Source organism: Melopsittacus undulatus, chromosome 2 (assembly GCF_012275295.1).
Source record: "Melopsittacus undulatus isolate bMelUnd1 chromosome 2, bMelUnd1.mat.Z, whole genome shotgun sequence".
NCBI classification, from domain to species: domain Eukaryota; kingdom Metazoa; phylum Chordata; class Aves; order Psittaciformes; family Psittaculidae; genus Melopsittacus; species Melopsittacus undulatus.
In genome coordinates this window covers 112,423,919-112,709,956 of record NC_047528.1, presented here as the reverse complement: position 1 = coordinate 112,709,956, position 286,038 = coordinate 112,423,919, and the positions used below count along the sequence as shown (strand labels likewise).

The 286,038-nt window shown below is 46.7% G+C and overlaps 8 protein-coding genes across 12 annotated transcripts; 4 read left to right on the top strand and 4 right to left on the bottom strand.

Annotated features, from left to right (window-relative positions):
* The first annotated feature begins 30,632 nt into the window (after positions 1-30,632).
* NHLH2 (nescient helix-loop-helix 2) lies at positions 30,633-31,070 on the top strand. The gene has a single exon (XM_034060113.1). It carries the CDS (start codon positions 30,633-30,635, stop codon positions 31,068-31,070), a length of 438 nt encoding a protein of 145 aa, XP_033916004.1.
* Positions 31,071-62,990: 31,920 nt separating this feature from the next.
* Positions 62,991-92,415, top strand: CASQ2 (calsequestrin 2). The gene is made up of 11 exons (XM_005146658.4): positions 62,991-63,362; positions 75,998-76,082; positions 77,190-77,290; positions 79,291-79,402; positions 80,495-80,568; positions 81,015-81,145; positions 84,999-85,044; positions 87,352-87,406; positions 88,064-88,164; positions 88,484-88,558; positions 91,602-92,415. Exons 1-11 carry the CDS (start codon positions 63,090-63,092, stop codon positions 91,809-91,811), a joined length of 1,263 nt encoding a protein of 420 aa, XP_005146715.3. The 5' UTR covers positions 62,991-63,089; the 3' UTR covers positions 91,812-92,415.
* Positions 92,416-102,268: 9,853 nt separating this feature from the next.
* On the bottom strand, positions 102,269-146,125 carry VANGL1 (VANGL planar cell polarity protein 1). The gene is made up of 8 exons (XM_034074390.1): positions 146,074-146,125; positions 137,827-138,115; positions 136,343-136,469; positions 133,061-133,668; positions 113,314-113,447; positions 109,863-109,995; positions 107,703-107,937; positions 102,269-106,854 (listed from the first exon to the last, which is right to left on the bottom strand). The coding sequence occupies exons 2-8, from the start codon at positions 137,907-137,909 to the stop codon at positions 106,594-106,596; spliced, it is 1,581 nt and encodes a 526-aa protein (XP_033930281.1). The 5' UTR covers positions 137,910-138,115; positions 146,074-146,125; the 3' UTR covers positions 102,269-106,593.
* Positions 146,126-160,713: 14,588 nt separating this feature from the next.
* LOC101869158 (fatty acid amide hydrolase-like) lies at positions 160,714-177,965 on the top strand. The gene is made up of 20 exons (XM_034072599.1): positions 160,714-160,888; positions 160,971-161,027; positions 162,959-162,996; positions 164,965-165,105; positions 166,644-166,706; positions 167,439-167,559; positions 167,966-168,058; positions 169,038-169,198; positions 170,241-170,326; positions 170,541-170,624; positions 171,652-171,714; positions 171,822-171,899; positions 171,997-172,085; positions 172,580-172,616; positions 173,829-173,977; positions 174,146-174,208; positions 174,485-174,560; positions 175,174-175,258; positions 175,429-175,516; positions 176,022-177,965. The coding sequence occupies exons 1-20, from the start codon at positions 160,733-160,735 to the stop codon at positions 176,139-176,141; spliced, it is 1,848 nt and encodes a 615-aa protein (XP_033928490.1). The 5' UTR covers positions 160,714-160,732; the 3' UTR covers positions 176,142-177,965.
* A 497-nt stretch (positions 177,966-178,462) lies between these two features.
* Positions 178,463-206,218, bottom strand: TMEM39A (transmembrane protein 39A). 3 transcript variants are annotated; one of them, XM_031046852.2, is made up of 9 exons: positions 206,104-206,218; positions 187,082-187,262; positions 184,944-185,166; positions 183,513-183,596; positions 182,054-182,196; positions 181,318-181,666; positions 180,338-180,525; positions 179,779-179,899; positions 178,463-178,953 (listed from the first exon to the last, which is right to left on the bottom strand). In XM_031046852.2, exons 2-9 carry the CDS (start codon positions 187,192-187,194, stop codon positions 178,720-178,722), a joined length of 1,455 nt encoding a protein of 484 aa, XP_030902712.1. In that variant the 5' UTR covers positions 187,195-187,262; positions 206,104-206,218; the 3' UTR covers positions 178,463-178,719. The 3 variants fall into 3 exon arrangements, with proteins under 3 accessions (XP_030902712.1, XP_005146717.1, XP_030902711.1); XM_005146660.4 differs by lacking the exon at positions 206,104-206,218 and adding an exon at positions 198,712-198,889; XM_031046851.2 differs by lacking the exon at positions 206,104-206,218 and adding an exon at positions 198,751-198,889.
* An 89-nt stretch (positions 206,219-206,307) lies between these two features.
* Positions 206,308-230,880, top strand: B4GALT4 (beta-1,4-galactosyltransferase 4). 2 transcript variants are annotated; one of them, XM_034060195.1, is made up of 7 exons: positions 206,308-206,411; positions 217,918-218,372; positions 219,597-219,829; positions 223,393-223,580; positions 226,370-226,492; positions 229,948-230,052; positions 230,308-230,880. In XM_034060195.1, exons 2-7 carry the CDS (start codon positions 218,105-218,107, stop codon positions 230,447-230,449), a joined length of 1,059 nt encoding a protein of 352 aa, XP_033916086.1. In that variant the 5' UTR covers positions 206,308-206,411; positions 217,918-218,104; the 3' UTR covers positions 230,450-230,880. The 2 variants fall into 2 exon arrangements, with proteins under 2 accessions (XP_033916086.1, XP_033916087.1); XM_034060196.1 differs by having other exon boundaries at positions 206,316-206,386.
* Positions 230,881-231,785: 905 nt separating this feature from the next.
* On the bottom strand, positions 231,786-245,754 carry LOC101877779 (beta-1,4-galactosyltransferase 3). Of its 2 annotated transcripts, none has more exons than XM_005146662.3 (7): positions 245,695-245,754; positions 245,051-245,483; positions 238,045-238,280; positions 237,216-237,406; positions 236,525-236,647; positions 233,384-233,488; positions 231,786-232,435 (listed from the first exon to the last, which is right to left on the bottom strand). In XM_005146662.3, the coding sequence occupies exons 2-7, from the start codon at positions 245,286-245,288 to the stop codon at positions 232,294-232,296; spliced, it is 1,035 nt and encodes a 344-aa protein (XP_005146719.1). In that variant the 5' UTR covers positions 245,289-245,483; positions 245,695-245,754; the 3' UTR covers positions 231,786-232,293. The 2 variants fall into 2 exon arrangements, with proteins under 2 accessions (XP_005146719.1, XP_033916121.1); XM_034060230.1 differs by having other exon boundaries at positions 245,700-245,741.
* A 6,924-nt stretch (positions 245,755-252,678) lies between these two features.
* Positions 252,679-278,071, bottom strand: LOC101877945 (galactosylgalactosylxylosylprotein 3-beta-glucuronosyltransferase 1-like). The gene is made up of 6 exons (XM_005146663.3): positions 278,012-278,071; positions 259,470-259,618; positions 258,557-259,095; positions 256,400-256,696; positions 255,833-255,940; positions 252,679-252,818 (listed from the first exon to the last, which is right to left on the bottom strand). Exons 2-5 carry the CDS (start codon positions 259,579-259,581, stop codon positions 255,854-255,856), a joined length of 1,035 nt encoding a protein of 344 aa, XP_005146720.2. The 5' UTR covers positions 259,582-259,618; positions 278,012-278,071; the 3' UTR covers positions 252,679-252,818; positions 255,833-255,853.
* Between the last annotated feature and the right edge of the window lie 7,967 nt (positions 278,072-286,038).

Sequence of the window (286,038 nt, the reverse complement as noted above, 5' to 3'; positions counted from 1 at the left end):
ATAGGATCATGGTGGAATGGCAGAACATCCTCACCACGTGTAAGAATGAAGAGGTTATTGTAAATCTTTTTCAGCACTGAGCAAAATATGTCAAGAAGGTGAATGCCCTGCGAGGCTAAGATAAAATCAGATATTGACCCTTTTATGCCACCTGTGAGACTACTGAAGTACAGAGTTCTGCTGGCCTTGACTCTCAAGCCAGCAAACAACAGACAGATCCACACCTATAGCCATCTATAGACCTTTTAGGACACCACAAAGAGGAAAAGCCACTAAGCCAAGCCTTGGTTGTATAATGAAAATGATGTATGCTATCTGCCACAGGCATACCTAGAGTTCATGATCATACACAGTATTCAGATGATAACTTTTGCAAAGGACTGGACCCTTAGAAACTGAGATACATTAAAATTGTGATGGGAATCCAGGAACTTGTGAGAAGAGACAATTAGATTAGTGTGTACACCACTGAGAAGCATACAAGCCCTCGAATCAGGCCGTACATCGCGGGTATGTCTACTGTATTTCAAGTGCAAATCTACATATGCATGTAAAATCAAACTTATCTCTGTCATCAGCACACAAGCAGCATCTGCATTCAGTGTGGGCAATAGGAGATACACTGTTTCCAGGCTGATGCTGCCACCATGATTTATATGTACCATCACAGTGATACCACATGGACAGTGTTGGGCAGGTAAGACCTCTGTTTGGTCCATAGGGTGCCACACACCACAAGAGTCTCTGGGAATTGCGGGTGACCCAAGGTTGGAACATGCTTATAGAATGATGAGATGAATTACAGGCTCATGATGGATATGAATAAAGCATCCTGAGGGGAATGCACTACATTTGCCAAAGTGTGTAGACATAACCAGTGAAGAAGTGAGAGAACAGCCAGGGAGTTACAAAAAGTCTTTTGAAAGGAAATTACATGGAAGGAGTCAAACTTGGAATGGTAGGATCTCTGGGACTTTTATTTGAGGGATCCTTGGTGACAGTGGGAAAGGTTCCTCTCTGCTTATCTTGGGTTTTACATTCTTTCCTAGCCAGCTGCCTGTCTGCTGGAGGCAAGACACTGGGCTTGAGGCACATGGCCAGGATAGCCATGCTTGTGAGATACCTGAACTGAGTGAAGACTGTAGCATCTAATAACAGGAAGAGGCTTCAAAACCCCAGCCCATCTCACAAGAAAGGGCCAGATGTGTCAGGATCACAAGTTACTCAAGCACAGGCTGTATTCAGGAGCCGACAGTGAGTTTTGCAGGGGCTGGCATACACAACCCACCTACTCACACAATGGATCAGAGGGCACTGCAAGACATGACTAATTAGCACTAATTGGGAACCCCTGCTCCAGATGCTGGTCCCTTTTGAACACGGCAATCTTGGGGAAGATAGTGAAGGCCGCCAAGGAACAGATGGCAAAAGCAAAGGGAGTAGAAAGGGATATGTGCCAAGCGTCACAGGACAGCCTCCCTGCATAACAGAATCACCCAGTGTAAAGACTTGGCCAGAAAACCAACACTTCTTTACCTGAGAATTAGTCTCCTGCAACCCATGGCAAGAATGACATGTGAGAATCACTGTCAAAAGGGCTATCAGAATAGGCAGGCCACCATTACAGCAAAAGAGCCTGAGGCTGTGCTCAGGAGTAGGTCTGCTTCTGAGATCAAGTGGTCCCATAAAGGATGTGTGTGTCAGGCAACAGTAAGATATAAGAGCTGAGGTAGCTGCAGCCTTGGGAGAGAGGGGTAAACACCACCAAAGGCAATGGAAGTAAGGCAGCAGACAGCACACCCCAAGAAACAAGAGCCGCAGGTTCAATACATTGCCAATGGCCACAGGGAGATTGAAGGCTCTCTTCCTGCCTCAAACTCCATCAGGCCCAGGACAGGGCAGGTTTCTAGAAGAACCTGAGGTCCAAACCATACCAGGACCTGTGATTTTCCCATTGAATTGGCTTTTGTGCTGCTGAGGGTGGGCAGAGCTGTGCAATAAGACACCCTGGAACGCCTGACCCGAAGCCCCTGTCTCCAATTCTTTCAAAACAAATAGCAAGTGGAAAAAAAGAGCAGGTTTTAAGCAGCCTTGGTTTGCAGCCAACATAGGCACATGGTTAGCTTTAGCAGGACTGGACAGCATATGGCACAGCGACCTGGCTTGTTGTGAATAATGGAGTATAATAAAACCTGTCAACGCGCTATTGGCAGCTAGGGTGAGGAAAAAACTCTGTGCACAGACAGTTTGAGAACACCGACTTGTCACTGCCATGCAAAATATTTTCTGGCAGTAAATATACATTCACAAAGTGCCTCTCAGCATAGGGGGTTTATCCTCAGTTCCTGAATTTCCACAGGAATCCTTCATTCCTGTGGGGATAGCAAAGTGGGGAACGCTAACAGCTGGCAGGAGCAAAACTCAGGTGCATGGGGAGGGGAAGGAGAAGGAAAGGAGCCAAGAAGCAGGTCTAGAAGCAAGAAGAGATAGAAGGGGTGGTAGGACAGCAGTTATGGCCACCAGCAGGTGTGTTGGCTGAGAAGCAAATGAGGGAGCTGCATGGTGGCAGGAACGCAAGAGGGGCAGTGGTGTGTCCTCAGCCAGGCAAAGGCAGGAGGAGGCAGGATCCTGTTGGAGGGGGCAGCTCAGGCTGGCTCTGTGATGGAGGAGGACTTTGTGGCTGATGGGGGAGCAGTGTTCTGAGCACTAAAGCTTGAAGGCAAAGGATCAACAGAGGGGCTGGTTTGCAATCCATCAACCCAGCCAGTGCCAGCAGGGGAATGTGGGATGAGGGAAGTGCAGCTCTTTGGCTGTGATAGTTCAACCAGTGCCTGGTTTCTGCGTCATCTCTGCAGAGCACATGAGGCCATGAGATGGGCTTGCAAGTACAGCCCTAGCTGCTGTGCAGAGGATTCCAAGCCCCAGTTCCACTCCTGCACTGGGAAGGCTGTGTAGAGCTCTGCCACAGCAGCACGGGGCAGAATGACCCTTGAATTGTCATGTCTTGAGTCATCAGCTTGAGCTTTGATTTTAAGCTGAATCTCTGGACAAAAGCAAGTACTGCAAAGGTTAAGGGCAGCTCAGCCTGGGTTTGTTTGTGCCCTGCAATGCTCTTCTCCCTCTGGCCTTGGATTTGGCTGTTTTCTGCTGCTGTCTTGAGAGCATAGCAGGGAAGCAGGAGCACTGCTCAGTCATTACATCCTGCCATTTCAAGCCATTTCAAGTGGGTTTTCATGAAGAAAACACTGAAAGTGGCCCCCTTAGAGCCTCAAATGCCTTAAAATGTTGCTACCGCTGCACGGGGTGGCTGGTTTGTACTAGCAGTGGCCTGCCTTAGCTGTGCTAAATGCACTTACATGGGAGCAATAGCAACAATCTGGAATTCAGAAAGTCTACAAACAGGCAGCCCCGTTTTAATTAGTTGAGTACAGAGACTAATTAATATGCAAATGAGGAGCTTACCAATATTAATCATCTGTTTTACTAGGCTGCTTCACTAAAGAGTTTCCAAGGAATTTGCAGATGATGTTTCCATGACATTAAAAATCAGCTCAACACTTCTCTGAGAAATACTCTCCACTTAATGCAAGGGAAAGAGAGAAAAGGAGAGTGGGGCTTTGTGGGGTTTTGAAGGCAAACAGCAGTGAGTAAAACTAATTTCATCTTTGGCAAGTGTCGCACAGGCTGACTGACTCAACCTCTTCCAAACCCCAGCTGAAAGCATTTCATCAAGCTACACACCAAAAAGCACTTGGACCAGTAGCCGTGCACGCACATCTGTGTATGGATGTGGACATACCTGCTTGTGGAGCAGGACAACTGGCTAAATAATTACAGAATTGACTGAAAGCATCATTGCCTAAAAAGTGGCTATCTACCTTTGACATCTCTCAGTAGCTGTCAACACTGTGTAATATAACCCACGAGTAAAATCACGCCAGGGTGTATCTTTTGTGATGTTCCTATCTCTATTCCTATCCTATCTCTATCTCTATTACTAATGCCTTAGAACACAAGAACTGAAATGCTGCCCCTGAGCTAAGCCACTCTTTACTCTGCTAGGTTTACATTTTGCACTTGTCTGGGCTTCTAGGTGAGTTTGGTGGAGCTTCTTGTCAAATCCGCTCTCTGATCCTCATACATTACTTCAATGCAATTGCATACAGGTTCCCCTCCCTGCCCCAGGGAATGCAGAAATCAGATAAAAAACGTTTTCATTTCTAACAAATCTGCCAATGCATTTCTGTGCCTCCTGGTTTTCTTTTCATTTCCCTTTACCCCATGTCCCCCTCTGTTCAAAGCAGAGCCTAAATTCTTGGCGTGATTTGTCCCTTTAAATGACTTGAAAAAGTGAGAATGAGGTTTGCAAATCTCTTCTTGAGTCACAGGTGGGACCAGAAATCTGCCAGCAAGACAGCCTTAAAAATGAATCCAAAAACACTGGCTGATCCTCAGTGCCAGTGAATGGAGCTTGGCGGGTGGCTGGGATTAAAGAGGTTCCTGAGGTTGCAGAGCTGGAAAATGGAAATAGCTCAGCAGCACCTGCCATCACTCCTGAGATAGGCTTCTCCCTTCCGGCTGACCGCCTGGAAGATACACATTTCATTTAGTTAGAAGCAAGACCTGGGCTGATGCTGCCCTTGCTCTTCATTCACCTGTACATAAGTCACAGCCAGGACATGTTTCCTTCCTGAGCTGGGGATACTGAGATGAGAAGAATAGTTGGTCTCTGTCCCTACTCCCAACACACCCTGAAAAATCCTACTTGTAACCAGTTTTCCCATAGCTGCCTATAACATGGAAGATGGTTTTAATTTTAGGTTTTGCATTTAATGCAGGAACATCGCTCATTCATAGAATCATAGAATAGTTAGGATTGGAAAGGACCTGGGGATGGACCAAGCTAGAAGAGAGAGAAAGCTGGCAAGCTCCCCATGTCTGTTAAGGGTCTTCTCCCTGACAAATGCCTTCCTGCTACCTCTTAGCCTCCTACCCCTAGCCACCAATGTGATAGAAGTATCTCCTTCTACAGAACTACTGAATGGGTAAGGCTCATCTTTTCCTGATAAACCCACCTTTGAGTGGTCACGAGGAACTTGCAGGTTGCAGTCCTCAGAATGAACATTTTAGAAAGTTAAGAGTGACTGAAAATTGGCAAATGAGACCAAAAATATTTAGCTGGCTTTAATGTAGCTGTCGCTAGCACAACATTCACATCAGCAGGCAGAAAGGCAGCAAACGCAAGAGGAGGGAAGGTGCAATAAATACAGCCAAGTTGTCTAAAACGCAAAAAGCTACCATTTTGCTTGTATAAGCAAGCTGAAGTAGCCTCAGAGATTGGGATCTGTGAAACAAGCCCTTTCTAAGCTTAAGACTAACAGTAATATTCTCGTGAAGGGAAAAAGACCCAATTGATTGGAGAGATTTTTACCAGGGAGATGTTTTCTCTCCATGTTTGCAATGCAAATAGCAACACAATGCTACAGTTTGGTCATGGAAAGAAGAAATCATGCAGAAACTGGCTGAGGAAAGAACAGGCAGCATGACTTTCCTTTTTCCATGGAAAGGTAAGCAGAACTGAATGAGATTAAAAAACTGGCAGGATGTTTCAGGCTGTTTTATAGGGAATTTTCATTGTGTCAGCAGCCAAAGTTCTGTGGTCGTTTTGCTTTCGTTTGGGTTTGGTTGGGTCTTTGGTTGGTTTTGGTTTGGGTTTTTTAGGATTTATTTATTATTTTTAATATGGTTTCATTATTTTTATTGCATGTTAAAAGTTTCAGGGGAAAATGAGGAGTGGGCTTGTTCTTTGAAGGAAGCACAGGGATAGGAGTAAAGCAGAAGCAGTCAAGTGTCTCATTTCTGATTCAGAATCCGATAAAAAAGACCACTGAAATGGTCTTTCCAAGCCCTGATGTCCTGTCACTTTATAATCCCTTCAAAACAGTGTAAACCTCAGTGATTATTAATATATTTGGGGTTGTTTATATGATTCTTGAGGGGGAAAAGAAGCTTCTGCTGTTTTAATTCCTTTGTTAATGTCTTTATGAATGCAATTAGCACTTCATTCACGCTTCTTTGTTTCTGGATCCCATTACGATATGGCTTATGCCAAGTTTCCTCTCCCAGGAGAGGTGAGGCATCCTGCAGCACTCCACTCATCTGTGCGGCTGAGCACTGACAAACTCAATTTACTGGAGGAGAGCATGAGATGACACCGTGCAGGCGCTCTTGCTGTGATATGGACAAATGGTCTCTTTCTCTCATTCCAAACAAGATATCACCTATTCTGGGGAAATGTGTCTTTACACAGGTAAGTGAAAGAAAAACAAGGTTGAATTACCTGACAAGAGAGTAACCTACCCCAGCTGCTCTTAGAAGTGAAATATCTGATTATTCAGTCCTTTTTTGACTGTTGTACCTCACTTGCTTCAAAGACACACATTCACTTGCTTTTCATTTCCAAACATGCCACTAAAGTCATCCCTCATATAGCCCCATCACTCTCTACCATCCTAACCCAGGGGTGGGTTTGGCCCCTCAAATTGTCCCCGTCTGCTCCAAATGGCTTTGACATGAGCTGAGCACCATGAGCTCTGACTCCAACGCTGAGGCTGCAAAGTTGGAAGCTGGACCTTTACATTATCAGGGGCTTGGGCTCACTGGAGTCTGATCCTGTCCTTTAGGGGTTGATTCTTCAAAATGATTACAATTATTCCATCCAGGATGGGCTTCCCCAAGGCAGCAGGACAGAGGCAGTTTACAGTGTTGTAGAGCCTTTCTCCATCCTTTTATGCTGATCCCACTCTTTGCCTTTCCCTGTGCATGCTGGCACACAAAGTACATCAGCAGACACTTAAGTCCAGACATTCCCTATGGGCTGCAGACCCCTCTTGCACTGCCCCCACATCCCCAAGGAACCCACTTCCAGGTAAAGGGGGTCGTTGTTTCCATCACCAAACAGAAGGGAGGGAAAACCTGTGGGCTGAGAGTACGAGGAAAAGAGACAGGAGTACTTTATCGCTTATTAAATGTGCAATTCAAAACCTGGTGAATAGGGAGATGAAAAGCTCCTGCTGAGAAATGGAGAGAGAAATTGCATTTTGGCCTTGGGGAAACCTGTGCCTATCATATTAAAGATGTGCAAATAAATAAATAAAGGCAATAGCTGGATTTACGTGTCTAATATCCTCGCATGCAGTGATCAATGTCCGTATTTTACTTTTTTATGAGGTTCTCCAAAAATCTATGGCCCTTCCCTTTATTAATTGTAGATCCTCATTGCAAAGGTCTTTCACATGTCTCCAGCAACTAGGCCTTAGCTGTCAACTCCATTAAATTCTATTATAATGTGGCATGATTGAATGCTCCAGTGGGATTGGCCAGCCACTGGCTATTAATATATTATGGAGCATGCAGAGGCAGGCACGAGCACCTTGCTGCATTCACAAAGATGCTGTGGCGTTTACATCCTCTTTCCTCTCTCCATGCACACATCTGCTGGTTCAGTGGAAACTGGCTTTTCTGTAAATTATCCTTGCAAAAAGAGCAATGTAAACCAAGAGGGAGCTGTCCCAGGGATGTGGAAGCCAGTGGCCTTCTCTCAAGTGAACAGATTCTCAATCTCTGCTTAGGATGTATTTGTATGTCTTTAATTAGTTTGTGTTTGTACAGTAGGAAAATCTAGGAGGCTCATGGCATTCAACGTTAGGGAATACTGAAGAGCAGAGGATTTCCAATAGTGATGGTTAGAAACAGGGATGTGATGCTGCTGGGAGGGACCAGAATCAGAACTCGAATAGATGGGATCACAGATGTTTTTTATAAAGCAGGATACACTGAAAGATCACCCCTGGTCATCTATAAGTGAGGAACTATTTCTAACCAGGACGGCTTTTACTGGGGAGGAAGGAGGTTGTGTGACATCCTTTTCAGCCTTTTGTAGCACGAACACCACCTTCTTCCACACCAAAAGCTCTGTTTGCTGTCCCTGTGGGAGGAAGAAGTCCCTGATATGGCTACAAAGCCTGCCTTCACACTCCCTTACTTCTCTCAGGGCCTAATCAGCCAACGAATGCAGAGCTTGAGCTGGTGTGAGCTGAAACAGCCTTCTGCAAGTTGCTCCCCTTTCCAAAGGGAAGAAGGGTCCCTCACATGCCACCCTCCTGCCCATCACATTTCCTACTCATCATCTCACACCGAGGCTCACCCCTCCTTGAAGGTGTGTAGGTGTCCAAGTCTTTGCACCTCTTGGATATTTGCACCAATTCAGGATGATGTTTTGCTCCAAGAGTCAGATGGGGCTCAGCTGTACGCATGTCTAGTGGTCTGTTAAATCCCTGTAGCGTACAGAGGAGTTTGGCATATAATACATAGGCACAGTTGAAGACCTGTGCCTCTTCAGGACATTGCATGTAGACTGGATAGGATGCCACCTACAATGACACTGTTTAGACAATTTAACCCCACCTTCAGTGTATATTTGCAGCTTGACCTGAGCAACCCAACTAGGGCACTTTCTCCTTTTACTAGGAAGACAAAGGAGCAAAGCAAGACCACAGGCTCCAATTGAAAAATCCATGCAATTCAGAACTGAGGAGAAAACATGTAAAGGTGTATCCAGCTCGCAAACCACATCTAGCTCCATGAGTTTTCTACTTATCCAGGGATGCTCTGATCTGATGCATTTCATAGTTAGTGGTAGTAAGTCAGCACTTCTAGGTCTCTGGAGAGCTCTGCTAGGTTACCAGCCCCTCAGCCCCTCATGGCAACATGCACTGGGGCTATTAGCTCCCTTTGTCTGTGTTTACACTTGAGATTTCCAAAGCCCTCTATGGCACCCTGAGCAGAAAAGCAGCCAGGGCAGCACCAGCCACAGCATTACAATGGATGAGCTTTGATGAGCCTTAGCTCTGTGAATGCAGCCAGAAGACAAAAGACACAGCCTTTTGGAGGCCATGCTGAGGTCAAATTAAAGGCTAGTTCATGTCTGCCCGGCCAGAATGTGGCTATCAGGGAATCAGGCAGGGCTCTGCATACCTGAGTGGTGCACTGTAGATGGGTTATTGAGGGGTAGCTGCCACAGTGATGTTGCCTAAAGTACATCCTCCTCCTCCCCCAGTTCATGCAGGAGCATGCACAGCTTTAGTTTCTGTGCTCCTGACACACTGATTGCCATGGTCAGAGATGTTGTCGTGCCCAACTCAATCTGCTTTTAAAGATGGAAAACTCACCTAATTCCATAATTCATCCTTAGCATCACACTCCACTTGCTTCCAAACAGGAATCATAGACAGATTGATTGATCTGTCACAACAAGGGCTAAAGATGGTCTAGTAGTAGGGACTGAGGCCAGGGAGAGAAAGATGCTGCTCGTACTAATAGATTGCAGTTCTTTTCCCGGAGGATACCATTGCCTCTAGCCAATTTAAGAGACTAACCATCCAATTTAGAAGAATAAAAATAATCATTATGGTTACAACAGTGACCACAGGCTGGTGAAGTAAGAAATCAAACCTTGAGAGAAGGGAAAAGGGGAAACGAAAAGGGAAAGGGGAAAGAGAAAGGGGAAGGAGAAATGGAAAGTGGGAAAGGAGAAAGGGAAAGGGGCAGAATGGAAAAGGGAAAATGGGAAAGGGGAAAGAGGAAATTGGAAAAAGAAAAGGGTGAAAAGGACGAGGGGGCTTCTGCTTTCCCAAATATGTTCTTCACCTTTGTGCCTGTGCCCTGCAGGGAGGAAAATGAATTTGCTTTGTTCCTCCTGGAGCCAAGTCAAAGGGTAACTGTAAAACAGAATCGCAGGCTACGTTTTCCTGATCTGAGGAAGATGTTAATGCATAAAATGTGCTGGAAGTGGTTTGGGTTTTGTGTTTGTTTCTTTCTTTCTTTTTTCATTATTTCTCTCAGGAATGGTCTGACAGCCCCAGGCTGGAGTGTGTGTCTCTCCCAAGTACTCTGTCACCCGGGTAACCATGGAGACCATGACGATCGATTAGATGCCATCTGATCTCAACCTCATAAAAAGAGCCCCACGTGCGCCCGCGCGCGCACATACACACTGCACGCCCTGACACAGAAAACAACAGAGAAACCCCAACAGGCAGCAGATGGCAACCAGGCCACTGGACCTGTCTCCAGAGAGAGGGAGAGGGACTGAGAGGGAGGCGGAGGGGGAGTGTGAGGGGAAGGGGGGGGGAAAAGACAAAGGCAGGAAAGGTGGGGAGGGGGGAGACAAAGAAGAGAAGGGATCAGGAGAGAGAAAGGAAAGAGGGAGAGGTGGGAGTGGGTACGTATCTGGTGTGATGTCTCACGGACTTCTTGGGTGAAGCAGCAATCATTCCTGCTGCCTGCAACTCTTGTCTTGCTCTGAGGATGGAGATTGAGACTGAGAGAGGTGGGGGAAGAGAAGCATAAAAATACTAGGTCAGATCCGAGGGAAAGCCTGTGGAAGTGTGGTGTCTCTCTGTGCATTTCTGCCCCTGCAATAGTTAATGTTCCCTGCAACTGGCCAGCCAAAAAAGGTTATCTAAGGATATGAGAAGGGGTCCAAACAGAAATCAGAGCTTCTCACCCCTCCGAGGCCAAAGCCAGTATAGTCTGAGAGCTCCTTCACTAGCTCTGTGCCACCGAGAGGACTGATGCTATGCTCTGGTCATCCTACTGGGGGTCTGCACACTGTAAGGCATGGAGCAAGAATATTATAAAGGGATCTTGGAGCTGTAGGACGAGTGATTGGGCTGAGATCCCAATAGTGTCCCAGACTGGGGCTCAGACCATCGCTCTGTTTGGAGATACCAAAATGAGACAGATCAGAGCCCCTCTGATATCTGAGGTTGCTTCTCAGATTGACTCTTACTCTACTTGACAGAGCAATGCAAACTTCAGTGTAAAGCACTAACCATGAAATTCAGAGAATGCAGATCCTTAGGATGGCTGATAGCCCAAATCCTTATTTTTGGAATTGTCAATTTTCCCGATTTCTTCTCTGAAACAAATCTATTAAAATAAAGCTTCCTTTACCTATCCTCAAGTAAGCATACAAGGAAAACAAATCAGAAAACCAAGAAGAGTTTAGTGATGGTGAACTGCACCCCTGAAAGCATATTTCTCCTTCAAGGAAGATGATGGCACAAAGTAATCTTCTATTCTGAGCTACTCCTCTGGAAAGTCACATGGGATATTTCTGCAGCCAAAAAGTTACTTTTGATTTGCAATGAAGAATCTGAAAAGGCAGCATGACAAGTCATCTCACCTAGGCTGATCAAGTCTAATGTAATCCACCACACCACAATGGTTATTCCACCCAGCCTTAGTCCTTCATCAGGAGTGTCCTGCACTTTTCTAAGCCAGTGACTCTGGATAAGTGTTGTTAACCAAGGGATGAAATTGCTCTAAAAAGGCTACGAGTTTGGTGGTCTATCATGTGTGTGATTCGTTACATGAATGGGAAATGGATCAAGGCATCCAGAAAGAGCAGAGTTCCAGGACCATTAAAGCAGTGTCATGTCTGAGGACCAATACTGTTTCAGATAAAATTTGTTTTACTAAGTACTAGATTAAAAGCAGAAAGAGCCAAGGAATGTTCTAGGACCTGTGTTACACAGCACAAAAAATACCCAAACCATCAGTATCCCAGTCCACTTTTCAGTATGGGGGTGAAATTCTTCTCTCTTCTGTGGTTCACATTTTCCTCTCTGGATTTTCCTAGCAGATGGGTAATGGAGAAATAAGAGATATGGTCCATGTTATCCAGACATGCATGGCACTGAACAAGCCTGTCTTGAAACACGTCTTCCTTTTCTTTTGCAGAGGGAGGAAGCTGGTTAGTGTTTGGTGTTTAGGCAACTTCATCACTCATGACCAGCTCCCATGAATTTTTTTCTGGGATGAGATGACAGGCCCAAACCCTCCCATATAATTTCTAGCTTCACAAAGAGATGATAGAATTGATGGTTCTGGTTCTGTTAGGAACCCACCAAGGATTCACACTTCTTTCCTTTCTTTCCTTTCTTTCCTTCTTTCCTTCTTTCCTTCTTTCCTTCCTTCCTTTCTTCCCTTTATTTCCTTTCTTTCTTTCCTTTCTTTCCTTTCTTTCCTTTCTTTCCTTTCTTTCTTTCCTTTCTTTCTTTCCTTTCCCTGCTCTCCACAGCCTTTCCCAACTTGCACCAATTGATGGAACCTAAAAGAGGGACCAACACTTATTACACAGTAAGAGATGCTTCAGGACACCTCTGCAGCAGGGATAGATACATGCCTAAGAAAGATATGTTTTATAAGGTGGCATCAAGATGGGTATGGGTTGCCAGGATGGAAACATGTAATGCATGTTGAAAATACTTCTAAATCCCACCTGATTAGTAAACAAACACAAATATGGGCTCAATTCCACCTCAAAGGCACTGCAAGAGGAACAGGAACTGGACAATGGGCTGAATTTGGCAGGGTTTTGCTTGATAAGCAAGCTATGTCTCTTTCTCCAGCCTGTCAAAAGGCAACTGAGAAGCCCAGTTTGGAGCAAATCATCCAAGTGTTACCAAGGGAATATTCTGAAATACACAGTAATGGAAATCAATATCCCATAATGATGTAATACAGGAGTACAGGAAAACTGGCATGTTTGATGTCTGTGACAAATTCTGAGTATTTTGGCCTAGTTTCTGTGGATTATGTGACCATATTCCTAGGAACAGAGTGCAGAACACTTTGATTTGGGTGATCATAGGTAAGATCCCAAAAAACCAAGAGACACTGAAACAAGCATGGCCTCATCTTCAGAGCCCCTGGACACCCACAAACCCTCTCACCTTAGCTGCTGTGGAAAATGAATGATACTTTTATTTAGATGGTAGGATCTGAGCTATTAATTTTTCACTCAGGTATGAGAATGTAAGCCACTGTGCTCACACAGTGCTTGTGGGGATTCCTCTTCAGGTGACACCTATGATGGACCCCTGTCAAACAGAGGTTCAACAGAGGGCTGTGACCATTCCAGTCTCCTCTATGCCAAGAGCCACAGTTCCAAATGATTTCTCAAAGCTTTTCCAAGTCTTATGTAACCAACAAGACAAGAAAAATATTCTTTCTTTCAACACCAGGCTCTGAAAATCAAAGGCATCAGGTCACAATGTGGGACAAGGACAGACTCAATTTGAAGACCTCCAAAGCAGTCTTTTTGCCTAGTGAGCTCATTGCAAATACCTGATTTCCACAGAGACAAGAACAAACTGTAGGGAGAAACTGAAAAGCAATAACAATAACCCTAGAATGGGGCAAGAGGGTTTTGTTTTGAGGCAAGAGTATGCACTAGAAAAGTATCCAGCTTGGCTAGGCAGCAGCCAAGGGAAAGCACAGCCTGCAATTATTCACAAGACAAGGGAAGTCTTGTAGGGGTGCAGTAAGGAACAAACCAAGAGAGCATACACGACATAGCAGTAAGAAAATCTGAACTGGACTCTTAAAATAGAGGTTGCCAATGAGTGGGTTGCCAGGCACACAGTCCTGAATCAATGTATGTGAAAGAGTGATGGGCAGAGCCTGATGCCAGTGGAGGACCCTGATGGCGCACATAACATGGTGCTACACACTAATGAGAAGTGTAAGAATTCATCAGTTTCCTGGGAAAACCACTCCTGCTAGCACTCCCTGAAGCAAAATAGTCACCTGAACTGAATGGAATGGTACTGAAATGTCTGAGTGATGCCATGGCATTCCATTGGGCTGATCTGTAAGGTCCTTTCCAACCCAAACCATTCTATGATTCTATGACATAGCTCCAGCAGAAACAAATCAAGCTTTCAAGCATGTATGCCATCTTCAGGTCTGACACTGGTGGGGTGCTGGAGAAGGTCTCATGAGGCACCTGTCTGCAATTCTGGAGTTTGAGGAACCAGATGATGGAAAAGCCTCCCATGGGACATGGAAGTCCTGCTGGCTAGAGTATTAAAACTAGGCAAAACACTAGTGAAGGTACTTTAGTAGATAAGCATATGCCAGGAGTAAAAGGGAACAGATGGGACCTCATAAATCTCTTCCATCTCTAGTTTTCATGAGTTCCTTTTCCATTTTGTATTGCCCCATGCCTGCATGCTACATATGTAATGGACTCAGCAGAAGGGTAATCCTACCAATATTTGTAAACTGTCACTTATACCTATGTCTGGTTAAAGAAATAATGATGCTAGTAATAGTGTGAACTGGGGCCTCTGAGGAGATCCAGGCTCTAGGAAGAAGAAGCAGGGCTCGGGAAATCCATTACAAGCAAGAGTTTTCAGTGTGTGTCATCCTTCTTAAAGGGGGATGACAACAAACACTGAAGCCTGTTTTGCTTCTGGGTCTGGGTGTTTCTGTATCTTTGTTAAAGAAGCTAGTTGGACTTTTACCAGTCTCTGTACTTGCTCAGACAGCATGGTCTTATGACAAAGGCCCTCAGGTTAAAGAGCAAGAGAGCTGCTTACTCCCATCTGCTTAGGATGAGCCAAATGCACTAATTTCAAGCTCTTCTAGGTTTGTTTGCCTGCTGGCTGGCCACAGACATTGAGATCAGCCATTAAACTCCTCTTTAGGTCCTTTCTTTTCAATACCACAAGTCCCAAGTTGGGTTTCCATCAAACCAAAAATCACACAGAACTCTTCAGTGTGAATGATTACCGTTAGCGGACAGTGTGACAACCAGTTAGATTACCACACTAAGGTAAGTTCCCGTCAAGGATGCTTGAAGCTCAATGTGACCAGATCTTAACTGCTAAGAACTCTATTTTTGCTTTCTTTTTTTAACTTTCTCCTTCCTCTTTTCCTATTCCTTTATTCTTTCTTTCCTTTTCTTACCTTTTCCTTCCTTTCCTCCTTGCAGTACACTGTCACCTCTCCTTGCCCTTACTTTGTGCAAAGCCCTTTTTTATCTCATCAGAGCAGGATTCAGACAAGATGACCCAGAGTGGGCATTCACAGCTTCCAGACCTCTTTTAGGCAGCACTTAGCCCAACAACTCTCTTCCTCATGCAGCTTTTTGCCAAGGCTTGCTCTGGATTTGATTACTCCCCAGTCTTCAGGACTGCATCCTGCCAGTTTGATATAGTGCAATGCCAATTATTTCAGCTGTGACATGTGAGGATAAAGTTGTGGGGGAGGAAGCTGAATAGGTCCCTGAGAAATCACACTAGCCAGATCTCCAGAAGCACTGAAGAAACTAATTCCCTTCAAAATCAATACTGCAATGCCATTGAGAAATCAAAGCAATGTACTTGAGCGAGGGCAGAGCTGAATATACCTGTGAAGAGGTGTCCTGATCGCATACACCATGGTGCCTGATCCCCTTTCCCCTGCCATATTACAAGTCATGAGGAAGCTAATTGCAGTCCACAGGGTAGTGCAGTCATAAAGCATAGGTAAATGAGTAGAGAACCAGGGCCAATAAAAATACATGCACAGTGGTGGAAACACTCTTCTGCCAGCCCATTTTTTTTCCTCTACTGTCTTTTGTCTTCTCTTCATGCTTAACTTCACTTCTCAGGCTTCCTAACACTGCGATCATTATTATTATTGCTATTATTATTATTATCACTGTTGCTTTGTGGGCCTCTGAGATTTGCAGCTCTCAAGAATAAAGCAGATGTCAGCAGCTCCGAAGGATCCTATTCCATTACACAGCAGAACAAATGAGTATGTCAAGGAAGCGCTCACCAATCTAGCAAGAAAACAGCACAAACAGACACCAAATAAATAAATAAATAAACCCTGCAGGGACAGGCAGGCTAGTTCTGATTAGATATTATGCTAACATGATGCCTACTTTCTGCACTAACAGTGTTTTAATACATTTAAATGATACTGGGGAAATAAGTCATGAAATAGGAGAAGCAGCCTTCATGTCAGAAATGATTAAGATTATCCAAGGGGCCCAGCCTGCCTCTCTCATGGAAACATGGCTCATGATGGGGGATTATGAATGAAGCCCAAATGGTATTTACACAGTGCGTCCAACGTTGTCTCATTCCCTTTACCGGTGGTTGCTTTTCCCAGCTGCTGGAAAAGCAATCCAACTGACAAGGAGAAGGTGAGCACCGATGTCTGTACCACAGCAAAGCCTCAGCCTCTGCTGAGGGTCCAGCAGGGTCCTGGGCCTTGTAGAGAGATGCCATGAAGGGCTAGAGCCAGCTTCTGTGTTGGTGCCCTCACTTGATGGAGTGGTGCATGAGGGTGTATGCCCACCTCCTGCTTTCACGCAGAAGGGCTATGAGCAAAGCTGAGCTCTAATGCACATTTCCAGAGCAAAGCCATGTTCCTTAGGATGTTCTCCTAACAGAGTTCCCTGTTATGGCAAGGGGTTGGAACTAGATGGTCTTAAAGTTCTTTCCAACCCTAACTATTCTACAATTCAATGATTCTCCCTCCAAACTTTCCAAGAAGGGATGAAACTAAGTCTTGCTTGACTCAACCCATAGCCTCAATTCACTTGTCACGCTCTATGCAACGATGTTAATTCTGCTTGTGAAACTGTGGCCTTGGGACACCTTCCATCTCCAGAGTATCCTGCTAAAACAGCAATTTGTTTGTCGCTACAGCCCATAATTTGCTTTCTCCTGTGACCCATACTGTCATTTTCCTTGAGATGCCAAACTCTGACTGAAAAGCATACTAGTTTTCTAGCAATAGCATATAAAATATGGATCTGGACATAAAATCTTGAATCAAGCAAGCTGAGACTTCTCATCTCCTTTTATACCTAGGGCTGTAAGGATCCAGGCTGGGCTGGAGCCTCCATAGCCTGCAAGCTGGAGTCTGCTCAGGCACAGAGTGATGATACTGATCCCAATTATCAGTAACATGATTCACTCAAGTGCTCTGACAGATGAGCTTTGATGGGACCCATAGCACTAGTTGAAGAACTTCCTGGTGACCCTCCTCCCATTACTCCCTTTTCAGACTAGGCAGATGGGAATGTGTGTCCTCCTGTGGCTCTGCCATGGCAGAGTCTGGTGCATTAGCTTAAAAGCACTGAGACACCAGATGACGAACTGGAGCTACTGAGACTTTCTGTCACAGGGGCAATAACTTGTGGCTGATGGACGAGGCAGACAGCTGGATATGAAAGTAGCCTAAACTGCCACAAAAAGGCTTGCCAGCTCATCTGTCAACCCTAAGTGAGCAGTGAATCAAACTGCATTATTTTCTGCTCAATACTGGAGAGCAGCAGTTGTCAGGAAGATCATGCCCAGTATATACAATGGGGCAACCCACAACTTGGTCCTCATTTTAAGGAACTGTGGAGAAAGTGAGCAGAGGAGAGACAGCACATGAGAAAACAAGAAGAGGACTTCAAGATGGCCTAACATAGAACTTCATTTATTTAAGCCTGGACCCTGAATACAAACAATGGACAATACCAAGCTAGAGTGATTGAAGTCTAAAACTAGCTCAGAGGTTGAATTTGTGGAGCTGAAGACTTGTGGATGCTGTGCTTCAGAAATGCCCCTATGGAGACTATGGCTAACCATAGTCTATGGATGAATTCACCTGCGAATGTTCCCCAATCACTGGGGCCAGTGAATGACAGCATCAGCAGACCTGGGAGTATGATCTTGTTTAGTTTAGCAGAGCATCAAAGTATTGCTAGTTACTGCTCTACCCTAAGACACTTCGTACAGGTAGGCAGGGGCTTATTCTCCTCCTGGATACAAGCTCCTGAAATCTGAGTCTTGGTGGAGAGAGGATTGGCTCATGTTCATATCTGTCCTCTACCAGATTTTTTCTGTGCCTATAACTGATCTATACACCATCTTCCCTTGCCCAGAAAGCAACACCAGAGAAGTTATTCACCTTTTGAAAACACTTTGAGATCAGCAGGTAGAAATCTCTGTTAAATCTGAAGTCATTCAACAAGAGTTTCTTGGGGCAATGGGCACAGCCCTGACAGGGATAAGAAAGGCAGCTGAAATAGAGCTACATGGAGATGAACATTAAACTACAATCTGCAGAAATTAAAACACTTTCTTTCCCAAAACCTTCAACATCAGGGATTCTTCACTACGTGGAAATACATCCACTTGCTAAGCCATATGGGCTTTTATGTGCTTTACAGGGTCATAGAATCATAGAATCATTAGGGCTGGAAACAACCTTAAGATCATCTAGTTCTTACTACGACCTCTAATCTTGTGAGTAAGTGTGCAGGATGAAATTAGACCCCATCAAAATGATGTGAGATGGTTCATATCCCAAAGAGTTTTGACCTCAGGACACCACATACACATCCAGACTTCTCTGCATCTAACGCTCTCCAGGCATATTTTCAAATTCATCTAAAATCCAGGAGGCCTAGAAGCTGTAATTTTACATAATCATGACTCCAGAAGAAATCCATACTTCCTAACCAGATATAAAGCTTATCCTAACCCTGCAGAGATGAACATATAGGCCACAGAAGGAGTAAATGAGAACGTGAATTATAACATGCACTTCCATAGACATGCCATTTTTCTGCCTTTTTCGTATCCTTCTTTAGATGTAGCCCTAAAGCAGAGTTTTCTTGAGAAGACAAGCAGAAAATCTGGAGCCTGAAAGGAATCTAAAGAAGCAGCCTCACAAATGTGCCTATCTGAATATATATATATGCTTATATATATATATATATATAGAGAGAGAGAGAGAGAGAAAGAATTACTGCCTTAGGATGCTTCAGTAGAGTTTCTGTACACATCAGGCATTTTCTTAGATACAAATAGGAGTGGTCTGAGTTCATGAGGAAATCCTGAATATATAAGAGAGGTTATTCTACCCTTTGAGGGGGGGGTTGTATATCCTTCTGTTCTCAGCTTGGACTGAGCCCTGGCCAACCAGTCTGCTTGGTAAACCTTCCCTTCAAACAAAGAACCACACAGTTGAGCACTTTGAGAATCATTTGTGATGAACAGAAATAATGGCATGGGGAAACAAAGCAGAAAATAGGGGGTGCAGGCAGGGGAGAGAAATGTGGGCAACTGACAGACTTCATATTGAGAAAGGTATCAGGAAACATGTTCAAGAAGAGGTTGCAAAACCAACTTTAGAGCCTACAGCAGGAGGCAGAGGTAAAAGTGATGGGAATAGGAGAGGCACATCCAGCAGTTTGTGACACAGCAGGTTCAAAGCAGTTCAAAGATCAAAGAGGATCTCCAAAATCAGGAGGGCAGTGCTACATAGCCTCAGTGGGGTGGGGAAAGGTGGTCAATGGAGGTGACAGAGAATGCAGAAGACCCAAACCACCTTCCATATGCTCAGAACCTGATAGCCAGAGGCCTGGAGTGACTTCTTGGAGTAAATCCATTTGCCTCCCATGCCAGGAATGAATATACAACTTGGAGGACCCAGTATAAAGCATGGAAAGAAAGGGGATATGTGCCATAACCAAAAGTCCTCTTACATCACCATATGAATCTTGAAGAATACGTTCTGGTCCTATACCCACCAAATGACATTGCAGAACTTGTAGCAGAAAAGGAAAGGCAGCAAAGAAGGACAAAGGTATGCAGCTGCTCCCATGCAAGTTACTATATGGATAAATAGGCAAGTAACTATGCAGACTTGGGAATTTTGTGGCTGGAAAAGAGACCACTGGGAATAAGATATGATAGAGGTGTACAAAAGCAGGAAAAGTGGAAAAGCTAATGCATGGGAAGAGCAGAGAATGGTAGTTCATTGTTCCTAGAAATCAAGAAGTAGAAGGCAAAGTGCAGCATGTTCAGAACAAACAAAGGGAAGGGGGGAGGGTGTCTGATTAAATAAATAAGTAAATAAATATAAAACTAATGGAAAACATGTCCTTCAGGGATTGTTAAACCCCCCCAAACCAGAAATAACCAGTCACCATTTGCTAGAAGACAGGAGACTATACCTGATGATGTTACTCACCTTGTTCTCACCCTCCTCCTCTAAGCCTCTGTTACAAACCTGTGTCAATATGGGGCAAGAAAGCCCTTTGACATGGCACAACAGAACCACCCAGGTGCCTTTAGGCTAGTGAGTAGCTGCTCTCCCACCTGGCTGTCTGATTAAAGAGCATTCCTGAAGACCACTCAGCTGATTGCCATAGGCCACTTGCAGTATGAGGTAAGCCTTAAAATGACATTTATGAGTGCTTCGTTGCAAGGTCCCTACTGTGTCACTCCAACAGCCGTGCTCTTAACCTTTGAACTCTGTTTCATATGGGCACATCCTATTTTGGGGTTGCAACACTAGACATTTGCATGAGCATCTTCCAGAGGGCTTGGTGCACCCATTTCTGAGATGCCTATTACTGGCCATGGCCGGGGAAAGGACACTGAACTGGGATGAGCACCTGAATCTGATAATGAGGCAATCCTTACACTGCATGTGTAAGGGTTTGTCTTTCCTGGTCAGCCAGCTTAAACTGTCCAGTTTCAGTCACTGGGTTTTGTTTCACAACTTCCACTTTTCCCAAGTGAAGAAAGGAGACCTGGGTGCATTGCGTCAATAGAGGGAGAAATATCTGCTTAGGGAATGCAGGTGCCTTCAAAATCTTTTTTTTTTTCTCTTTTTTTTCCCCCAAGAAAGAGCATTCCTCATGGCTGCACACACAGACATCAGGTTTAAAAATAGCCAACTTCCACCTCAACTGCAGGGGAGTGAAAGACAGAAGACAGATGCATCGGCTGCCAGCTAGGCTTGACATCCACTTTTTCTTTCCTCGCCCTGGCAGCCAGCAGTTGCACACATGTGCACAGGTAACGTATTCAGTGGCAAAGCACACAGCATCTGCCTCCACCTCAATTCACTGCCTGCTGCACCCAAACCATGTGTGTCTGGGAGCTAAGTAAGCCCACAAACTCTGTTTGGTACCCCATGCATGTATAGAATCACTAAGTTCCTTCTATTTGTCCTGCTTAATTCACGAACTACTCATTAGTCATGTGTGTGTGTGACCTGTTAGCACATTGCAAAGGTTACCATTCACATCTCTGTTCCTGGCTTGTTTTAATAACTGCTTTAGTGCCTGCTCTACACAGCCACTTGCCATGGCTCCATGCTATATAAAATGTGTGTGCATATTCATGGTCATCTTTGCAGACCCTGGCCCAGGTCAATATAAGGTGATCAGCTGCTTTCAAGGAGCCAAGCCTTGATCTTAATATATTTCCCCTACTCAGGCAGCAGGAGATTCCTCCTTTTTTCCCTTACTGGCTATAATCCACCCGCTATTTATGCTTTCAACCAACTGTATTCATTGAAAACACAAGGCACTACTGCCCACTCAACACTACTCTTTGTGTACTCATCAGCAGTAGAAGCCAGAGTAACACAGCAAGCTTGGCTAATTTATTTGCAAACATGTTTACAAGCATATCTTTATGTATTTATCTAAATTGCATGGCTCACAGAAAATTCCTTGCCATGAGAAATTACAGAAGCTGGAAGTTTACATGAATGCAAAAAACAACTTGACAAATCCATTGAAGTTCATCCAGTGCATTAAACTGCAATTAACTGTATGTCAGGAGAATATTTGGATGTGTATTGCTGTAGATTTATGTTATTCTTATAGGTTTCCCAGACACACTCTTTTGGTACTGCTGAAAACAAGATACCTTTGGTCTAACCCACTGTATATGTTCTTGTCTGTGTTCTCTGTGAATGGTTTCTAATACACCTGTTCCAGGTGCATCAAGGCTGCATTAGGATCTTACAGACACATTGAAAAGCATGATATGTATTTCTTGTTCTATATTCAGAGCTTGGCATGATGAACATTTTAGTTGTGGGCTAGGATCCTGGACAGGAAGAACTGGAAATATCCCAGACCAGAACCACCTTAAAAGTAAAGCAGGCTTGGTGTCTTCTTCATGACAACAAGGCATCCAAATCCATTCTGTTTAACAGAAAGAAGGCTGCAGAACTGATATGGCCACTACTAATGAATCCTGACCTAGGAAGGACTGACAGATGTCTGGGTTTGCTCAGCCGTGTCTTCTCTCTCTGCCTCAAATGTTTGCCCAGGTGGAACTTTCCCATTTGTCCAAAATTTCCAGACATCTGACCAGAGCAGCAGCAATAGCTGTAGCTATGCTCTGCATGACCAGAAAGTCCAAGCTAATAACTGGAGCATGAAGGCATATCAGCTCTACACACGCATACACCTTGTTTACAAAACCCCTACCTAAACCTCATAAGATGACAATAGAGAGCTATTAATCCAGAGGGGTAAGACACAACAAAATCCCATGGCTGGATGCTGAAGGTATGTATGCTCATTTTCTGTATCAGTGGGGATAAATGCCTGATGGGGGAACTTTCCAAGGACCATAATGAATCCTCCACCACCACCAATGTTCAGATCAAGCATTAATATTACTTCTGAAAACACACATTCATACAAGCAGAGAAGTCCTGTGGCCTTCACCTTGCAGAGAGATGCTCACCATGGTCCTCTCTGCCTTTAAAATCCCCTCATCATCCTCCATTTCCCGAGACATCCTACCCTCAAGAGAGCTGTGAATATTGGCTGAAATGGCAAGGGTGATCTTTAGAGATGTCAAGACAATATGGCAGTGAAAGGTCATGAACACCCTCATGATGGCACCTGGCCCTACAGTAGCAGCTAGAGCTTGATCTTAATGTCATGGCTCCTCTAGTCCAACAGACAAAGGAAAAGACTGGAACCAAAACACCAAAAGGACAGGAGCCAAAGGCTGCAACTATGTGAAAAGAATCAGAATTTTGTCCAAAAGACATAGATTTCAACCATTAGCTAGTCTGGAGTCCACTGATTCAAACATAGCGGCTGGTCCCAGAGACAGACACACTCATACTTGCAAGGGAGCAGCTGAGGAGACCTGCCTGTTCTATAAATGCTGGCATACCTCAGCCAGGGTGGCCTCACATCCAGCTCTGGTGGCCCTGGTACCTCTCTGTTCATGGCCCAGAAGGGAAACTCTTTTTCCACCTTCCCCAGTTGCAGGCTTTTCCTGCCATCAGACCCGTTATTAAGCCAGCCTCAATGCCACTACCTAGAGAAAGAAAATACGACTGGTGGAAAACAGAAGCTATCATCCAAATGTGCAAGGAAACCAGGAGCAGAGGCACTGAGCTATAGCCAGCACAGATTTTTCAAAAGGACAAGGATTTTCATGGCTCAGCATTCTAATTTGTTTGACCGTTTATTTCCAAGGAACACATCCAAGAGTGACAAGCTCCATTTATTTCAATGGGCAGCATATGCCAGCAACGTGAATGGCGTATGCTATAAAAGAGAATGGATGTTCTCAAGCTTCCTGGAAGAGCTGTCCTTTCGACAGATAGAGGACGTGTCAGTAATGGAAGCGCAGCTCGGCTCTGACAAGCAGCACCATAAAAGTGGCGTTGTGGATTCCTGTGTTTGATGTCTCCCCATGGCAGCCCAGTGAGATCTGCTTAGGCTCTAAGTGAAAAATGGTTTTCCTAATACTTGGCCCAGTGCTAAAGAGCCCAGCTGGGTTCTTTCATCCTTCTCGAGGCCACAAGGACATCTCCTCAGAACAAATAGCTGCTCTGGGGTTAGTGCTGCACTCTTGCAGGCTTTGAGTGGGTATGCACCAACCCACAAATGATGGTGTGACATGAATCTGAGATGTTCACACAATGAAGTGCCCCCTTTCCCTAAAATACCATGGCATAGCAGCAGTGGTTTCAGTCTTGTTTCTTCTGACTACACCCTGAAGACAACCCTCTTCTGACTCTTGCCCATCCAAAGCCCGATCCCACTGGCCCCTGAAAGACCCTGGGTCATGAGTCCCTGTCACAGATTTAGCACTACCCATCACTTAATATTGTTTGTTGGCCTATAATATTTTGCTGTGTCATAGCAGTGGGCAGCTTTTATTTGCAACCATTAATGAATTAACTAATATTAGTTCCATGATAGCTCTTATCTAGTGAGCAGCCTCGGTCATAAGGTTTTATAGGCTTGTCAGGGAGTCCTGGAAGTCAAAACAGAGTGAATTTCTCCTTGCTTTTCAGGGAGATGGCCCCTACAAGGGCGGGATGTGGGGTTTTGATACTGAATCATTCTCTGGCCACCTTTCATTATCATTAAAATTATGAGGTTGCTGGGAAGGAGATGGGTGTTGCATGAGCTGGAATGCCATCCACAGGAAACCACTTCCACTTCTCCCTATACCTCCAGCTCTGAAAGCAACGTCTCAAGCCAGGTAAAGAAGAAGAGATGTTCAAGGCTCCCTTACAGCTCTCCAGCATTGAAAAATGTAATCCCAGTTTCTCCTCCAGGAGATGTGTGTCCACTTGTGCTTCAAAGTTTGCTATAATGGATTTAGTCTCCAGTAAGGCCACAGCCATACAACACCCCTGGCCATCCGTTGTACAAACTGGAGGCCTTTGCTATGCTTCCATTTTCCCTGTTCACTTTCTCTTCATCAGGTGCAGCTTGAGGGCTGTGGTTTCACCTTTTACAGAGAAGCCAAACCAATGCTATTCATGCCATTAAGATCACCATCTGGGATTTTCACAGGATCACAGAATGGTTTGGGTTAGAAAGGACCTGAAGATCATCCAGTTCCACCCCCCTGCCATGTTCAGGGATGCTTCACACTAGACCAGGTTGCTCCAAGCCTCATCCAGCCTGGCCATGAGCACTGCCGGGGATGGGGCATCCAGAGGTTCTCTGGGCAACCTGTGCCAATGTCTCACCACCCTCATAGGGAAGAATTTCTTCCTAATGTCCAACCTAAATCTCCCCTCTCTCAGTTTAAAGCCATTACATTTTATCTTGTCCCTACATACCCTTGTAAAAAAACCTTTCTTCAGATTTCAACTTGTCTTGACACCAGTGAGGTGCTGGTTTAGTGAAGAGATCAACCATAGGCTTGCACTGGCCATGGCTATATTAGGGGATATAAGTCAACAGGTGGCCTTGCATCTATGCAGCTTCCTTTGGGACTATATTTTGGTACCCAGTGTGTGGATCTCCACTTGCATCAGTTTATATTCTAAGACAAAAGACAAAGAGAGTTTGTGGGAGAGCTTTTGTCTCCTTTGCCAAAACACAACTGGTTTAGTTTCCATCAGCTGCACTTCCCAATCACTTCTGGTGACCTCCACATCTGGACCAGTCAGCTCTGGAAAGCAGCCTCTTCCTCCAGGTGTGAGTGGCTGGAAGCAGGAGAGCTCTCCACTGAGAGAATTTGGCCTTGCTGCTGGGCTTTGGGATTGTCTGTTCAGATAAGACCCAGGCTGTCAGCTGCAGCATTTCTGACTGGCTCCTTGGTGTTAAAGTTCTGGTAGATGCCACAGGCCTGGGGTGCCCAGGGCAGGGTGGGAACCTCTGGATTTAACACATCTGGGAAGAGAGCAGGGGGTAATCGGATCAGAGCGGCAGTAAACAGAGCTTTATGAGGTGTCAGAAGTGTCCATTCATAACCGAAGGGCATCGAGAAGCAACTGCTCATGCTCTTCCTGGAGATTAAAAATAAAGAGCAAGCCATGTGATGACAGCATCTACAGCAGAGAGCAGAATGGCTTGCATGAATAGCAGCTTCCTGGCTCTTGTCTATGCAGCCTTGGCCAGCTACTTGTTCCATCACCTGCAGCTTCTGTGGTCTGAGACCTCAGGCTTACACCTTGAGGAGTGCTGCAAGCCAAAGCCCTTAGCACTGAGCCACAGCCAAGTAAGAGGTGGCAAAGAGCTCCTTCACAGCTTGCTCCTTGAAGTGTGGGATCGTGGTCATTTGATGGAATGCGACCTCAGGTCCTGCAAGTGGAACGCAGTGACCTCCAGCTGCTCAGATCCTGATCTCCAAAGAGCATCTGTGAAGGTTATTGGAGAGCTGAGCTGAATGGGGATGTGCCACAGCCATGGTGATTCACATCTGAATCTTCCTGGCAGAGTAGCTGAGATTTTAGTTACTTCTTTTCACAGTAGCAAGGGGGGTTACTGAGCACCAATGTAACCTCCCTCCCTCCCTTTCCATGCAGACCAGGTACCTCACAGCAATGCCTCCTGCTCCCCTCAAGCTCAGCAAAAGTCTTTCTGCAGCTCTAGAAAGCCCCCTTTGGGGACTGGCACTGAGGTGGGCTGAGGGCACACATGGTTCAGACCTTCCCAGACAGAGGCTGCATTTCTGCACTCTACCTTTCATAGAGGGTCTTTGACAGGCATGTCCCATGACACCCAAGGATCACCTAGACAAGCACCTTCAGAAACACTGTTGGGATCCTGCTGGATATCTGCGAAGCCAGTGTAGATATGTGGAGTCAGAGCACCTACGGAAGCGACAGCTTCCTGCTGCCTTGGAGACATTGTGGGCAGGAAAAGGGAGAGAAATCCCTAGATTTCCCTGAAACAAATGTCCATGAAGTTGTTGCAGGTGTTTCTTTTGCTAGTGGACCAAGTGACATGCAGGGACATTGTATTCTTTGCTGGAGTATCTATCATTTTCAAAAGAAAATGGACAAACCCCAGAATTACCCAGGCATTCCTGTTGAGGTCCTGCAAATCATACCAAGAGCAAAATCTCTCCCCATTCAGAGATCTCCCCCCGCCAACCCCCCCAGTCCTGCGCATGGGACCCAGAGATAGAAGGAGCTCTGGTGAGGCTAAGCACCCACTGATCTGCTGGTGAGCAGCAGAACCAGCTCTGCTCTGCGCAGGAGACCATCACACATCCCTCCTGCTGTCTCTTTTTGGGGGATCCAGACGGAGTCTGCCAGCACAGGCTCCTGACACAGAGAAGTCCCCAAGGAGGAAGGTGATTACACAAAGAAAAGTGGCTTACAGCCCCCATTTGGTGGGATCTGAGTGGAGGGAGACAGGGAGCAGGGGATCAGAGTGGAGAATAGGCTGCCAGCTGGATGGGGTTGGGGCAAGGTGGCAGCAAGAAGAGTCACCCCAGTCAAAGTCGTCCCCTGGCTCCAGTGCAAAGGGGCCTGGCTCCATCTGGCCTCTTGTGAGCAGGAAAGCCTCTTCCCCACAGCCGGCTCCTTCGCCTCATTGTCTGTGTGCTGGAGCAGGGATAGACACGGGGGGGGGGAGTGGGGGGGTGGTGGAAGCAGAGGGACTAGGAGGGCCTCCCTGCCCCCCCTGGCCCTGGTGGACAGTGCCTGCCATACACTGGGATTGGGGTGAGTGGGAGACAGGGCATGGGGACTGCCAAAATACACGCACTAAACCCCCAGTCTGACGATTCTCCACATGCTCAGTGTACATGATGCAAATTGATGCTTAAAGCTTATTTATTAGCTTGCATGCAAAATGCCAGCGGTGTTTTTCTAGATCAGTGGGTATCCGATATTGGGGGGGGAGGACAACGGTGGTGGAAGTGAGCATGGCTAGAGACTGTATATCCAGAGGCTAGGGTTTGTATCACGGGCTGCTCTCGACTGTTATAATTTGTGGCACAGATTCAGCGAGAATCTGATCTGCTGAAAATATTTGGGCTGTGAAAACTCCCACACTGTGACAGATGTCAAGTCCAATTAAGTGACTCGTGTCCAGGTTTCTGTCCAATAGGCTTTCCCATTAAATATCAATTTAAGAGGGAAAAAATGCCGCCCCCTTTTCTCTGAGCCTTTATCTCTTCCGACCATCTCGACGCGAAACCCTTTGGTACCAGGAGCGGATCCGCATGCATCTCCGCTCTGTCCGTCTGTTTGTCTCGCCCCTGCCACCTTCCGCACCCTTCCTTGGCTTCTTTGCCACTCCGCGAGGGGTGGGAGGAGGAACTGCACTTTCTTTTTGTGCGAGTGAGCATACCTTTTCCTGCACCGACGTTCCCCCTCGCAGCCGCTCCGACCCCGCTCCGAGATTTGCGTTTATTTCGTTTTGATTTTTCTTTTCAACCTTCGCATTTCTTTTTTCCCGTTCTCCCTCGAGAGATGCAGGAGGAGTTAGGAAGCTCAGGGACGGATGGGGGTTTCGTTTATCCTTTTTTCCCACCCCCTCGGCAGCTCTTGAAGAACCAGAAGAAAAACTAAACCAAACATTTTATTTCCCGACGGCCTCTCCCCTTTCTCCTGCCCCTCTCTCCGTGGATTAACAAACCGCACCTTGCACCCCGAAAAATACTAGAGAAGAAAAGGAGGGAGCAGCGCATTGTTACCGGGGCCGCGGCCGAACAAAGCCGGCAACGCCGCGCCGGGCTCCGCGCAGCGCGGAGCGGAGCGGCCGCCGGCTTTCCGTGGCCGGGGACTCCGCGCCGGGCCCGGCCCGGGAGCTGCGGCGGGTGGGGGGGGGGGAGGGAGGGGGGCAGAAGGGAAGGAGAGCCCGAGGGGGCGGGAGAGAGGGAATAACCCCTGCTGGTGCTGTCGCCGCATCCCTTTTGTTACTTATCGCGATTGGGGAACAGGAGGAAAGAAGAGAGCGGGAACCTGCACTTCCCGGCGCAGTTCCCCCCCAAAATATAACCCCGACCGGCAGCAGCTGCCGGTGCTGCTCCGAATTAGCGATCGGAGGCAGACTTCGATGGGAGAAACGCTTTTTCTCCCCTGATGCATCGTAAGTAACTTAAGTTGTTATTTATACTCTGCCACCAACCACGGCGATAACATCTCCCCATCTCCGGAGCGCTGGAGGCCGCGGCGAGGGATGAGATCTGCCTTTTCCCCATCCGAGCAGGACACTTTCCCCGCTCCTAATTTATTTGATTTTATTTTGATGTTTTAATTTTTCCATGCTCCGTTGCCGGAGGGTCATTTAAACTGTAAAGGAATCGCCGAGGGGGCGAGGGGACCCGGAGAGAGAGGCTGTCCGAACCGCTCCGCCGAGGTAAGCAGCATTCACAATATATGTCCCTTTGCCAGGTACCACGGGCTTGCTGAAACGGGGGGTGAAAATAGAAAGAAGGGGGGAAAAAGCATCTTTCCAGCTCAGCTCGCCAAAACCCTGACTATAGGTAAACCCCAAAACCAAATGGAAAAATCCAACTTGAACCTTTAAGCAACTTTCTCCAGGAACCAGCTCTGTAATTACCCGTTTTCCTACAGCTGCCCTCTTCTCCTGTGCTATCGCACAAACCCCTTAGCTTGGATCTCAGCCGAAAGGTGGTTTTAAACGTTTCCTATACATCTATTTTGTTTTTCTTCCAAGAAATGGCTGACACCTGACCCGCGGGGCTTATTTCCTGCTCCTGCCTCCTGGGCCTGATCCCTGCTCCTTATTAAAACTCGAAGAGGAAGGGTTCCCCGTGGCCCTGGCAGGCGGTGGCCCTTTCCTAGGGAAGCAAGCACTTCCCTCCTCCAGCTCCAGGCCTTTTTCCTCCGGGAACCCCGGTGGAGCCCAGCCACGCGTGTCAGTGTCTCCCCCCGGAAAGAAGCATTCCTCCTGCCTTCGCTTAATGTCTCATTGTTATTATTATTATCGTTATTATTATTATTATCACTTTTAATTCATTTTTCCCAACCGGGTCTGAAACCCGAGGGAGGACTTTGCCTGGAAACTTCGCGTGGAAATACTGGGCAAACCTGAATTCGGGAGAAGAGGAAGGATGCGATGTTTCCTCCTCCCCCAGGCTTGCTCCTCACCTCCCCCGACACCCTGGCTGTGCACACACACACACTGAGCACACGCACATTTGTGTCCAAGGTTATTCACTAGTTGCCTGATGTATTGTTTTATCACATGCCGGCATGTCCACGGACGCGCTCGGGTTTGTATTGCTGTCTACATGACAGATGGTGCTCTGTGAGGCCGCAAGAAGATACGATTCAATTTTCTTTTGAAAGGCACGTCCGCATTTATTTATTTATTTAGGGACCCCCCTCCTCCTTCCCCTCCTTTTCGCGCAGGGAGGGGAGAGGAGGGAAAATTTAAAGGAATGGAAAAGTTCGGCCGCTGCTTTCAAGCTTGGGTTTCTTTTTAAAGCCCACGCTTAAAAATAGTCTCTCTCCAAAGCATCCCCCGTTCGGGTGCTGGCAAATCGCTGTCCGCACAGTTAGCAGCAGGAAAGGTAAACAAAACCAAAAAGGAAGGGAAATGGGGAGAAAAGAGCAGGGGGAGAGCCCCGCAGATACATCACACCCCGTACTTTGGATTGGGGAAATAAATTTCCCCACTGGCCTTGTTATGTTTAGGGAGCCTTGGGCTGTATATTTAAGAGCATCATGCCTGTAGCCTGGCTCCCATAGAGCGTCACCGAAAAAGAAATGGTTAAGCAGAGGCTGGAGGGGCAGGAAATACGATGCTAAAATTTGAAAGAAAAAACAAAAAGAAAAGAAATCGACCTAATATTGAGCTACTGGATATTAACTTGCTTGGTAAAAAAGATGGATTTTTTTTATTGCTTTCGGGGCCTCTTCCTACACCCAAGAAAACAGGGGGAATAATGGGGAGAGGGTAGCTTCCGTTGAAGCTGCCGTCAGAAGCCAGTCTTTGACGGGCATGGTGAATGCCCGGGATGGTGATGGTGAATGACAGGGCATCATTTATCTCCGACATTGCTCTCGTTGATGCTCCCTGAAGGAGCAGCAGCTCTCCAGCCACCACGGCCGGTTCCAGCGGGGCCGCGGCAGCCACCGGCGATGGGGGCATGTGCCGAGGGAATGACATGTCCCCTTTACCCGTGCTCGCCTATCCGCCGGTACCGGTGCCGTTGGTGGGACTCTGACCCGCTCTCTCCTCTCCTCTGTCCCGGGAAGGCTCCTCCTCCGCCCCCTCCAAGATGATGCTTAGCCCTGACCAAGCTGCCGACTCCGATCACCCCTCCTCGGCTCCCTCCGACCCGGAGTCCCTGGGCGGCGCGGACCCCCAGCCGCTCAGCTGCTGCGTCTCCGACCCGGAGCCCGCCGAGGGCGGTGGCGGCGGCAGCGAGGGCCGGGGCGGCGGCGGCGTCGGGGAGGGCCGGGTCGGGGGCCGGCCAGGGCTGCACCCGCCGCCGCTGAGCCGGGAGGAGAAGCGACGGCGGCGCCGCGCCACGGCCAAGTACCGGTCGGCGCACGCCACCCGTGAGCGGATCCGAGTGGAGGCCTTCAACCTGGCCTTCGCCGAGCTCCGCAAGCTGCTGCCCACCCTGCCCCCCGACAAGAAGCTCTCCAAGATCGAGATCCTGCGCCTCGCCATCTGCTACATCTCCTATCTCAACCACGTCCTCGACGTGTAGCGCCCGCCTGCCCCGACGGACCCCCGGAGCCCCGGGTCCCCCACCTCTCTCCCCGGGGCTTCTCCTTCCCGGTGCGGTGCGGCCGACGGAGACACCCCCCTTCTCCCCCCCCCCCCCCACCCCCCCCGGCCGTTTATCGACGAGAAGTGTAAAACCGGATTGTTTCTTCAGGCTGTCAAGTGCCCCTTTATATATATATATCCAAAAAAACACATCTACTTGTGACCTTAAACGTGTGACCCATGGGTGCAGTTAAAAATAACTATTTTTTATTTATGGTAGAAGGAGTCGACAATTTATTTTTTCCAAGATTTATTTATTTTTCAGAGTGGTGGCAATTTTACTTTGGATACTTTGTGCCAATTCGTTTCTATAGTCGGGTGTTTACACTTTCTCCGTGTGGAACGTTATGTTTAACTTTATGAGTGTTTGTTGGGATGGATACAGTGTTCCTTTTCCTTTATTTATTTATTCTTTTTAATTCATTTCCCCCCCTCCAATTATATTGCACTTGTGTACGACAAACCTCCCCTGTTTATAAGTATATTTTATATATATCAAGGCATTTGTTCTTGACTTTCCCCCCCTTTCTTTTCTCGTGTGGTATGGACAACCACTAGCACTTAACTAGGAGAGGTTTTTTAAACACTTGTTGTTCTTCTGATCTATAGTTACGTCTGGAAAGTACTTTGCAAATCGTTTATAAGGAAAGTAGTATCTTTGTGAGGTGTATATGTGCGTGTGTGCGTGTATGCATGTGTGGGGGAGCGAGCGCCGGTGTGTATGTGGGACGGTATATTTTTAGGAAAGGACCTTTTTCCTAAAGAAAAAAAAATAGAAAAAAAATAGAAAGAAAACGTAAATCCAGGACTGCTTTCCTTTGTGACAACCAAAAAAAAGATATTCTATAACCTGAAGATGTTTCATGTTCTTTGCTGTGAATCTTTTAAAACAGGAAGCGCATTTGAGGGGACGAAAGAAAAAAGAGAGAAAAATAAAAAACAAACCACATCTGCTATCCAAAGATTTTAGTCTTTTTCAGGGTTTTTTTGTGTGTCTCTGTTGCTTTATATAATGCAATATTTTGTAGTGAAAATAGAAAAATCTGGTTTCTATCTGATGCGTTTTTCATATCTCTCATGAATGGTGAGCTGTTTTGCATATAAATAAAAGTATCAAATAAAAGCTGTTTTTTCCTAATTCTTTTCCCCTGTTGGTCTTTCTATGAGGCGGAGGTACAATGCCCTTACAAATTACAGGGATTGCAAAGGCTTCTCAGACTGTGGATGGAAAAGCTTCAACAGGTTACCTGCTTCTTCCTAAGGACACTCAGACTGCAGCCTCTCACCACAGGTTCCCTGCTCCAGCTAGTATTACCTGGCTGCACTGCCCAGATCCGCATTGGGCATAAGACTGCTATCCCCAGCTTCTCCCAGTCACATCACGACTGGCATCTGGTCACAAATGCAAAAGTTTAGGCTGTAAAATCTAATCTGATGCATGCAAGCACCTGTTTCACCACATTGCTCTTTGATACGTCTGACTTTGAAACCAAAATATGGGTGTTTTGTCCTGCACTGCATTTTCTGTCTTGTGTTTAAATTCAGTTCCTCTGCCAGGTCCAATTCTACTGCAATCAAATAAAATCTCTTGGACCCTTTCCCTATCTTTGAAAACCTCAATCATACTCCCTTATATAAGGCTTCAATCCCAAAGCTTGTTTGAAACATGGCAGAGACAGACTCAATAACAGCCAGGTTATTACCTGAGTAATGGGAGACCTTTGTGCCATCTCGTTTGTTAAATCCTTTCGTTGTTTACTGCAAGGGGTTAACTTTACCTATAATTTGAATATTGCCACTCACTCAGAAGGCTGAGTCTCCCATTGTTACTTGCTGGAGAGAAAAAACCCTCCCCTCCTCCTCCCATTTTTATGGCCGACGCTTTGCACAGTGGTTTAATTAAGTGCAGGGCTTGACCAGCTGAAAAGCTGCATGCAGAAATACCTGTCAAAGAGGCTGTTAATTCCACTTTCTAGCAATGTACTTCCCACATCCCAAGGGAGCCCAGGCAGGTTTGGTAGTTTAAGGCAGTTTCCAAATCCTGCATCTTTTGGGGCAACTCCAATGACTTTTGAACTGGTTTTCTTTGGGACAGGCTTGTTTCTTAGGTTGTGTCAACACCTGGGTCGAGAATGATGCTAATTGCCTGAATGATATTATAAATCCTGCCACTCAGCAAGCCTTCATGCTACTAACATGCAGGAGGGCTTAGATAATAAAAAGGTTAATATATGATTTCCTCCTTGAGCATAGGAACACACTTTTTGGTCAAACAAGTGCTCTGATTTACCTTACTGCAAATACTGTATTACCTTACTGGCTGCAGTCACTGGTGGGACATGGGCTGTGGGACAAGGAGGTGTGAACCCAGCACTCCCCATGGCCACACTCTCATCTCTGGGGGTCTTGCAAACACATCAGGTCCCAGCCTGAGAGATGCTCAAGCCAGGGCCATTCAGTGAAGATGCTGTGGACCAAACAGTGGTTATTAGCCCAGGATCTTGAGTTTCCAGCCATGGGACTCTGTGCCCAAGTGATGAGCCAGTGAGACTCTATGTTGTGAGCATAGGAGAGGGCAGTGTGGAGATGTGTGAGAACAGGTTAGTTTTGGAAACAAGAACATCCTCTGGATCATCCTGTTCTCACCATCCCCATAGACACCAGAGAGCCTCCTTGTGCTCAAGAGAGAGGGCAGGAAGGGCTTTGATTTTGGTGGTATCCACAGGATCAAGTCATGAGTTTAACCTGGAAAGGGGTCAGGGCATTTAGGATGATATATCCCTTTCTTCCAAAGGTTTATCTGATGGAAGAAACTGCTTTTCCCTACAAGCCCTGTCTCACTTCCATCTCTCACCACCTTGTTTATATCCTCTCACTACCATAACATCATCCAACCACTTCAGGTTTTCCTGCTGGCACTGAGAAGGAGCTTCATTCTCATCTAGTAGTTGATGTTTGTTGAGAACAAGCTGTAGTTTTTCCACCCTCATCTCATGCCTTCTTTTACTCTTGAGAAAGATCTGAGCAGTATGTACAAGCTGCAAGGCCAATGCAATAAAAAGCCTGCATGGCTAAGTGCTCATAAGCCCAGATTTATGAAGAATGGGTAAACAACCTTAACTCCACCTCATTGCAAGTCTGTGTTAGACAGCAATAAATCTACTTACACAATCAAAGTTACTTTGCCTATATATATGTTGCCTCAGCGATACAAGAATGAATGATCTTGAGTGACAATATTATAGGAGGAAGGGGGTGGATCTGTTCGATGGAAGTTTATACCATGCATGGCCAATGCAACAGTTGACAGGGAAGAAACAGAGTTAATATTTCCTGCTTTTTTAGGGACTAAAGCTAAGATTAAAGCTACATTCAGATATCTTTTTTCACATTTAAAGAGAACCTCATCCTATGAACCGTGAAAGAAAGCATACTCAAATACAGAGAAGCAGAGCACTACTTCAAGACCTTTAGCTGATCCCAAAAGAGGTGCTTTAATCCTGACTCAGTCAGGATATAAAACATTGCATGGAAGCCTCTGGCAGTCACAGGGAGGAAGTACTTCCAATGGATAGACCTAAAATATCCTCGTAAGAGGGATATCCAGTGCTCCCTTAACATAAGGTGGTAACACCTATTGCGACACATTTGCAAGCCTATATGGATGCACATGGGCATGGGGTACAGTGTGCATTCACATCAGTGTAGTTAGGAAACAGGGCACCTAATGCATTCATCTGAACCACGGAAACAGATCCCAAGCTTCATACAGCAAATGAAGACAGGCAGCAAACCAAAAGTAACTCCTGCAAATAAACATACCAGTTTCCACAGGACTGTACAGCTAAGGGGGAACTGTTTCTATGAGTACCATCTACTTTCCTAGAGCACAGAATATTCCAAAATATAGACTTACATTTATGCTGCTATTAGATATACATATACAAAAGCAAGTGTTTCTAGACATGGACCATCACTCGCTAGCTAAGTGCACGGTATGTGTACATTCAGGATCACACTACTCGTCAGGCACAAAGTAGTGTCTAACTGCTTGCATTAAAAAGTGGGTGAGCCAGGTAGGATATTACCACTGATATTTACAGCAGAGAAATTCTGAGGGTTTTGGATGTGATTTGATATCTTTGCTGTATTTCTAGCAAAGAGTGTGTGCGTATGAGAAAGAGATGAAACCTTCATTGGGGGGGAAGGGAACTGAAGAGGATGCTATGTATGAAATTTAACAAAGAAATGGATCCTTTCCATTATATAGCCATAAAGAAACCCCTGCGACATTCTATCTATCTATTCACATATCTATCCATCTAGCCACCCTGTAACTCAATTAACCCAGTCCTTTTAGGGTGAATAAATGTGTTCTAATATCAGCCATTATTTTTCAGTACTCTCAGTTTATTCTCCAGGGTGGGACAGATCAATAACCACAATAGCAACCGACCCAAAAGGAAAAGGCAATCTCTTGGCACTTCTTCTTTATTTCTTCAGAGGCGATTTTATTTCTCCTGCCTCTTTCCCTGGTGACGGATTTTGCCTTTCCTGCCCAGCATGGCCGTGTTGTTTTATCCTGGGCTCTATTTGCATGTGGGCTTCAGATTCGTCTTTGGCTCCTTGCTCGGTTTGGGATGAGACCCTCCTGTCCCCAGAGAGGGGGGCAGGTGTTGCTCCAGTCGAGCGAATGGAACCAAATTACAGGACCGTCTGTCGCCTCCTCTGGGAGCGGGCGGAGGGAGGGGAAAGAGGGGAGGGGAGCGGGATGCCGTGTGACAGCAAAGAAAAGCAGAACATCATCCTGATACCGATAAGAGCTGGAAAACACGAATCGCCCCAGCCCACAGCCCCACCCCAAACCAGGCAGCAGCCACCTGAAAGAGAAATGTCAGGAGCAGGGACAGAAATAAACTGAGTCACTGGGCTGGAATAACTCCGGTTTTAAGTGAAAGAGAGCTCAGACCCCGTTCACTCTCAGACACACAAGCGCAGGCACAAAGTTGGGACAGATAACGCTGCCTCTTTCTCAGCTCCCTGCTGTGCTCTTTGATGCCTCCTCTTCTATCCTTCTAGAGCAGCCTTCTCTTCCCACCACTGCTCTCCATCAGCTCCCTGCAGCCAAGCTCCTCAAGCAGCTCCTTGCTCCCCCTCCTTCCTCCCACCCCTCCCTCCTGCTCTTTGAGGTCCCTGAGAGATGCACAAGTCCACCACCACTGCCAGCCTATGCCCTGCAGTGCCCCAGGATCTTGCTTCCATGGGGAGATGCTTGGTGCTGCAGCTCAGGGGCAGAGTGACAGGGCTGGTCTCTCGCTTCCACTCCAATCTATGCAGTTTTACCCAGTCAGCTTAAGAAAGACAGCTCTTAGAGTGGCAGGCACAGAGTCACTTGTAAAGCAACAAGTGACAGTTGTTCTGCTGTTCCTCACTGAAACGTGAAGATCATCAGAGAAGAGAAAGTTGCTCCGGGAAGAATTCAGAGGAAACTTGGGAGTAGGAGTGAAAAAGGTGGCATTAAAAGTGCTTAAATCAAAGCAAAAGCAGCACAGGGTGAAAGAGGGAAAGGCAGAAGAAGCCAGGTCACATAGATGGAGGGATCACATCGATCAGAGGATGAAGGATTTTGCATGAGGGTGGTGGGCTGTACATGTGAACCTGGGGCATATGCAGGTGGAGCAATGAGAAAAAACACACATGAAAAGGCAGGCAGCAAACACGGGGAAAGATGGCAACAAAAAGTGTGAGAAGGAGAAGGATTTGAGCGTCTGGGAAGAGCTGCTAATACGGGTGGATGGGGAGAAGATGGTCTGGCAAGCCAGAAGCAGTAGCTAGCTCAGGGCTCTAGGAGTGAGTTCAGTCAAGGAACAGACACCAGGCAGGAAGAGAATTGGAAGGAGTCATTATTTAGACATTCAGGACTACTGAGGACTGATCACCACAACTTTAATCACGGCCAGAGGGATGGACTGGCACAGGGACTGAAAGGCAAGGATTTTGTCATATAACATCTATCCTCCAGAGAAGTCCTCTGCCTTTCTCCCTGCTCAAAACTATTCTGCGCATTGAAGTGGCAGAAAGATTTGCAACCCCCAAGGCTAGAGCTTAGCACAGGCTCACAGACAAGATCAGCACCAAGAAAGAAACAAAAGAAATGCAGAACAGAGCAGGAGAGAGCAGAATTCAACCGCATGCAGACACAACATTCAAAGACAACTCAGGTGCAATATTCCCAACATCAAAGGTTTTCTGCCCATTTAAGCAATTTCAGGATCTAAGACAGGCTTCAAGACTTTCCCAGAAATGCCCCCTATAGGATAAAGACACAAATCTGCATTGGGCTTTGGTTGTTCCAGATAGTAAAGACAAGGACTGACAATGGACCATGAAAAATTGCAGAAAGACTGTGCAAGACGGATAAAACAGCACAAGAAATTTAACCTAAATGAAGTGATAAGGTGATGAACGTAGGGAGGAACATTTCTAACTTCACATATAACTGATAGGTCCTGAGACAAGCACAGAAGCAAGAACTTGTAGTTATGATAGACTGTTTCATGATAACATCAGCTTGGTTCTTGGTGGCATGGAAGAAGAAAATTGAATGTTAGATATTGTTATTGCAGAAAGAATAAAACAGGTAGAGAACAAGACAGAGAGCATCATTATGCTTTTGCCTAAAACCAAAGTAAGTCTGTATCCTGAATACCATGTGCAGCTTTGGTCCTCCAGTCTTTCATTATGAATACAGTAAAAGTCCAAAAGCATCTGAGAATAGCAGCAAGGATAACCCAAAGTATGGAACAGCTTCTGTACAAAGAATGACTAAGTGAAAAGGGCTGAGGTAGTCACCAATTTACAGAAGGATGTTGTATCCAAGTTAGGAAGGGTATGGTAGAAAGGGATTGGTTGTTCCCTGTCTCTTCCAATACAGTTTGATAGCAAGAGGCATCAAATGAAGCTGTCAGGTGCCAGGTTTGCAACAAACAGAAGGAGGTGTCTCTTCACACCATGTGTAGTAAAGCTATGAAGTTCCTTCCTTTGGATGTTTTGAAAACAAACTGTTATAGGAGTTCAAGGACAGAAGCTTACAGAGAGAAATCTGCTGAGGGTTTTTAAAGGAATAGAAATTGCTTCCAACTCAGGCTCTCCACAAGCCATAAATGGCTGAAGGCCAGCAGACTTCTTGCAGGAAGTATCATATTCACCTCTGCTATTGTGATATTCCCCAGGCGTCTGTTTTGGGCCTCATTTGAACTGGGATGCTGGGTTTGATGGATGTTCAGTCTGGCTCAGCGCAACTGCTCTTGTGTACATCTTCGTGATCTTTGATAGATGCCAAGTTCTTTCAAGCCTCAGTCTCTTTGGACCTGAACACAAAGGCTGTCTGTATGGTAAGTCCCCAGTGGGTCAATGTGACAAGATAAATATGATCTTTTAGACTCAAAGTCTACATCCTCTAGTTCAGCTGATATGAGAAAAAGCACAGCTTTCAAATAAAGTATCTTAAAACCCCTCCCATTCCAGGGCTACCCCCACAAAGGTCATCAGAGCCAAAGGATTTCTTCAGAACTACCAGATTTCTTGACCAATGAAGTGACTTCAACATACAAAGTAAATCACTGCAAGACTTCCCTACCCTATGCATCCTGTAACAGTATCCAAGATTTGAATCTTACTCTGTAAAGGTGAATTTACCTTGCTTGACCTTTTCTTGAATCATTCCTAAACCAGCTCTCAGTGGTGGGTTTACAGTGCATGCTTGACCTAAAGACACTCATTAATATCTCCTCTGTATCATTTCGAGATACCCAGGTCTCTTGCTACTAAACAACTTGCCTCTCAGTAGCATCTAAAAGGTGAAAGTCCTACATGAAACACAATTCAGAGTACAGATTTACAAGCTCCCAGGGTGCACAGCATTATGAGGGGCCAAGGTCAAGTCCCATCGGTTGCACAGGGATGCTAGCAATAGACTGCATTGTAGCCAAAGGGTAGAACCCCTTGTAACCTTTTTACCCATGAAGATGGTGTCAGTAGTCTCTTAAATATTTCAATCAGAAATAGAGGTTCAGGTGAGAGCCAGCACACTATGAGCTATTGAGGCAGATCTGAGTGGGATGAATATTTCACAGTCTCAGAATCTGAAACCTAAAGGGCATTCATCAACAACCTTAGAAGACTGACTTTCTAGGGTAGGGTTAAGCCACACTGGTGGGATGGCACAGAGAAACCTGCATTGCTTGCTAGCATAAACAAGCTGTAATAGCATTCATTGCCTTTCTGCTCAGACAAACTGCATTTAATTACCGTGCGTCCAAGTTGTAGTAATCTGGATGCAGATAGACACGAAGTAAATTGAAAGGAAATGGATTTTACGTGACAATGTAGAAAGGAAAAGCACATTAAGGTAAAGATGATTAGGTGGATTGGAAGAACCCTGTAAAAGATAATTGCATTCGAAACAATAGCATCTTCAGCAGCAGAGTTTCTGTCATGTTAAAGTTACACCACTGTCACACTCAGAGAAGTGTCCATACCAGATTGTCTCCTTCTTATACTGCATGGTGGCAACTTGAGTTTGCAGCTTTTGGGTTTGACTGACACCAGCAAAGCCATTTCTCTGAATTTCTGAATCTCACAACCAGTCTGGTATCTCTCTGTGTCTCACATCCTCCTGGGAGACAACATATGCTTCCCTTTTCCACCCTTTACGTGTGTAGACTACAAATGCTCTGTCAGCTGTATAAGGATCTGACCCACCCAGCAGGAGAATTCACAACCTGCCCAGTCCCACCCTGTCTCTCCAGATGACCTGTCCCACCTATCTCCATCCCACTGTGAGAGGTATATAAACCCTTGGCTAGCACATGTGCTTGCTCAGTCCCATGAGATGACTGAGCTATTCTGGTGTGTGCCTCCAGAGAAACAAGAACTGGCTCTTACTGTTTGAGAGTAGACACATGGGCATCTAATCGCTGTTTCTAGCAGTGACATATGAAGCAGAGAAAGTGAGCTGAGCAGGACTCTGCCCATCTGTAGTCAGCCAGTTAAGGCATTATTAGATCCATTCACAAAACTAGGAGCCAGCTTTTAAGCAGTTCAACATCTCAGGCTATTTTGATGTAGAGCTATGGGTTAGCCTCTGCTTTACTGCTGGCCGCTGTGTTACAAGCGCAGAAACTCTAATTACTGAATGTGAGTAAAAGGTTGTACCTTTCAACAAGTGTTCAGAGGCAAGGAGGTCACCATCATCCACTCCTAGAGTGCATGGTACAGTATGATGTGGGTCTCAATATGTGCTGCACCCCAGCTTGTCCCAAAAGCCAGTTATTGATACCATTCACCATATAACAGGATCCCTGCTTGACATCTCTGCACCACAGAACTTTGACTAAACACCTACAAGAAGCAGAAATATCCAGTTAGCCTCTGGATTAGCTTGTCCAACCATGTCTATTGTGTCCTAATGACTCCTTTGAGAGAGCAACCGCATGGCTGGTAAGCAGCAGTTAGTCTGCTCATTGTGGTCATGTTACATCAACTGTCTCATGATTCTGCTGGTTTTGATGCCCTTCCAAAGAGGATGGATGCTTCACCACAGCTTCATTTTCACTGGCGGTGTGAGAAGATGTTCCTTATTCTTCACTGTATGCATCTATCTGACAAGTCTACTTGGCAACAGTCTTCTGTGGCAGTAGGGCTAATCCCACGATTTGCATCTTGGCCTCCTATCAGAAAGATGCATAATAGCAACTCATAATAGCAATATGAATCACCTACTATTTGCTTTGTCTTGGCATTTCGTATGTATGCTGTAACCATCCTTCTGTTTATCAGAGCCCATATCTGCTGAGGAGGTGTCTATGCTAGGCCCTTGTTGAAGTCCAGGCCTGACATTTTCATTAGTGCCTAGCATTTTCATCAGTGTCTACAAGTTTGATTGCTGTTAATGATATTCATGATGCTCAATACAGACCAGCTTTTCAACCCTTGCTCTATTTTTTCACCATGTGGTTTTACACAGACTCACATTTCTCTTCATATTTCATTTGCATTAAGTTTACTGTTTCACTCATGGTAACCCTCGTATTTCTGTTACTTCTCTCTAGAAATCTGACAAGCTCCATCAGCTCCCTTGATGCCATTGGCCTCCTGATGCCAGCATGAAACACCTTTGTTTCTTCTCTTTGATTTTTTTCAGTTCCTGAATACCTTTCATGTATCCCTTTGAACATATTTTTCTTGCCTACCTGGCTGTGCTAACTTCTCTTTCAGGCACATCATTTCCATCATAAGAAATACACTGTTTTGGTTGTTCAGCTGGAAACTCCAGCTTTTTCCAAAGTTGCTCCAAGCCACCAGTGATGCTATTCATTAATTCTTCCCAATATCCAAATATCACCTCTGCAGACCTAAGTATCTCTATATCACCACCTTTGCTGCTGTTTTCCTGGAAGGGGAGTAAGATGTGAAACACAGCCTGAATGACAGTCGAAGGAAGGGATGTTTCCTGGAAAGGGTGGTGAACACATGCCAATGAGCACTCTGGTTTTCTAAATCCTCATGCTAGAAGCCTGATGGGTACATCACATTCAGGTAACGTATTTAGGGATCACAACAAATGTCTCTGGTGGCCAGCAGTGAAAGATATTCCCTTTAGTTTATTTGTTTCACATCAGAAACTAAAGGAAGATTTTTATCTGTTTCAGCTACGACACCAAATATCTATTTAACTGACTTTTCACCTTGCTCAGAGACTTTTGATGCTGTGAGTCTCTCTGCCTACACTTTTGGTCACTGGTGAAATGCAAAAGAAACCTTCCTGTGGGTGTCCCTCAGCTGTATTCCCACAGTCTATGCTTCATGCTCTTTTTTGTGGACCCAGTGCCAAAAGAGCCCCACATGATTAAGCCCATTGCAAGGAAAATGCAGCCTGGGGCTGCACACTCCTTTGCTCCATAGGGATGGGTCATGCACAGTGGTCATACATGCTAAGGATGGACAGACAGTTTGGCTGTTAAACTCTAACAAAACTCTGTTGGGCAAGTGCAATATGAGATTTACCCTGGTTTTCTTCGGAAGCTCATAATGTAGCCAAAGTGGGATGGTGTTTCAGGCTATGACAGAAGTCATATCCGTCATGGTGGAGGCCCTTTCAAGCCAGATTTCTAGTATCTGTTCTGCAGAAGCTTTAGATCTTCTCAAAGAAAGGCACTGTGAGTCAATTTTAACCTACAGATACATCTGTTTCCTCTTCTCCAGCATCCTTCTGAGAAACTGCTTTTGAACTGCTTCAGATTAAACTCAGCTCCCCCAACCCAAACCACCAGAGACATCCACCACAGTGGATCTCAGCCTCAAGGATTACACCTGGCTGGGTTGTAACACACTGTGGACACATTCTTATAATGCAACCAGCCTTGTAGAAAGTGTTGTCAAAAACTGTGTTTTCATGTTTTCTATGAATAGCTGTTGCAGAAAACAAGTAGAGGAGCTGAAAGGAACCATCTATTGATCTGTGCCTATCTGCAATACTAGGGGCCTCATTTCTGCCACAATAATCTAAGTGTGAGGTGTCCCTGCCCATGGCAGGGATCTTGGAACTAGTTGATATTAAGGTCCTTTCCAAACCAAACTATGATTCTATGATTCTGTCTTTTCAGTCAACCAGGTACTACCATAATCCCTTCTCCTTTTAACCACTGCTTACACCTACCAGTGCATTAATCCCTAGAAATCACCTCTTGTGGTTGTGCGATGGATGAAGTCAGCAGAAGCATCTTCTGCTAGTAGCATGCAGTTAGGCCAGGATCAAGGGGTCTGCTTTTGTATGGTAGACAAGATCATTCTACATGTGAGGTGGATCCCCTGTGAGAAGAGGTGTAGACAGGAGAGGGGATGTGCTGCTCATGCAGATTTTTCTACGTTAAATTAGCCCCAAACATCAACCTGCAAAAGCAGGTTGCTCCTGATTGCTAGGATTCAAAAGGCAAGGGTCACAAAGGAGCAGTGCTGGTCTGTTGTACAATCCCCACACCTTGTTTAATTCTGTCCTGAAGAATAATAACTGCAGTCGAACAGCTCCTGTCTGAAAGGAGCATGTACCTGCCTCGCTTGGAGTGGGAATGCCAACCAAGGGAGGATTTCATCCCTAAGGAAACAGCTCCACCTGTGCGACTGAAATGAGATGTGAGACGCTTAGAAATGTTTCTAAAGCTTACGCGAGCATAACCGCTGCCTGTTCTCATTGCTTTTTAGCTGTGTCTATTTGCATCTCCATTGACATGGAGAGGTCAGCTTCAGCTTCTTCACTGGTTTTGATTTGTTTCATTTTTTATGGGTCCCTCTCTTTAAGCCAGAGGGAGTCAGGCACCCCCACATGCACGTGAATAAACTTGCTGTATTGGTAGGGGGTGATGTACGTATTTGGGTGGCATGGTCTAGTAGAAGATGTCCCTTTCCAACCCTAACCATTCTATGATCTCTTTCTGAAGTGATCACATATTCTGTTTCTGAAAATCTTGGCCAGGACCAGACCTTGTGCTTTGTAAAACCCTCTCTTCTCCTCCTCAAGACTGATTCTATTACTTTGTTGTGTTTATTGCAACCTGGGTGCATATCCCAGGTGAATATCCCTTGAACAGTCCAACACTGCTTACACATGCACTACCTGCTCAATGGAAAAAAAACAGTGAATCTCATTTCTTCACTCACCAAAGATTCCCCTGCCTCCCTTTCCATCATTACATTTCTGGAAGCTCTTTTCCTCCTTTTTATTTGAGTCTTGGGGGTCCCCTGAGCTCTGTGATTGCATTTAAAACAGACACAACGACATTATGAAGCATTAAACTAATGGCATTTGAGACCATTTTTCTCCCGTAAACCATTATGACGTCCCTGGAATGGCTGGCAGAGGGCTGAGCACCAGCACCGCCATCCAGGACTGCATCCCTCTATGCCATCAGTACCCGCTCTGGGATTCAAGGTGCCATCTCTTGTGCTGCTCTCGCTGTAACAGCCCCCAAGAAAGCTGTTTTGATCTTCAGATGAGTTGTTTGGCACGACCATAATGACAAATAACTGGATAGGGGGTTAACCATGAATTGCAAAGTACCCATCAAATCCCCAAGGTGGAGAGGAATATATCTTCCTTCACACCCTTTTGATGTATAGTTAATTACACGGATCTGGAACTGTTACCATGTGCAAACACAGTGAAAATTGACTTTCTAAGCCAGCCCTGGCCCCTCTGCATATGTCGCTTGCTCTAGCCCAAAACCTGTCTGTACATACACAAATACATCATCAGTGCTGTTTTAGACCATTTGATAATTCAGCTTTATACAATGTTAGAGGGATAGAATGGAATGTAGCATCCTTCAGGCCTGATGCAGCTTTTTTAAAAGGAAGGGGGAAAAAAAACCAACTTATTTTATATTGGTTGTTCTTTCTCTTGCCTGAATAAAAGCTTTAGCACAGCTTGAAAGGGTTGCATGTGCTGAAATGTAGCCCAAGGATATGTGTTATTATCCATCCCCTCTTGACCAGCAGGGTCTCGGCTCTCTCTCCCTTTCAGCCTTTTGTTTGAACAGATGGGATTGGGGAACGAAGGGAAAGAAAGGCAGTCTGTTCTCATTAACGCTCCCAGTACACAAACACAAACCTGAGCACAGGGGACCTACAGAACAGGACTGATTCTACTCCATACACATCCACTGAGACCATATGTACCCGCACACAAAGGCAGACAGAAGACCCACATTGAGCCAGCTACTAGGCGTTTACCAAGGATGTCTCCTCACCAACTAATTAAAAATATATATATACCTTTTTCAAAAGCCCTCCTCATAGGTAATTTCCTTTTTATTCAGCTGCACAATGTAAAAATGTAACCTTCAACTCATGTGGTGTTGAGGCTGTTCTAAAAGAAAGATTGTCGTCAAATCAGCCTAAAACCTGAGCAGGGAGCGTTTGTTGTGTCTTGGGCTGACGTGAGCTATGTGAAGAGGCTTCAGGCTGAGCCTGCCAGACCAGGGTGAGGTGCATCCAGCCTGGCTTTCTGGAAAGGGCCAAGGCTGCTTCTTCTGGAAAAGGTGTTCAAAAACTGGCTTTCAGCCATGATAGCCTCCCTGTCCATTGAGAGCATCTCACAAGCTCTGTGGCTAGGGTAGGCTGCAATATGTCAAAGCCAAGTTTTTGTTTGCATTATGGCTCTTGCATGTTTTCCCATATAGAATCACAGACTGGTTTGGGTTGGAAAGGACCTTAAGATCATCCAGTTCCAATGTCCCTGCCATGGGCAAGGACACCTCACATTAGACCATGTTGCTTCTACTGACAGAAATCTCAGGAGCACCCTTTAAACAAATATTTGATGCTTCTTTTGAACCATGAGTAGTAACTGGTCTCAGTATCTCCTGTGGCAGTAAATGCCTGAATGGGCAGCATGTGGGAACCATGTCCTTCCAGCACAGCTTGACTTCTCGCTTTGGAGAGGACAAGCAGCTCTAAGCTCTGCAGCCTGGTGGTTCTGAGGTGGCTGCCCACAGCCTCCTTGACAAACCCAAGCCACCTGAACTAGCTTGGCTTGCAAAGGTGGGGAGTTGAGGTGAGTTCCTCAGCATCCCTGCATGCCATACATCCATCACAGGGGCAGGGCACACACTCATGGCTACTGCAGTGTGAGTGGCACATGGCAGTTCATCAAGATGCTGTACTGCAGCCACACACCAGCTAGACTATGGTTGAAGGCATGGCAGAGCAGGTCTCTGCCTGAGCATGGTAAGCTGCTCCAGACAAAGAGCTTCTCCTCCTCCCCTTCCCCACTGGTGACACTCACTGCAGCAATGAAAGGGGTTTTGGGGAGCTCAGGTCTTGCTGCCTTCTCCTTTCTCCTCAGGTAAGTACTGCCTCAATTTGTGCTCACTGCGCTCCCACCTCTAACTATGTCAGGCCTGAAGGAAAGATGTGCCAGACATCTGCAATTGCTCAAGAAGGATCCCCAAGATCAGAAGCACTAATGGGCAGCTGGTGGCTCTGACACAAGCATCGGCAAAAACAAGTCAGGAACCCATTATAGAATCATAGAATCACAGAATGGTTTGGGTTGGAAAGGACCTCAAGATCATCCAGTCCCAACCCCGCTGCCATGAGCAGGGACAACTCACACTAGACCATGAATAGTGTCCTTCATTAAAGCTCCTGACTGACCTTAGTATTTGATCCTATTTTGTCAGAAGCCTTGCTATGCCCTATCAAACATCATGTCTTTCTTTACCTGCTGGGTAACAAGGTGAGCAAATCTTGAGAGTAGCTCTCCTCCTGCTGCAGTGGGCTGCTATGAGCTGGAGATATGGCAAGCTCTTTCCTCAAGTGTATAAAGAACACCCACATATTATGTTCAGCAGCAGGCAGATCTATGTTTCATTACAGCCTTGGGCATTTGACATGTAGTCTCAGGAAAAGAGCTGTCATTTTTAACCCAGGTACTGTGAGCGTAGGGAACGCAGAGCAGAAAATGAAGTGATTCTCCCTGTGGGGCTGTTTGCAAGAAGATCACAGTGGGGCCAAGGCAGAGAAGAATTAGTACTTCTGCTCACAAGCTCTCGCGTGCTCCCCAGGCACTCAGAGGCAGGTTTCCATAGCTGCACACCTCCTGAACATCATTGCACTAACACATGTGCTTCAGGTTATTGCCAGCAGACAAGTGGCTGGCAAGATCCCTCTGCCAACTGTTTTCCATGCAGAGTTGCCCAGTTTCCACAGATATGAGCAGCAGGGGAAGAGCCCAAAGGCAGCCCCCTGCTACATTGCCATGGACTGGCACAGAGCAAGCTGAAGGCTTATAGGTGGCTCTGTGTGTGGTGGGTCCAGGTTGCACATGAGTTATACCATGAAGGTGGAGGGTTCCACGCTACCTCCATGGCAAGCCATGTCAGGCCCACTGCTCTTAATGTCTCTGCAGCACACCTCCCAGTGCTCCCAGCACAGGGCTGGGGCTGCAGGGCACCAATACCTGCAGTCAGCAGCATTCCCCTAAGGTCTGACCATACCCCACAATGAACATCAGCTTTAATTGCACAGCACTTAATGCAGGTAAGGGTTAGCAGGAGAGACCAAACCACCAGCCACAATTCTCAGTAGCCTGTAAGAACAATACTGTTATTTCTAGGCTGACACTTTGCCCATTAGCAGATCTGCAGGCACTGGGAATAGAAAATAGATGCTGCTCTTAAAAACCCAGTCAACCAAGGAACACAGGCCCTCAAGCTTTTAGAAGAAAAACACTTGAAGTTTGGGCTTAGCAAACATGATATAGCTCAGCAGCTTTCCCTCTTCCCAACAAGGAATGGCAATGCTTTCACAGCCAGACCATTGCAAAGAAAAGAGTTTCAGACCAATGAAAAGATTTTCCTTCATCTACAAAAACCAAAACAGCTTAAGGAGAAGCTGCTTGAAAATGAAATATTGAAACAGCATTTCAATAACTTGGAGATGTTCCACCTCTAATTACCTATGGGGGAAAAAGTGCCTGTTGATACAAGGAGTCACAAAAGCACAAAATGTAATCAGTTCTAAGTAATGATAAGTTTGATGGCTTTGTAATGGAAAATAAACGTGGTGCCTGAAGGTAGCTGACATAGTTTCAGGTCCTCAGAACCTTAGTACAAAAGGTGTGAGAAAAGCAGAATGGAAGAACAGGACCTGGGGGTGAGGAGTATCTGGGACTAGCTGGTGGCCAGGATGGGAGCACTTAGACTAGCTGGTAAGTAGAAGGACAGGATGATTGTTATGTCTGTAATGTTGATTAAGGTGGGAAAAGTAAACGACCCTTAAAGACCATCACATTTTTGTATGAATGCGGGAAACTTTCTGGAAATGATGTAATATGCCCGGTGACCATATAAGGATGGCCTGTAGAGCAATACGGGGACACATGTTAGGAGGAGCTATCCCCGTGTCTCCGGCGCCGCAATAAAGAATACCTGCTTGTCAGCTTGAAACTCTGTTGGCGAGTTTGTTCATGGAGTTTTCTCCGAATCACTGTACAATCAAAAGGAGCTTACAATGCATCAGCAAAAGCACCAAACGGCTTGGGCTGCCACACAACCTTCTTCAGTTACGCTGTGTCATAGGAAGATTACTTGAACTTCTCTCTCTGTGTCTGTTTCTAAAATGTTCCAAAGTTATAAAGGTAAGTCTGATAGGTATAAAGTGATCCATCTCCTGGCAGCTATACCTTTTCACTACACAGCTGCTACTAGCCAAGCCTGGAAACAGCATGTTGAAAGACAGCTCTTTGGTGCAGAATAGTTGTCACAGAAGTTCATGCAATGTTTTGCTCTGTCATGTACAAGGGAACCTCTTAGAGGCCATCTGTGCCTCAAAGCTCAGGACAGCATTGTGCTACCTGGGCCTGCAGTGCCATGAGAGAGATGAGCTGTGCCAGGCTGTGTCCTGGTGCTACCAGACAACCACTGCTTTAGTTCCATCCTTCCACACTTGTTTGGGTCAGCAGCTGGATGCACCCTGCCGTACTCCAGCTCTCACATCATTTCAGATACCACCACCAATGGGACTCAGGGGGCAAAACCCAAATGCCAGCCAATAGTGGGGGGCCACCAGTGTCACCAGGAGCACTCCATGGCCCTATATGTCAGTCAGTGTAGATATACCAGCTGAAGAAGACTGAGGAACTACAAGTGGAGGCTAAGCCCTCATTGCAAATAATGCCATCCACATTCTGGACTACATTAGGAAGAAGGTAGCTAGCAGATAAAGAGAAATTGTTATCCAAATCTGCTTAGCACTGGTGAGGATGCACACGGATATTGTGTCCTGTTTAGATCCCCCTCAGTTCCAGAGGGATGTCAAAAAACTTGGAAGCACCGACAGAGGTAGTGAGGGATCTGGACCTATGAGAAAAGGTTATAGGAGCTGGGCTTGTACCTTGGTGAAGAGATACTACTTGGCAATATTAGAGCAGCCTATACTTATTTCAAAAGCAGCTCCAAAGCTGATGGAGCCAAACTCTCATAGAGTCTTAGTCACAGGCTGTGGAGATGATGCAGAGGATGGAGGGAGAGTTCAGTGTGAAGGCTCCTAAAAGCAGGAATAGCCATTCAGGAGGCAGAGCTGCTGCAGGCAGTGTGACTGCCCTCTCTCTGCAATTTTGCTGGGGATCAATAGCCAGAGGTCTCAGTTCAAGTCAAGGGTCAAATGTTTTCATTGAGCTTCAGAAGTTGTGATAACTTCTCTATGCAACAAGAGGCTGCTCCAGTAATATCTCAGCTCTGCAGAGATGCTTTTAAACTAGTCCTGGCTCTGGTTTTCTGTTATTTCCCCTCCATCTCCCTGCATAATTCCCTTCCAAATTAATGTGGGACCATGACCATCCTAATCCATCTACAGTGTTTAAACTTGGATCACAGCTAATACAGAAGGGCTGGAGACAGCAAGTAAACCACCATATGTTAGTTAGCTTTGAAAACTGCTCAAGTCCAAAGCCAAAGCTTCCATTCATCTGAACTCTGCAGAACTGCTGATACGGATGGAGATCTGAATCTTGTGTCTGGTTGATCCAAGTGCTCCTCAGTGGCAATCCCCATTGATGGGGGAGGATGGGCTGAGTGCTGGACTGCAACTGCTAGCTGCTGCCAGTTCCTGGTACTTCAACTCTGTCTGGCCTGCCACTCAGTGTTGTCACTGGAATAGCTGAAACTGGGATGTTCAGCCTGAATGGGTCTTCAGCTTTGCTGCTTGAACCAGTTTCTACCTGACAACTCACTCTTTCTCCCAGTTACACAGAAACCCAAGGCACCCAGTGTAGCTATGGCACAGAATGACACAGACTGTGGCTTAGGTGCCAAGGAAAGGGAAACTGAGGTGGGTAAGGAGGTCCTCCTAAAGTTGGGCTCCACTTCACTCCAGAGCCCAGCTCCATGTCATCAGTAGTCACAAGAGCTCAGCTTCCCAGCACCATTTGCATTCAAGCCTCGTGTGTCAATGTGATTTAGTGTCTCCAAGACAAACTTGGTCCTTTGGTCTCAGCTGGTGACTGCACAGGGAGGACAGAGGAGGGAACAAGCAGCCCATCTTGCAATTCAAAATGAAACAGGATGGCTCTGCAGTGGCAGCACTGGCAGGAGGAGCAGCAGTCCCTCCGTGCTGTCTGGACTATTTCCCAGAAGGGACAGCAAGGGCAGTGTAATCAGGCTCAGCTGGTAATCAGGCAAAGTCCAAAGCAGCATAAAGACTAAATTACCCCTTAGTTCTTCCAGCTCAGGGGAAAGGATATTGATAGGGGAGGCGAGGATGGCTGCTGGACTGCAGCTGCCGGCAGCAGCCCATGCAGACGGAGAAGCATCTTTCCACCTAACCTGCCCCTAGCTCCATTGTAATTCAAATCGCCAACTCCTGTCGTGCAAAGGGCGCCTGCAAATCCCAAACGCCCCGCTCAGCCATACACCAGCATAGCTTCGGGCACCCTGCGGCCCTGGGGGGGTAAAACACCATCTGTGCCTGCGAGGAGTCCTGTGCTTCACCCCAGCTTCCTCCTCTTCCAGGTCTACAAAGGCGGCGAGTGATGCCAGGCTGTCTTAGCATGAAACGTGGTCCCAGCAGACGAGGCTAAACCTGAGTCCAACTGGATGAGTAACCCTCTTTCTATCAAGGCTGGAAAAGTGTGACAAATAAGTGGGAAATGCTCCATCCCTGGCAGCATTCAAGGCCAAGTTGGACAGAGCCTTGGGTGACATGGTCTAGTGTGAGGCATCCCTGCCCATGGCAGGGGTTGGAACTGAATGACCTTAAGGTCTTTTCCAACCCAAACAGTTCTGTGACTCTATGATTCTACGATTCCACACTGACAAAGGTAGGAGTCTGCTTTAGTGCTGGATTCAGCCCTGGGAAAGGGGTTTATCACACCTTCAAAACCCAGTAGACCCATCCCCACGTCTTTGAAACTCATAGCCGTCAAAGTTACGTGACCATCTTTAAATCACAAGATTTAATATAAACAAGCAGGCTTTTGTGAGTGGTTTTGGTTGGTAGGGGTCTAACATTTTATTCTCTAGCTTCTAAGCCTTTAAAACCCTGCCATGGATCATGACTTCAAGCTGCTCTCTGCTACGGCTGGGGGGGGAACCCTTGGTTTTCAAAATGGAAAGCCAAGACTTTAAGTTCACAGTAGCAGTCAACTCCAAGGTCCTCTGTCTCACAGCCACTCTTTCCAGTACCTAAAGGGGACCTACAAGAAACCTAGAGGATGTTTTACAAGGGTAGGTAAGGATAGGACAAGGGGGAATGGCTTTAAGCTGAAAAAGGGTACGTAATGTCCCTTCTAATCCAAATCATTCTATGATTTGATGATTTAGATTAGACATTAGGAAGAAATTATTTACTATGAGGGTGCTGAGGCTCTGGCACAGGGTGCCCAGGGAACCTGTGGCTGCCCCATCCCTGGCAGTGCTCAAGGCCAGGTTGGATGGCGCTTGGAGCAACCTGCTCTAGCAGAAGGTGTTCCTGCCCGTGACAGGGGCTTGGAACTGGATGAGCTTTAAGGTCCCTTTCAATCCAAACCATTCTACAGTTCAATGATCCTCACGTTGCAGCCACTCTGCTGGCGGTGCAAACACCATTTGTGGGCACCATACTGAAGCCCAGACCTCTGGAAAGCCCCTGACTAAAACACCATCCAGCAAAACAAAGAGAAGGTCCTCCTCGAACTGGCCCTGCTCTCTGAACTGGACCGTGCTGTAGCCCCATAAACGGCTGTCAGACAAAGAGCGTTACAGGTCAGGAATGTCTGAGCTGGCAAGGGCAGGTGAGGAAGGAAACAACTTCCCACATAACACATCCCCACCGCCGCCGCGTCCAGGCACGGGTTTACCTGTTGTCCCTCGGCGACTCCGCTGCTGTCGAGCACATGGACCAGCGGCAGCGCAGTAAGCTGCAGGCGCGGAGCTGCGGCGCCACCTGGCGGTCAACAGCGGTAACAGCGCTTCTGGTACCCGGGCGGGATTCCCAAAGATGCCGGCTGGGGAGCTCGGAGCCAGAATGGGGAAGGACCCTGCAGGACCCTGACACCGCAGGAACGGAGGGACACAGAAACCCGTGGTGTTTCTTTGGTTAGCGGTGACTTCGGAAGAGAACGTGTATTCGTATTGCTCCTTGTGGGAGTGTCCCCTTAGCTTCTGAACCAGACAGACAGTTACCTGAAGGTGAGGGAAAAAGTGAGAGTCTCAAAAATGTGGAATAAAGCCTACAGGCTTAGTGAGGAAAGGTGGGCAGGTGGCGGTAGAAGCTAGATATTGCTTGTGTTACCGAGCTAAGCCGTTATTTGAGGTGATGTAGTCTGCTCAGTAATGAGAAACTGGGCATCTTCATGAAGGTTTGACTACATTAGCCCATGGGAAATCCATGTGTACGCTGACCAGCAACACCACATCTGCATCTTCCCCTGTGCGTCCCTCATCATTTACTGTGGCAACTGGTTAAGCTGCTGCCTTAATCCCTGCCCTGCTTTTGTGCAGCACAAAGCACCATTTGTGTCTGCTCTCACAGCCAGGCTCCTCTGCACACTCTGCAATATAAGTGTGAGAGACTTGCTTCTGTTCTCCTGTTTAAGGAAGCAGACCTTGCAGGACTTTAGGACAGGACAAGGGCAAGAGGAGTCAAGAACAGCAGGCTGTGGGGAGCAACAGGGCAACCTCATATGGAGGATGTGGCCATCCCATCACCTACTTTGCCTATGTCAGAGGAGATGAAGAGATGAGTCCCTGTCTCCTGCAGCAACAGGCATACCATCATGCAAGTGATACAGGGCAGTATATCCCACCACCTAGGAGGATCGAGAGCCACCAGCTCACCCTGATGAGCTACTTACCCTGCAGCTGCTGCTCTCAGTCATCTGACAAAACCAAGCTAAAGCCACCTTCATCCTAATTTATACCTCTGCAAGCAGGCACTGGGTCTTGTGAGAAGGAACAGCCCTGATCAGCTGCAAAAAGGAACATGAGAGACTTCGTTAATTAGAAGTTACTGATGTCTGTACAGCTGTTTGTGAGAAACTCTTGATGGTTGGATGGATACTTCTGACCAGCCCAGCCTACCTATCATAAACCAGCCACTAACAGGAAAGAGAGCAGAATCCCATTACAATAATTGCACTGCACCATTTAAGAATCTCCATCTAGCTAAATGTTGAAGGACCTTGAAAAGCTGTGATCTGATCCAGGAAAGCAGTGACCCACACGCTTAACTTCCAGAGCAAAGGGAGACCTAATGGGATACAAAATTAAGCTGGGTTTTCTCTGGGTTCAGGGCTGTTGAAGCTAATGCTTCAGAGGTCAATATCCCATAGTAGGTCAGCATCAGCAGGGAGATGGATAGAGTACTGCTTCCTAATTTTGTTTACACTAATAAATTCCCCACCTGTGTCCATAAATTTACAGGAAAAAAAGCCAACACACTGTCACTGGGTAGCTATAGATAGCAACTGGTTGTAGTGTTCGGTTCACTAGACTTCAATAAGCAAAGTGTCTCAGGGCCTGAGGACTGTGAGCAAGCTTGGTTGCTCCTGAACCCTCTCCTTGGGTACCAGGCTCACCAGGTTTCCTACACAATGCTTCCAGTGAATGGTAGAGTTTAGGGCCTGACACTCAAGCAGTGGTTTCCCATCTGAGACACAGGTTAAATACAGGAAGTGAATTTCAACTAAAGATGAATATATTGCAGTGAAAAAAGTCAAAAGAAATACTCTCACTGGTTTATCAGAACAGTTCTGTCATGAAAACACAACTGAAATGCCCTTTATGCCACAGGATCTCTGGTTTCTGCCACTGGAGAGTTTCAGCTGGGTAGTTTTCCATTAGCACTTCAATTAATGTCACTGAGGGCCCACCTGAGCTGGTTCTTAGGTGGCCTTGCCTCATTTCATGTGTGCAGTTATTCAGGTTCACGCTGTCAGCACAAATGATGCTTGTCTTCCACATCATTCTGTGTACGTTCACAACACATGGAAGTCAAAAGGACTTAGTTTAAGTGTTAAGTACTAGGGTTCTTCAGCAGATCTGAAAAATATGAAATGCATCACTGAATCAGTCCCTGTCCTGGTTCATTTAGCTGCCTAAATCTCTGCTTTGTGGGTTTAATCTGGAAAAACAGTAATCAGAATGAACTGTAGGAGCAGCACATCCTCGCAAGACAAGCCTTACACATCTAATTGCCAGTTTAAAGCCCCAAAATCTGATACCTGCATATGAAACAGTGATCAAGAAATGACTGCAGCCTAAAACTGGTGTTTGAAAGGGCATTGGATTCATAAATCTGCAGGCTTCAACTCAGACAGAATAGTAATGTAAGTAGTCCACTTTATGGCAAGGCAGGCATTTGTATCTTTGTCAAAATGTGCGAGATAGCATAAAGAAAGCTCTGTAAAACTGGGAAGGGAAAAGAAAGGAAAAAGGAAAAGAAAATGGAAAAAGGAAAAGGAAAAAGAAAAGAGAAAAAGAATTAAAATAAAGCTACCTTTGTTTCCAGCTACTGGCTGGTAAGAACTGAGCACAAACTGCTGTGCTAGATCATTTTAGACCCTCTCTTCACATATGACATTTGCCTAACTGCACTAACAGTTACTCCAGCTCAAATTACTCCATCCCTGCCCTGTACATCCACACCTGCTAATCTGGGGAGCTTTGTAGGAGCTTATTTGCAGCCATCAGCCTGCGGATGCTACACACGGCAGTGACGTGCAGCTCCAGAGAGGCACAAGAGCCACATTTGCAGTGCTGGTTTCTGACACCATGCACATGCTCTGAGATAGTAGAGCATGAGGAACACCCTCAGCATACAACCTCCCTCCTTACCTACAGCCCGTCACATCCTCCAGGCTACCTGTACCTGTTGCCCACCAAATCCCCATCGTTCAGTGGTCTCCAGGCTTTACCAGGGCCACGGCACCCACTAAGGGATCTGTTGAGAGCAATGTCAGAGTTTGTTATCCCTGTCCATGAGGAATATCTGTATGTTGGCCACAGGCTGGCATCTAGTGGTCTGATCTTTACTGTTATACAGCTGGCAGCCGCACAAGTCATCTTTGATGAACTCAGCACAGAAGGGTCCAAGCCATATCCATGCAGGAGTAATGGTCTAGTTTTTGAGATCCTCCTTACCTTCAGTGCCAACTAAAATACACCTGAAGAAGAAAACTATTCATCTACATGGAGACAGCAGTCTCCATTGGGGATGTAGTAGCTCCCACTTTCCCTGCCCCACTAGAGAAACCACATACCCCCCAGAGTTTACACAAGAAACCAGGCACCACATCCCCTGTGCACCCTCTTTACCCCATCCCCCCTCCCCTCCCTGGACCATTCTGCTGTGGCCCCCATGCAGGCAGCCTCAGCTCCCATTTGCCAGCGGGTGGGAGGCCCCTTGGCACACGTGATGGAAACAGGAGCATACCCTGTGGAATGACTCCCATCTCCCAGGGAAGAGCTGACCTCTGCAAGCTGGCACGTTGCAGCAGAGCAAGTGTTATAAATACGAGTGAACCCAGCAGACCCTTATGGAAGCCCAGGCTGCAGCTCAGGGATGCTTAACTACAAACATCAGGGTAGAAGGAAAAGCTCTGGCACAACATCCTGCTGGCCCCTAGCTTGGAGGGACAGCTACTGCCTGTTCCACAGGAAAGTGCTGGCTGCATGGTTCTGGATCTGTTGGGTTTTGGGTTTCTTCCTTCTAGCAGGGCTCCTCTGAGCTTTCATCCTCACCAGATGAAGCCTCAGATTCTGCTCCCCACAGCAGCCACAGCTAAAAGGCCTCATGAGGCTCAGAAGTGTCCCAGGATGAGCAGTCTCTTCAGCAGCACAAGCCACTGCCTCTTATGAGTGGCAATTTCTAAGGAGAGGTGCAAAAGGAGTGAAAAGGAGCTGTGAAATGTTTTCTCTGGCCCAAAAGCTGTTACCCACCCTGAATTGTGGGTACCAGCTCATTGTCAGTAAGGCAGAGACATGTTTCTTCCCACTATCAGCTCCAACAGCAGTTTTCAACCATCCCTAAGGAGCAAGGTGGTCACCACCTTTTTGCCAGCTTCCACCTTATCATCACATAGTCTCTGATTTTCAGGTTCTTCTGTGGCTCATGCATTTCAGCTTCAATTTTCAACCAGAGAAGCTTTAATAGCCTCTTTTGTGGTTGCAGGTGAAAACTTGAGCTCAAGGACCCAAAAGCTGCCATGCCAAGGGAAAAATATCACAAGAAAGACGCTTCTCAGATCTCCTTGTTTCTAGGCTTCATGATCTGAGGGAAGGGGATACCTGAGTCATTACTCATTACTTCTGAATGCTTGGGAACGCTGTGTAACTGTACCCTAGCTACATACCAATGTCCAGAGCAGGTTTGCTGCCAATAGGGCTTATTCACATAGAAGAATTTGCATTTAAAAATTGCCTGGCATTAAAGAAAACAAAAAAAAAGCATGCCCAGAGCATGCATAAAGAACTGCCTATGAGACACCAGTACTGCCAGGAGAGTTATTCACCCTAGAAATACAAGTGCAAATGCAAGGGGGTCAGCAGACTCTGTAAAGCGATTCACAGCCTTCCTAGACTGTACAAAGTCCCATTAGAGAAGAGGGATGTCAAAGTGAGGCAGAAACCTAAGAGCCCTAAATCCTTTATGTCTTAACTTACAGAGTTAAGGAGCGTGCTAAGCTTGTTTAGCTCATCATGCAAAAGGAATGAGGCTCCTGGTGTCAGAGTGAGCTCACCCCAGTGCTTCCCAGCCCTTCCAGCTGCACCCCAGCAGGCATCATGGGCAGGGGATGGGGAAGGATTTGAGGGACAGTGCAGGATGACAGGAGGGAAGGAGAGCTGAGCTACTGCTCCAGTATAGCAGGTGTAAAGCTGCTGGGTCCAGCCCTGTCAGCAGTGGCCGGTGCCACATTGCTAAATTAAACACCCCTCCAATCATCATGATGTTATTAAATGTGCTGATGCTCTCCTGGCTAAGAAAAACCTGAGGTGCAAGTGACACCCCAGACCTGGTGCACGAGCCCTGTGTTAGACCCTGGCCCCAAAGGGCTGCGTGGAAGCAGTGCTGGAGATTAATGCATGCAGGGTACGTGCAGGCAGGGACACAGACATAAGCTTGGACATACCGATCATGGCCAAAGCTAGGCAGGGGGCCAGTGATCCCTCCTCCTCCAAGAAAAAGGCAAGGAGCAATGGAAATAACCAGGCTGTATATGCCCTAAAATTTTCCAGAAGGGAACATACTGTGCCAAGCCATGTGCTTTATTTGTTTTACTTTACTATTAGTAATTATATTATTATTATATCATTAATAATTACTGAGGTCCCTGGGACAGAGCTCAGCATGCATCCATTCACAACTCAGCTCTCGGGGGACCAGCTTTGGCCATACTTTCACATGGGCTCAGGACTTGGCTGTGGATCACCAGGTTTCACAGAGACTGCCCAGAGCTCAGCTCTCAGCATCTCTCATAGGGCTATGCCTGGCCTGGTCTCTGAACCAACTCCACTGAGAACGTGGCCAGCTGCATTTGCATCACCTTCTCCAGCTCTGTAGCATGCCAAAACCTCCCATTAGAGGCTCAGTGAATAAATCTGGGTCTGGCTTCTCTAGGTAGGTGTCAATTACTCCATCCTAGGAGAGGGGAGTTTTTGCAGTCAAAAAGCACAGGGAGCAATAGGACACCCCAGTGTCACACGTACCAAATATGATTAGGGCCTGCAGCTTATGAAATGGTCTCTCTTTGAATGTTTTCAGCTCAGTTTTGGGGGTATTTTTACCATCTTTCTACCCACTCATTAGTAGGATTGAGGCTGCTTCTAGTATACCTTGCACAATCCAGTTATGGCCAAGCATAAAGCTGTCTCCACAGCTACAGTTCATACACCATTATTAAGCTCTTCTTGGTATACTAGAAGTAGCATGTATTTTGTGTACAAGCAACAGGAATAACACAGAAAATCCCACCATTCCAGTGGTACCTGCAGGAACCCCTCAGGGAGCACCTACACCCTTTCCAGGGTGGGTTGCTTGTGGAGAAGTCTCCAAAAGCAGAGCTTCCAGCCCATCCAGAAACAGTAAGCAGGTTGTTGCCTGTGTCCTGCTGCAGGCTATCTGCAGTCTTTTCCAGTCCACTGCTGAACGTTGCATTATGATGTCCCTTGTCAGACCTCTGCATGAAGAAGTAGCTGTGTCTACTTCCAGCATTTCTCCTTATTCTTTTAATTTTCACTTAATTGCTCTCCTTCTGACCCATTTCCATCCATGCCAATGAGCCCATTTCCATCTGGCCACAAGTGATGTCTTAGTTAAATCCTTTCTTCCTGTGTAGGGTTTCTAATCTCATTAAAATGTAACTATCCAAATCCTTCCAGGACAGTTCCAGTTTTGAACTTCTAAAGTACTTTCTGACCTGTGTAAGACACAAATGCCAAAGACAGCGATGCAATGATCCCTGTAAGGTGGCACAGACCAACTTTGCTCTGGGGGATACAGCGTCTAAGAAAGCAAAGCCTATTTTTGAGAGCAGTCAGGACCCCAAGGCATCTTACTGACCTTCTCTTTAAAACTTCCATATGATTTCATATAAATGCTTTTGTCTGTGCTATGTTTGATTTCCTCATAAACACCTGTATCTATCAGAAAACAGAAGGGGTTCATAGCACTTTGTTATCACACAACAGATCACAGCACCTCAGTCAAAATATACAAAGCAACACCAGGTGCTGCAAAGATCTTTAGAAGTTTAAAACAGGGGAAAAAGGGAGGGAGTGCAATGATATAACTTCTCTGGCTTGTCCATCAGTGACATGACTGCATTGGAGTACAGGCAATGTAAAGCACCATGAAGTACTTACCACCTTTCAGGCCTGAAGAGAAGGGAGAAAGAACTAGGTTTTCTCACACTGCACAGCTTTCCTTGGTGTGATAGTGATCCCCTTGGTCTCCATAGAAAGGTTCAATGCATTTCCAAGACTCCCACCCTGATGACTGCAGTATGTCACAAGTTATTACGAGCTGCGACCTTGCTTGGATAGCTGGTGGCAAGAGGCATATTTTCTGAATACTCCTATCTTACAAAGCATACAGGGTCTTAGAAGCTTGGAAAAGATTAGCTAAAGCAGAACCTTAAATCCCGAAGCCCTGAAAAAAGGCTCACTGAGGCATTTGGATCAGAGGTGGCTGGGGACCTCTTGTACTATGTAAATCGAAAGGACAACGAAGGTGAGAACGGCAGAGTGGAGTGTAACAGCAGCAGCCAGGAGGGAGAAACAGCAAGTGTATATACCTAATTTATAATGCAAATAGAGGAAAAATCAACAAGAAGAGTTTTATTTATCCTACATCCCCACCAAGCATTTCTGCAAGCCCAAAGTGAAGGGCTGTGATTGTACTGCTTTGAGCACCTCTGTTGTATTGCTGTCATTGGCTACCTACCCTCACAACTTCAAAGCAGCCAAGTAAAATCCTACTTCAATGGACATCAGGGGTGGTTTTGCAACCTAATCCCCTGGATCCAGGATTTTGCTCAATGAATGTCCCTCAAAGGGCCTAGAGAACAGAGGATAAATCAACAACAAGCTTTTCCCTTAATTCTCTCTTTCTTTGCCTGAAATTTTGGGGCCAATTCTGAAGGTCATTTGATGAAAGTAGGCACCTGCCCAGGTGGACAGGCACTGAGCCCTTTCAGGTCACTTCTCAGAGAGCTTTCAGGTGGATGGCTCGTGGATGGTTAGTTAAGGAAAAGCATTGTACTGGTTTCTCAAGGCAGGGCTAAGAGATGCAGCAGCAGAAGGGCTGATGGGTTCAATGTTTAGTTAGTCAGAGCTGGGAGGTTGAGCCTTGTAATCAACTTATATCAGAGACTAACAGATGCCAGCTTTGCCAAGGAACTATCTGAGCTAAGAAGAAAGTATATCAGTATACAGTGATGACCATTTCCTTGCATGACACCGTCCACAGAAACAGATGTGTTGCAACCATGAGCAGCTAAATGGGATCAGGACTCTGCAGAAAGATAGCACAAAGTATTTGTAGTAAATTTGTGAGTGCAAAATACAAGATTTCACAGAGATCTTTGTCTCCCTCATCCTTTCTTCCTATGGGGAACTGCTGTTGCTTCTGCCCTATGGGGGAGCACCCAACGCACAGAGAAACCTCAGTGTTGTGTAGAAATGGGCCTTCAACAAACCCAGGTTCCCCAAATCCATAAGATCTACAGACGGTCCTACACCCAGTCTGAAACATCATCTGAGTGTACAGATAGCTTTGACTTCCCAAGAAAAACTGCTTTTGGGTCCAAGATGGGCACATTTTAGTGTGCTACTGTCAGGACCTGCAAAGATGATGAAGAAAAAAGCACAATACTTAGGGTCTTTGTTAAGGTGTGAGTGCATTCGCATCAGCCCCAGCTCTGTTACTGGCATCTTACAGCCCCCCCAGGGAAAAAAGCAACTTTTTTGTTAATAAAAAGTATTTTTGTTCATTTTTCTTGATAGCAAGAAAAGGAGAAAATGAAAATTGGATTGTGTCTATTTTTAGGCAGATTAAAAAGTTATTCAGCCTGGAGAGAAAGCATCTCATAAATAGCTTGAGCGTTATGGAAGTGGAGCAACTGCTGAAGATCTACATGAATAAAAGGAGGGCAGGAGCCTGGGAAGCCAGTTTTGAGGTAACTGTGAATGTTAGTCTTTACAGCCCTGTCTATGTGTACCTGCTTTAAAACACTATGATGCCAGTGGAATCCTGCTCCTGCACCCCAAATCCACAGGGTCCTTCAAAGGCAACCAAAGAGCCTGATGTAGACCTGGTCACCCCACAAACTCAGTTCTGTGTTTCACAGCCTAAACATTCAGCCTACCCAGCCATTGCCACCGACTGTGACACAAGTCTTGTGTCTCCCACTAGAAGCAATCAGATTTACCAGGTTTGTCACATCTCTCTTTAAAATGATTGCTTCTGAAGGGTGTTTCAGTAGCGAGTGTATTTCAGAGGCTGCCTTGCCTTGGCTTCTACCCAGATTCTCTTTGGCTTCATCATGAAGACTTCAAGTTGAAGTTCAAGACACTGAATTTCTCAAAAAGCAGAAACTGTGAACCTTTGGAAATACAATAGGCTTGGAAACCATTGCCCACAGTTTCAGTCGCTTTCTTGGGGGCTGTTTAGGTTAGAACTGAAAGCCGAGGGGGACATGTTCTTCTAAGACACCAGGAGATGAGTATAATCTGTTAAGAGGCTGAACCACCATCCCTGGAGGTATTTAAAAGACATGTAGATGTGGCACTTAACAGCATGGTTTAATGGTGGACTTGGTTAGGTTTACAGTTGGATTTGATGATCTTAAAGGTTTTTTCCAACCTAAATGATTCAGCAATCCTATAATTGCTAAGCAATGCTCGCCTTTCACCCCAGATACTTAAACAATCCGACACATACAGATAAATGGGAATAGGTTGCTGGGGTGTGAGTTGCATGCACCAAGAAGGGACATCACCTCTTCCCTGAGATGGATGGAGCAAGGCTGTGATGGAGCAACAGCAAGGAGGCTGATAAGGCCACGTATCTGCACATCACTTCGGCGGGGGGCAGACCCATGCTCCTTGTCAAGCTCTTCTCTTCCAGCCCCTCAGCATGCCTTCTCCAGTGGATCCATGCCAGCTCCAGTACTGGTCTGTGGCCAGCTGGCCTGCCTTGACCTGCCTGTCGCTGCCAGTCATGGGGCAGTGGTGACAGCCTGGTCATAGGAGGGGAAGAGGTGAAAGACTGTGCCACCAAACCGTTCTCCAGCAACATGGTGTAGCTGTGCAGGCAATGCAGCAGAGCAGCAGGCAGCACTGAGCTCCTGGGGAAGGGGGAACCAGTCACCATTCCTGGGAAATGAAGAGCAAGGGATACGCAGGTCTGCTTGATGGGAAATGCAACGGGATTGTGTGAAAAAACACTTGTAGGCCAAAAGGCAGGTCCCAGAAAGAGAAGCCAGCACTGATGGCTACCTCTCCATCATCCCGAGGACAGCCCTGTTCTGGGCACATCTCCTATTCTTCGCCCCCCCTTAGTACAATAAGGTTCTAACCACTTGCCAGCAATGTATGAGGATTGGTAACTACTATGGGCACAGGAGGTTGCAGTGTAAGCTTCCTTCTGCTTCAGGATTACCGATCCAAGGGACAGCAATTCTCCTGGTACTCCATAAGCAGAGAAGGTGCTGCAGAAAAGATGGTGAATGTCAGCCCGCAGCCCCGGCCAGTGCTCCAGGCAGGAGGAGGAGGGAATCCCACGAGTGCTCACCTCCTTTGCTGCTGAGAAACAGGGACTTTTCCTCCAGCAGTGCAGATGAGGCTCTGAAACTGCTTCACCTGAGATCTGTTATCCAAAGCCTAATCACTGTTATGCCCAAAGGGATGTATAAAGAGAGATACCCTTAAATTGCAGTAAATACCTTCTATTTTTGTTAAGCCCTAATAGAATAGGCACTGCCTTGGTTCCCTGTGCAAGAGAAGTCTGTCCCTTCACAAACCCTGCCTATGTACTCCCAGCACTGCTGTCTTCCACTCCCTCCCTCTTGTTCACTCCCTCTCTCTCAGATGATGCAGAGTGCCAGCAAGTCCCTCAATGGTGTCATATCTGTCCTTTTTATTCATTGCAGGGTTTATTTTTAGCCTGAAACAACTGCTTCCTAAAAATGGAGTTCCTAATGACACGGGAGCTGGACACAGCTATGTAAGGTATCCAGGGCTTGGCCTGACAGCTTCTCCTGTCTGTCTCTTTGTTGTGAGCCCAGGACAGCAAAGTTTGCTGCTCCCCACCAGCCTTGCAGCATTTGGGCTGATCATTAATAGGGCAATAGAAAAAGAAACTCAGTTTGAACTTCACCTGGAGCATTTGGTCTCCCCTTCTCCCCACATTAAGAAGGAGGGGGATGTTTACCTGCCCTCTGCTGCACTCCAAGGTCTCCCCTATGAAGGCAACTTGCTGGATCCTGGCAGGTCTTTACCTGCTTTCCTGCTGCAAGGCAGAAGAGGGACTGAACTTCCCCACTTATGATGGGAAAGACCGAGTGATCGACCTGAACGAGAAGAACTACAAGCAGGCCCTGAAGAAGTATGACATGCTCTGTCTGCTCTTCCATGAGCCGGTGAGCTCTGACAAGGTCTCCCAGAAGCAGTTCCAGATGACAGAGATGGTCCTGGAGGTAAGCACTGCTGCACGTCTCAGCCGGGGTCAATAGCACAGCATTGTTTGGAGCCAAGGAGAGGACAGTCAAAGGTTCTTGTGCAGGGGGGAGTTGAGCACCCGAAGGTTTGGGCTTGCTTACTTGGATCCGAGTTAGCACCTGAGTTCTTAAGCCCAGGAAAAGCCTTTTTCTGTGCTCTTCTGAATTGTTTGCTGGGAAATGGTCTTTCTGGATGGTGTGTCAGAAACCCAGGCAATAGCGAGTAACGGGTAACCTTGCAAACCTCAGCAACGTGAGCTCAGCTCAGCTGAGCTTTCCCAAATGCCAGCACAGACCTGAGCTTGTAGCTTAAAGATTTTAGATCCCTTTTCATTGTGTATCCTCCTTGCATTCTGGATTCAGTCTCATTTTCTATCCCTCTAGGAGCAATCAGCCAAGAGGCCTTACAGAACTGCTGCAAATGGGTGTTGTAGCTCCCCATCTCAAACACTCCCTGTTGGTGCAGCATTAAATCCTTTTTTGTTTTTCCAACACTTGGTTGCGTGCTTGAAATCAGTCTGGAGCTGTTTGTTAATGCAGCCATTCACTTCTGTGCTGGAAAAAGAGCAGTGTTCATTCTTTGGTGAAAGAATGATTAATTAAATCCTCAGTAAAACAAATGACAGTAAAAATTGCAGTGTAGATTCATAGCATTCCTTCTTGGAGTGTAGCTGTAATCTAGGGAATCATACAGCAGCAAGCCTGGATTGTTTGGTGCTTGTTTCCTATCAGGGTCTTACAGATATTCCCTCTTAACTAAAAGGCAGATTTGGGAAGAAAGTGAACATTGCAGAAGAAACACATAGCTTTCTTTATCTGATCCAGAGTGAAAATGCATTGCACCCTTAGGCGTATAGCAAACGTGAACTACAAAGAGTGTTTGCTGAGGGCTAGGACCTGAAAACATCCAGTGCCAAGTTCTAAGTCTACTGACCTCCTTAGCAAGCCTGAAGACAAGAAAGATTCAAAACCTTCACCAGATTTTACTCAGCTCTCAGGGAGCAGTTACTTGCTCCAGTGAGCAATCAAATAACATTTGGCAAAGAAAAGGAAACTCCACTTGAAATGTTTATGGTTGGTAGTATAATTGCATTGTTGTTTAATAGCATAGCTATTTCATGCCCGATAGATGGCAAGCAGTTACTAGATACATATTTATAGAAACCTGACAGAAGCAGGTATCTGTCGTGTACTATCAGTTTTAGTCCCCATGGCACCTATACTCAAGTTATCGACCATATCAAGGGTGTGATGGCTACAATACAACCTGGTTTAAAGCTTTCATTTTGAAGGGTTTGATTCAGCAGCAAGTACATTAGCTTAGGACTCGGGTGATTTGGTTTCCAATTGCCTCTCTATCACAGACTTCTTGTGTGACCTTGGCCAAGAGATTGAGGATTAGATCTGCAGCAGACTTTACATAATTGGAGGTGCTCTAGTTCACTAATGCTCAGTTACCAGCTAACTGTGCCACACACACATCAACTGGCACTTGTGGCTTCGACCTCAACATTTTCCAAGCACTTGCAATGCTGATTCAGTGCATGTCTCAGTTTCACAGTCTCCCCCCATCCCCTGGACTGCAAACTGCAGTGGCAGCAACCTTACAGCCCAAGCACAAGAGCAATCTGCAGGCTGAGCACTCATTTGTCTCTGACACCCGATGGAATCAGAGGTGAGAGGGGCTCAGGAGGTAGCAGAGAAGATGTGTCCTATCCTGCATAGGACATAGGCCAGCAAGGTGCTAGTGCTCCGTTTCTGTACTAACTCAACCATGGGAGCACTCATGAAAGGAGTGGGCAAGGCAGATTACAATCTGGTCCCTCTTGAGACAACACCCACCGCCCTCACCTCAAACCACACTGTGTTGTGCCAGGGGGTCACTCAATCTCCCCTGCCAGAGCCCATGAAACTGTGGGATTTCATGTTCTCCCAGGACAGGGAGAGGAAAAGAAATGGGTGCAGTGGCTGCAATGACTGAGGTGCAGAGCCATACACCTGAGAGATGCACAGGAAGGCTTTGTGTATCTCTTTGGAGTAGAGGGTTCAGGACTCTGCATGCTGAAGATCCTTTATGCCTGAAATGAGGTATCTAAAAGGCAAACACTCCAGCCCTTGCTACACCCTGCCAGTCAGCTTGGGAAGTTCCTAGAGTAGGGTGGTGCCTGTGGTAAGATGCTCATTTCTAGAGCAGCTTTTCTGTTTCCATCTGACTGTACAGACAATGTACTTACTGATTCACAATGAAATGTGCTGCTTCCACAACCTGAAGAATATTATGTTCTTACCCCCTTCCCCCCCCCCCCCCCCCCAATGGTGCTGGTCTCCATCATTAGGAAAAATAGGGAGCCTTAATCCAAAAACATAGGCAGGTGTGGAACTAAGCAAATATCTGAGCTGGGTGGTTAGGGATTGATATGTCAAATTGCCTGATGAACATGGGAGAGGATGGGATTAACAACCCCCAAAAGTTTCATCCTTTCTATTTCTCCCACGTGTATCTTATAAGAAATGTATAATTCCAAAGACCAAAAACCTAAAGAAATATCTTCAGACACCAAGAAAAGAACAGAAGAGACTCATCATGATTTCCTTGAAGTATGTAGCTCATGGTCAGTAACAAGCTCTGACAGGGGCTGCTCCCATGAGTGAGGAGCATGTGAGGCTCTCTCTTAAGCATGTCCTTTAGCGACTAAGAGGGGTTGTGCTCATGTGGCAACATTTCCTTCTTTCAGGGAGCTTCAGTCTCCTCTCATGAAGGAAACTGAAGTCTCCTGCTTGAGATCCTTGACTCCAAAAGATTTGGCTGAAAAAGGCCAATAGCTAGAAAACATTAGGAGGGGCAGCTTAGAGACAGACCTGGTGGGAGAGAGAAGAGAGTCACAAGGGTCTCATACCCTATGGAAACCAAGTTGAAAACCTGACAGCACATCCATGAAGTTAAATGCATGTTCAAGGACTTTCCCAAACCACATTTATGAGCAGGAGGCTGAGAAGAAAATGATATCATAGGAAAAATTACCTTCCCAGGACAGAAGCCCTGCATGTAGGACTGACTGACACTGTCAAAAGCTCAGCTATCACCAGAAAAGGGATGCCATCATTAAGCTAATATTACAGTGGGACAGCACATGGAGTCTTTGACTCCCCCCACCTTGACATAATGGGAACTGTCACCATGTTCCCACACAGCCCAGGGTCCCTTTCCATTTTAGAAAGGGAATGAAGGTGAAGACGATCATGAAGCAGTCCTGACAGCTCCTGTCACCTACACTGTTGCATGCTACCTGGTAAGGACAGGGTCCAGGGACAGTCAACCCCCTCTGTCAGCAAAAGCAGCCTCTCTGAAGCATCCTTTGTACAGGACAACAGCTCCAAGGACAGCAGTGTCAGCACATCAGGTTGGGGCAGGAAAGCTGGGGCTGCTGTGTTAACCTGTTGGGAAAACAGTCAAAGCAGTGCCTGGAAATGCAGCTGCCTACTGCTTTCTGGCCAGGATAGAAAAGTGTTGGAGAAGGATTGCTATGTATCCATAGATACAACCCAGGGCAAGACAACCCAGGGCAGAGAAAGCATGAGCACAGGCTATTTCACAGCTCAGGTTAAAGGGCTCTCCTCCTTTGGCTGCCTTTCTCCTATAATCCCACTCTGCACTGCTGACTACTGAAAAGCACCTGCAGCCTGAGCAGGGAAAAGCCTCTGTACAGGGAATGCAGGGGTTGAACCAGGCAGTCACAGAGCTAACAGTAGCTGTTCCTGCTCTGTGGTGATGTTTACAGGAGGCCTGTGTGCCCATGAGGTGAAGAAGCAGAGGAAATAGCTAGGAACAAGGGTTCACATCAATTATTTAACAGACAAGTAAGAAAAGGAGCTACTTGTCCCGAAAGGTCTCAGCTTTAATGAAGAAGGGGCAATAGAGGAAAAAACCACAGCAGTGAAGTCAATAAATACGTGTTCTGCATTTCTTCTCCTCTGTACTTCCCCTATTTCATTTCATCCTGTATCATACTACTTCTTAGACCTTACCCCATCTCTCTTTGAACTCTGAATGTCCTAAAATATGGCATAGTTTTGCCTTCCAGAGGGCCAGCTCCTATATCTAGGAACCATATAGCAAGAACAATGAACAGTGGAGTTGGAGGCTTTCCTTTTGCACTTGAGAAGCTCTCTCTGGCAGCTGAGGTTTTCTCACTACCATAACGCCTCCTGCTGAAACACTCAGTCCTACCATTCTTTCCTTGTCATCTGTATGCTTGTATAATAGCCTTAAAAACAGAGAGCCTGGATATTTTAGCCTATTTAATGCTGAAAACTCACATAGAACTGCCCTAGCACAAGCCAGTCTGATTAGAGTTAAGTTTGGACGTGGTAGTCCTCTTTCCAAATGGAGTCTAGGATCAGATTCTGGAACACAAGGGAAATTTTCTCCTATGAACCTGGAAATATAAATCCATGAGGTCCCCCCAGTGTTCAGCCACAACCAGGAGCTACCTCTGGTGTGATAGGGAAAGACAGATTTGGAATCCAGTAAAAGATGAGGGTTAAACTGGGTGTAAGGGCTACCTCCCAGTTCACTTGAGAGACAGGATTCATTATCAAGTGTTGAAACTACTGCAGCTTCCAGCTCAGGATGGAAAACCTGGTGCAAGACCAGGTGGCTTTGGGGTAACTTCAGCCACATGGTCTTGAAATCTCTTGAGAATAGATGAAACCCAGGACAATGTTTCAAATATAGGTCTTTGTGGTTTATCACAGAAACTCCTGAGAACCAGCAGATGAGTCTGGTTTAGCCCATCTCTAGGCAGAGAGTAACCATAAACACAACCATAAATCCAAGCCCTTTCTTTAAGCACCCTTCTCTGTTCCACAGACTCAGATTCCAGTGTTTTTCTTTGAAAATGGGCATGTTCACAAGTCACCACCATTCCCAGGGCTGGGTAGACATGTTGTACAAGACATGCTCACTGAGTACCACTGAAACTGTCATGTCTCTGGGTCCCTACAGAACAAACCCTCAATATGAGAGACACACCTGGCTGGACAGGTATATGCAGAAGCCTGCAGTGCAAGTGACTTGTATCTGTAATGAAAGAATAGTTTAGTGGCTTCCACTACAGATAAGTTAATGCAAAAATAAGGAACGGAAAGGAAAAAAGGTGCACTGGTTACTTTGCCCTCTGAGACCATGTAAGTAGGTCTCAGTTCATCAACAGCCAGCACAGCACTGATTTTCAGGCAGTAGAACGCAGGTGGATTTCACTCACTGACATGACAGTCACACAAACAAGTTACAGAGAGCTCCCCAGTTTGCAGATGGGCACACTGACATCAAGAGACAAGTATGTGATTTGGTCTTTCTGTATAACAGTGTCAGAAAACAATTCCAAGGCTGCTTTACCTGGTGCTGCCCAGTTTCTTTCTTTGAAGTCCCTTTGTCAGTTCCCAGCAGTGAGTTTGGACTGGCTGCATGAGCAGCATCTAGCATAAGACCCCACTTCAATGTCATAATGCTCTTTGAAAGGCACCTTTCTCAGATGCTAAGGTATGATCAGAGATATATGTACTGGCAGCAGTTCTTAGAACAGAAACTAGCTGTAATCCCAGGACCTAAAGAAAATCAAGGTGGTTTCATCCAGAGACCCAAATGTCACCTGGAGACATAGCAGACCCCTGTGAGCTTGGTTTCACTTGCTGACAGAGTGCAAGGCCAAGTCTGCTTAGGCTTTGTAGTCTTGCTTGGCCCTGATAAGAGGCGCTCTTCCCACTGCCCAGCTGCTGCAGACAACCTCTGTAGGTGCCATGCAAGACCTTAATCTGCATGAAGACTCCTGCATCACTCCTCCCTTCAGAAATGCATCGAGGAAGGCCATCCTCTTAGTTGAGACCCAGCTATCCTGACACTAGTCAGCTTCCCAAACAAGTGCCAGAGGGGGTTCCTGCTGTTCCCAGGATGCAGGGTCTCACTCTTGTATAACTAAGTGGGGAACCTCAAAAGGCCAAGCTGGAGCTCACATTCATCTGTTCAGTGGACGCGTGTGGTGTTTGTAGTTAGCATTTCATCTTCTCCACCCCGGACCTTGACATTTCCCAGGAGCCTGGGGCAGCTGCTGCTCTAGGAAGCAGATGGATACAGTGGCCCATGCTGAACTCACCAACCATGGCCTTACTCCAGAGCTCAGTCTGCCAGTGCCCTTTATCTAAAACCACACTAAACAAAGCCTGTGGCTGCCCTTACTTCATGACCGAGCTTCATTTGTGGGGGAGAATGGAAAGGGGAGAGGATAATTCTCTTTAAACACCCAAGAGGGTGAAGAGCTATTTAAGCACAAAGCCTAAGGACAAACTGGCTATGAATAAAACAAGTCTGGAAACTAGCAAGTCCCTTATCACCAGAGGTGGAAGACATCAAGGGGAGAACAGTCCAATGAATTTAAAATGGACATTGACCAGTTTGTGACAGAGATTGAATGACATGGTCCTGGGTTTGATGACCAGATGTTCTTTTTCAGCTTCTGTTCCTAAATAACAGGCAAGGAATCCACAGCTTAGGAAAGAAGGTCCATGTTTGTGGGTTTTTTTATCCTTTGCACATTGGGATTTACCTACATACATGAGAAAAAGCCTTGCCTGAGGAAATAGAGCAAGCAGCAACAGGGAATAACTCAATTCCCAGGGTGGCCACAGAGCAGGATGTGCCCCAGCACGGCCCGTGCTCCCTTCTAAGCAGTGCTGATGGTGCTCATTCCTGCGTGTTCTCTGACACAGCTCTGGTGAAGGCCAGCTGCCGTACATGATGTGTCCTCTTTCTGGGAACCCTGTCCGGCCCTGGCAGGAGACACACCTCTGATATCTTGGACCCTGTGCAAAAGCTGCTGTGTCTTTTTAAAGCTTCCCTCCATTCTTATTTCTCTCTTCTCACTCCTTGGACAAAGGTCCTTTCTTGTCTCAAGGACCAGCTCCATTACCTCAGGGAATCTCCTCACTGATCCTTTGGGGATGCAGGATGGGGGGTCCTGGCTCTCAGCATCCTGGACTCCTCAGGGTTTCAAAGGCACGGGCTCACACCCACTAGGTCAGAAACTGAAGAAATCCTGCTTGTTCCTGGGAGCTGGAGGTGTAGGAATTACAAAGATGTGCGGAGGTGAATAGGCTGAATAGCAAGCATGCTTCCCTCCTCCACCATGGACTGAAAGGAACCAGCATGTGCCCTGCATCCATGGCAGCATCCAGCCTCCAGTTTCAAACCAGCCTCTCTGAGACCAGAGAAATAATAAGACAGAGATGGCCTCAACTTTGTCAAGGACAGACCTGTGGGCTCCCTTCTGGGGCAAGCTTAGCAAGGGGTGGCCCCCTGTCACTATCCCAAACCCCACAGTGTATGCACACACGTATACTGCAGGCTGTCTTCAGTGCACAAGCTGCCCAGCTGAGCTGGCAAAGCAGCTGTGATGCAGTTCCAGCAAGGACTGGCCAGGAGCAGTGGCAGGTGGCCCCAGCACCCATGGGTGCTCAGTGGTGCAGGTTAGCATGGAAGGGGAGGCTGTGTGTTAGCTTACGGCTTGCTAAAATTAGGGATGCCCGGTGCAGATAAAAATACAGCCCTAACTATGCAAACCCTTCAGAGAGGCAGCCAAAAAGCACAGGGTGCATCTGACAGGGCTGAGCGGCTGCGCAGCAATTAAAGCTCCCGGGCGGCGTTCTTGGAGCATTACCTGTGAAAGCCACCTTTAGTGACCACCTTTAGAGTGACCTTTATGTGTTCCATGTTTGGGGACTTGCCTTTTAGTGCTGGGAGGGCAGGTTGAGCAGTAAACAGCCTCTAGGCGCAGCTCAGGTGGTGGAAAAAGGCAGGAAGGTGGAAGCAATGAGCTCTGCTCTGGTCCCTGCTGCCAGCAGGGTGGCTTCTCTAGTGGCTCAGCAGGCTTCTGCATGCTTTGATCACCATAATGCTTCATGACCCATAATTCACCAGCAAGAACCTGAAATGTTATTAGTGAAGTATGCAAGGGGATGCTAGAGGAGACAGCACAGCATCAGGAAGGAGAGATAACCCCCTCTGCTCTCCAACAAACTGCCCATCAGCTTGAACAGCATAGCACGAAGGCATGAATCCTGCATATGGATACAAAGCTTTGGGGAAAATACCCTAGGTTTTTGCCATTGCCTCCTGAAAATAAACCCGTAACATTTTGGGATATAAAATCATCATTATTGCATCAACCAGGTTCTGACCTGACAAAGTGCAGCTTTAAAGAAAGCAAGAGAGAAACAACAGAGAAGTGTAGGTTGCCTGAGGGACATTCCCTCATCATCCCCTTTTGCTCTCCTCTGCATTTGCTTGATTTCTGTTCTTCCACTGCTGCCAGTTAGGGAAACAGAGCGCTCCAATGCTTAAGAGTATTTTACTCATGGTGGCTCTCACACATACCTTAATGTCCCCATTTCCCTGCCACCCAGTGATGAGCTTTCCTGTCAGTGGGAGCTGCAAGCAGGTGCTTCTAGTGGGAAGTGGGAAGAAAATCCAGGCCAGAAGTCCATAGAGTCACTCCATGATGAAAATTGACACTACTGAGACCCACACCCCTTCTGCCCCTATTTGCAACCGTCTCTGCTGGATTTTGTCTGCCATTTAGCAGCAGAACTGACACCAAATGTAAGGTTTGGTGCAATCCGTGTAGCCTGAAGCTGGAATAGGAGCGTGGTCAGGCAGCCCTGCTGCTCTGTAACCAAGCATTTCAGAATGATCCTGTAGGACTTAAGTCTCCTGAAAGCTTCCCAGCACCACATCTAGGTTTAGACTGGTACAGGAGGTGTGAAGCTGAGATGTTCTGGCAGGAAGTTGTTTCTTTCCATCCCCGTTATTCAGATTGCCTCTGACCTTTGGCACCATCCAAGATGAGGCGGTACATGCTTTCTTGGTGCTACCCAAGCTTCACTTTGTGCTGGCACCTCTCAACACATCCCAGGGACCAATTTAAGTATGGATGTTATCTGAGGGAAGAGGGAGAATGGAGGAGTGCTGCTGGAATCTTTGCTCACACTCTCAGCCCACTCTGCTTGCCCAAAGCCCCTGCTATATCCCAGGGACTGCAGGATCAGTTAGGTTCTGTTGCAGTTTCTCCCCAGGCAGCTGTTGAAACTAAATTACTTGCTATAGAGGCTTACACAAAAGCAAGAGCTCTGGCTGGCCAAGACTTCAAGTGGTATGAATTTAAAGGGAGAGGGAGAAGGGGGAGGAGGATGGGATGTGTTCTTACATTACAGCTGCCTCTGTCCCAAGGTCCTGAGCCAAGAGGATTGTCAAGATTAGAAACATTATCTGCATTTAAATCCCACTAGCATTATGGAATCAGAATATACTGTAAGGGGATATAGAAATGCTTGATACTGTAATGAGCAAGGGACAACCAGCCAAGCTGACATGCCTTTGGCATCCTTTCTATTTCACTGCCTTATGGGGTTCAAGTTTACGTGTGGGAATACATCCTCACCTACACACTGGTGAGACTCACCTGCTGCAGTAGAAAGCAAAGGCGCAAGATCCAACCCCTGCATAACTTGCACTTGAAAATGCCCCCATGGGCACTGACACACTTGCAAAGGTCTCTGCTGCCACAGTGGAAAGAGCTCCTCAGAGTTTGATGTTACTTGAAAATTTCCCTGGTGCAAGACCCCAGTGCTCTGTGGATGGGCACAGGCTGTACTGCTCCCCTCACTAATACACATAGCATCAAAGTCCCAGGGAAGGAGGCAGGCTGTGTGCTTAGCTCCATCCCTACAGTGTACACACTGTGTATACAGAAGAGTGCTGTACATGCTCTCTCCTACATATACACACTGCAGCACACCTTCTCTCAGGGTAAGCCTCTCCAGAGGAACATCTCCAGGTGCTCATACCCACAGTACACACACCTCCAAAAGACACCAACAGGCACACCTCCAGCATCACTGTGACCTTTCCTGAGCCCCAGTGAAGTTCACACACCCAGAGTCCCACACAAAGAGAGTCTCACACAAGAGTCTCACCCCATCAGACAAGCTCTCTTGACATGTTTACTCTCTCCTAACAGGCTCCCATGCTCACAGCTCCCAGCTGTACCCACTCCCGTCCCAAGAGCTCATGCTGATACACATCACTGCTGATCAATGCCTCCTCTCCTGCAAACATCCATGCCCATGCTCTTGTCTGTAGCAGGTGCTTCAGCTTTTCTCACATTTCTGAGCTGCTTCAAACAGCCCCTAGAAACCCCAATCACCTCCTGTGTGACAGAGTCAAGAACTGTCGGGCTTAAATTGCCCTGATGCTGTCTGGCAAAGGCTAACACAGCTGTAAGGAAGTAAGGAAGTAGCTAGATCAAGTGTGGGCTGGGCTGGATATGAATTAACAGTCTTCTTCCCTTGGGCTTTCTTGTGTGTTACCTCTGGTCACAGTGCAGACAGAGGCTCAAGTGTTGACTCCGAGGAACCTCTTGCTGGTTTACGCAACTGACAACATGCAGAGACATGCTGACAGTGCCCCCAAAAGATGATGATCCTACAGGCTTCATCCTCTTGTCCAGTAAAGGCAAACCCCCATAATGGGGAACAGAAAACAGCTTTTCCTGCTTGCAGGTGTCTAGGGTGCTCACAAGAAGTGTTCATCTCTCCTTGTGTTATAGGGTTCCAGGTGATCATCAGATTGATGGCTGTGGTTTGAGCTAAGAGATGAGATGCTAGATCAGTCAGGGCAGTGCTTAGATGCCTTATCAACAGATGCACAAACATGGAGCAGTTCACATTGTATCCATTGTAAAGACAAGGCCTGAGTGTGCAGCCTCTCCTTTATTTCAAAACACTGGCTGAGAGCAAGGAAAAAGCAGCAAGACCACCTATTGCCTGCATAACATGAGCGTGGTGCTACACACAGTGGTATGTTTCCCTCAGGACTGGCCAGGCAGCCACACAGGGATCAAGGTTGCAGTGATGCTGTGATGCTTGACAGAGAGTATGTCCTCCTGCAGGGCTTCAGAACAGACCTGGGGATGCTTATTTGGTGGAAGAAAGAAGACAACCAAGTTCATCATCACTCTTCTTCACCCAAGCAAAGTCCCTGAGCCCTGATCCTCGGGATTTCAGGGATGCCGAAGAGATGCAGACATCATGCTGGCTCCACAAAACCCCAGTGTGCAGGCAATGGGGCTGCCCCATCACTTTTGCTCCCTGATGCCTTTAATCACTGCTCACTCTCACAGCTCCCAAGCACAGGGGGAAGCTATTTATAGCAGGGGAGCCAAGGGGCCATGGGGGCAGCAGTGCTGGGTGACATTCAGACTGGCTTTGAGGCTGGGGGAGGATGCCAAAACAGGTCCTGGGGGAGGGTGTTCCTCATAAGTCAGCCTGCCATCTCCCTGGCCATGGCTTCTCTTATGTCCCCACTTCAGACTCCCACCACTGAGCACAGGCAGCTGTGCCCTAATAGGAACATTCCTGTCCTGGAAGCCCCCAACCCCTCATCCCTATTGATCTCATCACATCCAGCAGGGTTGGGAGGGAGGACAGCAAGAAGACCATCAGCATCAGAGGTATTCATGGAGGAGAGAGGAAAGGGGAGAAGGAGGAGGATCTTACAGCTGCTTGGTGATCTCAGAGCATCATTACAGCCTCGTTGGGTCTCTGGCATGCTTGCAGTGGGGCTAAGTCAATCATCTGGTGAGTAAGGGTCTCATTTCCCAAGGTCATTTCCTCTTTATGGAGTCCATCTGGAATTTACAAGGTCTCAGCCATGGCCACTCCCACCATGGGGCATTTGCAGAGCAGCTCTCCTTTCCTCACATATCTATTTTCACAAAACAGGCAGGAACTTGATACGTTCTAGAGGTCCCTTCAGCAAAAATGGTGGGAACAGGGGGCAGCCATTTCCCAGAGCTGCAAGAAGGCAAATACAAGCATGGATGGGATTACTGATTTCTTTAGGGAAAAGAGTGGACCAGGAACTGGGGGTTGCTGAAGCCTGGACAGGAGACACAACTTAATGCATTTCATAAGGGAAAACAATTACTTTTGTAAAGCTATGAGCCCCTCTGCTTTATTTTGTTGGGTGCCTGCTTTGGCCACCCCATCATATGTATTGAAGCAAAAGTGATACTGCTGTGCCCTGAGTCCCATCCAGTTGAAGCCACTACTGCCTGGCACCAAACACTTCCAGAGTTAAAATGTCAACGGTGCCCACGTCACATTCCACTTCATGAGGCCACAAATACACAATGGAGGAGATTGCTTTTGCTTTGTGTCAGTGGCACAAGTCTTTTTCCTAGCCATATCCACTGCTTTGGTGCCCCTGTTTTGGTTGGGAGCCCTCTCCTGATGCCAGAGTGTCCAACAGCAGTTACCAGCATGTGCTATGGCCAGCAAACTCAGTACTACAACACAGTGGGAAGAAACCCAACCCTTTTGACCTCTGGTCAGTGTTATCTCAGCAGGGAGGCAGCATGTGATGCATCCCACCCATTAACACTGTCTGAAAGCAAAATATGGGTCACTTGTGCCTGTTGTACCATGCTAGCAGTGCACAATGCCCTTTAGCTACCCTGTGGTATTAATGCTGCTAAGGTGGGGATCTCTGGTTCCTCCCACAGCTGGCGGCCCAGGTCCTGGAGCCCAAGAGCATTGGCTTCGGGATGGTTGACTCCAAGAAGGATGCCAAACTTGCCAAGAAGTTAGGTGAGTCCCATGTCTGGTATCTCTCAAATAGCTTGGAGAGAAGTGTGCGAGTGATGCCCAGCAGCCAGCCCAATAAAAGGCAGCCAAATCCCTGTCACCAGGATGGGGAAGGTGAGGGTGGCAATTACACACTGACCAGCTGAGAGTGCCAAAACCAAAACAAAACCAAAATAGAAGTGAAAAGGAAAGCCAGTTCATGCCATACTGGCAACAAGGAGGAAGCTCACCACTTGCTGAGCCAATGTTTTAAATAGGTGCCATGGAGTAACTCCATGCTCTTCCTACAGAGGGACAGGTCTGACACAGCAGTGTAGAACCAAAACCCATGGGGAAATCAGATAGGCCCCCAAATATCACCACCTGATGGCAAAGTAATTTTCTTTCTTAAATTAAAGGCTCTGTGTGCTGGTGGAAGCTCAACTAAAGGGGAGAGCTTCTCCCTCTCTAAGAAGGGACAAGCTATTAACTACCTTGGCCCATGGTACCCTGCCATCATGCACTGCAGGGGCTCAATGTTGTTGATTTTGGAGCCTCCATCGAGATGCTGTGGCATCCAGCCCTCAGTCCAGTTATATACTAGTCATACCTGCCAGCCTGCCCTCTATGGCATCACTGTCATAGGTTTCTAATCCTTTTACCAAGGCTAGCTAATCCTCTGAGAGTTTGGAACTCGCTTTGGCTTTCAGGTCACTGTTCATATTCACATAGTCTCCAGGCAGAGAGCACAATCCGCATCACAATCCATTTTCCATCGAGTAAGAAGTTAAGATTTGGGATGTCAGAGCCCAGTATTATTTACTGCAAGATAGATAGCCAAGCAAAACCAAGGTCCTGGTACAGAACTTTTCCAACTGAGGCCAAACTGTGACCAGAACAACATTCCACATTTGGGAGGAAGCCATGGCAAGTTCTGGCTGAGGTCTGTCCCTTGTGCCATTAAACATCAGTCAGGAGACTGCTCAAATCGGTTCTAACTGGACCGACACTGCAAACTGGCAATTGCATGTTCCCAGGAGATGCTGCTGGAATAGCAAGCAAGATGCTCTATAATAGAAATGCTTTTAGGGATGAGTTAACCACATTATGTTTCCTGTCTCTTTCTTTCAGGCTTGGTTGAAGAGGGAAGTCTCTATGTCTTTAAGGAAGAGCGGTTGATTGAATTTGATGGGGAACTGGCCACAGATGTCTTGGTGGAATTCCTCTTGGATGTAAGCACAGATAAGAGAGATAAAGCCTCTCTCAGAAGCCCTTGCAAATACTTACCTTGCTAAAAACCATGGCTTTATCTTCATTTGAAATTCCATCCCTGTTTGTTTGGTAGAGATGACACTTGCCAGCTTCCCAAATACTTATCTGACCATGAGTTCCAAGGAAAGCTGGGAACTCTATGTGCTACCAACCACTTATATCTTAAAGATGCTCTGCTTTCTTTTCTATTTATGGTGTATTTGACTAAAATCAAGCAGCAATCCCACGTAAGTGACTGGTCGTCACCCACCTCAACAAGCTGGCCTGAAAACACTTTGCTATTTGCAAAATCTCACACTTGTTTCTTTTAGTTGATAAAAAACATACCCAGGAAGTTGCATTCTAAGAACATCTAAAAAGAGCTCAATTCATTGAAACTGTATATGCTGCAAACTATTCGCCCCTTTCTAGACAAATTACCGCATGCAGAGCAGTATACTAGTGCCTCTTCAGTGAGCTTCCCAAATTGCACTGCCATGAGTCAGAGAAGATCAAGGCCCTAGCACTTAATTATAGAACAGTTAGGGTTGGAAAGGACCTTAAGATCATCTAGTTCCAATCCCCCTGCCATGGGCAGGGACACCACACATTAAACCATGTAACCCAAGACTCCATTCAACCTGGCCTTGAGCACTGCCAGGGATGGAGTGCTCTTGGGTCGTTTTGTGCATGGACACAATCATTTATTCACCTTTATGCCTAAGTGCAAAAGAGATGCTGACTCCCTCACCAGCATGATGCAATTCTATTAAAATTTTATTCCTAGCAAAGGCAACAGCCCCAAAACATGGTCTTTGATTTGCAGTGGAAACATTTTTCAGTGGCTTGGCTTTCCTTTGAGTTGAAGTTCCCTTTATGAGCAACCTGGTCTAGTGGAAGTGTCCATGGCAGACGGTTGGAACTGGATAAACTTTAAGGTCCCTTCCACCCCAAACCATTCTATGATTCTGTGATTCTATGGTCATCACAAGGAGTTTGGCATAAGGCATTTGGTGAGGTTTTGTTTGCTGTGCTTTGCGGTGTGCTGCTGAAAAGCCACATTCTGTGAACAAAGGAAGAGAGCAAGGATTTCTGTTTGTGTGTTTTCCACTCAATAGGGAAAATACCCAGCAAAGCAGGGAAGTAAAAACAAACATGTCTGTGGTGCTGGGACAGCCTGGTCTCAGAGGAAAACAAACCCAGAGATTCCCTGCTCTGCTGCAGGCTGTATAGTGAGTGGCCTGCCTGCACTTTGGTTTTGCTGGTGGAACCACAGCTGATTTACACCAGTATTGCTGGGCAAAATAACCAGACTGAATCATTTCACCAGCAGTGGCTCATGAAGAAAATAGAAACAAAGTCTGGATCAACCACATGCTGAAACGACAGATAGGTCTTCCAGCTTCCTCATCAACTGTGATGTGCCTAGAGCCAAAGCATGCATTTAAGCCATTCTGCATAGGAAGATCAGCCAGGAAAAATCATGTCCAGACTTTCCACTGCTCCAAAACACTGCTCGGCCACCCTTTGGTGTGCTGGGTTTAATGTTTTCCAAAAGCAAGCCCTTTGCAATGACCTCTTCCAGCAAATGACACTTGAAAACAAATATACGCAAGCTCACAGCTCCCATACCAGCCTCTTCCACCTGCTCTCCCTTCTTCTCAGCCTCACTAAAGCCAGCTGCAATTGCTATCCTTTGTCTTTCATCACAGCAGGTCCCTCACCATCAATTTGGGTTACTCAGACATCTCCCAGATTCCCTCTTGATGCTTCAACCTATGCAGTGAACCAATTAATGGCTGCTCTGAAGGTGACCTGCACCTCTCTTCTCACATTAAGGCAGAGAGCACTAACTAATGTTTCCAGCAGTTGAGAAACTGGGTGACCTCCTTCTCCCTGCTTAGGTTGCTAGTTTCATACCCTGTCAGGCATAGGCTGGTGTTGCAGATCATAATGCTATCAAATGCATTTGTCATGGCAGGTGCTAGAAGACCCTGTGGAGGTCATAAACAGCAAGCTGGAGCTTCAGGCCTTTGACCGAATCGATGAGGAAATCAAACTCATTGGCTACTTCAAAGGAGAAGACTCTGAACGTAAGAGGAATATGCTCCTTGTGGGGCTTGGAGCCTGACTGGGGGCTCTGGGGCCTGGACATCAGTTCTTCTGCATGAACACTAAGGGTGTTGGGGGTATATGGCAGGATGAGGTAGAGCTGCAGGCAAATCTCTGCTCTTGCAGTGTATAAGCCTATTCTTACAGCAGCAGTGATGACCCTCCTGCAAAGTATTTGTTGGCAAAAGAAGGAGGTGATAATCCAGGGGCTCCTGAAGTAGAGCAAGCCTACCGTACTCGGCGTGAGATGAGGTTACAGTTACACTGGGTGAAGGCCTAAAAGAAGCAAAGCTCCCCCTCTTAGGAGCAGTGAGCCCAAAAGGTCAACGAAAGAAGGAAGGAAGAAAAGGAAAAGAGAGGGACACACAGTAAATACTCATTTGGCAAACATACAGCAGCAGTAAGCAGGACATCTTAGGTTAGCCCAGCTGAGGCACTGACCCATTTCTCCTCACTGAACCCCAAGGCTGAGAAGAGGCTGCTCCCATGTCCTGAGAGACATGCAACTCAAACCACCATCTTTCACCAGTCTAGAGAAACCCTCACCAGAGACTCCCACTGACAAGTCCCAGTGGTCTCCGCTGCCAGCCCCGAGTGCTCCCCTTGCTCTCCAGGCAGTACCAACAAGTCCTGCCTTTAGCAAGAAGACAGGTATTTCTACCTGAACAAGCAACATATCATGAGGTCTGCTGCCCCACAGCAGCCCTTCTGTCTCTCCCTTCAGCTTTCTTCTGCACTCAAGATGGGCTGCAGGGCAGTAATAAGTATTTTGGATAAAGGTGGAAAATACCTGTTGTAAAGAGCTCCTGCTGGGCTGAGAGCATCCTTCCTGACCCCAGCTGAGGGCCTGATACCAGTAACAATAAAAACATGCCTCTTTCCTGCTCCCTCTTCCTGCAGCAGCCAAAGCATACCTTGGTGACAGTCACCATGTAAACCCTGGAAGGGTGGGAGAAGCTCAGTGCCATCATCTGATGTATTTTGCAATAGTTTATATTTGTCCTTCCCTGATGCCTTCTGTGCTGATCAGCTGCCAATGAAATCTTTCCTTCATTCCCCTTTTCTCCTTCCAGATTACAAAGCATTTGAAGAAGCTGCTGAACACTTCCAGCCCTACGTCAAGTTCTTTGCCACCTTTGACAAAGGGGTAAGCATCCATGGACCTCCATGGGAGCTCACAGGCTCCACCACCTGATCCCCAGTAGCTCAGGTTGTTCCCAGGTTTAATATCAGGTTTCAGCTTCTCATTTTCAGTGTTGCTGTGATTTATGGTGTCCACATTTGGATTTGTCCCTGTGGCAAGATAAAAGGCCATTTCTGCAGCATGAAGGCAGGTCCTGACCTGGGTTTGGAAACCAGTCCCTTTAAGTTTGTGAGAGCTTGACTCTGGCCTTGCTCTGCCTCAGTGCTTGAGGCCAGGAGTGTAGAGAGCTTCCATAGTTTTATAACCAAGGAAAGATTCATTCATATTCTGCTGACCATCACTGAGAGTGGATGGTCTGAGACAGAGCAAGCACCTTGACCAGGAGAGACTGTGGGTAAGCAAAGAGGCACATCAGGCTCACTCACTTCTGACCATCTGCACTGCAACAGGTTGCCAAGAAGCTAGGTCTGAAGATGAACGAGGTGGACTTCTATGAACCATTTATGGATGAGCCTGTTCACATCCCTGATAAGCCTTACTCAGAAGAGGAGCTGGTTGAATTTGTGAAGGAGCACAAAAGGTATGTAGCATGCAGGACACTCCTGGCCATGGAAACCGTCACAGGCTTGCCCCTGTAGAGCATCGCTCTCATGGAAATTTAGGATGACAATCACCTTTTCATGATTTGCTGACCCAGATTTGAGATTTTTGGCTGATCTTTTCCCACTCTCTGAGGTGCAAGTATCTGTGCTGCAGAGTCCACTGCCATGGGGCTGTGACAAGAGAGCTTCCCTCCTCCTCCCTCAAAGAGCAGGGAGGCTTGCAGGCACCACAGAGTGGAAACCTTGCCCTACTTGCCCATGCTTTTAATTTAGGTCTGTTCCATCACTAATAGGTGTATCATATATCCCTCTCCTCATGCCAGATATGTCTGTAGGCAGGCTCCAAGCTCAGGTCAAGCTTGGAGGAACCAGGATTGACTAAGAGGCTCCTGCTGACCTCAGGCGTGGAGAGGAAGCCACTGCTGTTAAGTCAGTGTTGGGCCTCATGCGGCAACAGTGCTGAGCACCTACAGTGTTTGATCAGCTCAGCAGGAGCTATGGATGCTCTATGCTTTTTGCAACCAGGTTTATTGCACAGTTGCTTAGGGACTCAGTCTACAAGTGACTGGAAAGGCTGATCCTTTGTAAAAGCACAGGGTTGAATATAAGGGCACAATTATCCATGAGGTATTTTTAGACCCTTAGAAATGCAGCACAAGGTAGTCACAGAGCGATTTGCTGCTCCTACAACTGCATTTCAGACCTTCAAGAGACCAGATAAGGAAAGCAGGACCATCAATACAGTTGGGGGACCCTAAAATCAGGCTGAGCTGAAGGTTTGTGTTCACACACTGAGGGTTTAGAGACAAAAAGATCATCTCTGGAATTCCCAAGTCACCAGACTTGGAAACAGATCTCTGCTCTTTCTGATATATGAAGGGGTCCTCTATCTCCCTTGTACTTGCAGGTCACTTTATTGATCTCCTGGACTTCCTGACTTCAGTCCTTACCATCTTTTTCTCTCAAGCTCTGTCAAGCAGCAGCATCAGGAAATGTCAAACACAGATAAATGCCCAACAAGGCAAACTCTCCACCAGCACAAAACTGCAGCGGAAACCCCCCCAAGGTCTTACATATTTCAACATGCTATGGGGTGGTTGGTAGGAGAGGATGGGCCATGTATTTTGCAAGTGCCAAGGCTCAGAAGGGAATTAAAAGGTAACTCATGAAATAAGACACCTGAAATCCCAAACTTTCAACCAAGGTGCTGCCATGCCAGGGGGAACCCCTGAGCTGACAGTGATATGTTCACAGCAGTTAATGCTAAGTCTCACAGAGAATACAATAGGATGCAATATAATACAATAGAATACACTAGACTAGAATGGGATAGGACAGAACAGAATGGATAAGATAGGCTGCAGTAATACCAACTACATGGTAGTTCCTCTGCCTGCAGCAAGAGGTCTCTGGGTTAATGCTTATTTCACATGCAGTAATGCTGGGGTTAGGCGCCCACCCCACCCTCGACCATGTTTGCTGTAACTGTGATATAGCAACATGGGGGCTGAATTCTGCCCCCTCTTGACTGACTTAAACGCCACTTCCTACAGCACAGGGAAGTAACCAGAGTAAATCTGGAGTATCTCTATAGCAACCGGTACACTTGGGTGTGATCAAATCCTCCTGACCGAGTTTCCTTTCTCCAAGAGCCACCCCCAGAGGACGGGTGGGGAAAGTGTCTTGAAAGCCAGGTACATGCAGAGGTACATAATATACATTCACCTGATAGAATCTCTAGTTTCAGACCATCAGCAATGAGAAGATTTGCTGGGTCAAAAACTGTATCCCTGATCTCCTACTTAGTAACTATTCTTCCGTTTCTAGAGGCGTTTTTACCTCCTTTCTATTTTGGTGCTGAAAGCAGCCAGTTTGGCAATTGAATTATGCATTCTATCAAAAGAGCACTTCTATTTATTCAGTTTATACTTGCTACTTAAAAACTTCACTGAGCACTTCCAAGCTCTTGTGTTGTGAGGACCAATGACCATTCTCTGGTTTGCATTTGCAGTTTTTACCACCCCAATTTTTTTAGCCCACTCTCCCCCCACCAAACCCACCCTCAATCACCTCTTTCATAAGATAAAGGATCCTTATCGACTTAACCTCCCACACACAGAGGTCATTCCATACCTGCATTCACCACTGCCAGGTTTCCATGTCCCTTTTTCAGTTGTTCATTTCTCTGATGGGATGACCAGAACCACATATGCACTCACTGTGGAGACACACAGTAGAGCTGCTTAATGGCATGACGTGGTTTACTCCTCAATCACTTCCCAACTGCCTGTAACCCTCTTTTTACCTTTGGAGCAGATGATTTCTCAATTTGTGACACTTGGGCCCTTCTCCTGAAGACAATAATTAATTAGAACTCATTTAGAACCCATTGTTGCACCTGTATAATCAGGGTTGGTCTTTCTACAAGTGCATTGCTTGCTATATATCTATCTGTTATGCAGCCTCTCAACTCTGTATCTCCTCCTAGTTAGACCTGTGTTGATTGTCAAAGAATTGGATCCAATAAGCAACCACTGCTATATTCCTATTCACATATTTTTCAGGTTATGTGAGAAGATGTTATGCATATGATCATGCCAAATCATATGCTGTGCTATGAATCTTAATTCTCTTTGTCTTGAAAATTGACCGTTCATCTCAACCTTCATCTTCCAATGTCATTAATCCACAGGAGGATCCCTCCTCTGATCTAACTGCAGCTCAGTTTCCGAGAGCCTTTAGTAAGGGACCTTGGCCAATGGTCCTCTTAAGGCAGCTCAGTGCATTGATCTTCACCCACTCATTGACTTGCTCTGGCAACTCTGGCAGACCCATGGCCATGACTTGAAGGCCACATGCATCTCTAGTGCTACTGTGTCATATTCCTTCAAATGTCTGTTAACTCTACTTTTGCTGGTGGCATTGTGCCCATCAGGGCATTGCTCTTCCAGACCTGTGGCCCCTTAGATCCTTCAGGAACCTCTAAAACAATGCTCCTTGCTTCCATTGCCCTAGTAGTGAAGCAAACTGAAGCTAGAGGTTACACATCTCACTGATGCCAACGTGCTGCTACCCCCTTTTCCAATCTGTTCCACAACCACATTCATCAATACTCCTCTTTGCAACAGCTCTGGGGCTGGTCAACCAGACAGGCCTGCTCTGGTGGGGAACCTGCCTGAATACCTCATGGTACAGTGAGCAGAGGTGTGGGGGACTGTTTGTTCTTGTCTGCTATAGCCTTGTGTTCCTTGGGTGCCTCTTTAACACCCCAGTCATCCCTCAGCCTGCAGGCTCTCTGACAGGCTTCCTGCTATGTATGTGTATGAAAAGATTTACTATTCAATTAGGATCTAACTACTCTTCCCAGAGGTTATTTTGTCTTCTTTGCTTCAGAAGGGTTTGGAAAGATTTTTGTGGTGGAATTATGCTGGGGTAAAACCAGAAGAAAAGGGAAACTCATTAGGAATATCCTGGGGACTGCAAGACAAAAGTGAATGGTTCCACTCGTGCTCTCAGCATGGACAGAACAATCTGCCATGTGTGGGACTAATTCACCAGCACATACCAGCACAGAGAAGGGTCTCATCTTCCTAAGCACAAACAGCGGCTGCAGTGACTCTAGCGGGGCCAAGGGCAGGGTTTTACCATCATAAATAAAAGCATAAGTTGACCTACCATGCCCCCTTTGCTTTCATTCAAGATGCAGTGGCTGACAACACTGACTCCAGCCATCAACCAAACATGCCTCAGTGACCTTCTCCGTGACACCATCAGCATCATGTGTGATGGTGCTGGATGTGTCCTCACAGAGTGTTTCTGTCTTCCTTCCAGGGCCACCTTGCGGAAGCTGCGCCCAGAGGACATGTTTGAGACATGGGTAAGCATGTGTGGTGGGAAGCCTTGTGTCCTCTGATAGCTTCCAACAAGAAACTGCTGCCCAAGAGCTCCAGCCTCTGGTTGGGCACAACATTATCTTTCTTTCCTTGTGAGCAAAGCCGCTTTGCCTGCTCTGGGAAGAGGGGAAAGCATTGGCTGTGAAGGCCAGGTCTCACATCTGAGCTGGGTGCTGTTTGCTCCACAGGTAGGACAGGGAAAGCTAACCAAGTGTGCCAAGTTTTTCTGCTTTAATGGCTGTGACATAGCTATGGAGAACGTCCTTCCCAAGGATGATCCATCTCATCTAATGGGAGTCATTGCTGGTGGTGGAATGGTTTCAGTGGCCTGCTTACTGTTATCAGCCATTGGAACAGGCTGCCCAGGGCAGGGCTGCAGTCACCATCCCTGGAAGTGTTCACACAGCGTGTAGACGAGGCCCTCAGTGCCATGGGTTGGTGGTAGCCTTGGCAGTGCTGAGGAACGGTTGGACTTGATGGTCTTAAAGGCCTTTTCCAAGTGAGTTGATTCTATGATTCTGCGATTGCATTGAACAGATGATTCATGGAAATTGTACCAGAGCAATTGTACAACTCAAAATGCAAGAAAGGGCAGGCAGTTCAGTTAATTATAGAGATTACAGAGCAAATTATGTATTGATTGTGCTTCTCATAGTATGAGCAAGCTGCAAGTGAGAGATTGTGAAGAACTAAGCAGCAATTTGGCACCAATCACACACAGAGGACTCTCCTGGTCTGCAAGGGTGGGGAACAGTGGATGGGTGAAAAAGACATGAAAGAAAAATCATGTATAACAAATGTTCCCTTTGCTGTGGATGAACACGATGTTCATAGCCAGTCAGGGCCTTTCAAATGGCAGCTGAATGCTGAAAAGCAAAGCTGGAGAGGTGCTTTAGAGATGCTAAGTAAGATGCAACCATTCCTCCAAAAAGCTCATCACATTTATAACAGCATTGAATTGCCTCATTGCTTGGCTGTGGAACAGGAAATGCTGAGGGATTCCAAAGCAACAAAAACCTTGGGAGTCTTTAACACAAGAAGATGAGAGGTAATAACACTGAAGCAGGAGTTATGAGTCACTTGGGCATGAGGGCTTTTCATTTGGTTTGGAAATACAGATTATATATAGATGATGGCTTCCCACATCCACTGAGGTCCCTCCAAGTTTCTTCATGGGGCTGCAGTGGGACCCAGCTTTCACAAGGAGTGGTTTTGTTTTCATACAGAACCTTAGGGAAAGTGGGAATTGTCAGTGGTGGGATGTTTGCTTTACTAGCAGCCTGGGAATATAGAGTTTGTCTCTACTATGAGCAAGGGGCTTGTACCTACAGGAGACAATGGGCTGGATTTTGATCTCACTGCAAGTTCAAAACATCATCAATGCCTTCACTGGAGTTACCCTTGTTTTGCTTACTGGCTTGGAAGTCAGAATACAGCTACATTATATAGCTATATATATAATTATGTATCACACATATATGTTTTTCTGTCTGACAATGGAGATAAAACAACAGTGTAGATTTTTCCAGCTGCAAGTGGTCGGAATCCCAAGTAGATCTGCCTAGAATGCCCCAATGAAAACGTATTCCCTGAAGACACCAACAAAGGCCCAGCATCCACTATTGTTTTTAAACATAATGTTTTCCACTTAATCTTTCAGGGTTTTTTGGGGGGGTTTCCTTTCAGGTTTTGATGGTGCCTTTGTCACCTCTGGGCTCAGAAGGGAAAAGGAATTAGCATTTAGATGGGAACTTTTTCTTGCATTAAAACCAATTGAAATGGAAACTGGGACTGGCAGCGGGTGAAGAAGGCGAAGCTGATCTGTGGTATAATTCAGAGATGACATTCATAGCAGGCAGATGATGAACCAGCCTACAGATCCATTGGCCTTTGCCAGTATCATTACTCACTACTTACATGTCTCATGGAGAAAAGCAGTCCACCAGGCCATTATTTCTGAACCTCCACACACTGGAGCCCTGAATTCCCCTTGCTGGTCATGGAAACCCTCACCTAAAGCAGAGAACCTTCACCTCCCAAAAGGGGCCAAACTGAGCCCCTCAGCTCTCACATTGTGAAGAAACCTCCTTTGCTGGCCCTGAAGGAGCACATTTGGGAGTTGAGAGTGGTGACAGATACTTCAGGTTAGGCTTTAGAACCTAATACCTCCACAACTCAGCCTCACCTCAATGTCTTGCAGTCATCGTGTTCTCTTGAAGGCAGCCCACTACTTCTCTGTTGGACTCTGTCCTCCCTCCCTGGCCCATCAGTAATAGTTATGTTGTTTCCAGGAGGATGACATGGAGGGAATTCACATCGTGGCCTTTGCAGAAGAAGATGACCCAGGTAGGAGGCTTTTTTCCTCTTTGTGTCACTCTCCATCACTCAGGAAGTGCAGGTTCCTGTGCTTTGTTTGCATTGTGGAGCCCAGTGCCCAGGCTGGGATGGGGAGCTGGGATGCTTCTGTGTTTCTACACTAGTGGGTGTGCTAGCCAGGATTCAAGTTCTGGGTATAAATGAACGGCTGGCTGCAAAGTCATCCCCTTCACCTTAGCACCAGGATTTGTCCCTAACTCTGTTCTCATCTTGCTGTGTGGCTCCAGAGAAGTCCTGGTGGCTGGGTTTGTGATGGGCATGTGGAAGCCCATGGGTATCAGCTCCTGGAAGGTCATAGCATCGGCGCTTCTCAGTGCATCAGTGTGCCAAAAAGCTTTGACCTCTTGGGGGCTCAATTGCTCCCTCACCCCAAGCAAACAGTGGCATTGTTCCACTCTGCAGAAGGGTTATGAGACTTAATTCATGTGTAACTAAATTCAATAGCCGGGGAGGATGTTCAACATTAAAAGCCTTATTATCAGAAGGAAGGGTTGGGAGACAGCGTTTTAATGAGCTCTATGAACAACCATCTGTGCACAGAGGGGAGAGGGAAGTTGAAATCCCCCAAAGCAAAAAGTGCCTGGGTGTTTGGAGGAGAGAGCTGCAGCACTTCATGTATCATTTCAGATGGGTTTGAGTTCCTGGAAGTCCTGAAGCAGGTTGCCAGGGACAACACCGATAATCCTGACCTGAGCATTGTCTGGATTGACCCTGACGACTTCCCTCTGGTGAGTGGCAGGGGATCCTTGCCTTTCCTGTTTTAACTCATGGATGGGGGGGTTGGTGTGGTGGTGTATGCATGAGCACAGGGATTTCCCCAGGGAATTTGGAATAGGGAAGAACCGGGCAATGGATGATCCCTGAGAGCTGCTTGCTCAGGTCTGTCCCCAGTGAAGGAGGTGTCCTGGGAACATCTCCAGAACCGGCACTTTCCTTTGCCATGTGTGACAGCTCAAGTTTGTGTCCAGCCTCTCCCGGGTGCATTAGTGCAACAGGCATTTGTTAATCCAGACACCCTTGTCTGAGCTTTGTTTCTCATTCCTGCAGCTCATCACCTACTGGGAGAAGACCTTCAAGGTTGACCTGTTCAAGCCACAGATCGGGGTGGTGAACGTCACAGATGTGAGTAGCATGTGACCAGGAAATCCAGTGATCCCAGGATGAGGGTGCTAGAAAGGACAGGATCTGGGGTCTGCTGGAATCAGTGGCACTTTTTTCCCCAGGGAAGAAGTGTAAAGGCCTCACCATTCCCATGTGCAGCATCCATAACACCTCCGATGTTGAGCTCCAGGGCTTCAGTCTGACTGAACCTGGGTGGGTCTGTGGAGTAAAAGTGTATGTGTAGGGGGGAAAGCAAGTCATGATTAGGGGAGAAGAGAGCAAAAGGAGGGTGTTTTTGCAGCAGAAGCAGAACAGCACAGCTTGAATGTAGGAGGGAAAGCTGGTCCCAAACAGATGACAGGGAGAGACTGCATAGTTTGAAAAGAAAAAAACCCCTAAATAAATACACAGCTTTAATAAGAATATGACATAAACTGGTAACAGAGGGATCCTGCTGCAGCAAAGGGGCTATAGTGGGATTCATCCTCCTCAGCCACTGCCATGCAGGGGTTTGGGTGGGAAGAGGGGATATGTCTGCCCCACACCCCATGGAAGTGAATGGTTTCCATGCCATCCTGCAGCCCAGCTGGCTTATTCCCTAGGTTTATTTTTGATGGTGAAGTGCTGTGTGTTTTAATCTTTTTTAAATGGACCCGTGTGGGTGTGAGTGTCTCTGGAAGCATAAATCACTGCTGAAGTGGTTGTAATTCGGTGCTTGACTTCGTGTCTGAAGTTTCAACTGCATGGGAAACTGATGTTTCATTAGGAGAGAGAAGGGTTGGGGCTGGGTCCTGGTCATGACCTCACCAGCAACCCTGTTCCTGGCTCCTGTACACTCTCTCCTGTAGCTTCCCAGGGAAAGAGGGGCAGCAAGGGTGTACTGTATGATTGTGCCTCCTGTTACAGCAAATGCTGCAAGAGGGGGGACATGGTAGGGAAAGCGAAGCACTGATGTGATGCAGAAAGTGGATGTACAGCCAGAGAGTGAGGACCCGATGGGTGAAGGCTTGTTAGAAATTTATGAAGGGAGAGACAAAAGGCAAAAAGGGCCCAGATAACATCTAAAACCTAAGATCATGAGAGAAATTAACAGACAAGACAGAGATAGAGCTCACGCATTCCAGTCTTTTCCTCTTATTACTAGTCCGCCCTATCTCCCTGCATTATGTTTACAGCAGCTGTCCAAGTTTAAGTCATGTCACAGCTCCATTGAAGAAATTAATGAAAGTAGGATTGTCAGTGGCAAGAGAACTCTGTAGAAAGCAGTATTAGGCAGGAACATATGCCATATTATCCAGCAGTCACTCAGAGGCCTGTAAAACCTCGTGCATTAGCTTTGATACAGTCAGTGTTTCAGGTGGCTGATTATATTATTTGCATTTTTTCTTTAATTCCTCTTAAGCCTATTTTCTGTTCCTCAAGAGAGAGATTGAAGAACAGTTCTGGGTTGGAGGGTGCTATCTAAACCAAACACTGAGCTCACTTCATGATTTCAGTGTTACATCACCGCGTGCAGCCAAGTTACACAGGTACAAAGTGGAGCTTACACAACGGAGTAAAAATAAACACTGCTCTTGGCTTAGGTGGACATAACCCCTGTGACCCCATCACTCCTCTAAGAACCTGCCAATACAAACACCAGAGCTCCCAGCAGTCCCTGCTGCTCTGTCACGTCGGACTGGCTCAGGATTATGGCCATGGTGCTCTGCACCATGCTGCTCTATGTATGTGAACAGCATCTTCTCGAGGTGCAATGGGCCCACTCTGGTTCCCATTAGTTAAAGGTGTCAGGTTTTGCCTCAAGAACAGTCCTGAGGTTGAGGACAAGATCATTTGTATGAAGCAAGAGCTGCATGCCTCTTTGTGGCTCTCTTTTATTATAGTTTTGGTGGTTTAGAAGGAAAACAAATATTGTAAGGACAAACAGCTTTCCTTGAACAGAAATTGGTCTGGCCTTCTAGCAAGCCATAAACTGAAGAGAATTGAGTACCACAGATGGGGATGAATTTGAACCCAGTGCAAATTGGGGGTGTATTTGCACTGGATGCATTTCCAAAAGCAGGTATTTGTCTTATGATACATGAAAAACACTTGCTTTTGTGACATCAAACACTGACTGAGATTACCTCACAGCACTTCTGCAAAACAGGACGCTGATCCTGTCTTATGGAGGGGAGACAGTGAAGGGAAAGAGGCTTACCCAGGCATTTACCTAAGGAACCTATAGCAAAGCAGAGAGAAAACTTTGCATTTCCAGGCCTCAGAGACCATTTAAGCTATGCTTCCTGTCCCTGGGTAGCAGCCACAATTTAGACAGCATCTTCTTGTTGAATTCCCCCTCACCGTCTGTTCTACTCAGTTTATGGAAGTAATGCAGAGAACTGGAGAGAAAGAGCAGGGGGCACCTGCATTCCAGGGCATCTGTGTTTTTCACTGTTCTTCAGCTGGAGCATGGTTGAGATGATGTGATGAAAGGCTCTTCAAAGAGAAGGAACCACCATCACATGTGGAGAGTCCAGAGCAAAATCCTGAGGCAAAGAGGATGGTAATAGAGACTGGGGAGAAGGGTTGTTGCTGACAGCAGGGTGTAAAGGCTCAAAGGAAGAGGTGCCAGAAGGGCTCTGGAAGGAAGGAAGGAGGGGAATGCTGTGATGTCCTGTGAACTGGTGTGATGCAGGGGGAGCTGGCATAGTTCTTTTTATGCTCTTCTTTATGTAGACTTGGAGTCCACACATCTGGCCAGACAGGGTGAAGACTGCATCAGGTGGACAATGCTCTTGCTGCAGGAGAGGAACAGGCAGCAGGCACATACCCAACCCAGGTCAAACAGCACCACACACTCGTGAACGCATTGACCAGTCCCACTGCCCCTAGTCAGAAGCAACAGCACCTCAGGGGGAAGTGGTAATCCCAGGGTGTAGGCAGAGAGACTCTATGGCTGAGCCTGCCTGCAGGCTGTGGCAGAGAGGGAGCTAATGTCAACACCACCCCTGCATCCACAGCAGCAATGAATCTCTTGCCTGTGTCTTTGAGGGTGACTAACTCCTGTTACCTATTCCTGCAGGCTGACAGCATCTGGATGGACATCAGAGATGATGATGACCTGCCCACAGCAGAGGAGCTGGAGGACTGGATAGAAGATGTGCTTTCTGGGAAGATAAATACTGAAGATGACGATGATGATGATGATGACGATGACGATGATGATGACGATGATGATGATGATGACGATGATGATGACGACGATGACGACGATGATGATGATGATGATTAACTGTGACTCTGTGCAGTTTGACTTGTGGGGGCCCAGAGCCCTCCCCTTTCGGCAGGTCCCTCCATTGGAAGGCCTGTGCTTGAGCATCAGCAAGCACCGATGCTCTTCTTTGCCCCCTGCCCTGCTCCCCCTGCCCCTGCCTCTGCCCTTGCTGGGACCCCCCAGCCTGATTCTCAGTGGTGCTGAGCCACCAGGACTGCCCCTGCAGGCACCCAGCACCGCTGCAAATCATGCCTCCTTAGAAAGGACAATAGGAATCTGCCCTGAGCATCCCAGGGTGAGAGAAAAGTGCCTGCCTGCTCACTGCCAGAGGAACACAGGAAGCCATGTTGTGTTTTCCATGCTCATCGGCCCAGCACTTAACATCCAAAGACCAAATCTCACTTCAAGACACAGGGAAGGCCACTGTGACGTTTAGTCCTTTTATTAAACACAATGAATACCCTTTGCAGCTTACTCTGCCAAGACCACTCAATCCTGCAGGTTCTGCTGCAGGAGTCTGTAGCTGCTCACTAACAGCTTAAGAGCAGCAAAAAGCTTTGGGAAAGGAGAAGGGGTTTAGATTCTATTTAAGTTTTCAGTGATTCCACATAATGACAGGATATTCCCCAAAGCTAGGGTAAGTGCAGGTAGTCTGATATGGGACATCAACTTTTGTGAGTTCCTGAATAGCTGGAAAGGCTGATCCAGGTCTGAGATCAACCTCATGAGCCAAGTCATTGGCCTTAACCCAGAAGAAACACCAAAGCAGACTCCAGGCCAGTTGCAAACATCTGCATCCAGGTCTGGGCTGGGCCTACCTTCCCTTTCAGGTGAACCTCAGACAGATTCAAGGTGGTGCACATGAGATAGTGCCAGTGGAAATATTCTTGCGGGCCCACCCTGAATCCCTCCTATTGCCCAAGACCTTCCAGCTTTGGCTGACTTCAACCCATAGCCTACAAAGCATCTTTTCCCATGACCAAGATGTTGGGAGGGAACGCATCCATCCAACCATATTAGATGCTGGATAACATGCGTTGGGCCATGAGCAGTGAAAGCTGTTTGGCTTTTACAGTTGCACAGTTACTCCTTGCTTAGAGACTCATGGTAGTCCATGAGCAGCCTCTTTTGACTACAGACTGAGAAGGAGCTCATAGTCAAGGGCGTCACTCTCCAAGCAGAGGGTCAGCACCTCCATCCTGGTGAGTGCAGCACCATCCATGTGCAGGTCACTGCAGCAGCGTTAGGTCTCCCTGCTTTTCCATGCTGGTAGATTTCAATTGTCTTAGCTTCTTAGATCTGACAATAGTGCAAATAATGGAAAGTTTGGAGATAGTTCTATCTTTATAAATACATTTATAAATATGTTCTCCAGTTGTCCAGACTTGTTAGCATAGTTAAACATGTCCTTTCTTGCTACAGGCAAATACCATTGTCCTGACCTTTCTTATACTGGCTTATGTCAGAGGTAAGTGATGTTATAGGGGAAATAGCAGTGTGAGGGACGGGAGAAGCAGAGCTCCTTGTACAAATGCGACTCAGCTTGATGAGACACAGGGTTTACACATTATGTATTTCCTTTATCAGATGAACTGCAAAGCAATATTTTATAGATTTGTTTTCCCCTGCCTGTTGATCAGTCTCTTTGTCTCTACATTAGCTGAAATAGATGTTTTAAACTACTGGTATAACAAAGCTGATGTACTGATATATTCCTACGTGTACTTAGCTCTTTGGTGGAAAGTGCCAGTATGAACAACATGCAACTGGGTTATCTATTTACCTCTATGTATATGAATGAATACTGTGCTTATATGGTATATGACCGTAGGCCACATTAGCTCCTCACTGAACACCACTGAAGAGTCAGGACAGCAAAGCACTCCTGGGTCAACTATTTGTCTTTTCTTGCTTCTTTATGATGTGTGGAAGACTCAAACAAAGTGTGCTTGGGGAGACTGTCCACACATGAACAACTCAGCCCCATGTTGAAGACCTGGTGGAGACTTTCAGAAGCCTGGAAATGCAGAGTGCTCTCAGCCTGGAGTGCCCTCCTCTCCTCCAATCATATCCTCCTCTCTCCTGGCCAGAGGGGTGCCCAGCATCCTCCTCCTGCTCTTTCCTTTCAGCTGCTTCTTCCAAAGGTTTGCTGGAGGACCCTGGCTCGGAGAGAGGGACTCAGTGTCTCATGGATGCACAGGGGTATGGAGCAAGAGCAAGCAAAATTAGCCATTTAGGAGTCTCCCAGTCTGTGGTTAAGGGACTCAGCTGAGAAAAGTGCTTGTTTATCTTTACCCTGGGGCTATTCTGAGGAGCAAACCACTCAGCTTTACCCTGCATAAGGTAACAGTTTGCACAATCCCTGCAGCACCAGACTAGGCACTACATAGTGCTATGAATGTCTATAAGCACAAGAGTTGCTCTGCTGCCTTTCTTAACTGGCACTGTCTCCAGACACCCTGATTGCCTGAATACTTTCTCTATAGCTCCCACTGTGGAAGCCCATCTATTCTGATGTTTCCCTCTCTAGATGCTCTGGGAGGCACGGTTTACATAGGCAGACCCTGCAAAGGGTGTTACAGATGTGCTCAATCACACAGCTGTTTTACAGGCACATATGCATTTTAATACATCAAGCAAGAGTGCTCAGGGGGGAATAGAATAATGTGGTGCTTAGGCTTATACAGAGGCCACTGAGGCTGAGCTGGTGTCAGTGGTTTATGGTTTCTCCTGAGTTACATGAGAAAGGGTTAATCCTACAACTGCCACTGTTCATAGTGCCAGCACAGTCTTTGATGGGGCCACACTTTCTCTGTTCCCTTATTCCCCCAGTATGGTTTTCTTCCTTGTTTTTGCCCAATAATGGGATTTTTTTATTAATTGCTTTTGGGATAAACACAAAAAGTTAAGGAACCATTGCAGCAGAGGAAGGATTGCAGCCATAAAGATGAGTGCTCAGCACAGCCTCTCCCATTCACCCCTAGCACCTCCTCTGCCCTGTGTTTGTAGTGGCTGAACTGTTCAATGAGGCAATACCCCTTGTGAAGGAGGTGGCAACTTGAACTTGAGTGTCTTCCTGCAGGGACAGGGATGATAGTGGTATATGGAGGTAGCACATACAGGACCCAAGCATGGGCACTCCTGGGCTCCTCTGTCAGAAGAAGGCACAATTGGCATTTGAAGGCTGCTGACTACACTCTGAAAGGCAAAATGTCAGTAGGTTTGGATGAGGAACCAGCCAAAAAACCCTTCTTTATTTAAAACAAAATTGTTGTGGGCAGCACCGAGTGTTCCTGCAGGGAATTGTGTGAAGGCTGTTCCTCTCTTAGCAAATAGTTCTTTTTCTCCTGAGTGTTAATCAGACATTCACATTAAATAGGTCTTAATACATGTAAAGACAAGGAATTGTATTTTGCCCTCATCCAGTTGCAAGTGTTTCAAGATGAGCAATCAAAGTACCCCAAAACCTAATCTTACCAGTACCCAACAACAGTGAAGACCCCCTACACCCCGCAAGCCATATGTGGTCAGAACAGTCATACACCACCTCCTCCCAGTCACAGGGCCAGAAGAGGGGTTGGTTTGGTGTGCTGGACCACAAGCTACCCCGTGCTACTCATGGGCAATGATCAGGAGGCAGAACCCCATCAAGAGCCACATACTGCAGCTCTCATACAGGAGCACAAAGGAGAAAGCTTCTGCCTTTGCAGCGGACTCAAGGACACCGATGGAGAGGCTTTGTGAACCCAAAACTACTCTGAACTTATGTCAACTGCTTGGGCAACAGCCCCAGAAGGAGAGGACAAGCAAAGTGCTCTGGAAATCACAGGTTACTCAATATCTGCAGGGGAAGCAGTTTTCATGATGCTTCTGAGGAGCCTCCGGTACTGCCCTGACATGAAACCAGAGATCTCAGCATCTTCCCATCCCAGAATGAAGCCAGAATGAAGCCACACTGCACAGCCGAGGACACCGGCTGCTTCCCTGTGTCTGTCTGCACATCATACCTCAGAAGTGATTGATTTGTTACCAAGACCAAACAAACTCAATTGCCTTTGATTCCCAGGGAAATAATTAATTAGACAGGAACATATCTCTTCCCAGCTGCTACTGACTTGAAAATAGGCCAGGTTGCATCTGGATTCTTTTCTGCCTGGCAAATCTCAGTTTCTCACTGATACTCTTACTTTGGCGTTAAAGAAGGGTAAACAGGCAACAAGCACCAAGGCCCTCCAGGGCAAAGCAAGCTGCCTCCTGGCTACTTTTACACCCCAGGTACATCTATGTCATACAGTGTAGAAACTGGAAGCAGCAGAGCACAGCAGGAAGGATAATTAACCTCAGTAACACAACTGCACCAGTAGGACCGTGTCTTACGTGAGACCCAAGACTCTGTGTGTCAACCCGCTGCGCTGCATTCCTGCCTTTTCCCCGCTCCCTTGTACCACTGACATGAGGGCAAAGCAGCCCTTCAATGGTGAATACACCTTGGGGCCAGCCATGGGATGGCTCTCACACTTGTTTGGCAGAAAACGATGTCTAACGATGACACAGACCATGAGCAGGACCCAGGGCAGAGCCATCCCTCCTGGCCCAGCTCCCGGAACGCTCCCTGTCAGGTTTCAAAATGTGCTAAACTATTTAAAGGAGGAAATAAACAATAAAAGCAATGCTACTGAGCTTCCGTGCAGCTTGAAGACCCATTTCTGGAGTCAGATTGCAAGCAGCTTTTGGAACAGAAGCAAATAGCCTTCCCGTGCCTTGTTCCCCCCTTATGCTCCCTCCTTGCACCTTCTGCCAAGTCCCTGTGATGAAGGAGATCAGCAAAGCTCTCAAAGGGCTTCTGTTATTGTCCTTAATGCTATGGAAAAAAAAGAAGAAAACACGGCTTTTTCACCTTCTTTTCATCCTGATTGACTTTACTCTTCTGGTCTTCACTGCCTTGTTTGCTCCCTCTGTTTCTATCTAGCCTGCCTTCCTCTCCTCCATTCACCCCCATAGCATTGAGGGTCACTCAAGGACAAGGACCTCCCCTGCCCCTTCTGCTTAAGCTCCTCCCCAGCACAGGGAGGCAGCAGCAGCCCTGACACCAGTGCCAGGAGCCAGCCATGGTGGGACCCATGAGCTGTGGCTGTGAACACGGGGAGGGACAATGTTCCCTCCCCAAGGAGAAAGCCAACAGGCTGAGATTGGCTTTCCTTTTGTGGGGAATAGGTGGGACACACTCAAGATGTAGCTGTTTCAGCAGCCTGGGCACTGAGGGGAAACCAGGATTGTTTCTGTGGCATCTTTTCCTGTTGTCCCAAAATCCAGATCAGGAACCATCACCCTGTGGCTACTGCCACTGCAGGATGAGATCGGTAACCCCCAGTGCCACCAACAACCATATCACCTGAGCAGAAGACAAGTGGCATGACTACAACACAGTAAGCCTTGAGGGTTAAAGGAGCTGAGTTTACTTCAGCAGCAGCCAGAAAGCCACCTACCTGCCTGAGAACACAAGTAGCTGTCCTGATTGAGCCCTCCTTTGGTAGTGGGTAGCAAAGCACTTAAATATCCACGAGCAACCTAATCCTCTGCTTTTGGATGTGGAGGAAGCACAATCTGGTCCCTCCCTCAGTAGCACAGATAAAGTGGTGCTTGACCCTGAAATATGCTCTGTGCATGATTTTGGCTTTAAAATCCAATGTAACATGTCAAAGCCATGCTCCTGCTAGCAACAAAGAAAGAGGCCATTGAGAACAACAGAAGCAATGAAATGCTTGAAGGACATTTTAGTGCCCACCAAATGGAATGGCTGAAGGAGTGTGCACAGCTTCCCACAGTCTAGTTACTGAATTACTAAACCAGTTTCTCCCAGCCACTTACAAAGCAAGATCATAATCAACTGTAGGATCTGGGATTATGAGTCCTCAACAATGAGCTTTTACAAAGTAGAAGCTAAAAGGTTTGCAGATGTTTCACATCTGTGGCCCAGATATAATCAGCTCCTCCTGATTCCCTCTTTCAAATCACGGCTCCAGCATCTGAAGATGCTGAAGTGCTGAAGAGAGGTCCAAAGGGTGAAAAAGTTCCGAGTGTCCTTTAAGACTTCCAGAGAGGTTGAATCTAATGTGTTTTATCAAGAACTTCCTTCTCTCTGTGCATCCACTTTAATACATGCTCCCTTTTCAAGTAGCCAGGGAAAAGAAAGAAGACATAAAAGAGGCAGCCAAGACCAGAGATGTCAAAGCATTTGGAAGCCTGATTTTTGTCTTCGGAAGAGTTTCCATTTACAGAGCAGCTTCATGCCTTGAGCAGTTTGTGGTGTCTGCTTTGAAGATCTTTGTACCTTCATGTTTCTGAAGGATGCTGGAGGGAAAACCCACACCGTGTTCTCCAAGGTCTCTTCCACTGCCTTCACATTGCCTCCTCCTTGTCTCTCTCGAGGTTTTGCCACTTCCTCTGTAGTTTAATATATAAGCAAGGAGGATGCACTGAGCTACCCCAAATGCACATCCACAGGGTGAAGGTTATCTCCCTTCTTCCTTTTCTAAGTTGTATTTAGTGCTGACCATACAGAGCCCAAAGACAGTTTGTTCCTTTTGTCTTGGCCACAGCTCCACCAGCAAACAACTGCTCTCCTCCCATGGGCAGAACGCCCACAGGCCAACAAGCAGCAGTACCACTGTGTGAGGGCTCTTGGTGTGCCCATGTTATTTGCATGAGCTGAACTGGAACAAGAGCAAGTCCCAGGTCAGGTACAGAGTGCCCTTCTTCACTCAGTACAGCTCCCTCTATTTTGGAGATGGGGTCAATCAGGGCTTTGGAATAGGCTGGCTGTCTTGCAGTGGGCCTGATCACAGACCCCTATGTAAGTGGTAGCCAGGGGGGAAAATCCAACCCACAGTCATTTCCAAGTTTATTATGGAGGAGGACAGGGAGATGGGGAGAAAGAGGAAAATAGCTTTGTTCCATTGGAGGTACACTCCATTTCACCAGCACCATGTCAGCACAAACCAACACACACGTTCTGCAGGGCTTGTTACTGCAGAGCTTGTTACTACATTCCAAAGCAACCTGGGTAACCTTGCTCATAGATAGTGCTTTATGCATATGCAATCACCCCACTACACCATCCCTCCCTGCATCTGCAGATATGCCCATGCCCAGTGCTCTCTCTTCTCTCAGCCCTGGCAGTGCAAGGATGCACACATGAAAAGGGAAGGAATGGTTACCCCTGTCCCAGTAAACGTTCTGCCAGTACCGGAAAGGTCTGTAACCTAAACCCATCACCTTCCCATCCAACATAAACTCAGGAGCGGTGTCGAAAGACAAATCAAAGCATTCTGCTTGGCCAGTTCCCAGCACACCTTCCCTTCCTGCATGCTGTTGTGAGACACCATGTCCGGCTGAGAGATCCCCTTTCCCCACCTGCCCGGAGCTCCAGGGCCCCAAGTTCAATCCCACCCTGTTCCTTCCAGGAGTTCAGATTTGGGGCTGAGAGAGCAGGCAGTGCGTAGCACTGGGAGAAGCTGTTTTGGGGTTTGAGCCCCTGCCCACCTCCACAAACAGCTCTTTCATTGCATCATTGACTTAGCTAACAACACTGCATGGTGAGGTGTTGCTAGAATTTCATGTAGCCTCTGGAACCAGTTGCCCAAGGTGACAAATCCCTTTCTTAACCCATTTGTCACACCCCAACTGCATGCAGCCACTTTGTCCCATATCTCCCTCCTGAATTCCCCAAAGCTGGTGTTTTCTGATCATCCATAACTGTGAAGCCTGGTCCCTTCTGGGGACAATTGATCTTCTTGGGGATTAAACCACACTTCAGCCATCAAGTCCTCTCCCTGTGGCTGTTGTGGTGTCTCAGGGTAGCCACAACCTTATGCCATTGTGGTCAGGAAGGGCAGTGTAGAAGCATCTCCTCCAATGACCCTAGCCTGCTATGTCCCTCAGGCAGAAGGTGCTTACCTCTTGTTCAGCTTGCTGGGTCCCCCCAGGCGTTGTTTGCCAGCAAAAGCCTCCATCCCCTTTCTGTCAAGAGGTTTGGGTCAGTAAAACTTAACCCACTGGTGCAACCTGAGGCTGCATCACACCTCAAAGACCCTTGGAAAGTCAGTGAAAGACTTGGCCAAACCACAACAGCACCCTCAGCTCCAATTCCTGCTGAGCTATACACCGCAGCCCCTTATGATTCAGATGGCTGAGCTCTGGGTGAAGGCCAAGGGAACAGGTCCCTCTGGCAAAGCCTGTTTCTTCCATCAGCTTCCACAAACCACAGCAGAAGAGAAAGTGCCACAAACAGCAGCAACTGGGTGTTGATTCAGTAACAGCACTAAGCCACACATGAAACAGAATGTGCTGAACTCATACGTAAAGACACAGCTCCTAAGATTAAGAGCCTAGGACCAGGCTGACAAACCCATTACCTTGTTTGTGCCAAATCCCTGCTTCTCACACCTTCCTGTGACATACCTGTGGCTGCATCCCATTTCCCTTCCCTGCCCATCTCCAGGACCTGCTCTGCAAATAGCCCAGGGCTGGGCACTGCCAAAGCACCAGCAGGATAAGGGGGACACATGAAAAGCAGAGAGATCAAGGGAGGGCATGAGGCAGGTTGGAGCACACCCCCATCCCACCCTTCCTGCTTCCTGCCTTAGTTCAGTGCTCTGCAGTCCTAAATACATCCATCTCCCCCAAAGCAGAAAACTACCCATGTAGCTGGTGCTCTCCATCAGCATTTCTGTGTGCTGCTTATCTCCACAACAGCATCCTGTGGATTTTTCCAGCAGTCAAATCCACTGAGGGGATATGCAGAGCAGGGTAACAAAGGCTATGAAGGTTAAGGTGGCTGCTCCCCCCTTTCCTTGTGCTCGACCTCTCCAAGCTCTCAGGATGCCGGTGATAGAAACTGGAGGTGGGAAAGCTGCACCCAGTGGTGCTATTGAGGCGAGATACTAACCTCACAGGCTCTGCATCCACACAAACAAGGAACACTGGCTTTTCCTCCTCTTGCCACTCCTCCAAGCAAGGAACTCAGCAATGAATCCTGCACTTCATGATTTGTGTGCAAACTACGAGACAGGAGGCAGAAAAACCTGTTCCAGCTCCAGTTGTGCCCCCCCCCCCCTCAGTTGCATTTGCTCCCCATCATCTGAGATCTCAGGTGTTCAAAGCACTCACCCACCAGTCTTTCTTCTGGAGTGATAAATGAGTTTGCATTCTACTGTGGCAGAAAGGGCTAGAACAAGGGTGACAAAGACAACCTCAGAAAGGTTAAACCACATGCTTGCAGGGCCCCCTCCCAGCCACAGCTAAGGAATGCCTGAAAGCCAGCGATGCTGTCTGGAAGAAGAGGAAAGAGCAGTGCAATCCAATCTGGTTTCAGTTTATTTCCAGAATTTTACTGTACAAAATATGCAAAGTGTAAAACATTTTTTTTTGTTTCAGTTAAAAAAAAAACAACAAAAAACCCCAACAACAAAACAAAAAACAACAACCGAAAACCAAAAAACCAACACAACCCCCATCCAGCTATAACTTAAGAGAACCCAGCTTGGAACAGAACAACTCACTAAGCTAAGACCCACAGTGCATTAATGTCACAGACACCAGGAATTTGCTTACTTAAGTTCACGATTAGAAAAGAAGAACATAAAAGGCCATGTACCATTGCAGTTAAAGTCACGTGTGCAAAGAGGAAAACAGAAAGAAATGCTGGTTAGTGTCTATTGATTAGAAAACCTTGGCAAACCCCATCTTACTATACAGTGTGTGTAGAAAAAGAGTATTACACAGTGATCAAAAAGAGGGCAAGGGAAGGACCGCCTTCCCCAAGACACAGTAATGCTGAATCCAAGAAACAGGCACAGAAGAGTGTAAGATTCCTTCACAGTTACTGTCTGTGCAGGTAGCCACAGCACCCCCCAGTGCAGGAGATACCCCCAAGCATCACCAGTGCTGGTGAGAGGTGCAGCCAGAGGGAAAGATGCTCTCTCTGGGCAGGCAGAGCACACACAGGGCAGGGCTGGCTGCCCACAGGGCTTCAATACGTTATGGGGATTAGAAACACAGTCTCTTGGAGGGATGCAGAGGGAGGGTAGCACCAGTTGTATCACTGGTATAATGGGGGGACCTGGCTCAAGAGTATCCCAAAGCAGTCATAGAGCAGCGGCTGGAAACGGCAGCTTTTGGTCATCACCTATTGGAGACAGCAGTCTGAATGCAGGAGGACGTGTATTCCCATAGGAGACTTTGTGGCCCAAAGCCATGTCTTATAGAAGACAGAAATTTGTGGGGTTTGGGTGGGTTCACTTTTGCTTTTAACAAAACCCAAACAGTTCAACCCCAAGAGCTTCCTTCACACAGCTTGAACACTGACCCACCGAGCCTGGCTTGAGGCTTTAGACATGTATAATGCACACACCTATGAGGGAAAAGCACAGACACACACAGGCTGAATGAGGAAACAGACATGTGCACACACAGCTCTCATAGCGGAGGGCAGAACTAAGCACAACTGAAGAGCAGAGCCTGGGACCAGACTACAGTGTTTTGCCAAAGACTTTTGTTTTCCCTTTGGAAAAGGGTAGATTTACAAGTTTTGGTAAGAAAGATGATGGAATTGGCTTGAACAGGATTCCACGTTCAGCACAGAATGGATCTTTCCAGTTCTTCAACAAAAGCAGCACATCTCAAACAAGACTTCAAAAGCTACTTATGCAGGGTAGGGCCAGCTTCAGAATCAGCTCTCCCACAGCTTCTGGCATACGTGGCAACAGCAGATTCCTGAGGCTTTGTATGGAGATCCCCATCCCAAAGGAAAAGGTTAAGAGGCTTCACAAGGGGTGGGATTTGTTCAGACCTCCTCCAACCTTGTGCCTTTTTGTGAGCTGCTGCCAAACTGCAGCCCCAGCAACCTGAGGTTTGCAACCTCCCACCCCAGTGGATACTTGTCCTGCCTTGCTAGGGAACATCAAGGAGAAAATCCCATGCGGAGGAGAGGATGGGAGCTGGAATGACTGAAGTTGCTGGCAGGAAAAGTTTTAGAGGCAGAAGTCAGAGGAATAGCTGGCAGAGGCTAAAATCAGATCTGCCTTTCTCTCCTATAGCCCCCCTGCAAGTGTAATATCCACAGCTCCTAGAAGCTGGAAGAAATCTGTACCTTTCCCTCTTTAGTCATGAAACAGAAAGCCAGGCTTCATGGAAATCCACAGCCATCTCCATCTGTTCCAGAGCAGTTCAAATAGCTGTGGCTGGGTATGGATGATCTCAGCATGGCTTTGGATTGAGGGTGTTACAAATCTGAGACCAAAAAAACCCCAAAGCCTTTAAAGTATCTAAGAAGCATACAAGGAAAACACCAACATGGAACAGAGGAGTGAAGCAACATTATCACATGGTACAGTCTCTAGTGAAGGATGTCCAGTGATCTCCTCTGAGGGGACATTGTTCAATTCAAACAGGGTTGTCTCATAAACCATTTGAACTCCAAAGAAACACAACAATTCCCTGCCAGGTACAAGAATCCAGACTGGGAGAGAGGAGGGAGAATATGTGCATGAAGACAGTGCTGGATAGGAAAGGCATTTGGAGGAAAACAGCCTGCTCTTGGCTGGCAAAACCCTTCAAGCCTCATTTTTATGCTGAGCTCTTGGCAAGCTCTACAGAAGGAAGGAGAGCAGGATTTGGATGGGAGCCGTGTTCCCTGTGCCTCGATTCTTACTCATTAGCTGGCTATAAACAGAGTTAAACAAACCAGGCTGCTCTTGCCGCTCAGGGTTCTTACGAGGGGTCTGAATTCCTATAGATGCCACAAATCCATCTGTGGATCTCAAAGCGCTTGACGAGTTTAGCCTCATAACACCCCAGTGAAGTAGGTATGAAATGGTCCTCTGGTTCTGCAGGGAGGGGAAACAAGAGACCCTGAGAAACAGAATGTCTTTAAAAACAAGAACAGGGAATACTCATGAGTCCTGATTCCTCTTTGAGTCTGTCCTCAACCTTAAGCAGGTTGCATTCTAAAGAGATCATTTGAGAGGCCAAGTCCTTTCCTTCAGCTTTAATCAGGCAATGCATTAATGCTGCTGGCATAGGGCAGAGTGTTTAATTTAGGAGCTGGCCCTCACTGACAGTGTCCTTTCCACAGGCAGGCAGAAAAGGCAGCACTGATGAGGAAGTAGATCTAGAGCAAGCAAGCACTGCTTCCATCTGTTTCTCCATGTGTTTAAGGATTTAATTGGATTAAGACATGAGTTTCCTGAGCAGATCCTGTCAGACAGCCCCCCTGGTGGGGCAGGGAAAGGAAATAGGAAGGAAAACCTGGCAAAGAGAAAAACTTCAGCAGAGGTGCCTCTGAGAAGGTGCTCTCATGCACACAGCACACGCAAACCACCAGCAAGAGGGTTCTTGTTCTGCCTTCACAGAAAGGAGCCAATCCAGCCACAGGCAGCACCTCCACACAGGCAGAAGTGCTCCCCAGTCTCCCCCACCTTGCTAGTGATGCACATCATGAAAGCCACATTCACGCATCTTCAGGAGAGCAAGTGTGAGGAGATACCATAGAGTTCCCCCTACCTTTTTTGTTTAAAGGAATAAACCAATCTATATTTTCTAATTAAAACACTGCAAAGGCCACAGTCAATAAAGGAGCCCCTATAGAGACTACCAGAAAGCCTGACCTAGAAAGAAACCCAAACACTAACTTTAGAGAAGGAAAAACTCTACATACTTCCCATCCTTTAAGGGACATAGGCCTGCTCCCATCATGTACCACACCGTCTAGTTTCTTCACAAGCACATCTGGCACATTACATGGAGAAGACAGGATCCAGGTGACTTCCACACACTTGTAAGAAAGGTGCAGGACACTACAGGCATCACTTGGATGAGGAATCACCACTTTGGATCCTTTTTGAACTCCCTCGATCCCAAGAGGACTATCTGCAGCTTCATTGCTGCTGCCACTGTGCCCTGTCCTCAGCTTAAGGTGGCTGCTCCATCCCAGCAGCTTATGGTGGGCACCAGCCAGCCCACACTAGCCATGTCATAGAGGACCAGCAGAGCCCCGCTCTTAGCTGGGCTGCCTCATGCTGGTGGGAGCATGGAGGCAGCCCCATGAGCTGCTGGAGGAGCCCAGGGAATGCCAAAGGGGACAGGAGAGCTGCCACAGCCCATGTGGGAAGACTACTCACCCTGGCAACAAAAGGCACTGGCTTGGGTAGAACTGGGCCCTCTGTGTGAAGACATCCATATGGAGGGCAGGTCAGATCCTGTCCTGATAACAGACATTTGCATGGCAAAAGACTGGGCAGAATGAATCATTTTGCATTCACACACAAATCCACTGCCACAGAGCTGGGACCTGACAGAAGGCAGCTCACTGCCAGCCTCAGAGCTGGCTCTGGAATCACACCATGCTCTGTGCCAGCAATCAGACCCTGCTTTAGGTTTCATCATAAAAAGCAAACCTCCCAAAACCCCACAAGACTCAGGTGATGCCAAAGCCGCTCTGATGGACAAAAGCAAAACAAAATTGCACATCTCAGGGACAGATCCCAGCACTGAGCAGAAGCTCTCCCAGTATAGAAAGGCCAAGAAAGGCAGGAATCAGGCAGGCTTTCAACATTCAGACAGAGTTTGGTATTTCTTAGCTAGAGCTGAAGGCGTATGGTGGGGAAGGACATAAAGCAGTTCTCCAAAGCAAGTGCATGTGGCAGAGGTCAGCCCTTTCCCTGGCTCCTCTCCTCCTCCTTTCCTCCAGACACACTTGAAGCTGGCTAGAGAGGGAGGCACACATTCCTGCCTGCACCCCCTTCCCATCAAAGAGGCTGTCAGGCTCAGGGAGGGTCTGTGATTTATCTGAGGAGGGGCCAGCTATTCACCTCCCCTGTCCCAGTGCAAATAGGCAGCCCTTGCAGGTGCAAAAGGAAGTGGCAGTAAGGCAGAGCCCGAGGGGACTGCGGCTGGAGAAACACATTGGGAAAGCCAGACAGAAGACAAACTGGGAGCCTTGGGAGTGCCCAACAGAGATGCAGGCTAACAGGAGTGAGGAAGCAGGTGAGAGATAACAGGGAGCTGTGTCACACAGAACAGCTTCACTAACAAGAACTGGGATGAAATCATAAAGCAAAATCAATCCAAAGAGCTGCAAATGGACTATTCCAGTTCAAGACAAGCAACTTCAGAGACACAGAAGGCAAAACCATCCCACTGTGCTCATATAGGTCCAGCTCTGACAGAAGAGGGCATATGGAGAGAGGAAAGAGAAGTCTTAAGTCTTCAGATGAGGTGGCTCCCAGAAGCAGCCCCCTCACACCCTCCCTTTGATGCCCTCTCCTTCCCGAGCGAACAGGGACTGCCACATCCCCATGCAAGCAGGTTTCTACAGCAGAGGTGAGCAATACCCTCTTCAGAAATAGCTACAGGTAGGAAAAGCAGAGAGGCAAAAGCACAGGCATGTGTATGGCATAAAGGCAGCGCTCCAACAAAAATAACCCATGTTGCAATGGTGAGGCAAAGAGCGAGCGTGAGACTTACAGTGTGCCTGGAAAGGGGGGGAAAAAGGGGAAAACTCTGTTCTGTCTCCAAGGCTGAGCTAACCGAGCCAAGTCACCCTGTCGCCTCTTAAGATATTTCTTTCTAGATAAGATATTCCAACTCCCCCCCTCCCTCCCCTTTCCAAATAAAGTGCAGATGGTCAAATATTACTGGTCCATCATCTGCCAGTTTCAGTCAGCATTGGGGAACTTAAACCCAAAAAGCACGATATTGAAAGACAAAATCCAATCCCCAAGGAACCCACCCTCAGAATCCCTTAGACTGAAGTCTCAGACTGTAAGCGGAGGACGAATTTATGAGATTTGGGGTCTATGAACTCCTCGGAGAGTTTGATGAAGGGGATTTTTTTCACATTAACAACAAGGCTGAAGTCCAAGCACTTGAGCACAAAGACGCTGCCGTCTTGTAACCCGCTCGTGACTGCTTCCTCGCTGACGAGCGTCCAGTGCTTGGAGAACCAGCGATCCCTGTCGTACTGCAGGGTTGGGCCAGGGCTGAGGTAACGCTCCAGGAATGCCTGCCAGGAGAGGGACACGTGTTAGCACCAGTCCTACCACTTGTTCTGCATCAGTGCTCTCTTCCCAGCCCCAGGTTCAGCTCCACGAGCATGGGCTTGCCATGCTGTGAGTTTCAGCTTCTACGTTTCAGGAGACATCCCCCCCCAGTCCCTCCCAGCTTTTCAGACCCCAGGAGCAGACACAAGCACCAGGAGATTCTCTTTCAGTCCATCCCACCAAAGTTATAGCCCTGACTTCTGCTGTCAGCAGTGCCATGTGGCAGCAGTTCAGTACAGCAGAGGTCATTTCCCCCCTACCAGCCCTATAACCCATCCCAAAATAGCAGTCCCAGACAGGTAGATGAAATAGCCTCCCTTCTTCAGGCCAAGCTAAGGCAGAAGGCAGAGAGTTGGAAGCCTGACTGAGGCTGCAAAACTGAAAGCAGAACAGGGAATGCTGTTTGATGTTGGTTGCTTTAACGTCTCCTTTGCAATCTTAACAGCAGCAGAACTCCCCCTTGTATACCTGGGCAAGGTATCAGGTGGATCCTAGTGAGAGGGTGCTAAGGCTCATCTCCTGATAGCGTTTTTGTTCCTAGGGTAGTTAAGTCCTGGGTAAATGCCTAGAAGTAAATTCTTGCATTTCTAATCCTTTGCTAGGATTGCGGGATGTTCTTAGAGGGGAAGGTGGAGAGCAGGAGGTGGATAATGTGACCTTTGAGACATGGTGCAGCCTATGCACTAATTATATACAGACAGCAACTATGAAAACCTCCCCTGACCTTCTTCAACAATTTCCTGTCCTGTGTGTACACACAAATGTGCTATCCCTTTCTCTCTCCTTCCTGCACTGTTAAAGCAAGCATTACCTTTGGTGTCATGTTATTGGTGATGCAGAAGGACAAGTGTTGCAAGATACTCTCCATGCTGTGGTACTGTTGCTGGCGGGTGGTGCGAAGGTATTTCTGCAGAGCTCTTGCCATGGAGGGGAAGATTGCCTGGGCTGCTTCTCGGGGGTCCATCATCTCTCCTGGAGCTTTCTGCTGTTCCTCTGCCTGGAGGCGTTTGATGTGAGTGAAAGCCTCCTCTACTGCAACCACAAGCCTGCAGAAGGAAAATCAGGATAGCAGGAGTTATAATGAGAGAGGTAGGATGGGGCTGTGGTTAAGGCAGAGCCTGGGAGTCAGGATATGCAAGCTCCTGTTTCCCATCTTTGCTACTGAGTTACTGCCTCTCATCTGAACGGTAGACAGCAGCTTTCTTTCCTTGACCAGCAATTGAGGGCCATAAACCAGGGTTAAGGCTTTAAAGCCTGAGTGTTGTACTTGGTTCTGCCAGCAAAGCATAAACATCAGTTACATGATTCAAACAAGACACAGCTGCCCTTGCATTTAATGCATGTCTTTGAAAACAACGGTTCCAGCATACAGGACTGCAGGGCGAAGCATAAGAAGGGACAAACAGTCAGGAAGAAGCTGCCTATAAACCAGCATGACCCAGGACACAGGCTGCTCAGAGAATCTGTGCTCCCAAGCTGCAGTGTGCTCTGGCATACACCAGCCAGGTACAGAGACTGTGCTGCTGATTGACGGCTCTGCATCCTCCACTCAACAGTGACAGGGCTCTTCCCTCAACAGCTAACACTGCAGCTAGAGGCACCCTCTGCAAACCACTCCTGTGTTGGCACAGGTGAGCAAACACCAACACCACTGCATAAAAAGGCAAATAGATGCCATTTAACACTTGCAAGTAGCCCAGAACTAAGGAACAAGTGAAGGGCTATGCTGCAGTTAGTGAGGAAAAAGCAATGATAGTAGAAGAATCACCCAACTAAACTCTTTTGCCCCTCCTGACAGGACTTGCTTCACACTAGATTTCCATTCAAATCACCAACTACTCTCCACACTGCCCTCAATACCCAAGCATCTTAAAGTCAGGGGAAGCTGCCTCACAACTAGCATGAGTACAGAGTACCACATTCAGAGTGTGTATGAAGAACAGCAAAAGAAACTGTGACCTCTTCCCATTTTGTGGGGAAGAGGGGACTGGGAATCAGTTTCTAATCTCTTCACATATATTTGTTGCAGCTCTGACCTTCACCTTTGAAACATCTGGCCTGATGTTCTAATGGCTGATGGGTTTTGTCTGACTAAGCATCTGTTCTAACCAAACTCAGCAAGCAAGGGAGATGCAGCCCAGTTGGTATGCTACAGAGCACAGAAAGGAAAGTTTTAGTTCCTATTGCTCTGAGGCTGCAAGAGAGCCTGAAAGACAGTGGCTATAGAGCACAGGTGAGCCCAAAGCAGGCTAGAGCACACAAACTATGCCAGCACCTTCCCAATGAAATATAAACTGCCAAAAGAAAACACTAACCAAGCCAGCTCCTTCCAGTTACGGCACATTCCTTCCAAACACAGCTCAGTTCAGGGGTGTCTGACCATAAGCAACTTGCCTCAAACTGTTAGGTATGTTAACTACAAACTGTGATTAGGCTCCAGAGCAAATAGAGCCACTATCTCAGGTCACCCCAACAACGCATCAACTCTGCAGCCTAAGTATGACTGGCAGAAAACAAACCTATGGCCCAAAATAACATCTAACTACTTCTGGTCTTATCTTTCCTCCTCAACTCATTGAAGGGGGCAGTCAAACAGCCCCTTTTATTAGTGTGCCAATACAAATATTCTCCTCACCTACAAACAGGTAACACCAAGTGCTCTATGGAGCCTGTCCGTGGGGGAAAACAATGGGATTTGCTACAGCAAGTAACCACAGATTTCTCAAGCACTGGACTGTTCCCTAATCCATGACATAGCATTAGCTTATCTGCACAATGTACATGAGCTCTGTTTTATTCATGTTCCTCACACAATTCCAGTACAAGCCATTACAGCCCTTACGCATCTGGATTTCAGACACTTCTTTGCTGTGACGGATTTACAGCCAACCCCCAGCCCCTTAAATCAGAGGCTCCTGTGAGGCTTGGCAATCCCCACAGGGCTGAGCCTCACAGGAGGGGATGGCTTTACCTTGCACGGCGCTTTCTCACTCGCCGCTCATGGTCAGCCTCTTCGTAGTAGAGCTCATTGTGACTGGAGTCCCTGCGACGAGCTGCAGCTGCGATCATGGCACGGGACTGCCCCGAAGCGTTGTTCCCTGGGCCTTGGAGAGGCAAGGACAGACCAAAAGGTGGTGTTACTGCCACAGGACTGGGGCTGGGACAGACCAGTGCCCCACAGCACCTGTCAAGTGCTCTGTGGCTCCAGCCTTCCCAGCTGAAGCTATAAATCCTTCCCCAGTCCTCAGGAGCTCTGGCAGAAACCCTGCTAGGCAGCATGGGCTTAGAGAGGGAGCTTTGAAACTTGGATAAGGGAAGTTAGTTGGGATGACACATACACAAAAGGCAGAGGTGAGGTGCACATGCCAAGGATGCAACTTACCACCCATTATATATGTTTTCAGTTTGAAGGCAAGAGCAGCTGGAACATACCACATTTCAGCAACAAGACAGTGCGAGCACACGAGAATTAAGGAGTTGGAAAGAGGAGAAAGACAAACACAAGAACATCATGAGACATGGAGACGAATGAACAAAAGCCAACTCCAGACAGTTACACGCAGGGAGGAAAACCAAGATGCAGGGTCACCTTTAGATAAAGCATAGGCTTTCCCAGAAGGGCAGACGCTGTCAGAGCAGCAGCATTCCTGCAGTAGGGTAGGCTGGGGTCTATGTGTGTAGCAGCTTCTCATGGCACTCTGAGCACACCTGCCTTACAGCTTCTGTTGCTGTTAACAGATCCTTCACAGGCACAGCAACAGGGAAGCTGCAATTTGCTCTGTAACACCCACTTAAGTGACAGAGCTGTCTACTACATTACCTTAACTAGTGACCTTAAAATACAGTAGTAGGTTCTTCAGCTCCCCCATGAAGCTCACAGCTCTGGCTATTCAGGCAGAGAGAGGCAAAAAAAATGTTGCCCCATAAGCCTACCAACCCTTCTATCTACCTAGAGATGGCTCTGCCCAGAGGGGGAAATGGAGAAGTCTCGGACTGCATTCAAACCACCAAAAGCTGCTTTTCTAAGTGCTCTGAAAGCCCCCACTCTCAACAGGCAGTGGTTAAGACCAATCAATTGCACAGACATGCTTAAAATTGTTGTGCTCATGCAAGGGCAACCCTTTGGTTTCTTTCCTGAAAAACACAAAGCACATTCCAGGACAGAAGCCTGAAGTTCACTCAGCAGCGGGAAGGACAAGCATTCAGACAGACAGCTTCTGAAGAGGCTAAACACTTCAGACTGACAGCCCTGAAATGGAGGATGTGACTCAAGGGAGATACTAGCTCCCAAATTGGGATTAGAACTGTAATTTGCTTTGTTGATTATGCCCAGTGATGAAAATCCTGGTTTTGAAGGTGAGCCTTCCCACTCTGTGTAAGAGAGATTACAGCAAGATTTTTTCCTTCCTGGCTGCTCCAGTATCAAAGACAAAAGTTGCCAACAAATTAGGCTGCCTTAATAGCATTACTGTCTTTTCACACGCAGGGTATAAGAGACTGTCAGGATGCCAGCGTAAGCTGCAGCCAGAACTACAGTCTGCTTCATCAAATGGATGGGAACCTTCTTAAAGACGTGCCTCTAAGCCTGAGATTTCCACATCCGCAAAGGCAGCAGCATTGCACAAGGAATGCTACTGCCCCACAAGGGAATGGCAGAGGTTTTCAGGCCCTGGCAGGGTCATGAGCTTGCCACTTAGAAAGGCCTGACAGCCACTTGTAAAGCTTCTTCTGGTTTCTTCTCCTCCAACAAAGCCTGTGAGCTATCAGCCCCTAAGCTACTATGCTATCAGACTGACAGTCTTACTTCTGAGCTTGGGTGTCCCAACATCCCAGGAGGTGCTGCACAACTGAGACCCTGCCTCATCCCAAAGAGATGTGCTGCATCAGAGGAAGAGACAAGCCAGTTACCAGCCAGAATGGCACATCCTGCAGCCAGCCTGGTGGGCCACTGGGTGTGAATGGTATGCACCTTTGGGATCGGGAAGCCCTCACCTTCCACACAGCAGCCTCCCTGAGAGTAAGCTGGAATGAAAGAGTGTAGAGCAAGTCTGCTTGCTTCCCCTCTCCAACTCAACTTGTTCTTGCTCATCTTTGAGCTTCCTCATTCCAGGCAGCAGGGGACACGCTATGAGGAATACTGCCCTCTTCCTCCCCCCTGCTTCCCCCTTCCTCTGTCAGGATGGGGACATCTTACTGTAAGGATCTAAATAAACCTCCAATTAATCTTCTGGATCAGGAGTGCTGCATCAGGTTTGGGAAAACATTTAGTATAAGATCTTGGGAACTTCAGAAGTCACCAAAATGAAATAAATACATTTAAAACCTAATTTACACACAAAAAAAACCAAACCTAACCCCCACCCATAAGGCACTGAAACTTAGTTGAAGGCAAAACAATCACATCCCATGTTTCTCCATGGGACATCCTTCATGTTTCAGTCTCCACACCCTGCACGCAGAGCCACCTTTCCAGGTAACCCCCTTCCCAGCTCTAAAAGCCTTTCAATACTAACAAATCCATGGGCAGGATGAGCCTTACCACATTTTGCCACAAGACTCCAGTCACCCTTCACCATAAAAGCTTCCTCTACAACTTCAGCTTTTCTATCAGAGGAATGTGCACTTTTATAAAGGCTGTGATGGCTGAGCATACCCTGCTTATCAAGCCTAGCTTTCACTGATAGGGTTTAAGAGTGCCAAATGATTTAAGTCCAGTTTTGACTGCTTTGAGTGTCCACAGGGATCCACCCATCCATCCATCCACAGACCTCTTTAAAGCCCAGAAGCTTGAAACAGGTTTGTTGAATGGCAAAGCTCAAAGGGGATAGTTATCTGTGTCTGAATTTCCATGAACTGCTTAGTGTCAGGATGACTTAGGAGCACAGCCATGCATAAGCCAGGCATAGCTAATTTAGTGCTAAGGCTGCAGGCTGACAAGCGTTGCTTTCAGTGGCAACTGCTGCTTACACAGTTGCTTTTCTTCCCACATTGGTATCAACCTTCTTCGCTTTCCCGAAGGCTGCCTGTGGAAGCATCACAATAAACCACTGGGGAACTCATTTAGGTTAAAAGTTGTGTTTATTGTACTATCACAACCAAAGAGATGACCCAAGAGCGACAAAAAGCAGAAGCCGCCTAAAACAAGCAGTGGTGCCAAAAAGTGCTTGTCAAGCCATGTAATTATAAAGCCTGACCCAAAACTTGGCCACTTTGCCTGGCAAAGACAAAAGCCTTATTGAGAGCTAAACACATCTGTAAAGTCATGGGGAACTGGCAAACTCGGCACTGTTAGGAAGATTTCCAGCAAGAGACAAGGATTTGGCAAAGCAAAAAGGTGAGAATGTGTGCATAACAAAGCATAAAGCCAACCCAGCCCTTCCCCATCCCACCCAGTCTCAGAGACTGCATTTTACCTCACCTACCATCAACATTGTAGACTTTCAGGCCAGCCATGTGCTTGGCTGCACGGGATTTGGAGGCTGTTAGTAAGGCTGGGTTGTAGACTGTGAAATCTCTGTAGTAGTTTTCCAAGACCACCAGTGCAGCTCGCTGGATGCTAGGGACAGAGAGAACAAACAAAATACAAGACAAAGCCCCCCAAAATGCAACAGGTTCTTTTGTTTTCTTAAAAGAAATGAAAAGGATAATAATAAAAAAGAAATAGCCACATTATTTGGGTCAGGATTGTCACATCCACAGAACTGTGCAATAAACGGAATATTAGTTACCCCCTGGGACCTGAAATTTAGCTTGAAATGCACAATAAATGTGCCCTCAACTCATGAGGAAGATGACAGGAAAGCCCTAAGCAAGGGCAGCAGAGATTGAAGCACTAGGCTGCTTGCAGTGTGGGAAATACAGAACAGGAGCTCAGCCTGCCTTGGCTGCGAGGCTGAAGCTCAAAGCACCACCCCATAGGTTTTGCTGTAGCTGGCCAGCCTAGATGGAGGGACCAGCTCAGGATGGATGCTTCTCCCTTTGAGTCATTTCCAGCCATACCTCAGAGCTCCTTCATCAAAGCATTGACAAGAGTCCAAATCTCTTCAGCTTTCACAACAAGATAAGATCACTGCCTGAAGAGTGTGGCTGCTGGAGAAGGGATTACCTCAGTTTTGCTTGTTAAATCCCAGGAAGGTCGGAATGTGCAGCAGTGACACTCCCTCCATCCCTTTGAAGGGATGCCTCTACATAACATGACAACACAAGGGAGCAAAACAGCACACGTGGCAGCAGCAGGAAAGGCTCAACCCAGAGGTATCTTCCTTTGCAATCATTTCAATAACAGAGGTGTTTGTAGGCACTGCTACCAACAAATAGGACAGTATTGCAAAACAAGGCACAGCTATGGTGTTTAGAAATGCCAACACACACAAACGGGATCCAGGACATGGCTCTCTCCACGTTGCTCTGGCTCCATGCCCCAGTGTGGTCTGGCTGGCAGCAGTGTCCTGAGCAAGTCACCAAGATCACCCATTCAGTCAGCTGGAGTTTGCCAAGAACCCACATTTCATTTTGAACCCACAAATATTATAAAGGGAACTGCCAACGTGTTTGTTGCCAGTTAATTGTAAAGTTCACACTTAGCAACAAAGCAACTGAGTATTCTCACACATGTTACAACATAGGAAGAAAACATTACAAGGATGGGAACGTGGGAAAAGAAGACAGCAGCAAATTAAGACCTAAATTCAGTTCTCAGCACTATGACTGATTCAAGGCAGGCTCCCAGAGGAGCAATTTCAATTTTCCTGTGCCTGGTGCTAATATTAAACTTTTACATCACACCCCAGTGATTTAAACACCACACACACACACACACACACACACACACATACACCCTTTGCCACTGATCACTGAATTAAGTGTAGATTCCAGCCCATTCACCAGATCCTGAGAAAGAAGAACAAACCCAGACTTGTTCAGTTTACCTTCAGCAGTCAGTATTAAGGTACAGCACCATGTATTTCATTAGCTGCATAACCTTAAGATGACTAATTTAGCTTTTGAAGCAAATTCTTTCTTCAGGACTGTTTGGATGCAGATTTCTTCTGCGTCCAGCTAAAGCATCTTGAAGAAGCTTTGCCTTTACCTTCGTATTTCCTCATATCAGGTTCATTAAAAGCAACTCCATTTAAGAACTCAGCTATTGATATGGATAAAAAAGGCACTATTTAACCAAGGAAGTAACTTTCCTTTAATGAAGCAGTACAAACTGACCTACTGACACACACACGTAGGCGCTAACAGAACAAATGAAAGGCAGTTTATTCCTCCCTGCCAAACTTGTGATTTCTACTGTGAATTTGCTGCAGCTTAAAAACAAAATGTCATAAAAGAAGTCATGTGGCAACAGCACATATTCCCCTTTCTGACTGCATTCAAACATGACCAAGTTTTTCCATGTCCACTTCCCAGGAAGGCAAAGCTCCACAGAATTTCATCCCAAAACGCAATGTTTGAAAAACCAGGACCAACTAAAACCAGCAAGATAAAAATCAAACAGTTATACTCTGCTAATACACTGCTCTCATTCCAGACAGCATTGAGACTTCCATCCCAGCAGTGGGAAACTGAGGTTCTCCATTGACCACCTAGCCCTATCAGGATAAAGCAAAATGTATCACAGGAGAGAATAACTTATTTTAATACATACACGTTTTCCCTGGACACCACAGATTGTGTTATCAGGATGCCAGCTTCCCCCATCTAATACTACCCCTTCCATCTCCCAAATAACCTACTCCACTAATTCATTGGCACAGCCACCCAAAATCTGAACACAATAAAGCTTTTACATTGCAATAACTGCCCTGAAAATTAAAAGCCTGGCTATTTATTGACAATGCAAATCCAGTACAGGCTCAGATCCACATACGAGATACCCCAATGACAGAGAAGCTCTGCTTTCTAGGGAGAGAATTGTAAGTAGACATTAGTTTCCTAAACTTGTAGGAGCCTATTTGTGTCTCTCATGGAGTCATCCTGAGCACGGCAGGTTAGGGAGACGGCTGTACTGTGACTCTGCAAATTCTCTTTTGAAGAAAAAGGGAAAGAAAAATGAAGAGAAGATGCTGCAGACAAGAAAATTAGAAGGGTCACAATAATTAACAAGAGAGAAGGCTGAATCAGAGCCTTCTGAGCTGTGTTGCTCACCCTCTCCAGCCACATCAAGGGGAAGCCTCATCCTGCAGAGCTCAGGACAGCCAGCCCTGCCCCATAAGGAAATGCAAAGCAACAAGACACACTCCCCCGACCCCCCTAACAAGCACAGCCATCCCAAGCACAGCAGAAAGGGACCTAAATTGTGCAACACAATGTACAAGGAGAAAGGCAACCACAAGCCAATAGCCATCCAGAACAGCCCTGTGGAGCAATGGTCTCACTGTTCGTGAGCAAAGAAAATGCTGTCAAAAGCTGCTGTCTCCTCACTGAAATTCAGGGATTTTGGGGCTTTCCACTGCAGGGCAGACCCTGGGGCTTGGCAAGCAAGGTTGAAGTGGCTGTAGCAGGCCTCCTCTCCACACACACCCCAGCTCCGACGGGAATGGGAACTGGCAGCCTTCCCAGAGCCCATGTTTGGAAGCTCTTCCCTCAGAGCAGGGTCTAAGGAGGAGTTCAGCACCATGTCGGTCACTGCATTCATTCCCCCACACTTCAGCAAACAGCAGCTTCCCTTGCCTTTATGACTTTAAAGGAATGGGGAGGAACAGGAAGAAAGTGAACAGAAAGTTTCAGTACTTCATTGCCTGCTTGGAGAAGGTCGGAGTGAGGACCTTGCTCATGTCCTAGGAAGATCGTATCAAGACACATAAAAGCATTTTCATGCAACAGTTCAGACTCAAACCCTTAAACCGGAGCAGAAAAAACCCTCTCATACAGGCCAGTAGCCTATTGGAAAGCCAGTTTTCCTTGTAGGCTGTACCAGTGAGGCTCTCTCTTTTGTTGCTTTGCATTCTTTGCAGTTGGAGGGTTGCTTTCGGTTTTATTCTAAATGATCTTCACCACCACCCTGGAGAAGGCCGTGTCACAGCATGCTGCCAAGAGGGAAAGCAAACAAGCAGACCCCACGGGGTACCTCAGTGGCATTTGGCAGCAGAGTCCTCTACAAACAGTAATGAATTAACTTGTACAGGGCATCCAAGGAAGTGGAGGAGGGGAATACGGGACACAAAGGCAGCAACTGTTGCCAATTCTTCTCTCTGGGAAGGTAAATCAGGAACGGTTTTGCCTGAATACTTGCTCCTACCTGGGATTTTGATACTAAAGAGTCTTGCTGTACTCTCTAGCTCATTCTGGCTTTGTATTTGCCTTCTGTGACATGGCTACACCAATACTGACTTTGGCTTTTTTAGAGGATTTCCAGGAAAACAAGCTAGTGCTATACTGAAGCAGAGCACAAAGAAAGAAGCTTGTTTATATAATCAGAACATTGGCTTTGGGCACTGTTGGTTTCTAGGAAAAGAGATTTGAGTCTTCTGAAATGATGAGGAAGGGTTAGTAAGATAGAAAATACTGAGAAGAGGAATAAAAGAAAGAGATTAAAGCCACACCTCAACACTCAAAATCGCCATTGGACATACTAGAGACCATCATTCACGTGGGTTTAGCAGCTTTGTGGCTTCCTGCTAAGCTATAAACGTAGCCTGTCACAGTGCCATACCAACCATGATGTAGACACTCCCGATTGTCCAAGGCTTCACGGTTTTGTAACAGATACTTTTGTACAGATATATTTTGTACACATACAGAAAGAGCTGATTGCTGCCAAAGCACTCACCTCCTTACCTCGCTATAGATGCAAACCCTGCATCAGAGTTTAGGGTGAGCCGCACACCTAAAATCCACAGGGAATAGTCAGAGAGCACTGATCAGCACTGTGTTAATGGAAGGCTGAGGAAGCCTGGAGTTATTTAATCCAATGATTCCCAACACAGATGTCACTCCTCCAACAACACTTTTTATTAATGTTCTTCAAAACAGACATGGCATCCAAACAAGCCAAGCTCTCTGGGCACACAAGATACATACCACAGCCAGTCAGGAAGCGCTGGCACCTCAAAGAGAAGCTGAGCAAGAATTGCATGCAAGAACCTTCCACAGAGAGTCAGCTCTGCCTTCATGGCTCTCTCCAGCCTACAGTTACATCAAGCTTAACTACTGTAAGAGATGCTGAGGTCTCCCGCAGTGCTGAGCTGCTCACCCACAGCACTCTGTACTCCCCCAGCACTGCTGTCAGCTCACATCCAACAGGCTCAGGAAAGTCCTTTGCCCCCCCAGAAGCACCTTCTTCCCTGAAACCCCCTTTACTTCACATACTCTTTTGCTAGACACAGAACTGGGGCTCGAGCTCCTGGTCCTTCACCACACTTGACTTCTCTACTTGACTGCTCTTCTAACACAACGTCACCAGGACTGAAACCTCAAAAACAGAACTGGAAATAACTAAAACAAAAATGCTTCCCACACCAACACCCCTGCTGAGAACAGCTGCCGAAGGGATTTCTAACATCCTTCTAGCACAGACTTGCTACCCTGGTCTGGCTACCATAGTGAGGTATGATGCCCAGATGCTCACGATGCAGCATGGCCACATCAGGGTCCATCTCCTGTATGCTGACAGAGCACAGGTGATTTGGTACTCACTGTCCTTTCCAAGCAGCACCCAGGAGAAAAGCTCCCAAGAGAACAGGGGTCACACAGAAGAGCTTTGCAGTGCCAGCAGTAGCACCAGTGCCTTAGCTACAGTTCTGCCCTCCCCAGTAAACAGAGCCAGAGTCAGACCTCAGTACAGATGCCAAGACAAGGAACTCCTTCAGCAGCTGTGGCCAAACAAGCAAAGGAGAAAAATGCCCTTTTAGTGTCGTAACTACAACAGCATTTCAGGTAGGTAGGGGGAAGAGAACAAGGCCACAGCCCCTAGGAACAGGAAAACCACATTTTCTTGTCAGACAACCACAACTGAAGTCTTTGCTCAGCTACTACAGGGAAGCACAATCCTCACCCTCCCTGCAACAGGCACTGAGTGACCAGGATGCCAAGAGTTTGTTTTAGATACCCAACTTCTGGCATTTAGTCAGCCTGGGAAGAGAGTTTGCAAAGTCAAACCTTTACTGGAGGAGGGAAGGAAACCTCCGTGCAGTAAAATGAAAGAACAGGAATTTAAGTGTGTCCCATCCATCTGAACAACTGTCACATGAATGTTTTAAGTTTACGGAGGGCACCAGCCTGGTTTCTAGGTAGATTTCCCTTTTTCTGCCCTGCATGGTCCAAGACACTGTGCTCACCAACACACACACTCTATGCCAAGTTTCCTGGTTGGTGTGACAAAAACCAGAACCAACATACCAGCTAAGCAGTAGAGTAGTTAATCACTGATGCAGAAGGGATTTCAACATACAGGTTTTCTAACTGAAAGGATGAGTCTAGGATTCATTTTCAGGTTGGGGTTTGCTTGTTTTCCACAACAGCAGCATAGCCAAAACCATCCAATATAGGTGAAAGGAAAACAAACCCTGCAAGTCTACCACTATATCTTCCGTTCTATTGGGAAGATAAGCTCAGAGTAAGGAAATGGGAGCTTTGAAAATGAAGGTATACCCAAGCTTCAGTGTGAGGAGGGAAGAAATCCACTCCTTTATTTCAAACAACCCAAACAAGCTACTTATTTAAGCCTCCCTGAAGAACCTTATAAAAGTATTCCCAGGCCAGTGCTCAGAAGACGCTGCTACAGAAGTGCAGACTGCTGAGTTTTAGCAAGCAGCTATAAAACCCCAGTAAACCCACAGGCATGCTCCCATTGCAATTTACCTTCTAGGAAACTTCCCAGCCTGGCAGTTCAATAAGTTAACTGGGCTTTAGGGTCCCAGAACTGGGACCCCACTGGCAGAACTTCAAATGCTGACGAATGCTTTCCCAGCCACCACACTGCCCTCACCTCCACTTCCCATAACTGAAGGTGGCAGCTAGTATCATTAACTGGGACAAAAACCCTAAGCTACTAACGGCAACATACAGAGAAGAGGAAGAAGAGGGGAATACAATCCTCTCAAAGTGATCCAAAAGGGCAAATAATATGGTTTACCAGGAAAAGGCAGTCACTGTGGTGAGGTCAGATACTGTTACAGCACCACACTTCCTCAGCATCACAGTGAACATCTCATTTCACACTACACAGTGCCAAGGGAAGCAAATATCACAAGGACACTTGTTACTACCCCTGACATAATATTCAACAGATAGAAAATGAAGTAAGAAATCAGCTGCAAAAGCCTAATGTAAGTTTTAGAAGCAATGGAGGTGCCAGAACACCAGAAGAGCTTTCCAGGGGAGGCAGGAGACTCTTCTCACAAGGAAAGACTTAAGCTCGTGCTGAGCCTAAGCTTCTTTCCAGGTTCACTGTATGCAACTCTAGGATGCCTTATTGCTGTAGGTCAGCCTAGGTAACCAGGAAGGCTGTCTTTAGGCCCCTCATGGAAGAGCAAAGGGGAGCTTGCTAGCATGTGGCAAAGGTATGCTGCACTGATTACCTCAGCCCAGCCATTGGGATGGGTACATGAGCACACAACAAGAGCAGCTGCAGGGGCTGCATCTGAAAGAGAAGCTTGTGAAAGCCTGGACATGAGGCATGCCAAACCTCTCCCCAGAAGGCTGAGGATACCAGCTGCCAGGGAGTAGGCTCCAAAGCAAACCACTAGCATCCTCCTACACCAAGACCACCTCTCCAAAAACACTGTGTGTGTGGGAGCTGTTTTCAAGCACTTACCATGCAGATACCCAGAAGAACCACTAAATCCAAACAGTACAGCTCATGGATTAGCTAGTGGACAACAGCAGCTTTCAGGCACTAACAGCCTGGGCTGGATTTCAAACAGTTCCTTAGACACCAATAACCACATGCAGATGTCCCAACAGCTCTCAAACTAAAGACATCAACTTGCCTTTGATCATATATCACACATTCAAACCTTCTCATCAAGCAGAAAGAAGTCCTTGCTACCAGCACCTCCCTGCCCCAAGGTTTGCTGCAACACAGAGAAGAAAGATGAGAGCAAAGGAGCCACGTATCTGCCATGTTCCAGACACCCACAGTGAACCAAACCAACGTCTGGCCAGACGTCCAATACCACAAGCCCAACCCAGCACCCTCAGGAGCCAGGAGCAGTTGAATTGGATCTGGAAAGCAGCAGCTACTGGATCCACAACCTAGAGCTCAGAAATGGGGCCTAGTGAATATACTAACTAGTTTATTTAGGAGAAAACAAAAAACCAACTAAACAACTACCATCTGCTCACACTGAAGCAAAACCAAAGCTGTGAAAGGCTTCTTTTATTGATTGAGCAAATCGGCAGGTTGGGAAGAAAGGCAGTGACAGAAGAGCACAAAGGACACAGCTTAAGTGAAAAGATGATGGTAAGATGCTGATGTTGAGATGTCCCCACCAACCTGCACGGCATGGTGGATACAGGCACACCAGACACACACAGGTGCAGCAGGGGCAAGACAGCTTCCTGTGGCACCTACAAGTGTTGCATGCAGTTACCAACAGCCCAAGTAGGCTCCATTTGTCTGCACCAACTCGACACAGACGTAGGACCAATTTGTAAGATACAGGGATGCTGATCAGTAGATCTTAGTTACCATCTCCACAGCTGAGTGGAATATTGAGACCAAAGAACCCTGTTGAAGGAGACCTTGCATGAACACTGCCAGGGATGGAGCATTCACAACTGTTCCAGTGTCTCACTACTCTCATAGTGAAGAACTTCCTTATATCTAACCTGAACTTCCCCTGTTTCAGTTTGAGCTCACCACCCCTTGTCCTGTCACTACAGCCCCTGGTGAAGAGTCCCTCTCCAGCATCTTTGCAGCAGAAGAGCACACTTTAGCAGGCAAACATGCACCATCAAGGAGTGCTCCTGCACTGCAATGCACACAATCTATCTCCTCATGCAGGCAGCAGCAGGACTGCTTTCAGTGGAACCATCACTGCCATGGCAGAATGCTGTTCTGCTTTTTCCCTCTGCCATATCTCACTTTTCTTCAGCCACCAGAAGTCTCTGTAACCCTTAAGCACCAAAAGGACAGTTAAAATGACTGCAGAAATTAAGCTGGGCTAAATAATCCAGGAACAAAGATACACACACAAACAAACTATAAAGCTACATAGATATTAGGGAGATATAAATTGCCAGTTCTGCCATTCAGATCCCTGTGTAATTAGACACAACTTCTGAGAGGGGTAAGTAAAGATAAGGAATGATCAAACTGTTGACAGGATGGATATTTTTCAGCAGCATTAGTTTAAGAAGTGACATGAAACTATGACCATACATTTATGTCATTCAGAGTGTACTGAGTATTTATGAAGAAGGCTTCAATAGCTGAGGTTATAGTTAGGATTTAAGGAGTTTCAAACAAGTCAGAGGGGACAGGACAATACCAGGGTGTGCTTTACCCTCTGAACACAAGAGGTGGAAGCAAGAAAGAGCTTACCCTGCATGCAAGAGTGAAACAGGCCCTTAGTACAGACACGTAAGGGATGAAACACCAGACTCGCCCAAGCCCTAAGGTGCAGGGCACCCACTAGCCTCCAACTCAAGCTTGTACCCCCTTCTCCAGCACCTAGGAACCTTGCAGCAGCCAGCAATATACAGCTGGATTACCACTTCCAGGCCCTGGGAGTTGCAGTCCATGACAGCAATGCATTTCCTCTCCCAGCACACATGTATGATATGCCTCTGATTACTGTGAGCATCAAAAGGAAAAAGAAATCAAAATGCAGCAACTGGCAGGTATGGCAAGAGTCTGTGAGAAGTCTGCATTTTCACAAGATAATTTATAACCTGACCATGCATCAAATAAGGCCAGAGTCTTCAGACAAGGAATTCTTCAAGTTACATGAATAGTTATGAAGTAACTAAGGGTGGGGTGGTGGTTTTTTGTTGGGTGTTGTGGGGGTTTTTTAGGTGAAAGCTAAAGGAATGCAACTTCAATTCCAAGGAAACAACAGAAACAAAATTAAAAGCTTCTCCTGGCAGCAGAGCATCAGTGCTGGAATAGGATTTTCCATTTAGCTGCTGCTGCCATGAAACATTAGTGTCCAGCTTTTGTTCCAAACAGCAGCTTTAGTCTCTTTTAGGATCTCTCTCACAACATCTCGGAGCATTATTTCCCCATGAGCCCACATGGACAGGCCTGAAGAGGCAGAATCAATGCTACACACTAACAGACCTTTGCACACAGAGGAGCATCCCACTCAACAGTCCAGCATCCCTCCACCACAAAGCATCCTCCACTTCAGCAAGCTTTGCACAAGAGCCATCTCACCCAGCAACCCTACTACCAACACAGTGGCATGGTCCATGGTTCCAAGCTGAACAGCAAAATTCCAGCCCCAACAAGTATGCAACTGACCCTCCACCAGGACTTCGGGAGCACAAGCTGCAGTTAGCAGCCCACAAACCTCAGCTAAGGTCGTTCCTGCTGTGCCACGAGCCTGTTCTGCTATCAGATGGGAAATGGCTCTCCCCAAACTGTCAGCTGAGGTCTCCACTTGACCTAAACTGCATAAGGGGAATTTAAGCACAGAGGTTCATTCAAGGGGAGTCAAGTTATAAGGGAGAAGAATGCCCTCAGTTTTGGGGGGGAACACCTAAACAAAAGTCCCTCTTTTATGACCACCCATCTCCCTATTAACTCTTTCTTATTCCTTCAGGGTAGGATCAGGAATTAGCTTCCAGTTTTCTTGGCCACAACTCAGTTGTGCTGTACAAGAACTGTAAATCTGATTTCTTGCACTTCTACCATGAAGTGAGCCTCCTCCTCTCCCCCAAGGAGCACAGAGCTCACTTCACTCCCTTGCAGAATACTTGTATTTCATCATTCACCACCACAAACAGATGTCAAAGGTTGAGGGGGTGGATTTTTACTTTTTTCCCCACCAGCATTTGAAGATAAAAGTATCTTCATGGCCACAGAATTTGTTCAGCAGCTTTAGAAAGACCATCTGTGTCTGTGGGTGGTACACACAGGCACTTTGGAGGGCCGTGACAGCAGGGGGAAAGGAATTACATGACAAACCCCTTAAGTACAGGGTATGCTGGAGCACATGCTGCTCTTGTACTTCTGGGCAGCAGTAATTTTGAAAGACAAACCAACAAGAGAAATCCCTGCAGATGAAACCAATGGCATTTCCTCCACACCATCTCTTTTGGAAGGATGGAGCCTACCAGAGCTCCCCATCAGGGAGCAAGTAATACCATATTAGCAAGAAGGATTAATAATTGACAGCAGGCCCTTCACTTACATAAAGGCTCGTAAACTTGTAAGTATTAAGTATGCCAAAAATGTGAGACTGCTCCAGGGTATAACAACCATCCTGTGCCACTCACTAGTGCTGCCTGGTGCATCTGCAGGAGCACAATACAACCAGCATCTGGGCTGTGGTCCAGGACACAGTGGAGAGGAATGGAGAGGTGGTGTATGCACAAAGGGCACTGGGTGATCAAATATCAAGATCAAACAAGGAAGGAGAGAGGGGTAAGAAAGATGACCACAAGCACTTCAGTTCCCCAAGTTCTGTCACCTTTATTAAAAGAATGAGCAGCTCTGTTTGTGAAGCCAAACTCTTCTGAGGCTAAGAAGTCCTAAGCTGAACTTTGCTGGCAACACTGTCCATGCACCACCAAACAGACCCTCACAAACCAGAACAAGACACCACTCCCATAACTCATCTGGAGTATCAAAGGAGAATGCCCTCTACTTAACAGGGAACAGCACACATGTGTTTTTCAGAGGCTATTGGAAAATTCCCTCCTGCAGTTCCATGGGTACCCTCATGGCAAGAGCAATCAGGTGAACAGCCCTCTGCAGCACCATCCTTCTGGAGGAGAGGCAGCAGATACAGACAGAAGTGGGAAAGGAATGGCCTGTGTGTAGGAATGTGGCTGGAAGTCTTTTCCCATTAAGTCATTAACAGCTCAGCCCCAGGCCAGACCTTCCTTCCATGGAGTACCATGGCATGGGACATTTGCAAGGTGCTAATACTCAACTGCCTTTGGTACACAGCTGTGGACAGAGTTCTGCACACTCGGGAATGGGAGCATGAAGAAGCAGCAGGGAAATGGTGAATCGCAAAAAGGTGGCTGCAAACACCCAGTTACACAAAGACATTGGTTGGAGATCATGGGTCTGACACCTCTCAGCACTAAAGAAGCTGCTCTGGAGCAGAGCACCCAGTTTCTTCAGGAGCTTCACATATGCAGATGCAATTAGCACCCATTTAGCTGTCTATCCCAGAACTTCTTGGGAGGAGAGACTACTCAAGACTGGTGCTCATCAGGTTTTGTGATGGGCAGGGATGGGGGACACTCACACAAATGCTCATCAGGGTGCCTAGCACTGAGAAAATGCATTCAGGAACAAAGCTGATTTCACACAGTCTGCAAAGTCAGGAGTCTGTGGAACATGTTATTCTAGAAGCTTCTGTAATCAAGGCAGCAGGAGAGTTAATAAGATGTTTTGCTACAAAACAAAGTAAAAACTCATCAGCTGAATCTTCTTCATCACAGTGTTTGTCACTATGGAAGACAGTGAGGGTTGAAGAAACCCCCAAGGATAAAGGAGGATCTGCACAACCCTTCTAATCCCTGGGAACACAAACCAAGCAAACTGCACACAAGGTAGAGGAAGAGCACACAAGCCCAGAGTGCCTTCAGCAGGAGATAGCTGGGCAGGTTCAGCACTGCACCACTGTGCACCTACGCTTGCTCTGCAGCCTGACTGGACACAGAAATAGCCCATGAGTGTATGGGATCAGTCACACTATGAACAACCAGTTGGACACACATTATGAAGTTCCACAAACCACAAGATTTCAGCAGCTCTTACCTGAAGAGATCCAGCTTCCTAAACTCATGGTTAAGCTATGCTAGAAATCAAACCAAAGGTGTGCATATGTCATGGAAGCTTTCCTCTTGAGGGGTAGGGAGATTTTAGGCCAGCATAACCTGAACAGAAGTGTTGATACAACTCCAAGCAAGAGTGCTCTGTGCAGTTCAAATGCTGACCGGGTGTTGTTCATTATACATATTTCACCCTTGAAAAGGCAAAACAGACTTGAGCTACCTTTTTGTTGCAAGGTCAGGTGCACAGAACCTGGAAAATGCAGGGTGTAGTATGGAGCAGCTTATTCCTGCTCATTAGTCCTCCACACACTCCCTCACTAGGGAACACAGGGACACAGACAAGCTCAGACTAGATCAGTAAATACTGACAGCCTAGTTTTATAAGCAGCAGATTTATATATGTTATGTTTCATAAGCCACAGATTCAGTAAATAAAAGACTACCGACCCAAAGCAGCTGGGCCAAAAGTGGCATCAGCTTCTACCATGCCATTCCCTTTCAGAGAGCATCAACCAGCTCATCCCCATCTGCAGAAGCTGCACCCTGATTCCAAAGGCATACAGAGGCTTCCCCACTTGCTCCACAGCCATCTGGTTCATAAAGGCAAGCCCATGCCAGGAAGGACAGAAAAGCAGACTGAAGCTCTTAATACTTCATAGAGCTCAACACATGCTGAACTACTATGGCTCTGCTCCTCATATCCCTACTGCAAGGATGAGCTCAGTCACTTCTAACATCAGAAAACCAAGCCTATACCGGAGCCCAACATTCAGTCTATGTACAAGATCAGTAATCATCGCATGTGCTTGAAGCCATTCATCTTGAGTTGTTCAGACTAACAAAGCTCTAGGGTAAGGAAAATATTCACTGGAGAAGAAGGGAGTACTACAGGAAAAGAGGGTTTTCTCCATTAAGATCCTTCCTATGTGGTTTCTGAGCCATCCAGAAGGTACTGAATTGTAGATAACAGGTACCACCAGTGTCCTATCCAGAGGGACAAACCAGAGCCTCAGCTGCAAAATCAAGCCTCAGCTCACAAAATTAGCAGCCTTTCAATTGAAAAGTCACCTGTGGGCTGGCTGCAAAGCGGTGGACATGTTGTGCCCAATCCCGATGTTTTAGCATTAGAAGATAGTGTTTATGATGAGTGCAGGCCATGATCCCAAGTCAGCAAGTGCCTACGTGGAGCTTGACAGTAACCGAGGAGGAAGAAAGCCGTGGGTAAAGAAGCAAAAGTAGCAGTGCAAGCAAGATAAGATGAAACTGGAATGAGCTAAGACACAATAGTGAACTGTGAGCAAGCTTTAAAGGCTAGGTTCCCATATGCTTAATTTAACCAATTGTATACTAGTTGCTGTGTGCTACACTGTATATGTATCCAATTATAATACACCAAACTATTGTAAGGAGATGCAAACAGTATATGTGGGTTGCTTGGGCCAATAGGACTAATACGTCAGCCTTTTGTCTGTTACTAGCTGCAGTATCAGAACCTTTCCGCACGTGTCTTATTGGTGTTCCAGAGGTTGATCCCAAAAAATTCAGGGGGTTTGTAAGTAATGAATCATTGCCTAATGCTACTATAATATAACAAGAAGCTGGAGGCCGTAATAGAAGCAACTCCTGGTTGTCTACAGAAATACCAGTACAGCAGGGTAATATCAAAAGATCACATTTTGGGATGGATGTCAGTTTTATTGATAAGCCATTCAAACAAAACACTTCCTTGGGACCCAAGAGTTAGTTCTGGCAGGATCTCTTAATGGAACAGGAGATGGTGGATGTTTTGGGTTGGGTGGTAACCTAACTGCAGAATCGCAGGGCATTCGACAGCATTGGTATGGAGAGAAACTCTCTGGACCATGGACTAACGTGACCGGGAAAGGTCATTATGGTTATTGCTCTGCCATAGCAGCTGCTTGAGCTTGGTGTGGAGGTGCGGTAGGTTTAGAAACACCATGGACTCACTATAACTTAACTGTGAACCAACCATTAGCATTGCCTAGAGGGGTCTATTTGATACGTGGAAATAGAGCCTGGCAGGAAATCCCAGCTTGGGCCTTGGGAGGGCTTTGTTATTTTGGGTGATTAAGCCTGGTGGCTCCTCTGGTAGACCTTTTAAAAATCATAGAATCATAGAATAGTTAGAGTTGGAAAGGACCTCAAGATCATCCAGTTCCAACCCCCCTGCCATAGGCAGGGACACCTCACACTAAACCATAGCACCCAGGACTTCATCCAACCTGGCCTTGAACACTGCCAGGGATGGAGCATTCACAACCTCCCTGGGCAACCCATTCCAGCACCTCACCACTCTTACAGTAAAGAATTTCTTCCTTATATCCAATCTAAACCTCTGCTGTTTAAGTTTCAACCCGTCACCCCTTGTCCTATCAGTACAGTCCCTAATGAATAGTCCCTCACCACCATCCCTGTAGGCCTCCTTCAGATACTGGAAGGCTGAATCAAACAAGATTGAAACAAGAACTCCATGTCCTGGAGCGAACCTGTAATGATTTGGTTCAACTGATTGGAAAAATAGAAAATTTGCTTGCTAGTATTTTTGCCCTGTGTGTCCTGCAGCCATAGCCAATGCAAATTTGCAGAAATCAGCCTGTTGGGCAGCTAAACAGGCTAATGTCACTTCTGCCATTTTGACTGATCTAATGAAGGATATTGATAGCAACAGGAAGGCAATCTTACAGAATCATGCAGTGATTGATCTTTCATTATCAGCCCATGGTCATGGATGTAATGAATTTGAAGGAATGTGTTGTTTTAATTTCTCTGATCAGTCACAATCTGCATATCAGAAGTTACATGAGTTACAACAGAGTGTGCAGAAGATACGGGTGGAAACTGGATTAGATGATTGGTTATCACAATTAGGCTTTAGTGGTTGGCTAAAACCTTTGTTATATATCTTCTTACAACTTGTTATAATCTTGGTTATTATTGGATGTATTTTGTGTTGTCTTGTAAACTGTGGTAAAACTGTGATACAGAAACTAATGAAAAACATCTGGATTGTGCAAAAACAAGAAGGGGTAATTGTGGGCTGGCTGCAAAGCGGTGGACATGTTGTGCCCAATCCCAATGTTTTAGTATTAGAAGATAGCGTTTATGATGAGTGCAGGCCATGATCCCAAATCAGCAAGTGCCTACGTGGAGCTCGACATGAACCGAGGATGAAGAAAGCTGTGGGTAAAGAAGCAAAAGTAACAGTGCAAGCAAGATAAGAAGAAACTGGAATGAGCTAAGACACAACAGTGAACTGTGAGCACGTTTTAAAGGCTAGGTTCCCATATGCTTAATTTAACCAATTGCACACTAGTTGCCATGTGCTACACTGTATATGTATCCAATTGTAATACACCAAACTATTGTAAGGAGATGCAGACAACAGTATAAAAAGAATACTTTGTAATAAATGGCATTTGCTTGATCACTTTGATCATTTCTGCGTTGTCTGTGACTCCCGCGTCGCGACAGTCACCTACTGTTGCTCTCTCCCACCTTTGTTTCCCTTTGTTGGTGCTTTCAAACTCACACCCAACCTCGTGCTTTCTCCCAGGTTTGATCTTTCTGGCATCACCTTTATTTCCTCCTCTTCACCCATGTACCACCATACAGCATTCCCTCTGCATGGCAAACCTTCCTGCCAGGAGCAGCAGTGAGCTGAGACTTGGCACCAAATTTACTGGGACTCCAACATAATTTTTACCTCCCCCTTCCAGCTCCTGAATGGATGCCAAAGGGAACACTTGTTTTGGCAGTTCAAGTCTCCCAGATGAAGAGTTGCAGCCAAAGTGCTGGGGGTGGGACCAAGGCAGCCTATTAAAAAGTTGATTATAATATGAATTTGGGGAACTACTTCCAAATATGCTTACCCTCCTGGACCTAGGGCTCTCGGGGGTGGAGTGGAATCCCTAACTCAGCATTTTCGGCTTCTTTACTGGGTTTGGAGCCAGGGAGGGTGGAAAATCCTGTCTGCACCCCGCCTGGCAAAAACATGGGTTTCCAGAAAGGTGGCGGAGCTATTGTTTTCTTCCTTTCTCCCCTAGAAAACCTGTTGTGCTCATACTTGCATAGCTTCCTCTGCCTCATCAGAAAAGACCTAGAATTTGAAAGCTTCTATGTTGGATTAAGAGGGTCAATATTAGTAATTTTCCTGTGGAAAACCCAGAGCTACTCCAAGGAGCAACACTGATAAGATGCCACAAGAGCCTTTTCACCACCAGCTTCACTGGAACACACTGGACTGTTGAGGAAGATGAACTCCATAAACAGCCAGGGAGAAAAACTTTGAGGTATCTGAGAGCATAAAGAGGACAAAAGGCTGGACTGAGGTTGTGATTTCAAGAGGCAGTCAGATTGCTATACCTGTTAAAGCATGCTTCTTCCTGCCAGGTGTCAGGCCACAAACCCATCTAAGACCCCTTAAAAAGTGTAGGGGTGAGGCAAGCATGCATGGTGGTAAATGGAGAGGCTAGAGGCACCAACAAGTAGTATATATATAGCCCATCATAACTATCCCTGCCTCTCCAGGACATCCACAAGGCTGCTTCTCCAGTCTTCCCAACTAATCCAAACTGTCCTTGCATGCCTCTCATCAGCAGACCTCCCATTCCAGCCCCATGCCTCAGCCAGAGAACCAACCAGAGGCAAAATGCATCCCCCTGTGACCTGCACTGACATGTCACTGGCAAGAAGGTCAATGCTTTTATGGAAACTTGGCAATACTATACTGCAAAGATGTTCCAAAGTTCCCTAATTCCCCAAGTAACTCCATTGCTTATAGCAAAACAGAGAGAGAATGAACTGTCCCTTTGTGGGGAGCCATCTGGCTACTGATCAGACCTACAGTTTTACCTTCACACTAGTAAAGATGGAAAGATGCACAGGCTTCAAAACACGCATCAATATACTTCATCCTCATCTGTAAGAGGCTAAAGGAAAAAGCAACACTAGTTTACCATTATTACACCCACTTCACGAGACTCTCCTAAAGCACAAGACACTGAAGCATCTGTTTGCTGCATGGTGTGAATTCAATATGCCAAATGAAATTCCAGCCAGCTTGCCAACAAATGAGAGGTTATTAATTTCCACATGTCTGATTTCACCCTGGATCTTACAACTTTTCACTACTCTCACATCACCCAAGTCATTTCCAGACCTTGCTGCAAAGAGAAGTGGAGAGAACACTCTAACACATATGCTATTAAATATTTAGGCCCTGGTTCTCAAGCAAATTCTTTGCCTTCAATGGCAAGCCAGGCATGCAGATGCACAGCATCCTCATCCCCCTAAACACAAACCACAATCTACCACCAAACAACCAGCAAAATCTCTCTCAAACCAAACCTGCAGTGTTGTATATATATATAGATACATATATATATACACATATGTATGTGTGTGTGTATATATATACACACATATATATATGCATACATGTACTGAACTTCCTGTGCAGCATTCACTTACAAGAACTGCCATGGCACACCTCAAGGCACAAAGCTGTGGCACAGAGGAACTCTGGTAGTTATCTCTCCATATCCATAGTTTTAAAGGTTATGCTGGAACTGTCATTTATCACAGACGACTTTTTAACTTAAAGTTTAATAAATCAAAGGTTTCACAAGAAAACCTACAGAGATCAGTTCATTATTTTAAATCCTGATGGTGACCTTTCATTAAGTCAATGGGAACACTCCCATTACAGAAGAGGGACTCTTCTTCATATTTTACAGAGAAGGAAAACACAGCAGAGTCCACACCTAGTTCACCCAAAAGGCTTTGAGTTCTTCCATTAAGCCAGAAACAACATTCAGGAATCAGCTCCCAGCCTTGAGCTTCAAAGCAATTCCATTGCTAAGCTAGTGGCTGCAGGAGACCATTCCTACATCCAATTAAACCAGCAGACACTAATCTCTCCATCTGCAACAGATACACATGCCATAGGGGTCTGGACAGGATAAACAGAACAGATGTTTAAGTGCACATAGAGTCTGGGGAATCACCTTCAGTGCTCAGTGGCACAGGAACCAAGAGATTTCTAGACACAGGAACTAAGCAGATTGAGACATCTGTCCTTTCTTGCAGCTTTGCTGAGGGAAGCATTAACCCCAGCAGGAAGGTGGAAGCAAGCATGCATCATACCTACAGATATTGCACAAAGATTTCCAGATACATCCGACCCAGCAAACCAATCCATACCTATGGCAAAAAGAGCACCACACTACAAAACCAAACCAGAGAGCTGCCAAAAAAAAAACCACCCCAAAAAGCACCTATGTATGCTTCAGTACTCATTAAAAGTATTATTCCTAAATGCGTGAACTGTTGGGAGATTTTGGCCATATCCAGGCAACTGCTTCAGCAGGGCTAAATGCTATTTCCCTCAAGCCAACACAAAACTGAAGAGCTTAGGAAAAATAGAGTCCCCAGTCACTGGAAGCAGCTTTCAAATCCCACAGTGTGGCTAAGCCCTTGAAGGCAGCCTGTCACAGCAACAGGCCTCAGAGCATGAACACCTGAACACAAGCGTTTCAACGGGCTGCAAAAGGCAACTGTGTGCAAAAGGCACACACAAGATACAAACAACAGCACTCAATCCAATCCAAAGGATGTTTCTTCTAGTCAGGTCTAGGTGGAAGGTGTCCCTGCCTGTGGCAGGGGGTTGGAACTGGATGAGCTTTAAGGTCCCTTCCAACCAAAACCATTCTACAAATGGTATAAAAACTCCTCTTGGATGCACAGAGCAGTGAGGACAAATGGATGCTTTCACCAGCATGTGAGGTTGCTGAATGCTTTCTCACACAGGACCACTTCTTCCTTCAGCCCCTGCCACATGGGCTGGCCTGCTGTCAGGCTGCTAGAGGAGTGATGTTCTGCATGGCCCAAAGGGCTGCTTTCAAAGCAGTGCCAGGCCTGTAGAGTCAAAGAGCTACACAAGGAAGCCTCTCCCCTCCAATAAGGGGATGGATCAAGAAGCCCAGAGAAGGATCTTAAAGGTCTCATCAGGCTTAGCCCATTGACCAGCCTAAAGTTATGTCAACAGCTCTTTTACAGACATGCACAGGAGTCCTGAAGCAAGAACATCCCCTCCCATAGAGGTTCAGTTTGGAGAGGCTCTAGGACTGCTGTGGGGGAAGATTCAGAAACCAGCAATATCACGTGTTCAAAGGTACTTGATGCTTCACACTACAGCATAGCCACATTTATACACACCACTGGACTTAAAGAGCTTGTACCTACCTCAAGTGCCCCAAGCTGTAGTATCGTGACTCTCCATCCGTTGACCGAACCACCTTGACAGTGAACATGGGCTGCAGCTGCCGTAGCTCCAGCAACACAATGGCCAGGTAGTGAATGAACAGCAGAGCATCCACCAGCGACACGGCGTACTGCACTATGCCCTGGTAGTTGGTGTCCTTTGAGTCCAAGATGCGAACGCCGTAAAAGAGCCAGTAGGAAAACACAAAAAGGAAGATGAGGACCAACAGAAGGGCCCGAAACACAAACACCCTGGGGATATCTGCCTTAGGCTGGCGGAAAAATAGAGCCCAGGTTCCAATCAGAAGAATGAGGAGTTTAAACGCCACAGAGATGAACAGTCCCTCACAGACAGTACCACACGGCTCCAGATCATCCCGCCACAGGATCTGGGGTAACAGAATGAAGGCGATGGGGGTAAGGAAGACAAGGAGTCCAAGAACAGCTGCCACTGTTAAGCCCAGGTAACGTTTGCAGTCCAACCCAACGCTGTCCTCCAGATCCTTACTGATCCGGGCAATGTCCTCCTGGGAAATACTGTGCTCAGAGGTGCCTGTGATTGCTGTCGTGGTCTCACCCCAGTTGTCATCCTGAGGGATGAAGAGATAAAGAACAATCATACTGAAACAATCAGGTTATTCTTTCCAGGTCTTCCATTTTTCTTGCCTGGAAACAGACTTGAGTCACAGAAAAACACAGCAAAAGCAACACCTTCAATATACTGAAGAATCAACCCTGAAAATTAACAAAGCTTTGGAAACAACAGCAACTTGTCCAAACCAGTGACTATACACACTAGATGTTTAAAAAAATTGTAAGTGTAGAGCAGGTAGCTTAGCTTGCTATGCCACCCACTGTACCCCAGAGGTTCCTCTTCCAGCACATTTAATATCACATAACTCTTGGAAACTGGAGTAATCATCAGTTCCCATGTGCAGGGCAAGGACTAGTACTATGCCAGCCCACAAATTCCATGGTGCAAGTACACCACAGAAGCACCTGGAAGGGAAATCGTCATTTTAGTTGGTGTTGCACAATCAGAAACATGTTCACACATTATTTTCTCATCCATAACAGAAGCAAGTTCCTCCACTTTGTTTTCTTTTACTATCCTCTATGGTTGTGCTGCCCTCGATAGCTGCCATTCTAATAGAGATTGATTTAAACCAACAGATAGTGGTCACAGAGGATATTTTCAGGTATGGGGCTTTAAACTTAGAAGATCCTAGACTACCAATGATATTAGTGTCCATTACACTGTCAGAAGCCACTCAGCCACAAAGCAGCTTACCTGAAATGCAATCACCATATAGTCAAGCATCAGATTACATTATGTTTCCCAAAAGCCTCATTTCTTCCCTAGCCAATACCAGAGCCAGTTCTCCCATCCTACAATGCCTCCAATTGCTTCTTCCTGGTGCTGGCACAGCCAGTTACACTGACATGTATGGATTTGACTCAAAGCTGCTGCTGGAGTGACTCATGAACACGAAGTCTCCTGATGGTTCCCACAAATACACACCAAACAGCAACAATACATGCACTTTGTTGCTTGGCACCTTTGCAGCTGCAAACACTCATTCAGAAGCAGATGTTTTGCTCTTTCTCCTACCGTTCTGTATGCATCTTCCTGCAGCCTATGTCATTAATAGGATTTACACCTTCCCCAGACTCTGCAGCTACACGTGCTGACAGAACTTGTTATAAAGAAAGAGGCATCATTTTAAACTTTTATTCACTTCTTTAAAAGCATTAGAGGAAAGAGTCTTCAAATATCTTTGGGAAAGGAGTTGACAGAGGCAGCACAACTACTTTGAACAACTCCAGGGATTTAACTTCTAATGCACTCCAAGACATGAATACCTCCCATGCCTAGAGCAGTAGGGTTTTCAGACAGACCAACCACAGTTAGCATCTTGAATTAATATGAGGGGTTTTTGTGAGTCCCTTCTCACCAAAACAGAGGCCCCAGAAGAGATATCTGCATTGTAGTATGTCCTGAAAGGCAGCATATTCCTATCACATTTCCCTCTTTGCCAGTGTCTCCAGTAAAGCAACCTAAGCATTTCAATTGTTTTATGTTTATGCATGAAATAGCTCTGCATAGTTTCCTTCATTTGATGAGCTGAGAAACTGTGCAGAAGAGAGAAGGGACAGAAACACCACAGCAGCTTAAGGCTGCAGCTCAGAAGACAACAGGCAACTTTATCTCAGTTCACCCACAGCTCTTCCTACTTAAAGTGCCAAAAGCAAAACAAATATGCAGTTATATGGAAATATGAGTCTAAATCTGCAGGGGGACAAAGCTGTTGGACCTAACCCAAGGCACCCTGCTCCTCAGTAGCAAAGTCTTGCTCATGCATCAACTTATTTTGCTTTGGCTTTAATTCCCATTGAGGAAGTGTTCATGAAAACAAGGGCTTAAGAATTCACCAGTGCCTTTAGATCTATTTGAAGCAACAGCTGGGACTCATGAAAACAACCATTTGATTACAGATAAATGGCAGTACATGAAGTGAGCCCATCTGAGCGACACAAATACTGTTACAAGTACTACCATACACAGTTTGGAAACTGGGCATCAGTTACTTTGGGTTGTATTTGAAAGGGCAGAAGTGGAGCTCCACAGCCAAGTATTACACAACCCAAATCCAGCCCAGGAGGCACTGAAACATCCTGCGTTCTATGTGATCTTTTGAAAATGAATATGTACCTTCACATCAATTGCTACAGCAGAAAGAATACCAGATCCATACCAGGTGCAACCCAAACCTAGCATTATTCCATTCTTTATTTAACCCAATGTTAATGTACTATTTTACACCGACTTCACCTTCCTTCATAGCTATTTTGTATTAGTTTACATTTCCTGCCTTCTTTCCCTACTGGGATCCTGGTCGTAACATGCTTTGCATACCTACAGCAAATCCTGCTTAAAAAACCCCACATACAGCTAAAAGGGTTGACCTAAATAAGGCACAGCAAAATGATGGAAACAGGTATTTCTATACAGCTTAGCAGATAACACTCTGGAGACAGAGGCAAATTGGTGCCACAAGAATAGTCATATCAGCTTTAGTGCTGTCAAAAATAATGCTCTCAGAAAAAAAGATTGAGACCATGGCTTTATGCATGAATCAAGGGCATCTGCACGTAGTGATTTACTAACAGCATGCAAGCAACACTTCTCCTACTCATGTGCCAATAAGTCACATGCTCTGTTCCAGATGCCACACTCTACATTTGAGTTTACTCCCTTCTTACCTGGCCCTCCTCTGCCCGAGAGGCATCGTTCCCAAGCAGTGGTTCTGCAGGAGGTGTCTGGATGGTGACAGACTTCTCAGAGCGACTCCCATCTTTGCTTCGTGGCGATTTGTGCCTGTCCCGGCTCCTTTTCCAAACACAGCAAGAGGAGAACAAAGTTACCACATACCCTCTCTGTGACTGGAGAGGGAAGCAGAGGGGGCAGGATACATCCCCATCACCTCAGTTTCTCTTAAAACAGCTTCCACTATTGCTGTGCTTGAAAGGGAAGCTTGCATTCTCCAAGCAACTCTATTTGGGATTAACTGCCCTATGCAGCTCTCCATCAGCAATAAAGTGTCGTCTCAGGAATGTATACAATTAATACAAGCAACTAATCACAACAGCTTTAGTTCCTGCAACATCGTCTTGTCATCTAGGAACTTAACATTGGAGGACAATCAGTGAGGTTAATACTGGTTAATAACCATTAATACTGGTTAATAACCCCCAGTTAACCTTGTACAAATCCATGGGTACCAGAGTACACCTGTAGACCTCATGGCTCCTCTGAGATTGGTGGGATTTTACTCATCTTGACACAACCTGCTCACCAATGTTTTCCTCTACGATTTTTATGCTGTATCTCTACACATGGCATGCTAAGCTTCAAAAGGCAGTCCATGGGGGTAGGGGTGTTAAAGAGGGGATAAAGGTGAACAAGAGATGTTTTACTCAATAACTGGACTGAAAGCAGAGACTTCTTTTCATGGAAGAAGTCTTTTCCAACCACACAAGATAATTACCTCTTAAACGCAAAGCTCCCCTTTGGACCAGCTCAGTTCCAAGTTGCAAAGTGGCACACATTTTGCACATAAAACTAATGATGATGCAAGAAAAAAAGAAGGAATAATGTTTCCAAGTAATCAGAAGTTTCAGAGCAAAATGGTTTTGAGCTGCTGAACTACCACAGAGAGGACTTGTTATTCAGGTTTACAAAAGCCTGACTTCTAATCCAATCAGTCCTGATAAAGCACTTGTTGCAGACTCAAGTACCACTCAAATTCTATTAAAACACCCCAACACACTCGCACAGAGTAGCCAGGAGGACTGTGGGAAGAGATAGAAAACCTTATTGTTATACAAGAAAGAAATGCCATCAGGAGAGAAAACTACTGGCAGTTACAGTTTAGCAGTCTAACATGTCTTCTCTCCAGAGACTCCTCATCCCTCACGCTTCAGGAGCGGACTTAAATGATCTTTTCCTTCTGCTGGTGTTATCCCAACCTTTCTGGCCATTCATGACCCCAACATGCATCCAGCCAATTGATGATCATTAAATCAGCAGCATTACTGCTTCCAGTCTCCACACTGGATTCCTTGTGAGAACTCTCCATACGTATCTCCTCCAGAGCTGTGGCCTCACTGATTTCATCCTGGTTTACAATTTTTCCATGGGACATGTCCTAGCTTAAAGCAGTAACTACAAATAAACATTTCCTTACCCTTGTCTGTGGGCTTTTTTGGAGTGACCTGAGTAGTGGGAGTATCCTGAATATGTTGATTCTGTATCCATTGCAGCAGACATGGGGTCTACACAAAGGGGCACAGATTTTACTCTAGAAGATGAGTTCCTGGTGCTCCTGAGGTGGAGTCTGTGGTAAAAGTGCTTTCCTGGGTACTCTTGGCTTCCCAGTCATCAGTGAGGTCTGGTCCTCAGTGTGAGTGAGCTTCACTTACAAGGAAACCGATCAGAAGGCATGGGAGGATGGTGCTTGGCTCCTCATGATCGACCTAAGGAAAGGGAAACATGAAAGTGCGCTCTAAGCAAAGTAAGATATCATTCCTGCTGCATCAGTTCCCTCACCCAGCCACATGTCACCACTCATCACACTGTGCCCAGTTCACAAGCTTGTCCTGGCTGATCACTGAATAGCTGAGGTTGGAAAGGACCTTAAGATCATCTAGTTCCAACCGCCCCGCTATCTCTTTCCAGCCAGGTGAAATACCTGCATCTGTAGAGCAGATTTAAATAAACTGACTGCTTTGCAAAGTGTAGCCTATTCATCTAAAAACCCATTAGAAACAGCATAACCGCCTGAAAAAGTGACTTGGAGACCTAGAAGCCTACATACAGAAATTCACCTCCAGGAAATGCATAGGGCTTGACTTCCACACCCCCATCTTTTCACCTGTGTAACACACAACCCAAATACCCCCAGATTCAGAACAGCAGCATTACAGCCTATATACAGCAGGAAGGCATGGGGGATGAGGGTGACTTTCCTAGGAAAAATGCAGGAGAGGATCAGACCACCATGCCTGAACCTGCTTTGTTTTCACAACTGCAAGGTGTGCCCATTTCTTGCAAGCATACAATTGATGGTACCATGAGCACCTCCCTTTCTTTGCAACCTTTGCCTCCAGAAGCTAATTTGGGCCCTGAAGAATTGAATTTTATTAGGAATTGTATCTATATATACACATACTAAGAACACTGGGGAGAGCTGATTAGAGATCACATCTAGCTTATATGGGCCAACACTTCTTACACTGTAGTTTCATTTGGAACAGAAGCTTATATCCCATTGGTAAAGGGCAGAAAAGGGTCATGTTTTTTGGACCAGAAGCAGGGCAACACCAGAACAATTCCTAACAGTGACATGTCAAAATCTCTGAACCCTATGGGGTAAAAAGGGAGACATCATTCCGCTTTCCAAATCCACATCCTACGTCAGGCAAGAAGAGAAACGGAAAGGAAGGGAGTTAGTCACTGCTTTAGGGAAACACATGCAAATGGTGAAAAGGGAGGGGATAGCAGCTATGGACTGAGGTACCTTGGCACAGCCCAGCGTTTGGCATGCAGGAGCACTCTCACATGCCTCCTGCCCAGCTAACACAGGACTACAGCCATGCCATACACTCAGGGCAGGCAAAAGACTGCTTGAAAAGTCAAATTAGATCCCTGCATTGTCTTCTGCACACAGCAGCTTTAAAAGCTGTTATCAACAGAACAGTCAAACACCATTTTCAGCCCTCTCCCTCCCGAAGCACAGAGCGACAACAGAAATCAGACTTTACACTTGGCTGACTATTCTTTCCAGCCATAGATTCCTCCACTAACACCTCCAGAAAAACTTGTAACTGAGCAAGCTGTGCCAAGGAACAAAGCCTTTTCCCCACAGGGTTCTTTGGCTGGCAGTGCAACCTGCAACCAAGAAGTGTTCGTGCTGCATTGGGAGCTGCAGGTATTTACACAACACTTGGGCTTGCCAGGGCTTTTTGAAAGGAGAAGGCAGGAGGGACCTTCCGCATACAGGAATTCCCAAGCTCTAAATACGTATCTTGCCTCAAGAAAGCTCCTTAAAGGCAGCAGAGAATATAGGACAAATAAGGACAGGAACATAAGTCCTGTTTTTTAGCGAGGGGGAGAATTAGGGTGGATTTAAACAGAGCAAGACATAAAGCCAAGGTACAGCACAGCTTGTAAAATGGCATCATTCCTGCAACAGGAATAAACCTCCCCCAGCCTGGGACACATGATGGTAACACTTGTTAAATCTCCAGACTTGCACACAGCCTGGAGCTTATGGCTCCAGCAATAGGCTGGGGCTCACTAAAGCTGGCTTTTACCTCTGTCCTGCTATGCAACCACAGAAGAACCCTTTCTCTGTGTCTGTCCTTCTCCAATAAATGGGGGTAACATCACCCAACCACCCCTCATTCAAAAACCAGTGATACCATCAGAGGACATGGCCACACAGAACCTTGCAATCATTAGGCATTTAGAAACCAGAAACACCCTGTTGAACAAAAGGTGGTAACAAGTATTATAGGCTTAAATCAGTGACTATGATGTTACTGGAGTCCCTTTGAGAACAAGCCACTGTCTTCCCAAGTACGTACCACCACATCACAGGAACAGGAAAAGCAAGGATTGTTGCCAGCATACATACATCAGGAAGGGTTATGTATTTTTCCTGGGCTTCTAGGAAAGTACTGACTCTCAGCCTTCTCCTGTAACCACATGAAAGAATTTCTCCTCAGCTCTCAGATAGAAGAATCAGAGTTGAGACACAGGGACTGGGTACAGAGCTCCTCTTCTGACCCCTCTAACCAGCACACGGTCAGAGAACATTCCAGTAGGCAGAGGCTCCTGTGGAAATGCTGCCTAGACAGGAACCATGGACAAGCAGTGCCCATTTGAGGGTGGATGAAGCCAGGCAGTGCTGGGTACCAGGCAGAGAAAGCAAACTCGAGCACTGGAACATCAGGGCAAGCTGGATCACGCCAACTTCCATCTTCCGTGTAAAAAAGAGCAACGGTTTTGACACAGCTCTATGAAAAGTCAACAAGGCAGTCCCAAAACCTCTGTGTATCCTGTGTTGTTGCACCACTGCCTTGCCCCAGCTGGAAGATAACACAGATATTTCCAGGGCTGCTGGCAATAAAATACCTCTGCCCAGCTTCAAGTGGAAACAGCAGAAGACCATTCATTGGCTTTGTCTGCTTCCTAACTGAGGATGATTGTCAACAAGGCTTCCTAGAATTGGCCAGCAAAGGACAGTATGGGCTAGACACCACTCCCAGTCTGAGAAACCAAGGAGGGAGGAGCACAGTCCAAACACACTCCTCATAGCCAAACCAACCAGATTACCTACCTCCAGGTCTATTTTACAGCAGGAAGGGGACTAGCTTTACCCCAGAAAAGCTTCTGGAACTGCTGGGGGAAAGGAAGGGAGGAGACCAAAAGACAGCTAACATGCTAGACTACACCTCTGACATGGAGTTCTTTTAATGACATAGACAGAAGTCAATGCTGGATTGGCCACCACCCCAACAGTGCCCACCACTGGAGCCTGAGCAAACCTAGAGAAGACAAGCCAAATGGATACGGTGGTGTTATGAAGGACACACAAACTAAGCACAGTCTTTAAGTATCTCCAGTACTACATTACTACTAGTGATAATTCTTGCTTTTTCCTCTAAGGCAAGGGCAACTGTGCTGGGTAAAGAAACAGCCCCATCATTTGGGGCCTCATCCCTCCACAAACAAGTGTGAATAGAGAGCCCAATTTAGCCAGTTGAAACGACTGCACAAAAGATCATTACATCTCTCAGGACACCACTTGAAGGCATAGTCTGTTTGCAGAGCTTCTGGTCCCAAGTGAAAGGAAGCTCCTTGAGCCCGAGGGTACAGTTGCACCATATTGCAGCACTGGAGTAAGCAGCTTCCACCTCCACAGCACGGTTCACCACCCTTGGATGTGTCAACACAATTCTCAGCTAGCAAACAGCACTGCTGGAAAACAGAACACAACAAAACATCCCTTGGCTCCCCCTCGCCACGCTTTTGTCTTGCAGCCTTTCTGTGACCTAGTTCACAGCACAGCCCCAAACAGCAAACCCAACCCCAGGGTGAAGAGCAGTGCAAGCGGACAGCCAGAGGGGAGACGGGAATGCCTCCTACACTCCAACCACCACTGTGTAACTGCACATCCAGCACACTGCTCCCAGTAGGCTGGCACTCTCACTCTGCCTTTCCCTTACTCACCAGTGATGGAAGGATGCTAGATGGAAAACAATGCTAAGGATGCCCCAAAGGAAATTTCTGGGACCTTACTCTGGAAGAATGAATGGCTGCATCCTGCAAAGCAGTGGGGAAATGCCCCTCAATAACACACAGATCACTGTAATTAGTTTCTACACAGCTCCATGGCTCATTGTAACTCCCCCTTTTCATATGCTCATAAATCTCCAAAAAGACTTCTTTTGAATCACTGTTTTCCATGCTGGGAGCCCAATCCTATTTCCAATGAAGTTCGCTTTGTGATCGTCTTCAAGGAAGCACACTTTGGCTCCCAGCCCAAGGGAAATTTAAAAGACCAAGTTACATCTTTAAATGAAAGAGGGCAAATACAAATAAGCACTCTTTTACATCCCATGCTTTCCTAATGGCTTTTCCCCTGTGAAGTTGAGGCAAATAACTGCAAAGCAGCTCAGCTTTGAAATCTCTACAGTTTCAATCTTACTCTGTTTAAAACAAACTTGCTATCGTTTAAAGTCCATTTACCAGTTGGCTCATGAAGTTATACTGGAAGTGCCATCTGGAGCACGAGCAGTCACAAGTGCCTGCAATGATGTGAGGATGTCCTCAGCTCCATATGCCATCAGCCTCGTTTCTTCAATGAAAAGAGCTTTACAAATCAAACATGCAGAACCCCAAGGGCTAAGCTATGGGATAGAATCATAGAATCAACTTGGTCAGAAAAGATATTTAAGACCATCAATTCCAACCATACCCCAGCACTGCCAAGGCCACCACTAACCCATAGCACTGAGGGCCTTGTCTACATGGTGTGTGAACACTTCCAAGGATGGTGACTGCAGCACTGCCCTGGGCAGCCTGTTCCAACGCCTGAGCATCCTTTGGGGAAGGAATTGTTCCTCATCTCCATCTAAACCTCCCCCCGTGCAGCTTGAGGCCATTTCCTCATGTCCCATCACTTGTTGCTTGGGAGAAGAGACCAACCCCACCTCACTCCATCCTCCTGTCAGGCAGCTGTAGAGAAGGATAAGGTCCCCCCCGAGCCTTCTCTTCCCCAGACTAAACCCCCTGGGTCCCTCAGCCATTCCTCATCACTCTTGCGCTCCAGGCCCTACACCAGCTCCATTGCCCTTCTCTGGCCCCACTCCAACACCTCAATGCCTGTCTTGTAATGAGGGGCCAGAACTGAACACAGGATTCGACGTGCAGCCTCACCAGTGCCCAGCACAGGGGGACAATCACTGCCCTGGCTCTATTGGTTATGCTATTGCTGATACAGGCCAGGATGCTGGTGGCTTCTTTGCTTCCTGGGTGCAATCTGCCCATGTTCATCTCCATTAATCAGTACCCCCAGCTCCTTTTCCATGAGCAGTTTTCCAGCCACTCTTACCCAAGCATGAGGTTGTTGTGGCCCAATAACAGGACCCGAAACTTTACCTGGCTGAACCTCATACTATTAAATGCATTAGGGTCCAAGAGTAAAATTAATTAAAGAATGGCTACGCAGTGAGGAAACCTTCTAACTCTGGCATTAACTCGTCTGCAGTGTATTCCTATTATTCACTTCAGGAAAACAAGGAATTACACAACTTGCCATGTTCAACTGCAAGTATAGTAAAGCCTATGAGCAATGCCACAGGAACCTCTTGCTTTTGAATTTCCTGAGCAGGCTCTGGTCCAGCAATTTGATCTGTAAGCACCTCAGTTCACCCTCTACTCACAGAGCCAAGGCTTTCAGTTTTAACAGCCAACTAGCTTTGGGAAACCAGGTTTTTCCTAAAGCTTTCCATTTCTATTTGCATGTCACTAAATAGGCTAGTTTTGGCCTTCAATCTATCCATCAGCCAGGTCTTTCACTCTACAGCAGTGGATCTTGATTTGCAAACCCCTCATCCTAAAAGAATGCGTAGTAGTCCATAAATTCAAGCCCTCTAGCACAAGGTTCTCTCCCCTTTTGCTTCTCAGGAGCTTCTTAGTTTTGTAGATCCTCAGGAATTCCCATCCGCTAGGCTGAAAACTATTAGTCCATGATGTAGATATTGCTTCAAGAAACCAAGTTACTTTTCCTTTTGAAGTCTGTTTAATCAGAGCATGCAACAACACAGATCTGACAACAGCAGGACTGTCTCAGTTTGCAAGAGAAGTAAATGGCCAGCCAAAACCACCACCCAAGCAAATGGTGTTTCTAAGCATTAAGCCCCATCCCCTTCTCTCCCCGTCACACAGCTAAAAGTTGGGAAGTTCTCTGTGTGGGATCCATAGCTGAAGCACCTCTCTGGAGGATGGCCTAAACTGAAAAAGGTTTCTCTACTGGAAGTCCAGCTCCTCCTTTAAGATACTCCAATTCCTCCTGCATTTTCCATGTTAATATAAAAGGAAGAAAGTCTACAGATCCTGTCCAAATTCCCAGTACAACACAGGGGGAGTCTCCCTCTATCTCCTTCCTCCTGTGGAACTACGTACAAAGCCAGGGCAGGGCTGACATTGTAAGGGGCCAGGGCAAGGGTGCTGACCCCCGAGGAAGTAACCACTGGTTTTAGTTTGTCTCAAATAGGGAATTCTAAGATAAAGGCAGTTTTGCGAGGACAACTGCTGTTATCTGGGTAGCACTTCCCAGGACAGCATCTCAGTCTCCCAATGACAGCAAACCTTCCCTACACACACAAATCCATAACATAAGGGCCCCCAGGAAACACTGCCACTACTAACCACAACCAAAAGGCCTGCAGCAGCTACAGAGAGCTGCTGGCCAGTAACCATTGGCAGTTAGACACTTGCCTCTGTGGCTCTGACACAGGTTAGGATCATTCCAAAGTTTCAGCTCATTCTTAACGGAGGCTTTTGTAAGACTGATATTCACATTTATTTCTGAACAAGTGAAATGATCACAGAGCCAACACTGGCCCCACATGTACCCAAACCCCAGCAGCGGAAAAGAAACAAGCATGGTCAAAATGAAGCTGTTCAGAGATGGCAAAGCACTGCTGAAGCTCTCTCCTCCACACCTCAATGTCAGGATGCCCAGTGATGGGCTCACAGACAATGGTATCACAAAATACACTCCACAACACCCTAATCTGCTCTTCCAGCCAGTGCAGCTTGAGTTCTGAACTCCTTATAGCTGCAAAGACCTTGTGGGCAGTCTGTTAATGACAAACCCTGGGTCAAAAAACCCACTGCTTCAGTCACAGAATCGCTAAGTCTGCCTCCCCAGACAAAAAACTCTGCTACCAAGTCACATATGCTTCCACAGACCCTGCGAGTCTGTGAAGGAGTTTAACCCTTGGCATAAGAGTTGTTTTACAACCCTGACAGTCTTCTAAATCAGCAAACAACGTTGTTTCACAGCGGCTGTCCAAAGCACGCCGCTAATGGAACAGAACAGCCAAAGCTTTGCCCTCTGTTGGGCACACTCAGAAGCGTTCAGGTAAGCAACCCAAACCAGTACTGCCAAGGCGCAGAAAAAGACTCTCCACTCGATCAGATTCATCCATGGGAGCTTTCCAAAGCCTAACTTACTGAACGGAAATCACCATGCTGTCCTGTGAGACCGGGACTTGGGCATCACTTCAGCGACACAACCACCTTATAAACAGAGAAGAATGAGTTCTCTCTGCCTGGTCGCTTCTGTACCCTTCTGCTGACCAGGGGGGTGAGCCCAGCCACAGAGCAGCTTGGTTTATATGGCCTGGGCACACGAGGCATCGGCAGAGCCTTCACACCAGCCTGAATTACATCCACGCTGCCACATTAAGAGCACAGCGGTTCCTCCAAAGCCGAGGCTTGGCAGCGGAACCGCTGCCCTTCCTGAGGGGCTACACCCACGGCACTGAAGCGAGCCGGTATCTCCCACCGGAGCCGGGACCCGCCGCCCCAGCAGCCACCCCGCGGAGCCCCGGCCGGCAGCAGGGAGGCCCGGCGGCGGCCGCCTTCCCCTCTGCCCAGCCACGGCAGCCGGCGCCCAGCGGGCCCGCAGTGTGCTCCCCCCGCAGCCGGCACCACAGGAGCTCTCGGGGACTCCCGGCTCCCCGCCGACCGCAGGAGCCGAAGCGGCTGCCCCATAGCGAGCCGGGCACCCCGGGACAGAGCGGCGGCGGGAGGGCGCGGTGACGGGCAGTAGCCCCGCACATCCATATACACATACACATACATACATACATATACATATGCACATATATACACACATACACACCGACGGACTCACCTCCCTCCCTTGGCCGCCCCATGCCGCTCCCGGCACCGCCCCGCCAGCACCGCGCTGCTCCCCGCCACCTTCCCCCGGCGGCAGCCGCCGTCGCTACTGCTCCTGCCGCCGCTTTCCGCTTCCTGTGCCCGGCCCCGCCCCGCCCTCCTCCGCCGCAGCCACCGCCCCCGGGCGAGGCTTCCCTGCTCGCTCACCGGCCGGGACCCCGAGCCCCGAGCTGCGCCGCCTGGCGCCGCCGCTGCCCGCCCGACCCCGGCAGGAACCATGGAGTCAGCTCGGGTCGGGTGAACCTTTAAGCTCATCCAGTCCAAGCGTTTGCCAGCACTGCCAAGGCCACCACTAACCCATGGCACTGAGGGACTCGTCTGCACGGTGTGTGAACACTTCCATCCTGTTCCAATGCCTGAGCATCCTTTGGAGCAGGAATTGTTCCTCATCTCCATCCAAACCTCCCCTGGTGCAGCTTGAGAACGTTTCCTCTTGTCCTATCACGTGTTAATTGAAAAAAGAGACTGACCCCTCCTCACTCCATCCTCCTGTCAGGCAGCTGTAGAGAGCAATAGAGCCCCACCTGAGCCTTCTCCAGATTAACCCCCCTCCAGGTCTCTCAGCTGTTTCCCATCACACTTGTGCTCCAGACCCTGCACCAGTTCTGTTGCCCTTCTCTGGACCTGCTACAGCACCTCAGTGTCTCTCTTGTAGTGTGGGGCCAGAACTGAACACAGGATTCAAGGTGCAGCCTCACCAGTGCCCAGTACAGGGGGACAATCACTGCCCTGGCTCTACTGGTTATGCTATTGCTGATACAGGCCAGAATGCTGGTGGCTTCTTGGCTGCCTGGGCACAAGCTGCTCATGTTCAGCTCCATCAGTCAGAACCCACAGGTCCTTTCCCATGAGCTGCTTTTCAGCCACTCTTCCCCAGATGTGGAGTGTTGTAGCCAGCAATGCTACATCACTTCCAGCTACAACACTGGCATCTCCCAGCTGGCCCTTGCTCCAGCCATACCTGGTGGGGACTCACATCTGGACCTGTTGCTCACCCCTTTGAGGCCCAATTTAACCCTTTGAACCTCTTGCTCAAGTTCTGCCTTCCCCACGTCTCAGCTCACAAAGCCTGCCCTGGGCACCTAATTCCTTACACCCATGCTCTGGGTAGCTGGGAAGGGAACAGGCAGAGTTCTGCATGTTGTGCAAGTCACCTTTCCTGTATTCAAAGGTTGCTCCTTTTTCACTTCACCTGTAGGTTGTCTTACCATGTAAAAATAGTTAAGATTTCAATGAACCAGCACCTGGGAATGCATGAAGAAAATCTAGACCTCCTAGATTCCAGCCCTGGGCTTTGAATTCCTGCAGAACCATCCAACAAAGTGAACAAATGCAGAAGATGCTGATGTTATTCCTGTCAGACAGTTTCTGTGTTGCATTATTGTGGCTTCTGTAGATTCGCTCTTTTATTTTTGCCCTTCAATTTCTCCTCATTCCCTTTTTCCAGACTAATGCCAGGGGTTATTTGTGGTGCTTGCCCCCTACTCAGCATCCATACAACATGGAATGACTTTCCAACTGAACAGTTATCCAGGAATTCAAACAAGCATTTCTCTATCAGTCCAATTCAGTAGTTACACTACCTCCTGTTTTACATGTACATGCTTACCCAACCCTGGAAGAGGCTGATATCAAGTGATAGGCTCCATCTTGTATTATGCATCAACATGTGTCTAAACTTGCCCAAGGCCTGGGTACTCTGCTGCATTCCAGGCACTGGCCCTGCCCTGGAAAGCATCTGACAGGCTGCTGAAAGCCTCCCTCTCAGCCTTGCTGGCTGCTGCTGCCTCCCATGGCTGAGCTATCACAACAGGGTTTGCTTCCTCCCTGCTCAGAGGTGGGAAAACACAACTAAAGGCAACAGGGTAGAGTTTATGCAGTCCATGCATCTGGTGCAGGGGAGAGACTGAGTGCATGAAGCAAGGTTTTACCTGTGCCACATGGGGAAGAGGACAAGGGGAGATGCTGCCCTGCATGAAAGGCTATGGAAACTCAGTGTTAACAAGTGAAAAGGGTCTTTTTCAAAGGTCTTTAACTGGACTTCCTTGAAGGCATCCAAAAAGCTCTGTTCAGTCTGTATTTCTTCTCCTATGCTACCCCAACTGCTGCTCAAGAAGATTCAGAGGATTCTAAATACCAGTTTCATGGTCTAGAGCAGCAGGACTTGTTTCAACACCCCATGTAAAGGAGATTGCCAAGAGATCTGAACTAAGGACTTACACAAACCTCAGACAGGACCAGCACCTACGCCCTGTCCAGACCTAGCTGGTATAGATACCTGCCAGACGCAGCAGTGAGACCCACTTGCACCCAACTAGGTCAAGCTGTTAGACAGAGTATCAGCAAAGGAGGAATACACTGAAGATGGGCTGTTACATGCTTATCTCTCGTCATCTCTTTAAACCATTGAGATGTGAGGAAACGTTTTGCATGAGTTTGGCATGTCTTCTCACAAATGCAATGCCATCTGAACAGAGCCAAGATGGGTGGATGGTCGAATCCAGCATGGAAAACACACACTGACTCATTCATGCAGGGAATTCAAAATGATATAGAGCTCTGCTTTTTAGAGGAAATACTCAACTATGACTCTACTAGCCCTGTAACTGCATTCCTCAGGTTTGTGTTTTTCATGCTGAAAAGCAAGAGTTGGACAGAAAACCAGGGAGAGATGGATTTTGTGGTCACAGTCGCGTGGAACAGAAGTTATCTTGGACCTACTTAGAAGAGGTACTTCTGGAATGTGGGCATTATCCCTTCCTATAACAAATCCTTTAGGATTTGTGTCTTACATTTTGATTTGCTGATCACAGTGCATGATCAATGTACTATCCAGTCAAGTGAGCTAAAGAAAGGTCTATGTTCTCTTTTCTAGGATCCTCTAGTGCAAAGTGATGGAAGTTATCACACAACTTGACGTATAAGTTACCCTTTGAAGTTATTTTTTTTTCTTAAAAGCTTTACACATTCACTTATTCTTAAATAAATCCATTTCTTTATGCTATAGTTTTCTAAGGATCATCTTTGTGAACCAGATTCTGCCTTGTTTGGAGACATATACATACATACGTATTTTTGTTAAGATATAAGGTTGAATTTGCTGTAGATTTTCTCTATCACCTAGGAAACCAGTCTACTTTCTTCCCCCAGCACATGGACTCCACCTTTCCCAACACCCAGTGACGTATCCTGATAATTTTTGTCTGTGACATGTGCATAAACCCTAATTTCTCCAGGATTCTCTTTCCTGAGTAGCATGAAAAGATCCTTCTTAAGTTACAGCCCCCAGAGATTCCTCACCAAACACAGTTTGTCTGTACAATGCTTTGAGAATCAGAGGCAGTGCTTTGTCAAGTAAGAAACACAAGTATGAGCTGAGCCAGCACAAGTAAAATGTCATTCTCAATTACTGCCCACTGTTAGATGGCATCAGCTGGAGCCTCCAGTGTGGAGTGCAAACTTTTCCACTGAGACTGGATGCCACTTCATAGGGGCTACCTGAGGAAATTGCTTGTACATTCAGTGTGAACTCTCTGTGATCTTGCTCTGTGCCACTGACCTCAATCTAGCATCACACATCTTGAGCTTAAGTAAACATGCGGTGACAGATATGCACAAGGACCCACATTTCAGCTCTTCTGCTGCAGAAATCTTTGTTTAGAGGAAGAGAAAGGCCAGAGGGACACAAGTACAAAAGAACACTTTCCTTCCTTTTTGGGGTGGTTGTTATTTAGAAAGGGAAAATGCGTAATACTTCACAGCTGAAGAAACAGCATGACATTTATTTTGCATAACAGCTTGCATAAAAGCTACTAAGCCCTTTATGGAATCAGTTATCCAAAATAGGTGATTTCTGCCCAAATAAAGAGAAATGGTGGTGGGTAACAAACACTAGAAAAACTTCACTTGGCTGAGATTCTGCAAAACCTAGTTCAGGATTCACTTGAAATCTTGCTTCCATTCCAAAGCAGGTAGAATCATAGAATCATAGACTAGAATCATAGAAGAGTTAGGATGGAAAGGACCTTAAGATCATCTAGTCCCAACCCCCCTGCCTTGGGCAGGGACACCTCACACTAAACCATGTCACCCAAGGCTCTCTTTAACCTGGTCTTGAACACTGCCAGGGATGGGGCAGCCACAGCTTCTCTGGAAAACCTGTTCCAGTGCCTCACCACCCTCACAGTAAAGAACTTCTTCCTTATATCCAACCTGAACTTTCCTTATTTCAGTTTGAACCCATTACCCCTTGTCCTATCATTACAGTCCCTGATGAAGAGTCCCTCTCCAGAATGCTTGTAGCTCCCTTCAGATACTGGAAAGCTTTTATTTGAGTTCAGCAGATGTAAAGAACATTGTTTTAAAAACCCCAAAGCAACAAGAGCTCCAGAGACCAGAAGTATTTCCTAGGCAGACTGAAAGGGGAAAAATAAGGTATATTTCATCTGTGCAGGTGAAGAGGACTAGAGAGGGGAAAAAGAACATCTTTTGTCTGACTTGCCCCTAAGTTAGAGGGCTAGAACCTATTGTATACCATGAGCTTTCCTTTGCGCATACCAGAAACCCTGCAGTCCCCTGTGGACCTTATCTTAGAGGTTTGTCATATCCTCCTCTCCTTTATAACTAGTCACAGGGTCGGGGGCACAGCACAGAGGCAGAGCCCCATCTTTTAGAAACAAAGGAAAGAACGAGGCCTCAAATAGGAATACCTGGCAATAGTGGTGGCAGATTATTTCAGTCTGTTCTGAGGGACTCAAGCACAAAACAAATCTTGGCCATGTGTAATTGCACGTTGGCTAGAGAACCCATAGTTGGGCTGGGATTTGGCCATAGCTGAGGAACAAGAACACACTGGAGCACTTGGGAATGAAACCATTTTAACGAAGGGCAATAAATATACAGGAAAAGAATAAGTGGAGGAACAGAGCCTTGTGTCTGCAGAGTGAAATTCCGTGTTCTGTCAAGCTGGCAAAGAGAAAAGCATAATTGGTGGTTTAATTCTGGCAAAGAGGGAGCGTTTTTCCAGGCTGGAGATCACTGCCCTTCTCTCTGAAAGAGCAACATGGGCTGCTGCACTGATGAACAGTGCCACCAGCCGGCCTGCGGGAAGAGTGCCAGTTCATATGGCAGGGAAACGAGGGAATACATCCACCTTTCACTCCACAGCCAGATTCTGATCCTGCAAAACCTTTGTCAGGTACATCCTGTGAGCAGCTGCAAGGAAGGTAAGATACACAGCACTAGCTTAGCTAAGCTTCAGCAGGGCCAAAGGAGATAATACATCACTTGGGCTTGACTGGTTAGAGCTAAGAATGAAGGACGGAGTATCCAGCCCAGGAAGGCTTCTTTGAGCATGGAGCACACCAGTCAGTGTGATGATCCATGTCAGAATCAGGCCTCCTCAGAGGCAGTGTGAATGGAGCCAGTGAGATGTGTGTTGGCAATTAGGTATGGAAGACGTACTTTCCACTACTTGTGGAATGATTTCCCATTTGAAGCTGAACTCTAAATTGAATTAGGTTTGGCATCTCACAGTTTCTTTGGTCAAAACACTTAGTAGGAGAGCTACTATTGCCTGGTGTATTAAAAAGTCACCCTATAAAATATGCTAAAGCCAACAGTGCCAACAATGCAAACCCCAGGCAAGTTCTCATGCAATAGAGTAAAGCCATCAAAAACTCTGCATGGATAGTGATCCTCGAAGTGAATCAAAGTGACGTGGAACCTTTCACACAGCTTTTTGGGCAGCAGTAAGGAGCTGGTTTTGCCCAACACCTGCTGTGTAGTGAAAGAGCGGTTGTGGGAGAAGGAAATGTGTCTTTCCTAAAGCCAGGCTCAAATTTTGGCAGCCTTGCACACTTTTGCCCAGAGTACTGGTCAGGATTTTGCTAGATTTTAAGCACTATGTGGCTAAATATGAACAGATGGAAGTCAAAAGGACTTCTGGGGAACTGGAACAGTATAAACAGTTTATATTATATGGTTGTCATGTGGTGGATGGCTTCCTTTCCACTGAGAGGTCTATGTGGGCATGTGCTCAGATTCCCAAGTAACCACTAAAAAAAACTGATTGAAAAGAGGTATAGCGAAACAAGGGATGAAATTTGAATAACTTTAATGGAAGGAATAACTACTGATCATCAGTGAAACTTTACTCTTCCGTCTCCAAAACAGATGTAGGATAGAGCCAACATCCTTATCCAAAGAGTCATTGAGCTCTGAAGCAGTCTTATTCCTCTCCAGAGCCACTAACAGTATGTCAGTGTTCTGGCTAGTAAAGGCCAGAGAGATAGAGAGGTGAGTAATGGTTGCAAAAGCCATGCTCCTGAAGTAGATGCATACAGACTGGCTGTGATGTTGAAAGGATCCTTGGCTTTTTGTGAATGTTTCTCAATTAAGCTACTGCATCTTTGTGGCTTTGAGACTGTCGTTGAAGACGAAGGTGGTTGTGAAGCAGAGAAACAGCCTTTATTCCTATGGAAGTAGTTTCTAATACAAGGTGTCAAGGAAAAGAATGTTAGACATGTCCATTAAGAGATTCACTAAGGAGGCAGAGTGCTCTGAACACCATTGTCTTTGTTTCAGGTTTTCAGTTTCCCAAGACTGCTGACAGTGGCAGTAGAGCAAATTCAAGTCTTTTAAAGAAGTGACAAAACCAGAGCTTCCTTGTGAATCTGTGTTTCCTTTCCTGGAAGGTGAAACCTCTACCATGTTCAGCGAAGAAGCCAGGTTATCACTTGGAATGCTGGGATGGGGTTTTCACATTCTCACTTTTGCTGCTTTCTGAGTCACTTCCTTCATTCTGAACTCCCAGTTACCTCCTCCCCCAGACATGGTATAAACAGGTCAGTTGGTGGCTCTCAACAGAAGACTAACAGTTCTAAAAATACATCTGACAGGCATCACGCTAATCACAGAATGGTTTGGATTGGAAAGGACCTTAAAGTTGATCCAGTTCCAACCACCTGCTAGGGGCAGGGACACCTTCCACTAGACCAGGTTGCTCTAATCCCTGTACAACCTGGCCTTGAACACTGCCAGGGATGGAGCATTAACCACTTCTTCTGTTTCAGTGCCTCACCACCCTCATAGTAAAGACCTTCCTCCTATCTAAGTTGAACTTCCCCTGTTTCAGTTTGAACCCATCACCGCTTGTCCTATCGCTACAGTCCCTGATGGAGAGTCCCTCTCTATCATACTTGTAGGCTCCCTTCAGATACTGGAAGCTGCTCTGAGGCCTTCACGCAGCTTCTCTTCTCCAGCTTGAATAGCCCCAATGTTCTCAGCCTATCTTCATACAGGAGGTGCTCCAGTCCCAAAATGGATCACCCAAAATGGTCCTCACTGTGTAATGAGTACCCAAATGACAACAGCCAGAGAAACCAAGACTGCATGAGGCTGCAACAGAAAAATAAAGACATAAAATCCCCTCTGCCCTCCTTTGATCTTATGGTGCTTTAACCTTCCATTGCCTATGAAGAGGAAAAGCAATACTGAGAGACCAAGAGAGTCAGCAACCAAATCAGAAGTAGCAGCATTTCTCACTTGTGCTCCTCAATCTGATGAGCTCTTGCTATTGCTTGCAAGTAGTTTTGTGGGTTAAAATCACCATCAGTAAAAGCATCTATATCTGCTGCTCTCAGATTCATGCCAACCTCATCTATAAAGAAGAAGGTCACAAAAACCATCACCATCAGAAAATGAAGGAGAAGCTGGAGAATTTATGTTATGCAAGCGTCTGTCAGATCTGATCAACTCCAATTCATCTCCCAGTTCCAAATCCAAGTCTCATAAGGATCTGAAACGATGGGTAAGCTTCTGTTTTCAGTTTCCTGCAACAGCCCAAATGCAAGCTGTGCTGTGTAATGTAGTAAAGAATTATAGGGTGCAAGTAAACTAATGCAAAGGTGACTGGATATCAGACTGATGAACAAGCCATATTCTTCCTCTGGCAGTGAGAACTGACTTCACTGAGGCTACAAGGGACTGCCCAAGTCATCACTTGGCTGCAGCAAAGAAGCAGCTGGTAAATACACTGTTGAAGCCATGGAAAACACCAAGCCCAACTTTACAAGAACCAGATCCTAGGTATTTATATGACTTAAAATTTTTGAGGTTGGAGTTTGGGTTCTTATGGGAGGAAAACAAAACAAACCAGAAGTTATTTATGGTTTGGTGGGTTTTTTATATCCACTATTGTGACTACATACTGCAGTTAAAGAGAGGGGAGCTGCTGCCTTACATTTCTTCCAGCTCATGCCAAGTGCCTCTTCACTGGAATCACAACATCCCTGCAAGCAGAGCACCTGAAAATCTGTCCATAACAGTGATGGAAATACTGCTAGCATTCCTGTTCCCAGCTGAATACAAGCTGCTTTGGCCAGACATAGCAATGTGCAATAAAAAACAACTCTTAAGGCTGGCTGACATGGGGAAGGGGAATTCAGGCACTGTGGTGAGAGACACACTTACTCTTACAATCTGGTACTAGGTACTTCTCTTCAGTCTCTCCACATCCACCCCCATAATGCACTGCAATATCTTTGGAGCCAGGCTTGTCCAGGAGAGTCTAACCAGAGGGCCAAAGGAAGCCCTAGTTCAATGCTTGAGATGAAGCAGTATGGATTCCTCCTCTGGAGACAAGCAGAATCCTGCCTCCGTGTTTGAACAGAGACAGGGTGGTTTGAATCTCTGTACAAGTCACAGATCTGCCTGAGGAGCTAAGAGGGGAGGAAGCACAGATGGCAGTCCCACAGTGTTCTTTATAGTCTCAGGAAGGTAAGAGACTCTAATTTGAATCTATCTGCCAGCTATAGAGGACGTCCATGCTCAGTAAATTTAAGCAATTCCACCAGCTTACTTAAAGGAAGGCTGTTCCCATCTAAAATCTGATGCTTGCAGGAATAAAATGCTAGCAAGATTCCTTAAGCTCAACCTGGCACAGGGACAGACATTATGGAACTTGGAATAAAGCAAGTAACTCAAGTGGCTGCAATATGAAAAGTATCTTGGCATCAGCTACCGAAAAGAAAGCGCAGAAACCAGATGTCCCCGCTGAGAGACCCCAGCTCAGAATGTGTCTTGTCTCCCCCAAAAATCTGCACATGAACAGGCTCTGCAGGATTCAGAACTCCCTGAAATCTTGCCAGAGAGAGCAAAAGAAGAGTGTAGAAGCAAGATAGGTTGGTTGTCTCTCCTCTCCTTTGTTGTTCAGCAGGAAGATGAAGATGGGCTGTTGACTGAAGTTGTTAATGGTGAGGTGTCTCTCTTCTCTCCAACAGAACCACCCAGCCACTCATAACTGGAGCCTTTTCAAACATGCAACATGCATGTTTCTGAAATCCCATGCTGTTCTCTTACTTCATTCTTTATTGTCTCACTGCTGGCCTGAACCAAGGCAAAATCCTCCTGCCTTCATTCTCATTTTATTGCCTTCAACTCCTTCATTCTTTCCCAGCTAAACCTTGTATAAGGAAGGAGTGACCCTGACTTCCAGATTACCTGCTGGCAAAGGGGAATTTAGCTGAGACTGAAGCAGAGACTCTTAGCATTTAATTTACTATTTGGAAACACAATAGGAACATTCACAGCCTAAGTAAAAGCACATTAGCACACAATCCCATTTCAGACTGTGCTGTGCTGGCTGCTGGCCCCAAGAAAAAAGCCAACGACCATTGGATCCTCCTTATGCAAACTCCCGTGGCCTTCAATATGTGCTTTCCTGTGAGCAGTATGGGATATAGCCCTACATTTGGCTTTATCCTGCATTATTCGTTGTCCAAAACTATAAACACCACACAAAAGCCTCTTTCACTGGAAATCCTAAGTAGGCATGGAGCCATGTAGACTGAAACAAAGGAAAATGTCCCCAAACCACTTTGCTGACCTTGCCAAAAATGGTCTGCTCCAACCTGCCCAAGCAGATATGTTGGGGCCCCGCTGCCAACAACTGTTTTAATCAAGAATTAATTTCCTGGTATGAATGTGGCCCAATTGCACTTTGTGATGGACAAACTGAATCCAGAGCCAGCTTACTGCCTTCAGTGCAATTAGTTGAGGACTCAGATACATGATTGAACAGGGATATGTAACAAAATATTGCTACCTTGCCATCTGTTAGCTCAATTCTGCTGAGGAACCAAAGCTGACACTACTTTGAAGAACAACATTTAAGTGCCAGCTCCTTTCAGGCAGGTGGTAACACAGCAGAGAGCTGAACTCAAGGCCCTCCAACTCACAGCACCACTGCAAGAATATGGGGTTTATCTACTAAGCAGCAATATATCTTCATCACAGCCCCTTCTCCATCACTGGCAGATCAAGCAAAATCAAAAAAACAATATATGGCAGTGATCATTAGGACAAACCCCTGCTGCCAAAGTGTGCAGAACATACCTCTATAGTCCATGTGGGCTTGCAGGGTATCAAGCAGTTGAGTCGTTTGAGGAAAGGGCAAGACAGGGTGGCCACTGGAAGAAGAACATTAGACACCATGAGCCTTGACATACTGTAACAGTATTTCACAGTGACAGAGGGGCTACAGCAGCTGAACCAGGCACTGTGGGTCACTGTTACATAGCAGGGCCTCACCACTCTGTACACTGAGCTTCACAGAGTCATAGCCCATTCCCTCACCACATTTCAGCCCCATATTCAAATGCAATTAGTTAGCTTCATCTGCACCATCAGTTGCCACGTCTAGAGTGTGGAGTCACAGGGAGGTAACAAGGCTCTGGCATAGCTCTGCTGCTGGCTGGATGCAGCCTGGTGAGGATCCAAAGCAGCCTGTCTAAAAGGATCCTCAGCTTCAAGCTAGCATCACGAGCGCTACCTTAACACATGGCCTGCCACAGCAGACTGCTCTCAAATCACACACTAAAAGGCATCTTAAGCACTGGGAGAATGTAGTGTCAGCATTTTAGTGACAGTAGAGCTTTCCTCCTCCAGCAAATGACCCCCAAAGATCAAACTCTACTTACAACCATGTACAAGTGAGAAATCAGCTCTCCTTCCTCCCAGCTCTAGATCTCAGACAGTGCTGTGTTTAAAACAGACTTTACTGTAGAGCAGAATACAGGTGTTTTCAAGTCCAGAATTTGCTCAGGGCTGGTCCCATGGCAAAGACATTCAAGGGAGAGGCATCCACTGATAAGGTGCTATGCAGCAGGACAAAGACCTCCACAATCACTTCAGAACTTCCCAAGGTTTGTTGAAGCTCTGTCCTTTGAAGTTGTCAAAGGGAAATCACAGCTCCAGGAGGCACTGCTTCACAGACTGCACAAGGATGCAAAACCATCTCTGGTACAGCTCCTCATACTGAAATGACTTCTTTCAAGTAGACAGTAACAATACAATAAATAGGGCAAGGGAGGGAAAGCCTGGCCCTCCATCTTTTCTTACCACACACTTCTCTTCCCAGTGGAACACAAAGGCTGGAATCACAGCAACCTGTTTGCCTTGATTCTCCTCTTTGCCATTGAAGAGTGGTTCTCCATTGCCAGGATAGTCAAATGTCATTATTCTTATTCTACAGGCTCAGCAGCTGGATTGCAGAGGTGACACTGCAGCGTGAAGCATTGCAGAAGCTCATGTGCAGAGCAGAGTCTGATCTATCAATGGATTATACTAGATCAGGGCTCTTGCTCAACTCGTTTGTGTTGTTACACTGCTGGTAAGGAGTGATGGTGTGACACCTGATAACTTTGACCCACCTCTACAAAGTGCTCCAAGTGCTCTGACACAGGACAAGGTACAACTGATTAGCAACCACTTTTTCAAGCAGAAAGGCTAGAGGGCAATAAAGCCCTAACAGGAGTGACATGGCTCTGAGGTTATGTGCAGTCTTAGAAGTAGGAAATTACACCAGAGCTGCCATTTCTGTGATACTAGGGCTAGTTACTTGCTCTTGCTGGGTACTATGTAACAGGGCTAACTGCAAAATAAGAAGAATCACATGAAGGAGTGCAGGACATGACACGACTATAAGGACAATATGGCCATGGCCACCTTCCATTAGGCCTGGCTCCTTCCCATGATGCGTTCATCCAGCACAACCTGCTGTTTCCAGCAGTGGCCAGGGACTGGAGCTTTGCTGGAAGACAAGGTGCCCACAGCAAGTCTCACTAGTTCCAGGAGACCCGAACTTGTGTCAGGGGAGTTTCTCCTCCTGCACAAATCCTGAGCCATTCATGGTATCTGCCTGCCCCCAGCATTTGTCACAGCACTCATAACTACTGCAGGGCACTGGCACTATTAGTAAAACACAGGAAAAATCCTCCCTATTTCAGGTGTAGGCTTCTGTAAAGTGCTAACCATGACAATACTTCCTACAAGCTGAATGTCAGCTCTATAACTAGTCTTTTTTGAAAGCATAATGCTCTGGAAGCCCTCTAGTTCTGACTGGTGGCAAGAGGCAATAAACTTGAGGCCATGGTAACAGCACATCATCACTGTAGTGTAATGCAAGTCAATTATAGCAAATTTTGCATCTAATACCTTTTTAAGTATTAAGTGAAGCTCTTGAAAGACTCCTCTGTTTTAAATATCAAGCCTTGGGGACTGATATTTACCGTACTGCTGTAAGTGACTAGGTATCATACTATTTTGAGTTAACTGGCTTGAAAATTGTCCTTGGGGAGGGAGTTCACATACATCTTAGCTGATATTAAAGATTCTTCAGTGAAAGCTGGTAAAGGCAAAGCTCTACTCACAAGCAAAGAACTAGATGATCTTGAGGTCCTTTCCAATCCTAACTATTCTATGATTCTATGATCCTTGGCTCTGGTGAAACAAGCATGGGACCTCACACCTCTCCTTGTTCATTAATTTTTTTTGGTCAAATATAGAAGCAGAGAAATCATCTGGAAGGCAAGGAAAAGGTTTATTTTTTTTATACTGAGGAAAAGATTCCACCCAATAGCCTGAACCTACAGAAACTGTCTCCTTACTGAGCTTTGTATCCAGTTCCCATAGATTCCTGAGCACAAACCAGAGTCAATAGAATATCAAATATGATATCAGTGACAAGAAAAGCCTAGATCCCAAAACATGACCTTGATATCTGGAGCCCTTTCCAAAGACCTTTCCTTCCACAGCCACAGAAAGAAGATCTATCATATATCACTTTCTGAAACTACCAGTTTATTATTTAAGACCCCTTGAATAAAACCAGCTGGACCCTATGAAGTCCAGCACAGCTGTATCAGGATATATCAGTATATACATCAGTATATCCTGATACAGAACCCTATGGACTTCATAAGGCTGCACCAGACAGTTTACATTTATTTGACCAGGATGAAGCTTAATTCCTGGGAATAAAAGATATCTGTTACATTTACACTGTCATCATAGAATCACAGAATGGTTAGGGTTGGAAAGAACCTTAAGATCATCCAGTTCCACCCCTCTGCCATGTGCAGGGACAGTTCACACTAGACCATGCCACCTAAGGCTCTCTCCAACCAACACACTCTATGCACACTTACCCCTTGAAGCCATCAGAAACAGGGCCTTCCCAAGCATCTGCCTTCCAGTAGAAGCACACCAGTTTTCCTGGAAGGAAAGGCAGTTTACCTTCCTGAAGAGCAGAGAGAGGTGTTACAGCAAATCCATTAAATTAAACCATATACAGCAACTTGTAGATACAAAAATGCCTTGAGCCTTTATAAAGGTCTGTACAAGAAACCTAGTCTGCTCATTAAACTGCTACTTTGCATTCCTAAAAGACACCTTGATTTTCACCTCCAGCCACTATTTAATACATGGAAACACTAGAGCCCAGGACATGCTTCAGCCTACTGGAAATGTTAATTCCAATCTAATATCAATATAATAAACATTTCTCAACAAGATGTCTTCTGGCTTCCCTGCACTTTAGCGAGGGCAGATCTCAACTGCAGGTCACTGTGGCTACTACATTGCAATCCTTATTATGGAGCACAATATGACAGAAACCTCCCACAGAACAAGGCAAGGAGGAGTTCTCAAGACGTTTGCTTGTACCTGGACTCCAGTGCTGTGTGTTGTTAATGACACTGTGCCACTGACGCCTCCTCTTCCCAAGGTGCATACTCAAAATATACTCCTCTTCCCTCAGCTGCAGTCACTGTCCCTGGAAGTGTTCACACACTGTGCAGACGAGTCCCTCAGTGCCATGGGCTGGTGGTGGCCTTGGCAGTGCTGGGAAACGATTGGACTGGATGAGCTTAAAGGTCTTTTCCAAGCTGGCTGATCCTACATCTGTGATTCACACTCAACCTCAAGGCCCTCGGAGGCCACTGAACATTGCTCTGTAGATGGTGTCCTGAAGCACAGAGCTGTCTGACGCTAGAGAGACAACAGCAGTGCCGAGGGAGCCGAGCACCCACCTGACCACCAAGCCGAAGCCTGCCTGAAGCCGCCGAGGAAGCCCTGCACCTTGAGGGGGCAGCACCATTCCCTGCAGCAGCTGTGGCTCATTGGAGCCCCTTGTATTCACACCCCCATTAATTACAGGCCTGGGAGCTGCTCCCACAGCTGCTGTCCCCTCCCCTCAGCTCCGGGCGGGCATAAGGCGGAGCCAGGGCCGACACCGCCTCTGTGCGGCCGCAGGGGTTGGCGGAAGGGCGGTCATGGCGCTGCTACTGTTCTTGCTTGTGGCGGTGCTGCCGGCGGCCGCCGTGTACCTGTGCTGCGTGCGGCGGCACACGGGCAGCGCGGCCGCCGCCGTGCACCGCCGGGAGCCGGGCCGGGCCGAGGAGCGGGGCCGCAGCCCCCCGCGGAGCTCCGTGAGCGCCGGGGAAGGAGGGAGGGGGGGAACGGGCGGCGGGGAGCAGGGCCCGGAGCTCACTTCTCGCCTCCTTTCCACAGTGGGCCCCGCGGCTGTGCGGTGCCAGCCTGCGCCTCTTCGTCCATGTGGCTAACACGGTGAGTACGGGCCAGGGGCCGGGGGGCGAGGCCGTGAAACCCGGGGGTGCTCGGGTGGAACAGGAAGGGGCCGAGGCCGCCGGGGTTGCGGAGGGAGCGGGGCTCGATGGGGAAGTAAAACCCGCGTTTGGTGAGGGAGGTTGGGGCCCCCTGTGTGCTTTGGGGTTTGCCCTGTCCCCGGAGTGGGATGCGGTGGGAAGAGGCACCCTCAGCGTGAGGGTGTCATGGACGTGCTCGGGCATTGAGAGCCCAAATCCAACATCGTCATGCAGCCGCCACCAGTGTTCCTAGGACCTGAAAGGATTCAGGTGCTTCAGCCCTTGGAGTGGGGTTTTCAGGCAGGTGCTGAAGGCAGCTGTGCCCATTGCTCCCCCCTCGGATGGGATTTGGTGCTGAAGGCAGCTGTACCCATTGCTTCCCTTCGGGTGGGATTTGGTGCTGAAGGCAGCTGTACCCATTGCTTCCCTTCGGGTGGGATTTGGTGCTGAAGGCAGCTGTGTCCATTGCTTCCCCTCGAGTGGGATTTGGTGCTGAAGGCAGCTGTGCCCATTGCTTCCCTTCGGGTGTGATTTGGTGCTGAAGGCAGCTGTGCCCATTGCTTCCCTTTGGGTGGGATTTGGTGCTGAAGGCAGCTGTGCCCATTGCTTCCCTTTGGGTGGGATTTGGTGCTGAAGGCAGCTGTGCCCGTTGCTTCCCTTCGGGTGGGATTTGGTGCTGAAGGCAGCTGTGCCCATTGCTTCCCTTCGGGTGGGATTTGATGCTGAAGGCAGCTGTGCCCATTGCTCCCCTCAGGGGGGATTTGTGAGCCTGTGGGTAGATGCCTTCTGTGGCTGGTGCTGAGGTGTGACCGCTGTATGGCAGGGTGCTGGAGGGGGGAAGCCTGCATCCGCTTGGTAGTGAGCCTGTAGCAGCATAATCTGCCTGAAGGCAGGTGGATTTTGTTGCTGCTGCTTGGCCTTTCCTCCTGAGCTGGTGTCGGTGTTAGTGTGACCTGTTTACAGACCTTGGCAGCTGGTTGGGTCTGGAGTAAATGCTAGTCATGGTCTGTGTTTATTCATAAGAATACCTTGAAAGTGGCTTTCCCCCAGGATATAACAACCAGAACACCTTTTTAATCCTTTGCTTTGTGGCCGCTTCTGTTGCTTGTTTCCTTTCCTGACATCCCCTTTGGAGAGGAGACATTTGTTTCTCAATGTCCTCCAGGATTGTGCTGTATTAGATTAGATACAGATTAGAAAAGAGACTGTAATTCTGTAAGGTGTGAGGCAACATGCCTTCTCATGGATCTAGAGGTGTGAGCCTTGCTTCAGACTTGTACTGTATTTGTCCATCCCTTAAAATGTTTTGGAAGTCCATTGCTGAGCTGTTAAGACAGGTTAGAATAAGGCTTCTTTATTTGGAACTGACGGTATTGCTACACTGGGAACCAAGTTATCCAAAGTGTTTTCCCTGTCTGCTGCTATGGAGTCTCTACATTTCCCATGCTTTTCCAAGCTGGTTCAGTTTGCTGCAGGAGGTAGTTGAGTGACAGGGAAGATCTTAACAGTGGGTTGATGAAGATGATGATAATAATGTTCTGTCTTATTCAATGTTTACATTATATGTGGAACATGAAGATGGTAATGGAAAGGAGCTATGTATATGCCACTTAACACTGTTGCAGGCTGCAGCTGCAGGCTGAGTAAGGGAAAGACAAAGGCAGGAGAGCAAGAAGAATGCACTCTTTGTAATTATATAAATATGAGAGGGAAAGCATTTTGGGCCTATTCTGTGGCCTGAAACACAAGTATTTGTGCTGTCTTTTTACCACATAGTGTTGCATGTTCTCTAGGGTGCTCCAAGACTGCAGCTATTGCACATTCTTTGTCTAGTGAGGAAGGTGTTAAGGTTTGGGTTATTGCAAACTGATTTTTTTGCTTACTTTCTTCTAGGCTTTTGGACAGATCTGCTTACTGCCACTTATACTAAGGTAAGAGTGGGGAGGTTCTTCCCTTCCAAGCTTCTTTTTCTTGCATTGCACACCACTTATGGGTTATCTGAAAAGACCTTTTCTAAGAGGGAAGCTGCAGAAATTGATTGGAGAGTGAGCAAGGTTATTTCATAGATTGTTTTTTACTATAGTTTTTGGTCAGAAGCTGTGCTTTCAAGTGTATGTTGTGCTAAGAGCCACTCAGGTAAGAGGCATCAAGAGCCTCTTACTTGGCTCGCGTAGTTTGCCTGTCATTTAATGGGTCATCTGAGGAATGTATTGCAGATGATTGGTACCCCTGAATTTTAACGTGGAACATGGGCTTTTTGAGTCACTCAGACACCTGTTACAGAGCAGGTCATTCCTTGACATAGAATCCTAGAATACCAGGTTGGAAGGACCTTAGGGATCACCTGGTCCAAGTTTTCTAGGCAAAGCATGACCTGGACAAGATGTCCCAGCTGAGTCTTAAAAGTGTCCAAAGTTGAGTATCCCACCACTTCCCTGGGGAGATTATCTCAATGGCTCAATTATCCCAATTTTCCCAATGGCTCTCATTTGGAAATATTTTCCTCTGGTGTCCTACTGGAATTTCCCAAGGGGTAACTTGTACCCATTACCTCTTGTCTTTCCATGTGACTTTCTGTAAAAATTAAGTCCCCATCTCCTTTGTAGCCATCTTTTAAATACTGGAACGTGGTGATAAGGTCACCCCTAAACTCCCAGTTCTCTCAGCCTTTCCTCATGTGGCTTTCCAGTCCTCTGAGGATCTCTGGGACCTTCTCTGGACCTTCTCCAGCCTGTTCACATCTTTTTTGTATAGTGGGGACCAAAGCTGAACACAGTATTCCATGTATGGCCTGACAAGCACAGAGCAGAGTGGGATAATGGCTTCTTTATGCCTGCTGGTGGTGCCCTTGTTGATGTAACCCAGCATCCTGTTGGCTTTCTTTGCCACACTGCTCACTCCTATTGAGCTTATGTCCTCCAGGACCCCCAGGTACCTTTCCACAGAGCTGATCCCCACATGTGCAGATGCCAGCCTGTGCTGTGCTCTTGGGTTGTGCTTACCCAGGTACAAGACCTTGCAGTTGTCCTTGTTGAACTCCATAAGGTTCTTGTGATCCCACTCTTCCAGCATATCTAGGTCTACCTACAGGGTGGCTCTCCCTTCCAGAGTGTCCACTTTCCCACTCAGTTTGGTATCATCAGTCAATTTAGTCAGGGTGCACTTGATCCCATATTCCAGGTCGTTTAGGAAGATATTGAACAGAATTAGGCCCAGTGCTGATTCCTGGGGGACCCCACTGGTGACAGGTTCCCAGTTTGAAAAGGAGCTATTTACCACCACCCTCTGGGTGCAGCCTGCCAGCCAGTTCCTCATCCCTTACACAGACCACTTGTCTAGACTGTGACAAACTGTATAGAAGCCTTGGAAGAGAAATCCAGGTAGATAGTACTCACTACTCAGCCTTTATCAACCAACAGACAGGGTCTTTACATGTTCCAAGCACTGGCCTTGTACTGCACTCCCTATTGTATTTGTTTGCAAATGAACTATGTTGAAGCAGGTAATGAAAAAGTCTGAGGAGGTGCTGTTTTTAACAGGATTAGTGCTTGAATGTATGGCTTTTATTCCTTTCTCCTTTGCTTTTCCTCTCCAATCCTGTCTATTGGTCTGTGGGTGATGCATCTGGTGAAAGCAAATTGAAAACTTTCACCATTTCTTTCCCAGCTGGAGTTGATGGAGGCTGCTGGCTTTATGTCAAGTGGTAGGAGGTTTTATTAAGCAAGCAAAACAAATGTGGTGCTGCCTTTGGGAAAGAAAGGTGCAAGACATTATCTGTTGCAACTCCCTGCTGGGAGAGCAGACTGCTAAGACACAATGTTCCTGGGTAAGGTTCCCTTTTAACAGGCTGGGAAATGACACATGGGAGAGCTTGCAGACTATCAGTAACTCTTTTCCAGGCTGGAAAACTTCTTGCTCATGCGTTCACTTGACATCCATGAAGATCCCACGTTTATCCCAGAGGTTGCTGCAGACATCACAGAAGATAAGTCTGAGGCTAAAAGCACTGCAGATATTATCAAGCAGCTGCTAGATGCAAGGTCAGTGTGTGATGTGTGAAAGTAGAGTGGGAGAACATACGTGTTGGCACTGGTTAAGTGGGAAGCTGTTGTTGGCAGTAATCTGGATTCAAATCTTCTTACACGCCCAGCTACTTTACAGAGCAGATAGTGCTGTCAGTCTGCTATCAGCTCTATAGACTGCTGTCATTCAATTTTCATTGTGTAACTTACACATCACTGGTTCTTACAAGAAATGTGAAGTTTCTACAAGCTTCAGGGAGTCTCCTTATTGGGGAGAGACTGAATCCTGCCTTTGCCAGGGCTCTGGTTGCACTGTCAGAGCAGATATACTTAGTGGCTGGCTTTACATGAATTTGCAGGTGTGCTGTTTGTTGCCTGCAAGGAATCCCAAAGAGAGCGCAGGGTTTGCTTGAAAGAGAGAAGGAACAAGAAAGAAAACAATCCACATAAGGTTTGTTTTCATGTTAGGTTGCTTGGGTAAAAGCTTGTTCAGCTTCTTGATTGCAGCCTGAGCTTGAATGAATCCCACTAGATTTCAGCCATCACTCAGGCTTGCATGTCTTGCTAAGGTCTGATGGTGACCTTAGCTGGGTTGCTACAAGTGCTCTCTCCATGTGGGTTTGGTTCTTAGCTGTGGGTCTGTTCAGTAGTTATTGAAAATGAGCTCCACTTCAGCAGGAGCTCAGAGGGTGGGTTTTCTGTATGGATCTCAGCTTTTAGCAGGAGTAATCTTGCTCCCTACTTGGTTCTTAAGCTAGAGCAAGGAAAAGCTTTCAGCCCCTTTGCCTTAGAGAGAGGGATGTGTTTCCTACAGGCTTTAGTTAGGGTGAGTGCAGCCTTCTGGTTCTTATGTCCTCAGCTCCACCAGTGATATATTGAGTATTACAGGGAGTCTTACCTCTTCCCTGCATAGCACATTATGGTGTTGTACACTGTCCTGTTCCAGGACATGGCTTCTGATCTGTATGATGACATGGAGCCATCACAGGAGTAGTAATTGCAGCTAGTTCTTATGTTTATCCTGTTGTGGTGAGAAATGGTCTATTTTTTATGTGCTAGAGCCATCAACTTTGCTTTTAGGCAGTTTGCTGATGTGTATTTTTTGTGTGCTGCACAGTGCTTTTTCTTCTTCCCACACCACATACTTTATGTCCTGCTGGTTATCTTGGGATCTGCCTAGTGACGGAGATCCTGGAAGCAGGTTTACCACTATATCCTAGCCATTCTGCAGTGTTGCAGTGGTGAGTAGCAGATGTAAACCTCAGATATCAAACAGTTTAATGACAGCTGTATTGCAGCAGAAGTATGAAGCAACCAGAACATGTTAGCAAGACTGATGCCTTAGTTGTGTGGCACCCTAGTGTACCTAGTGTCTGGCATGAGTGCAAGGAGGCTAGCAGAATGTGAGCTGAAATACATGGGCTAGTGGTCCAAAAGGTGGCCAGCAGATCAGTGAGTGATGCCCAGACCTGCATTGGACTGATGTTGAAGTCTACAGGTCTAAACAGAGGTGGATTTTGTGGGTCACAGTTGCCTGTTTAATCCTTTCTTTGCAGATCCGATTCTCCTAGCAATGGGTTTAGCTTCAGTGGGATCAAAGACTACCTGGAGTGCTACCGGTAAGTGAAATCATGGTCTGGAAACAACTTGTCTTGCATGTTCCCCTGCTGTGGGCTGCTCATGTTCCATGAGCTCTCAGGCATCTCTTTGTTAGCATTGTCCTTGGAGTACCAGTGTTTAGCATCACCCTTTGCAGTCCTTTCCCAATAACAGAAGAAAAGCCAGCTGGGAGAGCTGGCACAACTTTTACAAGTCCTGCAAGGATACTTAAATGCTGTTTTTCTTGGACAACTGTTACTCTGCTTTGGGGGAGTTTTCTACATACTTTGTTTGCCCAAACACATCAGTGAGGAGGAGAGGCTGGATAGTGTGAATTCCACATATTGTGGGGCTCTGAAGAATCTCTTGGTTCCCCAGCTGCTTGTTTTACTCAATAAATGTGTCCAGCTTGGAAAGAGCTGGAAGCACATCTCTGACTCTGCGGTTCTGTGAGCTGTTGACTGTACAATAACCCCTGGTTACCTCTGGGACATGTGCCAGGAGTGGGGTGCTCAGATAAATCCTCTTGGAGCCTGTTCTGCAAGGGCCACCTTTGCCAGCAGGATGCAGCTGTGGAGCGAAGGCCTGACACTGAGTCTGGTGTTAGAGGCTCATCTTGACTGTGAGGCTTTCATGTTGGCCAGAGAGCAGGGAGTCTCCTGTCTTGATGGTGTTAGCCCCATGACAGACAAACCCAGTGTTTGGGTGTGTTGTGGGGGTCTGGTAACATGGTCCCACCTTCTGTCCTGCAGGAGTGGGCGGCTGACGCCATCCCAGGTAGCAAGGAACATCATTGGTGTGCTGGAGGACTGCGACAAATGCACACCCCCACTCAGAGCCATAGTGCAATGGGACCCGGAGCAAATAATGCTGGTAACGTCTGCCTCTGGTAGGAAAGGGGCCTCTGCCACCCCATCAGAAGTGACAGAGGCTCTTTGCTTATAGATTGCACAGGAGGATACATACATCTTTCCTCCCTCCTTGTGCAGAGGGCAACCAACAAGTCTCCTTTGCTTCCTGCAAAGGGAGGTAGCATTAAAGCAATCCGTTTCTTGCTGGACAGCTACATTTAAAATGGGACTTGTGTGTGGCATCTGTTAGCATAGATGCTTCCAAATAATAATTTCCCATCAGCATATGGTGGAAGAAAGAAATTTTCATGGTTTGGCTTAGTAGCAGCCAGAGAGAGACATTTTTGGTATCAATTCCAGTACTGGTGATGACCTTCAGCTCAACTAAATACATACATTCATAAAAACCACACACTTTTTCTCTGCAGATGGCTGAGGCCTCCACTGTTCGCTACAGGAATAAATGTACCCTGTCTTACCTGGATGGCATCCCAGTGTGTCTGAAAGAAGAGTTCAAAGTGGTGAGTTGCTTTGTCCAGCTCTCAGTTCATGCTGCAGGAACTCAACCTGGACAAGGTTTTAAGGCCAGCTCCTCAGCAGAAGCCTGAGAATATGTTTGTAATAAGGGGTAGCATGTGGGTTTGCAGTGAGTAGGATTAACAAGTTTTGTCAAGTGAAGACAGATCTTGGGTACAGCAGACGTTTCCTGCTTTGTTCTGATCTCTTTAATCCACAGGGAGTAGAGGGTGGGAACAGCCTCTCTTACGATGAAGTGAGAATGTATAAAGGCATCTGTAGCAGTGGGTGTAACTATCGGTACTTCTCCAGCACTGACACTGCTCCACTGGCAAAGCATCCCTCTCTCCTTAGGGATAACTCAAAGGATGTGTCAGAAGTATGGAAGTTACTTTGAAAATCACCACTCACAACGAGTGATGGCAGTGCTGTCAAGCTGTTGTAGGCTCTGCACAGACCTACCCATAGAGTGGCAGTCCTGTTTGTGTACAGATTGTTCCATTGCAGCCTCAAAGGGAATGGTACTTAGCATACCCTGGAAATGGGTTCATGTGGTATTTTGGCATTCATCTAAGCCTTGGGCCTTGCTTCTAAGCACTGCAGATCTTAAACTGCAGCTCTGTCCATAGAAGAATGGGAAATAGAGTTCCTGCGTGCTGTGGGGCCAGAGTGACTGCTCTGCAGCCCTGGGAGTAGCAGTTGCATTGCTGCAGGCAGACAGACTTCATGAACATCTACATGTTCCTGCTTTTCTGGATCATGGTATTAAAAGAACCTCTCTTCATGGGAGAAGGACCAAATACTAAAGGGTTAAGTGTCCCTCCTAACAGAAACAAACATAGGATAAGTTGATAAGTGAAGCTTCCTAGCTTTTTATTTACCTCTGTGGATTCTGATGCCTGAGATCTGTTGTGGGGTTGAAGTGTGCATGTGCTAGCCCACCTTGCCAGGGGGTTAGGATGAATAATATGTCTTCTTGTTGAGGTACCTTATCATCACCGAGCGGGAACAGTCTATCTTGGGACAGAACCTGAAACAGAAGATGCTACTGTGGCCAAGAAGCTGCGAGAGGCTGGAGCTATCATTATTGGGGTCTCAAACATGCACGAACTAGGGACTGGAACAACTGGGTGCAACCCTAATAGGTAAAAATCCCTTTCCCTTCTCTTTCCTCTGATTTAGAAAGACCTGAAAGTCTGTCCAGAGCTGGCAGGAAAGGGTACAAGTGTAGGGCAAGCATGTGAGAATAACAGAAGCACCATGCGCAGGGAGAACACTGTGCATTGTAGAATTGAAGGTCAGAGTAGCCATGAAAGCCTTGAAGACTCCTGAAACCAGAGGAAGGAGAGGATCCAGGTGCTGAGTAAGGAACTTGGTTTGCCAGGCCTTACAAGCCTGGACATGTGAATGCTCACAGGATGAGGGGTAGACAGAAGCAGGGACAGAAAACAAATAGTAGCCTAATGCTAAGTCACAGTAGTGACCCAGAACAGTGCGAACAGGTACAGTCATCTCAGGAGAACATAATGGGGTTTATTTCCTAGCTAAAAGAGGTTCACTGGAATTTGTTGTGAATTCCCCAGCAATAGCCAAGCTGAGAACTGCTGCTCCAGAGCAGTGGTCCTCACAGCCTTGATAAGCCATGTGTAGAGCAATGCTTCCTGCATGTGCAGCTGGATGGAACTGCTGCTCGCCCTCAGCTGTAACAACATGCCAGGGCATTTCCTTGCTATCTGAGGTTTGGCTGGGTACCCTGGCAGGTTTCTGATGTCCAGGGGCTTTGGTCAGACTGGAGACTTTGGGAACTGGGATGAATGGCAGAGTTGGGAGCCCTGACTTGCTTGTCTAAGAATTGCTGGCTAACAATTACTCCACTTCTTAGAGCTCTGTAGTGCCCTATGGCATGCAGTAACAGCACAGTGCTGTCACAGAAGGGTTGGAGTGGCATCCTTCCTCTTGCTTTGAGCCTCTTGACTAGGCTGCTTATGGTAACAAGAGATTTTACTCGGAGGGAGAAGTGTTTTTTTGCATCTTATTTTCTAGGGACATTGCACTATCTGAGATTAAATAGTATCTCTCTTTACTAAGAGATCAGAATCCCTGAGCTGTGTTGCTGGATCTTTTGCTACCCTGTAGTGCATCTGGTCCTTCCTAGGAAAAGGTTCAACCCTCTTTTGTCTGCTTCAGGTACCACAAGATCCCAAGGAATCCCTACAAGCTGAACCACTTCACAGGGGGGAGCTCCAGCGGGTCAGCAGCAGCTGTAGCAGCAGGTAGGTGGTTCTCAATGGAGTTCAGGTGTAGTGGGAGGAAGGTCCTGAGCTAAAGTACCTCAGGCATTTAGTTTCTCTGGAGGGTGGTTAGAAGCTAGAGGCAACTCCTGGCTGAACAGAAACCTGGGTGCTGTCTTGGCTACAGCTGCTGGTAGAATGGTCAAGGCAATGCAATGTCTTGCTGGTCACAGGCCAATGCATTTTTTATTTGTAGGTATCTGCCCAGTGGCTATTGGCACAGATGGAGGTGGCTCTGTGAGGATTCCTTCTTCATTCTGTGGTGTGGTGGGGCTGAAAGGTAGAGTACTTGAATCATGGAAGGGGTGTGTATTTTGTTTGTATTCTCAGTGCAGGCTATTGAAAAGGTGTTCCAAGAAATCTAACTTGCTTGAGTCAAATGCTGAACAAAACACAGTGTGCTTCTTTTCTTTCTACCTACTCGTCCCTCTTCAATCTTTCTTCTTTGCTGGGAGGTGTTCCCAACTATGTTGGGTATCTGTAGTGAGCTGGTGAAAAGCATCTCTACCAATGACGCTTTGCATCACACCTGTTGTATGGAGAAGCTGATGCTGTTTGGAGTTGTATCTGGTAAGTTAAACCTGGTAATAGGTGTGTGTGAAACCAGGATACAGCCATTCTTCTTACCTCAGTGTTACAAAGAGTAGCAATGCAGTTTTTGCAGTCAGAATTAATGTAATGTGCAGAGGACACAAGAAATGCACAGGGCAGCGTCTACAGCAAAGCAGGATTGTCATTTGGAAGAGATGCCAGCTTTTGGAAGTAGTTTAGCATTTCAGAGCATCTCTGCTGCTTCATCTGAGAGCAGATACTCAGCCATTACTCTGTTTTCACATCCTTCACGTGTGATCAACTTGATTAATCTTGATTCATCTGACAAAGATACTGATGATGATGGCAAAAGTGTAACTGGTCAGAAAGGTCACCCAAGTATGAAGCCTCACTGGTGGAGTGGGTGAGATCTCCCAGTGGGTGATAATCCTGCTGTGGGTGATAAATCTTTCCATCCTCCGTATAATAGATGCTGCTTCTGCATATCTAAATGCATGTATTTTGAAATGTCTCTTCACATATTTCCCCATAACTAAATAATTTCTTAGTGATGGAAACCAGTTTCACTCTTGCTGTTTGATGAGGCAGGTCATGGCCAGCAGAACAGGGTACTGAAAGATCAGTGACTGGGCTCTGAAATGACAGTAAAGTGGCTGGCATGGGTATGTTGCTTACTGGGTGTACCGGAGCCATGTGGATCATACCTCCCCAGTGACTGCTGACATCTGCCTAACTGCTCATTTCCTTGTCTGCAGGTACATTTGGTCGCATCAGTTGTCATGGCAGCTTGCCACTCTCCTACTCCACAGTCAGTGTAGGTAAGGGGACTTACGCTCTTGCCCTTCTGTGGTGCTCTGTGCCTACAAAAGACCTTGAGAGGAAGGCACTGTTTACCCCTTGTCATAGTTTTATCTCTCTTTTACAGGCCCTATGTGTTCCTCAGTGGTAGATGCAGCCATTGCTTACAGTATCCTTGCTGAGCCAGATCCACTCTATCCATATGGTACGTGAGAGCTTTCCCCCCCACCCTGAGCCCAGGTCCTCTGTCTTCCTAGAGGCATCCTAGATAAAAAGAGGAACTCTTTATTTATTCCCTGCAGGACTCAAACAGCCCAAAGCAACCCTATCTGGGATGTGTGCTCCTGACCTGAAAGGCTTAAAACTGGGAGTGGACTGGACATTTTTTAAGGTGTCTGTTCTCTCTCTTTCTGCTGCTTTGCAAAATGAGGTTTAAAAGGAATTCAGTTCATTCACTGTTCTCTTGTCTGTTATCACTGAAGTAATGAGAGTATCCATTTGGTGATGGTGCTGTAGCTGCTGAGTAGTATCTCACCCTTCCCATGTAGAAAGTGGGTTTGCACGCTAGTACAGCTTGTCAGTTGTAATGCACCCTCACAAATGTGCTCAACATTTCTTCCCTGGAGAGAAAACAAGGACTCTTTCTGGCAGTGCTTCAGTGCAGAGAACTATCCCTGCCTCTGGAAAAGAGGACTTTTCCTTCTCCTTAGGGGTATGACCTGAAAGCAGTTCTCTTGGAGCATGTGGCCTAAGGCAGTCACAGGGGGCTGTGCTTCACTACCAGTAGAGACAGGAACAAGGAGGGCTCCATGAGCCCCAGTGTGCTCCCCAAGGAGAGGAGGACACTTACTGCAGTTTACTTAGTTCTTTCCTCTTACTCTTTAGGAATGTGATGAAGAAGTCCTGTCCATCTGTGAGAAAGGTAAAGAGGAAAAGTCTGTAAGTCTCTTACTCTGCCTGATGTCATGAGATCACTTGGTGCTTCTCTTGCATACATTACAAAGCTGTCGCCTGAAGTCCTTAAAGGCAGCTGTTGAGAGGTCTGGCTGGACAAACAGCAGGAGCTTTGTTACAGAGAAGCCCTCCTAACTGCTGAGGGGTAAAAAGCTCAGCAGTTGTGGGCTTGTCAGATTACAATGCAAGAATGCAGTCCAGTGTGTTAAGCCTCTGTATAAAGACAGAGCTGTGCTCAGGAATACTTACTCTGCAGGCTTTAATAGTAAGAGACTTTTAAGGGAGGCACTTGTTTCACAACACAAGTCAGTAGGAAAGACAGGGCTAGGGCTTTGTGATGTATCCAGTCCTCTGGTATGTCCTTAAAATGAGCTAAATGGTGCCTTTAGGGTGGCTTTGTCAGATTTCAAAGCAAAATTGACCCTGGATGAGTACTTGGGGGTGGGGAAGAAAGACTGTACAATGCCTGGTACAGTAGTTAGGCTCTTACATGTTGAAAGAGTTCACAATGTTCAGGCTTTGTTTGCCTGGATTTTCTTCAGCCTCCTTATTTCCACAGGCACTCATACTTCTAGATGTGTAGAATCTTCTGGAGAGATGCACCATGAGCCAGGAAAATAGGCAACTTTTGGTATTCATGAAGAAGTTGGGGCCAAAGAAAGGGACTTTTTACACTGCAAAAGATTCACTTTTCCCAAAGTCTTGGTGTTCAGCCTAGCTAAAATCCATCAGGACTCAGTGAGCATGTATTGATGATCTGGTCTCTTGAGTATCCTCTGGGTTCCTCTACATTAACGATTTAGAAGAGGCTTTGAATGGGAATCTCATGATGCTAAATGATCACTTCATGCTCATAGAATACAGGTTACATTAAGTGCTCAGGGAAGCGTAGTCAGTCCATCTTTACTCTGAGTTAACTGAGAGGCTAGAGGGAAGAGATGAACTTGGCTGAAGTACAGTGGGATAAGCTGGGAACCAGCCTACAAACCCTGCCCTGCTGGAAAACTGAGATCTAGTTAGGCTGAAGGCTTTCACTGATGAGAAACAGCACCAGCAGCCTGCATACCACATGATACACTGAAGACGCTTGCTATGGCCTAAGCGGTGGGGATTTGCAGTACTTCTATGAAGTTCTGTGAACTCAGAGATGCTCTCTGTGCTTTACCTGCTCTGTACACAGCTGTGGAGCACCTGCAGAGTCTGGGAGCCAGTGTGGTTGAAGTGTCTCTCCCAGAGATGGAGGAGGTGCGGGTAGCACATGTAATCTGCATTCTCAGTGAGATGAGGGACTTCCTGCAACCCGACTTCAATAAACACTTCCAGGAAATGGTAAGTAGCAGCAGTTTGGGGCAGGGGCTGAACAGGTAGCATGTCGGTGTCACTGAGGCCTCTATGACAAACCAGCTGCTGGATGACTACTGATACAAGCAGAGAACTCTTGGGCTGTCACATCCAGTTTCTTGCAAGCAGAGCCATGATCCAGGTTTTCTCTTTCAGAATTTGGACACCCGTGCTAACATGGCTTTGGCTTCCCAGTTCACAGCTCTGGATTATATTACGGTAAGGAACATGCTGTGATGAGGTACCTAGTGAAACTGTAAAAGTGGGGTAGAGGCTTGTTTTAGCCTCCCTGTACACATGGTAAGATAGCACCCGCTGTACTGCTCTGCATGCTGAATTATGAAGCACCACAGAGGATGTGATATCCTGCATCTTGATTCCAAACTGCAGGAATGAGGTCTTCTTTTGCAAAGGCATAGGCTTTGGTGGGCAGAGTCTGTCAACATCAGACCTATGAACCAAGAGGCCTGATCACACAGGTCTCTTTGCTTGCAGGCAAATCGACAGAGAACTCGGAGCATGAGATTCCTGCAGGACATCTTCACCACTGTGCACTGTATCCTTACACCAGGTATGGGCAGTCCTGGCCAAAGAGCTGGTCCCCAGCAGCTCTGTGGTGCATGTTAAGAGCAATCACTCCACTAACTTTCCCTCCCTATTTTAAAGTGTGACTTTTGTGCACATGCTTTGTTGTGCCTCAAGCCTTTAGAAGAAAATGCAGCCTGGTTGCAAAGGCTGCTATTTATTTCTGGCATATTTCTATATCCATGGTAGTGAGAAACTCCTTGGTACTTGCAGAGCCTGCACATTTACACAAGAGGGACTGGGCATTACTAATGTATGTAAATGTTACTGCTCTAAGTAGACTAACTGCTTCATTCATAAATCCCTGTGACTTGATTGCATTGAGGAGTGTGAGCTTGTATCACCAATGTGCATCAAACATGTGGCTTTAATGAACTGAGCTGTTTCTTGGAGGTTGTCCATTGCCTGACTCTCTCATTGCTCTTTAAGCACTGGATCAGGTTGCCCAGAGAGGCTGTGGGCTCTCCATTCCTGGGAATGTCCAAAAGGACATGGTTCTGAAGAACCTGCTCTAGCTGACACTGCTTGAGACAGAAGGTTAGACATGATGCCCACGTGAAGTCCCTTTCAATCTCAGTCACTTTGTGATTCCTCCACAGCTGTTCCTTCCACTGCCCCAAGAATCTATGAATCTGACCTCTTGACTGGGAGCAGCGATTCAGCCTTCACAGTGCAGTCCATGAGGTAAGAGTGCTGCTTGCACTATGGAAACAAGAGGTTGGGAACAGCTGGAGATCAGCTGCACAAACTGATGGAGCTGAGGCTGTAGCGAAGGAGAGAGATCCTACCTCCCAAAAAAGAAAGACTTTGCTGCTGTCCCAAGGCAGGAGTGCTGATGACAGTTTTTCCCTCAGGTTCATGCAGCTTGCGAACTTCACTGGCATTCCAGCCATTGTGGTTCCCATTGGATATTCTATGGCTGGGCTTCCCATTGGTTTCCAGGTGAGTATTTGCTCTTTGTGGATGCTGCTTCACAGAATCCCTGGCTGGCTTTGTCCTGAACCACTATGATCAGGTTCCTACTGTTCCACACTTCAGGATTTGGCAGGTACTGGTAATGAATGTTTTAGCTTGTGGAAGAAGAGATTTGCCTCAGAGTAACTCACTCCTGAATGGCAGAGGGACTCTTCAGGTACCTGGGAATTAGATTTCTCTCTCTACTTGCAGCAGTACTAATACTTGTCATTACTCTTTTTCTTATTTCTGTTACTTCTTTGGGCCCTTCTCTCTTGAAATGGGTCTCATGTAAATGAAAGCTCCATGTCTTCTAGTTAAAAGTTAGACAGCTGCCTTTATCCAGGTGCAATGATGCCATCCTTAACAGGGTGGTAGGGAAGAACACATGTCCTTTAGGTGCTCTTGGGGGGAAGGATGCATTTTTCAGGGCTTTCAAGAGTGTCTGTATGTGATGATGCTATTTTACAGCCATTCTCCCATCTTCTCCCAGATAATGGCAAAGTGGTGGGATGAAGCTGTTCTCCTGAGGATTGGCCTGAAGCTGGAGCAGTTCCGTTGCCAGACCAAAATACCATCTATTTACTATGACATCCTCGCATGGTGGCAGTGACCAAGAGTCTGGTTCTTCCCCATCTGACCTGACCAAGTATCAGAGTGGATTTGTTTTCAATGTTCACCTAAGTAAAGCTTAGCAGCAGAGCCAATTGAGGAGTGGGGAGGAACATTGAGCCCAGCAGGCACTGATGCTGAGCAGATGTAATTTCTACTCCCTCCTTGTTTTTGGATGATCCAGTATATACTGGGGAGACCAACTGTGCTAGCTAGTTCCTCACTGTTTATACCCACAGGGGAAGCTGCAGCTATATTCTGCAACTTCTTTCCATGTAGGTGTAAAAGATGGAAGACAGTTGGATCTACTGGAGTGCATGTGGGCAGTTTATGTACTGTGCATGGACAGATACAGTCTCTAGGCCTTAAACCATCTCACAGAACTACTGTACCATGATGTAACCAAGGTACTGTTCTGCAGGGGAGAGGCAGCAAGTAATTCCTAGCTCCCTTGGAATGAGAAAGATTTTTAGCATACCTGCTAAGGAGTGTGGGTTTTGGCCATTTAGTCTCTCAGAGCAAAAGAGAAAGCCTGTAGCTATGGAAGCATCACTGCTCTGCTGTCCCTTATGCTATGAACAGTGTAAAGTCAATCTAATTGCTGCACAAGGTATGGGTATGCTCACCTACCTTCAGCCTTACATGCAAGAGGCGTTAAAAGCAGAGCGTAAATCTCTATCAACTCTGACCCAAAGCCCTGGCTCAGGGTTCTGGCTTCCTATTGCACATCTCTATTTCCCAAACTAGGCCTTGGGAGAGCCTCTTTATTCTTAATGGTTGCTTAGGTATAAGCCTATCATTTAGGTGCTCAAATGGAAGAAGCTACGTGGTAATACTGTGTAAGGAGTGCTGAGCCTATGCCAAACAGGTGAAATCTCTATGAAATGTTACTGGGCTATTGCAAGAATTGCACTCAGTTTCAAGAGAGGTGTTGCACAAAGCCACATGCAGCAAAGAGCTTGCTCTAGGTAAGAAGCCAACCTTTTCTTACCCAAATGTGCTTCCCAAAGTAATCAAGGTAGAATTAAGACATGGATTAGAGATGAGGCTGTACTACAGGAAGCATGGCATGGCTCAAAGCCTGTGTCTCAGTGAAAGGCCCCAGACTCTAAACTCTGAAGCACCTATGGGCTGTCAGGAGCACTAGGCCACAGGAAAGACAAGACAAAGTGGAGGAGTAACCAAAGCTAAGTGTTTGTGTTCATTTTGGAATAGCTGGGGGTTAAAGCTTAGAGGTATCTCCTGGTGCCTACCTCAGCAGGTATCCTGGGCCTGTGACCAGGCTGCTGGAGAAGCTGTCCTGCAGATGGGAGCAGAGATCACTGTATTCTTACTTGCTTGGAAGGAAGGAAGGAACAGAAGGTAGTTGCAGTTTCTTCCAAACTGAGCACAGTTTCGGTTTATTCCCCATACACAGCCACTCTTTAGCCAGAGCTAGCACTTTACTAATGGTCACAGTTACATGAGGTGGTATCTGAAAGGAAGAACATGGCATTGCTGTCTCCTCTTTAAATACCTGAGTTACTACATCAACTCCTACCATCAGCTTGTCACCAGCATCCCCAGTTAAATTAATTCTATGGTTAATACTGTCTGTTGTCTTCAGTTCCTCTCCGTGATACTGCCACAAAGATTATTCACTAGGTTCTGTTATAGTTCAGCTTTGTGAAGAACAATTTTAAAGCAAAATATTTCCTTTCTTATTAATGGTAAGTTATTAAACAGTACCAGTCAATATACCTTAAGAGTGAAAGACTGTTGAAATCCATTGTATAGCAATAAGGGAATCGAAGTGTTTGACAAGAATAAATTACAGATGAAGCTATTCATTTGCTAATCCCTTCCTAAATTATATACTACCCTACAATTACAGCTTCAATATTTAGTTAATTACCTGGGTAAAGTGAGGGAGCTGAAGCTGCTGGGGAGAGAGATAGGAGCAAGAGTTCCTTTTAGATCATACTTGAATCCTGCTAACAGTGGAGAGAAAGAACCGAGAGCTTTTGTTAACTGACAGGAACCCAAGCCTGTTTTTCCACACACTGCTTCCTCCCTTTCCCTAAACTGGCATCACATCAGTGCACATTTCCACTGCAAGACTTCCCTGAGGTAAAAGATAAACTATACTCACCCTGGGGGAAGGCTCCTGTATTTACTTTCTGCTACTGGCTGTCTGCTTAGTCGTGTTCCATAGCAGACCCGTTAACCACAGTTCTATCCCCAGTATGCAATAGCAAAGCAGTTGTGTGAGCAAAGCAGACACAGTGACCACACACACAATCCTGTTGCTTCACATAGATATATGTATAGGTAGAGTTATACTGTATATACACATTGATTTGGTTTTATATATATATAAAATAACACCTTGTTTATAAAGTGACATTTAATTGCCACTGGTTCCCTCCCCTCTTCCCTCCCCCCAAAACCAATAGTATACAAAATATAAAATATCTTAAATATTTAGAAATGCTGCAAGAAAAAAATAGAACTGTATGAAAATATCTTTTCTTTTTTTCTGAGGTTCCTTCCCTGCCCTGGGGGGAGGGAAAGAGAAAAAGGGTACACGTGTGGCCAGCCTAGTGTGCCTTCAGTCCATAGTTGTTCAGTGGGTAGGAGTAAGCCCTGCCTAATACTATCCGGTCCCGGAGGAGCTTAAATAAGACATAGTAATTGCAGAAGAGGATGAGGGCCATGGAGAGGGTATGGTTCCACTTCTCTGAGCGCAGCAGTGAGTAAAGCTGGTAGCAGACAACGCTGCCTTCGATGAGAATGAGCAGGTTGAGCAGCCGTAACGGACGGTGGAAAAGGAACTGCAGGAGACAGTGAGAAACCGGAGATCTCTGTTATTCATTGCAGTGGTCAAGTGGGGAGAGGTATGTACAAAATGCTGTCAGTGCTAGTGACCACCCTGCTGGGCAGGAGGAATGGTTGTACTCCAACCACTGCTAGCTACTACTTAGGGAAAATAGTGTAAGAAACAAGGCATGTAGAAGTGTCCTTTTCCTTAATGGGTGAAATAAGCTATTGGCCAGCTGACACACTTTCCTGTATCTGTGGAAGACATTACCTAGAACTCCCTTAAGAATATGCCTGATCACCACAATGAGACAGCAGTGATAAGGCAGCTGTGGCTTCCACCTTGCCCAGACACCACTGTAACACTGCACCAGGAAAGCCCTTCTGCTGCAACCAGTGTTTTGTTCAGCAGCAACAGGCTGTTGTGCAGCACTAAACTCTATTCCACACATTCTGCTCTACTGCAGTGAGGTTTGGGCCTCTTCTGCCTCCCACAATAGTAACAAAGAATGGAATCATGGAATAGTTGGAGTTGGATAAGACCTTAAGATCATCCACTTCCACCCCCCTGCCATGGGTAGGAATGCCTCACACTAGGACCAGTTTGCTCCAAACCCTGTGTCCAACCTGGCCTTGAACACTGCCAGGGATGGGGCAGCCACAGCTTTCTCTGGGCACCCTGTGCCAGTGCCTCAGCACCCTCGCAGGGAAGAGCTTCTGCCTAAGATCTAACCTGAACTTCCCCTGTTTCAGTTTGAACCCATCACCCCTTGTCCTATTGCTAACAGTTGCTGATGAAGAGTCCCTTTCTGGACATGTGAAGCAGAAGAGATACTTGCATAGAAGCGGGCATGTGACACATCTGAAGGCACTGCTACGTTGTAAGGCCCAACTGCTTTATACAGGCACCGGCTGCGTCGCACCAGAACTCCTTGTGGCCATATTGTGTTCTCTGACCAGCTGTGGGGAAAGAATGCCAGAGCATTAGCATCTGTGACCATGGGTTCACAGACATGGACTGCAGGTTGAAAAACACCAAAGCCTCTGCCACAAGGACATGTCCCACTGGAAAAGCACAGAGGGGTCATCACAAGCCCACCAGATGGACTCAGTGTGAACAAATGGCTCCCAGTGCAACGACCCAGCCCACTGCACTGGAGAGGGTCACCCCTTGGCCAAGCTACTTCTCCAGTGACCAAGAACGTCAACATTCATTTCTAGGAAGGAACCAGCAGTCACTGAAGGAGCTTAGAGAGCTCTCAGCAGATGATTCTGTTTCTAGGGAACAGAAAGACCAGCAGAGTTTCACATGGAATGGAGGTGTCCTCAGTAGATAATTACTGCTGGTAGTTACTTATCTACTAGAATGTACTAAGCCCTCCCCGTCCCCACACTCACATATGCTGTGGAGCATTGCTGTAGGAACCATGTTCTAGTTTCTGCCACTTGCCAAGGTGGGCAGCTGATCTGTGGAGCAGGTCACAGTACTTGGGAGGCAGCAGCTGGGTGGTGAGCATGACAAAGGCGTTGATCCACACCATGATGAGGTGCTCACAGGACCAGCGCATGTCATAGTACTGGGTGCTCTGCAAAGAGACCAGACAAGAACTTGGCACCACTGTTACAAAGTGAAGGGAGAAACGACAATGGACATAGTGCATCCAGCAGACCCACACCACACATTACAGGCATGCGCTTTTGGACCGGTGGCTTCAGAGGGTTACAGCTTAGGAAACACTCAAGACTCCCTTCTCCTTGACCTGAAGGAGAAAGGGCAGGGGCTGATGCTGCAGCTGGTGTATCTCTTCCTCCAGCAGCAGGTAACAATGGGGTTTGCTTGCCACAGAACTGCCCCAGGAGCACCAATTGCACCACAACTGCTACATGGACTGTGGGACTCTGCCCATTTCACTACACCAACTGAAGCTCGTTCAAGTTAGAAAGACAACAGACTGCAAAATACAACCCCCACAGTGACAAGAGGTTGCTGGATTTAGCTTGCCAAGCATCCTAGTTGGCTCTATTTTCTAACAGGCTGACCACCAAAGCCTCTAATCCAAGCACTCAAAAACCAGGATGGTGAATCTGAGATGGGTAACAAGAGGTTGCCTTTTCTAAGAACACAGCTATCCATCTGCCTAAGACAGGGGTGGGAGGAGGGGAGTTAGTAAGTGGGGTGATGGGACTAGAGGTGCATCACATTTACAGCAATACCTATCCTCCAACCAGGAGCAGTACTAGTGCACTCCGGATGCAGCCATGCTCCGCTATCCGGGCTGCCAAAGGGGAGACAGAGAAAAGGGGAATTAACCAAGAATCTGGCCTGGCAGCAATTCACACAACATTCAGGGGCACGGAGAGAGCCAGGCGAGAGCTACCTTCACAAAACACAGTGGCAGGAATGCCACGTAGTAAGCACTGAAGAGAGAGTTGAAGAGAACTTCCTTGATCCTGCGGTTGAAGTCTGCTTTTAGGCACTCCACCTCATTGCGGATGAGATCTGGGGAAAGGGGGCAGCTGTGGGTGGGGATGGATGTGGGGTTATTGAACTGTTCCCTCAGGGATTCCCACAGAAGAGAGAGGAAATCTTTGGGTTTGACCAGGCTGCTGACAGCTGAAGCCCCATCGTCCACCATCTGGTCCTGTACCAAGTAATCACAGTCTGCAGGTAGGGGCTGTGCTCTGCTGTCCTGGTGGAAGCAGCACAGAGGAACGTAGACACCAAATCTGCAGGGAGAGAAAGAAATGAAGGGCTGAAATGACAGACAGCCCAACATAAAGCAGGGGTACCTTCTCAACACATAAGCTCCATAAGCTAGTGGCCATCTCTTCTCCCCCGTAAAAGTCTAGAGGTTTCAACAGAGAAGCTTTCTTAAATCCTATTTGTGGAACCAATGATCCCAATGGCTCAGTCTTTGGTCATAAGTAAAGGCCCCATACAAACAGCATGCTGAGGCAATTCCTTCATCAGCTCAGTCCTGCCACCCCCTCAGCCACTTTAATGGCAAGGTGAGGAGCAAGATTACAGCCAACAGCTCTGCTTCCCATAGTGGCTCATCCCCCCCCAGCAGCTCTGCTTCCCTCACCCTGAAGGTACCAGGCAGTGTCACTCACGGGTAGCCCAGGAAGAGCAGGTTGAGCACAGAATGGCTACGGAAGAGGTTGACCAACGTCCAGCAGAGCACCCATCCACAGAGGGTGAGCAGCACCAGGCGCACCATGTAATGAATCACTGATGTTGCACCCACCTGAGAGGCCTGCAAATGGAGAAGAACCATTCAGCAGCTTGGAAACACACGTGTTAGAACATGAGCATAGGCGTGGAGCAGGAGAATGGTGCCAGGAGGCACTGTGAGAGGGATGAATGGCTGCCCTTTCCCTCCCTGAAGCAGGAGGCTGACCCTCTTACACAGGTGAGCACCTTCGACTTCATTCAGCATTGACAGAATCCAAGATTCAAATAAGCACAAGTTGTGGGGCTGCAAAGTAGAAAATACTTTTGTTCCAGTCCCTTATAAGTCCAGGAATGTCTTAGACATTTCCTCTTGCTCTTTCCTTCGGAAGGATCATGCCTCATCATTCATTTCCCTAAAGAACTGGCATGTCACAGTTCTCAGCTGAGGGAGGAGAAGATGGTGCACCCTGGCAATCCCAAAGCTAGATTTCCACCCCTCATCTACTGGGTGTACAGGCTGCAGTCCATTGAGGAGGCATCACCTTGAAAAGGAAAGGGAGAAAACTTGTTCCTGTTTCCAGAATGGAGAAGGTAACTGAACTATGGAAAGGTTCTCAGGGGTTACAGCTCATAGATGGGATGTGCAAGAAGTTTTATGGTGAATGGGAGCATAAATGAAAATGAGAGGAACCAGAGATGAAAGGAGAACTTCAGAGATCCCATCTTCTCCATTCACCCCATTCCACAGGACACAACGGTTCCTTTATGTATTTTTAAATGTATTGCTTAGCCTTGTGTTGTATTAACCATTTCAGAGGACAGAACTTCCATCTTCCTCAAAAAGACCTTTGTCAAACATACATTTGGCCTGGTTCTGCTCTCACAAACAGAGGGTCTTCAAAATCTGAGGTGACATGACCAGAGTCCTAGAGTTACTGAGTAACCAGGACTGGAAAAGCAGTTCTACCACCTATTCCTATTTCACTTCAGCATACTCAGATATCCTCCTCCTGACCCTTCCCCTCTCATCTCCTGTTCATTCTTGGCTAACTCCCTATTTGCCTTTCTGTTAACTGACTTGCAATTCCCTCAGCTACTTCTCTGCCTGGAGATAGTGAGGTACAATATTGGCCTGCAGGGATAAAGAAGCAAATGGGAGCATCTCCTTCACCTCTTTCTATCTGCAGAGGCAACTGTGTTACCCAATACTGCAGGACACAAATGGGCTCAAGGAGAAGGCATCCCCAAAATCTTAGTCCTTCACACCCAGACTTGTTCTGGGGGGGGGAAGAAACCCTCCAGCTCTCCAACTTGCAGAACTTTCTGAGGCCATGGATGGTCATGCTCTGCAACCAGTACTAGGGGCAGGAGAGGAAGCCTCCAAGATGGTTATGTTACCTCAGAGATGAGGGCCCACACCAGCCTCCGCGCCAGCATCACTGTGATGAACGCCGCCAGGTGATAGTCAATGAGGTGAAAGTTCTGAAGGAGGAAAGAAAAAAGGGTCTTCACCAGGGGAAGGGGCTCTGGAACCACCCAGCTGGGGTGGGACAGGAAACCTGCCTACTTGAGTGCATCAGGACCTAGGGTAAGCGTTCCCCAAGTCTCTCTGACAGGGATGAGGGAGAATGGATAAACATCAGTAACACAGGAATGTCTCCAGATGTAAGATCTTCCCCACATGGAGGTTCTTTCCCATGGAGGGATTTCCACTGAAAACAAACCCACCCTTCAGGCAGGTGTTTTTGTGGTCAAAGGGGCATCCTGGACCAGGACTGCAAGTCATCCCTGGAAAAGCCAATGAGCAACCAGAGCAAGCACATCAGCTCACTTTAGCTCTTGGTCTCAGAAATGGTCTGTGATGACCAATGTTCCCTGATAATCAGGTTGATCTGAGAAATGTCATCTTCATGAGCCATAGACCTGTATCAGGAGTTTAATGTTGGCTCTGGCTTCTTCAAATTAGATACAGTTTTTGGACCCCTTCTGATTTTTCAAGGAAGCTATCAAAGTGTTGTGGCTAGAACAGTTAGCAGAGTGTGAATACTGCTGTTTGGGACTTCAAGGCCATTTTGGGTGAAAAAGAATGCTTGATTTCTGATGGGAACAAACAAATGACCATTAAATCCTTTTGGGTAGGGAGCCTCAAACTACTTTCTGTTCAAAGCAAGCTGTGTCCAGCATGGCAGAGCTGAACTCGAAACTGGTAACTGCACCACCAGCACCACCTGCCGGTATAGTTAACTAAGGAACAACCTCATGCTTCCAAGCAGCAAGGACACAATAAAAACTGAAGGACCACTTCAGAGGCCAGCTTCACCCACATGAGGTTTGCTGATTCAGGTACAGGTCAATGCCACACTGTGCAGCTTACTGGGCCAGGAAGAAGACTGAAACTGAGGAGACTGGAAGCTTGACATAAGCTGAGGATCTCTTCCCCAACTCCTCTGCTGCTGATGTGCTGTGAGATCCTAATGAAAACTTGCACCATCTTCCTTCTCTCAGGCTCTGTTATTTCCACTGCGAAGGGGCACCCACAGCAGGAGACAGCAGGTTCCTGGAGTCTCAACTTCATTTCAAACCCTAGGATATAGCTAGGCCATGCAAGGAATTTCCATTGAAGGAGTCCTGCTGGCACTTCTCTCTCACCTTCTATGTATTTTCTCCCCTGTAAAATGGGGGATGATGTGGTCCTGGCTGATGGGGGTGCATGTGAACTCTCCTTCACTCCCCTAATGTCAGATGTTTGGTGATTCCTGGCCTGAGGAAGCATGAAAAGCAGCTGTGTAATGAAAAAGCACGAGTGATGCCATTTGCTGGGGAACTCACCAATGAGGTGCAGGAAGCAGGGTGATTGTATGGGTACCACCAGACAGTCTTGTAGATGTTGATGTACTGAATGAAGAGGGCTACCAGCAGGTAGATGAAGAACAGGAATTCAAAGAGAAGGCTCCCATCCAGCGGCAGCTCAGGGATGCGGCAGTGACGCACAGGCTCTGGAGTGATCAGTGCTGTGATGGGAGGCGCCGAGAGGCTGATGGCACTACCATTCCTGAGGAGACACACAGCACTCACTTGGTAAACATCCTACATCATCTCTATCATTCTGCAGGACAGGGAGTGCTTGAGGTTGTGACTTTGGGACTGGGCACTGCTAGAGGAGAGGTGGCAGCAGTCTCACATTTGTATTTCTGGCCTAAGACTGGTGGTGAGCTTTATCTTAGTTCAGCCAAAACCAGCATTCAGCGTTTTCTCCAGGCAGCAGATTGAGCTGTTGTGACAGACCAAACTTGTAGATGGAGAAAGTCAAGTATACAGAGTGAGGAAACAACTCCAAGCAACAAGCACTGAGGACTCTGTGCCAGATTGAGCACTTAATGTTACCTCTCCATATCAGGAATGGCTGAGAAAGTTGGGGTTGTTCAACCTGGAGAAGGCTCCAGGGAGACTTTATTGCAGACTTTCAGTGCTTAAAAGGGACTTGTAAGAAAGATGGGGAGAGACTTTTTAGCAGGGCCTGTTGCAACAGGATGAGGGGTGGTGGTTTTAAACTAAAAGAGAGAAGATTCTTTACACTGAGGGTGGCAAAACACTGGCACAGGTTGCCCAAGAGAGGTGTTGGATGCCCCGTCCCTGGAGACCATCAAGGCCAGGCTGGTTCTGGGCACCCTGATCTAGATGAAGATGTCCCTGCTCATTGAAGGGAGGTTGGGCTAGATGGCCTCTGAAGGGTCCTTCCAGCCCAAACCCATTCTATGATCCTATGAATATTTACTCGTCCTGCCCATCACTAAGACATAACAGTAGCACCCAGCCTCTTTCTCCAGTACTGCAAATTGTCCATCGCTCCTCTGCTCACAGTTCCTCTTTGAGGGGTAACTAAAAATGGAACAGAGGAGTTCAGCCACTTCCTAGAGGCTGACTTCTCAAGTGTTCTCACACTTCCTTTTTTCCTAGCCTTCAGAGGAGGACAGGACAACTAAAAGCTCTAGCAGACTGAACTGATGGAGGAAGCTCAGATGCAAACTCTGCTGTGTTTGACTGCAGCCAGGATAAACAGTGCTTGCCCAGGACCCCGGGGCACTGACTCCATGGTCTAAACAGTCACTCATTGCTCAAGAAGCCATGAGTGTGACATTTGTCCATCTGTCCCACCCAGAGAAGTCTTTGAAGGCCAAAGCTAAATGGCTTGGATCTCTTTACTCTGTAAGGATGAACTTATACCACATTGATCAGGGCCTCAGCATACAGCAGAGCTTCTCTAGTTTGCCAACTTCTGTATGGAAGGAAGTAACACTGGGCCTTTTTAGTCTTCGTGCCAAATGTGGAGATCTAAATGTCACTGTGTGTTCTTTTTTCAGCCTCCAACTTCCTCAGAAAATTGAAAGGAACTTTGCCAACTGAATTAGTGTCACCTGCAGCCAGCAGGACTAAAACAGAAGATAGGCATCCTCCTGCCCTGCCTTTCTATCATGCAGGAGGGGGATTCACAGCTGAGCTCTGACAGGTCACACTGACTCCCTGTCCCACTGCAGACAAGTGAGCAAGAGAGGCAAGAACTCATCATCTGCCAGGACTCACTGCTCTGGCGACTGCTGCAGGGAAGGACAATCTGAGCACTGTGCCATTCCACCCCTGGCCATTGCAGTCATGGTGAGCAGTGAAGGGTGGCTGTGACCACTTCCACAATGCTCCCCACAGGGCTGACTTTAACGCATGAAGTCATGAGAGGGGCCATAAAGGGAATCTTAGCAGCAGAGCTCAGGGGAGAAGCTGGAAGAGGTTTGTCATGCAGGGCATGTTCCCTCTTGGATGGGCCACCTCCTAATGCCACAGCAGAGGGCTCAAGGTTCCTGTACCCAGTTTCTCACTTTAACCACAAAGCCACACTCAGGCACAGAGTGATCAAGGCTCCTCAGCTTCTGGTGCCATTACAGATATCTTCACAAGCCTCCCTTTGTCCTCACCTGTTTCTCAACCCAGCACCGTTCCCGCAGCTCCCACCAACCAGCGTCTGGAGAGAAGGCAAAGCTGAACGGCTTAGCTGCTGCCGGCTGGGTCCCCTCCTTCCACCGGGCATGACCAGGAACCAAGCCACTTCCAGTGCCTCCCTGAGACCCACTCCACGATCCTGAAGCTTTCCCACGTCTGCAAAGGAGCCAGAAACATCATTTAAGCTGCAAACATAGTTCACAACCCAGCCAAGTGAGTTCACGCAAAAGCAATCCACTCACACACTCGGAGCACCGTGGGGCATCCATCACCACCCTAAAGCACTGTGGCATTTCAGTGGCACCAGATCAGAGTCTGTTTGCATACACTGAATGGATATCACTCACCCTGTGTCTTTAAAAGCAGCTGCTTAAATTAGCCATCAGTGCCTGTTTGCACTTCCTATGGGCTGGAACGCACAAGGAGCATGGCCAGTGCTGGAGAACACACTACTCTGTGCCTCACGTCAGAAGCAAGCCTGGCAAGAGCCCTCTCCCTGTTCTGGTGCATGGAGCTACTACAGCTTCACAGGTCTTTTTAATGATCCAACACAATTACAGGCTCTGGTGCTGGTGGGTGATTTGGACCCCCTCTGCCAGAGCTCTGAACAGACTGATCTCCATGAAGTCAACTGCAATGGCTCTGATCAAGAAGCCCAGATATGAGGTAATGGCTTCAAACTGAAAGAGGGTAGATTTAGACTGGATGTAAGGATGGAGTTCTTTCCTGCAAGGGTGGTGAGACCCTGGCACAGGGTGCCCAGAGAAGCTGTGGCAGCTCCATCCCCACCAGTGTTCAAGACAATGTTGGATGGGGCTTGGAGCAACCTGCTCTAGTGGAAGGTGTCCCTGCCTGTGGCAGGGGGTTGGAACCAGATGAGCTTTAGGGTCCCTTCCAACTCAAACCATTCTAGGCTTCTATGAGATCCCTTCTGTGCTAAGAAAGCCTGACTGACACAATGGTACGAGGTCCACTTAAAAGTGGTTCTATTTAGCAGATTAGTGCAGCAAAACACTCGTGTGTGCATGTACTTCAGTGCACATATAGGTAGTCACATACCCCAGCCCTCAAAAAACAGAAATAAAAAGGTTAAAAGTAATCCTTTAAATATCTACTTCAAGTGACACATTTAAATCAGTGAGGAATGAGTACGAGAGGCTGAGCAGCTCTGAATATCAGTAACAAAGGTGGATTCTCTGGCACAGACTTTATAATTTCCCACATGACTTGGCTTTTATTTCCCTGGTTTCCACACACCACTGAAAGATTTCTGCAGTTAGGGAAGTTGCTGATGGCCAGCAGGCAGAAGAGAGTGTGAATCTGGAAGTCATTCTAACTGCTCCTGCTGTACAGAATCAAGACACTGAGTGAGCATCTCACTGCAAGGCTTCTGGTGTGTCTGGAGACTCATTGCCCTTTTAGCAAAGTAGCATAGCCAGAACTAACCCAGCATCCAAAATAGCACCTCTTCCTTCCAGGGAACTCTGGATCTAGCTTCTGAATTTACAGGTGGAACCCATCTCTTCAGAACTCAGTTATCACCTCCTTGAAACCCCAGAGGAATCACAGCTGAGCGTGTGCTCACTGAGTCACACTGTGCCCATAAGCAGTGTGCAGGAGAACTGGACTCCCTCAAAGAATCACCCTTTGGGTTAAAATTTCCCATTCTTCCTGCCTGCTCCAAATAACCAATTCTCAGCTTTTCCACAAAAACCAAGATGTTTCAAAAGCTGAATGCTTTCCACATACCCACACGAAGGTCATGCACACCCAAAGCAAAAAGAGTTGTGAAATGACATGAGAGAGCAAACATTGGATAATTTGAGGTTGGAAGCAAAGAATGTATTTTGGCAGACTTCAAAACTCTCCTTCTAATTCCATTGAGGACACAAGAGAGAATTGAAGCCTTCCTTACCTTTCTTTACCTTCTCTTTGTAGTGAAGACTAAAGCTTTCAGAGAAGTTTCTCTAGGATGTTCTAGAATATTAGTTGGGAATATTTGTATTTCATGAATTAAATATAAACAGAAGAAAAGTCTCCTGTGTACAGCAGATGAGCAGGGGCAGCAACAGACACTGCAGAATTCATTAGAGCATCCAAACACTTTACATCAGCTGCTAAGATGAAGAAAAAATTAGGAAAACCTCTAAAAGACGCAACTTTTGAAAGCATTTTAAGACAGATTATGCTATTACAGGGCATGTGGAAGCTAAAACAGTGTGATTCAACCTCCAGGATGTTCCTGATTACAGATGCAATGTGCTGGTGGTCTGATTAGTGCTATTAAGAGTGGAAGGTGTTTGATGCCACATTCAGTAATACATGTCAATAATTTAACAGCTCTCATTAGTAGTATCCCATTAGTATTAGTGTTATCCCATTAGTATGCTCCACATGCTCACCCATATAGTCACTTGGACACTGTGCAATTGTATTCCCACCCTCTGGCTTTGCAAACCAGTAAAATGTAGGTTTCTACCACTCAAAAAGAATGCCTGTGGGAAGGAAAGGAGCCCTCCTGAACATCAGTACACCATATTTTAACTGCACTTGAATAAGCCCTTTCACAGTGATCTGTGAACATACAGACTGGGCTGTTCCTCAAGTTTTAAATAACTTTACTTCACTGGAGTTGAATGAAATCAGCTAAATCTTAGAGCAAAATAAGCCTCAGAACCATCCCTGGGTTGTTTGCTTTTGTTTTGTAAACCCAGCCACACTGAAGCTCCCCAGATAAAGTGAAACAAAGCAGGGAGATTACAGATCTGTTTGACTCCAAGTCTGCTTGTTTTGGCCTTGAACCAATGAACAACTCTCCTTTTGGAGGGGACAGACATGGGAAAAGCCTCTTAATAGTTTTCAATTCATAAACAAAGGCATGATTCTACTGTAAAAAATAGCCTAACATGGGGGGGAAAAAGTTTCTATGACACTTTAGTCCAACAGATAATGTTCCTGTGTGCATCCAAGTCACACAAAGTGTTAATAACGAGCACACTAGGAGTCTACCACACTCCCTTCTCTGTTTGCAGAGTCCCCACCCCACCAGGAAGCTTATTTTATAGAGTCACAGGCACAAAAACTGAGTAATAGAAAAGAAAAGCTTCCTGACAAGACTCTAGTCCATTAATGTGATTCCACATTGTTTATAGAATCATGGAATGGTTTGGGTTGGAAAGGACCTTAAGATCACCCAGTCCCAAACCTCTGCCATGGGCACAGACACCTCCCACTAGAGCAGGTTGTTCCTGGCCTTGAACACTGGCAGGGATAGGGCAGCCACAGCTTCTCTGAACAACTTGTGCCAGTGCATGGACACCCTCACAGTGAAGAACTTCTTCCTTACGTCTAACCTGAACTTCCCCTGTTTCAGTTTGAACCCATCACCCCATGTCCTATCACTACAGTCCCTAATGATGAGTCCCTTTGCAGCATCCTTGTAGCCCCCTTCAGACACTGGAAGCTGTTCTGAGGTCTTCCCAGTTCACCTATAATTTCACTCAAAATAAGCTGCATACTTGTAGTCCCTCCATCTCCAACAGCCCCAGAAGAGAAGCTGCCGAGCTCACAAGAACTCCTCTCTCAGGCACACGTGGGCATTATAACATCACACAAGAACGATCTGTGGAGCAAGTATAGAACAGTGGTCCTGTCCTCACAAAGAGAATGGATACGTGTTTGGGCAACTCTTGGGTCCTAGAGAGAGACCACACACAAAACCTTCAGCTGTGACATGGTTATAAGATCCAGGAACACAATGCATCAGCCCCTCTGATTTCAAATTCTTGCTTTTAAGACTACAGAAAGCACTTGGGCATTTTGTTTGCACCAACACTCCTCCTCCCCATCAGCTCCCCAGGCAAAAACCACAGCTGCAAGCAAGGCTTTAATGGCAAAGAGCAAGGCAGATGAACTATCCACCAGTTCAGAGGTAAAGCAGCACACAGCTCTGTGCTGCTCCCCAGGGACCAATGCATCATGTTCCTGCATAAGCAGCTGCCCAAACAGCTCTTGCAAGAGGCAAATCAGGGGAGAGTCAGTGAGTCATCAGAATGAAAAGTCTGCCTGGTTCCCTATCTCTTTGCTGGAAATGCTACAATGCTCAGCCAGTTATGTTGATGGTGTGGATGTTTTTTAATATGAGAAAACGAGAAAGCCTTCAATCCTCTTGGGAAGCTAGCTACAGAACTTGGAAAACACTCAAGATGCTCTCTTTGCCTCCAGAAGTCCTACAAACAGCTACAGTCAAGAGCAGCAAGGGAAACGTGCACACCCTCACTTGAGACCACAAGTGTCTCAGTGCAGTGTCTTGACCAAAGCAGCCTTCTTCCTGTCAATAAGTGTGTGACATCTTGGGGTGAAGCAACAAGCTGCCTCTGTGGCTGTTAGCAAGGGAGCTCTGCCTACCTTCTCCTCAGCAACATGTAAGCTCCTAGTGTTGTTTAGTGCCAGAAGCAGTTATTCAGTGCTGCCCATCTCCAAAGCACTCCTGTGTCCTGGTAGCTCTCAATTCCTCCCCGCTGCTGCCACTGCCTGTCCCCTGCTGTCAGGAGCATTGGGTTCTAGGTTATTTTCCTTCAAAAAGGAACAGATATCCTGGAACTGGACTGTATGAACAAGCCCTGAGGCACAAGCTCCTGGACCGCAAAGGCAAGGGACCATTTAAGAGCTGGACAGTTCACCCTGAGATGAGCAAAAACCTCTCTCCCCAGCACAGCCTCTATTCTCACCCCACAGGTGACAATTCACTGTGTCCCCAACAGTGGCTTATTTATAAAACCTTGTTAGCACTGCTGGAAAAAGAGTTCCCAGCCCCTGGTGAAACCATTTCTGGAAAGTGGGAGGAGAAAAATAGGGTGGGATTCTCTAACCTTTGGGATTAAGTATGTACTGTAACAGTGGTGACTTTCAGCTGGCAGACAAACAGCTCTTTCTCCTCTTCCTCCCCTCTACCCCCATCAGTCTGTGAAACTGAATCTCTTGGTTACTCATGTCCTCACTTCAAGTCACTGTAGCTGGGCAACCTCATCCCAAACATGCATTTGTTCAGCAATCCACATGTCTTAGCAAATTATCAGCAAACCTACTTTATAGTGAAATTTTCTTTTGAACTCCTGCAAGTCCAGGTTACCCCGGCTTGATTTTACTTCCTTTTAGTGTGAGCCTCTATTTATGTTAAATAAAACATTTTGACAGCTGGAAAAATGAGACATAAAGCTGGTAACCCAATTCACCCAACATCACACTGAAATAGTCGAGAGCTGAGGAGCAGCAATGGCTGCACCCATACCATGAGGCCACCTTGTCAGCACCCTCACATCTGCTATTCCGAACGCCAAGAAGCTGCAGAACTTCCATGGATGAAGCCCTAAATTGGTCTGGGAATAAAAAAGCATTAGGTTGTTTTGAGGGAGGAAACAACTGACAGGTTATCAGATGGAAAGCTAAACATTTGGCTTGCGCAGCACTAAATCAACACAACCTTTCAACTCGGGCTGGCTCCAAAGGCCCGGCCCTGGGCTGGGAAGCAAAACCGGTTAGGAGGAGGTCTCCCAAGTCAACACATTTTCCAAGTCCTCATGCCACATGGAGCGACGGATTAAGAAGGAGATCTGGTGTGGAGAGAGGCAGAAGGCCCCAGGAAGCACATCCCAGGGTGGGTGAGAAGGACAGAGCTGGGTGGTGAGTCCCCATTGTGAGCTGATGCGCCAGCAAGGCCAAGTTTTGCTCAGTGCCTAGGAACCAAGGAATTTTTCTGTAGTAACAAAACTAACCCAGCAAGGCCAAGTCAGCACAGGCTCTTCTAATGCAGCACAGCTCCATCTATCAGTCCTCTACACAAGTGTCAAAACAGAAGGGTGAAAGTAGCAAGAAAAAGGCAAGAATTTACATGTATATTTCATGACTCATTCCAGGCATCTTCAGCAAGGAAGGCCAGAGCTAAGCACACAGGTTAGAGGGGGAAATAGAAGCTGTAGCTAAAGACAAGCTGAAGACAGCACTTGCCATTTGTGCTTCAAATACCCACAGACAAAAATGGGAGCAGAAAAGGAAAGTTTACATGAAAAATCTCTCCAGGTTAAAGTGCACAGATATGCTCTTTAAGGAGGGGACGTAGGTTTAAGTTCTTAATACTCCAGAGCAAGAAAACTATCCAAGAGGCTGAAAAAGCCATTTTTAAAACCAGAGAGATTTCCAACCCAAATCCTACACATTCCTTAAAAATCCCCTCAAAGATCTTACTTCAGGGGGTGTGAGGGAAAGATTTCCAGAGGTCCTCTTCAGAATGCAGATGAGTTCAAGTCTTTGTGAATTGAGGGAAAGAAGATACACACAGTAAGTGCTCTTACCGAGCTTCTGGCAAGTAGGAGAACAAAGCAACAATTCCTGGAGTAATAAGATGATACCTCATAAGCGTGTAATTACCTTGTGTAACTAACTGGTGCAGGAGGTCAAAGCAAACAGCTTAGTAAGACTTTAATGAAAGACTATCATAATTTTATGAATAAAGACAAGTGAAATTATGTTCAAAAAGCAAGTGAAGAGAAAAAGCCCAACAAACCAAAACCCCACAACACAAGATCCTAAGGGCTCAGCAGCTACAAGTCGCCAGTAACACACTCCTCACCAAGACAACAGTATCACAAGACATGAACATTTTCTTTGGCTTCTTCTGATGTATGCAGCAATACTCTCAGCCAAATGCTGGATCTGGGAATAAAGAGAGCGTTGGCTTGCTTGTGTGTGAGAAAATGACAGAATTGCAAAGCTGAGCTTTTCCAAACGCAGATCTGACCAGTTGGGTCATGGTCTATTTTGGTCCTACAGTTCCCATGCTTCTAAATGGTGTGGGGAAAGGGACAGCAAGATATCCTCATTCAAAGCAAGAGGCTCAAATTAAAATGCTGGCAGGAATCAGAGTGAGACATATGGTTCTCACAGACAACCTGCATTGTCACCTGAAAACCTGGGAGAGTTTCAGCTTCAGCTCCAAAACAGGGTTGAGTATGCAGCAACACAAAAGTTTTAAGTTCCAGCTCCATGTGCCTGTTACTTCCAGAAGCAAAAGTTCAGTTTTGAAGGGGACACTGGCTGGCAATTAATGCTTCATCCCAAGGAGGATGTTTTAGCAGACACAACACAGGCAAAGCTATCAAAGCTGGCTGGTAATACAGTTTATCAACACACACTCCTAAGTACATCTTGCACCAAAGCTCTTCAGTAAACACTGCACAGGTACAGCTCCACCACAGCTATCAATCCCCTCCACTGCACCATGCCCCACACAGTGACTGGGAAAGAAGGGGAATTTTGGATATAGCCACTGAAATTTGCTTTTTCAATTGATCAGAGATCCAAAACAGACCACTATGGGGGGGGGGGGGGGGGGGGGGGGGGGGGCAGGGGAACAGACAAAAGATGCTCTTCCTCAAGAGCTCATCTTTTCAGCCAAGCAAGCCACCAAAACATTAATTCTCTTCCCAGCCCCAACATACACATGGTCTAATGGCCTGAGTATAGTACTGCAAGCCAGGAACTTTGCTTTTTTATCTCTCCTCTTCAACTAATTTCAGGGAACTTATTTTACCCCGTCAGACCTCAGTTTCCTTATTCCAAAGAGGATAAACTGTTCAGCAGGGATTTCTCCTCCCAGGGGTCTCTGCAGGTAGCACTGAATAGTTTTTACAGCATTATTTTAGTGCTTTAGACAAGTGTTTTTTCAAAACAAACAGAAGCAGCTTTCCTGCTGGTTTTGTTTCTCTGCCAATCCCAATGTTTAATGTAATGGAGATCAGCCATGATGACAAATCATGGGGAGTCACTAGGAGTTTTCTGTTTTGTCCTCACATAGCTAAAAATAAGGCAGGCATCTGCCATCTGTAGCAACGAGTTTGAAGGAATGGAGTAGAACACAAGGAAGAAACACTTCCTTGAGGCTTACCCCAAGTCATTGCACTGGGATTCATATCAGAAAGTATCAGTGTGACAATGATTTGCATATCCTTGACACTGTAGAAAGGCAGAATTATCACAAGGGATTCTAAATAAATCATATTTTGCATAAAATATACATTTGATTTAAAATGTAAAATGCATAAGAGAATATATCAACTCCCCTCTACTTGCCTCCTAAGTAACAGGTACAGGTAATACACAAGTTTCCTGCTTCCATTGCTCAGAACTTCGTGTCACCATTTATGGAGCAACTAATCGATCAGACTGGGAAAATGCAATAGGTTACATTAATCCCTGGTATAATTAATTACACCAAGACTGATTTAGTTGTCTGAATCTGCATACATGCTCCCTTGTATGTATCCTGGGCTATAGATGTCTACTGACAACTTACCTTTAAACCAAGCACCCTAAGCATACGTTATGCTGATGCCACTGCCATGGCTTTTCTGACCAGCTTACGTAACACTCACTTCCCAACAAAAGTCTCATTTTCCGCTTGCAACACATTCAGCTGTCCAAAAAGTCAAAGAAAAAAGGTTGAAAATGACTCTCTAATGACTACTTGCCACAAAGAATGTCAGGAAATCTTTCAGGAGAGTTTGGTAGCTCATGAGTGACTTGCCCAAGTCACAGCTACTAGAGATTTGCCTCCTGTTTTAAAAATCCACCACTTAAAAGCTGTAGTATGGTTGTGGTACAGTTAGAAGTGGAGTTCCCATCAGCCCAAAAGAACCGCTGCTGTTAGGTGGACAAGGAAGAGGAAAGCAAACATCACGGCACCATTGATTACTGGGACAGGCCAAATTCTGCAGCCAGAGAGTGGATTTAAGGAGAGGGGAGGGATCACCAAAAGAAGAGGAAGGTTGACTGTCGTAATTTCAGGTCTTCCTTATGGTTTCCTGTGTAGCACAGTACTGTCAAACTGTATGTGTTCTCCAACTGAACAGCAGTGTGAGGAGAAAAAAAAATGGGCCTCAAAAAAGGACAGTATGTCTAACAGAATGTCATACTGCACAATTAAGAATGATAGATCAAGTAATACCAAAGTCTAAAGATACCAAGCATGTAAGTAGGTTCAGCAAGCCAAATTCAACCCTCCTCTGGATTTTTCGGTCCATAAACACATCAGAACACAAAATTTCACAATGGAAAAGACTGGTTGGAAATTGGTAATATTTTAGGACCAAATGTTCTAAATAATAAAAAATTAAGACAAATCTCCAACTGATTTTCACCACTGCTAAAAACCACACACGCCTCTGTACTGACAAAGTATCTCTTCTTTAAATCTAGAGTATGAATTCAACCCCTGCAACTTAAGAGTTCCACATCTGTGAACTAAAACTGAACCACGTGCTTCTTACTGCCAGAAGAAAACTTTTTCTCCTGGATTTCATGATACTGAGGCACAGGGAAAGCACCAAAAGTGAGGAGTAGCGCGGACTCCGAATCAGTACTATCTGGTTGCTACGCACCATATTCGTCTTTAGGAGCTGTAACTCCAGAGTTGTACTGAGGGGCCAGACTCACTTCTTAACTGAACACTCACAGAAAAGTGGAAGCCACCTTAACAAACATTTCTAGCATATATGCTCTTGCTGTATTCGCAAACATCCAGGTTTGATGCCTGCAGAAGAAAAACAAGGTTAGTTGTTTTACAATATCCTGACATGAGTTGCCCAAGTCAATTTGCAATACAGACACTTTCAGAGAAAGACTTGTATTCAGTGCTGCTCAATTCCAAAACCAGCAGAAAGGTCTGGGTTTTTTCTCCCTCAAATAATACATACACAATTCAATTCTCTCTCTAAAATTGCAGACCAAAAAGCAGTGTCTAAAGAAAGCATAGACAAAAGACTGATTAGACCTGTCTGCTTTTGAGTAATACGTAACAGTATAACTATATTGGCTATATTACATCAGCTAACACAGGCAGGTCACCAAGATGACAACGGCTTTATTTCCTCAGCTACTACAGGATGGTGTTTGTATTTCTGTGATGAGAATAATTCAGTAAGGTGCTAACCTACACATTGAAAGAAGTTTTGAAAAGAATTTATCTCCTTGCAAGCAGAACAGAAACAAATTCTGCCAAAGTAGGAAGCAGGATGGTTTATCCCTATTTTACAGCCAGAAAGACTGTAAAAAAAATAAAAGTAAAAATATAAAAAATAAAAGACTGTCTTTTCTAAATTATCAGTAATTTTGCCCAGGGTGAGGCAGTAGGAGCGTGGACACCCAGACCTCCTGAAAATCAGGTCTCAAATACTGCAAGCCACCAGGTCTGCAAAGAGAGAGCCAGGAATGAGCTGTACAGGAGGCATGTTGATGTTCCATGGTCTGGAGATTAGGAGCATGCATCACACTGGACACAGTTAACTGTGTCAGTGATATTTACCTGTGCTCCTCTGTTGTCCAAATATACCAGCCTGCGCATCATTCTTATCCTACATGCTGGTTTACACTGCAAAACCCGAGCCAAAGAAGGTTGCAGGAACAGCAGCAAGAGAACTGAAGAACTTCCAGTCCAGTAAGGGACAACAAGGAGCAGGTGAAGTTTCTGCACAACTCCCAGAGAGCTCATCATTGCCTGGCTAATGCTTTGGTGCCAGCAGGCTCAGGATTTACCAGCAGAGCATCATCCCATTACACTACCAAGTGCCTCAGCTGAAGGAGCTGATGCTTCAGAGGAGGCTGGAAGGAAAAAGAGCATGGGAAACAAAGCCACTCCAACAGCAGGAGTGCCAGGAGGCGAGCAAAGGAGCAGGCTGCAGGTTAAAGGGCTGTGTCTGCTCTGCTCCCAGCATCCTGTGGAACTGGAGCTGAGCCATTCCAGTCCCATCCCTATACCACCATACCCTTCTCCCAGATAAATCTCTTGTGATCACAGTGAGTTAACAGACCTCAGCTGGTTACAGAAGGGATGTCTCATCTCCAAAACCTTTACAACTCACCACTTTGTGATACAGACATTTCATTCCTTCACTTACAGCCATAACAGCTGCCAGTGATACGAGGGGCCTGTTATTTACAATGAAGAAGCATGGATGAGAGCGATCGTAAATCGCAGACAAGGCTGCCTCTGTTCCTGCTACATGCTCACACGTTAAAATTATGCTGGAGTAGCAAAGGAGTTACCTTATGGAACAAGGAGAATCACCCTCCTAACTGCTGTCTTACATAAGGGAGAAGGACCGATACTGTTTTATGAGTGGCGACAGAGATGTGTACCCACACCCATTCTGGAAACGGTACCTTATGGCGGGTTAGATTTGGCTGGACTGAAGAGAGGACTGTCTCCCTTCTCCATGTTCCACAGGACGGTGCACTTCTCTTACCTCTATAGGACTGATTACACAGCGACAGCGTTTTAACAGCCCAAAGCAAACCTACCCATGACCCAGACCAACTTCCTCGCCTCTAATCCTCAACCGCCCCTCACAACGTGCCCGGACCTCTCTGTTTAACCCAGCACTGAACGTCTAAACCAAGCAGCCCGGCACCAAGTGCCCTAGCTCCCCAGCAGAACCAAACAAAGCCAAGCGCCTCCCCAGCACACGGGCACTCACTCACATACACCCCAAGTTTCAGGCAGGCGGCAGCCTTCGGGCTCGGCCGCCCGGCCCCACTCCGCTCCGTCCCGCACCTCACGGCCGCGGCAGGGCTCCGTGCCGCCGGTACTCACACATCCAAGCGCGGGCGGCGGCGAGGCTCGGACATGAGCCGGCAGCGGGCTCCCGTCCCGTCCCGGCGGCGAGCCCCGAGCCCCGCAGCCCGCCGCCACCGCAGCTGCCCGGCAGACGTGGCAGTGAGGGCTGATGCTCTCATCACAGGGCGACAGGCGGCGGCGGCACACACCGCGGATCGCCGGCGGAGGACGGCCCAGGGAGGGAAGGGCGCTGAGGGGCGGGGCGGCCGCGCAGCGCCGCCATCTTGGTGGTGGCAACAGGGCTGCCGCCGGGGAGGGGCTCCCTCACTTAATGTGTTTAATGCTGCACCAGCTGCGTTTTGGTGCTTTAGAACAGCAAGTAATAATAATATAATCACAGACTGGTTTGGGTTGGAAGGGACTTTGAAGCTCACCCAGTTCCAACCCCTGACATGGGCAGGGACACCTTCCACTAGAGCAGGTTGCTCCAAGCCTGTCCAACCTTCAACACTGTCAGGGATGGGGCAGCCACAGCTTCTCTGGGCACCCTGTGCCAGTGCCTCAGCACCCTCACAGGGAAGAGTTTCTCCCTAAGAGCTCATCTCAGTCTCCCCTCTCTCAAGTTAAAGCCATTCCCCTTTGTCCTATCACTACATGCCCTCGTAAAAAGCTCCTCTCCAGATTCCATGTAGGCCCATTTAAGCACTGAGAGCTGCTATAACATCTCTCCAGAGCCTTCTCTTCTCTGGGCTGAACAAGGTTAATCAATCCAGAAAGCTCTGTGCTTTGTATCCTGAAATCACAAACTGGTTTTGGTTGAAAGGGGCCCTAAAGCTCATCCAGTTCCAACCCTTCTGCTACGGGCAGGGACACCTCACACTACACCAGGCTGCTCAAAGCCCGGTCCAGCCTGGCCCTGAGCACTAAATCATAATTAACGGCTTCATTACAATCAGCAAATCTGTGACTGAACATCAGCAGCTAAAAAGTCCGGCTGCCATTGCCACCCTCAGCTCAGGAGAAGGCCTGGACCACCCGACTGTGTGGGAAGGCACACACGGGTGCTCAGGGCACCGAGCCCCAGCGCAGAGCCGGCAGCGGGGAAGGGACCCGGGCAGTACCTGTAGCAGCCACCAAGCGGCAGCAGATAGCCAAAGGTGGCACGAAACCGACCCAAGGCTTTCCTGAGGGCTTTCAGCAGGTGCCAGCCCAGAGCTGGGGAGATGCCCTGGTGGAGAGACACCTCTTTGAATGATGGATGAGCTTTCACAGTCACAACGAGACAGACCTCCCAGGGAGCGAGAGGAAATACTGGAGGAAAGAAATAATCTTATGTGTGAGCAATAGACTGTAATAAATGGGGTAGAGTTGGCTTAACCAATCCTTTCCACTGTTCTAACTTTTAAAATGGTCTGGAAGGGGCTCTGGTACAGTTTCATTGTCTCATCAGTGCGGTTGGGCTTGTTTCTGATAGTACACGTGCCTCGTGTGTTCACCTTCCTTCCTTCAGCCACAGCAGCATCTTCTGATCATCTTCACACCTGTGAATGTGAAAACAGCTGCCACACTCCAAACAGACCCATGTGCCTGCCTCACTGCCCTTCTCCCTACAGCCACAGAAATGACCAGGCACACCCCAGTTGGACCAGCCAACTGTGGCCACAGACCTGCATCTGCACTTCGGTAATACACACCTTCTACTAGGAAACCTGCCAAAGTGTTCCACTGTCCCAGAGCAGCTGGAAAACAAACCCAAACTAAACTGGGAAATCTTGAAAAAAGAAATTGTTCTTAACCTCAGACCAGGTGTCTCCAAGGCCTGAGGCCTCTGCCCGAGGAGAAAGCTGCTCTTTGTGTAAAACATGCCCAGGAGATCTTAGCTGATGGAGCTGTGCAACAGGGCATGGTAAGGCAGGAGACAGGTTTGTGCTAATTCAACAGGGGTGAGATTCCTTTTTGGCTATAAATCTGACCACCAGTAGAATTCAATGAAATGATATGGAGATGGGTGCTTCATCTTTTCCTTTTGCATTCTCACATGGAAACAGGATGTGACAATTTATTCCATCTTCGATAACGCTGTTTCAGAAATACCTTACATTTATCTGCCAAGGCCCTTGTGTCCAATCCATGACACGTGGTATTTTTATCACTGAATTCCTTACAGAGCTCTGTAAACATTTGGGTCCTTGGTCTCCCCATAGTAGCATGGAAACTGTAATCCAGACTGAGCTAACAAAACTTGGACTGAGGAACAAGGAGCAGATCAGGTAGAATGTAAAAGATGCGACCATTCCTTTGCATTTTGGGAAATTAGCATGGGAATTCACCATGTGGAACACTGGATTACAGCCATGAGAAGCCCAGGGAGGTATGTTCGAAAAGATCCATGTTCAAAAAGACCCCTCTTCTCTCATTCAGCGTGTAACTGCTATGGGGACTTTGATAGAGCATACATACTGAGTTACTACACCAACAGACAGCATATGGCAAACACTAATGCTATAAAACTTCTTGCACTCTCAGCCAACAACGTACTTGATTTGGTGTTTATCTCTGTTCCTGTTTTCTTCTAGCTTTCATTTCCTTTCTGGTACTTCAGGTTAACACACTTTTCATCTGGTTCTCACTTCTGCCATGCTTCATGTCTGTTTCCCGCTGTCCCTTAGAAGACCTAACCCCTTTTCCTTGCTGCTCACTCTCCTTCCTGTTTCAAATCCCTTTCCATTCTTATCAATTTAATTCCTTCCTTTCTCTTTTTATCAAACATCCCCTCTATCCTTTTACTCCAGGGCTATTGCCCCACAGTCTGTGGGACATCAATGGCTGTGACCCTGAGCAGCCCTGTAAATTTACCCTGGGATACAGCTGATGCTTAATTCAGAGTCAAAGGCTTAACTCTACACCACAAAGATATAACTTTGGTCTTGTGTAAAACATATCTGTACAAGGTGGTTTTCCACCACAGTGTAGCTGCAGTGACATAAAATTTAGCATAAACCAATTGCTTGAACAACCACCAGTTGCTAGGATGACTTTTGAAGTCCACTTTAAACTCCTTTCTACCGACATCACACTGTTACTGGCACCTGTCCCATGTTAGAGTAAGCTCTGTTTTGCTGACTTGTGCAACTATGACAGTGGGCCATCACCACCAGAATATACTACCATGGAAGTTATTCTGTGCTGCAGAATGGTTAGTTAGTGTGTCCAACGACTGGGTTCCAAGGTTTAAAATAGAGTGTAGGTGAGAAAGACACATCAAAACCAGGAGCACAGAACTCTGGATTTAACACAGCAATACTAACACTTCTACAGAATATACACTAGTGTCATGGGGATTGTGAGTCACTCATGTCTTCTCTGTTCAAGGTAGAACTTCCTCTTGTGGCCACACAAACACCAGTTGGTCTTTGTGCACAAAACAATGCCTGGGAAGTCCAATGCCCCTTCCAAAGTTTCCTCTGCATCACCCATGCAAGACAGGGCCACTGCTCTTGTTCACCTTTCAAGGCCACATTGCATTAGGCAAACAGCTTTTATCCGAGGGTTTTATCAGGTAAGAGGCCTGTGTTTAAACTGTTGAGATTGAAGAGTAAAGATGAAGAAGAAAGGCTGCTTTCACACTTGCTGCCAGGAAGAGCATCCAATGTGGACTTTGGATCTGTATCCGAGAAAGCAGTGCTTCTAGACATCTACAATTTTCCTTCAGATCACTAATGTCTCTGTGAATAAGAAACTAACCTGCAGGACTTTAAAACCTTTTAAAACCTACTCCTGCTCCACAAACAGCAACACTAACAGAAACAGACCCTAGTGACCCATCTTCTGACTCTTGTTTGCTCAGAAATTCTACTGTTTCTATAACACTGTACTGAGAAAGTACATTGAGGATTGCTTTTAGTAGCACTAAGACCCTTCTGGTATGGATTTGACTTCTGAGGAAACCTGTTACTGCTGTGCTAAGGAAACCAAAGAGGCACCAGGTTTTCTGTCTGCTATCACTGTCTCTTCCCAGACAAGACAAAAAGAGGTCCATTCGTCATCTCAGCACAATGCTAATCAACATGCCATGTACTCTGCGTCCCTCCCCAAACCGGAGATGTGGCATTCCACTGACATACCTGCTGCTAAATTTACAGCTAATAATTTATTGGTATTATTTCACAATAATTATTTTATTTTTTTTTAAATATTTCAAAAACATTATTTATACTTTGAAAACTTTGAGTCACTGGGATATTTTTGGGGGGGGTGTGGGGTGGTGAAAACAGCTTGTACTACATTTGCATGTGGCAAATATTCTGGGCAGCTTAAGTTTGGTTCTTCTCCTCCCTGTGAGGGTGCTGAGGCACTGGCACAGGCTGTCCAGAGAAGCTGTGGCTGCCCCATCCCTGGCAGTGTTCAAGGCCAGGTTGGACAGGGCTTGGAGCAACCTGCTCTAGTGGAAGGTGGGTCCCTGCTCGTGGCAGCGGGTTGGAACTGGATGAGCTTTATGGTCCTTTCCAGCCCAAGCCACTTTGGGATTCTACAAATGAGATTAAAATCAACAGCTAAAGATGTCACCTAGAACAACCCGCATTTCTGAGGTAGGAGAAAATGTAAGGTTTTGCTTAATAAGGTTTTGCTTAATAAAAGATTAGATTGCTGAAGGACACCCCAGACTCAGGATCCTCCTCAGTACAGCTTCTGCTCCCATGAGATCCACACAGATGGTTTTATTTTTTGGAACAAGCATAGGATTCAGTCCAGCAGAAAGAAACCTGATTAAAGAAACCTGACAAATGTTGAAACTGATAGACAAGGACATTTGTGGGGGAAATCACACAGCAGAACTTTTACAACAGTGTAGCCATAGAAGAACATTTAACATAGTGTTCTGTGGGCCATAAACAGAATTAATTGTTGTCTGTTTCCCTACTTTTTTCCCACATCCCCCATGACGCTTTCACTGCAGTAGCCCAAGTTTCCTGCACATCTTTCATACCCATGTAACACAGTATCCCTGATGCCTCTGAGTCCACACTTGAAGATCCTAACTCACTTCTAGCATCTTCACACGTACCATTGGCCATCTCCTCTCTGCCCTTCCCTATCCTGTGAGACCCCCATCACAGTAGCTCAGGTCCCATCATTCACTTACCTCTCTCTGCTGGCCTGTGAGATGAGGAACAATGTGATCTGCTGCGTGTGTTGGGACACAAAATACACACTGATTAAATCTGCAGCATGCGTGTGGCCTGACAAGCTGGAGAATGCTGATACACTCTCACTGGGTCACATAATGACTAATGCTCTCTGTCACCCTCTCAACAGTGTCTTCTGCATCTATAGCTCTGATTCTTACAGCACTAACAGAAACCTACTATCTTTGAGAGCGATGCTGCTTTGGCAGATTTGATTACAATCAGCAACTAGCATCTGGATTCTAAAAGCCAACTAAAACTATCAATAGGTGTAACTGATGCCATCAGAAATGGGGTCACGTGCAGTTTTTACTGGACAACTACTCATGTATATTTAATTTTGGATTATCAACTTCCTTTGCTATTTACAAGCAAGAAGAACTTTAACACTGCCTGTCCTTCTCTCTCAGATCTAATTCCATAGAATCATAGAATAAACTTGCTTGGAAAAGACCCTTAAGACCATCAAGTCCAACTGTTCCCCAGCACTGCCAAGGCCACCACTAACCCATGGCACTGAGAGCCTCATCTACAGGGTGTGTGAACACTTCCAGGGACAGTGACTCCAGTACTGCCCAGGGCAGCCTGTTCCAATGCCTGAGCACCCTCCCAGTGAACCTTTTCTGACAGTTTCAGTGGAGGTTTTTTTTTTATTTTTTCTTGCAAAAATATTTGCCACATTTTGCTTCATTTAATTTCTTACACTTTTAAACAGAGATTTTCTCCTCTCTGATGCTTCTAGCAGAATTTCTTACCACAAAAGCTGCGAATTTTGCCTTTTTCTTGAAGATTTTTAGTGCTTGACAGCAGATTCCTCTTGGATGCAACCTTAGGGAGGTCTGGGGCTAGTCTGCTCCAGCCCCCGACAGGCATGCATACCTGGAGCCAGACACACTCAGCAGGGCAGTTTGTGATCATCCCTACTGCTCCCGTTTTGCTTTTCTTGCCATTGTCAGTGAAATGGCTTCAATATTTTGACCAAATAATTTAATTTGGCTGGTGTACCGAATAATTTTGGCTGGTAGGGGCAGTTAGGCTGGTCAGTTTTGATGGAGAAACAGCAAACATTACATTTTAGCCATATGAACTTTGGTTAATACATACAGTGATTTGTACTGCAGGTGAAAATACCTTTGAGGCTTTTTTCATATAGTAAGAAAAATACTGATGAATAGTTCAGGCTTGGAGGGACATTCAAAGCTCATCTAGTTCAACTTCCTGCAATGAGCAGGGACATCTCCAACTAGATCAGGGTGCCCGGAACCACATCAGCCTGGTCTGGAACGTCTCCAGGGATGGGGCATCCACCACCTTTCTGGGCAACCTATGTCAGTGTTTTATCACTCTCAGTGTAACGAATTTCCTCCTCACACCCAGCATCTATCTTTGAAGTTCTGTCTGCACTCTGTTAGGGGCCGACACAAAAAGCCCTGCTGTGATTCTGCTTCATGACGGGAACACCTTTCTCTTTCCTGAGCAACCAAGTTTTGCAAACAGGCATCTCAAGTCCTCATTCCTGAGACTGAAGAACTCCTGCTGAGCTCCCTCTAACTTCACTGCAGAGAAGTGCCACATAGAACAGATAAATCTTGAGAGGAAGCAATCCTCCCAACTTCTGGTGAGTACCACCAAATGCTGTGATGCCCATGGCCCTCAAAACTCCCTTCCAGCTTCAACACCCCCCTCCCCAAGCTCCAAACCCTGACACTCCTGCAAGACCTGCCAGGGACCTGGCACCAGCCACGCACACCTTGGGCGGGCTGAGCAGCGGGCACTATCTGAACTGTGCTGATAACGCTGTACCTCCAGCGTTTGCTCTGCAGCCCTAAAGCAAACAAGCGGATAAGGCCCGCACTGACCGCTACTCACAACCCGCCGACCGGCAACCACAGCCGCACCAGGGCCGCTCTAGCCCCTCCAGTGGGGGTCTCTGTGGTGGGAGGCGGCCGCTCTAGCCCCACACTCTATGGTTGAAGGGAGGGGGCGGTCACGGCGGTGTGGCCGCGGTGCGGAGTGAGGCCTGTGGTAAGCACATGAGTAAGTTCCTGAAGCTACTTATAATATTCCCCGCCTATACGCGGGAATTATGAATATGTATGTGACTAATGAATAGTGAAAGCATATAAACCTGTAACAAATACTAGTTAGTGCTGCCTCTGGCTACAGTCATGTGCGCAGCGCTTTTGCTTTACTGACTTTGTACCTCAATAAAACCTTGTTATCTCCTTTAGACGAGTGAGGTCGTGTTTCATAGGCTGGTGCGTAAGGGTCGGCTGCGGCACATTATCCGTTTCCCGGTCCCTCCGGGAAGTAAGGATCCCACGCCTCTCCTCCATTCCTCCTCTCAGTTCTTCCCTTCAATTCCGCCCTCATCTTCTCCCCTCCCCTCAGCCTTCGGCGCCTGCGCGGGGTCGCGCTGGGAGCGGGTTGAGGTGTCAGTCAGCGCGGTCCCGGGAGCGGGCGACAGGCGGTCGCGCAGGGGGCCTGTGAGTACGAGACGTTGGTTATAAGGTGAGGGGGAGATGCTCCTAACGGTGGGTGCGGTGGGACCGGGGCCAGCCGTAGAGGGAAGGGGGAGGAGGTGGGTGTGTGGTGGGATAACCGGTTTCCGGGCCGGTTCCGGTTTAAAAGCCTTAAGAGAGGAGGGGAGGTTAGCATCTGGTACGTGGAGGAGATACTGGCTCGGCTCCGGCGGCGTGTCTGAAGGAGCATATAAGGAATACCTCAGCGGGGATCGCTCTCGATCATCAGAGGCGGGACCTGGGGATGTAATCTTGCAGATAAGTCTGCCGGTGCTTAATGTTGTTGTAGTGTCACTAGTATGATGAGGAACAGTTACATATCTCAAATTTTTATGTTAGGTGGGAGTAGAAACAATTGTAGAATAATGTTTGGTTGGAAAAGAGCTTTAAGCTCATCCAGTCCAACCGTTCCCCAGCACTGCCAAGGCCACCACTAACCCATGTCACTGAGGGTCTCATCTGCACCGTGTGTAATCACTACCAGGGATGATGACTGCAGCCCTGCCCTGGGCAGCTTGTTCCAACACCTGAGCACCCTTTGGGGAAGGAATTGTTCCTCATCTCCATTCAAACTTTCCCTGGTGCAGCTTGAGGCCATTTCCTCTTGTCCTATCACTTGTTGCTTGGGAGAAGAGACCAACCCCACCTCACTCCATCCTCCTGTCAGGCAGCCACAGAGAACAATAAGGTCCCTCCTGAGCCTTCTCTTCTCCAGATCAAACCCCCCAGGTACCTCAGCCGTTCCTCATCACACTTGTGCTCCAGGCCCTGCACCAGCTCCATTGCCCTTCTTTGGATCTACTCCAGCACCTCAGTGTCTTTCTTGTATAGAGGGGCCCAAAACTGAACCTGGTATTCAAGGTGTGGACTCACTGTATTGGGCTCAGAGATTGTAAGTCAGGAGGATGGATATAATGTGCTGCTGTTTTCGTTGATACTAAAGCTTATAAACAACCAAGCTCCCAAGGAACACCTGAGTCAAATAGAGCTTAGTTTTCAGCAGAGGGGATTAGGGGAAAGGAAGGTAAAAGTTTGATGTTATTGACGTGGCTAACATGAAAAAACCAAAACAAAGGCAAAAACTCTAGTATCTGCTGATAGTCCTTAAATATTTGCACTTTTTATCAGTAAGCTTGGTGGTTATGTGACATGCTCTTTAAAGATTTATTTTTTCTCAGTAACTGGGTGATGATTCTGTAAATCTTCCATTGTTAATGACAAACATTCTGATTAAATTTAGAACACTGAAAACCACACCTTTGGGGTTTTGTATTATTCTCTGTTGCTCTTCAACTTGCATAATGCTTCTTTAACACTGAAGCAGATCACTTTTCATCCAAGATACTGTTACTGTCAATGAGCTTTCTTGAGAAGCACTTTCTTTAAGGATGTTTGATCTTAGGTTTGATGTTTTGGGGTATTTCCTTCTCATTTCTACAACAGCTGTATTTCATTTTCACAAATACTTTTCAGTTAGAAGTAAAAACTTGTTCCTTCAGCTTTGGAAGGGTTTTTCTTTTCTCTGTAAGTTTGAGTTACCACATTCTTTTAAGTAATACGTAGGAAAAAAATAGAGGGGTGCTTGATTTCTGTATTCTATGATCCTAAATCTAATTTGCAGGAATGAGTTAGGGGAACTTGGATTTTGCTGGGTTGAAGGTATGCTTGCAGATTCTGAAGCCTGCTGGAACGACTGCCTGTTTTGATGCAAGAGTTCAGTTTCAAACCTATTTGTTTAGGCAGAAGCATAGTCCAGAAGTCAGCCCACAGGTGTGCAATAGGGCTGGGTGACTTAAAGACATAAAAAGACATTTTTATGCTTGAGAGGCTGTGGGTTTTGTGCTGTGTATAAATGTGACCTTTAAAATACTGTAAAACAATGGGAGGGAGCTTCCATGCCTTTTTTTTTCTTTATAGTTTTTAACATATTTAGGGGGTTTTATAAGCATTCTGTCTCAGCTTTTTTTTTCACCTGTTGCATGTGTACAATTAACATGCTTTACAGCCTGTATTGTATTATCTTGTTGTCCTTAAAGCAGTACTGCTGCCGAGAGCAACAACTGTGTAGTACTTTTTTTTGTCAGGCAGTGACTCGTGGCATGGAGATACCACTTATATACTTCAGGTAATCTTGTGAAACTGATATCACAAACGTACACAATTATATATAATAGTAAAAGTTTTGTATCCAGTGTTAGTGGGGCATCTGCAGCACTGATCTTGTGTCTCCCTCAGCCCTGTAGTTGGCTTATGTAGTCTTGCAGCTGATTTAACTCATGGGTGAGATAGGGAGGGGTAATACCTGCACAGTGATGAGAAGTGAAGGGAAAGGAGCAACTTTCCCTTACTCTGCTTCTGAGTTAAGTATCACCCCCTTGATCTTCTGTTTTGTTCTTGGAGAGAGCCTGCTGCTGCTTGGGTGAGGAGGAGGAAGGTTGTAGAGGGATGGGAGCTCTTTAACCCTCAGGGTGTAGGATAGGAGGAGTCCACATCACATCTCACCTTTAGTTCTCCAGACAAGATCTGGTGAGATGAGGAAAAGAGGTTAGTAACTGAGTGTGTGGATGAGTGATGCACTCTTTCCCTCTGCCTGAAATCTTGATGAGCAAGCGGCTTGTCCAAAAGGTTTAATAGTATCCTGATTCTCAGGGGTATGCTTTTAGAGCTACTTCCACAAAATATTGATTACAATTGTTTGGTGTGAGCTTGAAGTGGAAGTGTTGGAGTAGTTTTGTGTTCTGTCAGATGCTGTTCTAGGACATAACACTTCCAAAGGTTGTGAGTTAGAGGGATTAAAATGTATGTTTGAAAACTTTCTCCTGCATAAAAACCTATCTGCAGATTGTTTGAAAATCAGCATAGATGTAAATTGTCTCTTAAGGTGGAAAAGGTCCTGTGCATTTAATAGCTTAATAAAGTCATGTCATCTACACAGCTTCTTGATACTTGTCTTTGCAGTAGGCACCGATGGTTTGCAATCCTTACTGAGATAAGACCACAAGAAATAATCATAATGTAAAATCTCTTCATGCCAAAGGAAATTTCAGCAGTAATTTCTTGGCAGTTCTCATGCTGAAGTACCTATATGAAAAACCAAGAATGGGATTCTGTTCTTAGTTGTGCTTTCATAACACATGTACATGTTATGTTTTCTTCTTTTTTTCACAGCTTTATTCATAGGTATTTGTAAAATGAAATTCATAAATGTGTTAAGTAGCCACAGTATTTCTTACCTCAGCTTTTTCCTTTATTGATTTTGCTGTCTGTGGTTAGCACTTTGGTTTAAAAAGGATATTGCAAAGTACTTAAAGCTGAAGTAAGAATCTACACTGCTGTAATACAGTGTGTTTCTCAGATGTTAGCTTTTTTGTGCAGGACAGAGGTGAGGGAGGGATTTGGCTAGAAATGCACTGAGGTTTTTTTGTGCAGTGGCGAGGTCTGTGACATGTGGCGTCCATACTGACACGTGCACTCCAGCAAGGGAACAGCTGCCAGAAAAAGGTAGGGTATTGCAGAGTTGAATCACAGAATGGTTTTGGTTGGAGAGGAGCTTAAGGTCATCCAGTTCCAGCGCCCCTGCCATGGGCAGGTATGCCTCACTAGACCACAATCACCCAAGGCTCTGTCCAGCCTGGCCTTGAACACTGCCAGGAATGGAGAATTTACCACTTCTATGGGCAACCTGTTCCAGTGCCTCACCACCCTTACAGTAAAGAACTTTTTTGTCATCTCTAACCTGAACTTCCCCTGTCTAGCTTTCCATGCACATGAGATTCCTGTGTTCACACAAACCTGTTTTACTGTGTGCTTTTTCAGGCTATTCCACTGACTTTGGAGGGGAATGTGTTTTAAAATGTACTTAATTTTTTTAAAAGGTATTGCCATGGTAAGCAGTCAGGGAGTTCCAGGTTGTGCCAGCTCTACTTGCTGTATGCCTTGATCCATCTCTTTGCACTCAGTCTGACAGTGCTGTGTCCTTTACAGTGAGGTCAGTGGCTCAGCTGTAGTTGTGTAACAAGAGAGGCCATTCATAAATGTGTTTCTTGGCCTGGAGACCTTAGATTGCGTTTCCTTGTATAAAATCAGAGTTCAGTACATCTTAGGAAAGTGAAAACAGCACCTACTCAGTTGGCCTGTGCTTGGTAATGATGTTGGGCCATTTGCAGCAAAGGCTCTCTATGTGCTTAATAGAGAAAACATAACTTTTTCCTTTGGTGATCTCAGAAATCTTAATGTGAAGTTTTAGGTGCTGAGTATTTACCAAGAGTTGAACCTCTGTTTTTGTAAGTGAAACATGACTATGGTAAAGTGTCTTCTGTGTGCTCAGCAAATTGTCTGGGAGTGTTAAAAGTAGCCATATATCCACTGTCTAATATTTGAGAGAGTGGCTGGGTGGGTTTCAGGCAGCCAGAAAACCAGCAGCACACACTGGAAGGACAAAGGACTTCACACACACTAGTGCTTAGGGACTGCTTCTTTTGTCCTGTGTGTTCCCTGTGGAGCAAGTTGTTAAGCTCTTTGATCATAAACCAAAGCAGGTTGGAACAGGGGAATAGCGCTCCTCATCTGGGATGATGTTGGGTAGAACAACAATGGCATCCCTGTTAGGGATAGGTGAGATACTGAGACACTTCTTACCTGTCCTGCATGTCAGTTACAGTAGCATGCAGTCCTCTCTGAGTGCTTTTCTGCTAAGATGTTCCTTTTGTATGAAATGGATTTGTTGTGTTTACCTGCTAAGCCTTTCCTTGTTTACATTTGTTCCAGTCACTTTTTCCCCGATGCCCACACAGAGACAATATGTAAGATAAATATCTAGTTTATTACCCTGTTTGGGCTGGGATAGAGTGACTTTCCAGTACAGGGCTGGCACAGTGCTGTGTTTTGGATGTAGTATGAGAATAATGTTGATAACACACTGGTGGTTTTCAGCTAGTGTTTATACTAAGTCAAGGGCTTTTCAGCTTCTCATGCCCTGCCAGTGAGAAGGCTGGAGGGGTACAAAGAGTTTGGAGGGGACACAGCCAGGACAACTTACCCAAGCAGGCCAGAGGGATATTCCAAACTATGATGCCATGCTCAGTACAGAAACTGATGGGAAAGCTGGCTGAGGGTGCTGTCTGGGATGCTGGCCATCAGTTGGTGAGTGGTGAGCAATTGCACTGCTTGGTTTGTATATTCTAATTATTATCATTACTGTTATCATTATTTCCTTCCTTTTCTGTCCCATTAAACTGTCATCATCTCAACCAATGAGTTTTCTCACTTTTCCTCTTCCAGTTCTCCACCCCATCCTGCTGAGTAAGCAGCTGTGTGGTGTTTAGTTGCCCTCTGGGGTTAAACCATGACAGTTCTTTCCTCGTGTGTTGTGTATTCTTTATCTTCTTCAGTTTGTGGTTCAGGAGTGGGAGCTGCTGATTCTTCTGTTCCTTGACACTGTGTACCAAGCAGTTATCAATTCATAAATAGCAAGAAAAGAGTGTGGAGCTACCACATCTGCTTGTATTCTCCACATAACTGGAATGTTTTAGTTGGCAGTGGCTGTTATTCTAATCACAAATGCACCTTGGTCTGTTTCTCTTGAACTCATATGCTTCTTTAAAATTGTCTGGCTTGAGACAGCTCGTGGAATGTTACCACTTATTGCCTAGAAATGGATATTATCATCCTTCTAAAATAACTGTTCCTTTTCAGCTGAAAGCTGAGCTACTCCTTTGCTGCTGATGCCAGGTTTTCAGTTGGGAAGGTTAGATGGAGGCTTACAGAAGGTTGCTAGATTTACTGCTTGCCTCCTGATCTGCCTAACCCATGTTTGCATGGGAGCCACTGCAGTGCAGAGAAAGGAGTTTGTGTACTGGAGCAGAGACGAAGAAGGGACAGTGACAGTTGAGAGCCAGGGTGGTATGACTTTATGTGGCTGACCAGTTGAAATATAAAGGAGTCCTAAAGGTTTGTTCTGCACTACTAGGTGTCTGAAACAAGAAATTTTCCCCAAAACTCTTGTGCCATCCTAGTAGTAGGTAAGACCTTTGTGGCATAGAGAAGGCTTAATGGGGAAACTTTGAAATATCTACTGTCTCAAAATGTACATATCACACACAGAGCTCAAACAAGCTTGAGTTATAGATCAACATGCGTCATGAGGTTGTGCCTGTCCGTTGTCTCCCCACCTCTAATACAATCATTCTTAACTATGTACCCTCTTTGTACTCAGGTTTCATCCTTTCTATGTCTTTTGTGATTATCTATATGTTGACTGAAAACATGAGAAAATTTCACCCTTTATCTGCTAGAGGTGTGCTCAGAAATTCCTCAAACGTGGATGTAACTGAAAGAAGTGAGTTTGTCAAGTTAATACAGGGGAGGAGGCTTAGGTAGGTTGGCAGCAAAGCTCTTCCTGGTAAATGAGTGCAGATCATAGCCAGCACAGCAGACGTTGCACTGATGCTGCCCTAGTTGCTCTGGACTGGCAAGATGTCAAAGAGACACCTGTATTGTTTCCATCCTGCCAGTTTGCTAGAGGAGTGTTATGGGCAGTGGTGGGAGAAGCACCAGGGAAGGGACAACCTTGTAATAATAACATATATTGTGAAAAGACTGGTCAGTAAGCCAGGCTTAAAGTATACACTTCTGTCTGTGGTCGTACTGTCAGCAGCAAGTATGGCTGGGTGCTAACAAAGAAGAGTGCCTGAGCTTCACAAGTATGGACAAGAGGGTGGGCAGCTTGATGTGTGTAAGAAGGGCATCTCTAACATTAAAAACAGATAGCAAAAGGGCTGAAATAAGAATTGTTGCTTGCTTCTAGGAGCAAAGGCTTTTGGCCTGTGGTTTGTTATAGTGATTCTTTGTGTGCAGCCCTGCTTCTGGCACAGTGCAGTCCAGATATATCATAGTACGCCCGTGCTGGCTCTTCTGTGCAAGGGGGAAAGGAGTGAGCTGGCTACCATCCTGGGCTGCTGGGACTTGTGCCATCCTGCATGCCCCCCTCCTCTTGGAGCTGGGGAAAAGCAGGATGTGTTGGCTCTTTTTGTCATCTTGCCAGTTTTGTGCTGACTCTTTCCTGCAGAATGTGAGAGGTAACAGAAACCTCTTTATGGTGAGGGCTTTCCTGCATGAAGAGTGTCTGCACTTGCATAGCGCTCTCCGTACTACTTGGAGTGACTGCTCTGCAGGAGGGAGGAATGTGGCAGCAGCACTAAGTGGTTTAATGTGCTTGCTTTATTTGGCTTGAAATCTAGAGAAGTGGAAAGGGTATTTGTCTGAGGGTTGGGTTGCTTTTGTTTGTTCTGCTTAGCCCGTGAATTCATCATTTTTCAGTGCATTTAGTGGGGTTTTTTAATAGGAAGAGGTAATAGGATTAGAAGTGTTATATAAAAGAGGTGTTAAAAACTATTAGCTTCATGCTCTACTACAAATCCAATCTACTGAAAAGAAGGAAATGCCTGTGAAAGGAGCAAGTTTTGCCTCATGTGAAACTTGAGGACTTGAACTCTCTTGCATAGAAAAGCTGGTAAGATGATGCTGTACCTTTGATGCTTTCTACCTTGTCAGTTGTAAAGAACTCAATTCTTTCTTGGGGAGTTTAATGACGAAGATTTGGAGCTGTATGAAAAGTTACACAAAGCTAACCCATTGCTGCTTTGATATTGGTCTAGATAAAATACTAATAGTCCGCAGAGATAAAATACTAACTAATAATACAGAGCTGATAAAGGCAGTGCCAAAAGACTCTTTCATGCTTCATTTCCTGCTTGAACTTAGGAAGGTTTTAAAAGTTAGGTTGAAATTAATCCTTTGTGCTGCTGAACCTGTTCTTTGGTCTGTGGAATTACTGTGTGAGCTGGAGGAAGTGGAAGGGCTTCTGAAAAACCCTACATAAGAAACCTGTCCTTACTGGGCAGTATGAAACAGGTAGACTCAGGAAGATAGTTCATGTAAGTTAGAAGTTAAGTTTCCATGCAGCAAATAACAGGATCTCTCTGGAGCCTTCCTGAGGCTGAATTGATTTAAATGAAAGCCCATGAAAAATAACATGTAGGCAGTGTGTTCTCACTGATTATTTATACTGTTACAAGTAACTTTTCTCCATAAGTGATCATGTGAATCTAGGCTTTAGCATAGTCATCAATTTATATCTAAAGACATATCAGGGGGAAGTGTTTGGAAAATAATGACTTTTCACCTACTCCAGTTCCTTACCAAATCTTGTTCATGAGGTTACTTTTCTTCACTACCATCTAGCTCAGGGCTACCAGTAATTGATCTTCCTGCTGATAGTGTCTTTGTCTACCTATGAATTTGGCTTAGATCAGAAGGAACAACCTTTGGGCTACAATTTCTGTGTATCTCTCAGCTTAGTAATGCTGGTGGCTTCAATCAGGCTGCTAAGCAATTGCCTGCATTGATCCTGCAAGCCCTTATGTGGGGACCCAGCTTGTATGTATGTTACTCACTTGCTCTGTGCTTGAACTGCATGTCATACTCCAGTGTATGTGTATTTCTGAATGAAAATGGATGGGGTTCTGTTGTTCCTACTTTGCTTTGAAAGATGCCTTGTCCATGCTGGAACCGTGCTTACTATTCTGGGGCAAGCTAAGGCTTTATGTTCATGCAAACAGGCTCAAGGATCAGAGCTGAACACCCGATTCATGGAGGAATTGGAGCACTGCATGTCTGATCAGTTCCTGCAGGTAGCCTGTTCTGAACAGTGTTAGGAACTTTGGAGCAAGCAAGCAGGGACTGGAGTATGCTTCAAAAAACCCAGCAGGCTACAGACCTTGTGTTGGCAGGCAAACTGCAGAGCTCGGAGACAAGTTAATGGTATAGATTTGATGTTGGGGAACACAGATCATGCAGTATGTATGTGCCTCATAGAATCATAGAATGGTTTGGGTTGAAAATGGACCTTAAGATCATCCAGTTCCAACCCCCTGTCATGGGCAGGGATACCTCACACTAGACCAGGGGTCACTCAAGGTTCTGTCCAGCCTGGCCTTGAACACTGTCAGGGATGGAGCATTTACTGCTTCTCTGGGCAACCTGTCCCAGTGCCTCACCACTGTCATAGTGAACGACTTCTTCCTTATACCATCCTGAACTTCCCCTATTTTAGTTTGAACCCATCACATCTTGTCCTACTGCTACAGTCCGTGATGGATATATGTAGAAGTGTGTTTGCAGTGTCTGCATAGAGATGGAGACCTTTCTCATTTCTTCATTGATTTTTCGAATTCTGGCCAATGCCATACATATCTGTATAACTATGGTGGGTTTTTTTGTTTGTTTGTTTTAGTTCAAATCCATTTCCTGGATTTAGAAATGGGTACCATGGTGTTTTTAACTGTGTGCCCTTGTAGTCAGCTGTGACGTTCGAAACTAGCTTTGGTTATGCTTCACTGAGAACTTCTTTCATAAGAACAGTTGCACTTTCTGTCCCTGTGAAAGTTTCTTGATACCTGTGATGAAGGTCAGATAGAGCTAGGGTCAAGTTAGAGAACTATGAGAAGAATTCAGTTGCACCATAGGTGTTTTCTCACCCATGTTTGAGAGCTACTCACCCTGAGTTATAAAGTGCAATAGAAGAATGACATTTCTGGCATGTTGGAGTGTATTGTGTGTAGCAAGATTTGTTTAGTATTTTGAATTTTGGATTGAACTATGGTTTGCACGTGTTTTGATGTCTCACTGAGTGATCTTTTTCTTACCCCCAATATATCAGGTATGATTTAGAGATAAAGATGTCAAGAAGGGCTTCTCTAAATACACAGGTAACAAAAGGAAGACAAAGAAAAATGTGGGCCTATTGCTTAGTGAGAGAAGGGACTTAGTTGTGTAGAACATGGAGAAGGCTGAACTACCAAAAGCCTTTTTTTTGCCTAGTTTTTACTACTGAGGCTGGGATTCAGGAATCCCAGGTGTCAGAGACAAGGGGGAAAGGCTGGAGTAAGGAAGATGTACCCTTGGTGGAAGAGGATCACTTAAGCAGTCAGGGAACACTTGAGTGAACTGGACATATGTAGCTTCATGGACCATGATGGAATGCACCCATGAGTTGTGGGTGAGTTCCCTCTGCATGATGTTGCTGTGAGGTGACTGTGGATAATCTTTGGCTGATCATGGCAACTGGGAGCAGAGGCAGAAGACTGGAGTGATGTCACTGTACAATTAGATGCTAAGGACCACCAGGCTGTAAAGCAGCATGGGAGGAAAGGATTCAGGGGAGGTAGCACCAGGCTTTCTTCCTTGTGATTAAAGTGGATGTAGAGACCCTTCACTGCTGGTGGTAAGGTCACTGAAAACTCATCTGTGTCCATCCCTTAGAGCAGTGCTGTGCCTCGCATGTGGATGGAGAGAACAGGTTGTACCCTCTGTGTAGTGCCTGCAAGGCGGAACAGCAGCTGCCCATTCTCAGTGAACCTGAAGAAGCCTGGGCAGTACATTGAGTAGTTCATCTTGTCAGTCCTAGGCCTGGCTCCCACATCCATCCCTGTGAATCAACACTTTTCCAGAAGACACCTGGACTAAAGTAGTGAGAATGTACATTTACTGTATCCCTTCTGCCTGGGCATCTCATGTATATGTTGAAAGCCGTTATAAAATAACCTTCCATGTTTTGGTGTTTCTTCTCTTTGATCCAGCCTGTTTTGTGTTCATTTGCTTTAATCACTGCCTTGCTTCACTTAGTCTCAGTCCTTCATCTTCTTATACGTGGCAGTTTTCTTGGGTGTTCTCTATATCAAAGCTCTCTTCTATTAAAATGTCATTCTTTCTCTGCTATGAGCTGATAGTAACAAGCAAAAGTATTTGCATGGTAACTTTATAATGTGGTGGCACTGTAGGAAAATGGAGCTCTTGAAGGAGGGCAGGAAGCAGAGCAAAGGATTGGATCCTCACAGACCTAACACTGCAGAACTGAACCTTTCCCTTGAACAGTAGCAGATTTGCTTCCTGCAGCAGCATGTGAGAGGGGAACACTGGCAAAGAGCCACTGGCAGGCAGCAGATACAGAGCCTCTGATGCCAGTCAAGATATTGCAGGATGCACACTGCATGGTGCAGAGTGATGGAGCATCAATAATACTCTCTTTCAGAAGAAACCAGTTGAGTTCTGGAGAGAATTCATGTGTTTTTCATTTTGGGTGGGGGGAGCTAACTCATAGCCAGCAGAATCTCTTACCTTACAGCTGTTGGTAAGTTTTGTAGGAGCAGAAACACTGAAGCCTGTGTATCGCCAGGCAATGTACTCAGACATATCATGGGGTAGTAGCTGCACTTTCTGTTCTGGAAGGAAAAAGAAAGAAAAGTTGGGAGTGGAGAACAAAGCAGGAAGGTGATTTGCCTAAAATCATGCAGCTGGTATGTGGCTGAGCTCAGTGTCTTTGTATCTGATCAGTAGTTCATACTTGCTATTCCTTTCATGTTTGGTCATAAGCTGTTTTCCTAAAGGCACAGCAGTGGAGAGAGGTAGAAACTAACTCCTGCCTCTTTTTTGTCCAGGTTAAGTCCTGCTTCCTGACATTGAAGAACAAACAGCACTTGGGCTCCATGAACTGCAAAACTGCAGCAAGTGTGGCAGCCCTACCTACCTCCAGCTTTACTCCTCTACTGTGACATCCTTCTTGGGACCTTTGGTTTCATCCCCCCGGCTGCTTAGCAGACTGCCTCGGCATCAGAGCCGAGAATCATGGCCTTGAGCTTGTACATCTTTCACCCCTTCTATAAGTTCAAAGTGCTGGTGCTTGTCACTTTGTGTTTGATGGTGCTATGGGCCACAGTCAATTACTATGTGGACTCCAGACAGGAAATGCCTAAAGCTAAGATCATGGTGGAGGATTTCAGGAAGGTGACTAGCCTGGAGGACAGTCAAAAGGAAGAGAAGATGAAATCAGTTGCAGAAGTTCCTACAGTAAAATCACTTCAGGATGAGTGCCCAGCTCTCTCTCCGTACCTGAGTAAGTGATCCTGCTTTCCTGCCTTTTCTAACAAGTTACATCTGCTTTACAATTCCTGATTGGTTTTCTTCCTAGCATTTTACAGTTGGACACTTTTCCTGTGAAACAAATACAACACAACCAGTTCCAGTAAGCACTTCTGGGTGAGGAAGTGACCTAAGTGCTGAGTCTGGCTGGGACAGCAGCCCATATGGTGTGATGTTTTGCATTTGTGGCTCAAACAGCTTTGGTAACACACCAGTGACTTGGCTACTGCTGAACAGTGTCTGCATGATGTTGAAGCTTTGTCTCTATCTTGGCCTCCTAATACTTGATAGGTTGTTGGTAGGCAAGAGGTTGGCAGTGGACACAGCAGGATAGCTGAGCTCAACTGACAAAAGGGCCATTCCATACAACATGACCATGCAAGTCCCACGCTCAGCAATAAAAGCTTAGGGAAAGGAGGAAGTGGGGTGTTCATGGCTACAGTGTTTATCTTCCCAACAGCTGTTTCTTTTGGTCTTTGTGTTGCTGGCAGCACCAGGCTTCTGCTCTGCACTACCACGTCACTGTTGCTTTCCTCTTCTTTTTGTGAACCTGATTAGGGATTCGTTTGGGAAGCTCGATTCTTCACTCTTCCCTTTTCTAGTCCAAAAAGCTGCTGTCCCACTGCACACACCCCTTCCCTGCCCCAAAGATGTGTCTGCTTACGTGAAAGCACTGCAGCTGTAGCCATCACAGTGACCTGTGTTATTCTCTTTAGTGGGTTTGCTGAGCCCAAAGGGGATGAAATGATAGCTCAGTGCAAGAGAAGTGATGAAAATCTGGCTAGAGGAAGCCTTGGTATGTTTTATCTTGCCTTAAGCCTGTAATGGTTTTGTTCATGCTTTAAGTAGAGATGGCTTCTCATGGCCAGAGTCCTATGTCTCTTTCCACTTCCTTCTCCTCTGCTTTGCCCTGGCAGCCATTTCAAGCCAATTCTCCTGCCATAGGAACTTCTCTTGATTTTTCTTTTTTTAATTATTATTTTTTATCATCACTTTTAATCAGTTTAAGCAACTAAACACTTAATACTCTCTCCTTCCACTGCCTGCATAATATCCCTGTGGCACTACTTTTCTCTTGGAAAGGGAGGAAAACCAACTGGGGCTTGATCCTGGGTTTCTTATGCTGTTACAGAGTTAGATGCCTGGACTAGCCACAATCAGAAATAATTGGGGAAAGCTTCTTGTGCTTCTCCTACAGTTGGTGCCAGCAAACTCACCTTCAAAGCATCTCTCACACTAGAAGAAGTGGAAAAGGAGAACCCTCAGGTAGCCAAGGGCCGGTACCACCCTCCAGAGTGTGCAGCACAGCACCACGTGGCCATCATCATCCCACACCGCAACCGAGAGAAGCATCTGCTGTACCTCCTGGAGCACCTCCACCCCTTCCTGCAGAGACAGCAGCTGGACTATGGCATCTATGTTATTCACCAGGTGAGGCTGAGATGTGTTTGGTGTTTGGGGGTGATGCTCTGCAGGCCAAGGAGACTCTTGCTGCTGCTTCTGCTGGCTAACATCAGTCCTCCAAGCCTGTTTCCAGCATTCGCTGAGGGATGCAGTGGTGCATGCAGCCATTGCTGGTACCACTGCAGGATCTCAGCTGCTGTTAGCAAAGCTGGAAAGAATTAATAGTGTTTTCAACTTGTTTCCATTTCTCAGTCTGAGTAACTTACTGTTCCTAATTTAGCATTCAAGGTTAGCATCTTTCCCATTACTAATGCAGCTCACTTCTCCTGCAGCATACACATAGTAACTATGCTGACATGTTTTCTGTCTTTTCATTTGGAGTTGTTTAGATTGAAGGCCTCAGTTTGTATCCAACTTTACTCTCCCATCTGCTTGCTGGCTGTCATGTTTAGTAAGCTGTGTGTTGTACTCACTTCTGCCAGATCAAACCAGACATGACAGCTACTGCTTGCAGGTGCTTTACTTGCCCAGTAAGGGCTGTGGGCAGAAGTACTCATGAGAAAACACTTGGTTCCTGAGAGCTTTATTAATTTCTTTGCATTCTTCCTAGTGTGCTGAGCCAGCAGCTAAAATTTGCATACACAGATTTGTGCCATGTTGATTTTCATCTAAGATATAGATTTCTCTTTTGTAATATGTCGACTTTTTTTGATCTTTCATTGTTTGCTTTCTGTTGCTCTCATTTATTTATATGTTCTGCCTTGAATCTAAACAGATTTTGCAGACAGCAGGAGAAAAAGGTGATAAATCAATAGTTTCTCTTCCCTTCTGTTCAAAGAGTCAGTCAGCCAGCACGAGGCAGCGCATTCGAAGTGAAAGCCTACAATTCTGCTTAGTGGTGCAGCAGAACAGCAGCAGAAGTCATGGCAGGCTATATGTTTTGTTTGAATAGACTGGTCCTCACTTGTTTAAAGTTGTCATGTGGCCCATAAAGTGGAGAAACTGAGGGGTTTTTTCAGCCTTACTGTGTAATCATTCATATAATGGCTCACTCCAGCTGTCAACTAAGTTGTCAGGAGAATCATAGAATAGTTTGGGTTGGAAGGGACCCTAAAGTTCATCCAGTTCCAACCCTTTGCCATGGGCAGGGACACCTTCCACTAGATCAGGTTGCTCCAAGCCCCATCCAACCTGATTCTTCATCTCCTGAAATCTGTGAGGTGGAGAACAGCTGATGGCATATTAGCAAAAAGAAGTAGAAGACTATGAAAGTTCTGTCTGATGTGAGCAGTAGTGTCAAGTCTGGACTTGTTCTATCAGAGTTTTTACTTTGGAGATTGGAAGCTTTGGCTTCCCCTTTCCATGTAGATAGAAACACCCAAAACTGAAAAGTGGGTCTAACACAGCTCTTTGATGGCAAATCCATTTTCACTCCCATTTGTGATGTCATTAGTGGTTTTAAGTATCTTTTGAAGAAAGAAAGAGTTAAAACCAGGATTTAGTTATTAAAATACACAGAGTTGACTTGGGAGGAAGATTAGGAAATGGGTCTTCTATATTTCTCTCTGAGCAATTGAAGGGCATACTCAAGCTCTCTTTATGAGCTAATTGTAACATCTTGAACATCATGTTTCTTTGCACAAATGTGTGCATAGGTGAGTGGAGTGCTGGAAAAAAAAGTGAGTTTATAATCCCTGAAGGGTAATTTATTGCCCAATTTAAGTTTGTCTTGTTGGTTTTCTCCTCCCATAGAAGCAAAGGAAGACAATTCTTTTCTCAGTAAAACATGAGAGTAAACTTTGTTATTTGCTCAGCATGAGGTCTAACATGGTGTTCGGCTGCCTTTGCACAGGAAGTGAGCAAAGGGAGGGGAGACACAACTGGAGCAGATGGTCTGCGCTTCACCTGCTCTTGACACCAAACACAAGTGAAGTTCTCTGCATGTTGTCAGTCATCTGAATTGTTCTGGTCATTCAATAGTCTGTTTACATCATCAGGAGATGATTCTCTGATGGATGCTTTCATATACAGGACTCTTTAAAACAAACAACCAAACAAAAACCCAAAAACCCCTCATGCAGAAATTTGACCTCATAAATATTAGGAAATTTTATCTCATTTTTTTTTCTTGGAAAATTCCTTCCCTGACTCAGAATGGAAGCAACTGATGGCATTGGGCTGGATTTCCCTCATTGCAGGTATGGAGCCATAAATCCCATAACTCTTTTTTGTTCAAAGAACAGATGGCTGTTAGTGATGGTGAACAAATTGCTGCTTCAGAACAAAACATTACCTTGTAGAACAGTAAAACATGTTTTGTGTGCAACTATTTTCCCTCCACTTACCTTCTCTCAGCCTGGGGAGGCCAGATTCTCTCATCTTTCACTGAGCCTCTCCCAGTCGAGGCACCTTCTAGCAAATGGCCCCTTCCTCTTGAAAACTGCCTTTTATCTTTTGAGTACACTGAGTTCCCAGCTCTAGAAAATCATAGAATCATAGTTAGGGGTGGAAAGAACATTAGGATCACGCAGTTCCAACCCCCTGCCATGGGCAGGGATGCCTCCCACTAGACCATGTCACCCAAGGCTTTGTGCAGCCTAGCCTTGAACACTGCCATGGATAGAGCATTTACCACTTTTCTGGGCAACCTTTTCCATTGCCTTACCACCCTTACAGTAAACTTCTTCTTTATAAGAATTTCTTCATTATATCCATCCTGAACTCCCCTGTTTCAGTTTGAACCCATCATTCCTTGTCCTAGCACTACAGTCCCTAATGACGAGTCCCTCTCCAGCATCCTTGTAACCCCTTCAGATACTGGAAGCTGCTCTTGAAGTCTTCACACAGCTTCTCTTCTCTGGGCTGAACAGCCCCAACTTTCTCAGCCTGTACAACAAGCTTAGTAAAAGTCAAGTGAAGCCCCATGCTAGGGTGAGGCCCTGTGCAGCGTAACAATGAGGTTATAGATAGGAGTTAAAAATGAAGAGACCTGCTTTTTATTTCCCAGTCTGCCACCTACTGTGTGAGCTGAGGAAATACAGTGAATTCTTCAGGCATTGCTATCCTCTGAACTGTGGAACGAGCATAAATCATCTGTGGCAGGTGCTCTGATGTCGATAAACTCATGAGAATGGGAGTAATGTGCTTTGGGTTTTGCTTTTTTAAACACCTTCCATAAGCTTTGCTGACACGCTGCATAGGGCACCAGTTTCTAAGCTGTTTACTGATACCTCTTTGTTATTTCTAAGCTGTTAATGATACCTCTGTGTTATGCTATGTATTTATCTACATGCATCCAGAACTCCGGGATGGGAACAGCAGTAGTAGTGAGACTGTGACATCCAGGATGCATATTCCTGGTGCCCAGACAACCATAGACTCTCCTGGCCCTGGCTCTGTTTGTTCATGACAAGCAGAGATGGAAGAAGCTCTCTGTGGTGCTGTAGCCAGTGCTATGGGCCAGCTCTGTGTACGGTTACTGGCTGGAAGATGCAGCTGTGAATTATGTGATCAGAACAAATATCTGGGAGCAGTTCTGGTTCTAAAGGTTTGACACCTTCTTCAGAGGTTTTCTCCGTTCTCTTCCACAGGCTGGCAGCACCAAATTTAATCGCGCTAAGCTGCTGAATGTAGGATACCTAGAGGCCCTAAAAGAAGCTAACTGGGACTGTTTCATTTTCCATGATGTGGATCTGGTGCCAGAAAATGACTTTAACATTTACACGTGTGGCCCCGGACCAAAGCACTTTGTAGTTGGCAGGAACAATACTGGATACAGGTAGGAAACCAGGAATGTGGAAAAAATACCAATTGGGAAGTGCCATGTTACTGTTAATGTTCCTCTTCTGATGGAGCTCTGTGCTGTATCTACCCCTTCTCCTGACACCAGGTTTCTGGTGGTAATACTTCATCTCTCTGGAGTGCCCTTGGCAAAATAGAACTGTGTGGGCATCTCTTAAGTCAGCTCCATGGTCAACTGTACAGGTGATCGTTGTAATCCTTCTGGTTTCTGGGGAGAGGTAAAGGATGTTCCAAGAAGAAAGCAACATGCCAGAGGTTGTGCAGAGACCTTTCCAAGCTAGAAATGCATTTGCAGTTCCTTGGTCCTCTGATTTGAGGGTGTGATCTTACTATAGAAAAACTTGCCACTTGCCTTTTGCTGTTGAATAGGGAACATCTGATATGGAGAGCTCAAGTACGAGAATTTGCCCAGGGATAGGGTTGTATTTAATGACGTGGCTGAGCAGTGTCACATACAGGATCAGTCTGGGTTTGAAATGGGTCTCCTAAATGCCAGTGTGATGTGTAAAGTTGAGTTCAGTCCACCTCAGAGAAGAAAAGGTTCCTGAGTTTGGTGAGTTTAATGACCAGAGTATTTCCATTGAACTTGTTTCTTTCAAGATTTACCTCCTATGTCATGTCATCTCAATATTAACTCTAGCTGGGCTTTTCAGAAGCTGAGCTCTATGTGCTTTGAAGCAAAGCTCTGCTTCACTTGTGGGTTTCCTTTCTTAAATATATGAGAGAGAGGTGGGGTGTGCAAATTCTTATGCAGGATACCATTCACTTCTCAGTCATTTAGTGCAGACTGCAGCGAGCACGTATGAACTAGGCTTGTGACAGGCTTTTGGAGCACTCTGCCTTGCAGACAGAATGCTGAGGGCTATGGAATGGTCAGTGCACCAAAGCAACAGAAACACTGCTTTGAGTAATGCACAGGCATGTAGAATCCAGGCTGATAACATGGCACAAAACTTGAGGTGCTTTACTTAACCTCCTGTGCCTCAGTTTTACTGCAGATGTTCTGCTTAGTTAAGCAGATGGATTCTTGCTTTTACTGCAGGATCCTCTTACTATAGATTTCCTCAGGTTTCTGCTGCTTGTGGAAAGGAACTGTTAGTTACAGGCTTGGTTTTTAAAGAGTACTTAAGAGAGTACTTTAAAGAGTATAAAGGTTTAAGCTTTGGCTTTAAAGGGTACAGAAAAAATGTTGTTGTGAATACCCTGCACCAGTATTCACTGGGGTACTGCTTGTTTGAGTTTGATTCATACTTTCTTTTCTGTGTCACTGTATCTGTTTACACATCCATGAAGTGGGCATAACAGCACTATATTTCCAAAGGAATTCCTGTGTAAATCTGAAGGAATTCAGATCTTGAACTAAGCTGAGACCTGGGGTTGAAAACCCAGTTGGGTGACCTCAGTGTTTTGCTTAGGCTGAGGTGAGCATATCAAGAAGTGTCACTTAGATGTATGGAAGTTGTACATGTTCTGCATTAACACACAACATCCTGGGCAGGAATGTGAGTGCATCATCTATGGTGATGCAATGTGTGGTAATCTTGGCACCTTTGGAGAGTCAGTACCTTATGTTTAGTTACACAAACTACAGGTTTAGATGCTTCAGAATGGAAGGCTTCTATACTAAAGTTTTGAAGGTGGTCACATACTAGAACAGGCTGCCCAGAGAGGTTGTGGAGTCTCCATCCTGAATGGACCTGGTCTTCAGTGACTTGCTGTAGGAGACCCTGCTCTGAACAGAGGGGTTGGACTGCTTCATATCCAGAGGCCCCTCAACCTCTGCAGTTCTCTTGTGATGCTATGACAGGAGCACAGATGGCCCAACAAAACTGGTCTGAGTTTGGTTTCTGGGTTTGATCTTGGTTTGGTTTCTTTGTTTCGTGTGTGTGTGTGTTTAAATTAGGTTCCTGGTAAACCAGAAATAGCAATAAGCATCACACCTTTCCTTGCCTGGCATGTAAATTGCCATCATGTATATTTTCTAGCCCTGGCAGTTTGTTCACCTCTTTGTATTCACATCCGTCTAGCAATCCAAATGCAACCTACAGCCATGCATACATCATCCCTGGCAGTGGCAGTGTAGTAGGGGCTGTGTTGTACTGCTAACCTTAAGGGCCCAGAAAGAGGAGGGTATCATAAACAGCAAGTAGCAAAATAGTGTAAGAAGATAAACATGGTATGTAAATATCTTTTAGAGCAGCTGCAGTAACCAGGACAAAGAAGGTAGAAGTCAGAACTGAATCTCTTTTAGAGCTGAGCACCATTACTGTAGGTTACTTAGCAACTCACACTGTACCTTACCTTGGAGTTGTTCCTGCAGTATCCCAGGGCATGTGTACCTGTGCTGTGATCTGGTTTCATTCCAGGTTTCTCAGCTTCAGCTCCAAGGTGGTCAGTGGCTTCTGTCATTATTGCGGAGCTTCTGCTGTGTGAGTGTGTGGCTTTGTTCCTTTTGTACTCATGGAAGTCCTTGAGGTGAAGTGCTGTTTGCCTGCCAAGGGGAATTGTATGAAGAGAGAAACTGTTGGAGAAGAAACTGTTCTCTCAGTTGGAGAGTTTAATCTTTCAGGCCTAGAGCAAATCACCATCCTCTTGTGAAAAGAGGAAGACAAGCAGAGCAACCTCATGAGTTTGTGCACCCTCAACTCTGAAAGACACATCTAAAGCCAGAGTTTCAGAAGACAATTCAGAGTTTCAGGGTGAGGTTTTTGTTGTTGGTAGAATTTGACTTTTAATTCTTCATTCTCTTCTCTTGTGTACTTCTAGGTTACGGTACACTGGATATTTTGGAGGTGTAACTGCTCTAACAAGGGAACAGTTTGCCAAGGTGAATGGATTCTCTAACAACTACTGGGGCTGGGGTGGAGAAGATGATGACCTTCGAATCAGGTAAGAAGTCAATCATATAAGAAAGTTCAAGTTAGATATAAGGCAGAAGTTCTTTACTGTGAGGGTGGTGAGACATTGGCACAGGCTGCCCAAAGAAGCGGTGGATGCTCCATCCCTGGCAGTGTTTTAAGGCCAGGTTGGACAGAGCCTTGGGTGACATGGTCTGTTATGAGGTGTCCCTGCCCATGGCAGGGGGTTGGAACTGAATGATCTTAAGGTTCTTTCCAACCCTAACCATTCTGTGAAATAAAAACCTAGCGAGAGATGACGCCTAAAAAAATAGAAAGGGATGTAACTTCCCACCTGGCCCCCAAAGGCAGAACACGACAGGAGCTTTCAGTTCGAAACAGTAGAGATTTGGGCTGCAGGATGCAGTTCTGTGCACAGTTTTTGTGCACCTCTTTGCAAAGGTTATGTGTGCCAGAGACCTCGTCCTCTTCCTGACAAGTGTTTCTAGTTTGGTGCAGGGTTTGTTAGGTTTTGGGTTGGGGTTCTTTTTGGTTGGGTTGGTTTGTTGACACAGCCACATGGGATTTGCATTGTCACTTGGATATTGGTTATAACAGAAGCAGAAGATTGAAGTCTGGAGGGTGGTTTGCCAAAGAGACACAAATGTATTCAGTTCTAATGCTTTATAAGAGTGTGGGAGGGCTTTGGTTTGGTGGGATTGGGTTTTTTGCATTCATTGACTACCATGATTTACTCCAAGCACAGCTTAGTTTGTATGTGGGTGGTGTTGATTCTGGTTAACACAGTGAATAGCTTGAATTTTAGAAAGACTGCATCTATTTGCATGTGCCTTTTGTTCTTGTGAAATCCAGTTTTGCAGATGGGCCTTTCAAAGTAGGAGAGACCTGTCAGTATGAGAAGTTGAATGGCACAAAGGACTCAACTTAATTTTTCTGGTGATCTTTTGCCCTTTGCTTAGAAGGAAACCTCTAATCCTACTTTGCTGTTAGTGAAGGAAGGGGAAGGGAGCAAACAGAACACAAACCCAAAAGGAATAAACAGCCCCCTAAGCTCTGCTGGCAGAGCACATCCATTTGTAGCGTAAGTGTACATTGTTCTTCAGTGTTTATCCTTTTCAGTTGCTTAAACCAAACATTTTAGGGACGTAAATTCATCTCCCTGGTGATGTTCAATGATTACACTGGTGAAATCAAGTGTGTTAAGAGTTAGGAACTCCCAAATACAAGTTTTCCTCTGTATCAGGCAGCTGTATCTCAGGAAATGTAAAAGGACTACTGGAGGCCTGGGTTTCTGTCCCTTCTTAATCACAGCTGGGTTTATTTTTCTCCCAACTCCAATTTAGAGACACCAACTTCTCTTAGGAGCTGGCTTTTATAGTGGTAGGGGATGGCTTGGTACCATCTTATTTCCCACCTTTGCAGGAAGTGTCCCAGTTAAGGTGCAAAAAAGGTGATGGTGGTGGTGGTGTTTCAAATGTTGCTATGAGCAGCAGAGCAGCAATATTTACTGAGAGTCTCCACCATGTTTACAAGGGGTTTGGAATCAAAGGTGATGCTTGCTTGTGTAACTTCCTAGTAGTTGAGGTCCTGGTGTGGAAACCGTATCGCATGGACCACAGTGCATGCTGCAGTGGGACTTGGCTCTTGCCTTTCCTTGTGGGTGGATCTTGGAGTGGGCTGGTTACAGAGTCTGCAGTGGGTAGGGAATGAGGAGCTGCTGTTCCGGTGGGTGGCTGTGCAGGGATCTTTCAGCCTTTCCCAGCAAAGGCAGCAGATGGCACCATCCCTTTCAGTATCTTGAAGAACCTGGGCCCTGAATGCTGTCAGGTCCTGCTGTTCTGAGTGTGATGGGCTCTTGTGGGCCCTTCCTAAAGCTGTGCATCACAGGGAGATTTTTTACATAATTCGTTGTATTTATTTGATAATTTACTGTTACAGTCAAGTCATTAGAAACCTCTCAGGGGCTCAGTTTCTTACAGGCTGGATAGATGGGCTGTGGCTAATAGTATGAGGTTCAATAAGGCCGGATCCTGCCCTTGGGCCACAACAACCCCATGCATGGCTCCTGGCCTGGGGAAGAATGGCTGGAAAGCTGCTCATGGAAAAGGACCTGGGGGTGCTGAGTGACAGAGCTGAACATGGGCAGCTTGTGCCCAGGCAGCCAAGAAGCCAACAGCATCCTGGCCTGTATCAGCAGTAGCATAACCAGCAGGGCCAGGGCAGTGATTGTCCCCCTGTACTGGGGACAGTCTGTGAGGCTGCATCTCAAATCCTGTGTTCAGTTCTGGGACCCTCACTACAAGACAGGCAGTGAGGTGCTGGAATGGGGCCAGAGAAGGACCTGGGGGCATTTAGTCTGGAGAAGGCTCAGGGGGGACCTTATAGCTCTCTACAGCTGCCTGATAGGAGGATGGAGTGAGATTCGGTCTGTCTCTGCTCCCAACTAACAAGTGATAGGACAAGAGGAAATGGCCTCAAGCTGCACCAGGGGAAGTTTAGATGGAGATGAGGAACAATTCCTCCCCCAAAGGGTGCTCAGGCATTGGAACAGCCTGCCCAGGGCAGGGGGGCAGTCACCGTCCCTGGAAGTGTTCACACACTGTGCAGATGAGGCCCTTGGTGCCATGGGTTAGTGGTGGCCTTGGCAGTGCTAGGAATGGTTGGACTGGATGAGCTTAAAGGCCTTTTCCAAGCAAGTTGATTCTATGATTCTTCAATTCTTGTTTTTTTATTGCTCTCCCAGCTTCTGACACGACTGCAAAGACCTGGGCTATTCCTTAATTCTAGTCATGAAGTTAACCCCTTCTGCTGACAGAGCAAAACTCCTGTGCTCCACAGATACGTTAAGCTCAACAGCAGCTCCAGTTGAATGCCTAATGTCCAACACTTAAATCCATGTGTGGGACTCCAGGTTTCTGGCACTGTTCTCAGAAAAGACTTTTTCTTCATGTAGACCAATATAAGTTTTGCAGCTCTGTGCCAACTAGTAAAAAGAAGCTTTTTTGGGTGGCTTTTTTTTCTCCTTTTCAAGTGGAGAGCTATCAATTATAAAGGTTTTATACTTGATATATACTTCTATATGGCAGGAGTTGAGATGAAGTAGCTGCAAAGCATGTGGAATCTTGCTGCAGCCATCCCAGGTTAATACAGGGTAGTACAGACTAAACAAGACCATACTATTTTAAATATGCTCTGTTGTACAATGTGTGCTTTAAGCTCTTCATGACCTACTGCAGAAGCTACCTGCTACCAAAAGAAAGGGGCATCGGTCACCCTGCTGGGTCTGTTCTCCAGAAACACAACCCTCAGCCCCATTTCTCTGGCAAGATGGGCTGTGGGAGAAATGTAGATCAGTTTCCAGCTGTTCTCTGTGCTTGGTTCCACGGCATCCACAAGAGATGAAGTCTCCAAATGTTGTTGTTTCTGTTTTCCTTGAGAGTTTGTTTCTCTGTGAGGCCTTGCTCATGGCACCATTGCTTCTTCCAGGGTTCACCTGCAGAAGATGGGAGTGATGAGGCCACCTGCGGAAGTAGCCAGGTATACAATGATCTTCCACAAGCGAGACCATGGTAACGAGGAGAATGAAGAGAGGTGAGTCAGGAACAGGGTTCCACCTTTCATCCTCTTAGTATGTGGCCAAGCACCTGGGGCCAAAAGCTTTGTTCTAGGCCAAATGGGCATTTTCATGTCTGATTGTCCATACTGAGGACAGGAAAAGCATGATTTTATGTTGCCAGCAGTACAGAACAGCAGTAGCTCTGCTTCCAAGTTTACTAGTAGTGGGGAAAGAGCTCAAAACACCTCCCCTGTGCATGTCAGTGAAGATTTTCTCCTCTTTCTTCTCAGGATGAAGCTTCTAAGTCAAGTGTCTAAAACATGGAAAACAGATGGACTGAACTCCTGTTCATATAAACTGCTCTCAGTGGAACATAACCCTTTATACGTCAACATCACAGTGGACTTCAGCGTGCAGCCCAAGGTCTCATAAGGGTAAGAAACACACAGGGTGTGAAAATGGCAACAGATCGTGTTTGCTTCAAAGAGGACTTCAGTAGCAGAGGAGAGTCTTTCTTCACAGTCTGATCGACTGGGAATTCCCTTTAGTGATGGCTGGAGCCATGGGGACCCATCCCTGTGTTCTGCTGGGACATTCACAGAACTGTCCTTGTTTGGGATCGGCCAGTGGAAGGACGTGAACTAAGTCTCATGGAAAAAACACTTGTTCTTGCAACTATTCCTAAACTTCTTGTGGTCTTATTAAAAGCACAGGAATCCTTCACCAAATAACAAACTTGCTGAGGAAAGCTGCTTTTTTTCCCAGCCTGAGAAAAAACTGCCTATGTGTGAGGGAAGGAATAATGGTCAGGGGTGAGGAGATGTTAAAGATCTCTCAATAAATACACTCCGTTGACTGCAAAAGGCTTCTCCTGTGTCTCATGAGCTCAGCTCACTGTGGTGTGAGATGGTGAAAGTATCCTGTGTCAAAACATGTCTTGGTGCTGTGTGTTGCATGTTACTTTGGAGGGATGTGGAAGGAGATGCAGTGGCTAAGTCAGAGGGAGACAAATTCCTGGCCCTGGTTCTAATGCTTTGGGCCAGACTGTTATAGACCCAGGCTGTCAGTACTTGGGATTCTGGTTTTAGAGGACTGGTGAGAGTCTGTGGATAACTGTTCCACAGCACTTCTGAAGTCTTGATGAGAACGCTTCCCTTTCCTTACTGTGTTATATACCGGACTGTTCTTACCCCTGCTTGTTGGATGTGCACCCATTAGTGACAGATACGAAGCCAGGCTTGGGTGAGTTTCATCTACGACACCACACATGCCAAAAAGCAACTTCTGCTTTACATACTGAAGAGTTATGTGCCAGCTGGCTGTCCCATTACTCCACCTGCAGAGACGACTGAACCTTTAAGTTCTTGGGTGTTAGTTGGGATAGATGCAGCTTTTCAGCAAACAGGCGTTTTATTATCTACATATAACAAGCAAAACTACCCAGTGTGATGCTCGCACAGTAACAGGAGCTGTGTGGAGGAGAGACTGCAGAAAGGGCAAGGCCTTGGCCACTCAGTAAGTACTAGTACATTCCTGCAGCATCCCAGCTCCACTCCTGGCATACTTGACTTTTTCCTCAAGTACTTAATTTCTCAGAAGTCTTTTATGTTAAAGACAGCTCAACCTTGAAATATAATTCATGTCTGAGCCACAGCTGAGTTACTGGATTCATTTCCCTGCTCTGAGCAGGAGGTCAGGCTCGGTGACAGCCTCAGCTCTCATTCACCCTCAAGTCCTCACAGCTACAATAAACACATTTCACGAGTGCTGGAGCAGGCAAGAAAAGAGCTTTCTCCTTTATTACACTCTTTGTAAATATCCTAGAAAAATCTGAACCCAAACACAACTCTATTTGACTCAAATTCACCAGATATTTACAGAACCTATGTATAGAAGCTGGTTAAAATACAGCATGGCATCTGTCAGAAAAGCTTTTATCCCAAACACCATTTAAATACAAAGCAGGACAGAGCCATCCAGCTCTGGGCCAAAGGTTCCAGATAACTTGGGTAAGGAGAGCTTGATCCCTGAGGGCTGGGAGGTGGCTCTGGCTCAGGAGTTAGTTTTACAGTGTACAGCAAGCCCCAGCCTAGTTATTTGCTGTCATACCCCATTCCTGAAGCCTTTTCTTCTAACTTTTACCCAGAAGAAAAGACAAAACACATGAAAGACAAAAGGATTAGTCTTGGGTGAGACTGCCACCAGGAGGTAGAGGCTGAAGGCTCTCATGCATGCTGCCATACTGCACCCAACCAACCTCTTTTGTTTCCATTCCTCTAAGAGAAGGGGGGAACATAACCAATGTCCACAGTGATGTTGGTGTAAAGAGGATGCTTTGTCCTGGAGAGAAGCTTGAACTCTAATGAATTCATTCCATCATCTTTCCATGTTTTCCTGGTGTTGTGGTGGGAAGCAGGCCTGAGGAAGGAAAAACAGAACAACAAAGTTGATGTTTGCAGCTGAAGAAACAGTCCTCCAAGGGCTCAGCAGGTAAAACCTGCTACCAGAAAAGCCCCAAGAAAATTCTTCTTGTATAATACAGGCTAATACTAATCCATAATCCAGAGAGAAGGCACTTTGTAAGACTGAACAGACCAGATTAAGTTCACTTTGAGTATTCTAAACATGGAGGACAATGCAGACTGGAACCTAATGAGCCCGGGAGACCAGTGAGGTGACAACTACAGTCTGAAAGCAACCAGGAACCAGCAGCAGTTTAGCAAGAGGGGGATGTGCACCACCAGGCTCAGAGCAGTGATGTGCACACGCTGCTGGAGGTGGGGTTTAAGACAGGGTTGCTATGGAAGCCTAGGATTTGAGATGATAAAGGGAAGCCTTCACCACACTTGACCCAATACAGCTCTTAGATACAACTGTGTCTTTGCTAAGGTCTCTCACAACCCCTTCCTCATGTCTTCACACTACACTACTGTTTTCTAGCATTTTAACAGCACATTGTAAATCCACACAGATTGAAGAGCAGGTTTGTATAATAGGGAAATTGTAACAAAGCGCCTCATCACACTGAACTCTCCCTATTTACAAGAGAGGCAGTATTTTCTTTCCCAAGTTTTAAGCATCAAATGACTCGGGGAATAAGTCTGATAGGCGTGATCTTCCGAGCTAGCATGTCCTTAACCACAGGGAAAATAAGCAGGAAACCAGGAGAAACCCTTCATCACAGAGACAGACTGTCAGTTGTAACAGAATCATTCTATCCTGAGAGACTCCTCTAAATAGCCCCATGAAAGCAGAAAGACAAGTAGCAGCATTAGACAAAGTGACACTACCTGTTCTGAGGCAGATGATGGCACCAAGGCAGAGAACAGCCTCCAAACTCCACACACCACCATCCCTGACACTTACCTTCCCCAAGGCTCTTGTGTCTCTGTCCCTTTGTCATAGTCCATCACTTTGTAGCGTCCAAGGTGAGGTGGGGTCCGGACTATTTTCATTCCTGCCAGCTGAATCCTTTGAAACAACAAAGGAAATGGTTGCTTAGGCATAAAGATGCCATTTCTAGGCTTAGTTACAGGGGAATGCAAACCCAGGGATGATTTGCAGTGTTGATGCAGGAAAAGCAAAAGGCTGAAGGGAGTGGGTTTAACACCACAGTGCCACGTTATCTCCTCTAGTAAGTCCTACCCAGGCTTGGGCTGGAACACTCCCAGCTACAGGGTGCTTCGACAGTGTACAAAGAGGATTATAGCAAGCAGGGAATGAACAACAGCACAGAGAGCATTCTAGAGCTATCCCCTTCAATCCAACAACTGAGCATGATTCTCACTCCCTAGCAAGAGCAGAGCTTTCTCTGCCTAGGCTTCCATGACTGAAATGAAAACAACCTGAACAGCCAAATTTGCAGTTCCTGAAAGGAAGACAGCGCTGAGTTTCAGGTCATAGAATCACAGACTGGTTTGGGTTTGAGAAGACCTTAAGCTCATCCAGTCCCAACCCCCTGCCATGGGCAGGGACACCTCACACTAAACCATGTCACCCAAGGCTCTGTCCAACCTGGCCTTGAACACTGACAGGGACAGAGCATTTACCACAGGGCTGCCTGTGCCAGTGCCTCATCACCCTCACAGTAAAGAACTTCCTTATATCTAACCTGAACTACTTCTGTATCAGTTTGAACCCATCACCCCTCATCCTATCACTGCAGTCCCTAATGAAGAGTCCCTTATTAAGTCTCCCTCTGTTCTTTGAGAAGTGCCATTCATTCAGATGCTCTGGTATGGGATAACCACAGGCACCAGCCAAACCAAGCACAGCCACTCAGCTGCAGGGCTGATAAGAACAGAGTGAGCTGAAGGCTCAGAAATCCAGAAGAGAGCTCTTAACCCCAGCATTTCAGATGCTGTAACCCATTGCTGATGGCACCTATGGTACTTTACCAATCCCAAGTGCCTGCAGCAGTGCTAGGGCCAGCAAACCTCCGTCATCACACCCGTGATCCTAAGAATGAATGTTTGCTCAACTGCAGTCACCTCAGTGGCATGTCTGCAACACGTGTACCAGAGCTGGTAAAGCAGCGAGCTGCACTGAACCTGGAATGCTGCAGAACTGGCACAGGCTACAGAACTGAAGGGATTTGTTAGTCTGGAGCCATCACATGATGACATTGACAGTGTGACATGCTGTCATTTCAGATTGAGTTTTAGACAAGGCTTGTTTTCAGAACATAAGCAGATTCAATCAAAGAGACAAGAAAAAGCACGAACTAAACTAGCTTTGCTGTTGCTGGTTTTGCATTATAAGATTCAACTCAAACCCTAACATGAAAGAGTCAATACATACAGTTACTGTTAAGAAGAACCCAACAGACCTCCTTGGAGCTGATCATGTTAACCCCTAAGTGCTACCAGTTTGAGTAGTGTTTTCTGCTAAAAACAGCAGATCCTGGTGTTTGCTAAGACAAGCAGAGTACTGCATTTCAGTGTCCAATTTCAAATAGTCACTTTGTTGCCACATGGTAAGAAGTGTGTGAGCACCCTCTAAAATCCAAAACCCAACAGGTGCATTGAGTTGGTCATTCAAGACCAGGCAGCTCATTCTCAATTTAGAATCACAGAATCAGCTCAGTTGGAGAAGACCCTTAAGATCATCAAGTCCCATCACCTGCTACCTGTGAGAAGAGACTGACCCCACCTCACTCCATCCTCCTACATCCTACTTGTAGCGCGCAATAAGGTCCCCCTTGAGCCTTCTCTTCTCCAGATTAACCCCCCCCTCAAAAGGTCCCTCAGCCGTTCCTCATCACACTTGTGCTCCAGGCCCTTCACCAGCTCCGTTGCCCTTCTCTGGACCCACTCCAGCAGGCTGAGGCCGGATAAATCATTAACAGGCAGTGCCCCGGCCTCCGTGTACCTGTGGCCACCACACTGCTAATCATTAGTGTGAACCTTCAGAGAAACACCACAGGATTTACACCCCTTCACAAAAGGGCTATTTGAGGATGTACATAACCTAAGGCAGTCATGACCGTCACGGTGCCTCAGCTGTACCAAGAACAGCTGAACAGACCCAGGTCGGATGGAAGGATCTATTTCCCCAGCATTCCATTCCTTTAGGAAATGCTGAATCTCTAAACAATCCTACACCCTTTTAGTTAAGCTTTGTCTGAAAGGAAAAGGAGGAATTCTATGTTAGAAGAGCTGACTTTCAATTCCCAGAAGAATATTGCTTTCTAAAAACTCCTACAGTGCTGGAACAGAACACTGCACTGTGTGTAACCTGTCACACTGTGCAAGACAAAAACCACACAAGGCCTTTAGTGCTGGTGCACTGAACTCCCCATGAGCTTGCCGTGAGAGAAAGGTGCACAATGCAAGAGCAAAGCTGAATAAAGCAGCTATAGCCATGGTTTTGTACTTGAAGGATTTGAATTAGGCTGGAACTAAACTCATTGTATTCACCAGTACAGTGTGCTGCTGCCATGGCAACTCAAGTACAAGAAACCCCATCAGATTTGCTGCCACTGACTCACAGGAGTACACAGGCTTCTCCATCGCTCAGCACTGCAGCCAGAACTCCTTGTCTTCCTTAATTCCAAGTACTGGTGATTCGATAACACTTGGAGCAAACTAAATGCACTTCACATAACTTAAATTCCCAACTGTCTGAGCGTTATTAAGTACCTTCTGGGTTTTCTTATCAAGCCTGCAGATTCCTTCCCTCCCTTGGGACTGTTCATGTCAAGGGAGTCACTTGACAGCTACTGGTGGTTATAACCCCTTGGACACACTCCAGAGCCACTGAAGGCACAAGGACGTGAAGTAACATTCTGCCCTCCAGAGTCTGAGGAAAGCTTTGTCCTCCCAGCATACAATGGCTGAATTCAGAGATTCTGAACATCTGCTGACATTAACCATTCCCAATGCCAGTAGCATTTTGGATTATAACAAAAACTGCAACCACATGAAGGAACATCCATCATCTCAGTTCCTTTCTCAGGGTAATGCTACATGATCATGAGCCAGCATAGTTCTGTTTCAGCATTAGTACCTTGTAGCAATGTCATCATTTTCACCACCACTGCCCCAGTACGTGTTTGGAAACCCATTCATCTTCATGTAATGTTCTGGAGTCAGAGCAGATACACCCCCAAAAAAGGACTTAGATGGCAGACTAAAAGAGAAAGGGAAAAAATATCAGTATTAAAGGATAATACCTGCCCTCCACAAACTAACATCATCATCCAAGTCACACATACATCAATCATACATTACAGACACTGTCATAACAGTGCTAAAACCCAAAACAGCAAACCCAGTCTAATTCCTACCATGTTCCATCCCTCCCACCTTCTCCCCCAGCAGACTGACATAAAGTTGGTTTTGAAAGTAACATCTTGGGGCAGTTCAAAATACCTGCCTCCTGTCACACATCTTCCACTTGATCCAGTAATTTCCACCCTCTACTTTTTGTCCTGGAAGGAAAAGCAAACAGGAATCTGCCAGGCATTTGCCAGGCTGAGCTGAGAGTGGAACAGGGAGCTGCTGGTAAGGAATTGTTCCTAACTGTTCCTCACTGCATGCCTAAAGTTAAGAACACCCTTTTCTGGGGAAGTCACTACTGCAGCACTAACAAACAGAAAACCTCTCCAAGGTGTATCTCCCACTGTTCCCATTCCTACTTTCTATGCCAAAGTGAACCAATTAGAATGCATATATCCAAAGGAAATGGAGGTACTTACGTGTACTGAAACTTATCCATAGCACTGGCCATTTGCTTGGGATAGTATTCATCACAAACATAGAGGTTATAATCATTCTCAGGTACCAGGTCGACATCATGCAGGAGCAGACAGTCCCAGTCTTCATCTTTCAGGGCCTCCCGGACACCAACATTGAGCAGCTTTGCTCGGTTAAAGGTACCATTCCCCACCTGGAAAACCAAACCTACATTTCTTCACCAAAACAACAAGGATGTGAACTCCACTTACATTTATGTGAGCAAAAAAAAGACTGATTTGATTGAATGAAGTTGTGATGAATCAATACTGGCTGCACATTTCATGCCCCAGCCTCTAAAAACATCACCCATTCCCTTCAGTGTTCCCAGTTGTACACTTTGCTGTTCCAGGGGCTATACAACGTGGGCACCTGAAGAAGGCTCACTTTTAAAAGACCCATAAGCCAAGCTGCCCCTCAGGAGCGTCAAACCAGATGTTTTTATCTGATATAGACTAAAAAAATACCTGATTTCACTTTAGCATTTAGTGTCCCTAGTTTTGCTCAACAGCCACAGTGGCAAGCTACAGACAAGCCACGTGCAACTCCTGAGGAGATGAAAATACAAGTTACTACTTACTGACTACTTACTTTATCCCTCTAGAAGGGAAAAAGCAGAACCAATCAATAGCAGAATGATGATATGGAGATGGGACAGCATATAACTGACCTCCTCTCAGTCCATCCATGAAATGCTACTTCCACATTGGAGAAGTCACCTTTCTTGTTCAGAACCTAATCCTGAACTGGGAAGCCCAGCTACCCCACTGGGCACATCCAATTGAGCTTTACCTGCTGAATCAAGTAGATAGTGTAACTCAGCTGCTGGCGCTGCAGGAAAGGATGGATATAGTAGAGAAGGTGGTGAAGGTACTTCTTCTGGTTCCTGTAGGCTACGAGGATGGCTGATCGATAGCGGGCCAGGCAGTGAGGTGGCCTGTAGCTGCCACCAGGCTGAACGAAAGGGTTTTTTCTGATGATCATTTTTTCACTAGGGAGCACTCTGAAGGTGATGGTTAATGGACCAACTGCGAGGAGAAGACAGAAAAAAGGGAAACAAAGTAAAGACCAGTGATGTTTCTCAACCTTCATTCACACCTATCACATCAGCTACGTATGTTTACTACTTCAGACACCACCCCTACTGCAGAACAGCTAAGACCACAAACAGATGTACTCACATAGAAACATTGCATGGTTTGGGTTGGAAAGGTCCTTAAGATAATCCAGTTCCAACACCCCTGCCATGGGCAGGGACACCTCACGCTAGACCATGTCACCAAAGGCTCTGTCCAGCTTGGCCTTGAACACCACCAGGGATTTACCCTGCACATTTACCACTTCTCGGGCCACCTGTGCCAGTGCCTCACCACCCTCACAGCAAAGAACTTCTTCCTTATATCTAACCTGAACTTCCCATTTTAGTTTGAACCCATCACCCCTTGTCCTATCACTACAGTCCCTGACGAAGAGTCCCTCTCCAGCATCCTTGTAGCCCCCTTCAGATACTGGAAGGCTGCTGGTATGGACATGGAGGATGTCCAAAAAGACATTCAGCAGGGTGGGGATAAAATAGCTTAAAGTCTGGATGAATATAAACGCTTTAGGAAGTGTCAGCTTTATCTTAAAACAGGCTCAAGCTCAATTTGACATTCTAGGTACATGCCACAAAGGCTGTTCTTGCCGTATCACTTAACTGTATGCACTATGATAAGCAGGCAGTGCTTCAGAATTTGGGGAGCAACAGATGACAACTGAGCAGGAAGAAGAGAGGTTATGTTTTCAGGAAGAAGCACAGGGCAGCAAAAGAAATTACATCTGAGGTGTACTTTCTCAGCTCAGCACTCTGATATGAAATACAAAACAGGATGTGTCCCTCAGTTCTTACCTCAGCAATATCTGCATTTTTAGATGGATTCTTCCATTCATCAGATGGAAAGAGCTCGACAAGTCATAGGTAAGAAAGAAACTATAGAAAGTGTCAATAACGTTTTATCAGAGGCCTGCTATTGCTGCAGCATGAAGAAACAAATCCATTATTTCAGTGTCTGTTCTGGGGAGTGAGAGAAGGTTCCAGAACTACCAGAAGAGATCTGTTAGTTTATTTATTAAACCAGTGTCTCTTCATGGCTTCCAACCACTGTCAACTTGTGGGAAAACAGCACAAATGCAGAGGATGGAAATCTATTCCTTAAATGAATGAGAAAGGTTCACCTAAATCCCAAGTAACAGCTGGCAATTTCACATGAGAGTCTGAAGTAGGACCAACAGTTCTCCGCAGGCCATGCTACCCGAAGACAATGTATGGTACTGCACCAGAAGCCTGCCAGGGAAGTTATTGGTGGTTTGGTTTACGTTTTAAATAGCTATAAATAAAATCTTCCTTCCAAGCTCATTCTTCATGTCTCAAAGTGAGTTTTCAGGATGTTGTAAGTCAGACTCCCTCTTACACCACTGAAATCAATCATTCTGCCAATGAAGTCTGAGAGAACAACTATTTAGGGCTGGTGCTGAGTAGCTTTCCTTTGAGCAGGGCAATGTACAGGCATGTTTCAAGTCTAAGCACTAAAGCAGTTGAGTCCATAAGGTTCTTTTTCCAGCCCATTCTAGAGTCCAGTTCCTGTTACAATTCTAACCACAGCCAAAAAAGAGCCCATGTTCACCCACATCCTGTTTAACTGACACGAAGCAACAACATCCCTCCACTGCTCTGGGGGAAGTTTGGGGGTTTTCTGAGCACTAACAAGTCTTAAGGTTCAAGCTGCCCATTCAGAACTGGGCAACAGTTTGCTAGTTGGTATAACTCCCACCTCTGATGGGCAAACCTGTATTGGGAAGTGTCCCCTTTCCCTCCTCAAGGAATACATAAGGGCACGTTGTGAGGGTCAATCTGAAAACCCAGTGATGCCACTCCTCATGCTGTCAGAAGGGTTTAGCTGCTGGGAATCCCACTTCATGGGATTTATTGGTTAGGTTAGGTTTGCTTTGGTTTTGAAAGGAGAATCTGAATTTTGCTTGTCAGCAAGCTCTTGCAACAGCTGACTCACTTTTCAGTCCTTCCCTAAATATCTAAAATGCAGGGGAATTTGATTTTGACTGTTACCCTCAGTAGGAAGTGTGAATATGTTGCCATACCTCAAACAGAGGAGCAGTACTTCAGAGAATCATGCTGTGGGTCCATGAATCTAGGTCATAGTTATGGTTAAGATTTTATGAAGTTATTACCTACTTCTACACTAATTCCTCCTGCACTGGGCACTGCTGAGGCTGCACCTGGAATCCTGTGTTCAGTTCTGGGCCCCTCACTACAAGACAGACACTGAGGTGCTGGAGTGGGGCCAGAGAAAGGCAACAGAGCTGGTGCAAGGCCTGGAGCACAAGGGTGATGAGGAACGGCTGAGGGACCTAGGGGGTTCAGTCTGGAGAAGGCTCAGGGGGGACCTTATCACTCTCTACAGCTGCCTGACAGGAGGATGGAGTGAGGTGGGGTCGGTCTCTTCTCCCAAGCAATAAGTGATAGGACAAGAGGAAATGGCCTCAAGCTGCACCAGGGGAAGTTCGAATGAAGATGAGGAACAATTCCTTCCCCAGAGGGTGCTCAGGCATTGGAACAGGCTGCCCAGGGCAGGGCTGCAGTCCCTGTCCCAGGAAGTGTTCACACACCGTGCAGACGAGTCCCTCAGTGCCATGGGTCAGTGGTGGCCTTGGCAGTGCTGGGGAATGGTTGGACTGGATGAGCTTAAAGCTCTTTTTCACCCTGGCTGACTCCAATTCTATGCAGTTTCTTTTTCTGCCTTTAAGGCCACCACATTTCAGCCCAACATTGCTTGTTACCTGTAGTTTTTATTGCTTTTTAGATTTATGAACTCCCTGATGATGAGATCTTTAACTGAAGCACCATTACCCACTGATTTGATGACAACTGGAGCTTGCTAAAGGAACGTTATATTCAGATTGGATTTCAACTACACATCACTGCTCCAAAGAAAATATAAGATAGGGAATTCATCCCTTTTGTTCTCCTACAACAGCAGTGTTTTGTGTTCTATAACACAATCAAGGCTCTTTGTATTGCAGAGTTAAGATTCTGTAGCAATAATCCTTCAATTCTGAACAATCCAGTCTGAATTTGGACATAAGGGAATGAGTAAGGTAACATGCAATAGTTTCACTCCATACCTCACACTCCTCAGCTCAGAAACTCACTATGCCATGGAAACACAGAAGAAAAGAAGGTAGCCTGTGTCCCCAAAATCTCTGCTGCCCTACTCTGCTTGGTACAAACTACTTTGTAGCTCTCCAGTTTCTTTCCTACCCAACTACCAAGAGGCTAATGCACCATAATCCAGTTAAATCCCAGCTGTGAACAGAGCAGTTGCAGGCTAGACCAAAGAGAAACAGAACTGCTAGAGTGCAGCTTTGGAAAAGAAGGAAAAACGTGTTAGCACAGGATCCCAATTCAGACAAGGTGCAGGATCAACACCCTGATGCATCCAAGACACTTCTCCATAGGATGGTTCCTAAGCTCTTCCTGAGCCTGTATCATCACATAATGTTTAACTGATATGAAACTTTTATGTCTAGAGTTAAACCCCACAATTCCCTGTCTGAATTGTTACTGGTGCCAGTGACAGCACACTCCTTGCTTGCTTTACTTTCTAGGCAACACATTTGGCTATCAGTGGAAATCCACTGACTGTGACCATATCTATCCCACCTTAGGAAAGAAACTGCATGACTTCTCAACTCCTTGCTACACATTTAGACTTAGCAGCTATAATCATGCATTTCAAAGAGAATAAACAGAACTTAAACAAGCTGAGCAAATGGGAACAGTAGTATAGATGGATAAATACCACACTGAGAAAGTACAGCACCACACACTACATTAGCAGAGTCATACTTGTATATTTCTACCACTGTTTGAATAAAGAAGCAGGGAAAAAAAGCAGAGCAACAGCCCTAACTTAAGGAGCAGTTTCTAATGCCAGAATACAAAGCTGCCTCAACAGCACTTGGAAATGAATCTGAGCATTCCCACCTTTTTACTGCTTTTTAAATCCAAGAGAATAAACTAATAGGAGAGCCTCCATTAGAACACACAGCAGGAACCACTCATTACCATAATAGATGGTTACACTCATGGAAAGGTTATGACAGGGAGTAACTAGTCTAAGAAAGGCTTTGAGGAAAAGAAATCCATCCATAGCATGAGCAGATTATAAACAGCAGAGTTACAAACAGAACTTTCAACTGCTAGAGCCTTTGAGGGCCAAACCACCTCATTCAGCACACACCATGCATGAAGGTACCTCTTAAAGTCTAAGTCTTCAAGCACCAAAGTTCTTCTTGCTCAGAGGAAAAGATGAGCTGAAACAACACATCCTGCATGCAGTGTCAGAAAGTCAGAGGACACTTTGCTCTCGCCAAGAACAAAGGAAACCAGGCAACTGGTTATTTGTGTAGAAACTTTAAAGGATCTGGAGTGATTTATTCACAGTATTAATGAAGACACTAAGGATCTAGTACAACGCTTTCCAAGCTGCTGGTTGCAAAATGCTCAGTGGACACTACTAAGCATTAACAAAATAACATCAGTCAGCAAGTCCAGTCCTTCCAAGGCAAAGATGTTCAGCAATTATACTTTAATTCTTACTCCACAGGCCTGGAAGAGCCAAGATGCTGTAGATTTACGAGGTGGGAACCAGATGAGCTGATCTTACATTCAGTTATCCAGATGATCTACTATATACATAAGTGGGAGAAGCACTGCACTTCATGAAAGCCCTGATGCAGAAATCATTTAAGCTATTTGGCATTCTCCCAATTCCTTTAACACGCTTTGGAGTGGACACAGCTCTGAACTGGAGACTGGAGTCCTCCAGAATGGTTTTGAAGTCTCATTTAATGGAGTTATGAAATTAAAGGCCCACAAATCTCAGTCATTCTCTCAGTCTCGAAAGAGAAGTTGATCAAGATATCCATACAGTATTTATGTATCTATTCATATGTGACCATCACATACAGAACAAAGTGCAACTACCTTGCAGAGCAGCACATGTTTCTCTGCTAAAAGAAACTCTAACCAAACCACCAGAAAGGCTGGCACATAGTGATACCAGAAGGAATAATTCACTTCTCACATTTAAAGGCAAATATCACTGAGTAAAAGTTAAGCTGCAGCTTAACCCAGCTGATGTGAATTAAGGGATAGACAGAAAAAGAGGTCTTCAAAAGATTTCACAGCTCTAAGAGCACCAATCAGTGTAACTTTACTCTGTGTCTGTCTCCTTTATATAGGTCACTACATCTACTTATCTGATAGCTTCCAGGCTGCACAGAAATGCACCTAGTTCTGCTGCTTTTCTTTTTTGAGACCAAAGCTTTCTCATTTGACTCATTGCAGGGCAGCAGATTCTCAGCAGCAGAGACAAGCAGAGCGCAGGCACATTTCTGCTGTGCTTTTTCCAATAAAATAGGTCAGGCTGAAGCGGAGTATTGTAGCTTCCCAAAAGAACGGATGGGCTGTACCTAGTGATGAACAGAGATTGCACAAAGCCCATTCCAACTGGCACCTGTGCAAAAAGGCCCTGTACTATGAGTATTTCAGTAGAGCTGTTTCCAAGGGAAATAATGAGGTATATTCCCAAAAGTTATAATGTAGTTTCATCATACATCCTGCACTTATTTTATTTAGCCTCAGCACCAGAGGAAGGAAGAAATCTTCCCAAAAGAACAAACACCATTACAAAGATTGCAGTCTAAAAAGGCTCATCCAAAGCAAAGCTCTCTTAAGTAACTTGACAAGAGTTACCACAGCACTGGCTTTCCACAATACTTCCACCTTAAACCAGGTGGTAAGAGCCATTTGCTTACTGTGTTCCATGTGAGGTGATCAGCTGTCCTAGAACAGCAGGGCAATTACCAAGGAGTAGTTACAAGTAGAATATTCAAGACTTGGCTAAGCAGAAACCTGTGCAGTATAGAAAATCAGACTACGATAACTGACTACAGAGAAGTAGGTGTCCCCAAACAAGCTGTAAATTCATACTTACCAACTCATCCATTCCAGAGTTGACCTGATTCACTACTATTGGAGATGTATCACTTTTACTACCAACAAACTTGCTTTATGGGTTCCACTTTGTACTTACAGTTCCTCAACTGTTTTAGCAGTGCAGTAGCTGGATGAATGCTGCCTCTAGGGTCAGCTGTAACTTGGTCCTAGTGTAAATACAAAGTAGTCTATGACCAGACTTTTAAGTCTAAATGAGAAGTTTCTAAGTGTAAAGGATGCATAACAATCATAGGCCAAAAAGATGGCCATGAAGAGCAAGGCGCCAAGCTACATTCTCACACAAACAATACTTAAAGCCAACTTAATTGATTTATATTGAGATAGAGGCTTGATATAAGGCTGAGACAAAGAACCCTGTAGTTACAGTGAGTCAGAGGTCAAAATCATGCAGTTACCGAAATACAACACTGGCACATTTCATACAGGACTGCCAAAGGAAAAGAATCCAAACTGTTACTAACTTGGCATTAACCCCATATGCACTGCTTTCATTCTTGCTCTACAATCTCTGCATAGCCAAATCCTTCAGATTGGAAGTTTTTAGGTCAACAAAGCACTTTTCCTCACATAACCAATATGAGTCCATTACCACAAGAAAAAATTGTCAGTGTTTTACATCAGTATAACAGTTTTAAAGTGAAAAAGTTGCCAAAATACACAAAGCATTCAGCATTATTAGTAGTAAAGCAATCACTTCCACCACTGTGGGTTTATACCTACCAAATATCGGTGACCGGGCCGAGCAGTAGGGCTTAGCTTCTTCATTAGGAGCCCGGCTAAACAAGCTGAGGTTTGTGTACACATCGTGAGTCCTGGAGTAATCCAGGACCTGCGGCGTGTCTAAAAACCCCCGGAACACATGCGAAGGTCCACCTCGGTACAGGATCAGGATGAACACCGCTTGGAATACAAACAGAAACAGCAGAAAACAAGGGGTTTCCGTGCGGGAGAGGGACATCGTTTTTAGCCCATGCTCTGCAATCACACCGGTGAGATCTGAGGTGCTGTCCCACGTTCAGGGCTACATCGCTGTGCACGGAAGACCTTCTCCTCCTCCTCCTCCTCCTCCTCCTCCTCCAACTTTCGGAGGCGGCAGAGCGCTCCTCAAGCACGGCTTCACCTCCCCTTTCCACCACAGGCTCTGCGGGGCTGACTGAAGGAGACAAAAAGCTGCTCAAGCCCACCCGGGGCACCAGAGCCACAGGCTCAGCGGCCCCTTCCTCCCGGAGCCGTACGCCTACCCCTGCGGGACAGCGCTCGGAGACAGAAACAGCGGCAGAAAGCACGGCCAAGAGGCTAAGGGAGGTGACGGAGCAGGCTCACCTGGAACCCCCCCCCAAGCCCACCCCTCTCTAAGGCCATACCTTACCCCGCTGTGGAGCCGCCGGCCGGCGGCGAGGCCGTTTACACCCAGCGCAGCCCCGCCCACTCTTCCGGAGGGACTACAGCTCCCAGCATGCAAAGCGGGGAAGGGTAGGCCCCTGCCGGGCGGCTCCGCCGCGGGGTATGCTGGGACATGTAGTTCCCACTCTCGCTCAAGCCCAGTGCAGTCGCCGTAGAGGGTAATGGCGCTGCGGGGTGGAAGGGAGCGGGGTAAAAGGAGGGCTGCTGAGGGGCATCGCGGAGCTTCTCCTCTGTTAACACTGCTCCGATGTGCTGGCTTTTAATTCGTTATGGGCTGGTAGCTATGCGTTCATGAGCAGCCTGGTCCAGTGGAAGGTGTCCCTGCCCGTGGCAGGGGGTTGGAGCTGGATGGGCTTTAAAGTCTCTTCCAACACAAACCAGCCTGGGATTGAATGATGCTATGAAGTGAGCAGAGAGAGATGGAGTGAATACCTGTGTCTGAATGGACTGCAGCAGCACAGCCTCCACAGCAAAGGACCTCCTGCCATCGTCTCGCTGTAGCAAACAACTTTTACACCCATCTCTTTACTGGCTGATTTCTTAATGTGGCTTAGGAGATAGCACCGATGGTCCATCCGCCTGCTCTGCTGACATTCTCCATGTGTTGCCCGTTTTCACTTAAATTCGGCACAGAAAAAGGAAGTCTTACAGACACTAAATCTCTACAGGGCTTCAAAGAGCAGTCAGTGGCTGGGCTTGCACTGAGGAGAGCAGTAAAATAAGTTCTGTGAGAGAGGGGCTCATCCCTTAGCTCAGCCTCCCAAGGTGCCCATCAGCCTGTGCACCAAGACCCAAACCAGCCAGGCCAGTGCTGCTGTTTGCCCTCCAAACTGGGTGACATGGCACAAAGGAGGGGTGGATGGGGTGACAGCTTTTATATGGGGAGCTGGGAGCACTCCTGCTTCACGGCTGGATTCCAATGCACGGGAAACTTGACCTCAGTCATTCTGCACAGAACAACCGATTACCCATTTTAACTGGATTGCCTAAGGCCTGAATGCAAATTGTGATTCCACATTTAATTTTAACTTAATTGTTTTTTAAATTAAAAAAACAACAACAAACCAATCAAACCCCTATTTAATATTCCTATTGCCTGGGCCAAGTCTGGCTTTACTGAAACCCACTCACCCAATGCTGCTGCAAAGATTGGTTTCCTTGCACGCTGCTCTACCATTTACATTATCCCTGTGCTGTTCCCTCCACCACCACAGCAAACCCACCATGCTTGTCTTCCCCTCCAGAAAACAAAGCAGTGCTTGATGTTCTGCTGAAAGCTCCAATGAGTACAATGCCATGGACAGGAAAGAATTAATATCTGCGTCACCCATGAAACAAAGGAACCAAGATTTTTGTGGTGTGACCCAGGGTTGCAGACAGCAGCTATTGTAGCGCCTGGTCCTGTGTTATGTTTTATGCTTTGCTTGCAGTCCTCCCTTGGGTCACAGTAGGAAATCACAATGTAGGAATGACTTGGGCAGGGTCCCTCTGCCTCCATGTGTCTCAGAGGTGGGATCTGGATCTCATCTCTGCCAACTTCCTCTCATGCAGGGCTTAGCTGTAAAGATTGTCACCTTCTATCAGTTCCAGGGCAGATGCAGCAGGTCAGCTGGAAATCCTACCCCAGCCTCTATTTTTACCATGTATATGTGCTCTTAAGGCTGGAAAACTAACATACAACCAACCAGACCAACTGCCTGCAGAGGAGCTGAACTGCATGTGTTTGTATTCAGGAACATCTCACTCAGGAGCCTTCCAAAACTAAATGCAGTTCCTCTTCTTCAACCATTGTTACAGAAATGGGGGGATCTGAAACACAGCAAGCAAATACGGACTGGCCAGCAGTGTGCAGATCAGAACCTCCTGGTGCCTGCAGGTCCTTTTGAAGGTCAGAGTGCTCCTGTTTTAAACACAGCCATGGAAAACTGCAGTGTGTTTTGAATTAAAAATACATTGGAGTGCTTAAATGCAAACAAACCAATGTAACTGTCTCCAGTGAAGTGTGGAAGGGAGATGGTGGCTGTTCGAGCAACCCCTGCACACAGAGTTATTGAGGGCAGTGATGGAGGAGAACAATGTGAGGGTCGGATGTGTAAGAAGCAGGCACGGGGCTGTCTCCACAGTCAGAGGTCTGCCTTTCTCATTTTCACATGTCTGCCCGAGAAATTAAATTGAATGCATTAAAAAAACAACCCAGACAAACACCATCTTCAACAGAGCTTGAAATTAAGTTTGTGTGAGAGCCTCTGGGTTGTCCTCGGGGAGGGGGCTTCCCCTCCCTCCCATCAGCCCTGAACGTGATGTGAGACTGAGAGAAGTACCTTGCTCTGTTTAATAAGATTCATTCTTGCTTGCTCTTGCTCTTTCCCCTTCTTCTCCATGCCTCATCTCCTGGGGCCTGCACTAGATCCCTGTTGAGAATGCAGCAGAGTGGCTGGGAAGCTTGGCTGGGGAAAATGCAGTGCTCAAAGAGGGGATGTGCTGGTGTAACAGTGATACCAAGTGCTCATGCAGTGTCAGTCAATGTGTCTTATCCAACACCCTCCCAAACCCCAGGGTTTCTATCAAGGGAAGAGAAAGATAACATTAGCCTTGCACAGGCATTGTAGGAGCTTTCAGCCACTACAGGCAAGCAGAGCTGCCCCTCTTTTTTGGGGGGTGACTGTGTTTTCTAATAGGGTGGATGTTTCAGGTCCCTTTGGCCATGGCAAGTTATTCCTAAGCCTTCTGCAGGATCACTGCCTGTGAACTTCACATAGCACTTTAAGCAACATCTTTGTCACTGTGGTTTTTTATAACACAGGAGCAGATGGGGTTTGTGTTCTAGTATGCTAAATTTTTAGGAATGCTTCCTCAAAAGAGCCTTAAAAGTGCTTCTATGTTTCTGGGAGGTGGATCCCTTCTTGTTATTAATAATACCAAATAGCTGATGTCACGTAACTTGGCCGAATGACAGAGTAAATCAGTGAGAGCATTACAAACAGTAGTAACCTGGGTCTACTAGCTTCTCCCAGGCTTGTGCATTAGCCAACATCAGGCTGCTGTCAAATAGGCCCATCCACTCTCCTGCAGTCTGGAGAGAGAAGGAAAAACTAGTAATTTCCCTACCTTTATCCCATTGCACTGACATCTCTCCAGTGAGAGTTCAATGTTTTTCCCTGTGGGCTGTAGCTTGCAGGGACTGAAAGAAGCAGGGACTGAAACAGCATGCACTCCGTAGGAAGGTTAGAGCTTGTAATACCTTATCCTGTTGGTTGCTGCTCCTAGGTGTCTTCCCCTCATCCAGAAGATGCATTGGGCTCTACAGAAGAGGGCCACAAGCCTGAGGGTGCTGAAGCACCGGCACAGGTTGCCCATAGAAGCTGTGGCTGCTCCATCCCTGGCAGTGTTCAAGGCCAAGCTGGATGGGGCTTGGAGCAACCTGCTCTAGTGGAAGGTGTCCTTGCCTGTGGCAGGGGGTTGGAACTGGCTCAGGTCCCTTCCAGCACAAACCATTCCATGATTCTACAAGTACCATCACACAGCAAGCCTCCAAAGAAATCAGCAGCCTGCTTATGGCCAGCAGCCACCTTGTTTATGTGTGACCATGCAATGCAGCTTGCTGTTTCACCAAGGCAGCTTGTGGCACCTTTCCTCCCTCTCTTGTGATGGAGAACTGCCTGTCTGTGGGGTGTTTTGACCACCATTCCCAAGATGTGGACATTCCTATCTCAGTGGGGATAGTCACCATGCTGCCAAAATGACAGCTAGAGATGTCATGAGTTTATGCTGCAAGAGAAGACAATGGTGCAATATCATACCATTCACATCATATTTAATAACGCTCTAGTACCATTCAATATAAATAAATAACCATTAAAAAGTACTTTCTTGACATTCTCTTTCCTCATCAATAGTATTTTCTGCAACAGGAAATGTTAGTAATATTCACTGGTTGGTGAATTGGATGAATCTCAGAGAACATGAATATCAGGAACTAATATGCTAGTAAAAACCAGGTGCTGGGATACCTTCTCTTTAAATGCTTCAGGCTTCATCTGCAGCTTCTATCCTTACTTCCCCTGCAGCCTGGAACTCTTGACTCTGGCTCTCCCACACAGCTCTGCTAACAACCAACCCTCTTAACCTGTGGTGTCTGTTACCTACCCTTAGCTGATGCACCCTGGCCAGCAGCAGTCCTTAGGCTGCTCTACAGGGAAAAGAGTATTTATGCTGAGCAGGTCAAACATCTGCTAGCCTGCAATATCAGCTGTGTCCATCCATGCTGTCCATACAAGCCGTGGTCCTGTGACTGATTCTTGATTCACAGAAAGTCTCCTCCACAGGGCCAGGCTGGGACAAGAATGGAGATGGCACAACAGGGCTGGTGTTGAGGGCAGCCTCTGACCAGCACTGAACTGATGGTGTAGTGCTCCAGGTCTCCATTGGAAAAAACAGGAATAATGATTTCACTTTCTTATAGGGATGCAGAGAGAACTTTCTAAAAGCATGTATGTGGAGGTATCCTTTGCAATGAGAATAGGTCCTTGCTACAAACACCCACTGTCAGTGCCAAACCCCTGTGTAGGAGCTGTGCGAGATCAGAGGTCAGGGAATTAAATCACCATATCCACCCCTGTTCATACGGGCAGAAACCCTGCCCATCTCAGAGGAGAAAGTGGAGGTCATGAACAAACTCCTTTATTCCCTCTCTCTTCCTCATTCATTGAAACTACAAAGAAGGGGACTTAATCTTGGTTTAATGCTGGGTGAAAGCATTGAGCCCACCTGCCTGGTGGCAAGATGGGTTGGCAAAGCACTGGAGTGCAAGGCCTGCTACCTTCTGCAGAAGACAGGACACAGAGCTCAGACACATGGAGAATGAGAAGTGTTTTGTGGACGCTGGGCTTCCTTCATGCTATCCAGAACCAGTATGCCAGATCCTTTCTCTGTAAGAACCTTTCCAGGGCCCAGAGAAGACACAATTTATGGCCCATTCAGTATTCCTTCATGCTGTGATGGCTGGCAGGGCAGCATTGTAGTGCTGTATGTGTTCATTCAGAAAGACCCCAGCCTCAGCCTCACTAAACACAGTCTCCATTTCTCTATTTGCTGCTCTAACCTTAATTTCTCCTGCCTCCTTCTCTGATAAGAGGCATCCCACTCCCTTTGTCCCCTCCTGTGCTTTAGCCTGCCTCCTATAGCAGGATGCAGGACTGCTTGTTCCCCATTTGAGGGAACATGGACTGACCCCCTCATTCAGATAGCCTCCAAAGAGCCCCCTGCACAGAGGCTTCCTGAGATCTCATGGGGACTGTGTGCTGAGCAAAGCCCTCCTTTACACACGTTCTTTACCTCGCTCTGATTGCTCAGGAGCAATAAGCTTAGTGCCACCCACATCTCCTGCATAAAGGAACTGTAATTCCCTTCCTTGCTGTGTTTTTGATGATTTTGCCAGCTTAAGACACCACTGTGAAGAAACCCCAGGGAGCACAGAACATAGAACATTCATTGGTGAACACCAAGCTCTGCTGCTCTGCAGTGAGGGGGGTAATGTTCTTTCTTCAGGAATGTCTCAGGTGATCTAAGCTAAAACCCAACCTAAACAAGGAACAGGCAGAGAAGAATTCTGGTATAAATAAATCAACAAATAAATAAGTTTCCTGTCAGCCAGAATCTCTTGGGCTGGGGGATGACTCAATTGCTCAGAGCTTTCCCCCTCGATGTGTTTTGGATGCCTAAAGCCTTGTTTCTCATGGCCTGAGTGAAGATGGATGTCAGGATATGCTCAGAGGGATTCCTGGGTCATTTGAGGATTCTTCCTGGAAAAGTCACAGCGACACCACTCCCCACGCACACACACATGGTACCAACACTTGTGCTTTTCATCCCGTGCATCCTTCTTTCAGTCCTCGTTCGCCACCTCCTCCTTTGTGGGCTGCCTTCCACCTGGCTGCCTTCCTGTGTTGTTGAGGGAAAGGGAAACCCTTCCTCATGACACTGTCTCTTCTCTCTTCACAGCGCCACACATGCCTTTCAGAGTTCAAATGGAAAACATGGTCACATTTGCTATTTCAGTCGGCATCCATGTGCTCAAGATAAGTTTCCCACTGATGTCGCTCCACATTCCTCTGTGTTCTTACAGGAGGTGAGTGCAGGCTGAGAGTTCCTCTTCTCTGAGCATTTCTCACCCACCTCCATCTCACAGAGGAGTCTTCCTCTCTGGAGGCCCAGAAAGCAAGACTGCATACATGATTTGAGGCTACTGAAGGCTTCAAGGCGAGGAGCAGCACTTTCAAGTCCACCTGTCTTTGCCCCTGCTTTCTGGTCTCTGCAGCGAGACAAGGAGGCATGGTACCTGCTGGGTCTCCCTGAGCAGGAGAGGAACTTCATCCAGGGGGCCCTGGGCCTGGAGGTGGGGGACAGCATTTTCCAAACCAACCTTAAGTGAGGGCAGTTCAAGTTCTCAGCTGTGGCACAGGCACCAGATCCCTTTGGATGTCCCAAACCACGTCAGCAATGGTCCTTCTCCAGTACTGAAGGCTGATCTGTGTCGGTGTCTATGTGCATCCTTCAGAGGGAGACCCTCTCTCAGGCTAGCTTGTTTTTAAGCTGTTTTGAGAGTGTACCAGCTTCAGGCCAGCAGGTCCATATTTGTGCTTATGTGCTAACTCCTGTCCTTGAACCACTGCAGCTCTGAGTTGCTGCACTGAAGCTCAGGCTTTACAATATGCCAGAGAGACCTTCAGAGGCACTCGTACCCATCCTGGATTTCAGCCTCTATGCTGGCACAGCCAAGAGTGGAGATCACGGGTAATAAATCCTAATGAGTAGTTAAAACCACAGAGCCCAGAGGGGAAGGGAAACACTCCTCTCCCAAGTGGAGAATGGGAACCAGTGCATGAAGTCAAGGGTGAAGAGCTTGTAGGATCACAGGGCACCACATCAGCTCTGTCCCTGTTTGTTACCACCTTTCAGGCGGTGGGAGCTGATTGGCATGGCGAGGTTTGGGGTGTTTAGCATCCTCCAGCAGTGAAGCAGAGCTGGGCAGAACAGGCCACTGGGGTTGATGACAGACTTTGGGAGCGATCACTGTCCTCTGCCTCTGTCAAAACAAACACAAGGTGAGGTAAGAAGGAGCTAGAGGTGTCCAGATTACATCCAGGACAGCAGGGCAGGAGATGCTTTCCCAACACAGCTGTCCCCTGGCTCAGGTAGGTGCTAGGCAGGCATCAGTAGTCAGGTTTCTCAATCACATCATGCACAGCTTTAGGCTAGGATATGGCTGAAAAGCTGCTTGTTCCATCCACATTACAATCCTAGCTGGGAGATATTTATGGATCAAAAAGGTTTTGAAGGTATTTTTTCTACCCATAAAATAATTATTTTAGCCTATCTTAAAAGAAAGAGCAGGAGGATGAGGTCTGAGTATCCCTGTTCAGTCTGTCTGGGAGCTCTGAAATGCAGATGACCAAAATTCCCTGTTTCCAAATGTCACAAGGCAGCAGGAATTCTGTGCTAACCTAAGCAAACTCTTCTCTTCTGGGTGCCTGTAAATATACGTTAGCAATAGGAACAGGTAATTCTTATAACACTAGTCCTGAGTGACAGTTTTCAAGGCTTTAACAAAGAAAAGTATAAAGCAAAACTGTTTTCTGTCTCCTGCTCTTAGAAACCAAACCCTGTGTTTTGAGGGGGTTTCATTACAGGTGGTAGGGATGGATTCTGGGAGAGCTTTTGGTTGCAATACAGAAGATCCCAAGGATTTTTGCCATTGTCCACATTCCCCTTCCTACTCTGCATGTCCCCATAGTGTTTCTCAGAGACCAGGCTTACAGCCATTTCCCCCAACATCTCCACAGTGAAAGCCTTTGTCCAGCTGAAGAGACCACCTTTTTGTCCCTCCTGCTCCTCTACTTTGAGCAAAGGGCTTGGGCAAGTAGCTGAGGCTCTCAACCCAATCCCAGCATATCTCAGGCTTTCTAGGGAAGAAAGGAAAAACACTGGGTTTAAAACCTATCAGATTATCTTTTTGTTGCCTCTCATGGAAAGTAAAACCCTGATGTGTGTTACTGCTCCCACTTTGCACATCTGCTTTGGTGCACAGTTTCCTCTCCCAGCCTTAGCTGGACACTGCTACAGGTGGTGGGAATGAGGGCAAGGAGGACAGTGGGATCCAGCTGGGACAAAATACCTACTATTTATGTAGTGCCCATTGAAGCCTGATCTTCACATGATGAGCAGGTCCCTTGGTGGCAATCCACCAAGATGTGTGCAAAGCAGTGGTCCTACTGGAGGTCAACAGAGCACCAAATCCCACACCAAGCACTGTCTGCCTGGCTCACAACTGCAAGTACTAAAGGAGAAAGAGGCGTCTGAAAGGTCTGGGCTTGACTGGCTTGATCTTATCCTCATCAAGGACTGATTGCCAGGAGGGAAAGACAGAAATATTCTCCCTATTGTGTCTAATAACAGAACATCCTCAGGGGAGCAATTTTACCTTCTTTTTCTTTCTCAGTTCTGGCTTATCTACATCATGTCTGTCAAGGTTCTGAAGCTAAGCAGCCTTGATAGTAAGGACCTTTAAAGCACTGTAGCCATCAGCAGAGATCTCAATTTAAAACTTTAAGGGGGGGAATCTAATGATTTTGCATGGCTGGGCAGTCAAGTAAATTACCTTGCAGGTATCTCCTGAAGTGGATGCCACCTTCCCACTCAGCAGTGATGCAGAAGGGGCTGTGGTCAAATTCACTGCTAATGCAAGTGGAAGGCTCCTTATAAATACACAGAGCTGACCCAGCTAACACTGGCTTGAAAGCACCAGATGGCTCTAAAGGTGCAAGTGCTGCTGGTGAACGAGTGGCAGTGCCTTGATCTATCAGGCTGGTTGCTTCCCACAACAAATGATGCATGGGGAATCATTCCCATGAGATTCCATAGCAGGTGTGTGGCATTTCTCATGGAGGATGGATGAGTTTGGCTGGGAGATGATGAGGACAAAAGTGCTGATACATAAATGGCACATTTATGAAAGCATCACATCCACACTTTGCATCTGTAATGCAGCTGTATACCCTCTTCTGACAAGTAGGCAAAGCATGTCTAATTTGCTCATCCTTTACAAAGTCATACCTCCAGACCAACTAACTGGAATCTGAGTCCTTACGAGCTGAGTCTGGGCAATCATAGCTTTAGCCTACAGCATGGTGGGTATGCAAAATGGGCCTGTTACTCCTAGTGGATTTCACAGAAGCACAGGTTAAAAGAGGGGCTTCTGCCCATGCATAGGTGTCTAGCATCACATATGGGCTGCTGGGATATCTGAGATATTAATGGAAAGCTGGCAGATATGGTACAGACTTAGTGCCCTACAGGCAGGCTGCCCCAGGGTCCCCATAGTGGCACCAGGTATCTCTGTTTAGCAACTGTCTGCCCCATCTGCTGCTAGGTGTGCAGGCACTGGGATTGCTTTGCACTCTTTGTATGGCTGTCACTCAGAGATGATGGGGTGATGTGGAAATGCTGTATGCAGCTACTAGTAATGCACACAGATCGGTGCAGTGGAATACTCATGACTGCCTGTATAAAAGCTGTCAGTTTTATTTCCACTGGTAGAGCTCAGCTGAGGTGTATATTGGGGTCAGGGCTGGAAGCAGCCCTGGAGTATCTTCTAAAGTACGAGTAAATCATTCAGCATCCTCTATCCTGCCACAGATACAAGTGATTCCAGAAAGAGCTGGGTATTCCCAAATTGGATACCTTTATTCTTTTGGGACTTTTGGGCTAGGAATCTGCCAAGGGCAGACATTGGGATCAGAGGGCAGAAGAGGTCACAGCTTCTCTGAAACCTGTGTTTTATCAGTCTCTACTTCTAAGAATGTAGCACTGATCTCTGATACATTCCTGCCCTCACCTGTGGTTGCCATAATCCCCCATCCTGCTGCTGAACCTGGCTCAGTGGGTAAAGACGAGAATCTACTTCTTGTGCAACGGGTGGTATGGTAAGGGAGTTACTGGGACATTCATATATATATAGCCTTGGAGGAAACAACAGCATAAACAAGGAAGCAGGTACAAACTCTTTGCCTTGCCAAAAGCAGTGAAGACAAGAGTACTCACACCCTGGAGCTGGCTGTCTGCTTACACCTCTACTCTGGGGTCTGTAAATCCACGCTTGCCTTCGTTAACCAGAGTGGGCCTCTCAGTTCTTGTGTGCCACACCAACACCTAGAGGGAATCACAAAGAGTTCAATGGCTCTGGATGCCATGGAACATGCCAAAAGCAATGCATCCATTGGGTGGGATCCTCAGAAACCCAGGGCTCACAGCTGTTTGAAGCATCATTCAAAGGGGTTGAGCCTGGGAGAGATTTCACAGTGTCAAGGAGGAGGGATGATTCTGGACCAAAACCAGACCGGCCTTCTGCCAATCCTTGTGGATTTTGGAGAAGCAATCTGGGCATGAATAGTACATCTGAGACTCCTCATTAACACAGAATGCACAGTGCTAACTGTTCCTTAGCTCCCTCAGAGCCCTGCATCTGTGGAGAATTTGGCAGGCTCTGTCTGTCTCAGCCCCCCTCAGCACTGCAGCACCGTGGAATGTGGAGGCACATGGCATGAGGCTGTAAAAGCAGCCAGGACCCAGCAAGAAGGATGTATCTTCAAGGTCTTGTGTCCTACTCACCTTTGTGCAGTTGGCTGCTTTGGGCTCCAGCCCATCCATAGTCACTAGATCCTTCAGCAGGCTGGTTTCCTGGTAGCCTCCTTTAACTCCCTCCAGCTTGAAACTGGCCTGAGGCTTCTCCAGGATCAGTTTGATGCTGATGGCGAACCCAGCCATGTCAATAGCAAAGGGCCTGTTTGGGTCAAAGACGGTTTTCCAGCCCACCACCTTCCCTGCTGGGCTCACTTTGGGGGATTCATATCGCAGCCCCCCAACAAAAGCCACAGGCCAGACTGACACCCTCCTTGTGTACCGCATCTGTGGGCCAGAAGGAAACAGTGCTGTGAGAATTCAACCCTGCTACCTTTGTGTCAGCCCATTAGTGTGCCACCCTCTGTTGTCATTGGCACCTATCCTCCTCCATTGGCTTCCTACACAACCACACGGCTCTAGGCAGCACAAGCTCTTGTTCACCTGTGCTACAACTTGAGGAGCTACAGCTTGCAAAGCCACAATGCTGTTTTAGCACTTTCTTCTCTGCACACCAAACTCTCTGCTTTTCCATGCCCATACCAGCAGCCTTCCAGTGTCTGAAGGGGGCTACAAGGATGCTGGCGAGGGACTCTTCATCAGGGACTGTAGTGATAGGACAAGGGGTGATGGGTTCAAACTGAAACAGGCGAAGTTTTGGTTAGATATAAAGAAGTTCTTTACTGTAAGGGTGCTGAGGCCCTGGCACAGGGTGCTCAGAGAAGCTGTGGCTGCCCCATCCCTGGCAGTGTTCAAGGCCAGGTTGGACACAGGGGCTTGGAGCAACCTGGTCTGGTGGAAGGTGTCCCTGCCCATGGCAGGGGTTGGTACTGGATGATCTTAAAGTCCTTTCCAACCCAAACTATTCTATGATTCTATCTTCAGTCCTTCAGAAGGAAAACCTTTGGTTTTCTGATCTCATCTGAGCTGTTACCATTTTTTGGTAAAACGCTATCATTTTTGTAAATGCCAAGCACAGCTTCTAGCTCTGTATGATCAACTCCACCCACTCCAACTTCACCCTCATGCAAGTAATCTCCCTCCATGAGAGATGCATCTCTGTACTCATCACAGATTCCCCCGTCCTTGTTCTTCCATGCATGGCTACTGCCTAAAAGAGTGAGTTTTTATTTAAACTATCAGAAAGAACCTAGAAAGAAGTAAGAAAGGATGAGCTTAACAGGATCTAAACAAATAGGAAAGCTGGCAATGTGTTGTGGTGCAGAACTCTGTGTTTCTAGTAGTATAGTTTAGCTGAAATTGGGGACAAGGAAGTTTACTGAATATTTGCAGTTCACAATAGACTTGTGCAGTCTCACAAAAGCCAGGTTTCCAGCAGAACTCTGGGCAAGCTTCCGTGATCCCAGGGGCACAGCCCCACTGTGGTGCTTGGAACTCAGAGTACAGAAGGGCAGCCAAGGCAGGAAGATGGACTAGAAAGCCTGTCGACTTCTCTAATGTCCCCTGCTCATCACACCCCTGAAACACGGCACATTTATGCTTTGCCAGGAGTTTATCTTTGGGTTTAGTTAAATCAGGTCAGCTCTCCCTGGTGAGAGGTATAAATACTGGGCTATATATCCTCTGGTCGCTGGCAAAAAGGGCTCTACCTGATGCAATGGTGTGTGTGGGCCTATACCATGGCAGATCCACTCTTTGCTCTTTCAGCCCTTAAGATCATAGAATCATAGAATAGTTAGGATTGGAAAGGACCTCAAGATCATCCAGTTCCAACCCCCCTGCCATGGGCAGGGACACCTCACACTAAACCATATCACCCAAGGCTTCATCCAGCCTGGTCTTGAACACTGCCAGGGATGGAGCATTCCCTGGGCAACCCATTCCAGTGCCTCACCACCCTAACAGTAAAGAATTTCTTCCTTATATCCAGTCTAAACCTCTGCTGTTTAAGATCATGACTACTGAGTTTACATATCTATAGCTTTGCATCTGCCCTGTACCCAGCTCCCACTGAGTGCAGGGTGTGTGAGGAGGGCTCTAGGCAGCACGCAGGAGCTTGTCTCCCAGTTGATGCTAAAAGTCCACATGGTAGTCCTATCTTAGGAGGTCTTTGCAAGTGCATCTGGCCTTAAGAGGCTTTGCAGCTGTATCCTGCTTTTCTATCCCATGTAATGTTATGGCTCTTACCTCTTCAAAGAGCTCCAGGCTGTAGGTGTTGTCATCATCGGCAAAATACACTACCCCTTCTGGCGGTGCGGTGTTGCTGAAGCTGTCCCTCAGCCAGTGCAGCCCCAGGTTCCTTTGCAGTGTCCCCCTCGGGGTGTGGGATGGGATCCAGGACAGACCCAGCTTCAGACTCTTGGGTGTCTCCACATTGAGGTGGGTGAAGTTGAGCCCTGCCTTCTCCAGCAGGTTGGACACCAGGTTGGTCCTCCGGGGCGAGTCCTCCACCACCACCCAGTGCAGGTTCTGCACATGCAGGAAGGTGTTGGCCAGACGGGTCAGCTCAGCTTTCTGCACTGGCCGGGTGTAGGTAGGGGTGATAACAAAGATGGTTGGCAGGGTGTCTGACCATGGGGGAGGCCTGGAGTACACATAGCTCTGGATGACTCTTGGTGTTGCTCCTGTGCTTTGCTGCTGCCGAATGCATGACGGGAGGCTGCCTTCTCTCAGTGCAGATGTACCATTGAGGAGAGCTTTAGAGGTCACGTTCTCATCTGTATCTTCTGGGGAAAAGGAAGGAAGGAAGAAGAAGAAAGAGGTTTGAGAACTAATCACTGCCTCCTCTCCAGGGAGTGCTGGGGACACCTCTGTCTGGAGTCAATGCTCAGCACATAGAAGGTTTGGGTTGGAAAGGACCTTAAGTTCCAAATAGTTCCTAGTTCCAACCCCCTGCATCAGCATCCTCTCCCCATACCTTAAGGGGTATGTGTAACTCTTAAGAACAGTTTGAATGCCTCCTATAGGCAAACCCCGAGGGGCCCTTCAGACAAGTTTGTCTTTGTTTAACCCATCCCATGAGTGAGCATCTCCTACCGAGGCTTTACACCAGGAATCATCATGACCACCAGCACGCTGGCAGCAGAACTCTTGCACTTACTTCTCAGCAGGCTGAGGTAGTGGGTGGTTGGGTACTGGTGCCACAAGGTTAGGAGAAGAGCCCATGGCAAGGCAATCAGGATCGTGGTCAGGAGGTTACGTCTCCTCAGCATGCTGCAGAGAGCTTCCAATGCCCAGGCATCTCTCTACCTGTCAGAGCAGAAAGAAAGAATAAGGCCTCTGAAATACAAGTCACAGCAAACATTAGGACAGTGAGTCTAGAGGCCAAACTAATAGGCTGAGCTTGTCTTGCTTAGAGGGAGACATGGTAAATGTTGGGCTCCAATCCAGCAAAGCATTTGTCTAAGTATAAGTTTACAAGGAGCCCCATTAAGGTTGTGGTCCAAATCGTTATCCAGCTGCCCCTGCCAATTCCTGTGCTATTCAATAGAAGCTTTTATCTATTTATGTTGCTATAAAGAACCTCCCGCTGCTCCATGATGAACCCACTGTCCTTGACTTCGGGTTGCTCATGTTGCTGATTCTGAAACCAGAGTTTCTTGCCCCCTCTCTGGAACTGGTGTTAATTCCTGAGCTTTGTGGTAACTGTTTAATTTGCTTCTTTCGTAGAATATTTTAAAGCTCTGTGCATGAGTTGTATTCCTGCATATGCAACTGGACAAAACAGAAGACATCAGGAATCCTTGAGATAGCCAGCATCTCTTTCACTCCAGCTGCTTTAATTCAGCCTCCTTATGCACATGCATTGAGGCAATCAGGGATGTACACTATGACCTCCTAAGTTTGCCATGAAATCCCTGCCTCTGTCATTCCACAGTGCTGAAAGTGTAATTGTTCCACATCCTGGTTTGCTGTGTTTGGCCATTTCAGCATTCAGTATAAATCACAGCCTTCAGAATACTTTAATTGCTTTGCTAGCACGTCTGTAATGTACATGATCATGAGAGCTGAGGAATCACAACAGTTAACATTTGTTTTTGCAACTCCTTCTATAAAGCAAGAGGAACTAAAAGGAAATAAAGAAGGATAAAGGACAAAAGTATCAGGAATAACCAACAACAAGGGGTGGCTTATTTACAGATGGTCCAGGCTATAGTAGTGATTTTGTTTTTCACAAATGGGCTTGCCTAGTGCATGTGCTGCATTCTGTATGGCTCTGGCACAGTCAGGAGCATTTTCCTTCAACTTCTAGCTTCTGCTTTGGTCCCTCTCTGGTTATGATATTGTTATTACACACCAGCAACAAAAGCAGTGCTCCAGAAAGAGGGGTCCACATCTGCTGTCCATGAAAGACTGAAGGGTACAGAACAAAGTTCCTCTTTAGCATCTTAGAACTTTCTGCTGCCACTCCAAGCAGGATGCTTGGATCCAGATAGCTGGATTTTATCCCCACCTGCCTCCCTGTAACATCTGTATTCTGTCTCCTCTGGGATTACCTTTCTGATGACAAGTACTTCTCCCGGAGGACTTCCTTGCTACCACAGTGATGCTCATTAGGAGCCTAAAGGGAGCATAAAACTTCCATTAGCCTCCTGCAGAGAGATTTCTGTTGGGAAACACACCCCCTGGGAACTGAAGAGCTGATGAACAGCCCCACCAGGCCCTCTTGTTCTCCTAGGCTGAAGGCAGTCTGAGGGAAGAGAGTGATGTGGTATCACACTGATGCAAAGGATGGAAAGAAGTCTCACACTGGTTGGCTCTAAATTCCTAAGTGTACTGAAGGCCAGTCACCTAAAACCAAGGTCCTCAAAGGGACATAGGCACATTTCGTGCAAAGGAAACTCTTTGCCCAGGATTTGAGCCCAGCAGTTCCTCATCTATCCAAAGTGGAAGGATTGCCTTGCTTCAGCCTTAGAGAAGTGTGCGAGAAGAAACATGACAATTGGTCCAAAAGGACTCTGCTTTGCAGAGACACACGGTATTCCTGGAAGATACCAGGGGATGCTGTTCAAAATTCATCCTCTGGGACCTTTGTAGTACTTGTCATTCATTTTTAACTTGACATTTAGTGTCCTGAAAGAAACAAGGATTATGTGATCGCAGGGCTCATCAGTGCCCTATCAGCAATGACTGACAAACCCACTTCAGCCCAGTCTTGCATGTCTCAGCAAGTCTCCTGGCAGGCAAGTAGATACTCATAGGCCCTATTAAGAAAACTGCTGCACCATGAGCTCATTCCTTGTTAGACACCATCAATACCACACTGGAGCAATCCCTCACTGTGACCTACCTCCACTGCTCCTCAAACCAACCATTCATGGTGATAATCTCTATTGCTTCCTACCTCCTCACTCAGGAAACACCATGCTGCCATTCCTCTATTTTCAAGCTATGGAAAACTGATGAAGAAGTAGGCCAAGGAACCTGTGTAGTAAGAGGCACACGAGAATGCTTTGGTGATGCTGCAGGAGCCTTGTGCAGCAAACACGCTGGCTTTGCATAACCTCATTGCTTTCTGATGGCTGGGTCCAGGGCAGGTACAAGAGCTTCCTTCAAGTGTTACTGCTAAAGGTATAGGTCTTTGGTAAGCTACAGATCTTTCCCCCCAGGAGATGCCTTCCTTTACCAGCACAAAGCAAAGCTTCCCATCAGTAAGGGACATGACAACAGACAGAGCCACCAAAGAAATCCAAGGAGCAGTCTGCAATGCTTTGTTACAGCAGCAGAAGCTTAGGTCCATCCAGGCTCTGGCTCGGAGTTGTCACAGCTCCTTGCTTCCTATAGTATGCTTGCAATTACAAATATCCCTGCATTAAAGTCATTTCCTTTAATAAAAGGCCTTAATTACACAGGCACAGTTTCTATGCAGCAGGCCTGCATAGGTTGTTTGTGGAAGGAAGGAGAGGAGGAGGTGGCAGAGAGGTGGCAGCGCTGTTACCAGGAGAGCACAGAGGAGAGTGGATCAGAGTTAGAAGAGCTTTAACCAATTCTCTTTCTGGTTCTTTTTCCTCCTCCTCCCAGCCAGCCCTGTTCATGCTTCCTGAACACTGCAAACAAGTGGAGATGCTGTCTGTGTGTGCAACTCCTCTGGTGCTCCTCTGTATCTCCTCTCTATTGCTTAACCACAGCATGCGATGCTAACAAAGCAGTTAAACCCTGCATAAAGCACCAGGCCACTTGTGAACCTCACAGAGGAGCTGACTTGAACACTGCTTTCAGAAAGTCTGTCTTGGGATACCTCATTTTCTCTTTTAAGGCATCACCTTCACCCCACCACTGCTGCCCTCTGCATCCATCACACATATGCTCTTCTCTGTTCCCTTACATCTTTCACCTCACCAGTCCTTGACAGCCTCCATTTTTCCTATTTCTAGGACTAAAGGAATCCTCTGGCTTACAAATAATTTTATCCTTTGTCTTCTCTCCTTCCCTACACAAAGACCCTTTGCATTTTCTTTATGTCCACCCTACATGGAGTATTTCCCACAAAGTGGTCCATTAAAGCATTATCCCACCCTTCCGAAAACCCAGGCACATGGCAATGCCTTTGGGTAGCCTGCTGATGGCCCCAGTGGGGCTTGCAGAGGTTTACTGCACATATCCTTACCTACTTTTGATAATTAAAACCAAAGTCCCCTAAGTGGCTCAGATTAATTGCATGCCTGCTGGCAGGCATTGCCGTGTGTATTCTTGGCACAACCAGCTACCTGCCTTCTGCCTTTAAACCCGTTCAGAGGAGATCCTATTAAATGAGATTCAAGATCAGGAGAAAACGTGATTATCTAAACCCATCCACAGCGACCATCCCGTAATTCCTGCGTTTAAGCTGTAGAGGGCAGGGACTGTCTCTTAATGTGCTTGTACAGTCCTGATCCGGACAGGAGCTGTTGGATGTGACTGCAATACAAATGTTATTGATTGCACTCTCTTGCTTTTCTCCTCCCTTGCTATTCCCTCTGTCCTGCCTATTCCTCTTCCTCTTCGTTTCCTAGTGTCTTCTGTAGCCTGTGTTTGTGTTACACACCCTTAATAACATTAGCTGGATGTTTGATGGATGCCTTCAATATGCTGCCTGTAGCCTTCTTGAGCTGTTTTCCAATTACACATCCCTCTTCTTAATTTCATCCATCAATCTTCTCTTCTTCATTAAAAAATAAACAAACAGGCACACACAGAGCACAAAGCTGAGTATGAGAGGGACAAAATGTTTCTCTTACTACTCTTGCTTCACTCTGCTTTGTCAGACTTCTCAGTTCCTGGGACTTAACACCATCCAGTCTCCCTTTAAGCTCCTGTGCTGATGCAGAGAGCATTAATCTGAAAGGATCTAGGAGAAGAGAATGAGAGAAGCACATGGGGGGAAGTACCCAGCCTGAATGCCAGAGACTGATGCTGAAGAGAAGCAAGATCTGGCTGAGGCTCAGAGCATCACATGTGACAGATCCCTTCATCTGCTGTTGACTAATTACCAACAGGGAACAGTTTGTTACCGGCAGGGAGCTCGGATGTTGGGAGAGGGATAAGCTGGAGGACAACCCAGGCAGCCTCACTGTTCAGATACAGCTTTAAGATGTCACATATGTGACTTTCTCTGAGTCACAAAGCAGTCTGAAAGGACACATGGGGTGAATGACAGAGAAAGGTGAAAGTTAGGAAGAGGCACAGCTGAGTGGGGATTACAAGGCTGACACAGGAGTTCAGGTGCCTGTGATTTTCCTATGTTGCAGCCTTTGGTTCAGAGCATCAGCCTGCCTGAGCCAGACTTAGGAGACCCTAAATGCTGGACCAGCCGAGCCCTCTATGTCTATAATCTGAGACACAGACTCTAAAGATCATTATCTCCCCATAGGAACCAATTTCACAGTTCAACCTGTCCCCTGGGAACATCCCACTATCCAGTGTCAAGATTTTCTGGGCAAGCACCCAAAAAAAACCTAGTCTCAGTGAATGGAACCAAAGGATTCAAAGAATACCCCTGATCTTGGTTTGTACTGTGTTTGTATGCCTATTCTGTGCATACCCTGTGAGGAGTGAGGGATGCGAGGGGCAGAGCTGGAGCAGAGCAGTTAGAAGGTGCAGATGAGACTTAATTTCACACACCGAAACCATCAGCAGTGTTTGTGGTTTGTTCTGCCTGCATTTTGCTGCATCCCTTCAGCAGCCCCTGGACACCTTGAGGAAGTCCATGCAGATTTCATGAGTTCCCCTAACTCCCGGTGCGGGAGATGCGATGCTGAAGGCAGAGCAGGGAGCTTTCAATTATTGATGAGAGCGACCTCTCTTTAAACAAGCAATGCATAATTCATGGCAGCACCGGTATTTGTGGTGATCAGCAACGGCTCTGTCTCTGCTTTGCTGAAATCCACAGGAAGCTGCTGTCCCCTCTCCCCTCATCCCCTTGGGCCCATCAGAGCCTTCAGATGAAACTTCAACACTGGTGAAAACTGAGACACAGTAAAGATGCTGCAGCGCTTCCCCTCCCCAGGCTGCTCGAGATGTGCACAATGAAGTGGGAGGATGGAGTCAAGGAACCAGAGAGGTGGGTGGAATGGGTTATTGCTCTGGGATAAGCAGGAGTAATTACTGTGCAAACACAGCCACAACAGGACAGTTCTCAGCAGTGGGACTCCCTCTGATGCCGGGATAGGTCTGCAGGAATGGCATCCATGCAGGACAGAATGGAGTTCACGTCCAGCTCGTGGGGGTGAGAAAGAGAAGGGTAAAAGGGAGATTTCTGCTTAGTAAGAAGTAATTTCCCCCCTAAATTCTGCTGGAAACGGGTGGCTGAAAAGCAAAGTTAAAAAAAGGAAAGAAGGAAGAAGTATTTTTCTAAGAAGGGAAATTTTAATGATGGAATTAGGGAAAGGAAAGGGTCATTCCTGAAGCCACAGCTGGGAATCTTGACCTCTCAGTAGCACAAGCAATGCAGGCCACTGTGGTCCTGATGCTCTTCTGCTGCGGGTTTTACTCATCCCTCTGCCTCAGACCTCATGAATGGCTCTGGGCAAGCAGCACTTGCTGCCTGAATGAGGGGAGCACTTCCCTGTGGCTGGTGGGGACACAGGGCAAGGCAAAAGCTCACCGAGCCCATGGAGAGACAAACAGCAGAGAACTACAAATAATCACACAATACGGGGAAGGACGGGCAGGTCCTTCCCCAGGGCAGGAAGAGCAGAGCTACTAGCAGCTGTGGGGTTTCAAGGATCAGCCCCATCCACGCTCTGTCATTCAGTGCATGGGCTCCTGTAGGGATGACTTCCCTGGGAAATGAGTCACTCCCAGTGGAACAGCCGCCCTTCCCAAGCCCCCACGCTTTTCCTCAGATGGAAAGAAAGGCTTCATCCTCTCCCTGCCAGCTCTGATCCCTTTGCCATATGGGAGTGCAGTTACTTTAGCCCAGAAATCAGGCACATCCTTGGGGAATGGCACTGTGCACCCCCCATCCCTCCATTGCCATGTCAAGCATCTTCCTCCATGCTTAGTCCATAAACAGCTGGAAACAGCACTTTTCCCAACAGCACCCTTATCCCAGACTTGTGTCTGAGCAGCACAGGGTGGGGGAAGGTGATGCTTTATACAGGGCTGTGTTCCCAAGTTCAAAAAAGGGCAAAAAAACCCATGAAAAAAACCCTAAAAAGAAAGGTTGATGAAGCTCATTAAATCTGCTGGCTGAGTCCTACGGGAGCCAATGCTTCTGAGACAGCACGTGGTTCAGCCTGCCATCCCCAGGTAGATCAAGGGTATCCACGCACTATCTGGGCTATCAGCAGGAATGGAGATAACCCAGTTTGGATATAGACTAGACCTTGAACTTGGCTGCAAAGCCCGGCTAGGCAGGGAGCCTTCCAGAGCCTGCAAAAGGAGGTCTAAACCAGGCTATTTTTAACCAACCCAGACCCAAAACGTCCTTCATGATCAACCCGTGCGACCTGTCACCACCTTCCTGTCCCCCTGGGCTTTGGCAAGGGTGGGCTGTGAGTCAGAGGGACGCAGCCCTCTGCACCATCCTGCTTTCCCTGTGCTGCAGTGCCGCAATCCAGGGGTGCCAGAAATACCCAGAGAAAGATTGGCAGCTCGGGCCCGAGCGGTAACAGGAGGTACCAGATGTCTCCTGAGGAAGCCAACTCTCTCCTGAGAGACTTCTCTGCTTCGAGTTATTCTCTCTCAAGAGGGAAGTCAGAAGCTTATTCAAACATTGGCTTCTCTCCCCTGCTGCCGAGCTCTGGCACAGCCAAGGTCCTTTTTAGATGCTGATGACTGTTATAGAATAATCATTCCGAACGTACCCGTGTGAATCAGCCCCAATACCTGCATTAGCAAAAAAACCCCAGAGATTTCCTTCTTTTTTTTTTCCAAGGAGGCAAAATAATCCTAAGGAAACAGAACCTGGATTGTTCCAAAGTATCCGTACATTTCATCCAGAGCTTTCCCTACTGAGTTAACAGCTGATGCCTGCTAGCAGGAGTGGGAGCTGTCGTTCTGCAGGTTTCTTACAAAAGCAGAAAGGAAAACCCTATAGTGTTTGCTTCCAGAACATTTCCAATGAGGGAGAGGAATTACTTCTTTTTTTCAGAGAAAAAGGCATTATTTGATGGATAATTACATTTCACAGGTGCTAGTTTGGGGTGTGGAGGGGGGGAAATCACATTTATCACAAGCTCCTTGTAAAGATACGGGGCCCAAAGGCCAATGCTGTTTCTCTGGTAGTAGCCAGGATGCAAAGATGGGCTTTGATCTTAGCTCTGTGTCAATATGACATCAAATGCAGACCTCCAGAGGAACATCCGATCACTAATGCACACTGTTGATTGATTTAGACAGCTTGTTTTCCTCCTGCTTTCAAAGGCAATGTGGAAATGCTCTTCCCTGCTGGACTCACTGGTTACTCCTAGGGAGGGCAAAACAAACCAAAGGAGAAGCTGCTGTGGCTAAAAATCACACTGCAAATGAATGGAACAGCAATTACACCATTTAAAACAAAGACATAGCTCAAGATGCCTCCCATCTTCCCAAAACCTGTGGAAATAGTGGCGTTTTAATGGTGACACGTGTGTGTTGGCACTCTGAAGAATCAGAGTCCAGACCCCTTATTGCACTGTGGGCAGAGGATGTGTATGGGCAACAATCCCATACACATGGAGCAATCCCAATCAATACACATGGAACAATCCCAATCACATGGGATTGAATTAGGTGATCAATAAAAGCATCATGCAAAGAGTGTTTTCATGGGTGGCTGTTCCATACAAACAGTGGCCAGCACTGATGGGTTGCCACCACATCATGCAGGTACTGGTTAAGTGAGAAGCTGAAGGAGGAGAAACACTGCTTTGGTCTCCTTGATGTACATTTGTGCTGTTGCAGCTCTCTGAGCTGTGTGAAATACACTCACTGAGGTGGTCCAAAATGCTTATTCTGAGTTCTTCCTCCAAATAAACCATCAGCACTCATTAGATTTGCCACTTGCAGTGTGGCATCCAAGTGTCAAGCAGGCACTTTTAAACACACACATGGAATGGAGAAATAAAGTGGCACCTAGAGAATTGTCTTGTGCAATAGATAGAGATCACAGGCCTCTGCTTAACTTCATTGCCACAGCTGCCCTGTATAGCTTGGACCACGTTAATAAAACACCAGAATTAAAAGTAAAGAGGCAGAAGATGACAGCGTTTATTCTCCTGCCCTCTGCATATGAAATTGAAAGGGAGGAGGGGAGCAAAGGAAAGGCAGGAAGGAGATGGCCAGTGTCCTGCTGTCCTTCCCTATCTTAGCAGGGAAGCTGTTGATTCCAGACCATAGGCAGACCACATCTGAATTAGATGCCATCAAGAGACTCAAATGCAATTCCCACCTTCTGGCAATACCAGGGGAGCAGTCATGCCATGGTTGAAATACCTAACTTAGGCACTGACAGCAGCTGCCAGAACATAACCTACATCATGATGGAAATAAGCTGCTCTTTGGGGGAAAATAGTACACAGTGGACACATTTGGGTAAACAGATGGAACTGAGGAGCAGCAAAAGCCAAGTACCCCTTTCTGACAACAATCCAGACCTACCTTAAGGTGGGACTTTTCCTTAAGGAAAAGGTGTAGGTTTTGATTTCTGTTTTTCCATGCCTTGCACTGTTAAAAGTGAAGAGGCTTATGTGTTGGGAAGGCAAGGTAGGCTGGAGGGAATTGAGGGCAAACAAGTTCACACTATGAGAAAGAAACTCTGCTCTCTTAGAGTGTATAGGGCTTGCTTGTGTAGGGATTGTTCTCTGCTGTGCTCCTTAACAGCACACAGGAGTAACCTGGGCTGGAAGTGGTCTTTGCACGTGGTCTCTATAAACCTTCTCTTGGGAGGAAGGTCAGCCTAGGCTGTATTGTACTAATCTTGTGCTTCAGGCTGCTCAAGACCTGGATGCAATAAGGGGTTGATGCTACTGTCCAAACTAGTGAGTTGCTCTGTCTGTCCCTCGAGCTTCGAGTGTGCTCTTTGCAGAAATACCAGCAGGAGAACACTGGGAGATGCCTTTCCCCAGCTCTTACATCTCTGCATCCTGGGGAGCACTGTCCTTCTTATCCTTCCACATACACGGGCTGCCAGTTGGCCTTGGACAGAATAACTGAGGAACAGATACTTCTCTTAGTGCTAGGGGGTTGAAATCACCCTCTGGTTATCAAAAAGCTTTCTGAACATCACGGTCAGAGCATAGTGTCCCCACAGTGCTGGCAAAAGTGGCAGCTGCAGAACTAGAAACTGGATCTTTAGAAAGTCAGGAATGCTTTAAACCAGGGGGATGTTCTGTCCTTGCTGCCCACAGGGCACACTTCTGGTTGCTTTTCAGAGTCTTTGTCCTTAACCAGATCCTGTGCATTGTATGACTGGTGAACAGCCTTTTCTCTCTTGCTGCAGTGAAGTCTTTCTTAGGCTTAGTAACCCTCTCCAGCAGATGGATGCTGGGTTTTACCCAAATTGGGCTGAACTTAAGATGATGTTACTAAGGCTGCTCCCATACTTCCTCCCCAAACCTCAGCAGGTGTGCATGCACCCTGCATCACCATTATCATCACAGAATGGTTTGGGCTGCAAGGAACCTTAAAGCTCATCCAGTTCCAACCCCCTGCCATGGGCAGGAACACCTCCCACTAGAGCAGGTTGCTCCAAGCCCCATCCAACATGGCCTTGAACACTGCCAGGGATGGGGCAGCCACAGCTTCCCACATGCAAACTACTTCCACCCCTTACCAGCTCTGCAAAAAAATACCCCAGAAAGGCCAGCAACAGTTCCTAGGCAGGGAAACATCCCAGAACCTCTTGGGGAGAAAGAAGGAAGAAACTGGCTTCCTGGTTCTGCTTCTCTAACTGATTTCTAAGTCATTTGTGTTTGTTCTGTTTCTAAGGCCAGGACCCACACTGAGGTTAGGAAATACCTAGTATTAGGTAAGTATGATGCAGAAGGGAGTACAAAAGAGCAGAAATCACGCCTAGTTACTATTTGATTGCTTTGCACCAGTGTTCAGCAACTACATGACTTGGTTGGACATCCCAGCAGCTACAATCCAAGCGTAGCTTGGCTTGATTGACTATGGACAAAACTTGCTGATGGCATCTACTGCAGAAGGGTTTTCTGCAGCACCTCCACCAGAGGCTACAAGGTGGGATGAAATGTGCAGGGTTTGTCTAGCAAGCTAACGTGACCAGGGGAACAAGTGTTCATGATATACGAACAGTACTAGATATATTCTCAAGAGGGTGATAAGAAAAGGGAGTGCCATGCAGGAAGCCTCTTGGAAGCAGTAAGAGCAATTTTTAATTATCCTTTCCCAAAGAATCCTTTGGGATAAACCATATTCACTCATCTTAGCATCGAGGTCAACAGTAATGACTGGATCTTAGCAAAGTGCTTAGCAGTGTCCTGTGCATTCTCTTGTAATGGAGCTGCTGATGCATATTGAGTAATAAGAGACAAGCGATAAGTAACACAATAAAACTGTGTTTTCCTTCATGCTCCAAGAACCCTGTGCTAACATGAAAGTCAGAAATATCACTTCTACTGCAAGAAAAGCTTCTCTTTTCATTTGCTATCATGGTGCTGAGCATGCAGGAGGGTTGGAACTAGATGATCTTAAGGTCTTTTGCAACCCTAACCATTCTATGATTCTAGCTTGGAGGAAAACAGGAAACAGCATGAGAGTTGCTAACCAGAACAGGAAACACATTGGGATTACTGGAGGAGCTATGGAGAAACCTATGGGCTGCTACAGAGCAACAGGTGGTGGTATCCCACGGTGGAGGGGAGATTTATGAGTGAAGGCAGAGCAAAGGGCTGGATCCTTTCTAAAGACCTGTCAGAGGACACCTCATGTACCTGGAGTCAGCAGTTAATGCCCCTTCCTATTGCTCCACAGTGCTGGGAAGCTGGCATGCATGTCTGAAGGAGGAAAACAACTTGCCGTGGACCTTGGAGCAGTAGGTTTTGATAGCTTGCCTCTGACTGCCCAGCAATACAGCTCAGCCAGCCTTGTGTTTGACTTCAGCAGATGCTGCTGTGGGCTCTGTAGAGGTACACAGGGATAAGCAGGATTTGGTTTCTGTTTGCTTGCTAATTTGAACCCCCACTGTGAGATTTGGATGGTTCTGAGGATTCTGTATTAGCTTTAATGATTAAAAACTTATTTCAATGCTTAGTGAGGAAGTTGCATGATCTATCATTGAAGCCACTTAGCAACAGGACTCATTAAGATATGTATTAGTACAGAAAGATACCCTTGCTCCAGCGTCCTCTCGGAATGACTATCCACTCATCTAAACAAGATAAAGGTCTTTGCTGGCCTCCTCCGAGGCCAGAGGATAAAGCAGTCAAGTGTGAAACAAGATTTCTTGGTTCTTTTTCTGGCTTCAACTACACGTAAGTGTGTGGATCTGGGCAAATCATTTCACCTGCTTCAGTTCCCCCACAGGTAAGATAAGCACAACAATGTAGAAGCGCTCTGGGGAAATGACTTTCAAGTGCCTAAACCTCATTAGAGAAAAAACAACCCTTGCAGTGAACAAAAATTGCCTCAGTCCTTTGACAGTAGCTTATACCAACCACACGCTTCGCATCGTGCCTTTCTGGAGCCTGACATACGCTTAGCTAATTACAGGGGAGAAAAGCCATGTTCTCCTAGCCCCTTACTGGCCGATGGTAGCTAAGAAGAGATGCTAAAAACTTGTTATCTTGGCTCAAAAAGAATTCATTTTAGGCAAAGCATTTCAGGTTACCCTTCAAGGAGAAAGAGAACCCACCAGTTCTGGGGCAGGAGCTAGTTTTGCTCACAGGAACACTGTTAAATACTGTGTCGGATAGGAGAACAGTAATACTTTGTGTGGTTTGTTCCCAGAGTTATTCATTCAATCTCACAGGCAGCACCATTCTCCATATGAGGAGGAACTGATGCGGGTATAAAAGGATACACTTCAGGCCACAGTATATGAGCCAAGGTGTTCCTGGCTTTGGGACTTGTGTGCAGGACATTGAACTTCATACCTGAATGCACCTTAGTGTGAAGTGGGGGTAAGGGAAGCACGGATGGATGGAAGGTGAGGGAAGAAAAATGGGTGTAGGTGAGATAGTAAGGTGTGACTGGAAGTGGTTCCTGAAGGAAGGAGAAGGGAAAAGGAGAAGAGATGAGGTTAATGGGAATGAAAGAGTGGGAGAAAGGAGGAGGAGGAATGAACAAGAGTGAGTGAGCAGGAGACCAAGTGAGACAGCAAGCAGGAGGTATCGTCAAAGCATCCGAGCTCTCTCTGAAGAGATTGCCTATTTTGTTCCTGCCTTTTTTTTTTGGTGTGTGATCTTGCCTTAAAATTGCAGGAATGTGGCAGCACAGCACTGGCTCTCCGATTTATTAATTCCATCCCGTCCCACCAGCCCATGTAACAAAAGCATCTGTGTTTGCTCAAGAGGAGCACATGAAGGGCCTCATTCACATCAGAGGTGGAGGGAGAAGCTGGCAGATACGGGGAAGTCATCTGCGCCTCCTTCCTTTTCACCTTTGTGTGGATCTGGGCTTGGGGGAAGGAATGCAGCAGGGAAGGATGAAGGGGATGGGGTATCAGGAGGGAGAAAGCTAAGGTCACCAAGGTGTTCTATGTGGGAGAAAGAGGAGGGGAGGGACATGAGGAATGCACTAGGCTGGACCAGCTCCGGTGAGGAAGGTCTCCTGGTGCTTCAGATGGGACAAGATCCCTTCCTGCCACCCAGGCTCACCCAGCACTGCTCTCCAAGGTGGCACTTGGCAATGAATGGCAGTGGGGCAAAATTGCTGTGGTCACAGCTTTCACTGTTGCCTGACCTGCAGCTATGGAAATAACCATAATAATAAATGAAATCTGCCAGTCATAGGAGAAATATCCCCTTACAGCTGCTTTTTAGCATGCTTTCAGGATGAGATGAATATTAGCTATCCTGCTTTAACAAGTGCAGCATGAAGGGGGAGAGGAGCCAGCAACCCCTCCTCCTGCCAGGCAAGGATCAGCTGTGCTGTTTCTAGCACAGGGTACTGGGAGATCTCTGCCGGACATAGACACACTTGATAAAACCACATCTTTACCCCTGCCCTTGCACAGCATCCCTCAGATCCAGGCTGCCCTGCAGCACCTCAGGGGAAGCAGGGTCTGCAAGCTACTGCTGCCTGCCTGGTCCTTGGCTTTCCCTCCAAGCTCTCCCACACAAGGGCTGCCAAGGAGCTATCCTGCTTCGCTAGCAGAATGCGGCTCCCGTGTGCCCTGTACTCCCACACACAAACCCACCGTGAACTTACAGAACAAGGCAACATTGCTGCTCTCAAATCTTTTATCCAGAGCTGAGGTTGTCTGACTGCTTACCCTGTTCAGCTCCAAGCAATCCCAGCACTTTGCTTAGCTGGAGGCTGGCTGTGTTGGGAATAAATACCCTTGCTGTCATTGCCAAGGGGTAACAGCCAAAGAACAGGACAATACCATTTTCTTTCGTAATGCAGCATTATTCATCAAGCAGCACCACACAAAGTTGCCAGGATGCTGGCAGTCTATTAAAATCAACAGCACAGGCAGGGGAAGCAGCAGTGTAAGCACCACTGGACCAGCTCAAATCTCATCAGAACTTAACCTGAACCTGCTCCAGCTGACAAAACCCAAACCTGTGGGATCTAAGTGTCAGCACACAGGCTGGAAAACACCTCTTTTTTGCTTCTGCATGGAAATAAAGCTACATGCCAGTGATCTTCTCTTGAACAGATACGTCTCCTTTTGTCCTTTGTCTCTTACATTGATCAATGTTGTGGGTTTCAGAAGGTACAAGGAATCCTATGCTACACAACTGTGAAAGGTTGAAGCTCAACGATTTAGATCTATTTCAAATGGACCTTTCTGTCCAGTGATGAATGATCTACCATCCATCAAAATGTCTCCTCTTTTCCCAAACCCGACACTCAGCACCAGCAGCACCTTGTAGCAGCGAGTTCCATATGTCACTATGCACAGCATGGGAAATGACTTAATTTTACCATCAAATTGCTACCTTTCACTTTTTCCTGAATGCAATCCAGTTCCTCTACTAAGAAAAGCCATGAAGAGAAGCATTCATTCCCTTTCTATATCGCTGATTGCTTTGTTTTTCACAATGTCCCTTCTCTGTCTCCCTGAGCTAACTAACCCCTTCTTAACTAATCTCTCTATGTCTATCAGGCATTAGTGGGATTACCTACTTGGAGAAGGCAAACAGAACCCGACGAGTCCCTTGTGCTGGAGCTGCAGATCCCAGCTCTGTGTCAGAGCTCTGGGAAGCCTCCTCTCCTGAGGAAACTTTGCTCACATTTGACAAATGTGAGGGATTTGCAGAGTGCAATGTTTTTATCTCGGGGAGAAGGAGCTCAGACAGCTCCCCACACTGCGCGGCGGCGGAAGCTGATTGAACACTTGGGAACGTTGGCAAAGTAGATAAATTTGAGCTCTTAAGGAAAGACCTTTGGGAGTACTAATGCCACATGAGAGCGAAGACTTCCAGCTCTTAATTATGAGCCTGCACGGCTTAAAACAGCATGCAAGGGTAAAGGATCAAGTTTATGCGGGTTGGAGTGCAGTTTGGAGACATATCCCTACCTGGAGGAATTGGTGGCATCTAACCAGTGTCCCTTCTGAAGATAGGCTTTAGACAGTCATAGAACCATGGAATGGTTTGGGTTGGAAAGTGCCTTAAGATCATCCAGTTCCAGCCCCCTGCCATAGGCAGGCATGCCTCACACTAGACCATGTCACCCAAGGCTCTGTCCAACCTGGCCTTGAACACTGACAAGTCTATGCCCAAGAGGAAGGTGCTGATAGCCACAGGTCTGATCCTCATGCTGCATGTATCAGTCTCTTCTGGCATTGGTAAGATTCAAATCACAGTCCTGCTAGGCTGAGCTGCATCCCAGTAAGTGTTCCTCAGAGATGCAGGGGCCTTGCTTGGGAGACAGATGATGTGGGGCTGTCTCAGCTCTGACTTGATGAGCTGCAGTGTCTCCCTTGTAAAGTGGGGGTAGTCATCCTGACAAACAGCTCTGTATGTGGGCAGGGAGCACTCTTAATCACATATGCAGAGTACTTTGAGATTCTGGGATGGGAAGCAGCACATAATGCGTATTATTAGACAGAAAGGCCACAGGCAAGAAGGACAGAGCAATGCTAGACTTCTTCAGAGCCCCGCAGACGTGTGGGACCCGGCTTCGAGTCCGGAGTATTACCATCTTGTTTAGGCTTCTGCTTGTATTAGGAACAATTAAGTACAAGGAGGAAGAGGACAGATATCATCTTTCCTGTGTACATCCTGCAGAATAATTGCATAGCTTTCCCAAAGCAGTTTTGCATGCTCAGTAAAGGGCATCTTTGGAGCCTATCAAATATCCCGTCCCTTGCAGGCATACAGAGGAAGGCTTGCAGCATACATCAAGAGATCTCTTTATTGTTCCCAAATATCAGGAACAGGAAAGACAACTGAGAATGCTGAAAAGAAGGAAGAAGCTCTGGGAGGTAGATGGGGTTGTGGAGTGGCTCCTCATAGCTGAAGGTGACTGTGCCTGCACAGCACCCCAAGGAAGATGGGTGGCAGAGGCTAGAGCTATGAAGGCACTGAGAAACAGATGTGTGTGCAGAGCAGTGCTACTGGTAGGTGATCACTATGAAGAGGGGAGGAAAGCCGTGCAGGGGTATGGCTGGAGTGAATCCATTCCAGGCTCCTGCCTGCTAGGAGCGACTTTGGTCTCAGGCACTAAGGACATCTCCTGGCCTGCTGCTGAAGCAGAGGCAAGCTCCCTGCCAGAAAGCACCTCTACTGATGCCTCACAGGCAAGAAGAGAGGTTGCTGGGTACACAGGAGATGCAGCCTTGAGCTGTCCAGTACCACTTCGGACACTCTGCAGGGAAGATGCCATTAGAGGACACAAGCACTAGGCGCAAAGACATTCCCAAACCATGGAAAGAACATGAATTTAAGGGTTTTACACTGTGGAAGTATATTCTCTCCTGCAAACATTTTAGCTGCTGTATAGCTCTGTACAGCTCCCTAGGCAACAGACTTCCCAAATGACACCATAACAAAGCCCAAAGGTGTGGGAGCCTCACTCATAAAAAATCCTTGCCATGGGAGCAAGTGTCTCCATCCCAACTGCTTTGCTTCCTATCCCACAGCTGCCAAGTGTCTTGCAGATCAGGCTGAGGCCCTTCTCTGTAAAGGTGGCTACATCTCAGCTGGGCTCTGTGTCAGCTGGTTGAATTGCTTTGGGACTGCAATGTTGCGTAAATGATTTATCAATTATTGTTATGGTTATTGTTATTATTATTACTATTACTACACAGAAGATGTCAAAGAAGCCAAGAGCTTTAATTTTATTTCAATCGATTCCTGAAATACCCAATACTATGTGTTAGCTGCTCAGCACATCTACCTCTGTACATTAACTGCCCTGCAGAGCCTTAATTCAGTGCAGACTGAAGTGCCCTGAAAGTGATACTGGTTGCTCCCAGGAGGGGAGGAAGAAGGAATCACAGCCACAGGGCTCCTGACCTCATGCTGGGCCAGCACAGCATGTGCTTGGCCACTAGTGCTCACATACAGCCAGTGTTCCAAGTGTCACCTGTTAACAGAGAGCTTCCCAGGAAAACATGGAGAGGGCACAGACCAAAAACCATCCCGGTCCTCACATCCTGCTTCAAGGCACGGAGAAAAGGGGTTTGGCAGCATGCACTGCTGCAAGCAGATGTGACACAGGCTGTCACACACAGCTCTGCCAGTGGCCCCCTTCTGCCCTGTAACTCTTTCTATTACCTGAGGCTGATGTCCCCATCATCTCCTTCCAAAGTATCTCATTTCAGAGTAATGATGGCCTCTGCAATGTGAGGATCCCGTCCTGCTGTCTGCATGCACCCATCTCCAACTCGCTGTATGGCCCCTGTTCCTAGCCCTGTCTGAGGCTGTTTGGCAGTCCAGAGATACAAGGCATGAACCTCACCATTCATTTTTAGTCCCCATTTTGCACCAAACACGATTTAAGCCTGAGTAGAAGGGGGTGACCAGACTGGTGTGCAAAGTCGCTGTACCCTGCTCTACTCACTGTGTATGTGCTTTGCACAAGGAAGCCTCTGAGGTCCAGGAAAGGAGCTGAAAGCACCTTTATCACCTGCATTCACGCTCCCCCACTCACTCTCTGAGCTGTGCAGACTTCAAGCTGCTGGATGGGTATTTATTGCTTGTCATTATTGCCCTGCTACGATGATGCTTGGTGCTGCTCTGCAGATCCAAGCACCCTGCTTCCAAGCATGCACAGAAACTGCCCATTGTCGGTTTCCATAAGGGGTTACAGAGGAACCAGCTGCTTCTTTCTACATTTGCAGCACCTGCAGGGTTTCTCTCTCTCATGCACTGGTTGCTGATCCTCCCTTCCCTCCCCTGGCCCCAAGCTGGATGGGCAAGTGGCAGAGGTAGGAAGGGGAACAGAAAGTACTTCCCAACTCACCTAGGTACAGACACCCCAAACTGAGCTCCAGAAAACCAGCAAGTGCATCCCTCTGCAGACACCCGTGTGCCAGGAGGGGGGTGAAAGGAGTCCAGACCCTCCTGCTCTTGCCCTCTCCCACTCCCACTCCATCCCCCCAGAGCTCCTCACCGGGATGCTCGCTCAGGGTCGGCTCCCGGTTTATGCCTGCACACAAACCCCAGCACCGCTCTGGACTTCGGCTTCCCTGGTATTTATCACTGAAAAGGCACAATAAAGCCTCTCGGGGGGCAGCATTTGAACAACCCGGCCGAAGACCCCGGCGGCTGCTGTAACCACGGGTGGACAGACACCAGGACTGGGGCATCTCCCCACAGCTGGAACATTCCAGTCTGGGAGCGGGATGTTGCTCTTCTAGAAGGTGCCCAGGCCGTGTATGTGTACGTATGTGTGCAAGGACATGGGCTCCCCGTGAAGCACGAACCCAGCTCGGGCGCCGAGCACGGATGAAGTTTGGGGACCCGGCAGCCGGTCGCGGTGCTGGGCATCCCTCCTGTCACCAAGCACCGGTGGGATCGCAAGGTCACCTCCCGCATCCCCAGCGCTCCTTCCTACACCCCCAAACCCCAGTGCCCTACGGCGGGGGAGGGTCCCGCTTACCTGGCGAGACGCGCCGGTCACGGCGGAGATGCGGGAGCGCCGGGCGAGGGGGGGCACCGGGCCGGGGGATGAGAGGGGAGCATCGCCCGCAGCCGGGCGGACGTGGGTCCTCCGTGCCGCCGGGGACGGGGACTCCCGGGACAGGCACCGGCCGGTCGGTGTGGATGGCGGCGACCGCCTTCAGACGGCGCCGGAGATGCGGCTACGCGAGCGCGGAGCCGATTTAAGGCCACCCCGTGCCGGGGGTGGGAGAGCGCCAAAGGCCGCCCGCAGCAAGCTCCTGCGCGCCGCGCATCCCGCGGGGCCACCTTAAATGGGGAAGGGGCAAGAGCGGGGCCGGTGAGGAGGGGAAGGAGCTGCGAGAAGGAGACCTGAAGCAGGTCGGGGAGGGGGGAAGGTGAGCTGGGATGGGAATGGAGCTCTGTGCCTCCAAGGGGCAGGTTTTCCCTTCCCTGTGCTCTTCCCGCTGAAGGCGGTGGGGTGGGACTTCAATTGTCTGTCCCTGGAGGTTCGTTTTGCTGCTAACCGAGGGCTGGAGTGATTTCTCGCTCCCTGCCAGGGATGTTCCAAGGAGAAGCCACTTGCCATCACGACAGGGTGTAAGGGTTGAATACGATAAGGCACTCTATAGGGGATAGCTCGAAACCGGGGGGGCCATAATGCTCTCAGACTTTGGTCTCCCTACTTGTTGCTTGATGGCTCACATCGTGTGCCTCAGTTTCCCTTCTAGCTCTGAGATGGGCAAGGAGTGTGTGTTAGTGCAACCCCCAGCAACGGCTGCTTGGCCACATGTGCAGCCACAGCTCAACACTGTCTGGCAGTCTTTACCCAGGAGCAGGTTATGTGGGAACAGAAGACAGATCTGCTTCGGTTTTCCCCTCCCTGCCTCCCTTACGAGCTGCCAGCCATAAAGTCACCATGGTGCTTGGAGGGGGGAGTGAGAAGCAATTCCTTAGCCTCTCACCCGTGGCTGAATGCAGAGGGCAGAAGGAGAAGAGAGGGCTCACTGCTCCAGGAAACTTCTTTCCAGCCTTCCTTTCGCATAGGACTGGGCAACACATGTCTGTACCCCCCTTACTGTCCTGAAGGTTGTGACTGCCACAGTCTAATGGTGTCTCCCAAAGAGGTTGCCACAGCTTTCAGCAAACCATAAAGTGCTGAAGGTAGCACAGTTCCAGGCTCAGGTGGGGACTTGATGTTTAAGTTTGGCTTCAGGTAATGAAGCTCCTGCTGTGGGATGCACTAAGCAGGGCAAAATGTTTTGAGGTCCTTGGCTGGCAAGTGGAGAACAAGAGAAGTCTGTGCTCTCAGGTTAGCTGGCAGGTCTCGGCCATGCTTCTGGAGCAGACATTGCTGAAAACACCTCGGAAAGGAAGACATCAAGTGACGTTTTACAGCCCAAATGACATTTACAAAGTGCAACACAGAGGTGAGCCCTACCCAGGCAAAGCAGCAGGTGTGTGTGTGCCAGCACCTCTGCTCACCTGCTTCTCCCCTTGCCAAAGGGATGCTCTGAGCTGGACAGGTTCAGTGCCACTCTCCTTGCTGCCATGTTCATGGCTGCACAGACCTGTGTCCTCATGCACCTCTTGGCATGAGTAGTGACAGCCCTGACATCCCAGGCTATCCTCACTGTAAGGAAGACATCCATCCATCCATCTATCCATCCATCCATCCATCCATCCATCCATCCATCCATCCATCCATCCATCCATCCTTAGTGCTGGAGGCATCAAGTCCCCAGTTGTTTGGTTGGCCCAGAAGAGCCCTGTGTGCTCAGGGCTGGAAGCCAGCATGTGGGTGTCAGGAAATGGCAAGATGCTTCCCTGCAGATGGCTCGGCAGAAGCCTGAATTACTCCTGCATTACTAGCAGAAGCGTTACCCTGCTCCAAGAATTAGCAAGCTGGGGTGCTCCAGGTCTGCACTGCCTGTGTTCTAGGCAAAGCTGCACCAAAGAAATTGACTGCCTACCCCTGCAAGGCATTGAGTCTCTCAGCATCCTCTGGGACAGGACACAGACTTCATCCTCCTTCTGTGGCTGAGTTGTGAGTTGGAGATGATCCTTGGGTGGACACCATAACCCTGGGACCTGTCTAGGAGAGGCTGGTTTAGAAGGACTTTGGCTCTTAGGGATCTCTCTGGAGTGCAAAAGTGGGAGTGAAAAGAGATCAGATCCAAAGTTGCTATCAACTCTGGTAGCCCAAACCACTCAGGCTTTGCTTACTCATGCTCCAGGCTCTCCCTTTTTATGTCCACAACATTTTTACATGGCTGTTTCACTGATACACACAGAGCCACACTTTATTTAATACATCCCATGGCTGGATGGGAGGAGCTGAGGGTCAGCACTGCAGGAATATGCTCCTTGCATGAAATCTCCATCCTGAGGTCACCACAAAGCCAAGCTCCTTCCCAAGGGGTACATGCTTCAGGACCTCAGAAGAGATGCTGCTGAACTAGTTTACTGTTACAATCTGTACACAGGTTTATTCCTGCAATGCTATGTCAGTCTTGAGGCATACCCACAGGCCACATTGCTGAGTCTTGCAGCAGTTGAGTCTTAGGAGAGGAAACGCTGTGGAAAGCATCCAGTGACTCCTGCTGCAGAGGGATAAGCACTGTGATCCTCCTGAGGTCTTGCTCCATCTGGGCTGAGTGGATGCAGCTGCTCCCCATCCGCCTGGCTCACCCCTCCTGCTGCCGCTCTTACAAGCAATGCATGGCACTGTGAATGTCCAAGGCATCTTACAGGACTGGGGGAGTGAGTTGGTCATGCTTCCCACTCTCCCTTCTGCTAAGGGATTTGGCTGCAGGGATCATGACGGTGTCCTCTGCTGTAGGCAGGTGTGTGATGCTGTGCTGAGAACTTGCCTCTTCGTTGCACTCAAGGTAGTGGAGAAGCAAGCAGAGAAGTTGCTGGTTCCCAGCTGGCGTGGTGCATTTCACAAGCAGAAGGTGAGGAAGAGCCTGTGGCAGCACATCGGGGGATGTGGGAGGGAAACCTGCAGAAAAGGTCAGTCAGGAGGCATGCCCACAGTGCTAGGGTGAATAGGCCCACACTGCCTATGTAAATACAAAGCTCAAAGCACACCACATGCTCAAGTGAGTGAAACCTCTGCGAGCTGAGGATGTGCTACCCTCTTTCTGCTGAGAGTGAGGATGAGCCCTGGAGAAGACAAGTATTTCTCTCAGTGTCACCCCTGAAATCTGTATCTGAGGGGTGCGATGAGATGCTCTGGTGGTCTTGCCTGCTAAGTCCCTGGTCAGGATACAGCCTGACTGTATTCTCAGTGGGCTGCCTTCTGCCTGGCCAGACCCAAGGACTGACCCCCTTCCCACCTCCTTTTCCTCCCATCCTCCTAACATCACTCCTTCTGGACCTGGTGAAGGAGTGATGTTAGAAGTGGGAACGGGAGTCAGGTGCATCTCTCACAAGGTCCAAAGCTGCAGCAGTGCCTCTCTCCTCGTTGTAAACCTGCCTCAGAAGATGTGCAGCAGAACAAGCAGTCCTTGATCTCAAAGCTGCCATCCTTTGAAGAACCTGTGTTTCAGTGAAGCAGCCAGCGGTTTGCTGCCTGAAGAAGGCTGAAAAGCTGCTCTGCAAGCTCTGCAGTTTCACTTCTCTCCCCCTTGAAGCACCAGAACTAAACACTAATCAAGCTATTTCTGCTACAGGCTGGGGAGGAAAGAAAGAGAGATTGTTAGTGTTAATGCTATTTTTAAATACTTTGCAGGCTCTTGAATAGGATGATGATGGAGGCCGGGTAAGGCCCCAGACAGAGACAGATTGATGTGTGGTAAACACATCTGTTATTCTTCAATGGGGAGGCAGCTCTATCAGCAGCACAACTGCAAAGGTGCAGCAAGAAGCTGCTGTGAGGACTTTGCCTTGGCACTCCCGGGGCTCTCTGCCTCTTTCTTAGACAGCCATGAAGCATCAACACTGAGCTTGCAACCCCCCTTGGATTCCAGCTTACAGGAAGGTCGTGGCATGCGTGCCAGAGCCCCCATGCACCTTCTGTGTGGGTTAAACAATTGCCTGCTTCTGACTGTATCTTGCACCCTAGGGAGGGGGTCTCTCCATTGAAGGCTAGAGAGAGTGATGGCCTTTCCCCACATCCTACAAAGCTACATGGCTCCTGCCCACCAACGAAAGGCAGAAGAAAAGGGTCTCAAGCTTTGGTCTCCCTGCAGCAACAGGGGATATTCCCATGTGATGCTGGGAGAACCAAATGGGAGCAGGGAGGTGAGAGGTTGCTGATTGAGAAGTTTAAAGAAAGCCAAGCTCAGGTGACTCATTCAGATTGAGTTTTCCCTAGTAGTAGGTGAGAAGCTTGAAGATACAGAGCCTGCATCTGAAGGTCTCCTTGAACTATTGAGCTGTTTGTGCAGGGGTTCTGTGTGCACTGTGGGGATGGCACTTCAGCATCCTGCCCCTCTGGAGAAGTTTTGCAGGCAGAAGATATGTATTTGACTTCCATCGATTTATGAGCCATCCTTTAATGTCAAGCAGAGAGTTATATCCTGGTGGTTGATTTCTATAGGGTGGCTTAAAAAAGAAAGTCGCTCTCTATTAAAATGTCAGCCTTAAGAATAATTTCTATGCCATTCTGTCAGTCTCAGCGCTGTTAAATTCGATAAGGCTTTTCCATAAAGCTTAAGTAGCTGCTTTTATAAGAAACTACATCTTAAATGAGCTATCATTGGAAAGCACGGGCCAGATCCTCTGTGCCACTGCATCAAAGTGATGCAGGAGTAGCTTTTGAAAGCACTGTCATACAGACCATGACCTCTCTGAAGAGATGCTGCCACTCAATGCACACCGATCACAGCACATCTCTGCGCTGCCATTCCCAACAGCCAGTATTAATTCAGTGTCCAGAAAGATGCAAAGGGCCCTGCTTTCCACAGCCACTCTAAAGTGATGTCAAATCCTCCTTTTTCCAGAATCGGATCATGACACATCCTTTGTGTGTTCCCTTTGGGAGGAAGAGGGAGGCTGGGGGTGGAGAACAGAGGGCAGTTGTCACCCAGCTCCTCGGCTCTATGAGAAAGTGGCTTCTGTTTCCGAGCTTCTCTCCGTGCCATGTCTTTCATCGACATCAAATTAAACAAGACTTTCTTTTGTATGAGGGGAATGAATGGTTCGTGTGAGGGTCAAATAGCACTGCCTGCATAGGCTGGAACCTGCCTCACACAGTATGGGCTTGTCCTGCAGACACACAATCGCTGTCAGTTATGTGTGCCCCCAAGGCTGGCTCCCCTGCTGGCACTGGACACATGGGGGCAGAGTCCATACACCCAGGCAGGAAAGAAGGCAAATGCCAGGGCAGGGCTGCCCTCTGTAACACCCAGTGCTGCATCTGTGCAACATCTAGTGGCTGAGCAGGGCTCATCTGTGCTTGGTCCCCACCAGTCGCTGGGTAGTGCTGGGATGTGAATCTGATCACGCTGGGGGAATCGTATCTCTGAAGTCCTGTATGAAAGACCTACACTTGGATTGGAGTTCAGGTGATGTGGCAGTGTTCTGATTTGGGTTCTGATTTTTGTCTTTGAGAGCCAGCCATGAATTCCTATGGATTCTCCAAGTATCTATGTGCTTCCTCCAACACAAGCATGCAAAGAGATCTCACAGAAGCTTTCTATCACAGATAGAACAGAATTTGCCTCCTGCTGTGGGCTATGGACACATGGAAAGATGCACGTTGGTCTTTGCTGGTGTGCACTTAGATGTTTGTTCATCCAGTCTTCTTGTGGGTCCCTCTGACTGCATGAGGCTGGTAGCTGGGTCTGGGCAGAGCCTTCCCTCATGGGAGGCCCAAATCTCTTGATGGGAGTGCAGAATTTGTCAAGGCAGAGAAGTACATGATGTGCTGATGATTTGGTTTCCTCTAAGCCTGCTATCTATCCCTCAACATGGACAGTCCCCACCACTCCAATGCTTTGGTTTCTGCTTGGGATATAGCTCGGACATTACTGATGCAGTGCATTTAACTCACTTGCTTTCTGGAAATCTCCTTAGCACTGTTCAGGCCAAGGTGATTACAGCTATGCTGAGCAGCATGGCAATAAAGGGAAGAGCTGAATGCTAAGGCATGCTGTTTCCATGTCAGCAGTGAGGAAGTAGGTGGCCATGGGCAAAACCAGGACTTGAACAGGATAGCAGGCTGGAAATACAAGGATCCATAGAAGAACTAAGGTCTCTTGGCAATTGCTATATTGTGCTACGCTAGCAAATGGCTTTTTCTTAAAGCCATCTCAACCTTTAAACTGCCACTTTTGAGTGATTGTAATGCATGGCCAGCTAAGTAATTTTTGCAACATGAAACTCTCTTTCTAGCTTGAAATAGAACATCACAAAGTAGTGCTTGGACAATGTGATGTGACAATGGCATAAAAGGGCTCAGAAAGCCCTCAGACCCCTGAAGAATCCTCTGCATGGGTTATACTCATGGGTTATGGAGACATGAGCCTCAGTATCATGTTCCATTCAAGATAGGGTTAGGGTTCAAAGAACCACAAAGCCTGCAAATCCAGAGATAATAGGGCTGCAAAAGGTGTGCCAGGATGAGTACGGCACTGCATCAACATCACTCCTTACACACCTTTCTCATCTGCAAAACTGACTGCACTGGAGGCCACAGCCTCAGTATTGTGGTATCATAGAGGTTAGGGTTATGGTTAGGGTTTAGAGAGCCACAAAGTTCCAGAGATACTGGGTCTGGAAAAGTTGTGCCGGGGGGGCACAGCACATCATTCACATTGTTCCATGTATACCTTTCCCATCTGGGAAATCGACTGTGCTGGAGCTCACAGCCTCAACATTACAGTGCCATAAAAATAGGGGTTTGTGTTAAGATAGGGTTCAGAGAGACCCAGAACCCACAAGCCCAGAGATACCGGGGCTGTAAAAAGTATGCCAAGATGACTGCAGCACTGCACCAACATAGTTCTTTTTACATCTTTCTCTTTGGCCACCTGTGGTGCTTTAACAACAAGCACCTGTCTGCGTTTAAGAACAAGAGGCAGTCCCACCCAACCTGAAACAGGTGGGAATACTTTCTGTGCATAGAAATGGGATGAGCTCATGAGCACTGATATGGAATTCCCTTCCTTTCCATCCTCCTCCAATCTGTTGACCTCATCTCTGCACTGAAGAGGCCACTCTGAGTGGGAGACTTGAATGGCAATTCAGACTTTGGGCTTGTTTGGCTCTCAGCACCTCACCCACACAAATCCTGCCCATAGTCATTATTGTGGTATCTTCAGAGCTACTTCCAGTGAGAAACTGTCATGGCTTAACCCCAGCAGGCAACTAAGCACCACGCAGCCGCTCACTCACTGCCCCCATCCCTGGTGGGATGGGGAGGAGGATCAGGAAGGGATGGGTTGAGATAAGAACAGTTTAATAATTAGAATCAAACAAATGATTGTAATAATAATAACAATAGCAGCAATAATAATAGGAAAGAGAGAGGAATAATCCCCAAGAATCACAAGTGATGCACAATGCAATTGCTTGCCACTCACTGACCAATACCCAGCCCTTCCCTAAGCAGCGACTGGCTCCCTGCACAACTCCCCCCACTTTACATACTGGGTATGATGTGCTGTGGTATGGAATATCCCTTTGGCTAGTACATGTCAGCTGTCCTGGCCATGCTTCTTCCTGGCTTCTTGTGCCCCTCCTCACTGGCACAGCATGAGACTGAAAAGTTCTTGATTTAGAATAAGCATTACTTAGCAACAACTAAAACATCGATGTGTTATCAGCGTTGTTCTCAGACTGAAGCCAAAACACAGCACTGCACCAGATACTAGGAAGAAAATTAACTCTGTCCCAGCCGAATCCAGGTCAGAAATGCTGGAAGGAAAACATTGGGTAGATGTAATGCGCTGGCATCACATGCACCTCGTATCCCCTCCTTATTTCAGTCTCAGTTGTGATGAAAGGCCTCCTTGTTCTTTCTGTGCTTCTTGTCTCAGAATCAGCCATGGACATGAAATAAGTATGAATGTGCAAAGG

Coding starts and splice junctions, on each gene's coding strand:
- NHLH2 (XM_034060113.1), top strand. CDS start 30,633: ATGATGCTTAGCCCTGACCAAGCTGCCGACTCCGATCACCCCTCCTCG.
- CASQ2 (XM_005146658.4), top strand. CDS start 63,090: ATGTTTACCTGCCCTCTGCTGCACTCCAAGGTCTCCCCTATGAAGGCA. Junction 79,403..80,494: donor CAAAGGAGAAGACTCTGAAC/GTAAGAGGAATA, acceptor TTCTCCTTCCAG/ATTACAAAGCATTTGAAGAA. Junction 88,559..91,601: donor GGGTGGTGAACGTCACAGAT/GTGAGTAGCATG, acceptor CTATTCCTGCAG/GCTGACAGCATCTGGATGGA.
- VANGL1 (XM_034074390.1), bottom strand. CDS start 137,909: ATGTCTGCTGCAATGGATACAGAATCAACATATTCAGGATACTCCCAC. Junction 136,470..137,826: donor AAAAAAGCCCACAGACAAGG/GTAAGGAAATGT, acceptor TGTTTGGAAAAG/GAGCCGGGACAGGCACAAAT. Junction 113,448..133,060: donor TACAGCTTGGGGCACTTGAG/GTAGGTACAAGC, acceptor CTCTGTCCCTAG/CATCCAGCGAGCTGCACTGG.
- LOC101869158 (XM_034072599.1), top strand. CDS start 160,733: ATGGCGCTGCTACTGTTCTTGCTTGTGGCGGTGCTGCCGGCGGCCGCC. Junction 171,900..171,996: donor AGATCCACTCTATCCATATG/GTACGTGAGAGC, acceptor TATTCCCTGCAG/GACTCAAACAGCCCAAAGCA. Junction 172,086..172,579: donor TGGACTGGACATTTTTTAAG/GTGTCTGTTCTC, acceptor CTTACTCTTTAG/GAATGTGATGAAGAAGTCCT.
- TMEM39A (XM_031046851.2), bottom strand. Junction 182,197..183,512: donor TGTGGGCCCTCATCTCTGAG/GTAACATAACCA, acceptor CTCCATTTGCAG/GCCTCTCAGGTGGGTGCAAC. Junction 179,900..180,337: donor AGCAATGCTCCACAGCATAT/GTGAGTGTGGGG, acceptor CTTTCCCCACAG/CTGGTCAGAGAACACAATAT.
- B4GALT4 (XM_034060195.1), top strand. CDS start 218,105: ATGGCCTTGAGCTTGTACATCTTTCACCCCTTCTATAAGTTCAAAGTG. Junction 218,373..219,596: donor AGCTCTCTCTCCGTACCTGA/GTAAGTGATCCT, acceptor CTTCTCCTACAG/TTGGTGCCAGCAAACTCACC. Junction 226,493..229,947: donor GATGATGACCTTCGAATCAG/GTAAGAAGTCAA, acceptor TGCTTCTTCCAG/GGTTCACCTGCAGAAGATGG.
- LOC101877779 (XM_005146662.3), bottom strand. CDS start 245,288: ATGTCCCTCTCCCGCACGGAAACCCCTTGTTTTCTGCTGTTTCTGTTT. Junction 236,648..237,215: donor ATGGATAAGTTTCAGTACAC/GTAAGTACCTCC, acceptor TTTCTCTTTTAG/TCTGCCATCTAAGTCCTTTT. Junction 233,489..236,524: donor AATGATGACATTGCTACAAG/GTACTAATGCTG, acceptor GTTGTTTCAAAG/GATTCAGCTGGCAGGAATGA.
- LOC101877945 (XM_005146663.3), bottom strand. CDS start 259,581: ATGCTGAGGAGACGTAACCTCCTGACCACGATCCTGATTGCCTTGCCA. Junction 256,697..258,556: donor GCCTGGAGCTCTTTGAAGAG/GTAAGAGCCATA, acceptor TCTGGCCCACAG/ATGCGGTACACAAGGAGGGT. Junction 255,941..256,399: donor AAGCAGCCAACTGCACAAAG/GTGAGTAGGACA, acceptor GATTCCCTCTAG/GTGTTGGTGTGGCACACAAG.